The 288,358-nt window shown below is 35.9% G+C and overlaps 1 protein-coding gene across 1 annotated transcript; it reads left to right on the forward strand.

Annotated features, from left to right (window-relative positions):
* The first annotated feature begins 208,027 nt into the window (after positions 1 to 208,027).
* LOC131071904 (transcription factor HEC3) lies at positions 208,028 to 209,020 on the forward strand. Its single transcript, XM_058007874.1, has one exon. The coding sequence runs from the start codon at positions 208,099 to 208,101 to the stop codon at positions 208,513 to 208,515; it is 417 nt and encodes a 138-aa protein (XP_057863857.1). The 5' UTR covers positions 208,028 to 208,098; the 3' UTR covers positions 208,516 to 209,020.
* The last annotated feature ends 79,338 nt before the right edge of the window (positions 209,021 to 288,358 follow it).

A 288,358-nucleotide genomic window follows, 5' to 3' on the forward strand; every position in this document is an offset into this window, starting at 1 on the left:
AATCTATTGCAAACAAAACATCTACCATTGAATTTATAAGAATGTAATTACCTTACCGGTGACTTATGGTTTTGATCTTCATTAGAAGTATTGGAACTCTGTCCTTGCTCAAATCCAAGTCCATTGAAATCTCCAATCTGCGTTTGTCTCTTCAATAAATCATCAAGTTGTGCTCAATTGATCTTGAATTTTTCTTTGTACACACTTGTAGAAGTTAAATCATCTCTTAATATTATCATTTGTCTCTCAAAATCTTACTCATTTCTATGAGATTTTATCAAATCAGTTCTCAACATATCATTTTCATGAACCAACCTACCACATTCTTCAAACTTGTTCTTCAGGGATACAACAAGATTTTCTTCTATTTTCTTTCTATCCTCAATCTCCTTAGACATCCTCATAGTTATATCTTGCATTTAATTCTTCATAACCATGTTCTACTGACTCAATTTTTGACATTGTTCCTTAAGTGCATTTCTCTCTTTAGCATCCTGATTTTGCAAAAGTTCCTTCCTCCTAGCTTGAACAGATGATAGCCTCTCTTGTAGGAAAAGAATAAATTCTTTAGCAGAATTTAACTCATCTTATAGCTTTAAGTTCTTCAAACTTTCAAGATCATAATCTTCAAGTGCCATCTCAAGCTGCTTCTCCAAAGCCATATTCAATGATTTCAGTTTCAGGATCTTCCTCAAGATATTAAACTTCCTCTGAGGCACAAGGCTTTGATAACAATTGTTGGAAATCAATAACACTGAGAGGGGGTAAATCAATGTTATCATGGAATAGTAGATTTTAGCCTTAACAAAACATTCATTCACCAATCGGTATACTGGTATAAACATAATTGAAAGAAGTAATGCAACCAATAAGACAAACACATAAATGAGAACCACAACACAGAGATTTATACGTGGAAAACCTCAAAGAGGAAAAACCACGATGGGATTTGTGGCCCACAATATCAATTCATTGGCCATATGAAGAGATATTACAATATATGATGGGCCTGCACTTGTAGGAAAGCTTATATCCTAGAGCACACTGGTCAATCACAATAGGAGCCTCACTGACTACATAAAATTCTAGACAACAATCCGGAGAAGTGTGAACGGCTAAGATAACATCTTCTATGCCAGAATACAATTCCAATTTAAGCTTTGTCTGTTCCGAGTAAAACCCTAAACCTCTATATCAGAATAACCCTTACAATGAATTCCTCACATACATAGTCCCTTTGATATATTTTGCATTACACTACATCCATATATCCATCCTATCATGATTTCCTTGCCATGTCAAAATGATCTAATCAATCTCCCCTATATAACCTATAGAAATTTATGCCTTGTGTCGGCTTACAAGGATATATACAATAAAAAATTACATGTCGGCCATATAAAAATGAATAAAAATTAAAATAAGTTGTCGATGTCGGATCCAAGATGTGTCAGCATCCAATACCGATGACTGTAACTATACCATGTTGGCCTACATTGTCGGTGACCAAAGACATCTTCTATCCTATCGGTGTCGGTGTCGGTGCCGATGTAGAGTTTGTGAAGTGCCTGTCAGTACACCATATAAAGTCGGAACCAAAAATCATGTTGCCATCAATGACAACATAGTGAAACCTAACCGATAGAGTGTCAATTGCCAATAATATCTTCACTAAACCTTTTCCAAAGGAATCATTTGAGTATTTTAGAGACAGATTGGGGGTCTTTGCCCCTCTAGTTGAGACTTGAGTGATTTTTATTGGCATTAGTCTGGTATGCATTATTAAAACTATCATTCATTCCATATTGATGAGTTGGTGCTACTACTATGGGAATGTAGTCAACTATGTGGTTCAGAGGTTCTATGTTTTTTCTTTGATGTTTATGTCAGATTTCTGGCATTCATGTCAAAGGGGGGTAGATATACATATGAAAAATAGAGTTTAACAAATATATCAATCTAAGGGGGATATTGTTGGCACAAGGAGGAGGAACATAAATTTAGATTAGTTATATCCCATTGCGGGAATTTGGTTCAGTTATATGGATGGTTAATTGGTACATAGATATTTGGTTCAGAACTTCATTGATATATCATTTGATTGGATGTCTTCCATTGGGGGAAACTTGTTTGGCACTTCTTGGCACTTGGATGTTTTTCACATCTAGTGTTGCCATCAATGCCAAAGGGAGAGATTGTTGGCAATTTGGAAGAATTGATTATGTATTGCATTGAAGTTTGTCATTGATGTCAACACTAGCTTCTTTGGTTGTCTATCGAGTTTTGGTAGAGTTGTTGGACTTTGATGATGATCAATAGATTTGTCTCTAGTATATTTCCATTGGTGTAGCTAGTTTTCTTTGGTCATTCATGTTATTTAGATGCATGTCACATTCAGTTGCTTTAAAATTTGGTGATCTAGAAGCCATCATATGTTCTAGTAAGCATTTTGGTTAGTGGTAAGGGTTCTACTAGCAAAGCTTCATTAAATATTTTTTGAGGGATTTGATAAGTGGTGTTGGTGCGGCTTCAAGAAGGTTTTTAGGATGTTGATGGTTATTGTGTTCATATTCCAATTGATTGGTGGTATTTCATTTGGCTTATGGCGGCCTATTTTAGGTTCGGTATTATTCTATTAGGTTATGGACCTATTTATGTAATGTGTGTTGGTATTATGGATGAATTGATTAAGTGTTGCATTGATGTTTTGTCATTGATGTCAACACTAGCTATTATGGAAGGTTACCGGCAGACAGGTTTTGTTTACTGGTAGAAGATCTAGTGTTACCAGTAGAAGAGATTATTTGTTAGACACTTCTGGCATGTTTGGATCTATGGAGTATGTTTGGTTACATGTGGTACGTGCTTCTGGAGCATGTTTTGATCAGTTGGTATTGACTTGGTAATCAGATGTTGTCATACACTCTTGTAAACCCTTACCAGCATTGGTTTAAGGTTTTATTGGCAGAGATTTAATTGAGGAATCTTGAGAGGATGCATAAGTGGTGTTGGTGCATCTTCTAAATGGATTTCAGGATGCTGAAGATGTCCTTTGATCGTGTTTCAACTGCTTGAAGACATTTATTTGGCATGGTGGACCCAGAATAGGTTCAATTCCTATCTAGGTTATGGATCGCTATCATGATAATGTGTACTCTACACATTACCAAGATGTTTCGAGATGATTTATGGATTTGTAATTGTTGTTTTGGTCTTAAGCCAACATGACATATCATTGTAAAATGGATTTATGTAATGATCTTATTGTAATATCTCTTAGGTAGCCAACCTAATTGGATTAGGTCTTAGGATTGGTATAAAATGATGTAAGATCTCATTGTAGAATGTGGCAAGGAATGTAAAGTGCGAATATTATAATATCATTTAGATAGAGGATTAGTTCGATCATTGAGGATCGAATTGAGATTAAGGAAGAGGTCAAAGGCCTCCAGTATTGAGCTTAACTAGGACTATAATCAAGCATGGTAGATGATATCTCTGGTAGTTCATTATTCTGGGTTGTTGTCCAAATATCTTGACGTGGTTTTAACCTCTATAGTCAGTGAGACTCTCTTGTAATGAGAAGTACACTCTAGGCAGTGTGCCTTCTTGCATGTGTGGGCCCCTCATTTTATCACATGCTTTCTATAGAAGTATCATCTGACTATGGGTAGGATTCCCACCGTGGTTTTTCCTTTTCTGGGTTTTCCACATACAAATCTTGGTGTTATGTGGTATGATTACTTTGCATTGATTATCTGTTTAAGTATTCAGTTGCATTGTTTATCTGTATCTGTGTCTATCGACATCTGTTTTTGCTTTACCGGTATTTAAATATTAATATGCTCTGGCTTAAGGTTGTATTGTTGATTAAATGTTATAATCTGTTAACAATTAATTCACCCCCTCTCAGTTTTTCATCAGTTATCCTAACCATTGCTATCAGAGTTTTGGTCCTCTTTTGCATAAGGTTAACCACTTGAGGTAGATCCTATGGTAGCTAACACTTCTAATCCACCGACAATTATTTTTAGAAGAGAAATCCCTAAGCTTGATGGAACAAATTATGGGATATGGAAGATTTGAATGAAGACTCATCTTAGATGTCTTGGCAAGGATATTTGGGAGATCACTGAGAAAGGATACACACCTTATGATCTAGCATCTAGAAATCCTACTCCTACAGACTTGGATAAGAATATTAAAAATGATTGTAGAGCTAGAGTATTAGATTCAATGATAGTCCCACAGACACTGAGAGGGGGGTGAATTAGTGTCTAACTAGTGTATTGAATATTTCAACTTATTTATATCTTTTCCACCCAAAATAGTGTACCGGTAAACAAGAATTAATGCAGTAAACAGAAATAATAGGGACACCATAGAAACACACCATAACATAGGATATTTAATGACAAAACCTGATGTGAGAAAAACCTCGGTGGGATTTGTGACCAACAATATTTACTCACTGGCCAATGAATAAAAATTACTTACAATAGGGGTCTGCACATGTAGGGAGGTTGATAGCCTAGAGCTCACTGCTCAAAGAAGAGTCTCACTGACTACAAAATGGATAATTAAATCCAATACAATGTACTTCTCAAAATGACATCTCTAATGCCAGGTTCAGTACTAGTTTAAGCTCAGATAGATACCTTAACCAAAAACATGTGCTGCCACTAAATAATTATCTTCTACCATACATATCATATCATCTACTACATCTCACATTACCCTCCTTATCAAAATGACCTATAAGATCTCATACATATATGAGTCTTTTACAATATACCATGTCGGCTTACAAAAGATAATTGTATTACAATAAACAAAACTTTATCCCATGTCGGCCTGAGTTCTAGTATACTTTGTTTCTGGTATAAACTAGATGCCGGTGTAAGCGTCTGCCAGTGCTAGTGTCCATTGGTGCATGTAGAGACCTATTGTCGGTTGGTTGCTAGTTGGTTGCCATCAATGACAACATAAACTATTCTCATAAGAGTGTATGATGCCAATAAGCTCCCCCTTTTTCATTGATGGCAACACTCATGAGAAAAATCCAAAGCTATTATCCAAAATTGAAATCCAGAAAGATGTGCTCCCCCTGAGTAGGTGATCTCCTATGTACATGCATTTTTCTCTCCATTACTCCCCCTTTGACATCAATGACAAAGGATGTCATAAATAATCAAAAGAGTAAAAAAAATAATACCTTAAGATCTGTAACCGGTTCGTTACTATTTGAAAAATGTTTGCCAAAACTAGATTTAAACTCTACATAAACTTGTTGCTATCATTTAGAGTTGCCTCAGTCTGTTGGATTATACCGGTGATATAGTGCATTTTTTGCTCCGGTGATCGCTCTCCTTGTACTGTTGCCTTAGATAATTCAACTCTTTGAGTAATAAGATTGTCCAATTTTAGACCAGGTTTATTTTTGAGTTCTCAGACATTGGACCTTATTCTTGCCTTCTCTTTCTCAAGTTTCTCCAACTTCTCCTCAAAAAATGTCATTTCCTACTCAAAAGCTGATATAAGTCTAGATGAACCTATCATGTTGTGCGCTATGTCATCAATTTCTTTTTGTGTCTTTTTTTTTCCTCATCAATATCCTCTGTCAAACAACAAAGTTTACATGCTTCTCTATATAACTCCTTATACTCCAAAATTGTAGAATTAAGTACCGGTAAAAGTGTCTTAGTGATCGGTACATTTATTTATAGTGTTCTCAAAGAATGTGTTTTTCTCTTTGTCAACTCTCTCCTTAATGGTATCCTCATTCACCTTATCTATGATTATTACATTATCAACAATGAATTTGGACAATGTGTCCAATTTCTTTAATGAATCATTAATGTGATCTATCTTACAATTTGGTGCAATCATCTTCAGAATAGGTAATATGTTATCAATTGCATTAAATCATAAGGCATTGCAATCTGTAATCCTCTTAATGGAATCCAATAGAACCTTTGTTATGTTAGTGGGTCTAAATTCACCTATAGATGTGCTCGGTCCTGCTGTGGGTTTCTTCTCAACAAATGTTTGACCAATTACCTTCACTACATCCTCTTTATTTCCATCAGATGCTTCTACTTTACTTATATTTTCTTCTGGTGGATATGTTTGTGTATGTACCTCTACCTTTGATGGTTTCTTAGTTTGATTAAGCACCTCTATAACTATCAGTTTCTCAGACTCAACATGAACCTCTTCCTTAGATTGTTTCTCTGTCTGTACCACTGCTAGTTTCTCAGATTGTGGTGGCCCTGTGCTAGTTGTCTTGTCCTCTATTAGTTTCTCAATCTCCGATTGCTCTTCTTGAACCAGTATCTCATTTTCTTCAGAGTCAACAATTTGTGCCAGTTTCTCTGAGATCTTGTTGTCCTCAACACTATCTGCCTTAACCTCTGCAGTCTCTTTGTCCACAACAATGTTTATATTCTATGTATCCACATTCATTGTAAAAAGTATCTCAAACTCTGGGTTAGTATCATCATGAGTTATACCTTCAGTAGATATATTTGGTGGATTAGCCGTATGTACTGATGATGTTGAAGTTAATGGAGGGGCATCCTGAGCTGGTGGAGGGATGTTATATGTTCCTTTTAGAGAAGGTACACCACCTATTTTACCTTTTCCTTTGTCTTTTTGACATACCTTGAATGTATTTTCCATTTTTGGTCTATTTCTTTCTTCTTGCTTTATCTTCTCAATAAAAAATATGTCCCATTTATCTGTAGTCTTATCAGCAATTTCTTTAACCCTTCCAGCTATCAGGATCACTTGTCGGTGTCCACTAATAAATACTTTCTGGTTAGCTTCAGAAATAAGCTCATCTATCTCTTCCCTAGATTTTACTGGATGTACAGCCAAAAGTGCTTCATCTTTCAACTTCTTATCCAGTTCCATCATAGATAGTCTTTTAGCTTCCAACCTCATGTATAAATCATTGGTTAAGTCATCAACTACTTCTATCAAAACTTTCTTGTAAATATTCAAATGTAGAATAATGCTTTCTTCAATGGTTTGTTTGTCTGAATCCTTAAAAGAATTATATGATTTATTTACATTTACTAGATTACCTTCCTGTGTAATCTCATTCAGTAGATCATCTAGTATGGGGGTAACTAGTGTCTGTTTCTTCTTAGGTGTAAGATTCTTCTGCGGTTCTCTAACTGCCTGTTACTTTTTCCTTAGTGTTTTTGTTTTCTTAGGAGGAGGAGAAGGTACCGGTAGGGTTTTCCTTTTCCTTTCCACTCTCTGAAACTCAGCAGCCTTGCCACTATCAGTATCAGAAGATGTTACAACTGGTGAAACATGTGCTTCAGGTTGCAGTCCTTCAAGCTCACTGGCTGATATACCATTGATATTCATGACATTTTCTTTGATTTCTTTGACCTTCTTAGAGGCATCTCTGATAAAGTTTTCTCTTATTTTTCTCCTCTTCTGCATAGATACATTACTCTCAATGGTTTCTACACTACCAAATAGTTTATTAGATGGCTCCCTTGGTGCATCAAGTAGAGCTTTAGCATATGTCTCCGGAATAGATAGGTATACCTCATAACCCATCTCAATAACCCAAATGGTTCTAGGGCTTACTGCTTCCATCCAAGTTTCATCTCTGTTAATGACAAAACAAATTTGTTTGTCATATTTATCAATTATGCTCTGCGGTAATCTCTCTCTTGCTCTCATCTTAGTTTGAAATATTTTGAATTAGTCTATAATGTTCTTATCACAGTTAGTGCCCATACCGGTGAAATCTTCTTGTATCTATTTTCCTATCGGGATGTCATAACCAAAATCCTTTTAAGTATAGCATCAAGCATACTAGTAGGTTTCCAAAATGGAAAGTACATTTCTTGTCTCCCTTAATCTTCTTCAAATTGTCAATTAGTTCATCTTTAAGCCATTCACATGCATCAATCTTAGCATTATTATTCACCATCTCATATGCACTATGAATACAAAGGCTAGAAACATAATTCAGTCTATTTGCATGTGTTTCTTTGTATCCAAGTACCATACTCACATATTTCACATTTATATCCTTAACAAAATTCACTCTAAGTGATCTGTTATCAGATGTGGCTTCGGTTAACTCCATAACTCCCTTGTTAGGTATTTTCTTGGTTTTATCAGGCCTACTACCGGTTGAAGGTAAACTAGTAATAGCCTTAATAGATTCCTTGGTTATCTTGCAAACTGACTCTAACCATATGAACTCTCCATGGACTCTGCTTAGTACAAGTCTTACAACTTACTTTGAAATTTCAGGAATGTTTAGAATCTCTACAAATCTAAATCTTCCACAATATGTTTAGGTTTAATCACACCATTTCCATTGGTAATAACCTCATTAAATATTTTCTTTTAATCCTTAGTCCCTAGGTTTTCTATGTTGCAATGTATGTAGATTCTAGGGTCTTCTGCAAATGCTACACCCTTTGGAATTTTCAAAAAAGCTCCGATAGAATCATCTTGTTTTGCAATCTTGTGGATAATCTTAAACACGGGTCTAGGGCATTTGATGTTTTCAACAATGGTAGGGTTTGCAATAAACTTAGGAATAGAAGATGAGGATGCCATTGTGAAAAATACCTCTTAACTGAAGTTCTCTGAATGCTTGAAAATCACTTCGCAGCTTTGCCTTAGAATGCCCTTGCCTAGTTTCATGCTCATTGATATTTGAATGCTTGGTGAGTCAAAAATGAGGGATCTCCGATGTTATATAATGAAATTTCTTCCAAAAACCGCATTAAATGTTCACCGGTTAAGTGAAAACTTAACACATCTATCGGTAAAGAAGAAATGTATCTTCTCTGTTAGGTCCCAGAGACAACTGAGAGGGGGGGTGAATCAGTTGTCTAATAAATTCAAACCAAAAACAACTTAACCAATGTAATGCTTAATATCGGTAAACTAGTATTTTATATGGGTAGACAATTTTATCAGTTAATTGCAATACCGGTAAGGATTAATGCATGAAACAAAAAGAAAAAGTTATCTACAACACATAACACTAATATTTGTACATGGAAACCCTATAAGGGGAAAAACCACGATGGGAATCCTTACCCACAATCAGATGATACTACTATAGAGAGTAATTGTATACAAATGGGGTCTGCACATGCAGAAAGGCCAAGCGCCTAGAGCTCACTGCTCAAACACAAAATAGGAGTCACACTGACTACAATTGGATGGTTAAATCCAATAAGGATGTACTGCTCAAGTTAGCATCTTCTATGCTGGATTCAATACCGGTGTAGTTCTGATTATCTTCACAAAACACTCCTTTAACCTTCAAATGATGTTTGTGTGTATAGGTCTTCTTATTCTTGCATATACCTTCACACAATCCTTTTTTGCATTCCACATCTGATCTTACAAATAAGATCTTACATTTATATCATAACCTAGGACCAATTTTAGTAGGTCAGCTCTAAAGGATATTACAATAAAATCAATTTACAAATAAATTAATGCCCGATGCAATAATTGATTCAACATGTTGGCTTAATACATTTACAACAATAATAAATCATCTCCATAGCGTGCCATGCTGATCTGGAAAAGATAAGCCTACCGGTGTATAACCTGGACCTATTTGCCAGTAACAACAAATATGCTAATACGAATATGCCAATAAACAAATCTTCAAGACAAAGTGTCCAAATGATGTCTTCGACATAACCAAGTATTTTCCATGCCATTCCAAGTGTCGGTAATCATTATATCCTATCAGTGTACCAGATACCGGTGATTATGCATGAGTTATTTGCTTGCTTGTGAATGTTGCTGATTCTCCAAAGTACCAAAGTTAATAAGTGTTAGTAGGTGTTGACATCAATGACAAAACCATACCAAAATACCAACATTCTCACCATCAACCGAGGGTAGAATGCATGATTTTTAATTTGCTGCAATACCCATTAAGGACTATTCCTCAGTTAGATGAAGAATCTCCTGTCGGTGGAGGGTTACTCTGTTCTACTGGTGCAGAGATAGTTTCATCAGTTCTCTGATCACTCTTCTTAATCCATTGTTTTGAAAATTCTTGCATTACTTCATCTACCTTTTCTTTTCCCTTCAAACTAGATCCTTTATTGTTCATCGGTGTATTCTTGCTTCTACAAATTTTTTTAATATGTCTAATCTTTTTACATGCATAATGAGTTACATTATTCCTCTAAAGAGCCTTTCCATATCCCTGATCGGTTTGTGATCTACATTGATTAGATAAATGCCCAAATCTTCCACAAACATAGCATTTCACATTCATTCTGCAATTTTTTGAATTATGACCAACTTTGTTGCATTTGGAATATTGACCTGTGGGTAAGTTTTCATTTTGATTATTTCTAAATCTACATTGATTTTCTCTCTGACCATACTTGTTGCAATTGAAATATTTCCCATTAAATTTATAAGCACTAGGTTGTCTTACCGGTTTGTTCTGATCTTGATTATTTGTAGTACCGGAACTTTCTCCAATTTCAAATCCAAGTCCATTTGTATCTCCATCAATTTTCTGCCTTTTTAGCATGTCATCAAGCCTTTCTGAACTTTTCTTGAATTTCTCTTTGTGTTCATTTGCAGTGATCAACTCATTTTCTAGAATTCCAACTTGTCTTGTAAGCTCCTTCTTATCATGTTGCATGTGAATTAGATCTGTCTTTAGCATATCATTTTCATGACCAAGTCTCAGATTTTCATTTCTTGCATCATTAAGTCTCCTAGTCAAGTCTTCTTCATTCTTCTTTCTATCTTCAATATCCTTACATAACCTCATAGTGATATATTGCATTTCATTTCTCATATTACTATTTTCTTGTCTCAACTTATTTGCAATGTCTCTAAGAGTTTCATTTTCATCATCATCATTCTCATTTTCTCATGTCCTTTTCTCTTATTTTGTGCTATAACAAGGTTCTCCTGAAGTCCTTTAATGAATTCCTTAGCAGTCCTCATATCATCTTCAAGTTTTATATTCTTCAATTTTTCTGCATCAAAATCTTCAAAAGCTCCTTCCAACTATTTTTTTAAGTTCTCCATCTGTACCAGTTTCAAAATCTTCCTCAAGTTGTTAAACTTTTGCAAATAGAGGACCAGGCTCTAATACCAATTGTTAGATTCAATGATAGTCTCACAAATGCTGAGAGGGGGGGGGGGTGAATCAGTGTCTAACCGGTGTATTGAATATTTAAACTTATTTATAACTTTGCCACCCAAAACAGTGTACTAATAAATAAGAATTAATGCAGTAAACAAAAATAATAGAGACGACATAGAAACACACCATAACACAAGATATTTAACGAGGAAACTCGGCGTAGGAAAAACCTCGGTGGGATTTGTGACCGACAATATTTACTCACTGACTACAAAATGGATAATTAAACCCAATACAATGTACTGCTCAAAACAAAATCTCTAATGCCAGGTTCAATACTGGTTTAAGCTCAGATAGACACCTTAACCAAAAACCTTCGCTGCCACTAAACAATTATCTTCTACCATACATATCATGTCATCTACTACATCTCACATTACTCTCCTTATCAAAATGACCTATAAGATCTCATACATATGTAGCATCCTAAAATTGTGACACTTGCAATTTCGACTGCATTTGGGTCTTCATGATGGCGATGCAACACGGAACCTGAATGGAGACCCCGAAACTTGTTCACGACATCAAAAACTGCATTTTTCCAGCACCCTGCCTGATCCCTCCTTGCACCCTGCTGTCCTGGGAGGTGGGACCAGAGCGCCCAGTGCCCTGGTCCCCCAGGACTATGGTGCCCAGCACCCTGGTCCCCCAGGACCATGGTGCCCAGCGCCCTGGTCCCTGGCCCTATTTTGGGCCCGGTCTCCTATGGGACTTCGGGTCTTTTTGTTTGCAAATTGGAAAATAACATTTCCTGGTCGGCCTAAGGTCCAGAAAATCAGTCTATCAACCCTAATTGACAAGTATATAAACTAATTTTCCTCTCTCATTTTGGTAAGAGGGAAAAAGGCATGGAAACGATATTCAAGCATTCAAGCATTCAAGCATTCCTTCAAGCAATTGATAGTTCTAAGTCTCCATTCAAGGCTAAGTGTTGCATTCAAGACAAGGATTCAACCATTGAAGAGGAGATCACATACTACAACATACAACATACAACATACAACAACATCTATACCTTCGCATATAAGGATACAAACATCCTTACAACAAGGTATTAGTACTTGTTTTACATTACATTTACAGCATTTCTCATTTCTTGGTTAATTCCAAAACTGGGGTTTGACCTAAAGGCAAACCCCTCATCCCTAACCCCCCAATCATCTTCACTTTTCTGTGTGTAGGTTGCAGGTACGCGGCTGAAATTGAAGATCTGGAATCTTTGTGCAGAGACAAACAGATCCCCCTTCGTTTCGCGGATTTTTCGGAGGACCGTGTGCACGCCGGGCGCCATCGTCCCGTCAACTTTTGCTCAAATTTGCAGGACAGCGCCATCTTGACATTTTACTGTTGATTCCAGGTCCGCAGCTTCATCCTATATCCCTAACTCAGTTTATAAGCGAATCTTTCTCACTTTCTATGCATTCCTAGCTTAATCATTCTATCCACATTTCTTTACAAAAGAGGGTATCCTTGATGTCACAACCCTTGAAACTCATATAGAATCCAATCTTGCATTGCGTGGGATTGGATCTTGTGGGTTTCAACCCCTCTTTTGAATGTAAAGTCTCTCCTATGTGAAAACCATCAACCCTAGTGACTGTCCCTTCTCTCTCCTTGGAGTTGGGGAGGGGAGAACGACTAGGGTTCGATTTTTCCGCTTTACATTTTGGTGAACCCGACGTGAACATCCTCATTCTGATTATTCATAATTAGATCTGAAAATTTTGCTTTCCTATTTATATTTCCATGTTTGATCTTTTGCAAATTTTAGTGGCTAATTGCATAAAAACCCTAAAATTTTCTTTTTAGTAATTAAACTTGTGAAATGTTTAATTGTTAATGCTTGTTTCAGATCTACCCTTCTATTGCAAATTGTCAATTCATATTTGTGCTTTAATTCTGAAAATTAAGTGGTTAAATGTCAAAACCCTAATTTTTAAGACCTTCTTGATTCAACCTTTGACTGATAATTTCATTAATCAAAACACTTCCAAATCGGTTGTAACTTTGGATTCCGCAATAAAATCACAATATCTTTCATCCCTGAAAATTTGGAAAAAAGTTGCGAGGACCATGTGCACCCCGAGCGCCATCGTCCCCGACATTTTTTCTGAAATTTTGGGAGTTAGATCTTACTGTATTTTTCTGCTAAAATCCAGAATTTTGGCTGATTTCATCAATTCTAACACTTTCAAAATTAAAGTCAAAGTTGGTCTAGTGATTGCTTGGATAAAGGCTTCTAATCATTCAAAAATTGTTGAAATTGAAATTCCTATCAAAATTGTGTTTCTTACTATCCTAAATCTGAAAAGTGTGTTGGCATTCATTCGAAATTTCAGTGCTTTATTCAAATTCTTGCAATTTGTGACTTTTGAAATTAAGTGCTTAATTACAACAACTTTGATTTCCACTTTCAAAATCGAATTTTGCATGAAATCAAGTCAACTTTTAAATTTCAAAGCCTGCATTGCTTTTAGTATTCCCTCTAAAATCATAAAATTCAAAATTTCAGTTTCCCCCTCCTTTACAAAATTCAAATTTTACATTTTTCAACAATCTTGGTAGGGTTCAATTTTGAGATTGCAACTTTAATTTGGCCTATCTACAGATCGTAAAATCACTCAATTTTTTCAGATTAGCTTTAAAATCATCATAACTTTCATCCCTGCAAATTTCGAAAAAAGTTGCGAGGACCGTGTGCACCCCGAGCGCCACGGTCCTGGACAATTTTTCCAAAATTTCGGGAGATTGTCCTGATTGTATTTAACAGCTTAAATCTAGAAGATTGGCTGATTTTACTAAAATTTGCTACCTCTAAAATTCAAAATTTTCTCTCTTTCTTTAGTGCATGAGTTTTACAACAATAAGTCCTACTTACACTATTCCCGTTAGACGAAGCCTTAGAATTAAGTCCTTCCAAGGTTTAATTACCGAGGAGATGGAACCTAATTTGAATGGCCTTTTTAACGAGGACATGGGTAATTCCTCTAATCCTCTTAATGATGAAGAAGCTCTCCATGAGGTTTTTGTAGAACAACTTTCAAAATTGGATAATCAATTTGACGATTTTCAACAATGGATGTCTCAAGAATACCCCGATAGTCAAGCTCTTCCTTTAATTGAGGGTCTAAAACATATGCTTCAAAGTGATAAGAATGGAATTGATATTTTGTGTGGTATTGCACACATTGTGGATTCTGTAAAGCGGAAAATCGCGATCGAACCCTAGTTGCTCTCCCCTCTTCCAACTCCAAGGAGAGAGAAGGGAGGTTACTAGGGTTGATGGTTTTCACTTAGGGGAGAGACTTTACATTCAAAAGAGGGGTTGAAACCCACAAGATCCAATCCCACACAATGCAAGATTGGATGCTAAATGTGTTTCAAGGGTTAAGAAAGCAAGGCTACCCTCTTTTGTAAAGAATGTTGATAGAAGAATTAAGCTAGGAATGCATGCAAAGTGACAAAGATTCACTTATAAACTGAGTTAGGGATATAGGATGAAGCTGCGGACCTGGAATTAGCAGTAAAATGTCCAGACGGTGCTGTCCTACAAATTTGAGCAAAAGTTGACAGGACGATGGCGCCTGGCATGCACACGGTCCTCCGAAAAATCTGCGAAACGAAGGGGGATCTGTTCGTCTCTACACAAGGATTCCAGATCTTCAATTTCAGCCGCGTACCTGCAACCTACACACAGAAAAGTGAAGATGATTGGGGGGTTAGGGATTAGGGGTTTGCCTTTAGGTCAAACCCCGGTTTTGGAATTAACCAAGAAATGAGAAATGATGTAAATGTAATGTAAAACAAGTACTAATACCTTGTTGTAAGGATGTTTGTATCCTTATGTGCGAAGGTATAGATGTTGTTGTTTGTTGTATGTTGTATGTTGTAGCATGTAATGTGTTGTAAGTGATCTCCTCTTCAATGGTTGAATCCTTGTCTTGAATGCAACACTTAGCCTTGAATGGAGACTCAGAATGATCAATTGCTTGAAGGAATGCTTGAATGCTTGAATGCTTGAGTATAGTTTCCACGCTTGTACACATATGTCCTTCTTACCCAAATGGGAGAGGCAAATGTAGTTTATATACTTGCCAATTAGGGTTAATAGACTGATTTTCCCGACCTTAGGCCGACCAGGAAAGTTTATTTTCCAAATTGCAAACAAAAGGACCCAAAGCCCCATAGGAAACCGGGCCCAAAATAGGGCCAGGGACCAGGGCGCTGGGCGCTCTGGTCCCACCTCCTGGGACAGCAGGGTGCAAGGAGGATCAGGCTAGGGTGCTAGAAAAATGCAGTTTTTGGTGTCGTGAGCAAGTTTCGGGGTCTCCATTCAGGTTCAGTGTTGCGTCGCCATCGTGAAGACCCAAATGCGGTCGAAATTGCAAGTGTCACAATTTTAGGACGCTACATTTAGCCCCCACTTTAGCGGGAGTATAAGTGTACGCTGATACTTCCGGTAAAGTACAAGGAAACAACATTGAAAAACTTTCACCACGTCAAGGAGGCAAGATACACCAAGCCCCCAGTGGACTAAGGATCTTATGACTTCGATTAACAAAGTAAAAGGGAAGATCACGAGGGAGAACCATGACTGTCAGTAGTAAGGTTCCCTCACTATGAGTCATGCAAGAAAGATATCAAAAATTTTCAAGGCAAAGCTAAATTTGCCAAGAAATTTTCAAGTATCTTGAAAAGATATGAACGGGATATATGCCCCCCTACGTTAAAGCGATCGCACACGCCTCACCGGGGGTGATTGCTTTAAGGTAGTGATACATATAAGAATGAGAAGCGAAAGGAGCATGTTATCACAAGGATTTAGCCCCCAAGTGTGAGATAAGCCCAAGGATAATAAACACAAAACACAAAGCACAAGGTAACTTCGCTTTCCTCGGGGTCAGTATGCTGTATGATAATTCATGTATATCATATGTATGTATGCATAATTGTTCTTCATTCCCCAATCAAGGAAGGTTACCTAGAAGAAGGGAACACATGTGTCTTTCGAGTCAACATGAGAGAGATCGAGAGATCTCAATGCTTTGCATCGTCCTCAAGTAGACAACACTAAGGACAACAAATAGAAGAATGAGAGTAACATATAGAAGAAGTAACAAAAGAGAGGGGGAGAGAATCTGCTATGCTAATGAAACTAGTCTAGCACGTCATCTACCCCCCGATCTTACTGATCAATGTTTCGGGAAGGTAGGGAACACGCTAGAGGAGGAACATCCAACACAGCAGATGGAGCTATCACAAGATCCAAACAAGGGCTATGTTCATATCCCAATCCACGGTGTTCTTGTCTAGGAGCTAAGATAAGTGCTTTAGAAAATTCATTAGATAAATGGTTATCAATATCAACAAGTTCATATTCACTATCAGAATGAACGGGAGAAATAGCATTTTCATCATGAATAACATTTTCATCTATATCATCATCAAGATTTATAAAAATAGGATCTTTAACTCGCACAGGATCAAGACCATCATGCATCTTATGTTTAGGAGATTTCGGCTCAATCGTCGGCTGAGGAGAAAATGGAATAATGCTTGTTGAAGGTGTTTTTGGGGATTGCAAAGTTTGAGAGGCAGCTGCCTGAGCTCTAAGACGACGCCTTCATCGGCATTCACGTGCAGAACGATTTCATCTAGTCTTAGTAGGAAGTTGAGAAGATTGAGGAGGAGGAATTTTCTCATCCTTAGCACTTGGGTGTTTAGGTTGTGGTCTCTTAGGTTGAATAATAGGAGAAGAGGAGGGTCTCTTCTCTCTATAAAAGGAAGGAGGAGGAACTGCTCCATATAAAGGAGGAATTTTTGGTTTAGGAAGGAGACCAAGTCCATCATGACGAGGAGGGATAGGTCTACTTTTAGAAGGTTTATTCGATATAGGCATAGTCACATCAATAGGAATGGGTTGGGAATCTTCTTGAGGAAAGACATTAGTTTTATCTTTCAAAGGAAGAACTTCCTTCTCAAGAATGATAGGAATGTCAAGTTTGGGTGTTCTAGGTTCACTTAGAGATAGGATCATATCTTTTTTCCACTTTTGATAAGATTTGAAAAGATGATCACTTCGCGGAGGAAGAGATTGGAATTGTTTAGGCCAAAAGTAATCTATAGGAACGCTAGAAGTTCTTTCAGCTGGTTTAAAGAGACTATGATTGACAGTAACAACTTCACCATTATGGGAAAATTTCAAACATTTATGAATAGGAGAAGCAATAGCTTTCATGGAAGATAGCCAAGGATAGCCAAGCTTCACATGAAATTGTTCGGATGAAGGAATAATAGAAAAGTTCACATCAAGGGATTTGTTACGGACCTCAATAGGTAATGTAATAGAACCAATTGCAGGAGAAGAAAATGCATCAAATAATTTCACAATCACATCTGTTTTGTCATAGATCACTTGATTCAATTGCAAAGTAAAAATAAATTCTTCAGTAATAACATTAACCATGCACGAAGAATCAATAAGCACTCCACGGCAAGGTGTATCTTTGACTTTTGCAACTATATATAAAGGACCATCAGGTGCCCTGATAGTTTCACTAGAATCAAAGGTGATGGAAGGTTCTTTAGGGATTTTCTGTTGCTCCACAAAGTTAATCACATTCGGAGTCATAGACACGAGATCATCAGGTGAGACAGAAGAATCAGTAATATCAATCGCATTAGAGGTATGAGAAGGTAATGGATCAGTAAAAATTTGAAGATTTTGGTTAGGGGGAGCTACAAATGTATTGCCTTTATCATTCACTCCAGAAACAGAGACAGTATTATTATCAATCAAATCTTGAATTTTACCCTTTAAAGAAAAACATTTTTCAGTATCATGCCCAGGCTGACGATGAAATTGACAAAAAGATTTGTTATCAAAATAAGGTGAACTAATCTTTGCAGGATCAATTTGCCTTATAGGAGGAAGAGTAAGAACATTTTGTTTCAATAACTTATTCATAATACTATGCAATGATTCATTCAAAGGAGTAAACTTTCTTTCTCTCTTGAAAAACTTAGAAATAGGAGACACACCTGATGCTGCATTCACATTGTTGTTGATGATGTTTTCATTGAATTTAATGGACTCTCTGTTTGGTTTAAACTTCCCAAATGGTTGTTGACTACTATCACCCTTATCACTCGGAGCCATAGGATGTGATTGTTCCATTTGACTCACAGTCAGTTGATAATTGTGAAGAGTTGCGCACAACTGTTGGAAAGAAGTAAACTCAGAAAACAGGAGTTTTTCTCTAATGTCTTTTTGTAAATTAGAAATGAAGATTCTTTGAATATCATTGTCAGGCACTGGAAAAGAAATTTGAGCATACAAATGCTTATATCTACCAATGAAATCAGTCACTTTTTCTTTAACACCTTGTTTGCAAATCATTAAATCAATCAAAGTAACTTTAGGACTTATATTGTTTTGAAATTGTTGAATGAAAGCATTTGCAAGTTGTTCTAAAGAAGTAATAGAATAGGAAGGCAATGAGCAATACCATTGTAGGGCTTTGTCTCTTAATGTTCTAGTAAACAGTTTTGCAAGCAACCTTTGGTCATAAGCAAAATCAGTACATATTGTTTGAAAGGTCTTAACATGTGTTAGAGGATCACCCTTACCATTATAAAGCTCCAAATGTGGAATTTCAACATGTTTAGGGGGGATAGCTCGAACAATGTCAAGAGAAAGTGGACTCGCAACATCAAATGTGTGCAATACCACGCAAACTATCAATTCCATTCTTATCACTTTGAAGCATACGTTTTAGACCCTCAATTAAAGGAAGAGCTTGACTATCAGGGTATTCTTGAGACATCCACTGTCGAAAATCATCAAATTGGTTATCCAATTTTGAAAGTTGTTCTACAGAAACCTCATGGAGAGCTTCCTCATCATTAAGAGGATTAGAGGAATTACCCATGTCCTCGTTAAAAAGACCATTCAAATTAGGTTCCATCTCCTCAGTAATTAAACCTTGGAAAGACTTAATTCTACGGCTTCGTCTAACGGGAATAGTGTAAGTAGGGCTTATTGTTGTAAAACTCATGCACTAAAGAGAGAGAGAAGATTTTGAATTTTAGAGGTAGCAAATTTCAGTAAAGCCAGCCAATCTTCCAGATTTAAGCTGTTAAATACAATCAGGACAATCTCCCAAAATTTCAGAAAAAATGTCCGGGACCGTGGCGCTCGGGGTGCACACGGTCCTCGCAACTTTTTTTGAAATTCGCAGGGATGAAAGTTATAATGATTTTACAGCTAACCTGAAAAAAATGAGTGATTTTACGATCTGTAGACAGGCCAAATTAAAGTTGCAATCTTGAAATTGAACCCTACCAAGATTATCGAAAAATGCAAAATTTGAATTTTGAAAAAGAGAGGGAAACTGAAATTTTGAATCTTATGATTTTAGAGGGAATACCAACAGCAATGCAAGTTTTGAAATTTGAAAGTTGACTCAATTTCACGCAAAATTCAATTTTGAAAGCGGAAATCAAAGTTGTTGTAATTAAGCACTTAATTTCAAAAGTCACAAATTGCAAAAATTTGAATAAAGCACTGAAATTTCGAATGAATGATAACACACTTTTCAGATTTAGGACTGTAAGAAACACAATTTTGACACAAATTTCAATTTCAACAATTTTTGAATGATTAGAAGCCTCAATCCAAGCAATCGCTAGACCAACTTTGACTGTAATTTTGAAGGTGTTAAAATTGATAAAATTAGCCAAAATTCTGGATTTTAGCAGAAAAATACAGTAAGATCTAGCTCCCAAAATTTCGGAAAAAATGTCGGGGACGATGGCGCTCGGAGTGCACACGGTCCTCGCAACTTTTTTCCAAATTTTCAGGGATGAAAGATATTGTGATTTTATTGCAGAATCCAAAGTTACAGCTGATTTGGAGATGTTTTGATCAGTGAAATTGTCAGACAAAGGTTGAATCAAGAGGGTTTCAAAAATTAGGGTTTTGACATTTAACCACTTAATTTTCAAAATGAAAGCACAAATATGAATTGATAATTTGTAATAGAAGGGCAGATCTGAAACAAGCATTAAACAATTTGATTACGAAGGGGGATCTGTTCGTCTCTGCACAAGGATTCCAGATCTTCAATTTCAGTCGTGTACCTGCAACCTACACACAGAAAAGTGAAGATGATTGGGGGGTTAGGGATTAGGGGTTTGCTTTTAGGTCAAACCCCGGTTTTGGAATTAACCAAGAAATGAGAAATGTTGTAAATGTAATGTAAAACAAGTACTAATACCTTGTTGTAAGGATGTTTGTATCCTTATGTGCGAAAGTATAGATGTTGTTGTTTGTTGTATGTTGTATGTTGTAGCATGTAATGTGTTGTAAGTGATCTCCTCTTCAATGGTTGAATCCTTGTCTTGAATGCAACATTTAGCCTTGAATGGAGACTTAGAATGATCAATTGCTTGAAGGAATGCTTGAATGCTTGAATGCTTGAGTATAGTTTCCACGCTTGTACACATATGTCCTTCTTACCCAAATGGGAGAGGCAAATGTAGTTTATATACTTGCCAATTAGGGTTAATAGACTGATTTTCCCGACCTTAGGCCGACCAGGAAAGTTTATTTTCCAAATTGCAAACAAAAGGACCCAAAGCCCCATAGGAAACCGGGCCCAAAATAGGGCCAGGGACCAGGGCACTGGGCGCTTTGGTCCCACCTCCTGGGACAGCAGGGTGCAAGGAGGATCAGGCTAGGGTGCTAGAAAAATGCAGTTTTTGGTGTCGTGAGCAAGTTTCGGGGTCTCTATTTAGGTTTAGTGTTGCGTCGCCATCATGAACACCCAAATGCGGTCGAAATTGCAAGTGTCGCAATTTTAGGATGCTACAGATTTGAATGTGATGCCTATGAAGAGTTGTGTTGAAACCTTAGGTTATACACAACCTCCTACTCAAGACAATCATTCTATTCCTTTGACGACTTCTATTGCTAGTATACCTACTTTTACATCAAACATAATGACTACTTCAATACAAGACATTACTCCTATGATCACTAGTCATGGGGGCAATCCCTCTTCTTCAATTAACCCTCTTCCTTCATTCAATCCAACTTCTTCATTCATTCCTTCAATGAGTGTTCCTATTATATCACCACAAATGAACATGACACAAGGGGGCAATTCGTTTTCCATTCCTCCTTGTAGTGTTCCTCTTGTCCAATCATCTCCTATGACTAACTATCATAGTGTCCCACCACCTTAGTCTCTACCTTCTTTCAATAACATAACACCTCCATCACAATCTAACACGTCTAATATGAACTCTTCGACTGAAGCGACCATTAACAATCTTGCACAAACTGTCTCTTCTTTACAGCAACAAATTGCCTCTATGAATCAATCTAAGTTTAGTGTGCCCACATTTGATGTTGCGAGCCCACTTTCTCTTGACATTGTTCCAGCTATTCCCCCTAAACATGTTGAAATTCCGCATTTGGAGCTTTATAATGGTAAGGGTGATCCTCTAACACATGTTAAGACCTTTCAAACAATATGTACCGATTTTGCTTATGACCAAAGGTTGCTTGCAAAACTGTTTACTAGAACATTAAGAGACAAAGCCCTACAATGGTATTGCTCGTTGCCTTCCTATTCTATTTCTTCTTTCGAACAACTTGCAAATGCTTTCATTCAACAATTTCAAAACAATATAAGTCCTAAAGTTACTTTGATTGATTTAATGCATTCCAAACAAGGTGTTAAAGAAAAAGTGACTGATTTCATTGGTAGATATAAGCATTTGTATGCTCAAATTTCTTTTCCAGTGCCTGACAATGATATTCAAAGAATCTTTATTTCTAATTTACAAAAAGACATTAGAGAAAAACTCCTGTTTTCTGAGTTTACTTCTTTCCAACAGTTGTGCGCAACTCTTCACAATTATCAACTGACTGTGAATCAAATGGAACAATCACATCCTATGGCTAGAGTGATAAGGGTGATAGTAGTCAACAACCATTTGGGAAGTTTAAACCGAACAGAGAGTCCATTAAATTCAATGAAAACATCATCAATAACAATGTGAATGCAGCATCAGGTGTGCCTCCTATTTCTAAGTTTTTCAAGAAAGAAAGAAAGTTTACTCCTTTGAATGAATCATTGCATAGTATTATGAATAAGTTATTGGAACAAAATGTGCTTACTCTTCCTCCTATAAGGCAAATTGATCCTGCAAAGATTACTTCTCCTTATTTTGATAACAAATCTTTTTGTCAATTTCATCGTCAACCTGGGCATGATACTGAAAAATGTTTTGCTTTAAAGGGTAAAATTCAAGATTTGATTGATAATAATACTATCTCTATTTCTGGAGTGAATGATAAAGGCAATACATCTGTAGCTCCTCCTAACCAAAATCTTCAGATTTTTACTGATCCATTGCCTTCTCATACCTCTAATACAATTGATACTACTGATTCCTCTGTCTCACCTGATGATCTTGTGTCCCTGACTCCGAATGTGATTAACTTTGTAGAGCAGCAGAAAATCCCTAAAGAACCTTCGATCACTTTTGATTCCAGTGAAACTATCAGGGCACCTGATGGTCCTTTATATATAGTTGCAAAAGTCAAGAACACACCTTGCCGTGGAGTGCTTATTGATCCTTCTTGTATGGTTAATGTCATTACTGAAGAATTTCTTTTTACTTTACAATTGAATCAAGTGATCTATGATGAAACAAATGTGCTTGTGAAATTATTTGATGCATTTTCTTCTCCTGCAATTGGTTCTATTACATTACCTATTGAGGTCCATAACAAATCCCTTGATGTGGACTTTGCTATTATTCCATCATCTGAACAATTTCGTGTGAAGCTAGGCTATCCTTGGCTATCTTCCATGAAAGCTATTGCTTCTCCTATTCACAAGTGTTTGAAATTTCCCCATAATGGTGAAGTTGTTACTGTCAATCATAGTCTCTTTAAACCAACTGAAAGAACTTCTAGCATTCCTATTGATTATTTTTGGCCTAAACAATTCCAATCTCTTCCTCCGCGAAGTGATCATCTTTTCAAATCTTATCAAAAGTGGAAAAAAGACATGATCCTATCTCTAAGCGAACCCAGAACACCCAAACTTAACATTCCTATCGTTCTTGAGAAGGAAGTTCTTCCTTTGAAAGATAAAACTAATGTCTTTCCTCAAGAAGATTCCCAACCCATCCCTATGGATGTGACTATTCCTATGACTAATAAACTTCCTAAAAGTAGACCTATCCCTCCTCGTCATGATGGACTTGGTCTCCTTCCTAAACCAAATATTTCTCCCTTATATGAAGCAGTTCCTCCTCCTTCCTCCTATGGAGAGAAGAGACCTTCCTCTTCTCCTATTATTCAACCTAAGAGACCACAACCTAAACACCCAAGTGATAAGGATGAGAGCATTCCTCCTCCTCAATCTTCGCAACTTCCTACTAAGACTAGACGAAATCATTCTGCATGTGAACGCCGACGAAAGCGTCATCTTAGAGCTCAGGCAGCTACTTCTCAAACTTTGCAATCTCCAAAAACACCTTCAACAAGCATTATTCCATTTTCTCCAAAATCTCCTAGACATAAGATGCATGATGGTCTTGATCCTGTGTGAGTTAAAGATCCTATTTTTATAAATCTTGATGATGATATAGATGAAAATGTTATTCATGATGAAAATGTTACTTCTCTTACTTCTGATAGTGAATATGAATTTGTTGATGTTGATAACCATTTATCTAACGAATTTTCTAAAGCACTTATCCTAGCTCCTAGACAAGAACACCATGGCTTGGGATATGAACATAGCCCTTGTTTGGAGCTTGTGATAGCTCCATCTGCTATGTTGGATGTTCCTCCTCTAGCGTGTTCCCTACCTTCCCGAAACATTGATCAGCAAGATCGGGGGGTAGATGACGTGCTAGACTAGTTTCATTAGCATAGCAGATTCTCTCCTCCTCTCTTTCGTTACTTCTTCTATGTGTTATTCTCATTCTTCTATTTGTTGTCCTTAGTGTTGTCTACTTGAGGACGATGCAAAACATTGAGATCTTTTTTTGGTCTCTCTCATGTTGAATCAAAAGACACATGTGTTCCCTTCTTCTAGGTGAGCTTCCTTGATTGGGGAATGAAGAAAAATTATGCATACATACATATGATATACATAAATAATCATACAGCATACTGACCCCAAGGAAAGCGAAGTCACCTCGTGCTTTGTGTTTTGTGTCTATTATCCTTGGGTTTATCGCACACTTGGGGGCTAAATCCTTGTGATAACGTGCTCCTTTCCTTTCTCATTTCTTATATGTATCACTACCTTAAAGCAATCACCCCCAGTGAGGCGTGTGCGATCTCTTTAACGTAGGGGGGCATACATCCCGTTCATATCTTTTCAAGATACTTGAAAATTTCTTGACAAATTTAGCTTTGCCTTGAAAATTTTTGATATCTTTCTTGCATGACTCATAGTGAGGGAACCTTACTACTGACAGTCATGGTTCTCCCTCGTGATCTTCCCTTTTACTTTGTCAATCGAAGTCGTAAGATCCTTAGTCCACTGGGGGCTTGGTGTATCTTGCCTCCTTGACGTGGTGAAAGTTTTTCAATGTTGTTTCCTTGTACTTTACCGGAAGTATGAGCGTACGCTTATACTCTTGCTAAAGTGGGGGCTAAATGTAGCATCCTAAAATTGCGACACTTGCAATTTCGACTGCATTTGGGTCTTCATGATGGCGATGCAACACGGAACCTGAATGGAGACCCCAAAACTTGTTCAAGACATCAAAAACTGCATTTTTCTAGCACCCTGCCTGATCCCTCCTTGCACCCTGCTGTCCTGGGAGGTGGGACCAGAGCGCCTAGCACCCTGGTCCTTCAGGACCAGGGCACCCAGCGCCCTGGTCCCTGGCCCTATTTTGGGCCCGGTCTCCTATGGGACTTCGGGTCTTTTTGTTTGCAAATTGGAAAATAACATTTCCTGGTCGGCCTAAGGTCAGGAAAATCAGTCTATCAACCCTAATTGACAAGTATATAGACTACTTTTCCTCTCTCATTTTGGTAAGAGGGAAAAAGGTCTGGAAATGATATTCAAACATTCAAGCATTCAAGCATTCAAGCATTCAAGCATTCCTTCAAGCAATTGATAGTTCTAAGTCTCCATTCAAGGCTAAGTGTTGCATTCAAGACAAGGATTCAACCATTGAAGAGGAGATCACATACTACAACATACAACATACAACATACAAAAACATCTATACCTTCGCATATAAGGATACAAACATCCTTACAACAAGGTATTAGTACTTGTTTTACATTACATTTACAACATTTCTCATTTCTTGGTTAATTCCAAAACTGGGGTTTGACCTAAAGGAAAACCCCTCATCCCTAACCCCCCAATCATCTTTGCTTTTCTGTGTGTAGGTTGCAGGTACACGGCTGAAATTGAAGATCTGGAATCCTTGTGCAGAGACGAACAGATCCCCCTTCGTTTCCCGGATTTTTCGGAGGACCGTGTGCACGTCGGGCGCCATCGTCCCGTCAACTTTTACTCAAATTTGCAAGACAGTGGCGTCTTGACATTTTACTACTAATTCCAGGTCCGCAGCTTCATCCTATATCCCTAACTCAGTTTATAAGTGAATCTTTCTCACTTTCTATGCATTCCTAGCTTAATCATTCTATCCACATTTCTTTACAAAAGAGGGTATCCTTGATGTCACAACCCTTGAAACTCATATAGAATCCAATCTTGCATTGCGTGGGATTGGATCTTGTGGGTTTCAACCCCTCTTTTGAATGTAAAGTCTCTCCTAAGTGAAAACCATCAACCCTAGTGACTCTCCCTTCTCTCTCCTTGGAGTTGGGGAGGGGAGAATGACTAGGGTTCGATTTTTCCGCTTTACAACATATATGAGTCTTTTACAATATATCATGTCGACTTACAAAAGATAATTAAGTTACAATAAACAAAACTTTATCCCATGTCGGCCTGAGTGCCAATATACTTTGTTTTTGGTGTAAACTGGATGCATGTGTAAGCACCTACCAGTGCTGGTGTCCACCGGTGCATGTAGAAACCTATTGTCAGTTGGTTGCCATCAATGACAACATCGACTATTCTCATAAGAGTGTAGAATGCCAACATAGAGAAGCCCTCTTGTGTGCACTTACTGATCAGCAAATCATGGGATTGACTAATAAATCATCAGCAAAGGTTATGTGGGACAAATTGTAAACTCTGAATGAAGGTGACCCTATTGTCAAAATTTCTAAACTTGATGGTTACTGGGTAAAATATGAAAACTTGAAAATGGAAGATAATGAAAGAATTATTGTATTTATGGAAAGAGTAAATGAGATTGTTATGGGAATTCGATATTGTGGAGGATTTCTAAGTGAAGATGAAATAGTTTCCAAAGACTTGAGAGCCCTTCCACTAGCTTACAAGATGAAGGCAACTGCAATTAATGAGTTGAAAACAATGGCAAACACTTTAGTTAACAAAGACATTTTGATTGGGAAATTATCTACTTTTGAGCTTGAAGAATTTGAATCTTTTGGAGCTCTAAAGTCTGAACCTTCTTTTCATGCATCATCATCATCATCATAATCTGCTAGCAAAAGTGATTGGAAAGTCCTATATGCAAAAGAATTGGAAGACATGAGGAAAGAAGATGAAGAACTTGAGCAACTTGAGCAACTTGAAGCCTTATTTTCTAGAAGAGTACCTAAAGGACCCACAAGAAGTAAGTATGAAATAAAAGAACCTTTTAAATGTTTTGCATATAATAAGATTGGTCATTTTGCATCTAGTGTTAGGAACCAGAATGACAACTGAGAGGGGGGGGGCTGAATCAGTTGTCAATGAATTTCAACCCAATTATAACTTAATCCAACTTAATACTTAATACCGGTTAAAAAAAATTAATGTCGGTTACCAGATTAGCAGTTAATATCAATACCAGTGAAACTTAATGCATGGAACAGAAAGAGAAACAACATCCACAACACATAACACATATATTTTTAACGTGGAAACCCTATAAGGGGAAAAACCATAGTGGGAAACCTTACCCACAATCAGATGATACTACTACAGATAGTATATGATAGTTCTGATACTTAATATAAGTACAGATCCAATAGCCAACAAGATGAGAGGGGGGGTGAATAATACAAACTTAATCATCCATAAAAACATCAGATTCAACCTCAGTAACACATATATCAATCATATAACAAAAAACTGTCAAACATGCAAACTCAAAAGCATATGAACAATATAAACCTCATAACACTAGATTTAACGTGGAAACCCAAATAGGGAAAAACCATTGTGGGATTTCAGACCCACTAAGAAATATACTCTTCTAGAGTATGCTCGGTTAAAAGCAAATCTTGTTAAAGATTACAAACACATTGCTAGATGTGACCCAGTTAAGGGATTTCCCTCAGATCTGTTAGGATCTTCACTTTGTTAGAAGTGACCTTGTCAAAGGATTTCAAACACTCAATCAGAATGTCACCTTGTTAGAGGATTTACATATAAGACTGTTAAGTCCACTTGGTTAAGAGATTTCCTGTCACTTTCACAAAATAATAGTAATACAATTTGTCTGCAACTTCACATCTAAAAAGCTAAAGCAGATTCCTATTTGTTCAATACAATCTAGACATAGAACTAATCTTGTCTATCTATTGGGCATCAATACTCTGTTATTCTAACAGGTCTTTAAGCTTCTGTGCTCGGTAATCACTATATAGCATCCCTATGCATACACTTTCCCGCATGCATTGTTTATCAATATTTTCCTATTTATAAACAATATTCTAACTGCTTAATCTCCTTGATCACATTTCCCATGATCAATCATAGCCATTAGATCTTCAATCTTGTCCAGGTTCATTGTATCTTTTGATCTGAAAATATTTTACCCCGCCTTGGAACTTGTGTTAGGGTAATGCAATTCAATCTGAGTTGTAGATCTTCTTGCCGACTTTCCATTGCCTTAGATTCGTTAACAAACTTCTTCCACGACTTACCAATCATTGATCCACTCCAACTCATCAGCATCATTCATTAAATATCACATGTAAACATTTAATGCATTCTATTATAGCTCGGTTACAACTCGATGAATACTAAACTTCACTCAGTAGACATTCTGTCTTCATTAACTGACTATGATAACCTTAGGGTTTACCAACTAGGTTCTTTTCCTGATAACATAGTATAGTATTGGCCTTTACATTTTACAACATATGTATGATGTTAAAACAATCTAAAACATCAAGATCTCATCATTGTCTGACTCGGTAGAGTTGCCCATTGAATAACTTATCCCCTTATTCATCATATTCTTTCCTATGTCTTTACCGACTTCTTTATAATCTTCATATCATACTTCTCAAGATATGGCAACATCATACTAAATTAGAAAATCAATTTCTTGACATCAATGACAAAATAATAATATCAATATAGTAAAACATCTTTAATCATTTATGTCCATAATCATCAATAACCTTCTCAATATCCTTATTGAAATGTCAACAATCTTTCATTGTTTGTAATAATTTAATATTGCGAACAATCTCCCCCTTTGGCATTCATGGCAAAACCAATTGATTTGACCTTTAAAAGATTCAGATTGCTGTGATTCTGAAATGCTGAAATGCTCTCCCCCAATCATTAGACTTCTCTTCTGTTTCAGTCTTTATTTCAATCTGTAGTCTTCTCTCAGTCTTCTCCCATATATTAGTCTTCTCCCCCTTGGTAGGTCTTCTCCCCCTTAGGTCTTCTCTCCCTTAGGTAGGTCTTCTCCCCCTTCGACAACAATGCCAAAAAGAAAAAGAACTAAAACATAATTTCTTCAATTCATGCTGTTGTGTATCAACTGAGTCTCGGTCAGAGCATTTGTCTTCAATTCTTATACCCTATATCATTCTCTGTATTATTCCAGTATTAAGTCCAGTACACTTTTAGAAAAACATTCTAAAGTGTATCAATCCAGCATCAACTCCCCAAAAGATATTCAATAGAGTCATCGAAGTGATGCTTTCACCAAACTCGGTCAGTGAGTAAAAGATGGGGTTAGGACCCCTAACTTACTTCTGAGATATTCAAAAGTGTCCTTTGGTAGTGGCTTGGTGAAGATATCAACTATTTTCTCCTTTGTGTTAACATATTCCAACACCACTTTCTTCTCTTGAGCTTCTTCTCTAAGATAATGATATTTGATAGATATGTGCTTTGTCTTAGAGTGCATAACAGGATTCTTTGAAATATTAATGGCACTAGTATTGTCACAGAATATAGTTACTAGCTCAGTAACTTTCTCATTTATACCTTCCAACAGTTGTTTGATCCATGCAATATTGGTACAATTCAATGCTGCAGCAACATATTCAGCTTCGGCTATTGACTGAGAAACACACCCTTGTTTCTTGTTAAGCCAACTCACTAGTCTTTCTCCTAAGAAGAAAGCTCCTCCACTTGTGCTTTTTCTGTCATCAATGTTGCCTGCCCAATCAGCATCAGTATAAACTTTTAAATCAAAATCATTTCCTTTCTGATATACTAAGCCATAATCTTCAGTGCCTTTTAAGTATCTGAAAATTCTTTTGATTACCGTCATGTGTGTTTCCTTAGGATCTGCAGAGAATATTACAACAATACTTACTGCATGTGCTATATCTGGCCTGCTGTGAACAACATATTGCAACTTTCCAATCATAGATCGGTAAAGTGTCTCATCAACAGATGCAGATTCATCATTCTTTGATAGTTCGTAGTTGGTAGTCATAGGAGTACTTACTGGTTTTGAATCCTCCATTCCAAATTTCTTCAAGATTTCCTTTATGTACTTGGATTGAGAAATGAAAATCTCATTTTTTATTTGCAGTATCTATAAACCTATAAAATACTCTATCTCACCGATTAATTACATCTCAAATTCTTTGCTCATTTCATTTCCAAAGTTCTTGCATAAAGAGTCATTTCCACAAAATATAATATCATCAACAAATATGGCTGAGATTAGTATTCCATCTTCATCATTCTTCATGTACATGTTGCTATTCTCACTTGTCCTTATAAAACCAATCTTAATCAAATAAGAGTGCAATCTCTCATACCATGCTCTAGGTGCTTGTTTTAGACCATATAAAGCTTTGTTCAATTTACATACCTAATCTTTATCATTCTCTTCAACAAATCCTTCAGGTTGTTCAATGAAAACTTCTTCATCTAATATTCCATTCAGAAATGCAGATTTAACATCCATTTGATATACCTTGAAGTTTTTGAAAGCAACATATGCCAACAATGTTCTTACTCCTTCAAGTCTAGCAACAGGTGCAAAAGTCTCACCATAATCAATTCCTTCTTCTTGGGCATAACCTTTGCAAACTAATCTTGCTTTGTTTCGAATGACCTCACCTTTTTCATTTAGCTTGTTTCTAAAGATCCACTTTGTACCAATTACATTTTTGTCCTTCGGTCTTGGGACCAGTGTCCATGTGTCATTCTTCTTGATTTGATCAATCTCTTCTGTCATAGCATTTATCCAATCTTCACTATTAAATGCCTCTTTCACTATTCTTGGTTCAAATTCAGATATCAAACATGTGTTTTGTCTCAGTTTGTTCCTTGTTATCATTGGATCATCCTTATCTCCTATAATCTAACTTGGTGCATGGTGTCTTCTGACATACTTGGCTAATAAAGGCTCAGTAGGCTCTGTATGATCTTCTTCATCACTCAGTAACTGGATATTTCCTTCATCTTCTCCAATAGTTATCTCCTTAGGACTTCTCGGTTGCACATAGACAAATTTATCATAGTCTTCTAGTTCTTTGGAATTCCCTTCATCAGTTCTATCTGCAAATTCATCAATTGTCACATTTGCACTTTCTACTATTTTGTTAGATGATTTGATCAGACATTTAAATGCTTTGCTTCTAGAAGAATATCCTAGAAATGTTCTTTCTTCACTTTTCTGATCAAACTTACCATTTCTATCATCTTTATGAACATAGCATTTACTTCCAAAGATCTTAAAATAACTTACATTAGGTTTCTTGCCATACCAGATTTCATAAGGTGTCTTCACAGTACCTTTCTTCAATTGAACTCGGTTCAAGGTGTAAACAGTTGTGCTTATTGCTTCTCTCCAAAATGTTTATGGAACCTTCTTCTCAATCATCAGTGTTCTAGCACAATCCACAATAGATCTATTTCTTCTTTCAGCTATTCCATTCTGTTGTGGAGTTCTCGGTGCAAAGACTTGTCTTTTAATACCATGATCATTGCAAAATAGGTTGAACTCATCAGATGTGAACTCTCCTCCTCTCTCTGATCTAAGACATTTCAGTTGTCTTCTTGTTTCATTTTCAACTCTAGCCTTGTACCACTTAAACATTTGAAAAGCTTCTGATTTTTCTTTTAAAAACATTACTGACATCATCCTTGAATAATCATCCACAAATAATATGAAATACTTATCACCATAATAACTTTGAACTTTCATAGGACCACAAAGATCAATGTGCACAAGATCTAAAATTCTCTTAGAACTGTAGGACTTACTTGTAAAGCTAGATCTTGTCATCTTACCCATCTGGCATCCTCGGCACATAGCATTCTCAAGTTTTTCAAGACTCAGTAGACCTCTTACTCTGTGCTTCTTACTTATCTTGATCAGATTATCAAAATTAACATGACAAAACCTTCTATGCCATAACTAGGTATTATCAATCTTTGCATGCAAACACTTATTGTGAGTTGAGTCAAGGTGAAATGTATTACCTTTTGTTTGTGTCCCAGTAGCAGCTAACTTTCCATTCTTGTCATGAACTTTGACAATTCCTTTCTCAAATTCTATTCGATAACTTGTGTTGTTTAGCTATGCTACACTCAACAAATTATATTTCAAACCTTCAACCCAATAAACATCATTGCATCTTGCTTTATCAAGAAGTGTTATGGATCCTTTACCTCTCACTAGACATGGTGCATCATTACCAAATCTAACATAGCCTCCATCATAATCTTCTAACATAACAAACTTGTGTTTATCTCCTATCATATGATGTGAGCATCCACTATCTATAATCCAAGAATCATTAGTGTTTAAGTGAGATATTAGGGATTTTTCATACCTTTCTTCATCTCATCCATCCTTGATAGCCACATAAACAACTTCCTCTGTATCAGTCTCATCTGATTTATCATCTTCAGATTCCTCATCAGCAATTAAGCATGTCTTTCTATCTTTTCTTCTGAAGTCTCGGTGTCCTCTGTAATGATTATCTTTTTGTCTATCATCTCGGTAATCTCTCTTTTTAGTGAAATCTTTGTCAGGACAGTTAGAAGCCATATGTCCAATCTTTATACTTACCTTTGCCTCTCGGTAACCTTTTGGCCAATAGTGCTTCAAACTCTTCTTGCTTTCTGATTTCTTCATACTATTTGTGTACCTCCTCCATGTTCTTCCAAAATCTTTCATTTGCTCCACTGTGATCTCCTTCAGAGTACTTATACTTTTTTTCATTGTAATCATTAGATTCATTCATATGAAAAGAACTAAATGCAGATTCAACTTTATTTACCGATGACCCATTGTTATCAAAATTACTTAACTCAAATGCATGTAGCTTACCAATGGTAGCATCCAAGGAAACTGGCATATTAGGTACAGACCTCAATTCATTGATTGCAGAGACTTAGATTGCATAGGCAGGTAGAAGGGTTCTTAACAACTTACTTGTCACATCCTTTTCTTCAATAGTTCCTCTTGCTCCTTTGATTTGATTTACAATCTCCTTTAGTCTTGTACTGTACTAGGTTATTTTCTCACTTTCATTCATCCTCATAGATTCAAGTTGTCCTCTTAAACTATCAACTTTTGCTCTTTGAACATGTTCATCTCCTCCATATACAGATATGAGCTTAGTCCACATTGCCTTTGCATCATTGCAGCCTTCTAGATCATTAAACTCAGAATCGGTCAATGCAGATGTTATTTCAATCATTGCTTGAATATGTTCTTGCTTCGCCTTTATCTCTTCCATAGTCAATGGATAGGTTCTTGGTGCAACAAAATCATTCTCCAGATAGTATATAGCATATTCTCCAACTCCTGATAGATGTAGCTTCATCATTTTTTGCCATGTAGAGAAACTTGACTTATTTAGCTTAGGTGCATCCCTCTTATACATCTTTGGATCTTTAACTCAAGTGCCTTTAAACTTTCCTTTTGGAGTCCAAAGCTCTTATACCAATTGATAGTTCTGATACTTAATATAAGTACAGATCCAATAGCCAACAAGATGAGATGGGGGGTGAATCATACAAACTTAATCATCCATAAAAACATCAGATTCAACCTCGGTAACACATATATCAGTCATATAAGCAAAAACTGTCAAACATGCAAACTCAAAAGCATATGAACAATATAAACCTCATAACACCAGATTTAATGTGGAAACCCAAATAGGGAAAAACCATTGTGGGATTTTGGACCCACTAAGAAATATACTCTTCTAGAGTATGCTCGGTTAAAAGCAAATCTTGTTAAAGATTACAAACACATTGCTAGATGTGACCCGGTTAAGGGATTTCCCTCAGATCTGTTAGGATCTTCACTTTGTTAGAAGTGACCTTGTCAAAGGATTTCAAACACTCAATCAGAATGTCACCTTGTTAGAGGATTTACATATAAGACTGTTAAGTCCACTTGGTTAAGAGATTTCCTATCACTTTCACAAAATAATAGTAATACAATCTATCTGCAACTTCACATCTAAAATGCTAAAGTAGATTCCTATTTGTTCAATACAATCTAGACATAGAACTAATCTTCTCTATCTGTTGGGCATCAATACTCTATTATTCTAATAGGTCTTCAAGCTTCTGTGCTTGATAATCACTATGTAGCATCCCTGTGCATACACTTGCCCACATGCATTGTTTATCAACAGTTTCCTATTTATAAACAATCTTCTAACCGCTTAATCTCCTTGATCACATTTCCCATGATCAATAATAGCCATTAGATCTTCAATCTTGTCTAGGTTCATTGTATCTTTCGATCTAAAAATGTTTTACCCTGCCTTGGAACTTGCACATTCACCTTGGAACTTGTGTTAGGGTAATGCAGTTCAATCTAAGCTGTTGATCTTCTTGCCAACTTTCCATTGCCTTAGATTCGTTAACAAACTTCTTCCATGGCTTACCAATAATTGATCCGCTCCAGCTCATCAACATCATTCATTAAATATTACATGTAAACATTTAATGCATTCTATTGTAGCTTGGTTACAACTCGGTGAATACTAAACTTCACTCGGTAGACATTTTGTCTTCATTAACCAACTGTGACAACCTTAGGGTTTACCGACTAGGTTCCTTAGGGTTTACCGACTAGGTTCTTTGCTTGATAACATAGTATAGTATTAACCTTTACATTTTACAATATATGTATGATGTTAAAACAATCTAAAACATCAAGATCTCATCATTATCTGACTCGGTAGAGTTGCCCATTGAATAACTTATCCCCTTATTCATCATATTCTTTCATGTGTCTTTACCGACTTCTTTATAATCTTCATATCATACTTCTCAAGATATGGCAACATCATACTGAATTAGAAAATCAATTTCTTGACATCAATGACAAAATAATAATATCAAGATAGTAAAACATCTTCAATCAGTTATGTCCATAATCATCAACAACCTTCTCAATATCCTTTTTGAAATGTCAACAATCTTTCATTGTCTGTAATAATGTAATATTGCCAACAGTATATGTATACAAATGGGGTTTGCATATGTAGAATGGCCAACTGCCTAGAGCACACTGCTCAAATGGGAGTCACAATGACTATAGTAGGATGGTTAAATCATAGAATAATGTATTGCTTTAAAGTGCATCTACAATGGTGGATTCAATATAGATTCAAGATCTGATAAACACTTTCAAACCTTCCTTTAACCTTCAAATGATGTCTTCTTGATTCTCTCTATGATCTTCAATATTCACACATACCATGATCATACCACACTTCCACACTTCATCTCACAAATGAGATCTTACGTTTATACAAAACCTAAGACCAAATGTGTAGGTTGGCTCACTAAGAATATTACAATCAAATCAATTACAAATAAGTCTTGATGCAATACAACATGTCGGCTCAATATAATTATAACATTATCCAATCAATAAATCATCTCCATAACGTGCCATGTTGATCTACAATAGATAACACATACCGGTCCATAACCTAGTCCAATCTGTCGATAAAAGCAAATATGTCAACTGAATTAGACCAATAACCAAAACACCAAAACCATGTATCCAAACCATGTATTTGACATAATCAAGTGATCTCTAGATGATAACAAGTCATCATCAGTGTCGGTGAACCATATAACCTGTTGGTGAGCATATACCGGTGACTATGCATAAGTCACTGACCTTGCCGATGAACACAATATGTCGGTTCAATTGTAAACCAATATAACCATAGTTCCAAATCAACAAAGTAGATCTCCAAAAGGATAAGTGTTGACATCAATGACAAAACTAATGCAACACATCAATAATACCAACAATCCCCCCCTTTGGCATTGATGGCAACACTAGATGGAAAAATATCTAAGTGCCAAAATAGAATGCCAAAAACAAAAAACCAACAATCTTCAGAATAGATCAATACCAGAAATAAAAACCAAGATACAAAGAGTATATATCTCTCCCCTAATGAATACTCTCTCCCCAAATAATTTTTTCCAAAGATATCTCTCCCCCTTTGACATCAAATGCCAAAGCAGTTAAGAAAAACTACCAGAACATACAACCAACTACTCCCTCTGAGAAATAGCTCTCCTCCATCAAAGCCGGAAAAAGATTTCTGTATTAGTTTCTATCGATTTGATGCCAATGTTTAATCATGTAAGTCTCTGTCAGTGAGGGTATTACCCCAAGTTGCTCTCTGAGATATTCAAAGGTTTCCTTAGGCAAACTCTTTGTAAAGATATCTACAATCTTCTCTTTAGTATTCACATAAACTAATCTTACTTCTTTTGCTCCAACATTCTCTTTTAGAAAATTATATCTGATAGAAACATGCTTAGTCATAGAGTGAAATACCAAATTCTTTGATATATCAATTGTTGTTGAATTATCACAATAAATGATTATCAGTTCTTTGCATTTTACCTTTATGTCCTTCAACATTTTCTTAATCCATAATACTTGAGTACAATTAGTTGTTGCTGCAACATACTTTGATTTTGTTGTTGATAATGATGTACAACTCTGCTTCTTGCTTATCAATGAAATCAATCTGCTACCAAGAAAGAATGCACCACTAGTGGTACTCTTTCTTTCATCTACACCTCCTTCCCAATTTGCATCGATATATGCACATAAATCAAAATTTTCATCTTTAGGATACTATAAACCAAGATTTGTTGTGCCTTGTAGATACCAGAAAATCTTTTTAACTCTTGATTCATGATTTTCTTTAGGATTACTCTAAAATCTTGAAACAATGCATACTGCATTCATTATATCAAGTCTGGTTTCTATCAAATACGGTAAACCTCCAATCATAGATTTGTATCTTTTTAGATTAACAAGAGTTGAATCATCCTTCAATGTCAATTTATCAGTTGTAGTCATAGGAGTACTTACCAGTTTAGAGTTTTCCATACCAAATTTCTTCAGTATTTCCTTCAAGTATTTTGTTTGACATAAGAATATACCTTTATCAGTTTGTGAAATCAACAATCCTAAAAAGAATTTTATCTCCCCAATCATAGACATTTCAAATTCTTCCTGTTAGGATTCCCACAAATACTGAGAAAGGGGGGGGGGCTGAATCAGTATCTGATCAGTTATAAGATTTTCTTAACTTAAAACATGTAGAGCATATTAATACTGTGTATCGATAAATAGAAAGTAATACAATAAATAGAGAGAAAAAAACCACATAAAAAACACACCATAACACAATATTTTAATGAGGAAACCTGGTGTGGGAATAACCTTGATGGGAATTGTGACCCACAATATTCGCTTACTAGCCAATAAGAGAATATTACTACTACAAGAGGGGCCTACACATGTAGGAAGGCCAAGTGCCTAGAGCTCACTGCTCAATTACAAAATGGGAAGTCTCACTGACTTACAAAATAGATTATATAAATCCAGTGTCTTGTACTACTTCAAAATAGCATCTATAACGCTAGATCCAGTACTGATTTCTGCTCTGCTTCTTACATAAACCCTTAACCTATATTTCGCATAATAGGTCTACCTTATTTTGCCTGGTTATATTCCTCTCTCTCCTACAAAATGTTCTACAATGATCTCTCTTATATGAGAGTCATTTTACAACTTTCCAAGTTGTCTTATAATGATTTTATAATAATAAACAAAATATATTAACAACAAAATTCCTGTCGGCTTCTGTTCTGGTATGCTTCCTTTCATTGCTGGTGTCGGTGATCTGTGTGTCGGTGTAGAGTCTGATCTTGCTAGTGCCAGTGGAATGCCTTGCTTGTGTCATGGGATTGTAAGGTTGCCATCAATGACAAAATCTTCAATCACCTACAATGTCTCATTGGAGTGTGCATATGCCAACAATCCCCCCCTTTGGCATTGATGGCAACAATCATGAGAAAATTCCAAAACTTGTAATCCTGAAATTGTGTACCAAAAATATGTGAGCTCCCCCTAAGTAGATAAGTCTTTTGTTGATTATTTTATCATACTACTACTCCCCCTTTGGCATCAATGACATAGGTTGTTAAAGTGTCAATAGAGTTGTAGTTTTCTATCTCAACCTTGTAATTGGGTGGTTACAATTTGAAAAAGATCCACGAAAACCAAATTTATGCTTTCTAGAAACTTCTTACTGTCTTCTATTGTTGCCTCTATTCTTTGAACTATACTGGTGAGGTGTTGCATATGCTCTACTAGTGTTTTCTATCCTTTTACTAGTGCCTTAGATATTTCCTTCCTCAGGGATGCTAGATAGTCCAGTCTTGGACTTAGTCTTAATCTCAGATTCTTAGCATTGTTTATTATTCTCTCCTTTTCTCTCTCTAGCTTCAATAATTCTTCCTCAAAACTAGTTAACTTTTGCTCAAAAACTGATAATGTATCAGGTGAATTAACAAAATTGTCAGCAAGTTTATTAATTTCCTCCTGTATCTTGCTCATTTTCTTGTCTATGTCAACTATTAAAAAGTTTGTCTTACAAGTGGCTTTGTACAAAGTTTTGAGCTCCTTGAGTGTGTTGCATAGTTCTGGTAGAAGTGTGTCAAACTGCCTTGTACACTTCTTTATTTGTTCCTCAAAGAATTTCTATTTTTATTTTTCTAACTTCTCTTTGAATGCTTCCTCCTTTATTTGTTCAACTGTCACTGTGTTGTCAGTAATGTACTTAGACAAAGTGTCTAGTTGGCTCAACGAATCCTTATTATCTACATTGCATTTTGGAGCTATCATCTTCAAAACTGGAATTGTGTCATCTATAGCTTTATATGCTTGTGAACTGCAATCTGTTATTTTCTTAATAGAGTCCAAAAGAACTTTAGTTACATTTGTTGATTTAAATCCTTCAGTTGAAGAGCTAACATTCTAAATTCCACCGGTGGGAGAAATATCCTTGCTTGTAGTGACCTCTGGTAGGTCAATTTGTGTTTCCATATCCTTAAGAAAAGGTTTTTGTTGTTCTCCTATTGCCGATGGCACTGTTTCCACATGAACCTATTGATGTTTCAAAGCTTGTTTGTCTGCTTGTCTCTCTGTTTGTTGATCTATTGGAGTCTCTATTTTCCCATCTGTTAGTTTACCTTCAGTGTTATCAATGTTGTCAGCTACTGGTGGCTCACTAGCCATATCTGTGTTACCGATTGTGTCCTTGTCTATCATAATGTTGACCTTTTGAGTATCAACATCAACTGTGTATAAGACCTCAGGATTAGGATTTGTATCCTCTATATCCATACTTTCATCTGCTGGTTGATCTTCAGTTGTTGTTACCAGTGGAGTAATCAGAGGCAGTGGGGATAAGTTATCTCTTATTTTGATACTAGGAGGTCCACCAACCTTTCCTTTACCTTTGTTCTTGTCTTTCTGATATACTTTTATTGGTTTAGGGTTTCTGTATTCTTCCTATTTTTCCTTCTCAACAAGGAATATATCCCATGCATTTTTAGTTTCTTCTGCAACCTCATTTACTCTTCCAACCATTAGTGCAATATGTCAATGTGTAGTAGAAAATACTGACTGGTTGGCTTCTGCAATTAGATCATCTACCTCCTTCGGTGAGTTAACTGGGTAAACATCAAGTAATTTTTTAATTTTAATTTTCTTGTCAAGTCTACAACAGATTGTCTTCTTGCTTCCAATCTCTTGAATATTTCATCTGGTAGTTCATCTACAACTTGCATCAAGAACTTTTTATAGATATCCAGGTGTAAAATAACACTATTTTCAACCTTTTCTTTATCATCAACTGATAGTGAGTCATATAGTTTGTTGATGTTTTTAAGCTTTCCTTCTTCTGTGATTTCATCCAACAGTCTTTCAATCAAAGAAATATTTTGTTGAGTCCTTTTCTTTGGTGTCAACTTTTTCTTCTTAGGAGTAGATTTCTTAACTGGGGGCCTTACTGCCTGTTGTTTTTGCCTGGTTCTTCTAGGTGAAGGTGTGGATACCAATGAAGGTTGTCTTTTCCTCACAACTCTTTTCAATTCAGCTAGTATGTCACTCTTTGAAGAAGTTGCTACCGGTGAAAGGTGAGTTTCTAGTTGTTGTGCCTGTAACTCATCTTCAGTGATACCGGTTTGTTTTAGTACATCTTCTTTGATAGCCTTAGCCTGCCTTGAACCTCTTCTCATAGTTGCTTCAACTTTCTTTACTCTCTTCTTATATTGAATTTGGCTTTCAATGGTCTCAACACTACCAAATACCTCTTCCTTAGGTTCCTTGGGTGCTTCCAAAAGGGCTTTTGCATATGTTTCAATGATGTGATCATCGGTCTCATAACCCATCTCAGTAACCCAAATTGTTCTTCAAATAACTGCTTCCATCTAGATCTCATCCTTTTTAATCACAAAACATATATCAATTTTCACATTCTCGTTTACCATATCATGTCCACTTTTTATGCATAAGCTGGAAACTGAGTTAAGTCTATTTGTATGAGTTACTTTGTAACCTAGAATCATGCTAATGAATCTTACATTTATGTCAGTTACATCATTAACCCTCAAGGACCTTTTCTCAGATGTTGCACTTGTTAGATTTGTTACTAGGTCATTTGAGACCTTCTTTATCTTGTTTGGTCTATTACCGATGGAAGGTAACCCAATTATAGCTTTCACAGCTTCCTTTGTAATTTTATGAACCGAATCTAGCCAAAATAATGCACCATGTACCTTGCTCAATACTATCCTAATAACTTCCTTAGGAAAGTCTGGAATGTAGAGGATCTCAGTGAATCCTAGGGTTTCAACAATTTTGTGTTCAGGTTTTACATTTCTAGAGTCATCACATATGACAGTCTTGTACATGTTTTTGATTTCTTCATCTCCTAATTCTTCTATATGGCAATGGATATAAATTCTAGGGTCTTCTGCAAAAACAACTCCTTTTGGGATTTGGGAAAATGCACCAACATTATCATCCTTTTTAGCTATCTCGGGAACTAGCTAAAATATGGGCCTAGGGTGTTTGATTACCTCGACTATAGTATGTTTTGCTATGAATTCAGGTACGGAGGAGGATGCCATGATTATAAATACCTTTTTCTACCTTTGGAAAGATTGATTGTTGAAATGCTTTGCCTCTTTGCTCGAAATGCCTTAGCTCTGGAAATTTCGTGCTCTTCGAATGTTTGAATGCTCAGTGAAGTGAAATAGAGCCAAAAATACTAATTTATAATGTCAATCTACCAACTACCACATTTAATGCATGCTGGTTAAGTAATAACTTAACTTTATCTACAGGTATAGAAGTAATTTCAACTTCTTACCATCAACCAAGGGAATAATAGCATGTGTTTCATTGATTGCCAAACCCTCAAAGAAATTTCTTCAATTTGATGAAAAGACTCTTGCCGGTGGAGTGCTACTCTGTTCTCCCGGTGGAGTGTTGCTTGGTTCTACCGGTGGAGGAGTATTCCCAACACCATTCAGTTCTAATTTCCTGAACCATTATTTTCAGAATTATTGCTTAACTTCTTCAACCTTTTCTTTTCCTTTCAAACTAGAACCTTTGTTGTCTACCGGTGGTGCCTTGCTTCTGCAGAATTTTGCAATATGTCCAATCTTGTTACAAGCATAACAAGTCACATTATTTTTCTAATAGCCTTTCCATAACCTATGCCGGTTTGTGTTCTACATTGATTAGATAAGTGTCCAAATCTTCCACAAACATAACATCTCACACTCATTCTGCAATTCTTAGAATTATGACCAACTTTGTTGCATTTTGAACATTGATCGGTGGGTGCATTGGTATTCTGATAGTTTGTAGATCTACATTGATTTTCTCTATGACCATACTTGTTACAGTTAAAGCATTTGCCATTGAATTTATAAGAAGTAGGTTGTCTTACTGGTTTGCTATGATCCTATGTGTTTACAGTATCGGAGCTTTCACCAACTTCAAAGCCAATTCCACGAGTGTCACCTTTAGGTTTTTGATTCTTCACCAAATTACCAAGTTCTTCTGAGCTTTTATTGAATTTCTCTTTATGTTGATTTGCAGTATCTAGTTCTCTTTCTAAGACTTCTTTCTGCCTCATCAGTTCATTTGAGTCATTCTATGTGTGCATCAGATCTGTCTTCAACAAATCATTTTCATAGCTAAGTCTTGTGTTCTCATTTGCAGCATCACTTAGTCTTCAAGTCAAATCCTCTTCATTCTTCTTTCTATCTTAAATTTCTTTATAGAATCTCATAGTCATATCCTACATCTCATTCTTTTTTGTTATGTTCTCTTGTTTCAGCTTGTTTATCATATCATTAAGAGTTTCTTTTTCATCATTCTCATTTTGCATCTTTTCACAAAGTTCTCTTCTCTTGTTTCTTGAAATGGTAAGATTTTCTTGAAGTGCTTGAATGATATCCTGAGCAGCCTTTAGATCATCTTCAAGTTTGATATTTTTCATTTTTTCTACATCATAGTCTGAGAGAGATTCTTCAAGTTGCTTCATCAAGTTTTCCATCTCTACCAGTGTCAATATCTTCTTCAAGATGTTAGGCTTCTGAAAATAGAGGACCAAGCTTTGATACCAATTTTTAGGATTCCCACAGATACTGAGAGGGGGGGGGGTGAATCAGTATCTAACCGCTTATAAGATTTTCTTAACTTAAAACATGTAGAGAATATTAATACTATGTACCGGTAAAAAGAAAGTAATGCAATAAACAGAGACAAAAGAAACTACATAAAAAACACACCATAACACAATATTTTAACAAGGAAACCCAGTGTGGGAAAAACCTCAGTGGGATTTGTGACCCACAATATTCGCTTACTAGCCAAGAAGAGAATATTACTACTACAAGAGGGGCCTGCACATGCAGGAAGGCCAAGTGCCTAGAACTCACTGCTCAATTACAAAATGGGAAGTCTCACTAACTTAAAAAATGGATTATATAAATCCAGTGTCTTGTACTGCTTCAAAATAGCATCTATAATGCCAGATCAAGTACCAGTTTCTACTCTACTTCTTACATAAACCTTTAACCTATATTTCCTATAATAGGTCTGCCTTATTTTGCCTAATTATATTCCTCTCTCTCCTACAAAATGTTCTACAATGATCTCTCTTATATAAGACTCATTTTACAACTTGCCAAGTCGGCTTATAATGATTTTACAATAATAAACAAAATATATTAACAACAAAATTCTTGTAGGCTTCTATGTCGGTATGCTTCCTTTCACTGTTGGTGCTAGTGATCTGTGTGTCAGTGTAGAGTCTGATCTTGCTAGTGCCAGTGAAAAGCCTTGTCAGTGTCATAGGACTGTAAGGTTGCCATCAATGAAAAAACCTTCAATCACCTACAATGTCTCATTGGAGTGTGCATATGCCAACACTTCCTACATCTTGTTAGCAAAGTCCTTACACAATCCATCTTCTCCTCCAAAACTGATATCATCAACAAAGACTTCAATAACCAAGATGTCATCATTAGTCACTTTGTAATATAAGTTGATGGCAGCATTACCTTTAGTGTAACCAAGCCTCAAAATATATTTGTCCAATCTAGCATACCAAGCTCTAGGAGCTTGCTTCAAACAATACAAAGCTTTCATTAATCTGCAAACCATATCTTTATCATTTGTCAATGAAAATGTATCAACATGTTCAATGTAAACTTCCTCTTCAAGATCACCATTCATAAATACACACATTACATCCATCTGATATACTTTATAGTTCTTATGAGCTGCAAATGCAAGAAATAATCTAACTGCCTCAATTATAGCTACTAGTGCAAAGGTTTCATTATAATAAATTCCTTCTTTTTATGAATATCCTTTACAAAATAATCTTGCTTTGTTCCTGATTACCTTACCATCTTCATTAAGTTTATTTCTAAATACCCATTTAGTTCCAATTACATTTTTGTCTTTAGGTCAAGGAACTAATGTCCATGATTTGTTCTTTTCAATTTCTTCTAATTCATCTTCCATTGATTTTATCCAATGTTCATCCTGACATGATTCTATAACAAATGTTGGTTCAATTTGAGAAATTAAGCATACCTCTTCATTTGCCAGTCTTCCTCTTGTCATAACACCTTAATACTTATTCCCAATTATCTGATTTTCTAAGTGATTCAGTCTTACATACCTGGGTTTATTCACATGTTGTTTTTCTTCAGTCACTGTGGAATTATCTAATGATGTCGATGTGACTGGATCCACATTCTATACTGGTGCACTTTGTATTGGTTCATTTATGATCATCTTAACTGTTGGTTCAGAATCTACAGACCTTGAATTTCCCCTAAAGTGTTCATCTATCTTCACATTATCACTTTCAATGATCTTCTGCAATCTTTTATTAAAATATCTATATGCCTTGCTTTTAGATGAATAACCAAGAAATATTCCTTCATCACTTCTAGGATCAAATTTACCAACATACTCATCTCTCCTAATATAGCATTTTCTTCCTAATATTCTGAAGTATTTAAGAGTACGAGTATTACCAAACCATAGTTCATAAGGGGTCTTACCGGTTTCACCTTTGATGTGAATTTTGTTAAAAGTGTAAACTGTTGTATTCACTGCTTCTCTCCAGTACACATGAGGTAGATTTCCTTTCAATATCATGCTTCTAGTTACTTCCAGAATAGTTATGTTCTTCCTTTCCACAATTCCATTCTGCTAAGGTGTCTGGGGTGCTGATAGTTGTCTTTTGATTCCATTTACTTCACAAAATGTATTAAATTCCTTAGATGTAAATTCTCCTCCTTGATCAGATCTCAAACATTTGATTTTCTTACCAGTTTTATTCTCTACCATTGCCTTGTATAACTTGAATTTTCCAAAAGCTTCTGATTTCTCCCTGAGAAAAGTAACCCAAAACATTCTAGAATAATCATCAATAATTAGCATAAAATATCTCTCTCCCTATAGACTTCTTGTTCTTACCGGACCACACCAATCAATATGAATTAAATCAAGAACATTATTGGATTTCTCATAAATACTCTTAAAGGTTGTCCTAACTTGCTTTCCCAATTGACATTCCTTACATACCAGATTATGAGGTTTCACAATCTTAGATAAATCCCTCATTGCCTTAGTTGAACTGATCTTTACAATGCAATCAAAATTTACATGACAGAGTCTCTTATACCATAACCAACTTTCATCAATATGTGAAACAAAACATGTCTTATCACTGTTATTCAAATGAAAGATATTACCTTTAGTCTAATTACCGATTGCAATCTCCAATCTAGTTCTATTTCTGATTTTGCATTTTCCATTTTTTAATTGTAACTGAAATCCTTTTTCAATTAATTGACCAACACTCAAAAGATTATGCTTCAAACATTCAACATAATAAACATTGTCAGTATTGTGGTTACCCTCAAAAGATATAGTGCCTCTTCCTTTGATTAAATAGACTATCAATCATCCATTCATCTTTTTCTTCAATTTTAGCTACTAGGGCCTGCTCTACCAGTGGGACAGGAGGTGTTGGTTAATCTTCTTTTATTGCAACAAATGCACATCCATTGTCTATCGGTTCTTCATCAGAATCATCTATAATTCCTTCATCAGCATAGTAACATGATTTATCTTTGTTCTTCTTAAATCTGTATGTCTCTGATAATTTCGTTTAAATATTTGTTCTTTTATCTTCCTCTCTCTATCTTACATGTCTATCAGGACATCTAGATTCTATTTGACCAACTTTATTGAATTAGAACATTTAAATGGTGCTTTACCTTCATACTTACTTCCAACTGGACCTTTAGGCATTTTCCTTGCAAATAGTGCTTCAAGTTATTAATAGATTATAACTGAGAGGGGGGGGGGGTGAATCAGTTGTTAATAGATTATAGCATTTAATCCACAATACAACCTTAAACCAGAGCACATAAATAATTAAATATCGGTAAAGCAGAAATAGATGTCGGTAGACACAGATACCGATAAACAAGCAACTCAATAGTTAAATAGATAATCAATGCAAAGAAATCATACCACATAACACCAAGATTTGTACATGGAAAACCTGGAAAGGGAAAAACCAAGGTGGGAAGCCTACCCACAATCAGATGATACTTCTATAGAAAGTATGTGATACAATGAGGGGCCTGCACATGCAGGAAGGCACACTGCCTAGAGCGTATTGCTCATTACAAAAGAGTCTCATTGACTATAGAGGTTAAAACCACCTCAAGATATTTGGACAACAATCCAGAATAATGAACTGCCAGATATAGCATCTACCATGCCTAATTACAATCTCGGTTAAGCTCAATATCAGAGGACTTTGACCTCTTCCTTAATCCCAATTTGATCCTCAATGATCGACATAATCCTCTATCTAAATGATATTACAATAGTCACACATTACATTCCTTGCAATGATCTATAATAAGATCTTATATCATTTTATACCACACCTAAGATCTAATCCAATTAGGTTAGCCACCTAAAAGATATTACAATAATATCATTACATAAATCCATTTTACAATAATATGCCATGTCATCTTATGACCAAAACAACAATTACAAATCCGTAAATCATCCCAAAATATCCTGGTAACATGTAGAGTACACCTTATCATGATACCGGTCCATAACCTAGATAGACAGAGGACCTATTCTGGGTCTACCAAGCTAAAGAAATATCTTCAAGTAGTTGAAGAATAATCAAAGAACATCTTCAACATCCTGAAATCTATTTAGAAGCTACACCAACACCCCTTATGCATCTTGTCAAGATTCCTCAATGAAATTTCTTTCCGTAAAACATTAAACCAATGTCGGTAAGGGTTTACAAGAGTGTATAATAGCATCTAATTACCAAATCAATACCAGCTAACCAAAAAATTCTCCAGAAGCATGCACCACATGTAACCAAACATACTCCATAGATCCAAACATGCCAGGAGTATCCAACAAATAATTTCTTTTGCCAATAATACTAAATCTTCTACCAATAACCAAAACCTATCTGTCAGTAACCTTCCATAGTAGCTAGTGTTGACATTAATGGCAAAACATCAATGCAACACATAATCAATTCATCCACAATTGCAACAATCTACCTCTTTGGCATTGATGGAAACACTAGATGTGAAAAACATCTAAGTACCAAGAAATGCCAAACAAGTCTCCCCCTGTGGAAGACAATCAACAGTCTCCTGAATCTATAAAGTTCTGAATAAATTTCTCTCCCTAATGTATACAACTCCCTTTTCCACATTAATATCTCTCCCCCTTTGACATCAATGCCATAAATCTGACAAAAATATCAAAGCAATAATGTAATACACAAGGCTAACTACTCCCCTTGAGTAGTAGCACCACTCATTATTGTTGAAATGAATAATATCTCTGATAATGCATGTCAGACTGGTGAAAAATTACATCAATCAAGTCTCTATTGAAAGGGCAGAAATCCCTAACATGTCTCTTAAATGCTCCAATGATTCCTTAGACAATGGTTTAGTGAATATATCTACAATATGTTCTTTAGTGTTCACATAAACCAGTTTGACTTGCTTTTCTTCTACCTCATCCTTCATAAAGTTATACTTTATTGATATATGCTTAGTCTTAGAGTGAAATACCATATTTTTAGAAATGTCAATAGCTACAGAGTTATCACAGTAGATAACTACTGGTTCACTATAATTTACCTTGATATCCTTCAATATTTGCTTCATCTACAAGACTTGAGTGCAATTAGTAGCTGCTACAACATACTCATCTTTTGTAGTAGATAAAGAAATGCATGATTGTTTTTTGCTGATCCATGAAACCAGTTTATTTCCAAGAAAGAAATCTCCACTAGAATTTCTCTTCATGTCATCAGTATCCCCTACCCAATCTAAGTCAGTATATGCACACAAAGTGAAATCATCATTTTTAGAATACCATAAACCATATTCTGTTGTTCCTTGCAAATACCAGAATATCCTCTTTACTACACATTCATGATTTTCTTTAGGATTACTTTGATATCTGGAAACAATACTTATTGCATTCATAATATTTGGTCTAGTCTAAGTTAGCTATAATAGATAGCCAATCATAGACTTATAACTTTTCATATTTACCGATGTAGAAGTTGTTGGCATTATAGATGAATTGATTATGTGTTGCATTGATGTTTTGTTATTGATGTCAATACTAGCTGTTATGTAAAGTTACTAACAAACAGGTTTTGGTTACCAGTAGAAGATCTAGTGTTACCAACAGAAGAGATTATTTGTTGGACACTTCCGACATGTTTGGATCTATGGAGTATGTTTGTTTACATGTGGTGCGTGCTTATGGAGCATGTTTTGGTCATTTGGTATTGACTTAGTAATAGAATGTTATCATAAACTCTTGTAAACACTTACCGGCATTGGTTTAAGGTTTTACCAATAGAGCTTTCACTGAGGAATCTTGACAGGATGCATAAGTGGTGTTGGTGCGGCTTCTAAATAGATTTCAGGATGCCGAAGATGTTCTTTGATCATGCTTCAACAGCTTGAAGACATTTCTTTAGCATGGTGGACCCAGAATAGGTTCGGTGCCTATCTAGGTTATGGACCGATATCATGATAATGTGTGCTCTACACGTTACCAGGATGTTTCAAGATGATTTATAGATTTTTAATTGTCGTTTTGGTCTTAAGCCGACATGGAATATCATTGTAAAATGGATTTATGTAATGATCTTATTGTAATATCTTTTAGGTGGACGACCTAATTGGATTAGGTCTTAGGGTTGGTATAAAATTATGTAAGATCTCATTGTAGATTGTGGCAAGGAATGTAATGTGTGAAAATTGTAATATCATTGAGGCAGAGGATTAGGTCGACCATTGAGGATCAAATTTGGATTAAGGAAGAGGTCAAAGGCCTCCAGTATTGAGCTTAATCGAGACTGTAATTAGGCATGGTAGATGCTATCTCTAGCAGTTCACTATTTTGGATTGTTGTCCAAATATCTTAAGGTGGTTTTAATCTCTGTAGTCCGTGAGACTCTTTTTTAATGAGCAGTACACTCTAGGCAATGTGCCTTCCTGCATGTGTAGGCCCCTCATTGTATCACATACTTTCTGCAGAAGTATCATCTGATTGTGGCTAGGCTTCCCATCGTGTTTTTTCCCATTTTGATTTTTCCACGTACAAATCTTGGTTTTATGTGGTATGATTGCTTTACATTGATTATCTGTTTAACTATTGAGTTGCATTGTTTACCGGTATCTATGTCTACCTACATCTGTTTTTGCTTTACTAGTATTTAAATATTTATGTGCTCTAGTTTAAGGTTGTATTATGGATTAAATGTTATAACTATTAACAATTGATTCACCCCCCCCCCCCCCCTAGTTGTTCACCGATTATCCTAACAAAAGTATCCTTGATAGATAATTTCTCACTTGTCACCATAGGTGTACTTACCAGTTTGGATTTATCCATACCAAAATTCTTCAACGATTCCCTCAGATACTTAGTTTGATAGATAAAAATTCCTTTGTCAGTTTGAGTAATCTGTAAACCTAAGAAAAATTTCATCTCACCAATCATGGACATTTCAAATTTATTCTTCATATTGTCAGCAAATTTCATGCACAATTTGTATTCTCCTCCAAAAATGATATCATCAACAAATACTTCAATAATCATAATATCATCATCAGTGGTCGTATAATATAAATTACTATCAGCACTACCCTTAGTAAAACCAAGCTTCAAAAAATATTTATCCAACCTTGCATACCAAGCTCTAGGAGCTTGTTTCAAACCATATAAAGCTTTCTTCAATTTGCAAACCATATCTTTATCATCTATCAATGAAAATCCATTGGGCTGGTCAATGTATACTTCTTCCTTAAGTTCACCATTCAAAAATGCACATTTAACATCTATTTGATAAACCTTATAGTTCTTATAAGCTGCATAGGCAAGAAATAGTCTAACAACTTCAATTCTAGCTACAAGTGCAAATGTCTCACCATAACCAATTCCTTCCATTTGAGAATATCCTTTGCAAACCAATCTAGCCTTGTTTCTTACAACTTTACCATCCTCACTCAGTTTATTTCTAAAAACCCATTTAGTTCCAATAACATTCTTATTTTTAGGTCGGGGAACTAAAGTCCAAGTTTCATTCTTCTCTATCTAATCTAATTCATCTTCCATAACCTTTAACCAATGTTTATCCTTACAATATTCAATAACAGTTTCTAGTTCAATTTGAGAAATAAGACATACCTCTTCATTAGCAAGTCTCCTTCTAGTCATAACTCCCTTGTTCCTATCTCCAATGATTTGATCTTCAAAATGATTTAATCTTACATACCTTGGTGTCTTCTAAACTTCAGGTTCACTGCTCTGATCATCAGTCACAGATGAATTTTTTAATTGTGTCAATGTAATTGTCTCAACTTCCTATACCGGTTGAGGCATTGCCGGTTTAGTTATGACCATTTCCACTATCGGTTCCCTATCATATGATATAGAATGATTTATCTACTACTCATCTACTTTCACATTAGCACTCTCCACAATTTTCTACAATCTTTTGGTATAACATCTATATGCTTTTCTTTGAATTGAGTAACCAAGAAATATCCCTTCATCAAATGTAGGATCAAACTTTCCAATTGAATCATCTATCTTAATATAGCATTTACTTCCAAAAATTCTAAAATGTTTAACAGTAGGTGTATGTCCAAACCATAGTTCATAAGGGGTCTTACCGGTTTCACCTTTGATGTGAACTCTGTTGAATGTGTAGACTGTTGTACTCACTCCTTCTCTCCAATAGATATGAAGCAATTTGGCTTCCATAATCATAAATCTTTCTGCATCCAAAATGATTCTGTTCTTTTTTTCCACTACTCCATTCTACTGACTAGTCCTAGGTGCAGATAGTTGTTTTCTGATTCCATTTATCTCACAATAGTTGTTAAATTCATGAGAAGTGAACTCACCTCCGTGATCTGATCTTAGACATTTGATTTTCAATCCTGTTTCAGTTTCAACCTTTTCTTTAAAGATCTTGAATTTCTCAAAAGCTTCAGACTTCTCTGTTAGAAAAGTCACCCACATCATTCTAGAATAGTCATCAATAATTAGCATGAAATATCTATCACCTTGTAAGCTTCTAGTCCTTGCTGGACCACATAAGTCAATGTGAATCAAATCAAGTACATCATTAGATTTATCATGTATGCTCTTAAAAGAACTTCTAGCTTTCTTACCCAATTCACATTCCTTACATACTGGATTATGAGGCTTCATAATCTTAGGTATATCTCTAACTGCCTTAGTTGAATTGATCAACAATACAATCAAAATTAACATGAAATAACCTCTTATGCCATAACCAACTCTCATCAATTTGAGCAATTAAGCATGTCTTATTACTAGTGTTCAAGTGAAATATATTACCTCCAGTCTAAATACTAGTTTCAATCTCCAAACCAATCTTGTTAATGATTTTGCATTTTCTATCTTTAAACTAAATTTGGAAACCCTTGTCCACCAATTGACAAACACTCAAAAGATTATGCTTTAAAACTTCTACATAATAGACATTATCAACATTATGCTTGCCATCCAAAGAAATAATACCTCTACCTTTGATCATGCATGCTTTGTCATCTCCAAATCTGACTTGACCATCATTGTATTCTTGCAGGGACAAAAATTTCCCTTTATCTCTAGTCATATGATTTGAGAATCCACTATCAATTACCCATTTATCCTTATCTTCAACTTTTGCTTCCAAGGCCTTTTCTTCATTCTTGATAGCTAGTTCCGGTTCATCTTCCTTCAAAGAATAGAATACCCATTCCTTTCCATTGTCGGATCCACTTGTAGAGTCTTTTGCCGGTTCATCCCCAGAGTCATCAGTTACTCCTTCCTCATCTACTATGTAGAATTGTTCAATTTTATTGAATCTATATCTATTTTGGTTAGGCTTAAAAGATTTCTTAACTCATTCCTCAAACCTTTCGTTCCTTTCAGGACATCTAGATGCAAAATTACCAATCTTATTACATGCAAAATATTTAAAAGATGTTTTTCTTTCATACTTACTTCTTGTGGGTCCTTTAGGTACTCTTCTAGCAAATAAGGGTTCAAGTTTCTCTAGTTCTTCACCTTCTTTCCTCATGTCTTCCAATTCTTTTGCATATACAACTTTCCAATCACTTTTGTCAGTAGATGATGATGATGGTGATGATGCATAAAAAGCAGGTTCAAACTTTATAGCTCCAGAAGATCCAAATTCTTCAAGCTCAAAAGTAAATAATTTCCCAATCTGAATGTCTGTGTTAATTGGAGTTTCTACCATTGTTCTCAATTGATTAATTATAGTTGCCTTCATCTTGTAAGCTAGTGGAAGGGCTTTCAAGACATTGGAAACTATTTCATCTTCACTTAGAAATCCTCCACAACATGGAATTCCCATAACAATCTCATTTACTCTTTCCATAAATACAACAATTCTTTCATTATCTTCCATTTTCAAGTTTTCATATCTTACCCAGTAACCATCAAGTTTAGCAATTTTGAAAGTAGGGTCACCTTCATTCAAAATTTGGAATTTGTCCCACATAACCTTTGTTGATGATTTATCAGTCAATCTCATGATTTTCTGATTAGTAAGTGCACACAAGAGGGCTTCTCTAGTTTTGCAATCATTTTCAATATTGTTATCCAAGTTTGTAGGAGCGGAATTGCTAGATGCCAGATCATAAGGTGTGTATCCTTTCTCTATGATCTCCCAAATATCCTTGCCAAGACATCTAAGATGAGTCTCAATTTGAATCTTCCTTATCCCATAATTTGTTCCATCAAGCTTAGGGATTTCTCTTCTGAAAAATAGTTGCTGATGGATTAGAAGTGTTAGCTTCCATTGGATCTACCTCAAGTGGTTAAGCTTCTGCAAAAGAGGACCAAAACTCTGATACCAATTGTTAGCATAACCAGTAAAGAATTGAGAGGGGGGATGAATCGGTTGTTAACATATTATAACATTTAATCCATAATACAACATTAAACAGGAGCACATAAATATTTAAATACCGGTAAAGCGGAAACATATGTCGGTAGACACAAATACTGGTAAACAATTCAACTCAATAGTTAAATAGATAATCAATGCAAAGCAATCATACCACTTAACACCAAGATTTGTACATGGAAAACTTGAAAAGGAAAAAACCACGGTGGGAAGCCTACCCATAGTCAGATGATATTTATGCAGAAAAATGTGATACAATGAGGGACCTACACATGCAGGAAGGCACATTGCCTAGAGCGTACTATTCATTATAAAAGAGTCTCACTCACTACAGAGGTTAAACCACCTCAAGATATTTGAACAATCCAGAATAATGAACTGCCAGAGATAGCATCTACCATGCCTAATTACAGTCCCGGTTAAGCTCAATATTGAAGGCCTTTGACCTCTTCCTTAATCCCAATTCGATCCTCAATGATCAACCTAATCCTCTGCCTGAATGATATTACAATATTCACACATTACATTCCTTTCCAAGATCTACAATGAGATCTTACATCATTTTATACCAACCCTAAGACCTAATCCAATTAGGTCGGTCACCTAAAAGATATTACAATAAGATCATTACATTAATCCATTTTACAATGATATGCCATGTAATATTAAGACCAAAACAACAATTACAAATCCATAAATCATCCCAGTAATGTGTAGAGTACACATTATCATGATACCGGTCCATAACCTAGATAGGCACCAAACCTATTTTGGGTCCACCACACCAAATAAATGTCTTCAAGCAGTTGAAGCATGATCAAAGAATATCTTCAGCATCCTGAAATCCATTTAGAAGTTACACCAGCACAACTTATGCATCCTGCCAAGATTCCTTAGTGAAAGCTCTGTCGGTAAAACTTCAAACCAATGTCGGTAAGGGTTTACAAGAGTGTATGATAGCATTCGATTACCAAGTCAATACCAACTGATCAAAACATGCTCCAGAAGAACGTACCACATGTAACCAAACATACTCCATAAATCCAAACATGCTGGAAGTGTCCAATAGATATTCTCTTCTGCCGGTAACACTAGATCTTCTACCGGTAACCAAAACCTGTCTATCGGTAATCTTCTATAATAGCTAGTGTTGATATCAATGATAAAACATCAATGAAACACATAATCAATTCATCCATAATGCTGACAACTTCTACACCAGTAAATTCGACAAGGTATAAGTCTATGATTGGTGGTTTGTTATATCTAACTCAGACTAGACCAGATATTATGAATGCAGTAAGTATTGTTTCTAGATATCAAAGTAATCCTAAAGAAAATCATGAATGTGTAATAAAAAGGATATTCCTGCATTTGCAAGGAACAACATAATATGGCTTATGGTAATCTAAACATGATGATTTCACTTTATGTGCATATACTGAGTCACATTGGGCAGGTGATAATGATGATAGGAAGAGCACTTCCGCTAGAACTTTCTTTCTTGGAAAGAAACTAGTTTCATGGATCAGCAAAAAATAGTCATGCATTTCTTTATCTACTATAGAAGCTGAGTATGTTGCAGCAGCAACTAATTGCACTCAAGTCTTGTGGATGAAGCAAATGTTTAAGGATATCAGGGTAAATTGTAGCGAACCGATAGTTATCTATTGTGATAACAATGCAGTTAATGACATGTCTAAAAATCCAGTATTTCACTCTAAGACTAAGCATATATCTATGTGTGGGAATTTTTATACGTCTACAATATCAATAAAGTATAAATTTTTGAAGGACAAGGTAGAAGAAAAGGAAGTCAAATTGGTTTATGTGAACACTAAAGAACATATTGCAGATATATTCACTAAACCGTTGTCTAAGGAATCATTTGAGTATTTAAGAGACAGGTTAGGGGTTTCTGCCCCTCCGACAAAGACTTGATTGATGCAGTTTGTCACCAGTCCGACATGCATTATCAGAGATATTATTCATTCCAGCACTGATGAGTGGTGCTACTACTCAAGGGGAGTAGTCATCCTTGTGGATTATATTATTAGTTTGATATTTTTGTCAAATTTCTAGCATTGATGTCAAAGGAGGAGAGATATTAATGTAAAAAATGGGAGTTGTATACATTAGGGGGAGAAATTTATTCATAACTTTACAGAGATATCATTCACATAGATTCAGGAGATTGTTGGTTGTCTTCCACAAGGGGAGACTTGTTTGGCATTTATTGGTACTTAGATGTTTTTCACATCTACTGTTGCCATCAATGCCAAAGAGGGAGATTGTTGGCATTATGGATGAGTTGATTATGTGTTGCATTGATTTTTTGTCATTGATGTCAACACTAGCTATTATGGAAGGTTACCGGTAGAAGATCTAGTGTTATCGGCAGAAGAGATTATCTGTTGGACACTTCCAACATGTTTGGATCTATGGAGTATGTTTGGTTACCTGTGGTATGTGCTTCTAGAGAATGTTTTAGTTAGTTGGTATTGACTTGGTAATAGGATGCTATCATACATGCTTGCAAACCCTTACCGACATTGGTTTAAGGTTTTACCAGTAGAGCTTTTACTGAGGAATCTTGACAGGATGCATAAGTGGTGTTGGTGCGGCTTCTAAATTAAATTTAGGATGTTGAAGATGTTCTTTGATTATGCTTCAATTGCTTGAAGACATTTCTTTGGCATGGTGGACCCAAAATAGGTCTGGTGCCTATCTAGGTTATGGACTGATATCATGATAACATGTACTCTACACATTACCAAGATGTTTCAGGATAATTTATGGATTTGTAATTGTTTTTTTGGTCTCAAGCCGACATGGCATATCATTGTAAAATGGATTTATGTAATGATATTATTGTAATATCTTTTAGGTGGCTGACCTAATTGGATTAGGTCTTAGGGTTGGTATAAAATGATGTAAGATCTCATTGTAGATCGTGGCAAGGAATGTAATGTGTGAATATTATAATATCATTTAGGCAAAGGATTAGGCCGATCATTGAGGATCGAATTGCAATTAAGGAAGAGGTCAAAGGCCTCCAGTATTGAGCTTAACCAGGACTATAATCAGGCATGGTAGATGCTATCTCTGGTAGTTCATTATTATGGATTGTTGTCCAAATATCTTGAGGTGGTTTAACCTCTATAGTTAGTGAGACTCTTTTGTAATGAGCAGTATGCTCTAGGCAATGTACCTTCTTGCATGTGCAGGCCCCTCATTGTATCACATACTTTCTTCAAAAGTATCATCTAGCTATGGGTAGGCTTCCCACCATGGTTTTTCCCTTTTCAATTTTTCCACGTACAAATCTTGGTGTTATGTGGTATGATTTCTTTGCATTGATTATTTGTTTAACTATTGAGTTGCATTGTTTACCGGTATCTATGTCTACCGGCATTTGTTTCTGCTTTATCGGTATTTAAATATTTATGTGCTCCGGTTTAAGTTTGTATTGTAGATTAAATGTTATAATCTGTTAACAAATTATTCAGCCCCCACCCCCCCCCCCCCCTTCTCATTTGTTCATCGGTTATCCTATCAATGTGTTGGTGGATGCTCCCAATGCGTTACCGGTTGGATTTATTCTTTGGTTAATGTTGTTTTGGTCTTAGGCTGACTTGGATTGTCATTGGTTTGCAGGTTTATGTACTGGGTTTATTGTATTATCCTTTAGGTGGCCGACCTAATTGTTTATGTCTCAGGTTGCTATAAATATAATGTAAGATCTCTTTGTAGATCATGGTATGTGGTCATGGTTATGGCATTATATGTGTGCAAATAAAGTTATAATCATATGTAGAGAATTTGGTCGATCATAGATGATCAAATTGGGTTTGTGTAACAGTTTTAAGACCTTCGATATTGAGCTTAATTGGAATTGTACTCAAGCATAGGAGATGCTATTCCAGTAGTTCAATCTTCATTTTGGATTGTAGTCCGATGTTTTATGTATTTAGTGAGACTCCTTTTATGATGAGCAGTGCACTCTAGGCTATTGGCCTTCCTGCATGTGTAGTCCTCTTATTGTAATATTTATTCATCTAATTAGTAGATAGATATTGTGGGTCTCTAATCCCACTATGGTTTTTCCTCATTGAGGTTTTCCACGTATAAATATATGGTGTTATGTTGTTCATCTTTGTGGTTGCATTGTTACTTATTATTATCTGCCTTTATGTTTACTGGTTGTTGAGTTGTTGTGTTAATAAGGTTAAATTTAATCATTCCAATAGTACACTGATTCACCCCCCTCTTAGTGTTATTGGATCCCACCATGATCAACATGTGAACCTCAAGAACACTCAATCAAAAACAACTATCATAAAGAAAATATAACTTGCAAAGCACAAAATCACGAACCATCTGAAATGAAGATACAAAAGACCATCCCAAACAATTCCCAAAATATTAGCTCAAGATCTGATCACACAAGAATATACTGGAGGAAATACTAAACTTTGCAAAGTTTTGATCAGATAAACAAATTGCACAACTGGATCATATTATATGATCAATTGAGCTTTCTAGATCACCAAAATGAATACAAAAGAATACAATGATACTAAAAATACTCCATACACCAAACCATGATCCCAATCTGCAATCACCAAAGAAGGAATATGTTGACATCAATGACAACAACATATCCTAGCAGTAACAATGTCCAACATGCCCTCCCCTTAAGATGTCAGCATAGCTCTATGTTGATGTCTTAAGGAAGCTAGAAACAAGGCTACCTTACCTTCAACACCAAGGAGATATCTTTTAGGAAACATTGTCATAAATCTAAGCTGGAGAGGGAATACACTTCAAGCAAGGATTAGATAGTTGAAAAAGAGATATCTTGTGACAAGTGTAGAGGGGATATTTGGAGGAGAAGAGATCTTTTCTCAAAAGACATATATCTCCAAGACAAGCTATCTTTAACAAACATAACATCTTCTACCAAAAGAAAGGAAAGAGAACAAGAATTCATAACTTCCTCTTATTACTAGGTGAAAGGGATTCTTGATAAAGGACAACACACTTTTTACCCAATGTAAAGGTGTAATTTCATGGTAGATGTACATTGCCAAGTGAAGAAGAGGTTGTAGCCAAGGACTTACACCTCTTGTATAAGAGAGAATCCTTGAGCGAACAACTTCACACAAGGAATGACACCAATTCATGAAACAAATGCCACTCAACAAAGGAAATGTAGATCCTGAGAAAGGAGAGAGAGAGAGAGAGAGAGAGAGAGAGAGAGAGAGAGAGAGAGAGAGAGAGAGAGAGAGAGAATTTCCTCCCCAAGTGTAAGGACAATGAGAAGAATTACATAGCTTCTAAAGAGAGATTATTCATAAGAGATGTACCATTTAAAACAAAGAATAGGTCCTAACAAGGGACACACATGTATGTGCATGAAGGATAATTCGATGTATGAAAGGGCATCATGTTATGAAAAATACAATGCAAAAGAAGAGGTAATATTCAAAGAGAAAGAGTGAGATAGAAGAAGGATCACAAAACTTATCTAAGGAGAGGTCATTCATAAATGATGCACCATTTCAAGCAAGGAATAGGTCCTAACCAAGGAACAAACATGTTCTCACATGAAGGATAACTCAATACAAGAAAGGACATCAAGTTATGAATAATGAAATCCAAAGTGAAAATAGTGAAACCTTAGGAAGAGAGAAGATAATATTCTTGCCCTCCAAGCATAGAGACAAGAATAAATAGACTATTATGTTGCTCACTAAATATGATTTCACTTGAAATTGTACCACCATGAATGACAATGAGCCCCCAATAGGTAGGCTGACAATGTCGCATAGTGAGGAGCAACATAATAGGAACTTGAATGTTATTTGAAATGATCAGGATAAATATGCCATTCATGGTCAGATGTTATTTTTATTATTCCTAAATCAATATAATGTTGTGTTTTTGTTTTCAAATCTTGACACTCATTAGTAGAATGGCCATGAATTTGATGATACTTGCAAAAAGAATAATTTTCAAGATGTTGTTATGTTTCTTTCTTCTTTTAGGGAAAACAAGAAAGATTAAATTGGCATGGAGAATATTGGACAATACATTTTCTTGTTGTAACACAAAATTGGAATGAGAAGATGTAGATTCACCAGACAATGGAGGAGGAGTTATTGACAAAGGAAGAGGTTGAAAACCTATCTTTTCACTATAAAAGTGTGATTTCTCATGATTTTCATGACTTTGTTGCTAACATCCTAAAAATTGTCCATTGTATCCATGTGTAGGATCAAGAGAGGGTTTTCTCTTAAGTGGAATTGGATTGAATTTTAAAGAGGCCCAATCAATTTCTAGACATGATTTAGGAGAAACATTTTGAGTATCAAATTCTAGCATCTTAGCTTTTCTAAGGACCCCCAATCATCCTCTAAAAGTTCTTCTTTAGGAACTTCTTTAGTGGGAGATGGTGTATTTGTTTGAATTGGAGAGAGGGTTGTAGGAACTAATAAATTATATTGCACTTCAATTCTTATGGTCTCATCTAAAGAAAACACCTCATTGTTCTATGTGTAAGGCACTGTATGATAATCAAGAAGAATTTTTGATTTCTCAGCAATATGAATTTTATTTATTTGATCTTTGTTAGGCTCTTAATTTTTTGGAGAGAGAGAATTACAATAATGGGAAATAGCATCATCTTATTTCTTTAAGGTATCTTTGTGATTAAGACAATCAATAGGAAAGAGACTATCACATGTAATTAATGCTTCATCTCTTTGAGGAAGGCTATTGAAATGAATAGAAGGTGATGTGTTATCAAAAGAATTCTCGGTCATTTCAACTTCTTTTACCAAAATATCATCCTCTTTCTACAAGGTATTCTCATAAGGGAGGAACATATTAAGAGAATAATCCATGCCATCCTCCAATGGTTTATCCAAAATATGGAGATCATTGAGAAAAGTGTTAAAATTATCTTCTTTCATCAATATGTCCTTTAGGGACCAAAATTTTGGGAGAGGAATTATTGGTAGGCTCATAAAGGGGGTTTTCATATATCTTAAATCCTTTCAACTTAATAATCGGATCCCATCAAAACTCTACAGTTAAGTGCACTTGGGCTGGAGTAGTACTGGGATGGGTGACCTCCCGAGAAGTCTCGGTGTTGCACCATTTTTTTAGTTTTTGTCGAGTGTCACAATGCTATTTAAATTAACCTTTTGCCTATTTGCATTCTCATCAGGGGTGGGTCAGGGTGCGGTGCACACATTAACATGCACCCAGGTGTGTTGGGGTGACATTGAGTGTGCACCCAAGATGCCCCAAGCACACACCAGGGTGCAACCAAGATGTTGTGCATGCACCCTGGTGCGCCCGAGGTGCTACGCAAGCACCCAGGTGAAATCGGTGTGCACCTCAGCCAGTAACCTCCTCTTGTAAAAATAATTTTGACATTTGTAATGCTCCGCCATGAAACCCCAAAGGGATTAAGACATAACACAAGAATAGAGTGCAAACTTTTTTTTTTTTTAAAGTTAAACACAACATTAAGATACAACGAAATATCAAAATTCATATTACATAGTGGAAGACATCAACTAACACCTATAGAGTTTCCCAATGTGATTACTTAATTACATATTTCACTTAACACACTAATAAATCCAATAAGCTGATTATCTTATAACGAGATAATTCTTAAACAAGGATAATTTTTTTCAGATAGATGAAAATATAATTCACAAGATAAGGTTCATCCATTAAGATTTATTCATATCCTATGTTCAATATTTTCATTAAAGTATAAGCCATACATCTAATTTAACAACACACTTGAATTTTATCATAAGCTAATGAGATCTTCCCATGCATACTTAATTTCCTTAACAATAACTGAATGTATTCCATTATACTAAGCTACATTCATTCATGATCCAATTTACTGCATTGAAAAGACGACTGCATACATGCAATTAAGAATAATTTCATCTTATCCACTTTATACATGCTAACATAATGCTATTCATACGTGCAAAAACTGAAAAAGGAATTATAAGAGCATAAGCATCGCATAACACCAAAATGATCTCGGAGTTCACCCCAAAAGGGCTACATCTCTGGGTCTGCTCAACTGCAAGACCCCTCTGATAATTAATAAAGTTAAGAATACATGAGGTTCTCATAATTTACAATCCTACCATTAAGGCGAAACATAATCAATATACAAATGACCACATTGGTCAATAAATACATAAACGATCCCTGAAAAGGAAAGGATCCAACTGAACATAATCAAAGCTAATACAAAGGTCAATTTAAACATCCACAAAACTGAGTCATCACAACCCAAGGTCTAACATGAAAATAGGTTCTCACAAGGGCATAAGCAACATGACGACTCCACAAAAGTGCTCCTATCTGGACAATATAACAACACACTAGCGAAAGTAGGGGACAAGTGTCATCACACAACTCAGTATGGTTACCATGGCAGGTCTTCGTAGGTCCCAACCCCATACACTGGGTTACCCTGACAACCTAATCCGAACCTCCGGCCCATCCAAGCCTTATGTGGACCCACACATCCTTTCGTGAAGACAAGTATGATGGTTTGCCATTTCAGGCCTTCTCACAGCATCTCGAGTCTACGTTAGCACTTGTCCCATGTGTGAGGCACAATTATCTTACTTAGAGATTACATTCTACTCTACTGTTAGGTTATCACTTATTAGACTCACTTTTGATGGGCTACCCAGTAGCCACTTTGGGCGTGGCCCCCAATCAAAAGCCACTTTCCCATACGACACTAGACTATACTCAGACGAACTCAAAACCCAAGGAATACACATGGTTAAGCGAATGGAGTTTGAAATGGAGAAAACAACCATTTGGTCAAACACGACATCCTTTGACGTGCATTGATAGACAGTACTCTAACTAGAGACCTAACCAACTATGGTCAACTACAAGTCATCATTCGACACCCACATAAAGGATATGACCAACTACGACACCACCACAATACAACAGTCAACTCAGAACCGAGGACTAAAATAGGTACCCAAATCAACCATACGACCGGGTCCAATCAAACAAAGCAAGGCTTGCCATTACTTAAGCAAAAGCGAATACAGAAATTAAACTCGCATAGGCAATAACCGGAAAAGACAATATTTTCCCATATTGATTTAAACATTGAAATCGATCCAATTTTCTAATTGATCTAAGTTTGATTGCAGATAGCTACCTCATCTAGGTACAGATTGTTTTTGGTTTTTTAACTCACTAAGGTTCATTTGCATCGAACATACATAAATACGTCATAATGAGTTCTTAAACCAAGTTCACATGAATATAATTAAATAACATTAACCGAATAAATATGCTATTTAATCTTCCAATAAAACATCATTGATATTCTCTTTTGAAATAAAATAGCTCAATCTCACTTCTTCAAATAAGCATATAGTTTCCAAAAATGAAAATATACCCTTAGAAAGGAGCTATAACAAAATAGGTAAACATTTTCCGAATTAACATAATATTTTAATTCCACAAAATCCTATTAACATAGGGGTTAATTTCCAAGAGTTAACAAATAATAAATATTTGATTTTATTCTTTCTTTTCAATTTGCAAATGCCTATATTAGTTCCTTGCAAATACATCAAAATGCAATTTAACCAATTAACGTATATATTAATTACTCATTAATTAATTATATACATTAATTAATAATTTAATGAATAAATTTTAACATTAAAACATTATCATTAAATAATATTAAATTGTATCATTAAATAAAATTAAATTGTTATATTTTTTTTTGATTAAAAAAATATATTAAAAAACCACTATTTTTTTTAAAAAAAGGAAACATAATATATAGGGGGGGGGGGGGGGGGGGGCGAGGGTTCCACGTGGCCCCCATGGGAGCTCACGCTGCCCCAAGGGGGAAGCGCTGCTTCCTAATGGGAGTGCGTAGCACCCCCATGGGGAGTGCTGCTACCCCCAAAGGGGTTACACAACACCCCCTCCTTCCACGTGGTGGGGAAACTCATCCACTTGGGGGGGGGTATAATAATTTATTTTATTTAATATTTTTTTTTTAATTTATTTTTACAAATTTATTGTTAAACACAGCAAATAAGAAAAATATAGTCCCAGTGACTATAAATAAAAAAAAAATTTAATTTTTTTATTTCCAAATACCCAGATTTGGGAAGGGAAATCTTTCCAACACAATACCATACTGGCAAAAAGAGATGGATTTACACAATTTTAACATCAAATCTGCCAAACCCCAATCTAAATTTCATTTTTTTAAACTCATATAAGGGAGATTCATTGGAGTTTTAAACGAATTTTTCTTGAGAACATCCAAACCCCAAAATTTGGTTTTAATTTTTTTTTAGAATCCATTTATACAAACAAAATTGACATCTGGAGGTTTGGAAAGGAAGCAAGGAGGATTTAAGATCCATAGATTCAAACTAAATCTCCTCCATTTCCCAAAAGCATAAGATCTTTCAAACTTCCCAAACAGATTTCTTCAAAATCAAAACAATTTCTAATAAACAAAGAAACCAAAAAAATATAAACCAGAATCTTACCTCATATAGCATTCCTAGAAAGGATCTAATGAAGAGCCCCATCCTGCAGCTCAAGAAATTTCTCCTCCTCCAAAACCCCCAATTTCTCCTCCAAATTTTTTTTCCAAAAATATATTTTTCCCCAAAAAAATTCAATCCCCAATATTTTCCAAAAGTCTAGGTTAAATGGGAGAAGTTGACCAAATTTTATTTTTGGAATTAAAACTTTTATTTAAAATAATTCCTCAAAAATCATTATTTTCCAACTATATCAATAAAATAAATTTGCTTTTCAATTAAAAATTGATTTTTCCAAATAACTCAATTTAACCTTTCTATTACCAAAATGCCAAGAAGATAAAATTAATTCTATTTCAATTAAAATTAAATCTTTCTTTTCATAGGCATAAACATAATAAATTTAATATTTAGATTTAACCATTTAATTGAACTTGCTCCCAATTTAAATCGAGCAATTCAAATTAACGATAAATCACATAAAGAAGTCATGTTTAATTTAGTCCATTAACCTTTAATGCATGAACACATATTTAATCAAATTAAATACTAAGGACTAATTACTCAGTTTAAACATACACACCAAACACGCAAACCAAGAACGCCAAACAAATAGATGACCCGCAAACCCAACCAAAGGGAATACCGACAATGATTGACGATGCTCTCTTGAGAACGACTATGGTCAAACGAGGGTCTTATGACCACCTAATCCAACTCTAAGGATTAAAGTGGTACACTCAAACCTGCAATCCAGGTGAAGATGAACCTCGCACTCATGCGGTACTGTACCTGAAATCTCCTGCAACCAAGAGTCAAACATGCATACATATATAAATTTAATGAACGTGTTAGCCCGAGATAATAACACGAAATAGGAACACTAAACAACTTGCATACAACTGGTGCGAAAACCACATTAACAGATATGCACTAAAATCAAAACATCCGAGTATAATCATTATATTATGATAAACTAACCAAGGTCAAACTGAGATTAGAAATTGATTAGGGTAGGGGTACTACAACATTTTTCCAAATTAAGAAAAGGAAACTTGCAATGAAAGAAGTGAATGCAATGAACTAGATGCAATCCACAAGATAACTTAAAAATTAAGGTTTTTGTAAATTCAACCACTAAATTTATGTAATTCAAATGAGATCTAGGGGAGGGATTTTGAATTTTAAAATTTGAAATTTGAGAAATGAAATTGGAACTTGCTGAATAATTGAATAATTCAAAATTCTAGGAAAAATGATTATCAAATTAAATGAATAAATTGATTGAAAGAATGAAGAGCGATAATACAATCTCCTAGGAAATTGAAAATGAAAATTATCCAAAAGAGACTGAATTTCAAAATTAGGTCCTTGTGAAAATAACCTCTTAATTTTAAAATTGAAAATTGAAAATAGGGAAGATTTAAATATAAAATTAGGGTTGTCCAAAACTAACCTCTTAATTTTAAAATTTTAAATATTGAAATATTGAAATTTTGAAGAAATCAATTTAATTTTATAAATTAGGGTTTGTTTAATTAAACACTTAATTTTAAAATTTAAATTTGATATTGTCCACAAGAAAATTAAATTCAAAATTAGGTTCTTGTAGAAAGAACTAGTTAATTTTAAAGTTTAAGATTTGAAAATAGATTTAAGATTGAATTTTTGAAATTGAAAAAAAAATGTAAAAACTAAATTTAAATTTAAAAATTAGGGTTTGTTTATTTAACCACTTAATTTTAAAATTTAAATTTGAGATTGAAATTTGATCCAAGGTTAAAATTTTAAATTTGAGTATTAAATTAGCATCCAAATTTGAAGAGAGAAATTCAAAATTTAAACAACCCACAAGCTGAATTTTAAAATTTTGAAAATTAAGGTTTTTGAAATTAACCACTTAATTTTAAAAATTAATTGTGAAATTTGAATTTGAAAATTGAACGAATGCTCAGATCTGAAATAATTAATCCAAATTAAACAATTGACAAGCTCAATTTTGAAAATAAAAATTAGGGTTTTTAATGAAATCAACCTCTAAATTTTCAAAATTTGCAAGGAAATCAAACTTGTACATGAAAACTTTAATATTAAATTGCATACACTTAGATCTGAAAAAAAAATCAGAATTAATGGTGTAAGGAGTCAGGTTCACCAAAATGTAAAGTGGAAAATTGGGGAGCTTAGCCAATTCGCCACTTGGAAGGGGGAGATCACTAAGCTCATTTTCACTTGGGAAAACTTTACATTCAAAAGAGGGGTTGAATCTACTAGATCCAATCCTAAATAACACAAGGATTGAATACTAAGCGGATTGGTTGAAATTAGAATGCAATTGACCCTCGTTTGTAAGTTGAACAAGTAAAGTGTTGAAATTGAAGACAAAGTAAGCGAAAATAGTGAGCTACAGATTTGGGATTCATTCACGCACATGGATTTGAGAAGTTTGGGATTTTTTGGAGCTTCTCTATGAAATCTACCAAAAGTATCAAGGGTGGTGTGTCCAGACAGGGGCACCCTCTAATCGGTCCTCTGAACTTTTTGTGCATCGAAATGGGTTTTTCCGTCTTTGCAAATAAAGCTTAATTCTAGAAGTACAGTTGTGCATTGTTTCCTACACAAATAAAAGAAGGGGAAAAGGGTTGGAAATAGGGGTTTGCCTTACTCAAACCCCGGTTAGAATCAACCTTGAATGAAATATTGCAAATGCTTGAAATAAATAATGTAAAGGTATACCTCAAATCTGCAATGAGTGATGATGATGATTAGCTTCTTGAATGTAGCCACATGCATTGTATGAAATGGCATGAACGTCACAAAATATTAACACACACACATGCTTTCAAATGAATGATTTAAAGTTACTCCACAATAGTTGAATGAGAATGGTTGATGTAGACTTGATGAGTGTTTGAGAAGACTTCACATAACCTGCGATTTCAATTCATAAGAAGTTCCTTCCAAATTACTTAATTTCCCTTAAATGAGGAAAGGAAAGGCTAAATATAAGAGAACCTAACTTTGTTTTGAGTCATAGGCTGACCTAGAAATAATATTTTTTGCCAATCTCTTGGATTTGAATATTAAAATACCATCAAAGAATGCTCCCAAAATTCGAGGAGAAAAATTCAGGACCATGTTCGTACCCACATGGTCCAAGCACACGGTCTGACCAAACTTTTTGCCAAATTTTTGGGGAAGCAAGATATTGTGATTTTAAAGCAATTTCCAGGAGTATGTGAGAATTTGAGATGTCTAGATATGCGAAATCGGGCCTTGAAGGTCGAAATAGGACACAATTAGGGCTCTTGATGAATCGATTAATTGGAAGAATAAAAAGGGGCACACTTAGGGTATGTCATGCTCAAACTTTTGGGCAAAAACGCAACAACAATTTTTTTTAAAAACAACATAAAAACACTAGATACTCTACGATAAAGATGAGATAAATAAATTTGTATAAGCAAAGGGTTATCTCAAGCGTTAAAAGAATGGGATTCCTAATGTTAATTTAATTGGCTCCACAATTATAACGTTTACAATTTAAACTAGACTAATTATACCCCAAAAAGGTCATCACAACTTTATTTATTAATTTAATTAATTTACCCCAAATAATTCTTCACTTATTAATCAAGAGATATTATTCATCCCAAATAGTAATTAATTGCTTTTGGTATAATTAAAATAATGTTAACACATATTTTATTGAATTCAAATTAACTAATTGAGCAATAGTAATAATGTGTTTAAATCTGTCTATTAAAATTAACCAAATCAAATATAATAATAACCTAATCAATAACCCCATTTTAATGTCGAATTAATTTCCCCTAAGCATTAAATATTAAATATTTAATATTTGACATTAAACTATCTCCTTAACTTAAATTTAATTATTATACTATATAAAATTTTCATTAATAAATTCTTAAGTTAAATACCCATACATGAGTATAACATTGCTATAAAAATAATTATTTACATCTTCCATTGAAATCCCTAAATAGACAACTAACCTAGAATATTAACTTAAATTAAATGGGCATTTCAAATTTAAAAGGAATTTTTTCCCTCTACTTTATTATTTTACTTATTTTATCTTTTTCTCTTATTCTAACCCTAACTAGGGTTTTATTTTAAAATCTATTAACTCCCTCTTATTTTACTTTTCTTCTTTCAATTTTTCCCTAACCTGAAATTGGGTTAGGGTTTTATGGAGCAATCCTTAACATATTTTTTTTTGTGTGTGTAGGTGAGCATGGCAATGGAGGAGACCACACTATGGTGGAGGAGGCACAGAGGGCCGAAGTGTGAGATAGGGCGGTAGTGGTGTGTGAGAGGGGGCAAAGGGGTTTCAATTTAAGGAGAGATCGAGGCGGTGGTGGTCGCGGCGCCACCGATGGGTCGCGACCCACACAGTGGCGCAGCTCATTGTGTGGGTCATGGTCAGCACAGTGGTTGCGGACCATTGTGTGGCTGTGACCCATGGGCACACAAACAAAAACCCTGCCCTACCAAAAAAAACAATTCACATGCAAATTTTTTGAAATGCAAATTTTTTTAATTATTATTTTAACAACATTAATATATATATATATATATATATATATATATATATTCCAAAGGGATATGAGTATTTTTTAATATATTTTAAATATATTAATATTTTATATATGTTTATATATGTTTATATATATATATATATATTCATGTACCAATATATTTATTCAGATTTAAATAATCTAATCTGTTTAATCAGAATAATAAATGTTACATATATTTGTTCAGATATATATAATCTTATCTTTTTTATCAGAATATTGAATGTATGTAAATTTTAATTTGAATGTATATGAAATCCCTTTTTTTATTTATTTACAGGCAACAACATATCTATTTAATTTTTCTTATAACAGTTTATTACATTGATGCAAAATAATAGGTATTTAGAATATAAAACATATATGTATATATATACTTAAATCTGCACTATTATTTTCTTTTACACTAACTTAGAACAGGTATGACAAATAACATAATGACTCTCTATTGTCTTTTCTACTTAAATAAAAATGCATAGATTAAAATATGCCTCTAAACTATGCATTTCCAGATTAAACAAATGTAGAGTTTGATAGGAAGCAAAGATGAACTTTCATTTCAGAATATAAAATTTAACATAAATAATTTATTTACAGCTGCAACTAATTCTTTCACATTTCCATTTCCTTTATAACTGCATTTATAAGACTTTTTTCTTTGTAGAATGATAAGATGAACAGAATGAAACAACTTAAATATTTATCTACTTCTTTTTCATTTACAACATGCATATCTTTTATTAACTTGATAAAATAGAAAACAAATTTCTTTCCAACCTTTTCAAGCAATATACAATATAAATAAATAACTCAAATGCCTTTATTTTCTCTTTATTTCTTTGAATGAACTAATCGAAATAAAAATGCATTTCTTTCTTCATTATTTGCTTTACACAAAATAGGAAGATTACATACTCAAGCCTCTTCATTTCTACCAAATGAGGGCTTGTCAAAATACATTTTTTTTTAAACTCATCATATTAAAAATAGGAACTTGCAAGTAGACCACTCCATTATTTATTCTAAGCAAACCTACAATAACATTTGTAGGTTGTGACCATGGAGGCTCACCTCCCAACCTAGGCTTACATGAAGCCACCGCCAAGCTAGGATAACGAAGCTTAAACGGGATACAAACATGCAAACATAACACAAGAAATTTTCACAATATTTGAACTCCCAACCCAAGGTTAAACAAAGTCACCAAGTGACTATTTCTTTGTGGGGTGAAGGTGGACCAAGTACCTAGAGGGGAATCTGCAATAGGAGAACACAATGCCTTTGCAAGGCTATCAAAATAGAGCCACCACTAGCCACATACTTGTCCCAAAATACCCTTATGTCACCCATGGCATACAAGCCCAAAATATCCCCTTATGACCCCCATTGCATAAACATAAAAAAAAAAAAAAAAACAATGCAGCAAGGGCCCCATAACCCTTGTGTATCACTCTCTTCCAAGAAGAGAGTCTCTACACTCTTAGGTTATCAAACATTCCCTCACCCTTAAGGATACTCTACCCTCCCAAGGGTGAGTATGGCCTTGAAACACACAAAAACAAAAATAATTCTACAAATAACAAAAAAGCACAAAGAAGGACTCAAGATAAACTACCCAAAAACCACAAAGAAAACAACATCAAAATTACATTCATTCATTTTCACATTGACAATAAAAATAATTTACAAGGATAAAATTTTGCCAACCTTAAATCTTAAAATGGAAATGAAGAGAAGTTGAAGAAGAGATGCCCAATCCACTAATCTCTTTCCTCCTCCATACTTAGAAAATCCAACCTCCAAAAACAAAAAAAAATGGACAAAAATTTTATGTCTCCAAAAAATGGAGAGTGGGTGATCAAAATTCTCCCTCTCAAACCATTCCCTAAGAAGACTCTTCTCACTCTTTCAAATCCTCTTGGGAAGGGTAAGAAATTTTCATAGGTTGGTCTTCCCAACATCTTACAAGCTCTCTAAACAAGGCAACCCAAAAAGGTAAAGGAAAAAAAATGGGGAAGAGAAAATATCACTCAATTGGAAGGTTGTCTAACCTAGGTAAGATCCTCAAAAGTTGAAATTTGGCCATCTTGAAAAACTCAACTTTTGAAGTGACTAGACAGTCACCAGGGAGTGGACACATGGCTAAAATTGGCCTTAACCCATAGGTAAAACATATGGACCTTTAAATATTCCCCTATCCTAACCTTAGGAGTTAGTTTAACCCTCTAGAAACTCACCCAAAGTTTACCTATGGGTCAACATTGAGTTGACCTTTCTAATGGCTCCCTATCCAAGACTTTCTTGGGACCATACTAGAATATTTTGAAAAATGCATTGGTAAAACAAATTCACTCCAAGGGGCATGTCACTGCTAACTCATTTAAGAACACATGTGTCAAGTGACACCACACAATTACACAATACTTAAATACACATGGCAATGTCCCTTTATTTGGAATTAATAAATTTAACAAATTCAATTTAAACATAAATTCAAGCATAAACATTTAAAAATAAAACACATTACACGCGAGGTGTTGTCTCTCCAAATAGACAACCCTTGGCTTCACAAATGTGCATAGGTTTAGCTTGATTCTCCAAATAGTTTCCATGGTCACATGGATTAGTTTTCCTACACATCTCACTTTGCACATTAGTAATCCCAATAATCACATATAATATTAACATATGAAAATAATACAATTCAGATATTTGCATACAATTTTAATTATAATAATCAAGTTTCCAATTATCCAATAAAATCCACATAAAATATTCTACTAAATGGCATCATCATAATCATCATGAAATTAATCATTGATAAAGCATGCATCCATAATTTCTAGCATCAAAATAAAGTACTACAAATCAGAGATAAATGAAATACACCATATCAATGTTATCCAATCACTGGATCATATAGAATCTATGTCCATAATGCATCTAAATAAAGTATAAATAATAGGTCCAAAAAATGAAAAATAACTACAATTCTATGATGGCTCAGGGTAGAGCCTCACACCCTCCCCCTCTAGGCATGAACTTCCTCTTGGAGTTCATCAAAAAGATTCATAACCTCATCATAACAATCCCACTGGACCCTAACTTGGTCCAATTCCTGGCCTCAAAGAGCCAGTGTCCAACAAGCCAAAATGTGAATGGGCTCCAAAGCTAGCTGCCTGTCCGAATCCACTTGCAAGGCATCCCAATCTAGAATATGAGACTCATCATAGATATATATTCTTGAGAACTGATACATGAAACACATCGTGAATGCATGATAGGCTAGGTGGAAAAGCTAGACGATATGCAATTGGTCCTATCCTCTCAATGATCTCAAATGACCCAACAAAGCAAGGTGCGAACTTAGAACCCTTTCCATAATGGATTGGACTCTTATGCAGTCGCATTCTCAAGAAAACTCTGTCCCTAACCATGAAGCTATGATCTATCCACTTCACATCTACATACTTCTTTTGTCTATCCTATGCCTCTCTAAGACACTGTCTAATCAAATCCACCTACTGCTCCATATCATGAGCTATCTTAGGACCAATAGCTACTCTATCCTCAATGCGGTCCTAACTCAAAGGTGTCCTGCAAAGTCTATCATACAAAGCCTGAAAAGGTTGCATCCACAAAGAAGTGTGATGCCCATTATTATAGGAAAACTCTACCAAAGGAAGGTACTTTTTCCATCTGGTTTGATGATTCATGACGTACATACGGAGCATGTCTTCTAACACTTGGTTTACTCTCTCTATTTGTCCATCCATTTCCAGATGATAGGTTGTACTAAAGTTGAGTCTGGTACCCATCACTGCCTATAACGCCTTCCAAAAGGAAGAAATGAAGAGGGAATCTCTGTCTGAAATAATATTGTGTGGAAAGCCATGAAGTCTGATGATATCCTGCAAGAATACCCATGCCATTGTTAGTGTTGTGAAGGTAGTTTGAACTGGCGAGAAGTGGGCCACTTTGGTCAACTTGTCAACTGTCACCATGATGGCATCATGATGATGTGATGACACAAGAAGACCAATGACAAAATCCATTGATATAGTATCCCACTTCCACTATGGTATCACATGAGACTGGAGCAACCTACCTGGATGGCGGTGCTCCACCTTGACTCTCTGGCACTTAAGGCATCAGGCTACTAGTATAGAAATGAATTTTTGTATACTTGGCCAATGATATAATTGTTTCAAATCTGCATGCATCTTCTTAATTTTGAGATGTGTTGCATAAGGAGCTCTATGAGCCTCCATCATAATGAAATCACACAACCCTCCAGAAGAAGGTACATAGATGTGCCCTTTATGGCATAGTAGTCCATCGAAATCTAATGAATAGTCTGCATACTTCCCTTCCAAGGTCTCCCAAGATCGCACTACCTAGCATACTTCTAAATACCACTCATCCTCTGGCAGCTGCTACAATATACGATCTCTCAAATTTGTGTCTATAGACATGAAGCATATATCATGATGTCTCCTAATCAAGGCATCTGCAACTATGTTTTCTTTCCCCTTGAAGTAGTGAACATCAAAATTATACTCACATAAAAACTCCATCCATCTTCTCTAATGAGCATTAAGATTAGGCTGAGTGAATATGTACTGCAAGCTCTGATGATCTGAATGAAGCTCAAAATGATGACCCAAAAGAAAATGTCTCCACCTCACAAGTGCGTGCACCACTACTACAAGCTCAAGGTCATGAGTAGGGTAGTTAAGCTTGTGAGTCTTAACTACCATAAAATCGGTCGAGGGATCTAGCACAATAAGAATAGGTGTACTAGTGAGTGCCCTTTTGAGTTCCTGAAAGGCCTTTTCACACTTTTCTGTTCAATCAAATTTCTTTCCCTTTCTTTGAAGAGATGTAATAGGATGTGCAACCCTAGAGAACCCCTCAATGAAGTGTTTGTAGTACCCTACTACACCCATGAAACTCCTTACTTCTGTCACACTAGTTGGTGTTGGCCAATCCATAATAGCTCTGATCTTTGATGGGTCAACTAAGATCCCATCACTGGATATAACATTCCCTATATATTTGACCTTTGATCTAAAGAATGCGCACTTTGATAAACTGCCATACAACTAATTGTCTCTCAAACACTGCATTACCTGCCTCAAGTGCTCCTCGTGCTCCTTCTCATTCTAAGAATATATCAATATGTCATCGAGGAACACAATCACAAACCGGTCAATGAAAGTGCGGAATACCCCATTCATAAGACTCATGAATACAGCTGAAGCATTCATAAGACTGAATGGAACCACATTGAACTCATAGTGGCCATACCTAGAATGAAAAGCGGTCTTGTGGATATCACTCTCTACTATCCTCAACTGATGGTACCCTAACTTCAAATCTATCTTAGAAAATACTTTGGCACCCTGAAGATGATCAAATAAGTTGTCGATCCTGGGCAAAGGGTATCGATTCTTGATGGTCACCTTATTGAATTGTCTATAATCCATACATAACTAAAGGGATCTATCCTTCTTCTGTATGAAGATGACTAGTGTGCCTCAAGGGGAGATGCTAGGACAAATTTGACCTTTCTCTAAGAGTTCCTCAAGCTTCATCTAGTTGAGCTCATTAAGCTCATTAGTGGTCATCCTATATGGTGCTCTCAAAACTGGCTCAGCTCTTAGTACAAGGTCTATGTGAAAATCAATCTCTCTACTAGGTGGCATACAAGGTAACTCAAAAGGAAAAATGTCTAAAAATTCCTTAAGGATAGGATGATCATCTATTGAAGGATCCTTCTCATCCTCTTCCTCTCTATCACTAATGGTGATGGGAAATAATTGGCATCCCTTTCACATGCTCCACTTAAGTTGCATAGCGTAAATCATACAAAGTGATACGGGTCTCTGAAACCCTAAAATTATGATGGAAGTACCATGATCATCAACACACATGATCTTTTTCTGGCGATAATCCATCTTGGCTCTGTGGGCGTATAGCCAATCCATGCCAAGAACAATGCCATAAGATCCTAGTGGTGTGACTTGAAGGTCTACTAAGGTGGTTGTACTCCCAATCTGAAGCTGGCAATCCCTAACCATTGATTCAATAGGCACTCTAGGTCCTTAAGCCAAATCCACTTCCCAACTAGCACCTTGCCTAGTTTCCACTAGCCCACAATGCTCCACAACCAATGGAGACATAAAAGAATCTATAGCTCCTGAATCAAACAAGATAGAAACATTGCTACCTCTTATCATACCCATGACCTCTATGAATGTGGCCTGATATTATACTTGGCGGTTGTCAACCACTGTGAAGACTCTATGGGACTTACCCATGTCCCCAACTGTAGGCTTCGAACCTACCATCCGCTGACTTCTTGTCATCTGACCCTATGGAAACTCTCTCACCATGTGTCCCATGGCCCCATAAGTGAAACAAGCACCATGTGTCTGAAACTCAACACCCTATGGCCTAGAGTATGTTTGTCCTCCTGTCCTGCTCGATCCACTATAACTGCCCCTGGAGGACTATTGAGTCCGTGTTGGAGGTGTGTATGGAACCTGTAGTCACTGATCATGCCTAGGACCCTCTGTCTGCCACTACTTGGGCTTAAATCCCGATTGACCTTGTGGAGACCTTTTCCTTTGATTCTATTGTGGTTGTTAAGGAGGAGGGGGTTTGAAGGACGTTGATGAATGTCTATGATTACCCTTCCAGTGGGGTTTTTGAAACCCAAAAGACTAAGGTATAGGGTTTCAGTTCTGATGTCGATCCCGCATGTCCTGAGGTCTACCGTGAATCTCCTCTAATATCAAGGCCTTCTCTATGATAACCCGAAGGCTTCCTAGAGCTGCCATCCTAACTGGTCCTGCTATATCGGCATTCAATCCTTGGATAAACTGGTTGACAAGTAGCTTCTTGTCCTTTAGGTAGTCAACATAGGGTAAGAGCTCAAAGAACTTTCTCTCATACTAGGACACTAAGAGACCCTTCTATTAAAGGTCATGAAACTCATTAATCATGCATTGCCTAAAGTGCTCTAAAAGGTATCTATCTCTGAATCTCTCCGTAAAGATGTCCCAAGTGACAATGTCCACAACTATGTCATTCTTATACTCCTCCTATCTCCACCATGTGGAAGCCATCCCTCTCAAAAGGTGAATAGCAATTTGTGCCTTCAAATTGCTCTCATAGAGACCTAATCTAAAGCACCTTTCTAGGCTCAATAGCCAAGCCTCAACCCCTACCCCATTGGTAGATCCTGCAAATGATGGTGGTTGAAGATGTAAAATTTCTCTGATCTGATCCATGGGATCACAAGGTGCTCTCTCTAAAATTACTGGTGCCACAATTGGAGGTGCCTCAAGTAGATGGACCGATGCAAGCTCATGCTCAGCTTGAGCCTCTATATGGTTAGGAGGTGGACTCCTACTCCGCTCCCTAGCTGTAGATCTATGACTCTCAGAAATTTGGTGCTCTACCTGATGATCTACTATAGGGAGTCTATCATGAACTATTCCTATTAGGTTCTGAAGTGCAACCAAAATGTCTCAGTTAGGGTCAATCAATTGTTCAAGAGGAGCTTCTTGATTCTCTTTTGGAACCGACTCTTCTCGCACAACATCTTCACGTGCCATGTGAGCAAGTCTAGTACCCCTACCGTACCTACGATCTTGTCATGTAATCGACGACATCCTTAATGATCAATAAAATAAAATAAAATAAAGTAAATAAATAAATAATTAATTAATTTTTTTTAAAAGAAAATAATATTTAAAGTGAAACGCAATGGATAAAAGGTTCCTAGTGTTGGAAACCTGGCTCTGATACCAAAATGTCATGCCCAAACTTTTGGGCAAAAACGCAACAACAATTTTTTTTAAAACAACATAAAAACACTAGATACTCTACGATAAAGATGAGATAAATAAGTTTGTCTAAGCTAAGGGTTATCTCAAGTGTTAAAAGAATGGGATTCCTAAAGTTAATTTAATTAACTCCACAATTATAACGTTTACAATTTAAACTAGACTAATTATACCCCAAAAGGGTCGTCACAACTTTATTTATAATTTAATTAATTTACCCCTCATAATTATTCACTTATTAATCAGGAGATATTAATCATCCCAAATAGTATTTAATTGCTTTTGGACTAATTAAAATAATGTTAACACATATTTTATTGAATTCAAATTAACTAATTGAGCAATAGTAATCTTGTGTTTAAATCCATTTATTAAAATTAACCAAATCAAATATAATAGTAACCTAGTCAATAACCCCATTTTAATGCCAAATTAATTTCCCCTAAACATTAAATATTAAATATTTAATATTCAACATTAAACTATCTCCTTAACTTAAATTTAATTATTATACTATAGAAAATTTCCATTAATAAATTCTTAAGTTAAATACCCAAACATGAGTATAACATTGTTATAAAAAAAATTATTTACATCTTCCATTAAAATCCCTAAATAGACAACTAATCTAGAATATTAACTTAAATTAAATGGGTATTCCCATTTCAAATTTTAAAGGAATCTTTTCCCTCTCCTTTATTATTTAACTTCTTTTATCTATCTCTTACTCTAACCCTAACTAGGTTTTTATTTGAAAATCTATTAACTCCCTCTTCTTTTACTTTTCTTCTTTCCATTTTGCCCTAACCTGAAATTGGGTTAGGGTTTTATGGAGCAATCCTTAACATTATTTTTTGTGTGTGTGTGCAAGTGAGCATGGCGGTAGATGAAACCACGCCATGGTAGAGGAGGCATAAAGGGCCGAAGTGCAAGAGAGGGTCGCGGTGGTGTGCGAGAGGGGGCGAAGGGGTTGCAGTTTAAAGAGAGGTCGAGGCAGTGTTGGCCGCAGTGCCACCGGTGGGTCGCCCCACTGCGTGGGTCATGGCCCACACAGTGGCACGACCCACTATGTGGGTCGCAGCCCACATAGTGGTTGCAGACCATTGTGTGGTTGCGGCTTGTGGGCACACAAACAAAAACCCCACCCTTCCAAAAAAAAAAAAATTCACATGCAATTTGTTTGAAATGCAAATTTATATGTGTGTGTGTGTGTGTGTGTGTGTGTGTGTGTGTGTGTTGTTGAAAGGGATATGAGTATTTTTGAATATATTTCAAATATATTGATATTTTATATATGTTTATATATATATATATATATATATATATATATATATATATTTAGATTTAAATAATCTGATCTATTTAATAAGAATAATAAATGTTACAAATATATTTGTTAAGATATATGCAATCTTATCTTTTTTATCAGAATATTGAATGTATGTAAATTCTTATTTAAATGTATATGAAATCCTTCTTTTTGTTATTTACAAGTTACAAGCAACAACATATCTATTTAATTTTCCTTGTAACAGTAGATTAGATTGATGCAAAATAGTAGGTGTTTAGAATATAAAATATACATGTATATATACTTGAATCTACACTATTATTTTCTTTTACACTAACTTAGAATAGGTATGACAAATAACATAATGACTCTCTATTGTCTTTTCTACTTAAATAAAAATGCATAGATTAAAATATGCCTCTAAACTGTGCATTTCAATATTTAACAAATGTAGAGTTTGATAGGAAGCAAAGATGAACTTTCATTTCAGAATATAAAATTTAACATAAATAATTTATTTATAGCTGCAACTAACTCTTTCACATTTCCTTTTCCTTTATAACTGCATTTCTAACACTAATTTTTTTCTAGAATGATAAGATGAATAGAATGAAACAACTTAAATATTTATCTACTTCTTTTTCATTTCCAACATGCATATATTTTATTAACTTAATAAAACACAAAACAGATTTCTTTCCAACCTTTTCAAGCAATATACAATATAAAGAAATAACTCAAATGCCTTTATTTTCTTTCTATTTCTTTGAATAAACTAATAAAAATAAAAATAAATATCTTTCTTCATTAATTTCTTTACAAAAAAAAAGGAAGATTACATAATCAAGCCTCTTCATTTCTACCAAATGAGGGCTTGTCAAAATACATTTTTTTTGAAACTCGTCATTTAAAAAATAAGAACTTGCAAGTAGACTCCACTCCATTCTTTATTCCAAGCAAACCTGCCATAACATTTGTAGGTTGTGACCATAGAGGCTCACCTCCCAACATGGGCTTACATGAAGCCACCCCTGAGCTAGGAGAACCAAGGCTAAACGGGATACAAACATATAAACACAACAAGAAAGTTTCACAACATTTGAACTCCCAACCCAAGGTTAAACAAAGTCACCAAGTTACTATTTCTTTGTGGGGTGAGGGTGGACCAAGCACCTAGAGGAGAATCTGCAATAGAAGAACACAATATCTTTGCAAGGCTGCCAAAATAAAGCCACCACAAGCCACATACTTGTCCTAAAATACCCTTATGTCCCCCATGGCATACAAGCCCAAAATCTCCCTTTATGACCCCCATTGCATAAACATAAAAAAAAAACCAAAAATAAAAATCATTCTACAAATAAGGAAAAACACAAAGAAGGCCTCAAGATGAACTGCCCAAAAACTACAAAGAAAACAACATTGAAAGTACATTCATTCATTTTCACATTGACAATAAAAAGCATTTACAAGCATAAAATTCTACCAACCTTAAATCTGCAAATGGAAATGAGGAGAGGTTGAAGAAGAGCTGCCAAATCCGATAATCTCTTTCCTCCTCCATACTTAGAAAATACAACCTCCAAAAACTATAAAAAACTTGGACAAAAATGCTATGTCTCCAAAAAATGTAGAGTGGATGATCAAAATTCTCCCTCTCAAGCCATTCCCTAAGAAAACTCTCCTCACTCTTTCCAATCCTCTTGGGAAGGGTGAGATATTTTTATAGGTTGGTCTTCCCAACATCTTACAAGTTCTCTAAACAAGGCAACCCAAAAAGGTAAAGAAAAAAAAAATGGGGAAGAGAAAATATCACTCAATTGGAGGGTAAGTTCACCAAGATGGTCAACAGAAAGGGAGGTATAAGTGGCCACTTTTTTCTTTTCTTTTCTGAAAACAGGTAAACCTGAACTTCAAAGACCTAGTTGAAGGTTATGCACTCAAAACTAGGAGTTGAGAAAAGAATAAGAATTGTAGTACTCTAAATCTAGTTTCTAAACTACCAAATTTTTTTAAAATTTGATAAGATTAAGAGGGTCAAACCTTTCATGCACAAAAAATTGTTCTTGATTTTTTTCAGAAAAATATAACATAGTTGTTTTTCTTTCGCTGCACAAAATATATAGTTAGATTTAGTGTTTTGCAAAACTCTTTGGTAGGATGATAGGTAAGAGTGAGATCTAGAAGTTGTGTATTTTTTTGTAATTTTCCGTTGAGTATTTTTTTTTAATGATTTTTGGAAGTGACGGCATCCTGAAAATTTGGTACATGTTCGTGCATTGGGCATAACTTGCATAAAAATAATAAAAAATGCAAACTTTTTTTTTAAGTGTATAGAATCTAGTGCATAACAATAATATGTAATTTATTTTGAATTTGGTCAAGTATATCAAAAGTATTAAAAAAATGGTAGACATATGTTTGTGAGGACTGTCAAGGTACTGATAAAGAAAATTAAGTCTTACTATGCTAATGTTGTCCAAAAATAGAAAAAATTATATGGTCAAAAAACTAAGATGTGTGAGATTATGGTGGTAATTTTGGAGATACCTACTTGATCATTTGTAAACCTGATGATGTTGAAGTCAAGAAGTCATGTTGGAGGATGAAAAAACATGTAAAGGGACAAAACAAGGGGGAAAATGGGCTTGCAAGCCTTAGCGTCATTTTCCAACCCTCTTACCAAGCCAAAACTCACACAGGTTTTGAAAAACAAAAAGTACTATTCATAGTTCTAAATAACCCATACGGGTTATGTAAAACTAAAACATTTTTTTTTTGTTTCACAAAACTCGTACGAGTTATGAAGACATAATAATAAATGCTTGTAAACTTAGCATTTACTACACATGTTTTATACATACCTAGATAATATGTGTTTGTGTATGTATATATGTATATCTATAGTTATATATACATATATTTATATAGATATATGTATATATGTTTGTATAAATGCATGTATCTCTTCTTTTCCTCTCTCTCTCGTCTTCCTTCCCCCATCATTATCTTTGTCTACTCTAAGCCCTAATTATCTTCCTTGAGTTCTATCTCATCTCTCTCTCCCTCACACTTCTCTCTTTTTCGATTCTCTCACCTTCTCTCTCTCTCATTATCCTATCTTATTCTCACCCTCTCCCCTTTCTCTCTCTTTCTCTCCCCCTCCCTCTCCCTCTCCCCCTCTCCCTCCCTCTCTCGTTATCTTATCTCTTTCTCTCCCTCTCTCTCTCTCTCTCTCCCCTATACTCTCTCTCTCCCTCTCCCTCTCTTTATCCTATTCTCCCCATCTTCGCCCTCCCTCTCCCTCTGCCTCTCTCCCAATTTCTCCTCTATCTCTCCCCCTCTCATTATCCTATTCTCTCCCTCTCTTCCTATCTCCTATTCTCTCTCTCTCTCTCTCTCTCTCTCTCTCTCTCTCTCTCTCTCTCCTTTTCCCAATCTCACTCTCTTAATATCCCCTATCCCCTATTCTCTCTCTCTCTCCCTCTCCTTTTCCCAATATCCCTCTCTCTCCTCTCCTTTTTCCAATCTACCTCTCCCCCTCCCCCTCTCCTTCTCTCCCTCTCTCCCTCTCCTTTTCCCAATCTCCCTCTCTTCCTATCCCCTATTCTCTCCCTCTGCTTTTCCCAATCTCCCTCTCTTCATATCCCCCATTCTCTCTCTCTCTCTCTCCCTCTCCTTTTCCTAATCTTCCTCTCTCTCCCACTCTCCCTCTCCTTTTTCCCAATCTCCCTCTCTCTCCATCACCCCCTCTCCTTTTCCCAATCTCCTCTCTCTCCCTCTCCCTCTCTCCTACTCCTTTTCCCAATCTCTCTCTCTTCCTATCCCTCATTCTCTCTCTTCCTATCCCTCATTCTCTCGCTTACGTCTCTCTCTCTCTCTCTCTCTCTCTCTCTCTCTCTCTCTCTCTCTCCCACTCCTTTTCCCAATCTCCCTCTCTTCCTATCCCCTACTCTCTCTCTCTCTCTCTCTCTCTCTCTCTCTCTCTCTCTCTCTCTCTCTCTCTCTCTCTCTCTCTCTCTCCCACTCCCTTTCCCAATCTTTCTCTCTTCCTATCCTCTATTCTCTTGCTTACCCCTCTCTCTCTCTCTCTCTCTCTCTCTCTCTCTCTCTCTCTCTCTCTCTCTCTCTCTCTCTCTCTCTCTCTCTCTCTCTCTCTCTCTCATTTTCCCATTCTCCCTCTCACTCCCTCTCTCCCTCTCCTTTTTCCAATCTCCCTCCCTCTCTCCATCCCCCCTCTCTCCTTCTCCCTCTCCCCCTCTCCTATTCCCAATCGACCTCTCTCTTCGTCTCCCTCCCTCTCTCCCTCTCATCCTCTCCTTTTCCCAATCTCTCTCTCTCCATCTCCCCCTCTCCTTTCCTCAATCTCCCTCTCTCTCCCTCTCCCTCTCCCCCTCTCATTTTTCTCGTTCTACATAACCCATATGAGTTATGAAGAACTAAGGCCAAAACTTCTAGTTCTACATAACCTGTACGGGTTATGAGAAATTGTGAATGTTGACATAAAAGGTTTCCATAACCCGTACAGGTTATGCAAAAATCTTAATATATTTCAGTCCCAACGACGTAAAAACCAACATTGCAAGTTGTTTGAAGGCCCCACTACTTTTTCACATGATTTTTTGGGACAGTTACAGTCAAGTTTTCATATTCTTTTGTCACTTTTGCTTTGGAATGACTGATTTGTCTCATATATTGGATTGTTTTTGAAGTTATTTTATCATTGTTACTTTAGATTATAACAAAATCATGATCATTTGTCATTTTTTTTCTTTGATCATGATTGATTTTTCTTGTATTTTTTTTTTTTAAAGTTATTTTATTATTGTTACTTTAGATTATAATAAAATGATGATCATTTGTTGTTTTTTTGCTATTTGATTATGGATTGTCATCATGATGTTATGTGTAGGACAATGGGAAAGAACAAGAGAGGAACAAATTAACAAAGAGAGGCAGCAAAGGAAAGACAATAGGAGTGTATGAAGAGATTACATGAAGGTACGTCATCTAATGCACCTAATGAAAGTGATGAACATTCAACAATTGAAATTGATATGATGAATGCACCAAATCAAAATGATCAACATTCACCAGTTCAAATAGACATGACGAATGCACCTAATGTATGCAATGAACATATACCATTTGAAAATGATCTGGTGAATGCACATGTTAATGAAATTGAAGAAGATATACCATTTGAATTTGATGTGAACAATGTTGTTAGGACCCAGAGACAAGTGAGAAGGGGGGGGGGGGGGGTGAATTAGTTGTCTATTAATTTCAACCCAAATATAACTTAATCAAACTTGATACTTAATACTGGTAAACCAAACTTAATGTTGGTTGACAAATTAGTAGTTAATAATAATATCAGTGAAACTCAATGCATAAAACAGAAAGAGAAACAACATCCACAACACATAACATAGAGATTTGTACGTGAAAACCCTGTAAGGGGAAAATCACAGTGGGAAACCTTACCCACAATTAGATGATACTAGTGCAGATAGTATGTGTATGCAAATGGGGCCTGCACATGCATAAAGGCCAACCACCTAGATCTCACTACTCAATGATAAAATAGGAGTCACACTGACTACAATTGGATGGTTAAATCCAATGATAATGTACTTCTCAAAGTAGCATCTCCAATGCTGGATTCAGTACCAGTTAAGATCTGATAATCACCTTCAAACCTTCTTTATGGTCTACTCATATGATCTTCAATATTCACACATACCATATTACAATACCATAACCTTAGTTACATTATTCTTCTTCGTCTTCTTATCTCACAAATGAGATCTTACATATATACCAAAACCTAAGACCAAATGTGTAGGTCGACCTACCAAGAATATTACAATTAAACCAATTACAAATAAGTCAAGATGTGATGCATCATGTCGACTCAATACATTTACAACAATATCCAATTAATAAATCATCTCCATAACATGTCGTGCTAATCTAGAATAGATAATTCATGTCGGTCCACAACCTAGACCAATTTGCCGGTAACAACAAATATGCCAACCCGATTAGACCAATTACCAAAATATCAAAACTAAGTGTCCAAACCATGTCTTCAACATAACCAAGTGATCTCCAGATGATGACAAGTCATCTTTAGTGCCAGTGTACAATATAACCTATCGGTGAACTATATACCGATGACTGTGCATAAGTCACTAAACTTGTCAGTGAACATAATGTGCTAGTTCAACATAGCCAAAGATCTCCAGAAGGATAAGTGTTGACATCAATGACAAAACTAATGCAGCACATCTAAGTGCTAAAACAGAATGCCAAAAACCAAAAACCAGCAATCTCTAGAATAGATCAATACCAGAAATCAAAATACAAATGCAGAGAGTATATATCTCTCCCTCAATGAATAATCTCTCCCCATAGGATAATGTTAATGTTTTTCATAGATATCTCTCCCCCTTTGATATCAAATTCCAAAGCAATACAAATACTAGAACATACAGTAACTCATAGAACCAATTTCAATAACCAATTGTTTTAACCAACTACTCCCCGAGAAGTAGCTCTCCTCCATCAAAGCCGGAAAAAAGGTTTCTTTGTTAATTCTATCGGTTTGATGTTGTTGGTGTAAATAATTATTCATCATGGATATTATTACACCTTACTTAAGTTTACTTAGGAAATACATTTCATAGTAGTTTGGGTATGAGACACTTGGGTGTTTGTGCCACATCGGGATAGTGTGTGTAGGAGAATTTCCACCTTTTATGGTGTGATCTTGTTGTTACACTCCACATTCAGTGGGTGATTCACCTTATGTGGAATATTATATTGTTTCTCCTACCTATCCTTGTTTCTTATTGAGCCACATGTCATGTTTGTGTGCTCACATATCCATATAGCCTTGCCTATATAAACAGACTCATATTCATTGTATGTATCGCTTGATGATCCTATTTATCAGTATTTTCATCTTGATAGAATACAGTTTATTTCTATCATCTATTTTGTTTTCTCTATTTGTGCTTTCCATTGCCTCTAGATCTTGGCAAAATCTCACATGGTATCAGAGCCATTAGAGTGTCATTGGTTTGCTAATTGAGAGAAATTTGATGCTATTTGGGATTGTGTATTTTGGAACTTTCTATTGCAAGTTATTATTGAAGCTTGATGGGTCAAATCTGAGGTCAGCATTGGATTTAGGAGGTTCAAGAAAGTCATTTTTTCCTTTTGTTTCATCAAAATCGGACTTCGGAGGCCAAATCTAGAGTCATTTGAAGTTTGACGCTACAACAGAAATTTTCTAGAAATTATAATTTTGCAGGCATTCTTTAAATAGCGATATCTCACTCATCTAGATTCATTTTTTAGAGAAATGTTTTTTGTTTCAGGGTAGAATTTCATGATTTGTACAATGGTGCAGAATTTTTATGATTTTTGGATACAAGTTTTTCGGAAATTGTGAAATCCCAATTTTTACAACTTTGGAGGCTTTGTTTGGACTCATATGGACTCCTTTTTAGGTGCCATTTCTTTTGAAAGTGCATATTTTTCATCTACTTTCATAATCTGCCATCTATTTGTAGTGATTTTAAGTAGAAATTGTACTTTCAGTATTTGGCCATTTTTGGCATATTTGGTACTTGCATTTTGCTTGGATCTCAGTTTAGATCACTAGTAGTATTTGTTGAAGTCTCTTAGATCTCATTTTGAGAAGTTGTAAATTGAAATCAGAAGTCCACTTTGCCTTGTTTTGCAAGTGGCCCATTGTATACGCACTAAGTATAAAGTGCCAAAATCACCATTTTGGGGGAATTTCTTGATTGAGTATTTTGGGGGGGTGTCTTGTGTGATTGTGCCTCTCTCTATCTTGTGTTTTTTCATTTTTGTGCTATGGGTTCTCCTAAATTTCCACTTTTAACTCCTCATAATTATGCATCATGGAAAATTAAGGCATAGAGTAAACTAATGGAAAAAGGACTCATTCATTATGTAAATGAAACTATTACAGCACCACCTGATCCTAAGGCTGATCCTAATGCTCAAATTGAATGGCTTACTAAGAATGCTATGGCACTTGGAACTCTTAGAAAGTATGTATCAGATGACCTCATTTTTCACATTGATAAGCGTACTACAATTAAAGAGGCTTGGGATATTTTTAAGAAATTGTATGGTCAAGTTGATGAGATTAAAGGCTACAAGCTTGATAGTGAACTCACAACTTTGGATCCCAAGGATTTTGATATAATCCAAGATTATGTCACAAAAGCAACCGAGCTAAGAGAAAAGCTAAAGGACTATGGAATTGACAAAAAGGATGCTCAATTGGTTTATAACTTGTTGGACAAGCTTCCTTTAGAGTATGCAGCGTTTGTATCTAGCTTTCACACCCATAGGTGTTAGGCCCAATATGGAAAGCTAATGTATTGAGAGGGGAGGGGTGAATTTAGTACTTCAAATCCTTTTATCAACAATATCTTTACTATTATGCATAAACCAAAAAATGGTGTAACATAACATAAAGCTAAAACAAATAAGTAACAATCATACATGATTTACTCCATAACACATATATTTTGGTTACACAGAAACTCTTGGTTAGAGAGAAAAACTGCGGTGGGGATGGCACCCACAACTTCACTACTGCAATAATAAAGAGTGCTCAATTAGAGCTATATATTTAGCTATTTCTGATAGCTTACCCTATTAGGAGTAACAAGATCTGTTAGATCTACCTTGCTAAAGGATTTTACAACACTTTATATAAATGTTGCACCTGGTTAGAGGCTTTACAATTTATAGACTTGATTAGAGTCTTTTACCCTGTTAAAGGTTTCTCTTACAACTTCAAAATATTACAATAAGACTTTACAAATATCTACAACTTTACATCTGAAATGTTGTTGTAGATTCTATGTGCTCAAAATAAGATTACCTTGCCTATAACATACCTCGATAACTCATAAAGTAACTCGGTAAACCCTTCTGTTTACTCTGTTCTTTGACTATTCTCTAAAAACCTTCTCGCTGACCTCTGTGTCTCTGTAACAGTCATAATACTCTGTGATTTCTCATGTATCACATAAGTCTTGCTTCATACACATATGTACACACATTTCTCTCATTCACATATATCTCTAGCCCTAAATTCATGCTGTATAAATAGATTTCTTATGTCGGTGATCTGATTCATTGCTTCAATCTTACAAACATGATTTCTCGAATGAATAACCATGCAAAATATTTCATTGGTTAGATGACCTCAAAATTATACAAAATCTATATGTGCAATTTCCAATGCGATAACGGTTCTATGTGCCTCGATCTTGTAACATGTTTTCATATGTGTGTCCAGGTTCAATGAATCTAGTAACATGTTTCACTTGGTGTATATCAACTCAGTGTATTATCTTTACTGCTTGGTAGACATGAAATAACACTCGGTAGATAGCTCGGTGTATACTGGGCTTTGTGACTATTTTCCTTCTGTAACCGACTAGACTGTTCATACCGACTAAATATTTTGGTAGTAGTAACCAACTAGAGTATTTAGAATGACTTTGGATATAAAACTAATGGTAATTTGATAAGTAGTAACAATCTCCCCTTTTGACATTAGTTGAGATGTTTGACAAAACTACTTTCAAAGTCATTACTCAAAAATTTGTATACTTTACAAAATTTGACTAAACATACAGTATATACATTAGTTAATGAAATAGTATAATCAAATATACTCCCCTTATCAATATGCTGTACAAAACTTTGATTATGTGTGCTCGATGATCAATACTCTGTAATCACTGTTCTTTCCTCTGTTCACTACTCGGTTCACTGCTCTTGGATACTCTACTTATTCTGCTCATTCTGCTCGGTATACTCCCCCTATATACTACACTCCGGTTGTTTGATACTTTGAATACTATACACTCCCCTTGTGTACTTTGATGCTATATATACTCTGATGATGTGTACTTTGATGCTATATATACTCTGATGATATACTCCCCCTTTTTGACATACATCAAAATTTAGTTACCATTTGGAGGTGGCAACTGATCAAAAATGGATTTGTACTTTGTCTTGGCTTCGATGAAAGTGACAGAGAGTGCATCCTTTACATTGTCCATTGAAGAATTATGTGCATTAATATCGACCAATAAAGAAATTAAGCCATCTAAAGTGCTTCCCTCTTGTGTAGTAGAGAGGTAAGTGGCTCGGTTGAGCTGTTCTTGAATGGATGAAAGATGAGGAAGGAATAATGTTTGAAGTGTCATTATGTCCATCCTAATCTTGTGTTCTTCATTCCTTAGTTCTAATTGTTGAGCCATGAGCTGTTGTAGCTTAGTATAAAAATTTTGAAATGAATTGGGCTCGGGAGTCAACTTATTTGGGAGATTGGTGATCTCTTTCTCAATTGCTTCTATTTTATTCTTAATGTCCTTAATGAATAAAGAAAATGTGCAGAGTTTTTGAAATAATGAAAGAATGTGCTTGAGTTGAGGGGACAACTCAGCAATAAATTTGACAAGTTTTACCTTGCCAACAACAATGGATTTCTATACTTCCTCTATCATTTTAGCAGTTAGCTCCTTGTCTTTTAGTTTGCTCAAGTATTCGGATGCATCTACTCCTGATGTCTCAATCTGATTTAGGAGTTCATCCAATTGAATATGGATGGCTGCATCGGTTGATACTGTAGCTAAAGGTAGCATATTTGATAGTAAGGTCTTTACCTTCTGAAGTACTTTATTCTTCTTTTGTATGGCCAGTTGCTTCTCCTATTTGGCCTTTTCTTTGCACAGTTCACCGAATTCAGTGAGTGCTTTCCCTTTCAATTTGGAGATGTCTACATTGGGCAACACTATTGGTTTTGATAAATATATTTTGAAACTATTCTTTTTCAACTTCTTTTTTTTACCTTTCACCAGGTGAACCACTACAATAGCTTGAGAGGCTTGAGGACCCTCGATAGGTTACTCGGTAGAGACAACACTTTGGTCGGTTTCTTTAGCCTCGGTAGTGTCCTTCGGTGTCTCGGTGCTTGGTGTCTCAGCTATAACATTTTCCATGCTAGAAGGTGCTTGAGAGGTTTGTTCTTATGAATTACCTTCTGTTGTAGACTTTTGAGCTTTGGTGCCTTGATCTGTATCCTGAGGAGCTTCGGTTGTAGCAGGTTCATTGATTGGTGGGTAAGGCTGAACTTGTTCCAAAATAGATTCACTGGAGACAAGTTTTGCATAAGCATTGCCTTCTATCATTTCTTGTTCAGGTGCCTTTGCATCCATGATATCTTCATCTATTTGAATGGTGTCAGTAGGGTCTTGCTCGATGACATCAGGCTCTTGGTCGATGACATCAACTATTTCCACTGTAGATTGTTTACCAGCATTCTTTCTTCAAAAGATGTCCTGCCATTGCTCTTTTGTTTCCTTCTCCACTTCTATATACAGGCCATTCATCAATTTCAAGGCCTTTTGTTTTACTATAAATTGTGTTTGGCTATTTGTCAGATGTTCTTTTATTTCATCAACTGACATATCAGGAAAGAGATGCACTAGACTTCTTTCTCTGATTTGTTTCTCCTTGTCTAGGGCATATTGCCATCTAGTTTCAATATGTGCATATAATTCCTTAGGAATAGAATTACATACTTCTAATGGGACCACTCAAAATTTTAGAAGTGTGCAAATGACAGCTTCTTCAATTTGCCTCTTTTCATCAGCAGATCTAGATTCATATTTGACAAATCTAAATCCACCAAATCCACCATATTCCTTCAGATTATTACAAAAAATTTCTACACTATGTACATCTACCTTCTTGCTTTTCACAATCTGAAATTTACTTGCATCTTCAGATTTGGTATCACTCGACTCTTTTGGCAATATGAGTCTCCGAGTAGATTTCTTGTAAGTTCTAGTTACCTTAGGAATGGCAACAGTCTTTTGTTTCTTACTCGGTGATGCAGCAAATGCCCTTGTGTTAGATCTCTTTGTTGGAGGAGTTAGTAGGGCCATTGAAGTGTCTTGTTTCTTTCTCTTCAACACTTTTCCCTTAGGCAATTCGATACTAAGGGTTATGGCTGCTTCTTGGGCTTCTGTCTCCTCTTTGGTGATGGCTAGAACACCTTTGACAGGTGTGGAGGAAGACTCTTCTCTGAATTTCTCAGTTAATGCCTTAATCATCTTTGATTCCTTCCTTGTAGCTTTGGGTACTACAATGCTCATCTTTACTTTTTCTTTCACCTCTTCATAGGTTCCATACCTCAGCTCAGTAGTATGCCTTGGTAGTGTCAGAAATGCATCGATTTGCTGTTGTGTGATATCAAAATCAATCTCGTAACCCATAGGTGGCAAAGATTGAGTCCTCGGTTCCACAACATTCACATAATAGTAATCAGTGTCGACTTCAAAAAATATTTCATCTTTGTATTTTTCTACTAGCTGGGGTGGAATCTGGTACCTGTTATGCATTTTCTCTTGGAACATGCTGAAGTAATCATCCATTATATCATGAAAGTTATCACCTAACTTCTTGATGAAGTCATTGATCTGATGGGTGATTGGTCAATGTAGTCCCCAAATAACTTTACCGACTGTTGGAAAAAACTTCTCAAAGTAGAAAAATATACATACAAGTAGGGATCCAAATTTTAGAGTATTTGCCGAGTTGTTCTTCGGCTTCCTGATTGTGTTCAAATTTTCAAACAAGTTCTTCAACAATACTTCACACAAGTCAATTTTCATGCCTTTCTTAACAATTTTGTATGCTAAGTCCACTACTGCACAGGGTACACTGTTTTCCCTTGCTGATTGGAAGAAACAATAACCAATTACTCTAATGGAAAATTTGAGTTCAGGATCAGTGACATTGTTCAACTTCAGACCTCTGCAATTAGATTCTACTCTAGTCAAACTGATCAATTCCTTTTGTGATATCGTTTTATGTGCTCGGGCATGATCATAGATAGGATAACAGGTGATCAGATGAATGATTTCTTTAGTGATCTTAGACAGTTGCTCTTGTAGCCACATGAAATCATCATGCACTCGGCTTAGTACAAACTTGACCCACTAGGGTTTGAACACACGGGGATAGGTTAGGGCTTCAGTCAATCCCTTGATTTTGATGTGCTCATACTTGCTATCCATTTTACCATCTGTGCACAATTCATCATATGCATCTTTGATCTCAACATGACCAAGTTCTTCAACATGACATTTGGTGAAGAATCTCACATCCTCGACTAACAAGACTCGATCCGGGATGAGTGAAAAGGCAGTTTTGTCATCCGGTTCAGATGCAATTTTGGGAGTCAAAGAGTATTTTAGTGAGGGCTTCTCTACATTCTTGACAACAATGGGGTCTTGGATCTTAGGTGCCATTTTGATTTTAGATAAAAATTGACACAGGAACCTTAGGGCTTGAGAACTTAACAAATGACAGACGCTTCACACTCAGCAGATAATAACAACTTAATGAGTTTGGTAAACCAGCTTAGCAATGCGATGAGATTTGATGTAAATACCTTAGATTTTGCTTTGAAGATGGTTTGATCGCCTTGATTCGCTCTGCTCTGCTTCTCAAAAACTTGGTGAATGAAAATGACATCGAAGAATGCTTTAAGTACATAATAAACTTTATCGGGCTCCGTGCAAGTTAGGTCAAAGATATTAAATGCACTCGGTTCTACTTAACTTTCTTTCCCTTTTTGCGCTTTAACCGAGTAACCAAATTTCCTTCATATACTAACTTGATAGGCTTCCTGATATCACCGACTTGATAGATTTCCTGTAAAGTGCTCCAAAAGACTTTGATAGAATTTCAAACTTACTACTACATCTTACTATGCAGATTTTGAATTTAGTACATACTAAAATAGGAATTGTTTAAGATTTCACCTTGTGAGAATGTAGTCCCTTCATACCTTTACTGATTAATTTGGAGTGGGAGCACCTAACTCGGTAGGTAAGGTGCTTTCTTTATTTGACACAATTTCCTTCTTTCTCCAAATCATCTTTAATTTCTCTTTTATTTCCTCAGTGTCTTCTCTAGGTTGATCTCTACAATCTCCAGCCAAGTGTCCAACTTTGTGACAATGAAAACATGCCATTCCAGGATTTCTCCATGATCTGCGGTTGTTCATTCCAAACCTTATAAAGCAGTTGGCACTTATATGTCCATATCTTCCACAACATTCACACCATATCCTTGTATTGTAATCCCATGGTAATGTAGAATATTGTCGGTAAGGATCTGTGTGAGTTCAGTAACCTCTAGTATTTGCTCAGTGTGCAGACCACATGTGATTCTTTTGCTTAAACCAACACTTCTCAGTACTATGTCCATATCTATTGCAGTTTTTACAAAACCCTTTGAATTTTGTCTTCTGATAATTGTTAACAGACTTTGTCCTACATTGATTAGATGTGTAACCATATTTATTGCAATTGTAACAATAACCATTGGTCTTAGTGGCATTCAGTTGCTTATCTATTTTGATTTGACACATGTTGGCAGTATGACCTTGATTTCCACAGTAGTTGCAAATAGGCTTCTTTCTTTTGATGTTCTTCTTGATTCTAGCTTGCTTTGATGATTCTCCTCTCTCGGTAGTGTAGATTCCCTTCTCGGTAGAGTCTTTTCCTTTGTAACCGAGTCCTCCTTCTTTGTAGGGTCATCTTGTATTCAGTTTCTCATCCAACATCTTTGATGCTTCATAACTCTTCTTTAGTGTTTCCTTGGATTTCTTCTCTGTTTCAAGTTCATTGTTCAACCTTGATACTTCAAGTTTTAATGCTTGATTGTCATCATCTTTTAGATTTGCTTCATGATGTGCATAACCTAGTTGATCTGACAGATTTTGTTGAATCCCAGTCAACCTTATGATTTCATCATCCTTATCAGTTACTAAAGCTTCAAGTTGTTGTTTCTCTCTTTCTAGATCTCTTACTTTGTCCTCGGTTGTCCTCAATGCATCAAGATTTTCAGTCATCTGTGTGCTGAAATGTTCATGTTCTCTTTTCATTTCTTTTAGTTGATTAGCCAGTGCTTTGTTCTTTTCTTTCAATTGTCCAATCATTTCTTCAGTCTCTTCAAACATACTGTTCTCAGATGATGTCTCAATTTGTTCCACTAACTCTTGAGAGTCCTGCAAATCATCAGATAATCTTCATCTCACTTTCAGAGATTTTTGCATTTGCCTTTGCATTTCTGCAATCACTTGATTAGCATGATCCAATTCTTCTTGCAGATACACAATCCTCCAAGATTGTTAGTAGCCTTCCATTGATAAGATCTTTCTCTTTAGGTAGTTAAACCCTTTTCCGAGATTCAAGCTCTAATACCAATTGTTAGGCCTAATATGAAAAGCTAATGTATTGAGAGGGGATGGGTGAATCAATACTTCAAATCCTTTTATAAACAATATCTTTACTGTTATGCATAAACTAAAAACTACTGTAACATAACATAAAGCTAAAACAAATAAGTAACAATCATACATGATTCACTCCATAACACATATATTTTGGTTACGCAGAAACTCTTGGTTAGAGAGAAAAACTGCAATGGGGATGGCACCCACAACTTCACTACTGCAATAATAAAGAGTGCTCGGTTAGAGCTACATATTTAGCTATTTCTAATAGCTTACCCTATTAGGAGTAACAAGATTTGTTAGATCTACCTTGCTAAAGGATATTACAACACTTTATATAAATGTTGCACCTGGTTAGAGGCTTTACAATTTATAGACTTGATTAGAGTCTTTTACCTTGTTAAAGGTTTCTCTTACAACTTCAAAATATTGCAATAAGACTTTACAAATATTTGTAACTTTACATCTGAAATGCTATAGCAAATTCTATGTGCTCAAAATAAGATTACCTTGCCTACAACATACCTGGGTAACTCATAAAGTAACTCGGTAAACCCTTCTGTTTACTCTGTTCTTTGACTGTTCTCTAAAAACCTTCTTGGTGACCTTTGTGTCTTTGTAACACTCATAATACTCTATGATTTCTCATGTATCACATAAGTCTTGCTTCATACACATATGCACACACATTTCTCTCATTCACATATATCTCTAACCCTAAATTCATGCTGTATAAATAGATTTCTTATATTGGTGATTTGATTCATTGCTTCGATCTTACAAACATGATTTCTCAAATGAAAAACCATGCAAAATATTTCATTGGTTAGATGACCTCAAAATTATACAAAATCTATATGTACAATTTCCAATGCGATAATGGTTCTATGCGCCTCGATCTTGTAACACGTTTTAATATGTGTGTCCAGGTTCAATGAATCTGGTAACAGGTTTCACTCAGTGTATATCAACTCGGTGTATTATCTTTACTACTCGGTAGACATGAAATAACACTTGGTAGACAACTCAATGTATACTGGGCTTTGTGACTATTTTCCTTCTGTAACCGACTAGACTGTTCATACTGACTAAATATTTCGGTAGTAGGAACTGACTAGAGTATATAGAATGACTTTGGATATAAAACTAATGGCAATTTGATAAGTAGTAACAATAGGTTAGCTCAAGGTTCCTCATACACTTCTTCCTCATTTGATTCATTCACGGAGATGTTGATACTTGAGCAATCTAGGTTGACCATGATGGGGATTCTCAAATCTTCAAAGTCACAAACTTTGGTGGCTAACAAAGGGAATCAAAGTAATCAAGGAAAAGGCAAGAATCAAAAGCAACCTAAGTCTAAACCATAGCAAGATGGAGCACAATCTTCCTCTCTACAACAAGGTGATTCACCATTCTCACCTAAGAGGAAATCACATAAGGACAATCTTATTTGTGGATATTTCAAGAAGTTAGGACATGATGAACATCATTGTTATAAGAAGGATATTGATGAGTTGAAGAATCTTCTTGAGAAGAATAGAATCAACCTACCTTCTAGAATGTCTACATCGGCTTCTTCTTCCAAGGATAAAGGAAAGGATCACTCTTTTGGGACAGATAAAGGAAAGGGACAAGCTCTTTGTGCTACTACAAGTTATGATTCAGGGAGATGACTTCTAGATTCAGGGGCTTCTCATCATATGGCATCTTTGTAGTCTATGTTTTTTGCATTTGAGCCTTGTCACATGCCGCAAATTTTGATGGGCAATCATACATACATGGATGTGATTGGGAAAGGATCTATTGCCATTGGGGATAACTCCTTCAATGATGTGTTGTGTGTACCCCACTTGACAAATAATCTTCTTTCCATGTATCAAATCACACATGGGGCAACTAGGAAAACTATGGAGTTCACACCTGATTCAGTTATCATTAGAGACTTGGAGAGTAGAGCTATCATTGCAACTGGTGTGGTTGATCATGCATCTTGGTTGTACTCTTTTTCAAATTTTGGTCCTATTGATAAGGTTGGCTCTTCCTATGTTGATGATTCAGATTTTGAGGAGAACTTTGGGCATTTGAACTTAGGGATTCTAACATGTGACCCCATTCTTGAGCCTTGCATTTTATCTCCTTCTATTGATATCACACCACCTATTGCACCTGATGATGCAGCTAGTGCGACAGTTTTTCCTTCTTATGATTTAGTGCAGCAGGATATTTCATGTCTTCCAGCTTCAGTTGATTGGGATGTCTACTTGACAGACATTGTAGGTTTGTTTGTAGACTCCTACATTGCAGATTTGGGAGACACCATTCATGACATTCATCTTCTCTTTGATGAAGATGATCCTTCTTTGATTGTTGCGAGGGATAACTCTAACCCTCTTGTGCATTCTCTACATGATCAATCTTTAGAGGTTGACATGATTGTGGATACTTTTGTACAACACTTGGAGGAGGTTTCTTTACCTTTTGAGGATACATATGAGTCTTTGGATATTGCTCTACATTCATCTCCACTAGATCTTGGAGTGCCTTTTTCAGTAGTGTGGCACAGTTTACCACCTTTGGAGGGGGTACCTTTCAGCATCGACATGGGGACACTTGAGCAATTTTTAGAGATTCCTTTCATCATGAGTATTTTTGCTTCATCTTCCTTGCATGGTTGGGGAGACTTCATGGATACACCTTTGGTTTTGTTTCTTCCTAAGGGGAGGAATGTTGTTCGACGTTCATGGAGTAGTTTCTTCAATCATCTTCGAGCTTCTATCATTGGTGTAGATTCCAGATTGAGGGGGGGCTTCCTAGTCTCTCTTCTTCTTCTCTTATATGGGGGGGACTTTTTCCTCACATGGGGTTTTGTCCTTCACATACTTCTATGAGAGTTCTTTGTATCTAATTTTCATCTCTCTTTTGGGGGAGGATTTTTTCCCATTGGGTTTTTCTCTCTTTCCCCACTTTGTGAGAGATTTACTTGCATTGGTTTTCATGCATTTGCATTTGTACATGGGTACCTAACATGGTCTCATAGCTGGGAGCCATCTTGCATTTCTTAGTTGCATTGTAAACTTTAGTGCATTCCCCTAATTTTCACTTAAGGGGGGGTGTTGGTGTAAATAATTATTCATCATAGATATTATTACACCTTACTTAACTTTACTTAGGAAATGCATTTCATAGTAGTTTGGGTATGAGACACTTGGGTGTTTGTGCCACATTGGAATAGTGTGTGTAGGAGAATTTCCACCTTTTATGGTGTGATCTTGTTGTTACACTCCACATTCAGTGGGTGATCCACCTCATGTGGAATATTATAGTGTTTCTCCTATCTACCCACACCTATTTCGTACCTACCCTTGTTTCTTATTGAGCCACATGTCATGTTTGTGTGCTCACATATCCATATAGCCTTTCCTATATAAGCAGACTCATATTCATTGTATGTGTCGCTTGATGATCCAGTTGATCAGTATTTTCATCTTGATAGAATACAGTTTATTTCTATCATCTATTTTGTTTTCTCTATTTGTGCTTTCCATTGCCTCTAGATCTTGGCAAAATCTCATAGATGTCAATCATCAACTATCCAAGTCTCTCTTGGTGAGGGTATTACCCCAAGATGCTCTCTGAGATATTCAAAGGTTTCCTTAGGCAAAGACTTAGTAAAGATATCTACAATATGCTCTTTAGTATTCACATAAACCAATTCCACTTCTTTTGCTTCAACATTCTCTTTTAGAAAATTATATTTGATAGAAACATGTTTGGTTTTAGAGTGAAATACCAGATTCTTAATATATGAATTGTTGTTGAAATATCACAATAAATGATTATAGGTTCTTTGCATTTTACCTTTATGTCCTTCAACATTTGTTTAATCCATAATACCTGAGTACAATTAGTTGGTGTTGCAACATATTTTGATTATGCTGTTGATAATGATGTACAACTTTGTTTCTTGCTTAGCCATGAAATCAATCTACTACCAAGAAAGAATTCCCTGCTGGTGGTGCTCTTTCTGTCATCTACATCTCCTACCTAGTTTGCATCGATGTATGCACATAAATCAAAATTTTCATCTTTAGGATACCATAAACCAATACTTGTTGTGCCTTGTAGATACCAAAAAATCCTTTTCACTATTGATTCATGATTTTCTCTAGGATTACTTTGAAATCTTGAAACAATACATACTGCATTCATTATATTAGGTCTTTTTTGTGTCAAATAAAGTAAACCTCCAATCATAGATTTGTATCTTGTCAGATTAATAGGAGCTGAATCATCCTTCAATGCCAATTTATTAGTTGTAGTCATAGGAGTACTTACCGGTTTGTAATTTTCCATACCAAATTTCTTCAATAGTTCCTTCAAGCAATTTGTTTGATATATAAATGTATCTTTACCATTCTGTGAAATCTACAATCCTAAAAAGAATTTTATCTCCCCAATCATAGATATTTCAAATTCTTCTTGTATCTTATTAGCAAATTCTTTACCTAATCCATCTTCTCCTCCAAAAATGATATCATCAACAAAAACTTCAATAACCAAGATGTCTTCATTAGTCACTTTGAAATATAAGTTGTTGTCAGCATTACCTTTAGTGTAACCAAGCTTTAAAAGATATTTGTCCAATCTAGCATACCAAGCTCTAGGAGCTTGCTTCAATCCATACAACACTTTCCTTAATCTGCAAACCATATCTTTATCATTTGTCAATTAAAATCCATCAAGTTGTTCAATGTAAACTTCCTCTTCAAGATCACCACTCAGAAATGCACATTTTACATCCATCTGATATACTTTATAGTTCTTGTGAGCTACAAATGCAAGAAATAATTTGACTGCCTCAATTCTAGCTACCAGCGCAAAGGTTTCATTGTAATTGATTCCCTCTTTCTCTGAATATCCTTTAAACACTAATCTTTCTTTGTTTCTAATTACCTTACCATCTTCATTAAGTTTATTTCTGAATACCCATTTAGTTCCAATTACATTTTTGTTTTTAGGCTAGGGAACCAATGTCCATGTATTATTATTTTCAATTTGTTCTAATTCATCTTCCATAGCTTTAATCCAATGTTTATCTTCACATGCCTCAATAACAGATGTTGGTTCAATTTGAGAAATTAAACATACCTCTTCATTTGCCAGTCTTCCTCTTGTCATAACACCTTGATATTTATTCCCAATTATCTGACATTCAGAGTGATTCAGTCTTACATACCTGGGTGTGTTCACTTGCTTTTGTTCTTCAGTCACTGTGGAATTCTCTTATGATTCCTGTATGACTATATCCATATTCTATACTGGTGCACTCTGTATAGGTTCATTTATGATCATCTCAACTACCAGTTCTGAATCCATAGATCTTGAATTTTCTCTAAATTGTTCATCTATCTTCACATTTGCACTCCCAATGATTTTCTGCAATCTTTTATTAAAACATCTATATGCCTTGCTCTTAGATGAATAACCAATAAATATTCCTTCATCACTTCTAGGATCAAATTTATCAATATACTCATCTCTCCTAATGTAGCATTTGCTTCCAAATATTCTGAAACATTTAAGAGCAGGAGTACTACCAAACCATAGTTCATAAGGGGTCTTACCAGTTTCACCTTTGATGTGAACTCTATTAAAAGTGTAAACCGTTGTATTCATTGCTTCTCTCCAGTACACGAGGTAGATTTGCTTCTAATATCATGCTTCTAGCTACATCTAGAATAGTTTTTTTCTTCCTTTCCACAACTCCATTTTTCTGAGGCATCTGAGGTGCTGATAGTTGTCTTTTGATTCCATTCACTTCATAAAATGTATTAAACTCCATAGATGTAAATTCACCTCCTTGATATGATCTTAAATATTTGATTTTCTTACCAGTTTCATTCTCTACCATTGCCTTGAATAGTTTGAATTTCCCAAAAGATTTTGATCTCTCTCTGAGAAAAGTAACCCAACACATTCTAGAATAATCATCAATGATTAGCATAAAGTATCTATCTCCCTGTAGACTTCTTGCTCTTGTTGGACCACACAATTCAGTATGAATTAAATCAAGAACATTATTGGATTTCTCAGAAATACTCTTAAAAAAATTTCTAACTTGTTTTCCCATTTGACATTCCTTACATACTGGATTATCAGGTTTTACAATCTTAGGTAAATCCCTTACTTCCTTAGATGAACTAACATTTATAATGCAATCAAAATTCACATGACAAAGTCTTTTATGCCATAACCAACTTTCATCAATATGTGCAATCAAGCACGTCTTTTCATTGTTATTCAAATAAAAGATATTACCTCTAGTCTGATTACTGGTTGCAATCTCCAAACCAATTCTATTCATGATTTTGCATTTACCATTTTTTAACTATAACTGAAATCCATTTTCAACTAATTGACCAACACTCAAAAGATTATGCTTCAAACCTTAAACATAATAAATGTTGTCAGTATTGTGCTTACCATGAAAAGATATAGTGTCTTTTCCTTTGATCAAACAAGTTTTATCATCCGTAAATCTTACTAGACCTCCATTGTATTCCTAGAAAGATAAGAATTTACTTTTATCACCAGTCATATGATGTGAACATCCAGAATCTATAATCCATTCATCATTTTCTTCAATTTTAGATGTCAGGGCCTACACTACTGGTGGAACAGTAGGTGTTGGTTGATCTTCTTTTATTCCAACAAAATCCCATCCATTGTTTGTCGGTTCTTCAGTAGAATCATCTGTAACTCCTTCATCAACATAGTAACATGATTTGTCTCTATTCTTCTTAAATTTGTATCTTTGATATTCAAGGTTAGGTTTATATGTCCTTTTAGCTTCTTCTCTCAATCTTGCATGTCTATCAGGACATCTAGATGCCATATGACCAACTTTACTACAATTAAAACATTTAAATGGTGCTTTACCTTCATACTTACTTCCAATAGGACCTTTAAGCATTTTCCTTGCAAATAGTGCTTCAAGTTCTTCCAGTTCTTCATTTTCCTTTCTGATATCTTCAAGTTCTCTTACATAAAGTGCTTTTCAATCAAATTTTTCATATGATGATGATTATGTTGTAGATTATAATGCTTTGTAGGCTAAATCTATCTTAATTGTAGCAACAGGACCAAATTCTTCAAGCTCAAATGTTGAAAGTTTTCCAACCAAGGTATCTCTAGATACTTATGTATTAGGTATTATTCTCAACTCATTAATAGCAATTACTTTCATTTTGTATGTCGGTGGCAAAGCTCTTAAAACTTTAGAAATAATTTCATCTTCACTCAAGGATCCTGCACAACATTGTATTCCCAAAACAATTTCATTAACCCTTTCCATAAAAGAAAAAATTATTTCATCTTCTTCCATTTTCAGATTTTCATACCTGACCTGGAAGCATTCTAGTTTTGCAATTTGGAAAGTGATATCTCCTTCATTCAATGTCTCCAATTTATCCCAAATAGCTTTAGTAGTAGATCAGTCTGATAATCTCATGCTTTGCTGATCTCATAAGGCGCTCAAGAGTGCTTCTCTTGCTTTGCAATCATTCTCTTGATCCTTACCCAATGTTGGTGGATTAGGTTGATTCGGTGTGGGACCAACATAACCATTCTTTGTAATATCCCATATGTATCTTCTAATGCAATTTAGATGTGTCTCCATTCTGATCTTCTATATACCATAGTTAGTTCCATATAGTTTCGGACTGTCCTTCCTGAAAATTTTTGTTGTCATAGAATCTCCTCAAGTTGTTAAACTTCTGCAAAAAGAGGACTTAGCTCTGATACCAATTGTTAGTATCCAGAGGCAACTGAGAGGGGGAGTGAATTAGTTGTCTATTAATTTCAACCCAAATATAACTTAATCAAACTTGATACTTAATACCGGTAAACCAAACTTAATGTCGGTTGACAAATTAGCAGTTAATATTAATATCGGTGAACCTCAATGCATAAAATAGAAAGAGAAACAACATCCACAACACATAACACATATATTTGTACGTGGAAACCCTGTAAGGGGAAAAACTACGGTGAGAAATCTTACTCAGAATCAGATGATACTACTACAGATAGTATGTGTATACAAATGGGGTTTGCACATGTAGAAAGGCCAACCGCCTAGAGCTCATTGCTCAATCACAAATTAGGAGTCACACTGACTCAATTGGATGGTTAAATCCAATGATAATGTATTGCTCAAAGTAGCATCTCCAATGCTGGATTCAGTACTGGTTAAGATCTAATAATCACCTTCAAACCTTCTCTATGGTCTACTCATATGATCTTCAATATTCACACATACCATATTACAATGCCATAACTGTACTTACAATATTCTTCTTTGTCTTCTTATCTCACAAATGAGATCTAACATATATACCAAAACCTAAGACCAAATGTGTAGGTTGGTTTACTAAGAATATTACAATTAAACCAATTACAAATAAGTCAAGATGTGATGCATCATGTCGGCTCAATACATTTACAACAATATCCAATTAATAAATCATCTCCATAACATGTCGTGCAGATCTGGAATAGATAATGCATGTCGGTCTACAACCTAGACCAATTTGCCGGTAACAACAAACAGGCCAACCCGATTAGATCAATAACCAAAATACCAAAACCAATTATCCAAACCATGTCTTTGATATAACCAAGTGATCTCCAAATGATAACGAGTCATCTTCAATGCTGGTGTACAATATAACTTGTCAGTGAACTATATACGGGTGACTGTGCATAAGTCACTGAACTTGTCAGCGAACATAATGTGTCGGTTCAACATAACCAAAGATCTCCAGAAGGATAAGTGTGGACATCAATGACAAAACTAATGCAACACATCCATAATACCAACAAATGCACATAATGCACCTAATGAAAACAAAGAGCATGCACCAATCTTAACACCTCCTAGAATAATTCATAGAAAACCAAAGTTCCTAATAGATATTGATGAAAATATTGTGAAGCCAATGCATGATAAAATATCTGAAAGAAATTGTAGAAGAACAATTAGAAGAATTTGGAATAACCATTTTGAAAACATAAATCAAAGTGGAAGATGCCAATTATTTGTTGAAATGATTAAAAATCTAAAATTTAGAGGCAATGAAAATTTTGGGGTTAAGAACATTAAAAAATAATAGTGAAAGAACCATTGTGAGAAATATTTTTGATGCATACCAAGCCATTGGTTCAAAATCATGCACTAAAGATGCTAATGTTACTCATCGTGTCCTCACATCAACCATAATGGGAAAGCAAATGAAAAAATATTGTTTAATAAATAAAACAAGCTAGTCATTAAGGATAATAGAACCACATTACACTATGCCTTAGAGAGGCAAGAGAAAATCAAGGATCCTAGCAATAATTCTCTTTGGGCATTCTCAGGTAGACTACCACACAAAGATAAGGTTTTTGTTGATGCACTAAGAAAGTTAATTGAGAAATACTGGCATGACAACATAGGGGTTTCACCCAACCAAAGAGATGTTGTTAGAAGGCGAATTGGAATTAGTAATCGTGAGCCACATCCAAAACACTATTTAAATACCACTCAAACATAATTTTATGAAAGGTTTATTCAAAGCTTTCCTCAAATTAAAATTATTCAAAGATTTTTTGAGATGACAAAACCATTTTATGTTAAGATTAATCATATACGTACTACATGTTGTTGTAGGGTCCATGTTGAATTTTCCATGCATTATGATATTTATTGCTATATCTGTTGTACTTTCCACACTAACGATGTTTTGTAGGAATGTGGTCTACAAGCACCTTCTAAGTCATCGAGAGAATTTATTTCAAGTGTACTATGTAGACGAGATGACAGGTGCATTTACTATAAGATTATGTGTTTGAGAGGTTTTTGTCCTACATGTGGCAGTTTACAACAATTGCATAGATTCCTACATCTAGATAGCACACATGAAATTGGTAAGGAACTAGTTTCTATTGGAGAATATAAGTTAGTCACATATGGTGTTAAATATGGAAAAGAATTAAAGAGGTGTGAGTTAGTGAAAAGGGATATATGCGTAGCTGATTTTATGAAGATGTTTCAAGATAAACTAGTGTATGAGTACATAGGTCACACATGTAGAGCTAGGTGGTTAGATGAGAAATTCAAGTTGTGTAAGGACACTTTCCCCCTCGGCACTATTGTCTTTGTCATTGATTTTGCTGAGAATTATACACTAAATCCACAAAATGAAGTACAATCATTACCACTCTACAAAAGTTACAATTTTTGTACACATAGCATTCATGCATGCACATGATAGCATTGAGGAGGATAAAAAGGTTATAAGAGAATACCACTTCTATATCAGTGATGATCATACTCATTCCTCAGATTTTGTGCAAGGATGCTTTATAGTCTTCTATGATAGTTCAAGGGAAAGAGATATAAGATACAACTAACACTTAATATGGTCAGACAATTGCACCACACAATTAAAGAATGCAAGGATGTTCTACTGGTTGACTAGGATACATGTGACAAGTGGTGTGCAACATTTTTGAAATTTCATTGAGGTATGGTATGGAAAGGGAGAGAATGATAGTGTGAGAGCATGTGTGAAAAGAGCTATTACTAGAGAGGAATTGAAGTACAAAAGTGGTGCAATGTTAATAGATGCAAAAACAGTTGTGCAATGGTGTAACTCTACGATGGGACCAAGTAATACAGGTAACTCTCTAGTTTCTAGATATTTTTAGTTAATAAGTGAATCTAACATTGAAAACTATCTAGATTGTTGTACACTTACTGGATCAAGTGGCATGCATTCATTTAGAAGTTCAAATGCAACATCACTAGTTATTTAAACAAGACAGATTGCATGCTTTTTCTCTTCGTGTATGCATTTTTTGGGGGATGAATGTGAATCAAAAGAGTGGGTTGACCAATGGTCTTGTAGACCTTTGCAAACTCTAGATACATATCAAATTCCTAGAGCACTACAAATGAACCAGATTGAAGCATCAATGGGTTTTGAACATGTATCAGACATAGTTGAACCAGGTAAAGGTTTGCAATTTGCTACAATTTTAAGCTTAATTTATTAGTATTAACTTATGCTGATTTTGGTATTAACTTATATGCTTCTATTAAATGTAGGTCATGTATATGTAGTTATTGCAGATGACAATGATGATGAAGGAACAAATTACTTTTTGTGTTGTTGTATTGAGGCCAAAAAGAAATTGACTTCTATAGTGGTTGATGGAGAGGGTATTGAGTACCCAATATGATCCGTTGTTGTGACAGGGACATGGCTTAGAAGGTACCGTTGTTGTGTCAAGTTGTATTGAGACCTCTTAAAATCATTTATTTAGCAGTAATTGTATTGATTTTGGCATTAACTTATCCTTCTATAAAATGTAGGTACCCTATCAAAAATTCTAATGCCTGGTTGTTTGAGGACTTTGAGACACATAGACATATTCTTCATTGCTCAAACCTTCTTGTTGCATCAAATATTCATTTGATTAAATGTCGTGGTAGACCTCTTAATAAGGATTTGTGGAAAGTTTGTGAATCAGACCACGAGGCAATACATGAGACACTAAGGTTTAGAGCTGATCCAGAATGTTCACTTGATTGATTTTGGGCCATCTAGAAGAATAATTCTACAATATGGTAGAATAATTTTGACAATTTTGTATATATCTTTTGCGAAACATTGTAACTTCTCTTTTTTGGATGTGCTCTACATGCATATGAGCTATAATATGCATATGAGTTGTAATGTGCACATGTAGATGCCAAATTTTGTATATAAAAACATCAATGAGTTGTAATGTGCATATCTAGATGCTAAATTTTATATAAAAAAACAATAATGAGTTGTAATGTGCATATCTAGATGCTAATTTTTGTATTAAAAAACAACAAGTTGTAATTTGCATATTTAGATGCAAAATTTTGTAACTATAAACAGTAATGAGCTTGATCGTTTATATAAGATGCCAAATTTTATATATAAAAGTGTCCATGGGGCTGATTTGCAAATTTTGAGAGCCCAAATTTGTACCATTTGATTATAAAATACATTTGTAATAAACTTGTACCATTTGATTATAAATTTTTACTATTTGATTATAAATAATTGAGTCAAATTCTAACATATGTTAAATAACTTGCAAATGGGTATGTGAATATGCAAAAAAAATTCCAAGTGTTTTGGGAAAGTTTTGAGTTATTGTTGAATTACCCGATTTGAAGGGCTAGTAGGAATAGTCTGAAATTGAGAGAGTCATTTTTAGGAAGTGACAACCCAACCCCATAGGTTCAAATAGATTGTCCATAAGTGCCATGGTCTCCAAGTTACGCTACATCAAAGTTTGACCATTTTTTCAACTTTGAGCGCTCAAGGCAAAAGGTCGCTACGAGGTGGCTCGTAATGATCAGACATCTTGGAGAGCGAGACAAGGGCACACCTAGTGTAAACCAAGCCACCCAGATGCGCTCACACTGATGATTCATTCCCATGACAAGAAGAATGAAAGATGCACTATTTGCCACCTCTCACTGACGGTTTTTTATGCGACAAAAAAAATCTCACCATAAGAAAACAGAATCAAGTTGCCCAAAAATGAGAAAGGATTTTTTAGGTAGAAACAACATGACCCCATAGGTTCAAATGGATCATCCATAAGTGCCATGGTCTCTGAGTTATGCGACATCAAATTCTGACCATTTCTCCACTTTGAACGCTCAAGGGAAAATGTCGCTATGAGGTGGCTCGTAACGATCAGATGTCTTGGTGAGTGAGACAAGGGAACACCTAGCATAAACTTGACCACCTAGACATTCTCACACTGATGATTCATTCCCATGACAAGCAGAATGAAAGATGCACTATTTTGCCACCTCTCACTAACGGTTTTTGATGCGACAGAAAAAATCTCACCATAAGAAAACGGAATGGAGTTGCCCAAAACCGAGAGATAATTTTTTAGGTAGCAATAACATGACCCCATTGGTTCAAGTGGATTGTCCATAAGTGCCATGATCTCTGAGTTATGCGACGTCAAAGTTTGACCATTTTTCCAATTTGAGTGCTCAAGGGAAAACATTGCTACGAGGTGGCTCATAACGATCAAACTGTTGGCATATGCACACTCCAATGAGACATTGTATGTGATTGAAGGTTTTGTCATTGATGGCAACCTTGCAATCTTATGGCACCGGCAAAGGCATTATATTGGCATCAATAGATCACACTCTACACCGGTACTCAAGACACCGACACCGACACAGAAGAAAGGAAGTATACCGGCACAGAGGCCGACAGGATTTTGTTATATTATATTTTGTTTATTATTGTAAAAATGTGTAAGCCAACTTGGCAAATTGTAAAATGACTCTTATATATAAAAGAGATCATTGTAGACATTTGATAGATGAAATGTAAGAAGTAAGAAGTAAGAAGAAAATATTAGGCAGACCTATTATGCAAAATGTAGGTTAAGGGGTATATGTAAAGAATAGAGCAGGAACCGGTACTAAATCTAGCATTGAAGATGCTATTGTAAAGCAGTACAAGATATTGGATTTGTATAATCCTCATTGTAAGTCAGTGAGACTTCCCATTGAGCAGTGAGCTCTAGGTAGTTGGCCTTCCTGCATGTGCAGGCCCCTATTGTAAGTAATATTCTCTTATTGGCCTGTGAGTGAATATTGTGGGTCATAAATCCCACCGAGGTTTTTCCCACACCGGGTTTCCTCATTAAAATCTTGTGTTATGGTGTGCTTTTCATGTGGATGTTCTTGATTTTGTTTATTGCATTATTTCTTGCATACCAGTACACTGTTATATTTTGTTCTGCATGTTTTAAGCTAAGAAATTCTATATACTGGTCAAATACTAATTCACTCCCCCCCCCCCTTTTAGTATCTGTGGGATCCCTAACAATTGGTATCAAAGCCTGGTCCTCTATTTTCAAAAGCCTAACAGCTTGAGGAAGATCTTGACACCGGTAAAGATGGAAAATCTAATGAAGCAACTTGAAGGAGCTCTTACAAACTATGATACAGAAAAATTGAAAAATATCAAACTAGAAAATGATTTAAGGGCAACTCAGGATATCATTCAGGCACTTCAAGAAAATTTTACTGTTGCAAGAAATAAGAGAAGAGAACTTTGTGAAAAATTGCAAAATGAGAATGATGAAAAGGAATCACTTAATGATATGATAAGAAAGTTGAAACAAGAGATCATGACAATGAAGAATGAGATGTAGGATATGACTATGAGATTTTGCAAAGAGATTGAGGATAAGAAGAAGAATGAAGAAGAGTTGACCAGAAGACTAAGTGATGTAGCAAATGAGAACACAAGACTTAGCTATGAAAATGATATGTTGAAGATAGATCTGATGCATACTCATAATGACTCAAATGAACTGATGAGACAAAAAGAAGCCTTAGAAAGAGAACTAGAAACTACAAATCAACATAAAGAAAAATTCAAGAAAAGCTCAGAGGAACTTGGCACCTTACTGAAAAATCAAAAACCTAAAGGTGACACTTCTGGAATTGGCTTTGAAGTTGGTGAAAGCTCCCGTACTGCAAATACTCAGGATCATAGAAAATCGGTAAGACAACCTAATGCTTATAAATTCAATGGAAAATGCTTTAACTGTAATAAGTATGGTCATAGAGCAAAAGAATATAGATCTAGAAATTATCAGAATATCAACACACCCACTGGTCAATGTTCTAAATGCAACAAAGTAGGTCACAATTCTGAAAACTGCAGAATGAATGTGAGATGTTATGTTTGTGGAAGATTTGGACATTTATCTAATCAATGAAAAACACAAACCGGCATAGGTTATGGAAAAGCTATTCAAAGAAATAATGTATCTTGTTATGCATGTAACAAGATTGGGCATATTGCTAAATTCTGTAGAAGTAAAGGAACATTGGTAGACAACAAAAGTTCTAGCTTGAAAGGTACAGAAAAAGTTGAAGAGGTTAAGCAAGAATTCTCAAAACAATGGATTAGAAAAGCTGATCTAAATATTGGGAATACTCCTCCACCGGTAGAACCAACCAATGCTTCACCGGCAGAATAGAGTGATGCTTCACCAAAAGGATAGAGCAGTGCTCCACCGGCAGGAAGTTCTTCATCAAATTGAAGAAAATTTCCTTGAGGGTTTGGCAATCTATTGATACATGTGCTATTATTCCCTCGGTTAGAGATAAGAAGTTGGAAATTACTTATTACCGGCAAACAATGTTAAGTGAATACTTAACCGACATGCAATTAATGTGGTAGATGGCGAAAAGACACCATATAATCAAGGTTTTGGCTCCATTTCATTTCACCAAGATTTCAAATTTATGAAGAGCGTGAAGATTTCGAGCTAAGGCATTTTGAGCAAGAAGCAAGAACACTCCAAACAATCATCCATCCTAAGGCAGTAAAAGGTATTTAATCATGGTATCCACCTCTGCAATTGAATATATAGCAAACCCTACTTTTGTTGAAGTGATAAAAAGACCTAGGCCCATATTTTAGTTAGTTCCCTAGGTAGCAAAGAAAGATGATACCTTAGGTGCTTTTTCTCAAATTCCTAAGGGAGTTGTTTATGCTGAAGACCCCAGAATGTACATCCACTACAACATTGAGGAACTAGGAGATGAAGAAATTAAAACCATGTTTAAAACTATGATATGTGATAAAAATGACAATATAAAAGATGAACTCAAGATCATTGAGACCCTAGGATTTACAGAGATCCTTAGCATTCCTGAATTTCCAAAGGATGTGATTAGGATAGTCTTAAGCAGGGTACATGGTGAATTTTTCTGGTTGGATACAATCCACAAAATCACCAAGGAAGCTGTGAAAGCTATCACAGGGTTACCAACCACTGGTAAAAGACCAGATAAAACTAAGAAGGTATCCAATAACCTAGTTACAAACCTAACTGGTGCAACATTTGACAAGAGGTCCCTAAGAGTTAATGATGTAACAGACATTAATGTGAGATTTATCAGCATGATATTAGGATATAAAGATACTCATGCAAATAGACTCAATTCAGTTTCAAGCTTATGCATTAAGAGTTCTTGTGATATGGTCACAAATAATGCAAAAATTGATGTATGTGAGTGGTTAAAAGATGAATTAATTGACAACCTTGGAAAGATCAAGAAGGACAAGAAAGGAACTTTCAGGTTTGGAAATTTGTTACTATGTCTAATGCTACATATAACAAAACAGGTTCCCAGTATAGGTTACAAAGAACTTGGATATGATATATCGGTAGGCAAACAATTAACAGAACTACTCAATAACATGGGTGAAAACAAGGAAAACAATATTCATGACTTCTTTCAAGCATTGAAGGCCATAATGAAGAAAAGAATAAGGTTATCACAAAAGATTGTCGACAAATACAAAGATGAAATATGCTTTGTCATAAAGAAAGATGAAATCTGGATGGAAGGAGTCATCCCTAGGATAGTTTGGGTAACTGAGATGGGCTATGAAATAGATGATCACATAGTTGAAACATATGCTAAAGCACTTCTGGAAGCCCCCATAGAACCTAAGGAAGAAGTATTTGGTAGTGCAAAAACCATTGAAAGCCAAATACAATCAAAGAAAAGAGTGAAAAAGGTTGAGGTAGTTGTAAGGAAAGGTTCCAGAAAAGCAAAAGCCATCGAAGAAGATGTACTAAAGAAAACCGATATATGAGTTAGTAGCTCCACAACCTGAAACTCACCTATCACTGGTAGGTACTTCTTTAGGGAGTGACATGCCTGCAACTTTCAAAAGAGTAGTAAGGAAAAAAGATCCCTCACCGGCAACCACACCCTCACCCAGGAGGACAAGACAAAAGCAACAAGTAGTGAGATCTCCGGTAAGAAAGGCTACACCAAAGAGGAAACTGACACCCAAGAAGAAGAAGAAGAAGATAAACAAAGACTTGGCCCCTCTTGATATATTGCTGAATAAAATCACAGAGGAAGGTAAATTGAAAAATATAGAGAAAATATATGACACTCTAACAGCTGATGAAAAAGAGCAAGTTGAAAATAGTGTTATATTACATATGGATATGTATAAGAAATTTTTGATGGAAGTAGTCAATGAAATTCCAAATGAGCTATTTAAAAGACTAGAAGCAAGAAGACAAGTAGTAATAGAACTAGATAAGAAAATAAAGATTGAAAAGCTACTTTCTATATATTCGGTAAACTCTCCCCAAGAAATTGATGACCTAATTGCTCAAGCCAACCGGACAGTATTTTCTACTGCACACCGACACGTTGCTTTAATGGTAGGAAGAGTTAATGAGGTAACAGAGGAGATAGAAAATGGATGGGATATATTCCTAGTTGAGAAAGAAAAACAAGAAGAGTACAGGAACCCCAAACCCATAAAAGTTTATCAGAAAGATAAAGACAAGGGGAAAGGAAAAGTTGGTGGACCACCTAGTATCAAGGTTCGAGACAACTTACCCCCACCTCCTTTAATTACTCCACCGGTAAAAACAATAACTACAGAAGATCAACCAGTAGCTGAGAGTATGGATGCAGAGGATGATAATCCTAATCCCAAAGTTTTATATACTGTGGATGTTGATACTCAAAAGATCAACATAGTGGTAGACAAAGATACAACTGATAAGACTGATATGGCTAGTGAGCCTCCAGTAGCTGAGGAAACTGATAACACATAGGAGAAACCGGCAGAAGACAAAGAGAAAAAGGTAGAGACTCAAACTCAGACTAAGGCAATGGAACAAACAGAGGAATAAATAGAGCAAAAGGCTCCGAAATAGGAACAACAACAACAGGAACAGGTACATAAGGAAACAGTACCACTGGCAACTAGTGAAGTAGAAAAACCATTGCTTAAAGAAATGCAGACACAAATAGACCTACCAGAGGTCAATACAAGCTTGGTTACTTCCATCGGTACTCAGATTGTTGATTCATCATCAGGCTACAAATCAACTAATGTGACTGAGGTACTATTAGACTCAATCAAGAAAATAACCGACTGCAGCTCACAAGATTACAAAGCAATTGATGATACCAGACCAATTTTGAAGGTAATTGCTCCCAACTATAATATAGACAATAAAGACTCTTTAGGAAACCCTGATACACTGTGTAAATATATCTCATAAAACATTGAGAAAATAAAAGAAGAGTCATTGAAGGATAAAGTAGAAGTTGAAAAACAGAAATTCTTTGATGAGCAAATAAAGAAGTGTAACAGAGATTTTAACACACTTCTACCAGAATTATGTAATTTATTGAAAGAGTACAAAAATTTGTACAAAGATACTTGTAAAACAAACTTTTTGACTGTAGATATAGACAAGAAAATGAGCAAGGTACAGGATGAGATCAATAAACTTGCAGATAGTTTTGTCAACTCACCTGATACACTATCAGTTTTTGAGGAGAAGATAACAAATTTTGAGGAAGAATTACTTAAATTGGAAAGAGATAAAGAAAGAATAGTGAATAAGGCAAAACATTTGAGATCAAAACTAAGTCCAAGATTGGACTATCTAGCATCACTATGGAAGGAAATATCTGAGGCACTAATATAGGGAAAGAAAACATTGGCAGAGCATTTGCAGCATCTCACCGATATAGTGAAGAGAACAGAGGAAACAATAAAGGATAGCAAAAAGTTTATGGACAGTATAAACTTGATTTTGGGAGATCTTTTTCAAATTGTAACCACCCAGTTACAAGGTTGAAACTACAAACTCTACTGACATCTTGACAACCTTTGTCATTGATGCCAAAGGGGGAGTAGTAGGATGAGAAAATTCAAATCACAGGATAGGAATCATATGCTTAGGGGGAGCTCACACATTTTTGGTAACATTTTTTTTGGACTTCACATTTTTGGATCATTTTTGAAATTTCTCATGAGTGTTGCCATCAATGCCAAAGGGGGAGATTGTTGGCATATGCACACTCCAATGAGACATTGTATGTGATTGAAGGTTTTGTCATTGATGGAAACCTTGCAATCTTATGGCACCAGCAAAGGCATTATACCGACATCAGTAGATCACACTCTACACCGGCACTCAGCACACCGACACCAACATAGAGGCCGATAGGATTTTGTTATATTATATTTTGTTTATTATTGTAAAAATGTGTAAGTCGACTTAGAAAATTGTAAAATGACTCTTATATATTAAAGAGATCATTGTAGACATTTGATAGAGGAAATGTAAGAAGCAAGAAGTAAGAAGAAAATATTAGGCAGACCTATTATGTGAAATATAGGTTAAAGGGTATATGTAAAGAACAGAGTAGGAACCGGTACTGAATATGGCATTGAAGATGCTATTGTAAAGCAGTACAAGATATTGGATTTGTATAATCCTCATTGTAAGTCAGTGAGACTTCCCATTGAGCAGTGAGCTCTAGGCAGTTGGCCTTCCTGCATGTGCAGGCCCCTATTGTAAGTAATATTCTCTTATTGGCTAGTGAATGAATATTGTGGGTCACAAATCCCACTGAGGTTTTTCCCACACCAGGTTTCCTCGTTAAAATCTTGTGTTATGGTGTGCTTTTCATGTGGATGTTCTTGATTTTGTTTATTGCATTATTTCTTGCATACTGGTACACTGTTCTATTTTGCTCTGCATGTTTTAAGCTAAGAAATTCTATATACCGGTCAGATACTGATTCACCCCCCCCTCTTAGTATCTGTGGGATCCCTAACATAGACGTCCTAGGGAGCAAGACAAGGGCACACCTAGCATAAACCCATCCACCCAGATGCACTCGCTCTGATGGTTCGTTCCCACAACAAGTAGAACAAAAGACGCACTATTTTGCCACCTCTCACTGACAGTTTTTGACGGTTTTTGATATGACAGAAAAAATATCATCACAAGGAAAAGGAATCGAGTTGTCCGAAACTGTGAGAGGCTCTTTTAGGAAGAAACAACATGAACCCATTTTTTCACATGGATTATCCATAAGTGCCATGGTCTTTGAGTTACACAATGTCAAAGTTTGACCAATTTTTCTACTTTTAGCGCTCAAGGGAAAATGTCGTACGAGGTGGCTCGTAACAATCAGAAATCTTGGGGAGTGAGACAAGGGAACACCTACCGTAAACCTAGCCACCTAGACATGCTTGCACTGATGGTTCATTCCCATGACAAGCAGAATGAAAGATGCACTATTTTGCCACCTCTCACTGATAGTTTTTGATAGTTTTTGATGCCACAAAAAAAATCTCACCACAAGAAAATGGAATCGAGTTGTCTGAAACTGACAGAGGATTTCTTAGGCAGAAACAACATGACCCCATTGGTTCACATGGATCATCCATAAGTGCTTCAACTCTTCTTTTATAGGTGATTTGGATGAATAGGTGTGTCTCTTACCCTAAGGCCAACTTGTTATGGAATAAAATTTAAATGAAAACCTTACCTAAGCTGACTCATCCTTAGATAAATTTAAAAGCTTCTTTGTGCACTCAAATCTTGTCTTAATTGGTTCTTGAAATGATGAAATTCACTCCATAAGCATGAGTTTATGAAATAATAACTTCAGTCCAATCTCTTCATGCATGAAGGACTCAAAGCAAATTCACTCAATCAAAATACACAATATCAGCATTACCTGTATCAGTACTTGGGTATACACAATATGAGAAATAGATAGTTTAAAAGTATACGCCATATGAGTTACAAGTAATGAACAAAGTGGATCACATTTCAAGACATATACACAATGAACAAATTTGATCACATTTCAATAGAAAATAACTAAGTTTTAGGAAAATCATGTTTCATATATATCAATGAACAAATTGGATCAAATATCAAGTTTCATATATATCAAAATGAACAATAATCGTGTACATATCAAAAAAAGGCATAGATGCCAAATTAATAATAGTTACAAAAATGTGGCATGTGCCATGTCTATCAAAGTCAATATATACATATACAAATGTCGAATATATAAAAAAATTGGTCCTTCAATGACCACAACTATAACTATATGTCTCTATCAGTATCTATGACTATGGCAGATCATCAAAATCAAGCCTCTTTGAAGCAATACATGGCTCTACAGGTGGCTGCACAAGGACAATTCAAATGTCGAATCACATATATTTTTTCAATATAACATCAAAATAACTAAATACTGAACTCTAAATTGTATGAAGTTGAAATGTTGATTACCTCATCTTTGTCTTCTACAATTGGGTGAGGCTGAGGATCAAAGGGATGTCCTGAAGGAGGTTGTAACTGGTAAAACAACATTAATGCATGTTAATAACATATATGTCAAATAACACATAATAACTAAAAATGAATAGACTAAAAAACTAAAGCATACCAGAGCCTCAGATAGATGTGTTGTGGTTGTAGGAGGCAAAGTCGCAGATGAATATGTCATGCCCCGGTAGGACAAGAAAAAAGTTCCAAAATATGCTACAAAATTTATAGTTTTAATATAACATACATCTACCACTTCTATAAAGTAAACATACTTAATGCCCTTACAGGTTCCCTTTAATGTTCATCAACATAATTGAAAGCTATCACAGCTTAACACATAGCATAATGCGCATAAAATAAACATACAATGATCTTCTTAATTTTGAGCATGATATAATATTTCACAATACATTAACTTTACCATCTATTTGATACACTACAAAGCTTTTACCATTTCATTTGAGACCAAAGTAAAAGTACATAACAATCCTATTTCTCGTAATCCCCATTCCCACTATAGAATGAATAACTATCCTTTGCATCATTTTCCCCTTGATTATTATTTACAACATCCATGAAAGTAATACTTTTCATTTGATAACAACATATATAATAATGCAATTGTAGTTTCTATTAATGCCTTCTACTCATTTTTCATAACAACACACTAAGATCATAAAGAGATAGGATAGGAAGGGTAACATAACTTTTAAAAACATTGTTTCAAATACAAAGTAATCATCCCTTATCATAGTTCCTATAAACTACCCTCCCTTTTACAATGCCTTTCATAAATATACATGTTTATTATAAGGCCATTTATGGCTTACAAATAATATATACAATATTTGAATATACTAGTTCAAAAGAATGGTCTTCAACATCTTCAACCAAGGATCAAGAAGCATCATCAAAAGATATCACGAACACACCTCAAAAAATATTTACCACCCAACCACATGGAACCACAAAGTTCCACTCCCTCGTGCTAGGAGATAAAACCAAGGTCCACACAAGTACTAGGGCAATACTAAGGCCATGAGACATGATTCCCCGAAACATTAAACATGAACCACATATCACATAACAACATCAAATAACATCACAAGAGAGAGAACCATAACACCTACTAGGTGGGTGTCATCATATAGCCTTAATGTCAGGATCCACCCTACCTACCATGTACCATGGTCCCCACTCAAAAGGATCCACCCAGCCTGTAACAATAGTCGCAGTACTCCAACAGGCCTATATAGAACAAGCTAATCATTTATCTTTTATTAGTGTGTTATAGCCCAACCCAACCCAAGTTCATTTTAAAAATGTTATCACTTGAATTAAACCCACTCATAGGATCTCCTAGCAACCACTTTGGGTCCTGGCAACCTATAGTGAGCCACCCACCTAGGTTATCTAGTTACAATACTCAAACATTCACCAAATAAATAATAATAATTCATCTCACACAATCAGCATATAAGTTCAAGTACTCTCCCATGTCCTCCACACCATAAGGATGAGTCTTACCCTTATCTCTAAGCTACACATGAGAAGGAGGTGGCCAATGCATAACATATATAAAACACTTTGTTTTTTAATCATGAATAGCTCACATACATGAATTAGAGATCTTTAAAATATAGGTACCTACTATAGAAAGCACCCAAACCCCTAGGAAGGAAAAGCAACCCAAAGAACAACTCAAAAACCCATAAAATTGAACCATGTTTCCTTGTTGTTTAATAGATATTTATCTTGATAAATGGTTTGAGTGAAGACTGAAATATATTTGAGAAAATAGTATAATAATTTATATTTAATTTGAAATAATTTTTAGCCTCAACCAAAGATTATAATAAAAGTTTAAATAAATTTTCTTAAAACTATTTAAAACCCTCTTTGATAGAGTTCTATAGAAGAGTTTGTTCATAAATTCATTTTAAACCATTAAAAGATGAAATTGTAACTAGGAAAAATGGAATGCATCAAAGCAATAAATATTAGCTAACCACAAAGCTAAATTGCAATGAAATAAAATCCTATTACAATTAATAGAAGAATTGAAAATAAGACATTCAAAATAAATAAAAAATCATCACCAATGTCTCTTTCAATTGACCTCCATTGTCCTTCTTTCTCCTTCAAATTATCTTGTTTGTGGATCTCACCTACAAGTGCAAGAGCAAAGTATGAAAGCAAGCAAGATGACAAGATGAAAATTGCAGCATAAGGATACTAGAAGCATGGTTGATTGATTGAAAATGTGATTGATTCTACAAATGTGATTGATTCCCCCCTTTCATTGAAGAAAATCATCCAATTTATAGACAAATTGGAGAGAGGACAAGATTAGCATGAAGAGATTTGAAAGGAAATTCAAATCAAGAATGGCAAAATTATGACAAATGACAATTTGCTATGCAAGGAGTATGACAAATTATGACAAGTTGCTATGCAAAATGCATGACAAATTATGGCAAGTGGAAGCATAAACATAGGAGAAAATGAAGGAATGAAATTGGGGGAAATATTAGAAAAATTAAAGAAAATAGGAGAAATAGAAATTAGGAATTAGGAGAAATTAGCAAATTAGAAAATTGAGGAAAAAGATGAAATAGAAATTAGGTGAATTAAGTAATAGGTTTTCATCCATTAATTAATTCATGAAAAGAGACCTAGGACTAAATAAATAGATTTATTTAACACACAAAGAAGAAGAAAAGGATTAAATGAACAAATCATAAAACCCTATAAATAAGAGGACAAGGAAATAGGTCAAGACAACAAGAAATTAATGTAGGTTCGATCATGATTCTGATTGGCAAAGGACCAATGTTGATAAATGATTGAGATTGGTTGACAAAAATCAATGACAAATTGACCAAGATTGACAAGGAGATCAAATTGATAGCCGCCAATTGACAAGGAACAATGACTAATCGATCCAAATTGACATGATTGAAAAGGACAAGGATCGATGACGAATCGATCGCAAAATTGACAAGGACAAGGATCGATGATGAATCGATCACAAAATGACGAGAATGACAAGTTGATAATCGCAAATGATTACTAACAAGCTAAAGATGATTGAAAGATTGACAAGAGGACAAAACCCTAATTCTATCATCGATTAGAATTGATGATGTCCAAAATGATGATAAATGAGCACGCACATTGATGCGATAGGATAAGATCGACCAAAGTCATGACTAAAGATTGTTGTCGACAAGACTTAATTTGAAAGCGATAAAAATGAGGAATATAGAAGAAGGACTCAATGCTCACAAATGATAAAGACCAAATGCGCAACATAGAATAAATGTTAATGCGACGCAAGAATCCTAAAATAAGGCAATGCGCAAATGTTAAAGTATGACTCCACAAGCGTTGACCATGTTTAGACGTCTACATTTTGCCCCTCTTTGAGACAATGCAATTCTAAGCATTGTTTCAAAGAACAATAATGAAAATGCCCCAGCCAATAACAATGACATATGCATGCCCCCTCGATGAATTGGCCGGAAAAATCCAGAAAAGAGGGCAAGTGATCAATAAGAATGATAGAAGATGATAGGTTCGAACGGACTGCCAAGACTGATGGAAGAAATGTTAGTAAGCAGAAATTAGACAGAGGACAGTTAGAGATGAAGGAAAACTTGCTTTCACAAATGCACATAAGTAGGTGAGAACCTTTATTTATTGTAGCAAAGCGGATGCAGAGCATCATGGCATTGAAGGCCAGACCTGAAACGCAACCCCTTTTTGCAAAAGATAGACACATCGCACACAAGGAATGAGTGAAGCATCCTAGGGTGCATACATCAAGGGTCAAGATATGTGTGGCGATCACAAAGCGAATGTACTTATCACAGACACCCAATGATATAGTTTCCCCAATTTGTGACAAAAATTCCATAAACAACAAACACAACAAAAAAGGAAAGGGACCATGAACCATCCCGGTCACTCTAAATCACTCAGTGACATCCTCGAGCAACATAGGAACATGATCGAAGCCAAAGATAAATCAATAAAAAGATAAGACGCACAAATTCAACCAAGTCAAACAAACAGTCTGATCGTCATTATCAAAAGTGGAAAACAAGAATGATCATGCTGTCTAGTTCTAGGGAATGTGGTACCCCATCTAAGACAGGACACAGTCTGGTTTTGAGTATACCACACCCTGTATAAGACCCATGATAATATTGACAAGGACCAATGGTAATGTTGATGCTATTTTGATTGATGTGACAATTGTGATCAGGTTGAATGCTTGCTGATTGTCGTTGGATGTATGCTTAGCGATTTGTCTAGGCACAAAGGGGACCATTTATTGACAAAATGCAAAATGCCAAAGAAATTGTTTTTGGATTTTGATGTTTTTCACTTTGTAGGAATTTCGAGTTTTTTTAAATTTTTTTGTTCATTTTTCAGGACTTTATTTGACTTTTTAGGGATTTTTTCAGGACATTATTTGATTTTTAGGGACTTTTTCAGGACATTTTTTGAATGTTTTTTTTATTATTATTATTTCAAGACATTTTTCAATTTTTATGATTTTGCCCCCAGTGTCTAGCAAGGCAAGGAATATGACAGGTGAATAAATAGGCTTTCTGAAATGTTGGTGGATAGAGGGAAGACAAAGGCCTTTTATCATGGAGACAATATGGATGCAATTTTCAAGGGCTATTGCATGATGGGACAAGAGACTGGATATGACAATGTAAAGAAGTGACATGACATGAGGGAGATGTCAAGAGGTTTTTGAAACCATGTTTAAATTTTGCGTCCTTATGTCAAATCAAGATCAAGGAATGAAAAAAGAGAGTGTATGGATAGTGATAAGATATGGATAGGATAAGAAAAACCAAGAATGGATAAGGGACATGGACTGAAGGTCAGGATTGGCTAAGGGATAGTGGCAGAAAGTTGCAATAAGACAGGGAATATGGATGAAAGGTTGTAATAAGAAAATGGATAAAGACCAAAAGCTATGATAGACTAAAAGCTGCAAATAAGATGCATGATGCTCATGATGATCCTCAGCCTTGTCAAGATCAAAGGTGGAAAGGGAAACTGGATATGAGGGACAATAGGATATGAAGGGTAATGACAAGGGTTCGATAGAATAATGAAGGGCAATAGGATATGATAGGATAAAACTTGTCCCCAAGTATGGTATGCAAGAAGTTAATAGATTACGCATGACTCCTATTTGCCAGGTTTTCATCATAGTACTTGCCCAAGGTGCCTATTTGCCAGGTTTTCACCAGTGGATGAATTATTTTTGCTTTACTTTTTTCTTTTGTCTTTTTTTTTCACTTTTTTTTTTTTGTATTTTGACATTTTCAATAGAAGATGGACACATGATAGGGGATGGAAGAAGGACTCAAACATCTTTTTGTTTGGATAGTAGCCTTGAAAAAAATGGACCATGACCTTTAAAAGTATGCTCAAAGACGTTGGTAGGATAACGACCTGGAAAAAGAGATGAAATTAAGGCAAGGATTTATGTAAAGGATTGGACCAGAGGGATGGAAGGATGGAAAATATGCATTGGATAATGGATAGGGTATTGGAAGAATTGGGCTTCAGTGGATGGAAATGAAGGCAAGATCAACATTGGCACACACCTTGATGGGTGATGGACTGATGGAGGAAGAGTGGGTTTTGGATATGGAGATTTTGATGAAGGAATAGCTTGGGATGTTGGGACATAAGGGCCCAAAATGGATGAAGGAGGTGATGGAGGAACAAATTTGAGAGGGTTGGATGGAGGAATAGCAACTTTGGATGCCAAGTTGGATGTTTCTTTAGGCTTTTGTGCTTCAAGGAGCTGCTTAGGGATCCATATGGTTTTTGATTTTTCATGCTTTTGTGGTTCCTTGGAGTGCATTAACAACACAAGGGATTTAGGAACCCATATAAATTTTAACTTTGCTTTATTTTTCTCAGTGGGCCTTTGTGACCTTTTGGATTTTTCCTTTGCTTTATAGATCAAATTTTTCTTTGCTTTGACATGTTGATTAGATTGGACATGTTGATCCTGAAATACATGTGGATTTCTAGACTTATGACTTTTATACTTGGCATCCAAATTGCTTGGAGGGGGAAAGGAATGCATGGATTTATATGAATGAAATGGACTTCTTTTGGATGGAAGAAATTTACTCAAGGATTTGTGCCTTTTCTGACCTTGCATAGAGGACGAAGGAATATAAGGACCTAAGATGGATGGAAAGTATGATGGGGAAGGTGTATGTTTTGATTTTGATGGGGGGATACCAAAGTCTTGAGAGTGAGTTGTGTAGACATGACCCTTAAGATCTTCTTTGATATGGAGGGGTTCTTTCTCATGAAGGTCTACCCCTTTGCCTTTATGAATATTTGACTTGTAGGATATTCTTTTCTTTGGGAAGAAGACGCGAGTCCATTATGAGGTGGATATGATATGAGAGAAATAAGGAGATCTTGAAGTGGATCGGATTGCACCAAAGTGGAAGAACCCATTATGCATGTCGAGGGTTCACGAACATCTTGCATTGACAGGTTAGAATCATGAGGGGGATTAGGATCATGAGGGGGACTAGGATTGTGTAGTGGACATGGTTCAATGACAGGCTCTTCAAGAGATGGAATGGGAGAAATAATGGGATCATCAAAAGAAATGAGATCTTGGAGTGTATATGGAGCATTAAGACAAGGAGACGAAGGAACAAAAGGATCTCGTGGAGGATTTAAAGGAATAGTTTGATCTTGACAAGGAAGAAGATCATTGGAATCCTCTTTAAAGTTGCTTTTAAAGTTGCTTTGCTCAAGACTTTTAATGGGATCATCATAAAGGAGGGAAAAGATATCTTGATCTTTCTTAGGAAGTGGAATGCCAATGGGATTTGAAAGGACATTTTTTTCAAGAAATGGAAGGGGATCGTTTGGGATTGGATGGACTGGGATATCTTGACCTTGCTCGGGGAATGGAGTTTCAATAGGACTTTGGATAGGATGGATAAGAATAGGGGAATCATCATGAGTGTCTGGGAACATGGGGTCCTGGTCAACAATTGGATGGGATGATAAGGTTTCAGGATCTTGATCTTGATCTTTTTAAAGACACATTTCTTCATGCTCTAAATTATCCTCTTGACATGGGGTTGGACTTTGGATATGCATGGGGGATTCTGACAAGGAATCAATGCTTGAACATGAGGAAGAGGGACTTCGAATGGGGTCCTCTAAAATAGGTAATGGCAATAAAGTGCATGGTGGCATTGGGTCTTTAATTTCTGAAACATGACAAGGATGTGCATCATGAATTGGATTATCTTGGCAATCAATTATGGATAGCCCTTGGATAATTTCATCCTTGGGTGTATTGTTTGATGAGGACAATATGGAAGGTTCTTGTGAAACTTCTAAAGGTGTAGGGATAGATGCCACTGGAGAGTCAATTTGTTTGTGGGGGGGTGAGGCATTGCTAGACATAAGTGTATTATCTTGATCTTCCTCAAAGAACTCACTTGGTAGTTTCCTTAAGATCCTTGCAATAAGGCCACCTTTCTTTTGAGGTTTTGACATAGTTGTATCTGGAATTTGAACTTGTTTGGAAAGGAGTTGGTTCTGGTCTGATGTCATGTTTTGATTTCGAACTAGATGTTGATCAAATTGGTTTGACATGTTCAAAATTTGGCTTGGTGTGTGGTGCAACCTTTGTTTTTGAATGTTTGGTTGTGGTTGTTGACATTGAGTTTGTTGTCGATAATTAACAGTTGGTTGGACATATTGTTGAAATTGGACCATTGGTTGTGTTGGTTGTATATGTTGGACCATTGGTTGTGTCTGTTGGATATGTTGTTGATTCGAGATTCGATTGAATGAAATTTGACCAAATGAATTTTGATTTGGGACTTGATTGAAATTTGTACTTGTTTTTTGAAATTGTTTCATCATCTCTATTTGAGAGATGAGAGATGGTATGTCTGATCATTTGATAAGAGCTTTTACATCAATTGGCTCAAATTTTGGGTTTGGACCTTGAAATTTTTTAAATGTTTTGGACATTTGGGATCTAATCTTCTCACTATTTTTCACTTTTTGTTCCAAGATCTCTTTTTCTCGAACTAGTTTTTCCTCTAGTTTTTGTATTTGGAGCCCTGTTTCATCATAAAAAGTTTGACCGATATTTCCTTGTTGTTGGGTTGGATATAATTGTGATTGCCTTGGATTAAAATTCGATTGCATTGTTAGTTGATAGGTCAAACTTTGTTGCATCATTGGTGCTTGGAACCTTGTTTCAATAGACATGTCACTATGCAATGTTTTTGGGATTTTTGATTTTAAAAGGATGATGTATGATATGCAACTAAATGCAACCTAAATAAATGAAAATGCAATCTATGGCAAGAATGCAACCTATGTTTTTGTTGTTTTCAAGATTTGGACAAACTTTTTGGAATGCAAACCTAAAGACTCAACCTTGGGTTGTTGGAATGAAGCCAAGACCTTAAAGGACAAAGGACCAAATGACAATAGGACAAATTGACAATGTCTCACCTATATGCTTGGATACTAAGCTAGGTTTGACAAAAAAAATGATATTAGGACAAATTTTAGACAAGGTCAAGACTCCCTAACAACAACTTAGGGTATCATCCAAAGTTTTGATTTTTCAAGTTTGACAAACCAAATTTTAAGACTAAATGCAAGAAGGCAATTATTATCAAAACAAAATGAAAATCTAGCTTGGGTATGACAATGAAATGCAAACCTAGGGAAATTATTTTTGAACCTAAGTGCAAAATGAGGACACTTGTAATGACAAGGACTAAAATGAAGGGAGATGACAATATGTCCTAGGACCTAAGTTGGACTCTGCAAAACCTAGCCTAAAGTGACATGAATTTTGAAACAAAGATATTCAATGTTTTGAAAAGCCATGTTCAAATGTTGGATGAATACTTGGACAAATTTGGACTTTTGTTTGGATTTTGTTTTGAATTGTCAATTGTTGATTTTGAAAACCCAAGTTGATTATGAGTACTTTTGAAAGTTTGTTTTTTATTTAACCTTTGACAATCACAGAAGACAAAATGTTTGTTTGACTTTGACTCAAGGAAATCAAGCACATTCACAACAAATCCTATGGCTAGCAAGGGCTATATCTGTTGAATCCTCTAACCATAAAATACAACACTCAACCGGATAGCTAGATGCTTGGTAGCACTGGCTCCCCCTTACAGTGCACTCACTTCTCTGGCATACCAAGCTTTGAGTTCAAGGGGCATCACTTCCCAAGAACTTGCTATCTCTAACTGAGGAGTACATGAGAGGTGTCTTTGGCATGCGTGTATCACAATGCCTGAGCCAACAGATAGAAGGATTTTGGCATCTAAAAACAAGAGATTCTAGTAAGGGCATCCATTCAGGTGGGTATTGATCCGGCGATTAAATCATCGCAATACCATTCCAGCACCTGTCTACAACTTTCATTGCATCCACAATTATTCAGAGTGGTTCGGAAGAGCTTGGCTTTAGCCCATCACCACTTTGGGTCGTTCCCTCTCACCAATGCCTGTGCGAAGTGCCAGGCAAATCGGGACGCAGGCCCAGTATCTAAGGGTTAAAACATGCAATCAAAATTTAAAAAAAAAAGACATGATAAGCATTGATTTTTTTGACCTTTAGAAAATCAAATGAGTTTATTGATTCATTTGCATCCTAATTAAGACTAGATGAGATTAATTCCACATTAATTTGAAAAAGATTCGATCAATTTAAGCCATGATTAAATGCAATTTGTTGTTTATTTTAAACCCTTTGCATGCATGAAATATGGAATTTGTTGTTGTTCTTTGATCCAAATCTTAATTAGAACTATGTGAGAATTGTAGGATTCATTCAAACCTCCTAATTAGGCTATGTGAAGATTTGTTGTTCATTAAATCCCTCTAATTAAACTATGTGAAGATTTGTTGTTCATTGCATGTTAAGAAATCCTGCATAAATCATTGTTTAGACTCCATAAAACCCACATGCAATAATAGATCCTGTCATAAAACCTGCATGCAACAACATATTAGTGCAAAAAACTTGCATGCAATAATGGATTAGTCCAAAAAATACACATGCAACAACAAATGCTCACATAAAACCTACATGCAACAACAAATTAGTTTTAAAAACCTGTATGCAACAATGAATTAGGACAAAAAACCTAGGATAATGTTTCATCATCTCTATTATAATATTTTAGATTATTATAATACTTGGAGTTATCTTTCATATTCATTTATTTTATAATCATTTGGTTTTAGTTTGAGGAAGATATTTGATGCCCTAGTGACACAAACAATGAATTGTTTTGAGTTTTTATATTAGTCTTGGTACGGGGAACTTAACTTTCAAACAAATCGTTGGATTTCCCTACATTTTGGATATGTTTTAGTACACCTAGATTTCTATGTTTTTCACTGAAGCGATTTGAAAAATATTATCTGTAATGAAATTTATGAATAACAGAATCGGAACTATCAAAACTGGGACAATCATAAGAATGGAAATCTTGTTTGTTGGGTTGATACTTGAAACTTGAAGAATAGTTGTTGGTTGAGATATGGCATTTAATTATAGATGTATTTTTATATTTGAATCACTACATATCATAAATAATTTTTATATAAAAAATAAAATAAAAAATAAATACAAGAGTCATTACTCCCCAACATGACACTCATTTTCTCCAAATTGAATTTCCCAACCAAAGCATATCCCTTAGACAAACAAGGAAAGAAGCATAAGAAAGTATTTCTTGAATAATATTCAGATTTTTAAATTTAAATTTTCATCTAATATTCATTTAAATTATGCAAGCATAACATACAACACAAAAATCACAACACAAGCAAGCCACATGGATTCTTCCTGGAATGAGGCCTACCTTCGGTCCCGTGGAGAAAATCTTTTGAGAAAAAACAAGCAAAAATCCAACCCTTTCCTGTGCAAATCTCTCTTCCTATTCCTAAACCTTCAAATTTCTTCTAATTTATCTTCTCGAAAAATACCAACCCCTTCCTCCAAAATACAAACTTCAATAAATAATACCAACTTGTATTGTTGGAGAGGTTGTTTTACGAGAAGCAACCGTTCCAACCTCTATGGTTGGTATTATTTATTAGCACTAACTATAATAGTTTATTTAAAATTTAATAGATACCCCACGGAAATAAGTATACTAAATACTAGATAGCTAAATAAAAATCTCAAATAACACATATAGCTCAATGGTAACTATCAAGACTCATACAAGAGAAGTCATAGGTTCAAAACTCATTGACTAAGATAAAATTATTTTAAACCTCGATATTTTTATTTTTTATTTTTTATATATATATATATATATATATGCGAATATATATATGTGTGTGTGTGTGTGTGTGTGTATATATGTATATATATATGTATGTATGTATGTATGTATATATATGTTCATAAATATAACATAATACATCTATATTACTTTTGTTTCATCTTTTTAATGCAACATAACATAAGCCACTTAAATCATTTAATGTGTAGGTATCCTATCAAATAAATAATCAAACATTATATAAAAATCATTACGAACAACATAAATTAGAACCAATCAAAATACTCAAATCAATACCCATCATAAGCATGACATTTCCCAACCCTCAAGATAGGGTGATCTTCCTAAACAGGAGACCTACGTCCAATAGGTTTACTTGTGGGAACCTTGGTGTTATCTCCACAACAACAACATTCAAGGATTTAGAGGCACACTCAGACCTGTGTAGCCAGGTGGAGTCGATGCCTAGTACCTGCAATCCTGCATCACCAAAATGATAGAAATATATATCCATATATAAATGACAAACAAGTAGGGGGAGTGCGGCATCGTTTGGGTCTCTATAGATTAACTATGACTACCTCCCCACATCCTACTGATATCTCATATAATAATCTATTCCAAGCATGATTGGGTTAGCATTGTTAGCTCGAGATAATAAACATATAATATAGTAGCCATATGAAAAGATTATCATAATGAAATCATGTACATAAACTAGTGAAATCCCTAACTCACTAATGCATCAGATAACATACTGAACCAGAAAGGTGCAAATATAACTAAATATGTCTCATCATCTACTGTAACACAGAAATATAGAGTCCAATATCGCCAAATATAACAAATAATATCGATGCCAAGGAAAGTCACTAGGGTGGGTATTAAATCCTCCCCCCCTAGAACTAGGCTTACTCCTAGAAGCCTATAAACAAATAGGGGTAAGTAACTCTAAATCTGCCAAAATCCTCCCATGTAGCTGAAGTTTCATCATCTAGGTCCCATTGGACCCTTTCCTACTCTATGGTGCGACCCTTGAGGGTCAGGGTCCGTTGTTATAGTATACGTACTGGCTCCAAAGCCAGCTACCCATCCGTGACCTCTAAAGAAGTCCAATCCAATACATGTGTCAAATTCGGAATATATTTTGTAAGCATAGAAATATGAAATACGTCATGAATATGTGCAAGGCTAGGAGACAAGGCGAGTCGATAAGTAATTGGTTCTATCTACTCTAGGATCTCAAATGGACCTACAAACATAGGTGCTAGCTTAGAACCTTTTCCATAATGAATTGGGCTCTTATGGCAGACCCTCAAAAATACCCTATCACCAACTACGAATTGCCTATCAACCCTATGAGCATCTACATACTTCTTCTGTCTATCTTTTGCGGTTGCCAAATGTTCTCTGATACCCTGAACCTATACTTCCATATCCTATAACATTTTTGATCCAAGAAGTGTCCTATCATCCAATCTATCCCAACTCAAGGGTGTGCGACAAGGTTTACCATACAAGGCCTTATATGGTGACATGTTGATGGAACTGTGATACCCATTATTATATGCAAACTCAACTAGATACAAGTAATCCTCCCAAGCGGACTGTCGATCCATCACATACATCCTCAACATGTCCTCCAAAATTTGATTAACTCGCTCTGTCGGACCATCGGTCTCGGGATGGTAAGCAGTACTATAGTTTAGCTAAGTACCTAAATCATGTTGCAAGGTTGTCCCAAAAGCCGAAGTGAACACTAGATCCCGATCTGAAATAATCTTACATGGAATTCCATGTAAAGGCACCACAGTGAATTCATAGTGGCCATACCGAGTACGGAAGGCTATATGATAGATGTCGGCCTCGAGGATCCTTAGTTGGTGGCATCCTGACTTAAGGTCAATTTTGGAAAATACCTTTTCCCCTTTCATCTAATCAAACAAGTATGGGGTAGTGGGTATCGATTCTTAATGGTAACTTTATTGAGTTGTTGATAATCAATACAAAGCCTAAGAGAACCATCCTTATTCTTCACAAAAATCACTAGACCACCCCATGGTGATACACTAGGCCTGATAAAACCCTTTTCCAATAGTTCCTCTAATTGTAACTGTAACTCACTTAGTTCCTGAGTAGTCATGCGATATGGAGCCTTGGAGATGGGTTCCGCTCCCGGTACCAAGTCTATATGAAAATCAATAACCCTTTTTGGAGGCATTCCTGGGATTTACTTAGGAAATACATCAGCAAACTCTTGAAGCAAGGGGTGATCAACTGTTACTTCCTTACATTCCTCTTCATCAAGATCATTAACTAAGACTGCAAAAATTTGACATCCCTTTCGCATGCATCACTTGAGTTGCAATGCAGATATCATATGGAGAGATATGGGTCGCTGAATACCTACTATCACTCTATGCTCACCAAAATCATTAATACAATATATAGTTTTCTTTCAGCACTCTATGTTGGATTCATGCTCCTCTAGCCAATCCATACCTAAAACAACCCCATAAGAGCCGAGAGGAATTACATGAAGGTCTACTTTTGTAGTGAAGGGTCTGTTAGGATTTCCAAAGATACTGAGAGAGGGGGGTGAATCAGTATCTAACCAGTTTCTAAATTTACTTGAATTAAAACATGTAAATCATATCAATACTGTGTACCGGTAAACCAAAAATAAAGTAGTAAATAAGAATAACAACAACCACATGAAAAGAACACCATAACACAGTATTTTAACGAGGAAACCCGGTGTGGGGAAAACCTTGGTGGGATTTATGACCCACAATATTTACTTACTGGCCAATAAGGGAATATTATTGTTTTACAAGAGGGGCCTGCACATGCAGGAAGGCCAAGTGCCTAGAGCTCACTGCTCAATTACAAAGGAAGTCACACTGACTTAGAAAAATGGATTATACAAATCCAATGTCTTGAAGTGCTTCAAATTAGCATCTGCTATGCTAGATCTAGTACCGGTTTTAAGCTCTGCTTCATACATAAACCCTTAACCTATAATTCGCATATTAGGTCTACATAATTTCACCTATTTCCTTATTCATAAATGTTCTACAATGATCTTATACATATATGAGTCATATTACAACTCACCATGTCAGCTTACAATGATTTTATAATTAATTACAAAATATAATATCAACAAAATTCTTGTCGGCCAGAGTACCAGTATCCATCCTTTCACTGTCGGTGTTCTGTGTCTCGGTGTAGAGTTTATCATTGTCGGTGCCAGTATATTTGTTTTGTCAGTATCATATGATTGCAAGGTTGCCATCAATGACAAAACCTTCAATCACCTACAATTTCTCATTGGAGTGTGCATTTGCCAACAATCTCCCCCTTTGACATTGATGGCAACACTCATGAGAAAAATTAAAAAATGCTCAAAAATGATATCCAAAAATAGTCTGCCAAAAATGTCTTACCAAAACTGTATGCTCAAAACTGTGTGCTCCCCCTGAGCAGATGAACCATTGTTCTCATTCCTCTACTCCCCCTTTGACATCAATGACAAAGGTTGTCATTCGGTGTCAGTGGATTCCTGCCTAAATTCTTGTAACCGGTGGGTTACAATCTAAAAAATATCTGTCAAAACTAGATTTATTCCATTGTTGAATGTTTTGTAGTCTTTTATGTCTTCTTGAGTCCTCTGCACTGTACTGGTGAGTATGTGCATTTTCTCTTTTGGTGTCTTTAGTCCGAGAATCAGAGCCTTAGATATTTCTTTTTTCAAAGAAATAAGATACTCTAGTATTGGACCAAGTCTACATTTTAAGTCCTTTGCTTTGTCCTTTATTCTTTGTTTTTCATTTTCCAGTTTCTTGATTTTCTCTTCCTGGTCTACAATTGTCTTCTCTAATTCCAAAATTGAGTCTGATTTTCCAAATTAGATTATTAGCAATATTATTAATTTTATCCTATGCTTTTCTAATTTCTTTGTCAAGATCCTCTGTTAATACATCTATTTTGCAAGTGTCCTTGTACAATTTCTTGAAGTCAAGAATGATTTCACTGAGTTCCGGTAAAAGAGTATCCATTTCCTCTTTGTTCTTATTCACAATTTCCATAAAGAATTTTTCTTTCTCTTTTATCATTCTTTCCTTGAATGTATCCTCATTTATTTTGTCCAATGTTATTAGGTTGCCAGTTATATACTTAGACAATGTGTCTAATTGGCTCAAAGAATCTTTATTTTCAACACTGTACTTTGGTGCTATCATCTTCAAAATTGGTAAAGTGTCATCTATAGCCTTATAGGCTTGTGCATTGCACTCTGTTATTTTCTTTATTGAATCTAAGAAGACCTCAGCTACATTAGTAGGTCTGAATTCTGTCATGGCTTTACCGAATGTTTGTCCAACAGATTTTACAATCTGTAATCTATCGGTTGTAGTTGTATCTTTACTTTCCTCTTTCTCTGGAGGATCTGTTTGGGTTTGCATTTCTACAAACACAATTTTAGGCTTTTCATTTTTAGGCCGGTGGCACTGTCTCTGTCGGTACCTGTGAAGGAGCCTGTTGCTCTACTTGTTTCTCTATGTTGTCCACTGCTATTTTTTCATTTGTGCTGCTTGCTGCCGGTGACTCAGTTGGTTTTCCAGTTTTAGTAGGTTTCGGTGGCTTAGTGGATGCATCAGTAAGCACATCTATGGTTTTTGCCTTTCCAGTGTTCGGGGGTTCACTTGATCCTTCAGTTTGTTTTAGTTCCCCGATTTCAATTTTTTCTACTGCAATATTTCTTGTCGGTGGCTCTGTTGCCACATCTGATTTCTTAGTAGACTCCTTATCCACCACAATATTGACTTCCTGAGTGTTAATGTTCACTATATATAACACCTTAGAATCAGGATTTGTATCCTCATGTGGTGTGTCCATACTCTTAGTTGTCGGTTGATTGTTAGTAGTGTCTACCAGTGGAGTATCTAGAGGCTGTGGGGGTAAGTTGTCTGTTATCTTTATACTGGGAGGTCCACCTACCTTACCTTTTCCTTTGTCCCTGTCCTTTTGATATACCTTGAAGGTTTTAGGTTTTTGATACTCTTCTTGTTTCTCCTTTTCTACCAAGAATATGTCTCATGCATCTGGTGTTTCATCTGTTACCTAATTCACTCGTCCTGCCATCAATGCTACATGCCGGTGAGTAGTTGAGAATATTGACCGGTTAGCCTCAGAGATTAATTGATCTATCTCATCAGGTGAGTTAACAGGGTGAACTACAAGTAGTTTTTCAATCTTTATTTTCTTATCTAGCTCAACAATAGCTACTCTTCTAGCTTCTAGTCTATTATATAGATATGTTGGTATTTCATCAACAACTTGCATCAAAAATTTCTTGAAAATATCTAAGTGTAAGATTACACTGTTCTCTACTTTCTCTTTGTCATCAGCTGATAGTGTGTCATATAATTTGTTGATGTTCTTCAACTTTCCATCCTCTGTAATTTCACTAAGAATTTTATCAATGGGTGCAATAGTTTGTCGTGTCTTCTTCTTAGGAGTCATCTTCTTTTTCTTTGGAGTTAATTTCTTTGCTGGTGGCCTCACTGCTTGTTGCTTCTATCTTGTCCTCTTTGGTGTAGGAGAAGGTGTTGGTGAAGGTTTTCTTTTCCTTTCAACTCTCCTAAATATAACAGGTATGTCATTTTCTAAAGAAGTTCCAACCGGTGAAAGGTGAGTTTCCGGTTCAAGTGCTTCCAACTCACTTTCAGTTATACCGGTTTGTTTTAGTACATCTTTGATAGCTTTTTCCTACCGGGTTCCTTTTCTAACAGTTGCCTCAACCTTCTTAACTCTTTTCCTTGATTTAATTTGGATTTCTATAGTTTCATCATTACCAAATACTTTTTCTTTCAGTTCCTTAGGAGCTTCTAGGAGGACTTTTGCATAAGTTTCTATTATGTTGTCATCAATCTCATACCCGATTTCAGTTACCCAGATGGTTCTAGGAATAACTACCTCCATCCAAATTTCATCTTTCTTTATTACAAAATATATTTCCTTTTGGTACTTATCCACAATAGCTTGTGATAGCCTTACTCTTGTTTTCATTCGAGCCTTTAGTGCTTGAAAGTGCTCATTTATGGTTTTCTCCCTATTCTCTCCCATATTGTTCAGCAATTCTGATAGTTGTTTTCCTACCGGTATATCAAATCCAAAATATTTAGCACCAATATTGGGTACTTATTTGGTTATGTATAGCATCAGACAAACAAGTAGGTATCCAAATCTGAATGTTCCTTTCTTTTCCCTTTTGATCTTTCCTAGATTGTCTATTAGCTCATCTTTAAGCTATTCGCATATGTCTATCCTTACATTATCATTTATCATATCATAGGCACTCTTAATACATAGGCTAGAAACTGAGTTTAACCTATTTGCATGTGTAGCCTTGTAACCTAAGATCATACTGATAAATCTGATATCTACATCCTTTACATCATTTACCCTTAGTGATCTTTTATCAAATGTTGCATCAGTTAGGCTTGTCACTAAGTCATTTGAGACCTTCTTAGTTTGGTCAGGTCTATTGCCAGTGGAGGATAACCATGTTACTGCCCTTACTGCTTCTTTTGTAATCCTGTGAATAGAGTCTAACCAGAAAAATTCACCATGTACTCTGCTTAACACAATCCTTATGATATCCTTGGGGAAATCCGGGATACTAAGTATTGTAGTGAAACCTAAGGTTTCTACTATCTTGTGTTTAGGTTTGACATTTCTAGATTCATCATAGATTACAGTCTCATACATATTCCTAATTTCATCATCACCTATTTCATCAATATGACAATGTATATACATTCTAGGGTCTTCAGCATATACTACTCCTTTAGGGATTTGGGAGAATGCACCTATGCTATCATCTTTCTTAGCAATTTTGGGAACTAGCTAAAAAATGGGTCTAGGTCACTTGAGAACTTCAACAATAGTAGGGTTTGCAATAAATTCAGGAGTCGATGAAGATGCCATAGCTATAAATACCTCAATCTTCCTTAAGGATGAATGCTTTGATGGATTGCTTCACTTCTTTGCTTGGAGTATCTTCGCTCAGGAATTTTCACACTCTCGAAGATTTGAATGCTTGGTGAATAAAAAAAGAACCAAAACACTTGCTTTATAATGTTATTTTTGCCAACTACCACATTTAATGCTTGTTGGTTAAGTCACAACTTAAGTCATCTGTCGATATAGAAGTAATTTCAACTTCTCACCATCAACCGAAGGAATAATAGCATGTTTTTCATTTGTTGCTAAACCCCCAAAAGAATTTTCTTCAGTTAGATGAGGAGTCTCCTGCTAGTGGGATGTTATTTTTTTCTATCGGTGGAGGTGTAATCATATCAACTTTTTGATCTGACTTTCCGATCCATTGTTTTGAAAATTCTTGCTTTACCTCTTCAACTTTTTCTTTACCTTTCAAACTAGGAGCTTTGTTATTTGTCGGTGATGCCCTACTTCTGCAAAATTTAGCAATATGTTTGATCTTGTTATAGGCATAATAAGTCACATTGTTATTTTGAATAGCTTTCCCATATACTATGATGGTATGTGTTCTGCATTGATTAGATAAGTGCCCAAATCTTCCACAAACATAACATCTCACATTCATTCTGCAATTTTCTGAATTATGACCAACTTTGTTGCATTTAGAACATTGACTAGTGGGTGTATTAGTGTTCTGATAATTTCTAGATCTACATTGATTTTCTCTACGACCATACTTGTTACAGTTAAAGCATTTGCCATTAAATTTGTAAGTAGTAGGTTGTCTTTCCAGTTTGCTATGATCATGATTGTTTGCAGTACCGGAGCTTTCACCAACTTCAAAGCCAAACCCATTTGTATCACCATTAGGTTTCTGATTCTTCAGCATGTCACCAAGTTCTTCTAAACTTTTCTTGAATTTTTCTTTGTGATGATTTGCAGCAGTTAGTTCACTTTCCAAGATTCCTTTATGTCTTATGAGTTCAGTTTTGTCATTTTGTGTGTGCATTAAATCTGTCTTCAACATATCATTTTCATGACTAAGTCTTGTGTTCTCATTTCTAGCATCATTTAGTCTTCTGGCCAATTCTTCATCATTCTTCTTCCTATATTCAATTTCTTTACAAAATCTCATAGTCATATCTTGCATCTCATTTTGTGTTATACTGATCTCTTGTCTTAGCTTGTTTACCAGATCATTAAGAGTTTCTTTTTCATCATTCTCATTCTGCATCTTTTCACAAAGTTATCTTCTCTTATTTCTTGCAATGGTAAGATTTTCTTGAAGCACTTGAATGATATCCTAAGCAACCTTTAGATCATCTTCAAGTTTGATATTCTTCACCTTTTTTGCATCATAGTCTGAAAGAGTTGTTTTCAATTGTTCTCTCAAGTTTTCCATCTCTACCGATGACAAGATCTTCCTCAAGTTGTTAGGCTTCTAAAAATATAGGACCAAGCTCTGATACCAATTGTTAGGATTTCCAAAGATACTGAGAAGGGGGGGTGAATCAATATCTAACCGGTTTCTAAATTTACTTGAATTAAAACATGTAAAGCATATCAATACTATGTACAAGTAAACCAAAAATAATGTAGTAAACAAGAATAACAACCACCACATGAAAAGCACACCATAACATAGTAGTTTAACGAGGAAACCCGATGTGGGAAAAACCTTGGTGAGATTTGTGACACACAATATTCACTTACTGGCCAATAAGGGAATATTACTATTTTACAAGAGGGGCATGCACATGCAGGAAGGCCATGTGCCTAGAGCTCACTGCTCAATTACAAAGGAAGTCACACTAACTTACAAAAATGGATTATACAAATCCAATGTCTTGTATTGCTTCAAATTAGCATATGTTATGCTAGATCCAGTACCGGTTTTTAGCTCTGCTTCATACATAAACCCTTAACCTATAATTCGCATATTAGGTTTGCATAATTTCACCTATTTCCTTATTCATAAATGTTCTACAATGATCTCATACATATATGAGTCATATTACAACTTGCCATGTCGGCTTACAATGATTTTATAATTAATTACAAAATATATTATCAACAAAATTCCTATCGGCCAGAGTGTAAGTATCCATCCTTTCACTACCAATGTTCTATATGTCGATGTAGAGTTTGTCATTGCCGGTGCCAGTATATTTGTTTTGCCAGTATCATATGATTGCAAGGTTTCCATCAATGACAAAACCTTCAATCACCTACAATTTCTCATTGGAGTGTGCATTTTCCAATAGGGTCCTAATCCCAATTCACATTCTTGGACACATAAATCTCTGGTCATCTTGGTCTTAGAGGCTAGTTATACCTGTCACTTAACTCCTTTCCCTTTCGCCAATAGCCCACACTTTTCTACTAAGGATGGAGATATGAAGGAATGAGTTGCTCCAGAATCAAATAAAATAGATACAATTTTACCCTTTAACGAACTTGTGGTTTCAATAACTGTGTCTTGGTAATCAGCTTGCCTTTGCTCTATTGCGGCAAATATTCTATGGGATTGGCCTTCATTTCCTACTGTGGGTTCAAAGGCTTCCTAATTCTAGTTTGTGAGGGACTTGGTGCATTGAGGACAATGTACTACAATATGCCCATGTTGCACACAAGAATAACAACCCGTGTTTCTCACAAAATTTCTTGTAGATGGTGCACTCAATTGCTGGTAACTCCCTTTATTAATGTTTTGAGAATTTTGGGATGGTTGAGGGGTATGCTTCTATTGGGTGCAAGAATTACCATGATTTTGTTGGTATTGAAATTTTCTACCACTCTGATTGTAATTCTGGGACTTTTTCTTATGTGAGAAATTTCCTCCTTTGAGAGTTGATTGTTGATTCTTAGAGCCCAACGTCCCTTGATAGTGGTTCCCCTTAGAGATGGCCCCAACACTATTACCTCGGTTTTCAAAATGACCTCATAAACCCAAATTAACATTCCTCTCAACCATAAAGGCTTTGGCTATTGCATCTTGAAGACTCTTTGGTTTAAAGACCACTACATCCCTAGAAATATGGTCATTCAATCCCCTAATAAAATGTTGCACCAACGTAGGTCCATCCTCCTTGTAACCCGAGAAGGCTTAAGTTCATATAAATTTCGCTGATAATCTTCAACCGACATGTTGTTTTGTTTTAGGTGATTGAATTCTTCTACTCGACCCTATCTCCATTGATCTGACATGAATCTATCTTTAAAGCTTTCTAAAAATAATTCCCAAGAAATGGTGTCTATGCTAACCTGGAGTTTTTCTTCCTCCATTCGCCACCATGTTGAAGAAAAATTTCTTAAGTGCATAATGTAACATCTTTCTTTAACATTTCTACTAAAAGGGTGCATGGTGAAACATCTTTCAAGATCAAATATCCAAGTTTCTGCCATAGATCCCCCCTCATTGCCAAATAAAAGAGGTATCTTAGCCCTAAGTAAATCCCTCATGAGAGTAGTAGAATCACTATCTAGTCTTTTTGTCTCTCTCCTAGGGCTCCTATCTGTTTCCCTGTCATGATGTTGAGAGTTATTTCCTTCCTCATGGTTTGCTTTATTTTCAATTGTATCTAACCTCTGTAGGATCTCCCCCATCATGTGCCTTGATGAATAATGATGAACAATAACTACTCAACAGATACTGAGGAGGGGGGGGGGTGAATCAGTATAGACAAAAACTTTCTTAAACCACTTTGATTGTAAAGACTGCACTAACTGGTAAACAATATCACTGATCTAAAACAAGGCACTATCGGTAAAACATAATGAGACTGTGAAACACATAAACCGGTAACACTTAGATCTTCACAAAACCTAAATATGTATAAGAAAGTAATAAATCATCAGAAATATAATGACCACTGTATTAGCATGCTTTACCACTTGATAGAAAAGACTAAGACATCACATGAAAAGGCATCACACATAACACACTGATTTTTCACATGGAAACCCAACTAGGAAAAACCACGGTGGGGATGAATACCCACAAGTTGTTCTTTGAACTCTTCTGAAGTTCTCTCTATTAGGAGCCTACTCCGATTAAGGACTTTACAATAGGTTTTGCTAGGAACCAATCCTGCTAGGGATCACCTGGTTAAGGGATGGCTAAATACTCGGTTAAAGGTTAGAACCCTGTTAAAGGTTACCTCGCAAGAGGATTTGAAGAACTCAATGAATTTGAGTCACCCTGTTAAAGGATTTATAGAAAGCCTATTAAAGCTACCCGATAAAGGGATTTTCCAACTGCTGAAATTGTTAGAAGTCAATAGGTAATACACTGATCTAATAACAACACTCAATGCCAATGCAGATCCACTTTAGTTCCTTTGCTTTTGAAATCACACTTTGTAGGTATCAACACACTTCTATGGTCTAGCAAGAATCAAGTATCTCTTCACTTGGATACACACATAACATTTGCCAACAAACTTCACAATGCAAAACATCATTGACCTTATAGACAACAATTAGGTTGGTAGCCAAAACCTAAAACCCTAAGCATCTAGGTTATCAATACAGTCGGTTCAATCCTGACCATTTAATCACATTGCATAGTGTAAAACAATCTTGAACAAATCTCAAGACATTCTCCATCATTCGTTCTTTACCACTCCTGGAAGCTGATAACCCATCACACGCTCTCCATTGTTTACAGAGACTTTGCACATTCTCGAGGTAGATAGGATCAATCTTCTTCATGCAAGATCCTCAAGGAAATCCTTCATGCGCACAAGGATGATGTGGCAAAACAATCTGATCTTCATTTCAATGCTAACTCATCATAGAATGGCATCGGTTGAATCGCATAGACATGAAATGCATCAACCAAACCCCCTGAAGCTGAGACTACTAATCGGTAGTCATATCAAATGAAACCCCAGTACAAAACTTTGCATATACCGGTTCACATTCTAACATACCGATTCACTTTTTCACATATACCGGTTCACATCATCATATCAGTTCTCTTGCCAGTTTTCTTACTTCAATATACCGGTTCATACTTCAGCATATTGACGTCAATGACAATCATACAATATAATCATGTCATCACACTCTGTACATATGCCAACATGCCTCAATTGAGCCCCTTCAGATTCATTATTCTGACTTTCACCTCTCTCTTCCCTATGGGTACCTCGGGATTTTTCTCCCTCATGGTCCCCTTGGAAACTCTCTTGCTGAGACTTAGAGGCAGAGTTTTGGTTTCCATCCCTAGCTTCTCTATGGATAACGGGGGCCATCTGGGAGAGTAACACAACATAAGAAGGATATATATAGATTCAAAATATAATCTAACTAAGCATAATAGACCCTAGAGCTCCCAGTGTAGCAACCTAGGGCTCTGATACCAATTGTCATGCCCCGCCAGGTAACCCGGTAGGACAAGAACAAAAGTTCCAAAATATGCTACAAATTTATTTTTTTAAATATAACATACATCTACCACTTCTAGAAAGTAAACATACTTAATGCCCCTACAGTTTCCCTTTAGTGTTCATCAACATAATTGAAAGATATAACAACTTAACACATCACATAATGCGCATAAAATAAACATACAATGATCTTCTTAATTTTGAGCATGATATAATATTTCACAACACATTAACTTTACTATCTATTTGATACGCTACAAATCTTTTATTATTTCATTTTAGACCAAAGTAAAAGTACATAACAATCCTATTTCCCATAATCCTCATTCCCACTATAGAATGAATAACTATCCTTTGCATCATTTTCCCATTGATTATTATTTACAACATCCATGCAATTGATACTTTGCATTTGATAAAAACATATATAATAATGCAATTGTAGTTTTTATTAATGTCTTCTATTCAATTTTCATAACAACACAATAAGATCATAAAGAGATAGGATAGGAAGGGTAATATAACTTTTAAAAACATTGATTCAAATACAAAGTAATCATCCCTTATCATAGTTCCTATAAACTACCCTCCCTTTTACAATGCCTTTCATAAAATTACATGTTTATTATAAGGTCATTCATTTCTTACAAATAATCTTTACAATATTTGAATGTACTAGTTCAAAAGCAAGGTCTGCAACATCTTCAACCAAGGATCAAGAAGCATCATCAAAAGAGATCATGAACACAGCTCGAAAAGTATTTACCACCCAACCACGTGGAACCACAAAGGTCCACTCCCCCATTTTAGGAGATAAAACCAAGGTCTATGCAAGTACTAGGGCAATACTAAGGCCGTGAGACATGATTCCCCAAAAAATTAAACAAGAACCACTTATCACATAACAACATCAAATAACATCACAAGAGAGAGAAAACCATAACACCTACTAGGTGAGTGTCATCATATAGCCTTAATGTTGGGACCCACCCTGCCTACCATGTATCGTGGTCCCCTCTCATAAGGATCCACCCAACCTATAACAATGGTCACAGTACTCCAACAGGCCTATATGGACTAAAATAATCATTTATCTTGTATTAGTGTGTTATAGCCCAACCCAACCCAAGTTCATTTTAAAAAGGTTATCACTTGAATTAAACCCACTCATAGGATCTCCTAGCCACCACTTTGGGTCCTAGCAACCTATAGTGAGCCACCCACCTAGGGTATCTAGTTACCCTACTCAAACATTCACCAAATAAATAATAATAATTCATCTCACACAATCAGCATATAAGTTCAAGTACTCTCCCATGTCCACCAAACCATAAGGATGAGTCTGACCCTTATCTCTAAGCCACAATCAAGCACGAGTAGGAGGTGGCCAATGCATAACATATATAAAACACTTTTTTTTTTATTATGAATACCTCACATACATGAATTAGAGATCTTTAAAATAGAGGTACCTACTATAGAAAACACCCAAACCCCTAGGAAGGAAAAGCAACCCAAAGAACAACTCAAAAACCCATAAAATTGAACTGTGTTTCCTTGTTGTTTAATAGATATTTATCTTGCTAAATGGTTTGAGTGAAGACTGAAATATATTTGAGAAAATATTATAATGATTTATATTTAATTTGAAATAAATAAAAAATTTATCGATAAAAGGCTGAGGCCAAAGAATTTTATTAATTTTAAAAAAGATAGATTTACATTTACACCTCCATTTGGTGTGGGCACCGGTAGGAAAGAATGGAGGGAAGAAAACCTCCGGTCTAGCCCAGATCCCTCAAGGATCAGAAAAAAAATTAAGAATGGGATACAAAATGGAGATACAAGATTAGAAAGGGAATATGTCCAAAATAATGAAGATTGTATGTAGAAATCCTCTGTGTAAAGTTGAGCAGCAGATTGCCCATCTCTTGGGGTGATGCTGCCATTTGTGGGTGATAGTTCTTGCTATTTCTAAAACATAGGGTTAAGCTTTCTCTGCTCCTTATGTGGCACAAAATATTGAGAAAATATCTCACCAGAATGTTAGGAAAAATAAAACTAAATAGGTCAACTTATACAATATATCATACCTACCTGGATAGTCACCCTGTTAGGATACACAACTCAAAATATTAGTCTTGAAAAATCTCCAGAAACATAATGCGAGAGTGGTTACCCATCGAAGAGCATAAAATCAATAATTATTAATGAGGAAAATTCCATAAATATTCATGCAAAGAGATCACAGGGAGCTACCATCTTAATGAATATGGTTCGAGAGCTAGGTAAGTGTTAGTCCTAAAAGAAGGCAATATCTACATAAATAATAATACCTATATATCCATGATCACATATATCTGGGAGTGAGATATGCCAGCACGTTTATATACCTATGCTCATTAATGTAAGGTATTGCCTCCTTCTAGTCTTAAAGCTTATCCTAGCAGAGCAGCAAGACTAAAAAAGCTAAATTTAGGAGTTTAAAGGAAGATAAGTGATGCCACTTGTTGAGCATCAAATTTGAATGATTATCTGTGGAGTTAAATTATAAAATCCCCCCCTATTATTAAAAGAAATCATCATTTTCATTAATACCATGGTAGCCCACAAGTCAACAAGCGGGTGTAATAGCATCCTATTAAGATATCTGGGTTTAGATAATATCAATGAGACCCAACGATGTCTCATCGATATAGAAGGGTCATCAAAGAAAGGAAGCACCGATGAACTTTAGAAAAGACACATAGAAGACAGTAATTCCATCGATAAAAGATATCAAGGAAAGCGAAGATGGTTTTCATCGACCGGAAAAGGTCTTCGAGGAGATAATACCATCGGTGCAACATAAAAAGGACTCACCGAAAGGAATGATATCATCGAAAGAATAATGTCGATCAGACAAAAGGAAGCTACATAGATAAAATATATCGATGAGAAAATAGGTTTTGAGGAAGCTAAAGGGCATGCCTCTGATACACATGGTTTCACTGATGCGACTTTATTGATGGAAGACAATAAGGGAGGATAAAGAAAGGCTTCGTTGAGACAATAGATCCAATCACCGACAGGGCATGATTATTTTGATGGAAGAAGTGTTTCGGTAAAAAAATAAAGGAGGTCACTAAAGACCGAGGTTTATTCGATATAAAAACCCAATGGATATCAGATAGGTATCGGTGAGGAAACAACCAAGCATCCTATTAAGATATCTAGGTTCAAATAATATTGATGAGACCCAATGATGTCTCATCAATATAGAAGAGCCATCGAAGAAAGGAAGTGCCAATGAACTTCAGAAAAGACTCATCAAAGATAGTAATTCCATCGACAAAAGATATCGAGGAAAGTGGAGATGGTTTTCATCGATGGGAAAGGTCTTCAAGGAGATACTACCATCGATGCAACATAACTCACCGAAAGGAATGTTCTCATCGAAAGAATAATGACGATCAGACGAAAGGAAGCTACATCAACAAAAGATATCGATGAGGAAATAGGTTTCGAGGAAGCTAAAAGGCATGCCTCTGATACGCATGGTTTCACCGATGCGACTTTATCGGTGGAAGATGATAAGGGAAGATAAAGAAAGGCTTCAGTGAGACAATAGATCCATTCACCGATAGGGCATGATGATTTCGATGGAAGAAGTGTTTCGGTGGAAAAATAAAGGAGGTCACCAAAGCCTGAGGTTTATTCAACATAAAAACCCAATGGATATCAGGTAGGTATTGGTGAGGAAACAACCATAGTGACCAGATACAAAAATTCCATCGACAAAAGATATCGAGGAAAGCGGAGATGGTTTTCACCGATGGGAAAATGTCTTCAAGGAGATAATACCATCGGTGCAACATAACTCACCAAAAGGAATGTTCTCATCAAAAGAATAATGTCAATTATACAAAAGGAAGCTACATCGATAATAGATATTGATGAGGAAATAGGTTTAGAGGAAGCTAAAAGGCATGCCACCGATACGCATGGTTTCATCGATGCGACTTTATCGGTGGAAGATGATAAGGGAGGATAAAGAAACACTTCGGTGAGACAATAGATCCATTCACGAATAGGGCATGATGATTTCGATGGAAGAAGTGTTTCGGTGGAAAAATAAAGGAGGTCACCAAAGCCTGAGGTTTCTTCAACATAAAAACCCAATGGATATCAGGTAGGTATTGGTGAGGAAACAACCATAGTGACCGGATACAAAAATTCCATCGACAAAAGATATCGAGGAAAGCGGAGATGGTTTTCACCGATGGGAAAATGTCTTCAAGGAGATAATACCATCGATGCAACATAACTCACCAAAAGGAATGTTCTCATCAAAAGAATAATGTCGATTATACAAAAGGAAGCTACATCGATAATAGATATTGATGAGGAAATAGGTTTCGAGGAAGCTAAAAGTCATGCCTCTCATACACATGGTTTCACCGATGTGACTTTATTAGTGGAAGATGATAAGGGAGGATAAAGAAAGGCTTCGGTGAGACAATAGATCCATTCACCGACAGGGCATGATGATTTCGATGGAAGAAGTGTTTCGGTGGAAAAATAAAGGAGGTCACCGAAGCCTGAGGTTTCTTCGACATAAAACCCAATGGATATCAAATAGGTATCAGTGAGGAAACAGCAAAGCATCTTATTAAGATATCCAAGTTAAAATAATATCAATGAGACCCAACAATGTCTCATCGATATAGAAGGGCCATCGAAGAAATGAGGCACCAATGAACTTCAAAAAAGACTCATCGAAGACAGTAATTCCATCGACAAAAGATATCGAGGAAAGCAAAGATGGTTTTCATCAACGGGAAATGGTCTTCGAGGAGATAATACCATTGGTGCAACCTAACTCACCTAAAGGAATGTTCTCATCGAAAGGATAATGTCGATCAGACAAAAGGAAGCTACATCAATAAAAGATATCAATCAGGGAATAGGTTTCGAGGAAGCTAAAAGGCATGCCTCCGATACGCATGGTTTCACCGATGCGACTTTATCGGTGGAAGATGATAAGGGAGGATAAAGAAAGGCGTCAGTGAGACAATAGATCCATTCATCGAAAAGGCATGATGATTTCGATGGAAGAAGTGTTTCGGTTGAAAAATAAAGGAGGTCACTGAGGCCCGAGGTTTCTTTGACATAAAAACCCAATGGATATTAGATAGGAATCGGTGAGGAAACAGCCATAGTTAGGCTAAATCTGATCATGGATTGAGCCTAACTACCTGAGTTAAAGTTTGTGAGAATAGATATATGGGCATATTTAAACTGAATGTTTGTCTGAGTATCTATACGGAAATATAGGGGGTAGGAAGAGGAATAAATAAGGGGGTTAAAACAGAGTCTGGGTGAGAGAAACATAAGGGGATGAAAGGAGAAACGTGCTAATGACCACTTAGGACATGAAAACAAAAGAGGGGGTTTCCTTAAGGTGGCACCAATAGGAGATTGATGCCATCGGCTCCCAACTTGGCCAACTCATCCGCTCTTTTATTACGCTCCCTATAAATATGATTGACTATGAACCTATTAAAATCTCTACATAAGTCAAGAGCTTTTGACAACAAAGTATTTAGTCTCCAATTAGGCATACTACCTTTCCTCAGAGCATTGACAATTATAGCCGAATCTCCCTCAATTTCCAAGTTCTTAACTCTTAGTTTCCTACATAAATGCAGACCCTCCACTAGGGCCATAAGTTCCGCCCAATTGTTGGTGTTGATGCCACCCGAAGAGGCAAGGGTTGCTAGTTCCTTGCCTTCCCAATTATGAACAACACAACCTATCCCTTCTTGCCCTGGGTTGCCACGGGATGCCCCATCAAAGTTTAGCATTACCCAAGCTTCGCCTGGGGGTTTCCATCTTAATGCATCCCTTGATCGAAGACTTGCAATAAGACCATCTCCTACAAAGGGAGGAAAGGATAAGCCATCCCAACGTATTATCATTTTTTCATCCCAATAAGTGATAGAGGAATTCTTTAAAGTGCCTGATGATAGTTGGTTGTTCATGAGCTCAGTGATAGCTGACTCTATCCTATTAATGATTCTGGGAACCTCTAGTTTTTCATTCTTAAAGAGACATCTATTTCTCTCCTTCCATAGTTCCCACATAATGGAAGAAGGAAGAGTTGTCCATAAACCTTCAAAGAGACAGCCATGCCTGAGGAGAGGCCATGCCTTGACCATTCCAAAGATGGTATGGGGGAAGGCCGCAGACCATTCAAGTTTGTTGGTGAACCAGATCCAACATTTGTGAGTAAAGGGGCAGTTAAGGAGGATATGATTGGTGTCTTCCTTGTCTACCTCGCAAAAGAGGACATCTACTAGGGCCCTCATACCCCATTCTTCTGAATTTTTCCATAGTTAGGAGCTTGTTTTGAACCACAAGCTAGGAGAACACACCTGCCTTAGGCAAACAATATTTATCCTAGCAAAGTTTCAAGGGAGGCTTAGTCATAGGTCTTTAAAACAATTTGGAGATGAGAGAGTACCCATCCTTGGAGTTGTATTCTCCTCTTAGGGAGCCATCCCAGATGAGCTTGTCCTCATTCTAACCTAAGGCAATGTTCCTTGATTTAAGAATTTCCATAAGTTTTTGTTCATCCCTTACCAGGATGTCCTCATCTTCCTTCTCAATCCACTGCCAACCAGCCCCATCCTCTGATGGGGAGATATAGTTGTTTAACAGGAGACCTCTATGAGATTCAAGAAGGATATGAGTAGCACCAAAGTCATGGATATTATCAATAGCCTTATATCCACCACGTGAATCTAACCAGAAAAGAGCTTTATCCCCAGACCCCAGGTTCCAAGTAAGTTTATCAAAGACAATCCTCCTATAGTTTAACATAAAATTCCATAGGCAAGACCCTCTGGGAGGGTTGGTTTCTCTAAAGATTTGGATAGGATTCCCTCCATTAAGGTATTTGTGGTGCAGGAAGTGAGCCCATTTGAGGTGGGGGTTCTGAACATCCTCCAGACCAACTTGGCACCCAAGGATTTGCCCTGATCCCAAAGGTTTTTAATGCCAACTCCTCCTTCTTCTTTAGGTTTGCATATCTTATCATAGGATATGAGTGATATTTTATGATTGTCATTAGCACCTTGCCAAAAGAAAGTCCTGAGATGCTTGTTGAGCTCTGCAAGTTTAGAAGAAGATAAATGTTGACAGGAGAGTTGGTAAATGGGCATAGCTAACAAGACCGATCTAACCAAGGTTTCTCTACCTGCAGATGAGAGCCATTTTCCTTTCCAAGTGTTAATCCTAGACTTGTGTAAAGCGGAAAATCACGATCGAACCCTAGTTGCTCTCCCCTCTTCCAACTCCAAGGAGAGAGAAGGGAGATTCACTAGGGTTGATGGTTTTCACTTAGGGGAGAGACTTTACATTCAAAAGAGGGGTTGAAACCCACAAGATCCAATCCCACGCAATGCAAGGTTGGATGCTAAATGAGTTTCAAGGGTTATGACAGCAAGGCTACCCTCTTTTGTAAAGAATGTGCATAGAAGAATTAAGCTAGGAATGCATAGAAAGTGAGAAAGATTCACTTATAAACTGAGATAGGAATATAGTATGAAGCTGCGGACCTGGAATTAGCAGTAAAATGTCGATACGGCGCTGTCCTGCAAATTTGAGTGAAAGTTGCCAGGACGATGGCGCCCAAGCGCCACGGTCCTCCGAAAAATCCGCGAAACGAAGGGGGATCTGTTCGTCTTTGCACAAGGATTCCAGATCTTCAATTTCAGCTGCGTACCTGCAACCTACACACAGAAAAGAGAAGACGATTGGGGGGTTAGGGATTAGGGGTTTGCCTTTAGGTCAAACCCCGGTTTTGGAATTAACCAAGAAATGAGCAATGCTGTAAATGTAAATGTCTGTAATGTAAAACAAGTACTAATACCTTGTTGTAAGGATGTTTGTATCCTTATGTGCGAAGGTATAGATGTTGTATATTGTATGTTGTAGTAGTATGTAGTAAGTGATCTCCTCTTCAATGGTTGAATCCTTGTCTTGAATGCAACACTTAGCCTTGAATGGAGACTTGAAATGATCAATTGCTTGAAGGAATGCTTGAATGCTTGAATGCTTGAGTATAGTTTCCACGCTTGTACACATATCACCTTCTTACCCAAATGGGAGAGGAAAATGTAGTTTATATACTTGCCAATTAGGGTTAAAAGACTGATTTTCCCGACCTTAGGCCGACCAGGAAAGATAATTTCCAATTTGCAAACTAAAAAGACCTGAAGTCCCATAGGAGACCAGGCCCAAAATAGGGCCAGGGACCAGGGCGCTGGGCGCCATGGTCCTGGGGGACCAGGGCGCTGGGCGCCATGGTCCTGGGGGACCAGGGCGCTGGGCGCCCTGGTCCTGGGGGACCAGGGCGCTGGGCGCCCTGGTCCTGAAGGACCAGGGCACTGGGCGCTCTGGTCCCACCTCTCGGGACAGTAGGGTGCAAAGGAGGTTCAGGCCAGGGTGCTTGAAAATGCAGTTTTTGGTGTCGTGGACAAGTTTCGGGGTCTCCATTCAGGTTCCATGTTGCGTCGCCATCGTGAAGACCGAAATGCAGTCGAAATTGCAAGTGTCGCAATTTTAGGATGCTACATTTAGCCCCCACTTTAGCGGGAGTATGTATGCTCATACTTCCGGTAAAGTACAAGGAAACAATATTGAAAGACTTTCACCACGTCAAGGAGGCAAGACACACCAAGCCCCTAGTGGACTAAGGATCTTACGACTTCGATTGACAAAGTAAAAGGGAAGATCACGAGGGAGAACCATGACTGTCAGTAGTAAGGTTCCCTCACTATGAGTCATGCAAGAGAAATACCAAAAATTTTCAAGGCAAAGCTGAGTTCTCCAAGAAATTTTCATGTATCCTGAAGGGATAGACAGGGTGTATGCCCCCCTACGTTAAAGCGATCGCACACGCCTCAACGGGGGTGATTGTTTTAACGTAGTGATACACATAAGAAATGAGAAAGGAAAGGAGCACGTTATCGTAAGGATTTAGCCCCCAAGTGTGAGATAAACCCAAGGATAATAGACACAAAACACAAAGCACAAGGTAACTTCGCTTTCCTCGGGGTCAGTATGCTGTATGATAATTCATGTATATCATATGTATGTATGCATAATTGTTCTTCATTCCCCAATCAAGGAAGGTCACGTAGAAGAAGGGAACACATGTGTCTTTTGAGTCAACATGAGAGAGATCGAGAGATCTCAATGCTTTGCATCATCCTCAAGTAGACAACACTAAGGACAACAAATAGAAGAATGAGAGTAACGTATAGAAGAAGTAACACAAGAGAGGAGGAGAGAATCTTCTATGCTAATGTAACTAGTCTAGCACGTCATCTACCCCCTGATCTTGCTGATCAATGCTTCGGGAAGGCAGGGAACACGCTAGTGGAGGAACATTCAACACAGCAGATGGAGCTATCACAAGATCCAAACAAGGGCTATGTTCATGTTCCAAGCCATGTTTTTCTTGTCTAGGAGCTAGGATAAGTGCTTTAGAAAATTCATTAGATAAATGGTTATCAATATCAACAAGTTCATATTCACTATCAGAAGCAAGAGAAGTAACATTTTCATCATGAATAACATTTTCATCTATAGCATCATCAAGATTTATAAAAATAGGGTCTTTAATTCGCACAGGATCAAGACCATCATGCATCTTATGTTTAGGAGATTTTGGAGAAAATGGAATAATGCTTGTTGAAGGTGTTTTTGGAGATTGCAAAGTTTGAGAAGCAGCTGCTTGAGCTCTAAGACGATGCTTTCGTCGACGTTCGCGTGCAGAATGATTTCATCTAGTCTTAGCAGGAAGTTGAGAAGATTAAGGAGGAGGAATGTTCTCATCCTTATCACTTGGGTGTTTAGGTTGTGGTCTCTTAGGTTGAACAATAGGAGAAGAGGAAGGTCTCTTCTCTCCATAAGAGGAAGGAGGAGGAACTGCTCCATATAAGGGAGGAATATTCGGTTTAGGAAGGAGACCAAGTTCATCATGACGAGGAGGTATAGGTCTACTTTTAGGAAGTTTATTAGTCATAGGCATAGTCACATCCATAGGGATGGGTTGGGAATCTTCTTGAGGAAAGACATTAGTTTTATCTTTCAAAGGAAGAACTTCCTTCTCAAGAACAATAGGAATGTCAAGTTTGGGTGTTCTAGGTTCACTTAGAGATAGGATCATATCTATTTTCCACTTTTGATAAGATTTGAAAAGATGATCACTTCGCGGAGGAAGAGATTGGAATTGTTTAGGCCAAAAGTAATCAATAGGAACGCTAGAAGTTCTTTCAGCTGGTTTAAAGAGACTATGATTGACAGTAACAATTTCACCATTATGGGGAAATTTCAAACACTTATGAATAGGAGAAGCAATAGCTTTCATGGAAGATAGCCAAGGATAGCCAAGCTTCACACGAAATTGTTCGGAAGATGGAATAATAGCAAAGTTCACATCAAGGGATTTGTTATGGACCTCAATAGGCAATGTAATAGAACCAATTGCAGGAGAAGAAAATGCATCAAATAGTTTCACAATCACATCTGTTTTGTCATAAATCACTTGATTCAATTGCAAAGTAAAAAGAAATTCTTTAGTAATAACATTAACCATGCACGAAGGATCAATAAGCACTCCACGGCAAGGTGTATTCTTGACTTTTGCAACTATGTATAAAGGACCATCAGGTGCCCTAATGGTTTCACTGGAATCAAATGTGATGGAAGGTTCTTTAGGGTTTTCTTGCTGCTCTACAAAGTTAATCACATTCGGAGTCATAGACACAAGACCATCAGATGAAAGAGAGGAATCATTAGTCTCAATCGCATTAGAGGTATGAGAAGGTAATGGATCAGTGAAAATCTGAAGATTTTGATTAGGAGGAGCTACAGATGTATTGCCTTTATCATTCACTCCAGAAATAGAAATAGTATTATTATCAATCAAACCTTGAATTTTACCCTTTAAAGAAAAACATTTTTCAGTATCATGCCCAGGCTGACGATGAAATTGACAAAAAGCTTTGTTATCAAAATAAGGTGAAGTAATCTTTGCAGGATCAATTTGCCTTATAGGAGGAAGAGTAAGCCCATTTTGTTCTAATAACTTATTCATAATACTATGCAATGATTCATTCAAAGGAGTATACTTTCTTTCTTTCTTGAAAAATTTAGAAATAGGAGGCACACCTGATGCTGCATTCACATTGTTGTTGATGATGTTTTCATTGAATTTGATGGAATCTCTGTTCGGTTTAAACTTCCCAAATGGTTGTTGACTGCTATCACCCTTATCACTCGGAGCCATAGGATGTGATTGTTCCATTTGACTCACAGTCAGTTGATAATTGTGAAGAGTTGCACACAACTATTGGAAAGAAGTAAACTCAGAAAATAGAAGTTTGTCTCGAATATCTTTTTGTAAATTAGAAATAAAGATTCTTTGAATATCATTGTCAGGCACTGGAAAGGAAATTTGAGCATACAAATGCTTATATCTACCAATGAAATCAGTCACTTTTTCTTTAACACCTTGTTTACAATGCATTAAATCAATCAAAGTAACTTTAGGACTTATATTGTTTTGAAATTGTTGAATGAAATCATTTGCAAGTTGTTTGAAAGAAGTAATAGAATAAGAAGGCAATGAGCAATACCATTGTAGGGCTTTGTCTCTTAATGTTCTAGTAAACAATTTTGCAAGCAACCTTTTGTCATAGGCAAAATCAGTACAGATTGTTTGAAAAGTCTTAACATGTGTTAGAGGATCACCTTTACCATTATAAAGCTCCAAATGCGGGATTTCAACATGTTTAGGAGGGATAGCTCGAACAATGTCAAGAGAAAGTGGGCTCGCAACATCAAATGTGGGCACACTAAACTTAGATTGATTCATAGAGGCAATTTGTTGCTGTAAAGAAGAGACAGTTTGTGCAAGATTGTTAATGGTCGCTTCAGTTGAAGAGTTCATATTAGATGTGTTAGATTGAGATGGAGGTGTTATGTTATTGAAAGAAGGTAAAGAGTAAGGTGGTGGGACTCTATGATAATTAGTCATAGGAGATGATTGGACAGGAGGAACACTACAAGGAGGAATGGAATGATTGAATGAATTGCCCCCTTGCATCATGTTCATTTGTGGAGATGTAATAGGAACACTCATTGAAGGAATGAATGAAGAAGTCGGATTAAATGAAGGAAGAGGGTTAATTGAAGAAGAAGGATTGCCCCCATGACTGGTGATCATAGGAGGAACGTCTTGTATTGAAGTAGTCATTATGTTTGATGTAAAAGTAGGTATGCTAGCAATAGAAGTCGTCAAAGGAATAGAATGATTGACTTGAGTAGGAGGTTGTGTATAACCCAAATTTTCAGCACAACTCTTCATAGGCATCACATTCGAATCCACAATGTGTGCAATACCACGCAAAATATCAATTCCATTCTTATCACTTTGAAGCATACGTTTTAGACCCTCAATTAAAGGAAGAGCTTGACTATCGGGGTATTCTTGAGACATCCATTGTCGAAAATCGTCAAATTGGTTATCCAATTTCGAAAGTTGTTCTTCAGAAACCTCATGGAGAGCTTCTTCATTATTAGGAGGATTAGAGGAATTACCCATGTCCTCATTAAAAAGGCTATTCAAATTAGGTTCCATCTCCTAAGTAGTTAAACCTCGGAAAGACTTAATTCTACGGCTTCGTCTAACGGGAATAGTGTAAGTAGGGCTTATTGTTGTAAAACTCATGCACTAGAGAGAGAGAGAAAGTTTTGAATTTAGAGGTAGCAATTTTCAGTAAAATCAGCCAATCTTCTGGATTTAAGCTGTTAAATATAATCAGGACAATCTCCCGAAATTTCAGAAAAAATGTCAGGGACCATGGTGCTTCGGAGTACACACGGTCCTGGCAACTTTTTTCAAAATTTGCAGGGATGAAAGTTATGATGATTTTAGAGCTAATCTGAAAAAATTGAGTGATTTTACGATCTGTAGATAGGCCAAATTAAAGTTGCAATCTCGAAATTGAACCCTACCAAGATTGTCGAAAAATGCAAAAATTTGAATTTTGAAAAAGAGAGGGAAACTGAAATTTTGAATTTTATGATTTTAGAGGGAATACCAAGAGCAATGCAAGTTTTGAAATTCAAAAGTTGACTCAATTTCATGCAAAATTCAATTTTGAAAGCAGAAATTGAAGTTGTTGTAATTAAGCACTTAATTTCAAAAGTCACAAATTGCAAGAATTTAAATAAAGCACTGAAATTTTTAATGAATGCAAACACACTTTTTAGATTTAGGACAGTAAGAACACAATTTTGACACAAAATTTCAGTTTCAATGATTTTTGAATGATTAGAAGCGTTAATCCAAGCAATCCCTAGACCAACTTTGACTTTAATTTTGAAAGTGTTATAATTGATAAAATCAGCCAAAATTCTGGATTTTAGCAGGAAAATACAGTAAGATCTAGCTCCCGAAATTTCGGAAAAAATGTCGGGGACGATGGCGCTCGGAGTGCACACGGTCCTCGTAACTTTTTTCCAAATTTTCAGGGATGAAAGATATTGTGATTTTATTGCGGAATCCAAAGTTACAGCTGATTTGGAGATGTTTTGATCAGTGAAATTGTCAGACAAAGGTTGAATCAAGAGGGTTTCAAAAATTAGAGTTTTGACACTTAACCACTTAATTTTCAAAATTAAAGCATAGATATGAATTGATAATTTGTAATAGAAGGGTAGATCTGAAACAAGCATTAACATTTAGACATTTCACAAGCTTAATTACTAAAAAGAAAATTTAGGGTTTTTTATGCAATTAACCTCTAAAATTTTGCAAAAGATCGGAAATGTAATCAAGGAATCCAATTTTCAGATCTAACCATGAATAATCAGAAAGGATGTTCACGTCGGGTTCACCAAAATGTAAAGCGGAAAATCGCGATCGAACCCTAGTTGCTCTCCCCTTTCCAACTCCAAGGAGAGAGAAGGGAGATTCACTAGGGTTGATGGTTTTCACTTAGGGGAGAGACTTTACATTCAAAAGAGGGGTTGAAACCCACAAGATCCAATCCCACGCAATGCAAGGTTGGATGCTAAATGAGTTTCAAGGGTTATGACAGCAAGGCTACCCTCTTTTGTAAAGAATGTGCATAGAAGAATTAAGCTAGGAATGCATAGAAAGTGAGAAAGATTCACTTATAAACTGAGATAGGAATACAGTATGAAGCTGCGGACCTGGAATTAGCAGTAAAATGTCGATACAGCACTGTCCTGCAAATTTGAGTGAAAGTTGCTTGGACGATGGTGCCCGAGCACCACGGTCCTCCAAAAAATCCGCGAAACGAAGGGGGATCTGTTCGTCTCTGCACAAGGATTCCAGATCTTCAATTTCAGCCGTGTACCTGCAACCTACACACAGAAAAGTGAAGACGATTGGGGGGTTAGGGATTAGGGGTTTGCCTTTAGGTCAAACCCTGGTTTTGGAATTAACCAAGAAATGAGCAATGCTGTAAATGTAAATGTATGTAATGTAAACAAGTACTAATACCTTGTTGTAAGGATGTTTGTATCCTTATGTGCGAAGGTATAGATGTTGTATATTGTATGTTGTAGTAGTATGTAGTAAGTGATCTCCTCTTCAATGGTTGAATCCTTGTCTTGAATGCAACACTTAGCCTTGAATGGAGACTTGAAATGATCAATTTCTTGAAGGAATGCTTGAATGCTTGAATGCTTGAGTATAGTTTCCACGCTTGTACACATATCACCTTCTTACCCAAATGGGAGAGGAAAATGTAGTTTATATACTTGCCAATTAGGGTTAAAAGACTGATTTTCCCGACCTTATTCTGACCAGGAAAGATAATTTCCAATTTGCAAACTAAAAAGACCCGAAGTCCCATAGGAGACCGGGCCCAAAATAGGGCCAGGGACCAGGGCACTGGGCGCCATGGTCCTGGGGGACCAGGGCACTAGGTGCTCTGGTCCCACCTCCTGGGACAGCAGGGTGCAAAGGAGGTTCAGGCCAGGGTGCTTGAAAATGCAGTTTTTGGTGTCGTGGACAAGTTTCGGGGTCTCCATTCAGGTTCCGTGTTGCGTCGCCATCGTGAAGACCGAAATGCAGTCGAAATTGCAAGTGTCACAATTTTAGAATGCTACAACTTGATTTTAACCACCAAGTTGTCCCATAATTTTGAGGGTCTTCTACCCTTGTCAAGGGGAATGTCTAGGTAATTGCAAGGAAGAGTTACTTCACTAATCTCCAAGACATTGATGATCACTTTTCCTAAGGAGGGGTCTATGTTGAACATGAAAATGGCAAACTTGGCCAGATTCACCTCTTGACTCGAGGCTAGCATATAGGATTTAAGGATGGCTTTGAAGGTGCTCGCTTCCCTTACACTTCCCTACCCAAAAAGCATCACATCGTTGACAAATTGCAGGTGGGTAAAGGGAGGGAGGCCGCTGGTATTGGGGATTCCTTAGATCCCACCTTCCTCTTGGGCCTTAGAGATGGATCTACCTAGGGCTTTAGCCATGATGATGAAGAGGAAGGGGGACATAGGATCTCCTTGCTTGAGCCCTCTTGAGCTACTAAAGAAACCTTCTGGAGAACCATTAACCAAGACCGAGAAATTGGGGGTGGATATACATTCAAAGATTAGGTCAGTCCAGGATTTGGAAAATCCAAAGGCCTCCAAGCATTTGCATAGGAAGCGCCAATCAACTTTGTCGTAAGCTTTGCTTATATCTAATTTGACAAGCATACGTGGGGCCCTATTGAGCTGGACCGAATGAATGGCCTCTTGGGCTATAATAACCCCATCATAGATTGATCTATTTGCTATGAAGCCAGTTTGTTCTTCACTAATGATAATGGGGAGAAGATTATGGAGTCTGGCTGCTAGGGTTTGGGTTAAGAGTTTGTACAAAGTGTTGCAAAGGGCTATTGGTTTGAAGTCATTAAAGCTTTCAGGATTCTCTTTTTGGGGATGATAGCTAAGAAGGTATTGTTGATTTCTTTAAGAATCTTACCAAATTTCCTAATACCTTCTAAGGCATCTATGATCTTTATCCCCATAAAACCCCAACATTTTTGGAAAAAGCTAGTGGGGAAGCTATCTGGGCCCAGGGCCTTGTCAGGATTCATCTTCATAAGGACAGATTTAACCTCCTCCTTAGAGAATTTCTTTGATAGGATTTTTTTGTGGTAATGAGTTTTGGAAGATTCTTGATAATATTGAGTTGGCCCCTGAGGTTGGAGCCTTCAATATTGTTTAAGATTTTATCAAAAAACCTTTCTGCCTCGGAGGCAACATCATCTAGTTCAGACAAGATGGAACCTTGACAATTCTTAATTTAAGAAATTCGATTGACCCATCACCTCTGCTTAGTACTATTGTGGAAAAACTTAGTATTTCGGTCCCCATCACTCAACCAAGTCTCCCTCGATTTTTGTTTCCAAAAGATCTCTTCATTTGAGAGTGTCTTTTCATATTTAGAGAGTAGAGCCTTTTCTTTGAGGAAGGGATGTTCATCCATCCCCTTCTCAAGAACCTCAATGTTAACATTCTTAAGATCATTTTCTATTATGATTTTTTTATCGAAAATATTTGCAAAATTAGTCTTGTTCCATTCTAAGAGCTTCCTTTTGATAAGCTTTAACTTGCTTGTGATAATAAACATCTTCGAACTAGAGAAAATAGAGCTTCTCCACTAGTTCTCAATTAGGTTTTAAAAGTTATCATCTCTGAACCACATGCTCTCAAATTTGAAGGGACTTTTTTTAGGGGACTGGTCAGATAATAAGATTAGTTGGAGTGGGAAATGGTCAAATCCTGCTAAAGGGAGGGATTCTACATTCAGGGTAAAGTTAAGCTCCGAGAGCCCCCCATGGATAAAGAACCTATCTAGTTTCTCAGCAATGTTACAGAAACCAAGCCTTTTGTTGTTCCAGGTGAAGGCATTTTCTGCCATCTGGATTTGCAATAGGGAGTTCCTATTGATCCAATGATTGAAATCTATAGCCGCTGGAGGAAGTTTGTTGCTACCTCCTCTTTTGTCTGCTACCTTAGTGATAGCATTGAAATCTCCCCCAATGATGCATACATCATTTAGGAAACTTCTGAGGAAAGACTCCAATTCCACCCACACCCTAGCCTTATCCCTATTTTGGATAGGATCATAAACATTAATCAATTTGAATCTTAGGTTATTTTTATAAATTATTACTTCTCCCATCCAATTTTTCTTAATCTCTAAAGGTGTAAACGAGATGAATCTAGAGTCCCAAATGATGACTAAGCCCCCTGAGGCCCCTGTAGCAGGGGAGTGCTTTAGCTATCTAACACCTAGTTTTTTTCTCAAAAAGGACTATCTCAAAGGAGTTCATTTTCATTTCTTGGATTAACATTATATCTAGTTTAGAATCAGAGATGCAACACTTTAAGATGCGCTGTTTGTTAGGGGCATTCAGACCCCTAACATTCCATGTTGTGATTTTCATGGCACTCTAGGGAGGAACTTCCCCTCCCCTACATTAAAAAGAGTAGATATTTTAGCTTGACCCTTGGCATCTCCATCCTTTGATCTTAGTTGAGCAAGGGATCACCTACCTCTTCTCTTACTATGTTTAGCACAGTCAAGAGAGTCTTTGCTTCTATTAGAGTTGAGAATGCCTAAAGTATTTGGGTTATCATTTTCTAAGTTATCTAATGCTATAAATAGTTCATCTGTTTCTAAGTTGACTCTAAAAACATCCACTAAATTTTTTACTAAGAAATCTCTTTGTCTATCCAACTCGTCATCATCACAAATTTTATTAACCAATTGATCCATGAGGTCATTTACTACTTCTTCCCCTAAAAATTTGGCAATGATGTTAACTTCCCTAGCCACTCGATCACTCTCAGATTCTACAATTGTATAAGAAATAGCCTTCAGAGGTGGAGAGAAAGCCTTTGCCTCCTCAAAGCCCTCCAATCTTGAGGCTATAGAGATTGGTTGATCCTACAAGGATGCCAATCCTGGATCCGCGGAAAGCCTATCCATCACTGCTAATTGCTCAGAGGTAATTAGTTCCATTAAAGGGGGAGACCCCAAGGGACTCAGCTTCTTTGGTGGAATGAGAGAGCTAGATGATGACATATTTGTCAGACCGAGCTGCTCTTTCTAAGGGATAACCTCATTGATTTCACCATCTTCCAGATCTCGATCCCTAAGAAGAGGGTTAGCTATAGGTGAATTTATAGTTAGCAGTGGAGGAAGAGGGGGATGAGAGGGCTTAACAGGGGAGCTATGAGGGTGTAGGTCTGAGGAGAGAATATGGTTATTATCAATCTTATAGCCCTCTAGGGTGAAACCCCCTCCTTCCATGAATCTGAATGGTGCACCATTAGACATGAGAAATGATTCAAGGAAATGTTTCTCGAAGGGGATCTTCCTTGGCATATAATCTTCAAAAGAACCATTATAAAAGGGTAATTTTAGGGTTAAACAAGATTTATCATATTTCAGAGTTATGGGTTCTAAATATTTAATGTTAATATTCATTTTAACAATTAAGAGTTGGTTAAAGAAGCTTAGGGCTGATTTTTTTACTTCTACAAATTTACCTATTTTGTTGCCTATTATTCTTAAAAAGTCATTAATTCGCAATTCTACAGGAAATTTATCAAGTGAAATTGCTCTATTAACCAAGCAGGAATTGAATTGAGATGGGAGAAAGAGAGGTTGCCTTTCCCAGCAATCAAACCCTAGACCCTTAAATGTTAATATATCCCTATTTAACAATGAATTTCTCAGACTCTGATTACCACATTCAATAGCTAAGAAATTATCAGGAAGGATGTCAGTTTTTACCTGGTTATTGAAGGAAGATGACACCCATTTGGCAATTTGTTCAGATGGGATCCCCCAACCTTTCCATCGAGCAAAGATCATTTTGTCGTTGCAATGCATTTGATACCTAGTCTGAGTATGATTATCAATTTCAATGACAAACCCGTTATAGGAGAAGCTGGAAAATTTAAAGGTAGATCTGACATTGGGTGCTCGACTTCCTTATAATTGTGACAACCAGGGGTTTCCATATCCTCTGATAATTTACCCAAAAAATTTCATGAAGGAAAAATATGGCAAGCAGAGGAACTCTTTGATTGGTTAGGTTTTACAAAACCCTCCTCCCAACAATGATTGGAATTCTGTTTGGGGCCGTTTAGTTGCCCAAAAGCCCTGTTATTTCTTTGGCTCACCAAATGCTAATCCTGATCCCAGCCCTTGTAAAGAGGGGGGGGAGCCCTAACCGCATTAACCAAAGAGTATTTTGTTTTTTGCAAATAAGGCCTCTTGATCACAGGTCCGTGATATGACCCTACCAAGATCCTCAGTCCCGGAGTTATTAGCCAAAACAACGAAACGATTTGCAGAGCCTCTATAATTTCCCTGCAGTGGATAAGAATGCTCAAAAAAGGATGTCGATGCATTGCATCGCATTTTTGCACGCAGCGGCTTTTTCGCATGTAGAGGCATTTTCGCACGCAAAGGCATTTTTCAGTTCTAAAAATATTCATTATTATTATTATAATATTTTAAAATTCATTATTTAATTTGAAATAATTTTTAGCCTCAACCAAAGATTATAATAAAAGTTTAAATAAATTTTCTTAAAACTATTTAAAACCCTCTTTGATAGAGTTGTGTAAAAGAGTTTGTTCATAAAATTATTTTAAACCATTAAAAGATGATATATTTTGGATTATTATAATATTTGGAATTATCTTTCATATCCATTTATTTTAGAATCATTTGGTTTTATTTTGAGGAAGATATTTGATGCCCTAGTGACACAAACAATGATTTTTTTTGAGTTTTTATATTGACAGAAAATTAGTCTCGGTATGGGGAACTTTACTCTCAAAAGAACTATTGGATTTCCCTACATTTTGGATATGTTTTAGTAAATTTCTATGTTTTCACCGAAGCAATTGGAAAAATATTATATGTAATGAAAGTTATGAATAATAAAATCAGAACTATCAAAACTGGGACAATCATAAGAATGGAAATCTTGTTTGTTGGGTTGATACTTGACACTTGAAGAATAGTTGATGGTTGAGATATGACATTTAATTATAGATGTATATTTATATTTGTATCACTACAGATCATAAATAATTTTTATTAAAAAAATAAAATAAAAACAAATACAAGAGTCATTACTCCCCAACATGACACTCATTTTCTCCAAATTGAATTTCCCAACCAAATCGTATCCCTTACACAAACAAGGAAAGAAGCAGAAGAAAGTATTTCCTAAATAATATTCTTATTTTTAAATTTAAATTTTCATCTAATATTCATTTAAACTATGCAAGCATAACATACAACACAAAAATCACAACACAAGCAAGCCACATGGATTTTTCCTAGAATGAGGCCTACCTTGGGTCCTATGGAGAAAATATTTTGAGAAAGATAAAGAAAAAAACCAACCCCTTCCTATGCAAATCTCTCTTCCTGCTCCTAAACCTTCAAATTTCTTCTGATTTATCTTCCTAGAAAATACCAACCCCTTCAACTTGTATAGTTGGAGAGGTTGTTTTACAGGAAGCAACCGTTCCAACCTCTATGGTTGGTATTATATATTAACACTAACTATAATAATTTATTTAAAATGTAATAGATACCCCATGGAAATAAGTGTACTAAATACTATATAGCTAAATAAAAATCTCAAATAACACATATAGCTCAATGGTATCTATCAAGACTCATATAAGAGAAGTCATAGGTTCAAAACTCATTGACTAAGATAACATAATTTTAAACCTCAATCTTTTTATTTTATCATATATATATATATATATATATATATATATATATATATAACATAATACATCTATATTACTTTTGTTTCATCTTTTTAATGCAACATAACATAAGCCACTTAAATCATTTAATGTGTAAGTATACTATCAAATAAATAATCAAACATTATATGAAAATAATTATGAACAACATAAATCAAAACCAATCAAAATACTCAAACCAATACCCATCATAAACATGACATTGCCCAACCCCCAAGATAGGGTGATCTTCCAGAGACCTATGTCCAATAGGTTTACTTGTGGGAACCTGGGTGTTATCTCCATAACAACAACAATCAAGGATTTAGAGGCATTCTTAGACCTGTGTAGCTAGGTGGAGTCGATGCCTAGTACCTGCAATCCTGCATCACCGAAACGATAGAAATATATATCCATATACAAATGACAAACAAGGAGGGGGAGTGTGGCATCGTGTGGGTCTCTATAGAGTAACTACAACTACCTACCCTCATCCTACATATATCTCATATAATAATATATTCCAAGCATGACTTGGTTAGCATTGTTAGCTCGAGATAATAAACATATAGTATATCAGCCATATGAAAAGATAATCATAATGAAATCATGTACATAAACCAATGAAACCTCTAACTCACTAATGCATCAGATAACATACTGAACCATAAAGGTGCAAATATAACTAAATATGTCTCATCATCTACTCTAACAAGGAAATATAGAATCCAATATCACCAAATATAACAAATAATTTTCATGCCAAGGAAAGTCGCTAGGGTGAGTATTACAAAATAAGCTACGACCATTTCCTATATCCATGGTAAGTGATCGAAAAGGAGTTAACTAGAGAGTTTCAACTTCGTTGTGCACTTAGTGAAAATGAGTTGATCTAAGATAGACATACCCTTTTCCTTCATTGTGTTGGATCCCATAATATACGTGTAGGACTTCTACTGAAATGGAATGGTAGAATAACATTAGGAAGTTTGGAAGGGGCCTGTAATAGTTTAAAGACAATCATACAAGTTAATAACCCAAAGTTGTTGACAAACTAGATAAAACAAATATTTTTTACAAATGTAAAAAATGCATACTGAAGCCTCGTATATTTCTCTTGTAACCTTAGGAGGCCTAGTCGATGTTGAACACATAATACCACTGAGAGGGGGGTGAAATAGTGGTTCCTAAATCTTTCTTCTTACTGATCTAACTTCAGACAATCAACTATTTACTGAACCACTAAATAGTCATACCGGTAATGCAAGAGAGAAAACCAATGAGATCATTCACACACAAGAAAATCACAACACCAGATTTACGAGGAAAACCCAATATGGGAAAAACCTCGGTGAGAAGAGCTACTGGAGACCAATGCTCCAATCTAGCCTCACAGCTAAAACATAGACTTACAAATATTTTGGGCACCAACCTAAGGAGCACCAACCCCTGTACTTCTAGGTCACCAACCCAAGGACCACCAACCCCTACACCAAGCTTCAACTTGGCGATGTATAATGAAATACTATTTGAATACAATTAAGGCTTCTTGTTGCAAAATAATGTAAACTTTTCACAAGCTCGCAACAATCTCCCCTTTGGCATTGATGTCAACTTTTCACAATTCACTTCATACATACCGGTACATTTCTCCCCCTTTGAAACAATGACAAAGGGTACTTGTGCACTCCCCTTTTGATCCATACCAAGATCCCCCTTTGACCACCATTAGCTCCCCCTGAGCCACATAAAGCCTTCCTAGGCAGATGACACAACTCCCAACTTGTGTCGGAGGAACTCAAAAGTGCTTACCGGTAACGGTTTGGTGAAAATGTCTACTACTTGTTCACCAATGGGGACATAATCCATTCTTACCTCCCATCCTTCAACCTTCTCTCGGAGAAAGTGATATTTGATAGCAATGTGTTTTGTTCTAGAATTCATGACCAGATTCTTTGCTATGTTTATTGCACTCAAATTGTCACATTGAATGAGAATAGGTTCAGTGATGTCCACCTGTATATCTTTGAGATTTTGCTTCATCCAAAGTACATGAGAGAAACATGTAGTAGCAACAATGTACTCAGCTTTAGTAGTAGATAAGGAGACTAAGTCCTACGTCGTGCTATGTCAAGAGACCAATCGGTCACCTAGAAAGAATGCACCACCACTTGTGCTCTTTCTATCATCAATGCATCCTACCCAATCGGCATCAGTGCATGCTTCCAAGATAAAATTTCCCTCTTTAGGATACCACAAACCATAGCTGAGAGTTCCTTGTAGGTACCTAAAAATTCTGCTAATAGCATTCATGTGTGACTGCTTTGGTGGAGCTTGGAATTTGGCTACCATGCATATTGCCTGAACTATATCCGGTCTTGAAGAAGTTAGATATAGTAGATTGCCTATCATGGATCTATATAGAGTTTGATCCACTACCGGTGATTCATCATTCTTACTCAATTTGTTGTTGGTCACCATGGGGGTACTTACTAGTTTGCAATCTTCCAATTGGAATTTCTTCAGCATCTCCTTTTCATACTTGGCTTGTGAGATAAAGATTCCTTTATCTTTCTGTAATATCTGCAAGCCAAGGAAGTAAGTCAATTCACTAAGCATTGACATCTCAAATTCAGACTACATCTGATTAGCAAACTCTTTGCAGAGAGTATCCTTGTTGCCTCCAAAGATGATGTCATCTACATACACAACCATAATAATCATGTGATTCCCATCTTTCCTTATGTACAGATTGTTGTCAGCACTCCCCTTTTTGAATCCCTGATCCTTCAGATACTGATCTAATCTTGAGTACCATGCTTTGGGAGCTTTCTTCAAACCATACAGAGCCTTCTTTAACTGACACACAAATGTCTCATCATCATGCAAGAGAAATCTTTCCGGTTGTTCCATGTATACTTCTTCTTCTAAATTTCCATTTACAAAAGTATATTTTACATCCATTTGACATACTTTGTAACTCTTGTAGGCAGAGTAAGCTAAAAACATCCTAATTGCTTCTAATCTAGCTACTAGTGCAAATGTTTCTTCAAAGTCAATCTCCTCTACCTAAGAGTATCCTTTGCACACTAGTGTAGCTTTATGCCTCACAATCTTACCTTCTTCATTCATCTTGTTCCGATAGACCCACTTTGTGCCAATGATGTTCTTGTCTTCCAGTCTAGGGACTAATTCCCAAGTCTTGTTCTTCTTAATTTGGTGCAGTTTTTCTTCCATGGCATCCATCCATTATTGTCTCTTGCTAGCCTCATTGAAAGTTTTGGGTTCCACTTCAGTCATGAGGCATAGGTTGACTTGTTCATCATTCCGAGCAAGCCTTCTTCTAGTCTGCACACCATCACTCTTATTTCCCAAAAATATTTCTTCCAGGTGATTCAGTTGTACATACCAGTTGGGAACCTTCTGGGATGCTACCTTTGGTTCATTTTCTATTTGAGCTTCATAATATTCATCAACCGGAGTCATCCTACCAATTAACTTGTGGTTGATATCCTCTGTGCATATCTTCATCCACTTTTACATGCACACTCTCAACAATCCTTCTTAGCCTTTTATTGTAGCATTTGTAGGCTTTGTTGTTAGATGAGTAACCAAGAAATATTCCTTCATCACTTCTGGAGTCAAAACTTCCTAAACCATCCACATCTTTCTTGATGAATCACTTGCTTCCAAATACTTTGAAGTATTTGACTGACAGCTTCTGGTCATACCATAACTCATAAGGTGTCATTTTTTTGTTTGTTCTTAATTGAACCTGGTTCAAAGTATATGCAGCAGTGCGAACAAATTCTTTCCAATATGTATCTGACAAACTAGCCTCATTTAACATGGTTTTGACCATCTCCTTAAATGTCATGTTCTTCCTTTCTACCACACCATTTTGTTGTGGTGTTCTAGGAGCAGAGTATTTCCTTCTAATTCCATGTTTTTCACAATTATCATCAAATTCATTTGATGTGAACTCTCTACCCCTATTTGATCTTAGACATTTTAATTTGTACCCACTTTCCTTTCCCACCATTTTCTGAAAGATCTTGAATCTTTAAAATTCTTGTGATTCATCTTGCAGAAAGGTGAGCCATGTCATCCTTGAGTAGTCATCAATGAAGAGCATAAAGCAACTTTCACTGGCAAGTTCTTTTGTTCGAGTTGGACCACACAGATCTATATGCACAATTTCAAGTGGTTTTGAGGTGTTGTGCTCCTTTGTCTTGAAACTCACTTTTGTTTGCTTACCTTTTACACACTGATCACAAAATGTGTTTACCGGTTTGATGATGGGTGGAATATTCCTCACACACCCCTTTTTTCTTACTACAACTAAGTTATCAAAGTTGATATGACCAAATATTTTGTACCACGTCCAACTTTCATCTTCTTGACCTAACATACATTGGGACTCATAGCATTCCTTCAGATTATAAACATTTCCATCAGTTCTCTTTCATTTTGCCACAACTTTACCGGTACTGTCTTTCTTTATTTGACAACCGGTTGAGTCAAAGGTTAATTTGTAACCTTTGTCACACATCTGACTCACACTCAGGATATTATGTTTGAGGCATTCCACATAATATACATCATGTGCCTTCAGTTTTCCATCAATTCTTAGTGTTCTTTTTCCCTTTATTTTGATGGAGGAAATGTCTCCAAATCTTACTGATCCACCATTCCAATCTTCAAGTTTAATGAATTTTCTTTTGTCACCAGTCATATGCTTTGAGCAACCACTATCTACCACCCATAGATTTTTCCTTTCAGCATGCAAGGCAGTCTGCACTATGAGACTTAATTCTACCTTTTCCTTTTCTTTCTCAACCCAAACTAGTTTGATTTCCTTCTTCTTGCAGTTGCTATATTCAGCTCAGGTTTAGTTACCGATTCTTGATCTGGATTTTTCTTCATTTGCTTGAATCTTCTTGTTTTTGCATAACTTTGCTATGTGTCCAAATTCTTGATAGTTATAGCATTTTATATTTTCATTAAAGGGAACGTCCTTAAAATTATTGTAGGGTACCGGTTTGTTCTTCCTACAATCAAAAATCTTATGTTAGTATCCATTGCACTGATAGAAGACAAAATTCATATCCAAGAGTGCATTAAATTAATTTTTACTTTCATAATTCATAGAAGGCTTATTGTTTAACCTACAGTCAACTATTTTGTGCCCAAATTTATTACACCAGTAACAATAACCATGAAAGTTTGATACATACCAGTTGGGCTGTCTTGGTCCTGAATGGAACTGCCTCATTGGGGGTCTTCCATTCATGTTGTTGAATATGGTGAATTCTTCTTGGTCAATTCTGGCATTCCTCCTTGGATTTACATATTTATGCATGAAATGTGGCCTTCGGTTCATTTCTACATACCAGTTTGGATGTCGATTTCCAACAACATCTACATATGTCTTTTTACCAGTATCCTTGCCTATAGTGAATGTATTCTTTTCTTCACCTTCAATCGATGATGTAAACATTATCTCTTTGTCAGATTTACCTTTGTGGGTTGAACCTTGACCAACTTCAAAGCCTAAGCCACCGATGTCTTTGGATTGCTTTTGTTTGCTTAACATCTTATCTAAAGCCTCAATGTTGCCTTCATACTTACTTCTTATGTTTATTTCTTCCTTGCTTTCTTCAAGTTCCTTTATGAGCTTTCTTATTTCTGCTTCTAGCTCTTGATACTCCTTTTCTTTCTTTTTTAGATCAAGGGTTGTAGCTTCACCGATCCTCTTAGTTTCTTCCAGCTACAACTTCAAGTCAGATATGATTTGATCGGACTCTTCTAGAGACTGCTTCAAGAGATCTTGTTCATCTACTGCAACAAGCTTAACCCTCTTGAGTTCTCTTCTTGTTTTACTCAATTCTTCAAGTGCACTAATAAGTTCACTCTCCAAATCTACTTCAGCCTCAATATCCTCTTCTTCCTCATCTTCATCAGCAGGTCTATCAAGTACCATGAAAAGATTTAATTTTTTGTCGTTCTCATGGTCATCATCTTCTGATGCATCTTCATCATCTGTTGTGTCATCCTCAATGGTATATAGAATGTTTTGTTTCCGGTAGCCTCTTCTTCCCTGTCGGTAGTCATTCCTTTCTTTGTCTTTTCAGGTAGATCTTCTGAACTCTCTTGACTCATCTCCACTGGTTTCTTTGTGAGGACAACTTGCAGTGAAGTGTCCTACCTTCTCATAGTTGAAGCATTTAAGTGGTAGCTTTCCTTTGTACCAGCCAGATCCTCTTTTGAAATTCCTGACAAATTTTGCTACTTCACCATCAGAGTCTTCACTAGATTCTTTATGAGTAACAACTTCTTTGTCCTTTTTGGTGATGTTGAATGATGCTTCTTTCCTTGAGGAAGTATCACCAGTTGTTCTCATCTCATAGGCTATCAGGGAGACAAATAGTTCATCCATTGTAAAAGTCTTCAGATCATTGGCTTCTTCTATGGGTGACACCTCAGTATCATATTTGGGAGTGAGAGATCTAAGTATCTTTTTGACAAGAATCTCATCTGCAATCTCTTCTCCAAGTCCTCTAATAGTATTCATAGTTTCATCAAATCTGTGAAGATAGTCTGCAATCTTTTAATCATCTTCCATTTTGATGCTTTCAAGTTGGCTCCTTAGTGTTTGCATCTTGGCTTCCTTGACCTTTGCATCTCCCTCAAACAACCTCTGAAATTTGTCCAATGTCTGCTTTGTTGAAACACAATGCATGACTTTGACAAATTCATTATCAGATAGTCCACTCAAGATGGCATGTTTTGCCTTTGCATTATTCTCATACTCCTTTTTTGCATCTAGGCCAAAGGGAGGAGTATTAGGAACAACATACCCATTCTTGACTGACATCCACACATCAAAGCCAAGAGATGAAATATAGGTCTCCATTCTTCTGCTCCAAAAGGCATAGTTGGATCCATCAAACATGGGGGATTTTGAGGAAGAAGACTCACTTCTTTCCATTGTGCTCAAAGTCTAGAATGTACCCAAGGTTTAGAGATAACCGGGAAGCTTCGCTTTGATACCAATTGTTGAACACAGAATACCACTGAGAGGGGGGTGAATCAATGGTTCCTAAATCTTTCTTCTTACTGATCTAACTTGAGACAATCAACTATTTACTTAACCACTAAACAGACATACCGGTAATGCAAGAGAGAAAACCAATGAGATCATTCACACACAAGAAACTCACAACAATAGATCTATGAGGAAAACCCAATATGGGAAAAACCTCGGTGAGAAGAGCTGCTAGAGACTACTGCTCTAATCTAGCCTCATAGGTAAAACACAGACACAAATATTTTGGGCACCAACCCAAGGAGAACCAACCCCTACACCAAGATTCAACTCGGCGATGTAAATGTTAGGCCCAATATGGAAAGCTAATGTACTGAGAGGGGAGGGGTGAATCAGTACTTCAAAACTTTTCTTCAACAATAACTTTACTGTTATGCATAAACCAAATAGTGCAGTAACATAATATAAAGCTAAAACAAATAGATAACAATCATACATGATTCACTTCATAACACATATATTTTGGTTACGCAGAAACTCTTGGTTAGAGAGAAAAACTATGGTGGGGATGGCACCCACAACTTCACTACTGCAATAATAAAGGTTGCTCGGTTAGAGCTACATGTTTAGCTATTTCTGATAGCTTACCCTGTTAGGAGTATCAAGATCTATTAGATCTACCTTGCTAAAGGATTTTACAACACTTAATCTAAATGTTGCACATGGTTAGAGGCTTTACAATTTATAGATTTAGTTAGTCTTTTACCCTGTTAAAGGTTTCTCTTACAACTTCAAAATATTATAATAAAATCATTACAAATATCTACAACTTTACATCTGAAATGTTATAGCAGATTCTATGTGCTTAGAATAAGATTACCTTGCTTATAACATACCTTGGTAACCCATATAGTAACTCAGTAAACCCTTCTATTTACTCTGTTCTTTGACTGTTCTCTGAAATCCTTCTCGGTGACCTCTGTGTCTCTGTAACAGGCATAACACTTAGTGCTTTCACATGTCTTGCCTCATATATTTCTATATCTTTCTTTCTGTCATGCTACATGTATATTTCTAATCTTGATCCATGTTGTGTAAATAGATCTCTTATGATGGTGATCCATTCATTGCTTTGATCTTACAAACATGTTTTATCGAATGAATAACCCTGCAAAATATTTCATTGGTTAGATGACCTCAAAATCATACACAATCTTTAAGTGCAATTTCCAATGTGATAACGGTTCTATGTTCCTCGATCTTGTAACAAGTTTCCATATGTATGTCCAGGTTCAATGAATCTGGTAACACATTTCACTCGGTGTATATCAACTCAGTGTGTCATCTTTGCTGCTTGGTAGACATGGAATGATACTTGGTAGACAACTCGGTGTATACTATGGTCTTGACTACTTTCTTCTATAACTAATTGGACTGTGCATACCGACTGAATATTTTGGTAGAGATAACTGACTAGAGTATATAGAATAACTTTGAAGATAAAACTAATGACAACTTGATAAGTAGTAACAATCTCCCCTTTTGACATTAGTTGAGATGTTTGACAAAAACTACTTTCAAATTTATAACTCAATATTCTATATACTTTGCAAAATTTGACTAAACTGACAGTATATGCAATAGTTAATAAAATAGTAAATCCAGATATACTCCCCTTATTAATATACTATACAAAACTCTGATTTTCCATGCTCAGTGATCAATGTTCTGTGTGTTGCACTTGTTCTTTGCTTACTGTTCTGTTCACTGCTCGGTTCACTGCTCTACTTACTCTGCTTGGTATACTCCCCCTATATACTACACTCCTTTTGTTTGATACTATACTTTGATGCTTTGAATACTATATCACTCCCCCTTTTGACAAACATCAAAATTTAGTTACCATTCGGTGGTGGCAACTGGTCAAAAATAGATTTATACTTTGTCCGTGCTTCGGTGAGAGCGACAAAGAGGGCATCCTTTACACTGTCCATTAAAGAATTCTGCACTTGAATATCAGCCAATAATGATATTAAGCCATCTAAAATGCTTCCCTCTTGTGTAGCAGATAGGTATGTGGCTTGATTGATCTGTTCTTGGATGGATGAAAGATGAGGAAGGAATAATGTCTGAAATGTCATTATGTCCATCCTGATCTTGTGTTCTTCATTTCTTAGGTCCAATTGTTGAGCCATGAGCTGTTGTAACTTTTTATAGAAATTCTGAACTGAATTGGGCTCTGTGGTCAACTTATTTGAGAGATCGATGATCTCTTTCTCAATTGCTTCTGTTTTATTTTTGATGTCTTTAATGAATAAAGAAAATGTACAGAGTTTCTAAAATAAATAATGAATGTGCTTGAGTTGAGGGGTCAACTCATAAATAAATTTGACAAGTTTAATTTTGCCAATAGCTATAGCTTTATGTACCTCTTTATCATTTTTGCAGTGAGCTCCTTGTCTTTTAGCTTTCTCAAATATTACGATGCATCTACTCCAGATGTCTCTATCTTTGTTAGGAGTTCATCTAGTTGAATGAGGATGGCTGCATCTGTTGACACTGTAGCTTCAGGTAGCATATCTATTAAGGGAGCTTTCACCTTCTGAAGTACTTTATTTTTCTTTTGAATAGCCATTTGCTTCTCTTGTTCGGCCTTTGCTTTGCATAGTTCACCAAAATCAATGAGTACTTGCCCCTTTAATTTGGATATATCAACATTGGGCAACACTATTGGTTTTGACAAATCTACTTTGAAAATATGCTTTTTCATCTTCTTTTCTTTACCTTTCATCGATTGTACTAAGACAATGGCTTGTGAGGCTTGATGACCCTCGGTAGGTTGCTCGGTAGAGGCAACACTTTGGTCAGTTTCTTTAGCCTCTATAGTGTCCCTTAGTGTCTCAGTACTCGGTGGCTCAGTTGCAACATTTTCAGTTCTAGAAGGATCCTGAGACGTCTGTTCTTAAGTAGTACCTTCTCCTATTGTAGACTTGTGACCTTCGGTGCCTTTATCCGTATCTTGAGGGGGGCTTCGGTTGAGACAGGTTGATTAACCGGTGGATAAGGCTAAACTTGTTCCACGACTGATTCACTGGATACAAGTTTTGCATATGCATTGCCTTCTATCATTTCCTATTCAGGTGCCTCTGTATCCATGATATCTTCATCTATTTGAATGGTGTTAGCAGGGTCTTGCTCGGTAACATCAAGATCTTGCTCGGTGACATCAACTATTTCAACTTCAGCTTGCTCACCGGCATCCTTGATTTTAAAGATTTCCTGCCACTTTTCTTTTGTCTCATTTTCCACTTCAATATACAAACCATTCATCAGTTTTAAGGCTCTTTGTTTGACAAGAAATTTTGAGTTGTAGGTTGTCAGATGTTCTTTTATTTCAGCTACCGACATATCTAGAAAGAGATGTACCAGACTTCTTTCTCTAATTTGTTTCTTCGAGTCCATTGCATACTTCCACCTATTGTCAATATGTAAATATAATTCATTTGGAAGTGACTTAGATAGTTCCAATGGAGCCAATCGGAATTTTAGAAGTGTGCAGATGACAGCTTCTTTAATTTGTCTCTTTTCATCATTATTTCTGGATTCATACTTAACATATCTGAATCCTCCAAATCCACCATATTCTTTTAGATTAGCACAGAAATTTTCAACACTATGTACATTTACCTTCTTGCTTTTGACAATCTGAAATTTGCTTGCATCCTCAAATTTGGTGTCACTAGACTCTTTTGCCAAAATGAGTCTTCAAGTAGATTTCTTGTAGGTCTTTGTTACCTTAGGAATAGTAACACTCTTTGTTTTCTTACTCGGTGAAGTTGCAAATGCTCTTGTGTTAGGTCGCTTTGCTGGAAGAGTCGGTGAGGCCTTTGATGTGTCCTATTTCTTTCTTTTCAATACTTTTCCCTTAGGCAATTTGGTGCTTAGTGTTATAGTTGCCTCTTGGGCTTCAAATTCCTCTTCGATAATGCCTATAGTGCCTTTGATAGGTGTGGAGGAAGAGTCTTCTCCAAATTTCTTCAATAATGCCTTTATCATCTTTATTGCCTTTCTTGTAGCTTTGGGTACTACAATGCTCATTTTTACTTTTCCCTTCACTTCTTCATAGGTTCCATGCCTCAGCTTAATAGCATGCCTTGGTAATGTGAGAAATACATCAATTTGCTGTTGTGTGATGTCAAAATCAATCTCGTAACCCATAGGTGACAAAGATTGAGTTCTTGGTTCCACAACATTCACATAACAGTAGTCAGTGTCTACTACAAAACATATGTCATCTTTGTATTTCTCCACTAGCTTGGGTGGAATCCGGTACCTGTTATGCATTTTCTCTTGAAACTTACTGAAGTAATCATCCATAATTTCATTAAAATTATCACCTTCTTAATGAAGTCATTGATCTGATGGGTGATTGGTCGATGTAGTTCCCAAACAACTTTACTGACTGATGGAAAGAATTTTTCAAAATAGATAAACATGCATACAAGTAGTGATCCAAACTTTAGTGTATTAGCCGAGTTGTTCTTCTTCGGCTTCCTGATGGTGTTCAGATTCTCAAACAGGGTTTTCAGCAACACCTCACATAGATCAATTTTCATTCCCTTTTTCACAATTTTGGTATGCTAGGTCTACTGCTGCACAGGGTACATTGTTTTCCCTTGCCGATTGGAAGAAACAGTAATCTATTACTCTTTTGGAAAATTTTAGTTCTGCATCAGTGACATTATTCAATTTGAGTCCTCTGCAATCTGATTCCACTCTGCTTAAGCTGATCAATTCCTTCTGTGATATCATCTTTTGAGCTCGGGCATGATCATAAATAGGGTAACCGGTAATCAGATGAATGATTTCCTTGGTAATCTTAAACGGTTGCTCCTCTCACCACATGAAATCATCGTGAACTCTGCTTAGAACAAACTTGACCCACTGGGGTTTGAACACATGGGGATAGGTCAAGGCTTCAGTTAATTGCTTTATCTTAATGTGCTCAAACTTGCTATCCAATTTACCATTGGTGCACAATTCATCATATGTGTCTTTGATTTCAACGTGACCGAGCTCTTCAACATGACATTTGGTGAAGAATCTCACTTCCTCGACTAATAACACTCTATCTGGGATGAGGGAACATGTGGTTTTGTCATCCGGTTCAGATGCGACTTTGGGAGTTAAAGAGTATTTTAGTGAGGGCTTTTCAACATTCTTAACAATGATGGGATCTTGGATCTTAGGTGCCATTTGTAGATTTTAGATAAAAACTAACAAAAGATCCTTAGGGTTTGAGGATCTTCAAATGGTAGACACTTCACACTTAGCAGATAATAACTTGATAAGATCGGTAAACCAGCTTAACAATACATTGAGATTGATGTAAATACCTTGAATTTTGATTTGTAGGAGGTTTGATTGCCTTAGATTCGCTTTGCTCTATTCTCTTGAAAACATTAAATGCACTCGATTCCACTAAACCTTTTTCTCCTTTTTTTCTTTGCTTTAACCGAGTAGCTAGATTTTCTTTATTTACCGACTAGACACGCTTCCTGTAGTTACTGACTTCACAGGTTTCCTGTATAGTGCTTCAAAAGACTTGATAGAATTTCAAACTTACTAATACATCTTTAACTATGTAGATTTTGACTTAAGTACCTAATAAAATAGGAACTGTTAAGATTTAACTTTGAGAGAATGCAGTCCCTTCACACCTTTACCAATTAATTTGGAATAGGTGCACCTAACTGGGTAGGTAAGGTGCTTTCTTCATCTAACACAATTTCCTTCTTTTTCCAAATCATCTTTAATTTTTCTTTTATTTCCTTAGTGTCTTTTCTAGGTTGATTTCTACAATCTCCAGCCAAATGTCCAACTTTGTGACAATGAAAACATGCCATACCAGGATTTCTCCATGATCTTTGATTGTTCATCCCAAACCTTATCAAGTAGTTGGCACTTATATGTCCATATCTTCCACAACATTCACACCATTTATTGTATTGTAATCCCATGGTACTGTAGAATACTGTCGGTAAGGATCTGTGTGAGCTTGGTAACCTCTAGCATTTGCTCAGTGTGCAGACCACATATAGTTCTTTTGCTTGTACCAATACTTCTCGGTACTATGTCCATATCTATTGCAGTTTTTACAAAACCCTTTGAATTTTGCCTTCTAATGATTGTTAACAGACTTTGTCCTACATTGATTAGATGTGTGACCATATTTATTGCAATTGTAACAATAACCATTGGACTTAGTGACATTCGGTTGCTTACCTTTTCTGAATTGGCACATGTTGGCAGTGTGACCTTGATTTCCACAGTAGTTGCAAATAGGCTTCTTTCTTTTGATTCTAGCTTGCTTTGATGATTCTCCTCTCTCATTAGTATGGATTCCCTTCTCCGTAGAGTCTTTTCCTTTATAACCGAGTCCTGCATCTTTGTTGGGTCTTCTTGTATTCAGTTACTTGTCCAACATCTTTGATGCTCCATAACTCTTCTTCAGTGTTTCTTTGGATTTCATCTCTGTTTCAAGTTCATTGGTCAACCTTGATACTTCAAGTTTCAATGCTTGATTCTCACCATCTTTCAGATTTGCTTCATGATGTGCATAACCTAGTTGATCTGACAGGTTTTGTTGAATTCTAGTCAACCTTGTGATTTCATCATTCTTATCAGATACTAAGACTTCAAGTTGTTGTTTCTCTCTTTCTAGATCTCTTGCTTTATCCTCGGTTTTCCTCAATGCATCAAGATTTTTAGTCATCTGTGTGCTGAAATGCTCATGTTCTCTCTTTATTGGTTTTAGTTGATCAGCCAATGTTTTTTTCTTTTCTTTCAATAGTCCAATCATTTCTTCAGTCTCTTCAGATATACTATTCTCAGATGATGTCTCAATTTGTTCCACTAACTCTTGAGAGTCTTGCAAATCATCAGATAATCTTCTTCTTACTTTCAAAGATTTTTGCATTTGCCTTTGCGTGTCTGCAATCACTTGATTTGCATGATCCAGTTCATCTTGTAGATAAACAATCCTTTGAGATTGTTTATAGCCTTCCATTGATAAGATCTTTCTCTTTAGGTAGTTAAACCCTTTTCCAAGATTGAAGCTCTGATACCAATTGTTAGGCCCAATATGGAAAGCTAATGTACTAAGAGGGGAGGAGTGAATCAGTACTTCAAAACTTTTCTTCAACAATAACTTTACTGTTATGCATAAACTGAATAGTGCAGTAACATAATATAAATCTAAAACAAATAGATAACAATCATACATGATTCACTCCATAACACATATACTTTTGTTACGCAGAAAATCTTTGTTAGAGAGAAAAACTATGGTGGGGATGGCACCCACAACTTCACTACTGCAATAGTAAAGGTTGCTTGGTTAGAGCTACATGTTTAGCTATTTCTGATAGCTTAACCTCTTAGGAGTATCAAGATCTGTTAGATCTACCTTGCTAAAGGATTTTACAACACTTAATCTAAATGTTGCACATGGTTAGAGGCTTTACAATTTATAGACTTAGTTAGGGTCTTTTACCCTGTTAAAGGTTTCTCTTACAACTTCAAAATATTATAATAAAATCATTACAAATATCTGCATCTTTACATCTGAAATGTTATAGTAGATTCTATGTGCTTAGAATAAGATTACCTTGCTTATAGCATACCTCGGTAACCCATATAGTAACGCAGTAAACCCTTTTGTTTACTCTGTTCTTTGACTGTTCTTTGAAATCCTTCTCGGTGACCTCTGTGTCTCTGTAACAGTCATAACACTTAATGCTTTCACATGTCTTGCCTCATATATTTCTATATCTTTCTTTCTATCATGCTACATATATATTTCTGATCTTGATCCATGTTGTATAAATAGATCTCTTATGACGGTGATCCATTCACTGCTTCAATCTTACAAACATGTTTTATCAAATGAATAGCCATGCAAAATATTTCATTGGTTAGATGACCTCAAAATCATACACAATCTTTAAGTGCAATTTCCAATGTGATAACGGTTCTATGTTCCTCAATCTTGTAACACGTTTCCATATGTATGTCCAAGTTCAATGAATCTGGTAACACGTTTCACTCGGTGTATATCAACTCGGAGTGTCATCTTTGTTGCTCGGTAGACATGGAATGATACGCAGTAGACAGCTCAGCGTATACTATGGTCTTGACTACTTTCTTCTATAACCGACTGGACTGTGCATACCAACTGAATATTTCAGTAGAGATAACCGACTAGAGTATATAGAATAAATTTGAACATAAAACTAATGACAACTTGATAAGTAGTAACAGTATAATGAAATACTATTTGAATACATTTAAGGCTTCTTGTTGTAAATGAATTCTGCAACTCTTAAATCAAATAACTCTCTGTTGGTTTACAGTCTTTTCTCCTCCACTAAAACTCACACTGTCGGTTGTGAGATTGTTGTCTCTATTTCTCAACTTCTGTTATCTTTCTCTCCCTCTCACACAGTCTCTCAACACACTGTTTCACACTAGGATGCTTCTTGCTTTGCCACACCTTACCGGTTAGGCTCAACTGCCAAACTATGATACTGTCGGTAGAATCCTCTTACTGGTTTGCTTGCTCACTCACACTGCCACTTGCTTAGATCACCTTCTGAAAATTTCTCCTTGCTACCTCCCACTTCTATTCACAACACAATATTCATAGCATCAACAACCACTTCTGTCTAGAACTCTCATTTCTTATTATCTGTTTTCCCGCCAGAATGCAATTCAAAAACCTTAGCGGTTAGGGTTTTCTCTTTATGAGATCCAATCCTACCTATCTTGAATCAATCAATTGTCCTTGAAGGTTGCACCTGCACACGATTTCCATTATCCAGTGCATATTTTCCTCGAAGTGGAAATCACAAATCAGATCTTTTGTCATGAAGTCTGAAGACACATAAAGTGTTCCAGAAGTTTCCTTTATGAGAACGTCCTGAATCAGATTTCCTTTGGCTTGATTCAGGCTCCAACTACTCCCTGATCTTCCTTTGTCATTCCTTCTTCCTTGAGCCACAATCATTCAGATGCAATCCCATGATTTGTGGCTTCTTTATTAATGGTGATTATCTATTTTATCAACCCTGTCGATGAGGCTTCACCAACCACAACGTACTTGCCACCTCAGCTCCACATGGCATCACATCGATCAAGACATGGCCTACCAACACACAGTCAGTCCGGCAAACACATACTGGTAAAACCCTTTGTTGGTAGAGTGTTCTTCTTCTACTAACTGATAGAGCATCCGGTACCAGTTGCACATCTTCACCTCCATTGGTGTGAGACAACTTTTAACATTCTACCTCTTCATCATAAACAAGAAACCGTCCTTCAGACCGGTTTGTACTTTACCAATAGGCCTTCACTCTTTATCCTTTAGACCGGTTTGTACTTTAACAATGGTCCTTCACTCTTTATCCTCAGAGCGGGTTCTTTATCCTTATGTTCATCTCCATCATGCCGGTTGACATCAATGAAAACTTAGTGCCAAAATGCCAATAGTCGAATCTGATGTAGCTATTACCATTTCCTGTATGAAAAATGATAACATATGATATAGACATAAAAGGATTTAGTTATTTCGAACAAGCAAGAATGCAATCCAAAGTGAATATGAAGATATCACCTCTTCCCTCTGTTGAACCTCATCAACATCACGTGCATTCATTAATTTTGTAAACTCAATATGTTTTTGTATATAGAACAAATAAATTAAGTGCATTTATCAATATCTACATATACATGTTTAATCATAATGCATTTCAACAAATGACTTTAAATTGTAGTGAATTACCGTCTGTCGTTTGGGTGTCCGAGAGGATATCTTTTTCTGCATCGGAGTGCTAGAGGATAGATTTCTCACATGAGATGTCCTCGAGGTAGATGGGGTAAACTAACACAAAAAATTAACATAAGGGAAAAGAGAATGTATTTAATATATCACTTAAGGCAAAAATATATAAATCTAAATGGTACCACATAGCTATCTTGGCTAAAGTCAATGACCGAAAGCATGATATCATCAAGTTGGGACATCTCAACTATTGATAAGCCCTACAAAATACCAAGTAATGATATATATTATTAACAAAAGATATTTTGAAACCAATGTATTATTATATTTTTAACAAATTTACAACTCTTTACCTTTGGTGGTGAAACTACTCGTGACCGTGGAGTCAACTGAACAGTATGTGGTGTACTCCCACCAGCTGCTACACCCTGCAATGCATTTTATTTATATGTCAATTTAAGTTGTTCTAAAAATAAAAATTCATTTCTTTTTATAAGATTTAGTCACTAAATTGATAACATGTCATAAATAGAATTAAACGCACCTGTGTCTGATAGAGAGGGTACAACATATTGAGCAATTTGTCAGTGAGGGCCACATCCTCTGTAGTGGAAGCATGGCATCTACTCCTACAACATGTACACGAATGAGATGTCGAACCATCCTCGTTTGCGTCAGTGTCTACACCAAAACATACACCCTAGCAGGTGGGGCACATATGCTGAATGGGCTGGCTCATGATAAATGATGCATGAGGTGCTACTAATGAAGGAGGTACCATTGAAAAAGGAGGTGTTGTTGATGAAGGAGGTACTGTTGATAAAGGAGGTGTTGCAGGTGCTGGTAAATCCTCTGCTTTGACCAGTTGTGTGCCATGGTGAACAATGACTCTGTAATTCCATAGACTCCTTCAAGGATATAGGGACAATGAAATGATCCATGGGTTTAGGAGTTGTATGCCTCCTATGTTGTGGGTCTACCACCATATGGGCCCCAGGTCTATCCTGTGTAGAGCCTCTCCCTCTACCCTGAAATTGTCGGATGTCAAAGTAATTCAGCTTCTTGCCGAGGATAAAATCACAATACAACTTTCTCAAAAAATATAGAGGCACCTCCCAATTATTACAAGGTGGTTGGTCAAAGGCCATATACCACCTATCCTAAAAAGATTCTTTCAACCTAGGATGAACACACCAATGTATAGGAAACCGAGTTGTATTTAGTTCTAGGTTGTTACTGGTAACAAGATTGGTGAAAAGAGAACATATGTCAGCTTTACCTATGCCCTTTCTCTTCACTTGATCATATGACAACCCATCCGCATAAAATGTTTGACATCTATCCCTCCATGAACCCCATTTCGTAACCTCCCTAGATACCTCAATTGCACTATTAGCCATTATTTCTAGTGTTCTGGCGAGGGTTGAGTGGTGCTCAAGCCTAGAGGTCCTCAACCTATTCACCAATATAAAAATTTGCGCACTATTTTATGTAAGGCGATTGATGAGATCCTCTTGTGTGGCATCTACATGATTTAATGGAGGACGTGGAGGGTTTTGGGGTGGTGGTGGTTGTTGAGGAGCAGCATTTTCAGGATTTTGAGGGTTTTCTTTTTGCTCTTGTGCAATGTTAATAGGGTTTTCTTGTGTTGCTTGTGCAAGAGGAGGTCTTTGTTGTCTATTTTGTTTTTGGAGATTGCTTGAAGAATCTGACATCAAATTAATAAAAACAAAACTTAAATCGATTAAAAAACCCTACTTTAATTAAAATGCAAACAAAAATAATCAAACAAATCAAATCTTACCTGTTCAACGGGGTGCCATTGTTGAAAATTGCTCTCGATGTTGGGAAAACCCAAAATAGTCGCAACCCGTGCAGGTTCTATGTTTTTTTTGCTTCTCCTTGCTACTATTCCATGGGTTTTGGTGTTGAAAATGGCCAAAACCCGTGGCCTACACAAAAGAAATATGTTTCTCAAAACCCATACGGGTTTTGAGAAACTTTTAATTTTTTATTAAAAAAAAAATGTTCCTCAAAACCCGTACGGGTTTTGAGGAACTTTTGGTTTTTTAAATTGTTTTTTCTCTAGGCTTGGTGTTACCAAGCCTAGCACATTTTTGAATTTTTAGAACCCACACGGGTTATGAAAAATTTGTTTTTTTTTTTTAATGTGGCTACTTTTCTGTTCACCATATTGGTGCACTTACCCTGGAAGGTTGTCTAACCTAGGTAAGATCCTCAAAAGTTGAAATTCGGCCACCTTGAAAAAATCAACTTTTGAGGTGACTAGACAGTCACTAGGGAGTGGACACATGGCTAAAATTGGCCTTTACCCATAGGTATAACATGTCGACCTTTAAAATGTTGGTATTATGGATGTGTTGCATTGGTTTTGTCATTGATGTCAACACTTGTCAATACTTATCAGCACTGGAGATCTTTGGTTATGTTCACCGGCATATTCAGTGACTTATGCACAGTCACTAGTATTTGGTTCACCGATAGGTTATATAGTTCATTGGCACTGAGAATGATCTGTTATCATCTGGAGATTACTTGGTTATGTCGAAGACATGGTTTGGACACTTAGTTTTGGTGATTTGGTTATTGTTCTAATCGTGTTTGCATATTTGTTGTTACCAGCAAATTGGTCTAGGTTATGGACCGACAAGCATTATCTATTCCAGATCAGCACAACATGTTATGAAGATGATTTATTGATTGGTTATTATTGTAAATGTATTGAGCTGACATGATGCATCACATATTGATTCATTTGTAATTGATTTTAATTGTGATATTCTTAGTGAGCCAACCTATACATTTGGTCTTAGGTTTTGGTATATATGTAAGATCTCATTTGTGAGAATATGTAGAAGGTGTGGTAGAGGATTGTAATAAGGTATATGCAAATATAAGAAGAGCTATACACACAGACATCATTTGAAGATTCAAGGAAGGTATGAAAAAGACAATCAGAGCTTAACCGATACATTATCATTGGATTTAACCATCCAATTGTAGTCAGTGTGACTCCCATTTTGTGATTGACCAGTGAGCTCTAGGTAGTTGGCCTTTCTGTATGTGCAGGTGTAGACCCCATTTGTACACACATACTATCTACAGTAGTATCATCTGATTGTGGGTAAGGTTTCCCACCATGGTTTTTCCCCTTACAGGGTTTCCACATACAAATATCAGCATTATGTGTTCTGGATGTTATTTGTCTTTTTGTTTCATGCATTAAACTTTATCGGTGTTGTTATTAACTATTAAACTATTAACCAACATTAAGTTTGGTTTACTAGTATTATGCATCAAGTTTTGATTAAGTTATATTTGGGTTGAAATTAATAGACAACTAATTCACCCCCCTCCCCTCTCAGTTGCCTACGAGTCCTAAAAATTGGTATCAGAGCCAAGTCCTCTTTTTGGTACAAGTTTAACAACTTGAGGAAATTATATGGAAACTAACTATTTCAAGAAGGACAGTCCAAAGCTTGATGGATCTAACTATGGTATATGGAAGATCAGAATGGAGACACATCCAAATTGCATTGGAAGAGACATATGGGATGTTACAAAGAATGGCTATGTTGGTCCTACATAGAGTCAACCTAATCAACCTACCTTAGCTAAAGATCAGGAGAAGGATTGCAAAGCAAGATAAGCACTTTTGAGTGCATTGTCAGATCAACAAATCATTGGATTATCAGATCGATCTACTACTAGAGCTATTTGGGATAAATTGGAGACATTGAATGAAGGTGATACTGTTAGGTCCCGGAGACAACTGAGAGGGGGGGGTGAATCAGTTGTCAAATAAATTCAAACCAAAAACCAATTAAACAACTTGATGTTTAAGATTGGTAAACCAGTTAAGTATGCCGGTAGACAGTGTTAATAGTAAACTGCTATACCGGTAAGGATTAATGCATGAAACATAAACATAAAGTCATCCACAACACATAGCACCAATATTTGTACGTGGAAACCCTGTAAGGGGAAAAACCATAGTGGGAAACCTTACCCACAACCAGATGATACTACTGTAGATAGTAAGTGTACATAAATGGGGTCTGCACATGTAGAAAGGCCAATAGTCTAGAGCTCACTGCTCAATCACAAAATGGGAGTCACACTAACTACAGTTGGATGGTTAAATCCAATAAGAATGTACTACACAAAATAGCATCTCCATATGCTGGATTCAGTACCGGTGTAATGCTGATATGCTTATACAAAAACCTATCTTCACCTTCAAATGATGTCTTCATGTATACCTCTGCTTAATCTCACATATACCTTCACTCAATTCTTTTTCGCATTCCACACTTGATCTTACAAATAAGATCTTACATTTATACCATAACCTAAGACCAGTTTTAGTAGGTCAGCTCTACAAGATATTACAATAAACATTTTACATACAATATAATATCTGATGCAATAACCGATTAAACATGTCGGCTTAATGTATTTACATCAATAATAAATCATCTCCATAGCATGCCATGCTGATCTGGAAAAGATAAACCTGCCGATGTAACCCTAGATAACCTGGACCTATTTGTCGGTAAAAGCAAATATGCAAATATGAATATACCAATGATCAATTATTCAAAACAAAGTGTCCACATGATGTCTTCAACATTACTAAGTGTCTTCCATATCATTCCAGGTACCAGTGAACAATATATTCTGCCGGTAAACCACATACCAGTAACTGTGCAATAGTTGCTTGCCAGTGAATGTTGTTGGATCTCCAAAGTGCTTGTTTTCAATAGGTGTTGACATCAATGACAAAACCATACCAAAATACCAACAATCTCCCCCTTTGGCATTGAGGGCAACACAAGATGGAAAAACCATCAAAGTGCCAAAACATAAATGCCAAATACCAAAAACCAACAATCTCAATTTCTCCCCTTGGGAGCAACATGTGTTTATCCAAAGATTAATCTTCAATACCAATCTCTCCTCAAAAGATAATGTGTTTTTCCATAGGTATCTCTCCCCCTTTGACATCAAATGCCAAAGCTACAAAAATCAAGTTCATACAAAATACCAACTACTCCCCCTTAGAAGTAGCTTCCTCATCAAAGACCGAAATAAAAGATTTGTCTTTTAATTCTACCGGTTGATGACAATCATCAACTGTCTAAGTCTCTACCGGTGGTAGTATGACTCCAAGGTGATCTTTGAGATATTCAAAAGTCTCCTTAAGGAAAGGTTTTGTGAAAATATCTGCAAGCTATTCTTTAGTATTCACATAAACCAGTTTTATCTCTTTTTCTTCAACTTTTTCCCTAAGAAAATTTAATTTGATAGAAACATATTTTGTATTAGAATTTAATACCGAATTCTTAGATATATCAATTGTTGCAGTGTTATCACAATATATAGTAATGGGTTCCTTGCACTTTACCTTTATGTCTTTCAACATTTGCTTAAGCCATAGTACTTGTGTACAGTTAGTTGATGTTGCAACATATTCTGATTCTGCTATTGATAAAGATGTACAACTCTGTTTCTTACTCAACCAAGAAACTAATCTCTTTCCAAGAAAGAATGCTCCTCTAGTGGTGCTTTTTCTATCATCCACATCTCCTGCCCAATTTGCATCTGTGTATGCACATAGATCAAAATTTTCTTCTCTAGGATACCATAATCCAAGATTTGTTGTGCCTTGTAAGTACCGAAAAATCTTTTTTACTACTGATTCATGATTTTCCTTAGGATTACTTTGAAATCTAGAAACAATACATACTGCATTCATATTATCAGGCCTGTTTTATGTCAAATGCAGTAAACCTCCTATCATAGATTTGTATCTAGTTGGATTAACAGGTGTAGATTCATCCCTTTGAGATAATTTGTCATTTGTAGTCATAAGTGTGCTTACCGGTTTAGAGTTCTCCATCCCAAATTTCTTTATAAATTCTTTCAAGTACTTGGATTGACTCAAAAATATACCTTTATCAGTCTGTGAAATCTGCAATCCTAAAAAGAATTTTATTTCTCCAATCATAGAAATTTCAAATTCTTGCTACATTTTAATAGAAAAATCCTTACATAATCCATCTTCTCCTCCAAATATTATATCATCAACAAATACTTCAATATTCAAGATGTCATCATTAGTTATTTTGTAATATAAATTGCTATCTGCATTTCCTTTAGTAAAACCAATCTTTAAAAGATATTTATCCAACCTTGCATACCAAGCTCTTGGGGCTTGTTTTAATCCATACAGAGCTTTTCTTAACCTGCAAACCATATAATTGTCATCTATCAAGGAAAATCCATCAGGTTGTTCAATATATACTTCCTCTTCAAGATCTCCATTCAAAAATGCACATTTAATATCCATTTGATAAACTTTGTAGTCCTTGTGAGCTGCAAAAGCCAAGAATAATCTGACTGCCTCAATTCTGGCTATCGGTGCAAAGGTTTCATTGTAATCAACTCCTTCTTTCTGAGAATATCCCTTACATGCTAGTCTTGCTTTATTTCTAACAACCTTACCATCTTCATTAAGTTTGTTTCTAAATACCCATTTGGTTCCAATTACATTTTTATCTTTAGGCCGGAGAACTAATGTCCAAGTATTATTTTTCTCAATTTGTCCTAATTCTTCTTCCATAGCTTTAATCCAAAATTTATCTTCACATGCCTCATTGATAGATGATGGTTCAATTTAAGAAATAAGACATACCTCTTCATTTGCCAATCTTCCTCTTGTCATAACTCCTTTAAATTTGTTTCCAATTATCTGATCTTCAGAATGATTCAATCTTACATACCGGGTGTCTTAGTTTTTTGTTCTTCTTCAATTACTGTGGAATCCTCTGATGATACTGAGGTAACTGGATCTTCATTCTATATCGGTGGATTCAGTGTAAGTTCATTTGTCACAATTTCTGTTGCTAGTTCAGAGTCTATATACCTTGAAGTTTCTCTGAATTATTCATCAATCTTTATATTTGTACTCTCAACAATTTTCTACAATCTCTTATTAAAACATCTATATGCCTTGCTCTTAGATGAATAACCAAGAAATATTCCTTCATCATTTCTAGGATCAAATTTTCCAATATACTCATCTCTTCTAATATAACATTTACTTCCAAAAATTCTGAAATACTTAAGAGTAGGAGTATTACCAAACCATAGTTCATGAGGGGTCTTACCGATTTCACCTTTGATGTGAACTTTGTTGAATGTATAGACAGTAGTGCTAACTGCCTCTCTCCAATACACATGTGGTAGATTTGCTTCTGATAACATACTTCTTGTTGCATCCAAGATAGTTTTGTTTTTCCTTTCAACAACTCCATTCTGCTGTGGTGTCCAAGGTGTTGATAACTGTCTTCTAATTCCATTCACTTCACAGAATGTATTAAATTCATTAGATGTGAATTCTCCTCCTTGATCTGATCTTAAACATTTGATTTTCCTACTAGTTTCATTCTCAACCATTGCTTTGAATAGTTTGAACTTCCCAAGTGCTTCTGATTTTTCTCTGAGAAAAGTAACCCAACACATTCTAGAATAATCATCAACAATTAGCATGAAATATCTATCACCTTGTAAGCTTTTAGTTCTAGTTGGACCACATAAATTAGTGTGAATTAAATCAAGAGCATTATTGGATTTTTCTGGCATACTTTTGAAACTAGCTCTAACTTGTTTTCCAAATTGACATTCCTTACAAATTGTATTATGAGGTTTCATAATTTTAGGTAGATCTCTAACTGCCTTAGAAGTACTGATTTTTACCATGCAATCAAAGTTTACATGACATAGTCTCTTATGCCATAACCAACTTTCATCCATATGTGCAATTAAGCATGCCTTTTCACTGTTATTCAAATGAAAGATATTACCTCTAGTCTGATTACCGGTTGCAATTTCCAAACCAGTTCTATTCATGATTTTGCATTTTTCATTTTTAAATTGTAACTGAAATCCCTTCTCAACTAATTGACCAACACTTAAAAGATTATGCTTTAATCCTTCAACATAGTAGACATTGTCAATGTTATGCTTACCATCAAGAGATATTGAACCCTTACCTTTGATTGAATAGGCTTTGTCATCTCCAAATCTTACTAAACCTCCATTTTATTCTTGAAAGTTCAAGAATTTACCTTTGTCTCCAGTCATGTGATGTGAGCATCCTAAGTCAATGATCCATTCATCCTTTGCTTCAACTTTAGCTGCTAGGGCTTGTTCTACTGGTTGAGCAGTAGGTGTCGGTTGATCCTTTGTTATAGCAACAAAAACCCATCCATTATCTGCTGGATCCTCATCACAATCATCAGTCACACCTTCATCAGTAATGTAACAAGATTTGTCTTTGTTCTTCTTAAATATGTATCTCTGATATTCAGGATTAGGCTTGTATGTTCTTCTAGCTTCTTCTCTTAGTCTAGCATGTCTATCAGGGCATCTCGAAGCCATATGACCAATCTTATTGCAGTTAAAACATTTAAAGGGTGCTTTACCTTCATACTTACTTCCAATTGGACCTTTTGGCATTTTTCTTGCAAATAGTGCTTCAAGTTCTTCAAGCTCTTCATTCTCCTTCCTGGTTTCTTCAAGTTCACTTGCATAAAAGGCTTTCCAGTCTGATTTGTCAAATGATGGAGTAGATGATGTTGATGCTTTAAAGGCCAAATCAGTTTTTATAGTAGCAACAAGACCAAATTCCTCAATTTCAAAGGCTGAAAGTTTTCCAATCAATGTATCCCTAGTTACTGATGTATTAGGCATTGTTCTCAACTCATTTATAGCAGTAACCTTCATTTTATATGTTGGTGGCAATCCTCTTAATATTTTTGAAACAATTTCATCCTCACTCAGAGTTCCTCCACAACATTTAATACCCAAAACAATTTCATTTACTCTTTCCATAAAAGCAGAAATCCTTTCATCTTCTTCCATTTTTAGATGTTCATACCTGACTCAGACGCTTTCAAGTTTTGCAATCTTGACTGTGGAATCTCCTTCATTTAGTGTTTCCAAATGATCCCAAATAGCTTTAGTAGTAGACCTATCTGATAATCTCATGATTTGTTGATTTGATAATGTGTTCAAAAGTGCTTCTCTTGCTTTGCAATCATTCTCTTCATCTTTAGCTAAGGTAGTTGGAGTAGTCTGACCAGCTACAGCAGCAGTATAACCATTCTTTGTAACTTCCCAGATGTCTCTACCGATGCATTTCAGATGTGTCTCCATCCTAATCTTCCATATCCCATAGTTGGTTCCATCAAGTTTAGGACTGTCCTTCCTAAACTAATTAGTAGACATTGGATCTCCTCAAGTTGTTAAACTTCTACAAAAGAGGACTAAGCTCTGATACCAATTGTTAGGTCCCAGAGACAACTGAGAGGGGGGCGGGGGGGTGAATCAGTTGTCAAATAAATTCAAACCAAAAACCAATTAACCAACTTGATGTTTAATACCGATAAAACAATTAAGTATGCTGGTAGACAGTGTTAACAGTAAATTGCTATACTGGTAAGGATTAATGCATGAAACATAAACATAAAGTCATCCACAACACATAACACCAATATTTGTACATGGAAACCTTGTAAGGGGAAAAACCATGGTGGGAAACCTTACCCACAATCAGATGATACTACTGTAGATAATAAGTGTACATAAATGGGGTCTGCACATGCAGAAAGGCCAATAGCCTAGAGCTCACTGCTCAATCACAAAATGGGAGTCACACTGACTACAGTTGGATGGTTAAATCCAAAAAGAATGTACTACACAAAATAGCATCTCCATATGTTGGATTCAGTACCAGTGTAATGCTAATATTCTTATACAAAAACCTATCTTCACCTTCAAATGATGTCTTTATGTATACCTCTTCTTAATCTCACATATACCTTCACTCAATTCTTTTTCGCATTCCACACTTGATCTTACAAATAAGATCTTACATTTATACCATAACCTAAGACCAATTTTAGTAGGTCAACTGTACAAGATATTACAATAAACATTTTACATACAATATAATATCCGATGCAATAACTGATTAAACATGTTGGCTTAATGTATTTACATCAATAATAAATTATCTCCATAGCGTGCCATGCTGATCTGGAAAAGATAAACCTGTCGGTGTAACCCTAGATAACCTAGACCTATTTGCCGGTAAAAGCAAATATGCAAATATGAATATACCAATGATCAATTATTCAAAACAAAGTGTCCACATGATGTCTTCGACATTACTAAGTGTCTTCCATATCATTCCAAGTACGGTGAACAATATATTCTATTGGTGAACCATATGCCAGTAACTGTGCAATAGTTACTTGCTTGCCGGTGAATGTTGCTGGATCTCCAAAGTGCTTGTTTTCAGTAGGTGTTGACATCAATGAAAAAACCATACCAAAATACCAATAGATACCACTATCAAAATTGCAAAACTGGAATGCTTATGGGTCAGGTATGAAAATCTGAAAATGGAAGAAGATGAAAGGATTTTGGTTTTTATGGAAAGAGTTAATGAAATTGTTTTGGGTATATAATGTTGTGGAGGATCTTTAAGTGAAGATGAAATTGTTTCTAAAGTTTTAAGAGGATTTCCACCAGCATACAAAATGAAAGTAACTGCTATTAATGAATTGAGAACAATGCCTAATACATCAGTGTCTAGAGATACCTTGGTTGGAAAACTTTCAACTTTTGAACTTGAGGAATTTGGTCATGTTGCTGCAATTAAGATAGATTTAGCTTTCAAAGAAGCATCATCATCTGCAACATCATCATCATCATCTGATAAATCTGATTGGAAAGCACTTTATTCAAGAGAACTTGAAGACATCAGAAGGCAAAATGAAGAACTTGAAGAGCTTGAAGCACTATTTGCAAGGAAAATGCATAAAGGTCCAGTTGGAAGTAAGTATGAAGGTAAAGCACCATTTAAATCTTTTAACAGCAATAAAATTGTTCATATGGCATCTAGGTGTCCTGATAGAAATGCAAGATTGAAAGAAGAAGCTAAAAGAACATATAAGCCTAACCCTCAATATTAGAGATACAGATTTAAGAAGAATGTAGACAAATCATGTTACTATGTTGATGAAGGAGTTACTGATGATTCTGATGAGGAATTGCCAAACAATGGATGGGCTTTTGTTGCAATAATAGAAGATCAACTGACACCTACTATACAATCGGTAGAGCAGGCCCTGGTAGCTAAAATTGAAGAAAAGGATGAATGGATCATTGATTCCGGATGTTCACATCATATGACTTGGTGATAAAAGAAAATTCTTAACTTTTCAGGAATACAATGGAGGTCTAGTAAGATTTGGGGATGATAAAGCTTGTTTGATCAGAGGAAAATGCACTATATCTTTTGATGGTAAGCACAATACTGACAATGTTTATTATGTTGAAGGTTTGAAGAATAATCTTTTAAGTGTTGGTCAATTAGTTGAAAAAGGATTTTAGTTACAATTCAAGAATGGTAACTGCAAAATCAGGAATAGAACTGGTTTGGAAATTGCAACCGGTAATCAGACTAGAGGTAATATCTTTCACTTGAATAACATGCTTGATTGCACATATTGATGAAAGTTGGTTATGGCATAAGAGAATTTGTCATGTAAATTTTGATTGCATTGTGAAGATCAGTACAACTAAGGCAGTAAGGGATTTACCTAAGATTGTAAAACCTCACAATCTGGTATGTACGAAATGTCGATTTGGAAAGCAAGTTAGAGAAACTTTTAAGAGTATTCCAAAAAATCCAATAATGTTCTTGATTTAATTCATACTAATTTATGTGGTCTGGCAAGAACTAGAAGTTTACAAGGAGATAGATATTTTATGCTAATCATTTATGATTATTCTAGAATGTGCTAGGTTACTTTTCTCAGGGAGAAATTAGAAGCTTTTGGGAAATTCAAATTATTCAGTTTAATGGTAGAGAATGAAACCGGTAAGAAAATCAAATGTTTAAGATCAGATCAAGGAGGTGAATTCACATCTAAGGAATTTAATACATTCTATGAAGTGAATGGAATCATAAGACAACTATCAACACCTTGGACCCCAGCAGAATGGAGTTGTGGAAAGGAAGAACAAAACTATTCTAGATGCAGGTAGAAGCATGATATTAGAAACAAACCTACCTCATGTGTATTGGAGAGAAGCAGTGAATACATTGGTTTACACATTCAACAGAGTTCACATCAAAGGTGAAACCGGTAAGACCTCTCATGAACTATGGTTTGGTAATACTCCTACTCTTATATAATTTAGAATATTTAGAAGCAAATGTTATATTAGAAGAGATGATTATATTGGTAAATTTGATCCTAGAAGTGATGAAGGAATATTTCTTGGTTATTCATCTAAGAGCAAGGCATATAGATGTTTTAATAAAAGATTACAAAAAATCATTGAGTGCAAATGTGAAGATTGATGAATAATTTAGAGGTAACTCAAGGCCTATGGACTCTGAACCGATAGTTGAGATAATCACAAATGAACCTACACTGAATACACTCATACAGAATGTTGATCTAGTCACATCGGCATCATATGAGAATTCCATAGTGACTGAAGAACAACAACAAGTGAATACACCCAGGTATGTAAGATTGAATCACTCTGAAAGTTAGATAATTGGAAATAAGTATCAAGAAGTTATGAAAAGAGGAAGACTGGAAAATGAAGAGGTATGTCTAATTTCTCAAATTGAACCAACAACTATTTTTGAGGCATGTGAAGATAAACATTGGATTAAAGCTATGGAAGATGAATTGGAACAAATTGAAAAGAATAACACATGGACATTGGTTCCCCGGCCTAAAAACAAAAATGTAATTGGAAATAATGGGTATTCAGAAATAAAATTAATGAAGATGGTAAGGTAATCAGAAAAAAAGCAAGATTAGCATGTAAGGGATATTCACAAAAAGAGGGAATTGATTACAATGAAACCTTTGCACCGGTAGCTAGAATTGAGGCAGTCAGACTATTCTTAGCTTTTGCAGCACACAAGAACTATAAAGTATATCAAATGGATGTTAAATGTGCATTTTTGAATGGTGATCTTGAAGAGGAAGTTTTCATTGAACAACCTGATGGATTTTCTTTGACAAATGACAAAGATATGGTTTGTAGGTTAAGGAAAGGTTTATATGGATAGAAGCAAGCTCCTAGAGCTTGGTATGCTAGATTGGAAAAATATCTTTTGAAGCTAGGTTACACTAAAGGTAATGCTGACAACAACTTATATTTCAAAGTGACTAATGATGACATCTTGGTTATTAAATATTTTATTGATGATATCTTTTTTGGAGGAGAAGTGGATTGTGTAAAGACTTTTCTAATAAGATGCAGGAAGAATTTGAAATGTCTATGATTGGGGAGATAAAATTCTTTTTAGGATTGCAGATTTCACAGACTGATAAAGGTATATTCATATGTCAATCAAAGTACTTGAAATAACTACTAAAGAAATTTGGTATGGAAAACTCTAAACGGGTAAGTACTCCTATGACTACAACTGATAAACTATCATTGAAGGATGACTCAACACTTGTTAATCCGACAAGATATAAATCTATGATTGAAGGTTTACTGTATTTGACACAAATAAGACCTAATATTATGAATGCAGTATGTATTGTTTCAAGATTTTAGAGTAATCCTAAAGAAAATCATGAATCAGCAGTGAAAAGGATTTTCCGGTATTTACAAGGCACAACAAATCTTAGTTTATGGTATCCTAAAGATGAAAATTTTGATTTATGTGCATACATAGATGCTAATTGGGTAGGAGATGTAAATGACAAAAAGAGCACCACTGACGGAGCATTATTTCTTGGTAGCAGATTGATTTCATGGTTGAGCAAGAAACATAGGTGTACATCATTATCAATAGCAGAATCAGAATATGTTGCAGCAACAACTAATTGTACTCAGGTATTATGGATTAAGAGAATGTTGAAGGACATAAAGGTAAAATGCAAAGAACCTATAATCATTTATTGTGATAATATGGCAGCAATTGATATATCCAAGAATCCGGTATTTCACCCTAAAACTAAACATGTTTCTATCAAATTCAATTTTCTGAAAGAGAATGTTGAAGCAAAAGAAGTGAAATTGGTTTATGTGAATACTAAAGAGCAGATTGCAGATATCTTTACTAAGCCTTTGCCTAAGGAAACTTTTGAATATCACAAAGAGCAACTTGGGGTTATACCCTCACCGGTAAAGACTTAGACAGTTGGAGATTGGCATCAGACCGACATGAATTAATACAGAAACCTTTTTTCAACTTTGATGAAGGAGAGCTACTTCTCAGGGGGAGTACTTAGATAAGTTGGTATTTGTAATAAGTTCTATGAACTGCTTGTATCTGGTTTTTGTATTGCTTTGGCATTTGATGTCAAAGGGGGAGAGATATCTATGGAAAAACACATTATCCTTTGGGGAGAGATTATTCCTAGGGGGAGAGATATTATGTATTTTGATTTTTGGTAATTGATCTCTTTGGGAGATTGTTGGTTTTTGGTTTTTGGCATTTCTGCTTTGGCACTTAGATGGTTTTTCCATCTTGTGTTGCCATCAATGCCAAAGGGGGAGATTGTTGGTATTTTGGATGTGTTGCATTGGTTTTTTCATTGATGTCAACACTTATCAATACTTATCAGCATTGGAGATCTTTGGTTATGTTCACTGACATGTTCAGTGACTTATGCACAGTCACTGGTATTTGGTTCACCAAGAGGTTATATTGTTTACCGGCACTAAGGATAATCTGTTATCATCTGGAGATTACTTGGTTATGTCGAAGACATGGTATGGACACTTGGTTTTGGTGATTTGGTTATTGGTCTAATCAAGTTTGTATATTTGTTGTTACCGACAAATTGGTCTAGATTATGGATTGACAAGGGTTTTCTATTCCAGATCAACATGACACATTATGTAGATGATTTATTGATTGGTTATTATTGTAAATGCATTGAGCCGACATGATGCATCACATATTGATTCATTTGTAATTGATTTTAATTGTAATATTATTAGTGAGTTGACCTACACATTTGGTCTTAGGTTTTGGTATATATGTAAGATCTCATTTGTGAGATTATGTAGAAGGTGTGGTAGAGGATTGTAATAAGGTATATGCAAATATAAGTAGAGCTATACACACATACATCATTTGAAGATTCAAGGAAGGTATGAAGAAGATAATCAGAGCTTAACCGGTACTGAATCTAGCATATGAAGATGCTATTTTGAGTAGTACATTATCATTGGATTTAACCATCCAATTGTAGTCAGTGTGACTCCCATTTTGTGATTCACCAGTGAGCTCTAGGTAGTTGGCCTTTCTTCATGTCCATACCCCATTTGTACACACATACTATTTGCAGTAGTATCATCTAATTGTGGGTAAGGTTTCCCACCATGGTTTTTCCCCTTACAGGGTTTCTACGTACAAATATATGTGTTATGTGTTGTGGATGTTATTTGTCTTTATGTTTCATGCATTAAAATTTACCAGTATTGTTATTAACTTTTAAATTGTTAACTGGCATTAAGTTTGGTTTACCGGTATTATGCATCAAGTTTGATTAAGTTATATTTGGGTTGAAATTAATAAACAACTGATTCACTCCCCCCCTCTTAGTTTCCTCTGGGTCCTAACATAAAAATACCCCTAACCTAACCTTAGGAGTTAGTTTAACCCTCTAGAAACTCACCCAAAGTTTACCTACGGGTCAACCTTGAGTTGACCTTTCTAATGGCTCCCTATCCAAGACTTTCTTGGGACCATACTAGGATATTTTGAAAAATACATTGGTAAAACATATTCCCTCCAAGGGACATGTCACTGCCAACTCAGTTCGCAACACATGTGTCAAGTGACACCACACAATTACACAATACTTAAATACAAATGGCAATTTTCCCTTTTTTTGGAATTAATGAATTTTAAAAAATTCAATTTAAACACACATTCAAGCATAAACATTTATAAATAAAACACATTACACACGAGGTGTTGTGTCTCCAAATAGACAACCCTTGGCTTCACAAACACACATAGGTTTAGCTTGATTCTCAGAATAGTTTCCATGGTCACATGGATTAGTTTTCCTGCACATCTCACTTTGCACATTAGTAATCCCAATAATCACATATAATATTAACATATGAAAAGAAGACAATTCAGACATTTGCATACAATTTCAATTATAATAATCAAGTTTCCAATTATCCAATAAAATCCACATAAAATAATCTACTGAATGGCATCATCATAATCATCATGAAATTAATCATTTATAAAGCATGCATCCATAATTTCTAGCATCAAAATAAAGTATTGCAAATCAGAGATAAATGACATACACCATATCAATATTATCCAATCACTGGATCATATATAATCTGTCCATAATGCATCTAAACAAAGTATCAATAATAGGTCCAAAATATGAAATATAACTACAATGCTATGACGGCTCAGGGTAGGGCCTCGTAGGGTAAAGGGCCTAATTTTATGATGTGTGGAAAGAGAAGGCATTAGATTAATTAAATACTTAAAGGGAATTTAAAATAATTCTCCCACTTATGCCTCTTATGTCCTAATGAGAGGGGGGAAGACCTCCTTACATCCTTGCCCATCATCAATGTTAACTTTCCGACATAGACCGACATGCTCAAATTTTGGATAGGGATAAGGGCTCAAAATGGATCTCAATTAGGGAGGACAAGGGCGTGGTACCCTGGTCCTAGTGAGGAACAAGGCGTGGTGCCTTGTTCCTACCCCAAATTGGGCTAGGGTTAAGAGCCTATGCAAGGTGCAGGATGGAAAAATAAAGATTGGTTGCATGGGGGAAGCATAAACTAGTCCCGATCAAGCATGGGGATGAGCACACTAAGGCAAGGGCCCTGAATGCGGTCAAAATTGTAAAGGGAACAATTTTAGGATACTATAGCTATAAAAATTTTGAAATTGAATTGGTGGGAATATTCTTTTAGACTATTAAACTTGGCACCCCAATCAACATTAATTTAAATTACTAGTTGAAGAGGAGAAATTTCATTGGCCCTTGATCCTTGTCTATATTGTTTAGCTAGTAATTTATAAAAGAAAAATAAATCTTTTTTTGAGGGTTTATTGAGAAGTGGGTCCCGAGCGTGTTAGAATCAATGACAGTCCCAAAGACACTCAGAGGGGGGGTGAATCAGTGTCTAACCAATAAGTAGAATATTTAAACTTATTAGGAACTTTGTATCCCAAAACAATGTACCGATAAATAAGAATTAATGCAGCAAATAAGAATAATAGAGACAACATAGAGAACACACCATAGCACAAGATATTTAATGAGGAAACCCAGTGTGGGAAAAACCTTAGTGGGATTTGTGAACCACAATATTCACTCACTGGCCAATGTATAAATATTACTTACAATGAAGGGCCTGCACATGCAGGAAGCTAGAATCCTAGAGCTCACAACTCAATCACAAAACAGAAGTCTCACTGACTTACAGAATGGATTATCAAAATCCAATACAATGTACTGCTTCAAATCAACATCAACTCTACTAGGTTCAGTACCAATTTAAGCTCAATCTATTACCAAAAACCTTCACCATCAACTATATCACAATATCATCCTCTCTCTCTTACAATATGACCTATAAGATCTCATGCATATATATGAGTCTTTTACAATATGCCATGTCGGCTTTTACAAAAGAATTATAATATAAAATAGTAAACAAAGTTTATTCCATGTCGGCCTGAGTGTCGGTGTGCATTATTGCCGCTGCCAGTGAGGTGCCTATCAGTGTATGTAGAATTCTATTGCTAGTGTCGGTAACTACCGGTGGGTTGCCAGATGCTTGCCAATTTGTTTGTTAGTTGGTTGCCATCAATGACAGTATCAACTATTCTCATAAGAGTGTAGAATGCCAACAATCTCCCCCTTTGGCATTGATGGCAACACTCGTAAGAAAAATCCAAAAATTGTTCCAAAAACTGAAGTCTAAAAAGTTTCCAAAAAAATGTGTTCCCCCTGAGCAAATGATCTCCTCTAAAGAAGTATTTTTCTCTCCACTACTCCCCCTTTGACATCAATGACAAAGGTTGTCAAAAACAATCAAATGAGTGCAAAATTTTACCTCAAAGTCTGTAACCGGTTGGTTACAATCTGAAAGATATCTACCAAAACCAAATTCAAACTCTGCATAAACCTTTTACTATCATTCAAGGTTGACTCAGTCTATTGGATCATGTCGGTGAGATGATGCATGTGGTTTTCGAGTGATCGTTCTCCTTGAAGTAATGCCTTAGATATTTCTATTCTCTGGGAAATAAGATTGTCCAACTTAGGACCAAGCTTATTTTTAAGCTCTCTGGCATTAGACCTTATCCTTGCCTTTTCTTTTTCAAGTTCTCTAATTTTGCTTCAAATCCTGCCATTTATTGCTCAAAAACTAACATGTGACTAGATGAACCAATTATGTTATCTGCTATGTCATCAATTTCCTTTTGTGTTTTACTGACCTCCTTGTCTATGTCCTCTGTCAAAAGGTGAGGTTTGCATGTTTCTCTATATAGCTCTTTGTACTCCATAATAGTAGAGTTCAGTGCCGGTAATAATGTATTCAGGTGTTCAGTGCACTTCTTTATGGTGTCATCAAAGAATTTGTTCTTTTCCTTTTCAACTCTACCCTTTACTGTGTCCTCATTTACTTTATCAAACGTTATTACATTGTCAACAATAAATTTGGACAATGTGTCCAATTTGCCTAAAGAATCCTTAATGTGATCTATGTTACAATTAGGTGCAATCAATTTAAGAATAGGTAAAGTGTTATCAATTGCCTTGTAGGCCAAAGCATTGCAATCTGTTATCTTTTTGATTGAATCCAAGAGTACCTCTATAACATTTGTAGGTCTGAATTCACTTGAAGTGCTAGAAGTCTCACCAATTTCCTTTATTACCTTTGTGCTTCCATCAGTTGTAACTATTTTACTTGTGTCTACCTCTGGTGGATCAGTCTATGTTTGCATCTCAACTAGCAAGGGTTTCTCAGACTATTTTGGTGTCTTAGTTAATGTCGGTTTCTCTACCTCTGTATGTACCTTAGCCTCAGTATGTACCTCAGCCCTAGTATGTTTCTTAGTACATTTTGTCAGTATCTCAGTTTCTGGTGGCCCTGTGCCAGCATCTGTTCCTTCAGTAGGTTTCTCAATATCTAATGATTTCTCTGTTTGGGTTGGGATCTCAACCTCAGCCTCAATAGTCTCTACCAATTTCTCAACCATGTTGCCACAGTCAACAATGTCATCCTTAACCTCTGCACTATCCTTGTCCACAACAATATTCACTTCCTAAGTATCCACATTCATGGTGAATAGTATCTCAGATTTAGGATTAGTGTCATCATGTGTGACACCTTCAGTGTTAATAACTGGTGGATCAACAATATGTACCGGTGCAATATCCAAAGGTGGTGGTAAATTGTCAGAGATCTTGATGTTTGGAATACCACCAACTTTCCCTTTTCCCTTGTCCTTATCCTTCTAATACACTTTAAATGTTTTCTTTGGCCAGTTCATTTCCTCTTGTTTTTCCTTCTCCATAAAGAATATATCCCAATTATCAACAATTTCATCTGCAATTTATTTTACTCTTCCTGCCATTAAACTTACTTGTCGGTGTCCACTAGCAAAAATAGATTGGTTAGCCTCAGAGATTAATTCATCAATTTCTTCTTTTGAATTCACAAGATGTATAGCTAGAAGTTTCTCAACTTTTAGTTTCTAATCCAATTCCATTACTACAATCCTTTTTGCTTCCAATCTCCTATACAGATCATTGGGTAAGTCATCCACTACTTCAATTAAAACCTTTTTGTATATGTCCAGATGTAAAATAATACTATTCTCAATGCTTTCCTTGTCTGAATCATTAAATGTGTTATATAGTTGGTGTACATTGGCCAAATTTCCATTATCAGTTATTTGATTTAGTAAAACATTTAAAGAAGGGGTAACAGGTTGTTGTTTCTTCTTTGGTGTTAATTTCTTTGGTGGTCCCCTTACTACCTATTGTTTCTTCCTTAAGGTCCTTTTTCTCTTGGGTGAAGGAGAGGGTACCGGTGAAGGTTTTCTTTTCCTCCTTTCTACTCTTTTAAACTTTGCCCAGAAGATGTGTCAACTAGTGAAATGTGTGCCTTCGGTTGTAGTCCTTCAAGCTCACTAGCTGATATCCCAGTAAAGTTCATTACATTTTCCTTGATTTCCTTTACTTTCTTTGAAGCATCTCTAATATATTTTTCTCTTTTCTCCCTTTTCTTCAATATTTTTACATCACTTTCAATAGTTTAAGCACTACCAAAAACTTGTTCTGATGGTTCTCTCAGTGCATCTAGTAATGCTTTAGCATATGCCTCAAGAATGTTAAGATCTACCTCATATCCCATTTTAGTCACGCATACAGTCCTAGGGAGTACAACTTTCATCCATGTCTCATCTTTCTTTATAATAAAACAGATTTCTTTGTCACACTTGTCTACTACACTCTGTGGTAGGATTTCTCTAGTTTTCATTTTAGCTTGGAAGGTTTTGAAATATTCAATTATGTTGTTGTCCTTAGCAGTTCCCATATCGGTAAAAGCCTCCTATAATTGTTTTTCTACTGGTATATCATATCCAAAGTCTTTAGGTCTTGTACCAGGGATTTCCTTAGTGAAATACAACATCAAAAATACCAAAAGATTTCCAAATCGGAATGTCCCTTTCTTATCTCCTTTGATCTTCTTCAAATTATCAATGAGTTCATCTTTTAGCCATTCACACACATCTATCATTGCATTGTTGTTGACCATCTCATAAGCACTGTTTATACAAAGACTAGAAACTGAATTTAGTCTGTTAGCATGTGTAGTCTTGTAACCTAGCACCATACTCACAAATCTAACATTGATGTCTTTGATATCATTCACACTCAGTGATATACTGTCAAATGTTGCTCCAGTTAGGGTCATTAATTTTTTGTTAGGGATCTTCTTTGTTTTGTCAGGTCTGTTGAGGGTAAACCAGTTACTACCCTAATTGCCTACTAGGTAAGTTTGCAGATAGAATCTAACCATAGAAATTTTCCATGTTCTCTACTCAAGACAATTCTTAATACTTCTTCCGAAAATTGGGGAATGTTCAGTATTTCCATAAAACCTAGAGTTTCTATAATCTTGTGTTTGGGTTTGATAGCACCATTTTTATCACAAATCACCTTAGTATACATTTTCATCAATTCTTTAGAACACAGTTCTTCTATATTGCAATATATATACATCCTAGGGTCTTCTGCAAAAGCTACACCTTTAGGAATTTTTGAAAATGGCCCTAGAGAATCATCTTGCTTAGCTACTTTGGGAATTATTTTAAATATGGGCCTAGGTTGTTTCACATTTTCCACAATAGTAGGGTTTCGAATAAATTCGGGAGCAGAAGAAGAAGCCATTGAAAAATACCTTTATTTGCCTTAAAGTATTCTGAATGCTTGAAAGAAATCACTCCGCACGTTTGCATTGAATGCATTTGCTCTGTTTTCGCACTCTCTGCTAATTTGAATGCTCGATGAGTTCAAAAAGAGGGAAATTAGCTGATTTATAATGACATTTCTCTTGCCAACCACATTAAATGCTCGCCGGTTAAGTGAAAAATTAACACATCTGTCGGTAAAGAAGAAATTTATCTTCTCACCATCGACTGAGGGTAATCTGCATGATTTTCAACTTACTGCAATACCCCCAAAGGGTTACTTCTCAGTTGAATGAAGAATCTCCTATTGGTGGAGGATTACTCTATTCTACTGGTATAGAGATAGTTTCATCAACATTTTGGTCTCTCTTCCTAATCTATTGTTTTGAAAATTCTTTCTTTACCTCATCTACCTTTTCTTTGCCTTTCAAACTAGATCCTTTATTGTTAGCCGGTGAAATCTTGCTTCTACAAAATTTGGCAATATGTCCAATTTTGTTACAAGCATAACAAGTCACATTATTCCTCTTAATAGCCTTTCCATATCCTACGCCGGTTTGTGTTCTGCATTGGTTAGATAAATGTTCATATCTTCCACAAACATAGCATTTCACATTCATTTTGCAATTTTTTGAATTATGACCAACTTTGTTGCATTTGGAACATTGACCGGTGGGTGCATTAATATTCTGATTGTTTCTAAATATACATTGATTTTCTCTATGACCATATTTGTTGCAATTGAAACATTTTCCATTAAACTTATAAGCATTAGGTTGTCTTACCGGTTTGTTCTGATCTAGATTGTTTGTAGTACCAAAACTTTCTCCAATCTCAAATCCAAGTCCATTAGTATCTCCATTAGGTTTCTGACTTTTCAGCATGTCATCAAGCTCCTCTGAACTTTTCTTGAATTTCTCTTTGTTTTGATTTGCAGTCGCGAACTCATTTTCCAGAATTTCCTTTTGTCATACAAGCTTAGTTTTATCATGTTGCATGTGAATCAGATCTGTCTTCAACATATCATTTTCATGAGCAAGTCTTAGGTTTTCATTTCCAGCATCATTGAGTCTCCTAGTCAAGTCTTCTTCATTCTTCTTCCTATCTTCAATATCTTTACACAATCTCATAGTCATATCTTGCATTTCATTCTTCATATTACTGTTTTCCTGTCTCAACTTGTTTGCAAGTTCATTAAGAGTTTCTTTTTCACCATCATCTTTTTGCATCTTCTCATGAAGTTCTTTTCTTTTATTTTGTGCTATAACAAGGTTCCCCTGAAGTCCTTTAATGAATTCCTTTGCAATCCTTAGATCATCTTCAAGTTTGATATTCTTCAATTTCTCTACATCATAATCTACAAAAGCTCCTTCCAATTGTTTTCTTAAGTTCTCCATTTGTACTAGTGTTAGAATCTTCCTCAAGTTGTTAGGCTTTTAAAAATAGAGGACCTGGCTCTGATACCAATTGTTAGAATCAATGACAGTCCCAAAGACACTAAGAGGGGGGGTGAATCAATGTCTAACCAGTAAGCAGAATATTTAAACTTATTAAGAACTTTGTATCCCAAAACAATGTACCGGTAAATAAGAATTAATGCAGCAAATAAGAATAATAGAGATAGCATAGAGAACACACCATAGCACAAGATATTTAATGAGGAAACCTGGTGTGGGAAAACCTTTGGTGGGATTTGTGACCCACAATATTCACTCACTGGCCAATGAATAAATATTACTTACAATGAGGGGACTACACATGCAGGAAGGCTAGCAGCCTAGAGCTCACTGCTCAATCACAAAACAAGTCTCACTAACTTACAAAATGGATTATCAAAATCCAATACAATGTACTACTTCAGATCAACATCAACTATGCCAGGTTTAGTACCAGTTTAATCTCAGTCTATTACCAAAAACCTTCGCTATCAACCATATCACAATATCATCCTCTCTTTGTTACAATATGACCTATAAGATCTCATGCGTATATATGAGTATTTTACAATATACCATGTCATCTTTTACAAAAGATAATTATAATATAAAATAGTAAACAAAGTTTATTCCATGTCAACCTGATTGTCGGTATGCATTATTGCTGCTGCCGGTGAGGTGCCTGTCGGTGTATGTAGAAGTCTATTGCCGATGTCGGTAACTACTGGTGGGTTGCCAGATGTTTGCCAGTTTGTTTTCCAATTGTTTTCCATCAATGACAACATCAACTATTCTCATAAAAGTGTAGAATGCCAACAGAGCATTGTGGGACCACTCAGCATAACTGGTTGTTCCAAGGTGTCCCCCAGGAAGGAACTAGGCACTTGGTAGAATGTGTGTTTCTGGTTTGGCTGAGTCCCAAGTTATGTAACAGGGAATTGAATATTTGACCTTCGGTGAGCCTCAATTTTGAGGTTTGAAGAGCTCCAAGTTTTGTGGTTGTGCATGTGTGGGACCACTCGGGACTTGGTGGGAATGTCTTTTGTACTTCAACGATTACCAAGAAGATGAGAAGATCTGCATTGTGTGCTGAATAGAGATCTAGTTGGAAAATCAGCACTCGGTGAGGTCCAAGCTAATTTCACCGAGACTCGAGTAAAGAGAGGAAGTGGGTGATATGCAGATTGTGGGAAATATGAGTTGTCAAATCAGCACGCGGCGAGACCTGAGTTGTGTTCAAATATGGTGAGGTGGGTGATTCATCGATTGATAGGCCTATCATATGAATGTATCATGACCATTAATGCGGTCCAGGGTTAGTCAAACATGTCAAAAATGTCGACATTTGAGTTTTATACTCAAATAGATGTTAGAATTGCAGGGATGTGCAAGATGGTTCACACACGTTTAAAGAAATAAAATCATAAAAAAGGTTAATTTTTGTGATCATGATTATATGTGTGAATCCAAAGTTGCACTGATTGGTATACAACGGAGCTTGTAGAGAAGGTAGGGATGTTCTTAAATAAAAATTAGTGTAAGGATGGATAAGTCATTGATTCATATGACTAACTCGGCTAAAGATTAAGCTTTAAAAATGTTTGCAGTTATGCCAAAACCTTGTGAGAAATAGATCGTGTTGCAGAAGAGGTGTAAGGTCCTTAAAGAAAACCTGTGAAAATCCGTCATACAACTAAAGGGGGCTTGAAAATGCACCAAACTACTAGAGAGGAACAATATGATTAATGTGCATATGCAATACTATTTTACAGTTTGCATTTGACTAGATTTCCTCTAGTGGCAAAATTTTCCCTTTGGATGCAGAAGTGTAGGGAGATAGTGGACAATGCAAACACTGAGGAATTGGGCTAGTAGTGTCGTTAACCCAAAATCTCAAATTTCTCCCATACCAGGACGAGTAGCAGAAGCCACTCGAGCTAGTATCTTATGCATCTATAACCACCCATGGTTGGTGGTGATGTGGCTAGTGTGGTTAGCTCCCATTGCTGCTCTCTGATCTAGGCATGATGGCTACCACACATGGCCATCTAGATGGTTACACAATAGAACAAAATAGAGGCGACCGGATCCATTTGGTGACTTTGGAAAGAAAAGGATAACTAAAAGAGTAAGATGGACATATGTAAATAGCCTGAGGCTTATCACATTCATTACCAATATAAAAGGAATACCAAGGTTGTATTAGGGGTTCTGAAATTTCTCATTTTTTGGGAGGAAGAATAGGGTTGTGTATTTGTCTATTGCTGGAGAAAAATTCCTTAGGGGATGAACATACAAATTTCTCAGTAATTTCAACTACTTTATGAACATACTATCAAATTGTTGTAAGAATTATCTCCATTTGTATCTTCATATTTCATATAAATCGAAATATTCAGGATGTTTTGATTTGCCTTGACATTTTCTGCTAATGTGTGATTGTGCGTATGGGTTTCTTTCGAGGAAGGAATTAAAGTCTATGTGCAAATTACAGTGACTCTGAGAAATATATTATGGATTAACAAGAATGGTTTATGTAATATTAAAAGGATTTCCATTAATGTAAGGCATTAATGTTTAAAACGGTCACTACTTTGAAATAATTTATTGTTTGGGTTTGTATCTGTAACCGAGGAATTGACTCAATGCCTTGTGATAGACACTGGTCAATTGTCGTTCAGAATTTGTTTCAAAAATATTTCCAATCAATTTAATCTTCCTTTTAGTAATTTCCTCTTTCATAAGTTATTTTAAATTATTTGTTCTCTAATTTTCTCAAAGGCAAGTAAATGGGATTCAACTTGAATCTAAAGCAATGAATAGAACGTCCTTATGAATATGAGAATAATCCATCTTCCATATTGCCTGTAAGTTGTTGTCAAAAGATTATTATCATTGCAGGCCCATATTAGGAACACCCTCCTGAGTATGATGAAGCTTGAAGTGAAGAAAGCTATGAAATCCTTGTTACTATTGGAGATTCCTGTCCTTAGTCTATTGATAGTTTTGAGACTATATTGAAGGTTATATCCCTAACTTGTGAAGTGGTGAGATCCTTAGGATTGAAGGTTGTAGGAAAAAACACCAACAAGTGCTCGGATACGGGAGATTTTATGTCGTACATCTTCTTCTATTTGTATCTCTACTTCTTCTATATGTCATATCTTGCTTTTTCGCTATTCGAGGATGATGAAAAGCATTGGGGGCATCTTTATCCTTCTTCCATGTTAACCCAAATTTTTATTTTATCTTTGTCTTCATGTGCTCTTCTTTAGATCCGAGAGATTTTGCACTATGATGATATACCCATCTTGTTGTTGTATTACATATCTTTTCTCACTACTATGGGTTTTGATGTCAAACTATCAGATCCCTCTATCCCCTTGCATTCATCATTGATGTTGTGGACATCTTTGTGTCACCAGCTAATGGTGGCATTCCACATAAACATCTTGCTATATTGACGTGCCACAACCGCTCTTCTCCTTAGAATAACATGCCTTTCATGCATATCATACTTAGGGGGAACCATCATATCTGCATTTCTGCATGATCTTCATTTGTTATCTAGTCCCTTGCATGATTCTTGTTGATCACCTTTTCATGCTTGCCTAGGTGGGGGCCAAACCAATTGATCTTTTTCTTTTTCATGTTTTCCTAAGTGGGGGCCAAACCATTTGATAGCAGTTTATCTTTAATCTCACCCAATCGCATGGCTATCTAGCTGATTGCTACCCATGCCAATAAAATCTCCCCCTATCATATGGTTATCCATACTGGCGCATCTCATATCACGATGACTTCTTATCTTATATCTTTTCGTAATAAGGGGCTTGCCTCCAAGTGAGGTTCATTTCTGTTACATTATCTCATTTATCATATATCTTAATATATCCTTTATCTTATCATCTGACTTGTTAGTCTATAGCTAGTGTGTTTGTGATGTATCGGTTAACATCTATTTCAAACTTTAGTTTCATTTTGCTAAGGGAAACCTCATTTGATCAATGAAATTTAGCCTCCCTGTCGCGATTCCTTTCTTTATCTTCCTCTACTTTAGCTTCACATCTCTCAACACAAACATGCTCGCTAAAGTGGGGGCAAAATGTAGTATCAAAAATCGCACCTGACACAATTCAACAAAACAAATGGCACTTTCCTCCATGTCATCGGAGGTCATGTACCTCCATCTTTGTCCTTTTCTCCTCTTGGGATTGCTTTGTCAGCTTCAAATTGGTATTTCACCAACTCTATCAACCTGTCATCTTCAGGACTATAGTGTAGCACAAAGACATCTGCCATGGGAGTTCCACTTAGTGAAACTAGGTTATAGCACATGTGTTCATGGCATACTAAAGAATCCCCATATTTTAAAAAAATATTTGCCCTAAACTCCTTTTTTGTCACCCACTCCCCACACACAACCCAAATTTAAAGCCCCCTATTTTCACCATTTTTTTTCTGTCATAATCAAAACCCCCCTATTTTCACTTATAGGCAATATATTGCACCCTTATTTCTGGGATATTAAACCCCCCAATATGAACGCATGTTATATAATATTGCCTAGCTAGTGAAGCCCTTGTGACGTTTGTGTAGTGCACTAGCATCCTATGAATCAGACAGTCCGCAAGTGGCCGTTTGAGCATTAGGCCTGTGCTTGGAAGGAATTATAACACCCTTGCATGTGCCAATTGATGTAGGCTTTTGTTCCAGAGCCTATATCTCTTATGTTTGATGGCATTTTTTGAATCTTTTGGCATTTTGAGATAACTTCTTGCAAGTTGGAGCTCTTGGCAATCTTCTTGAGAAACATTCACAAATTTTCTAGCACTCTACAGTCCAACATTGTTGCACACTTTTGAAACAACTCATAGTTCCATTTTCACAAGTCTTAGAAGGGGAGTTACTCACCTTTCCTCAATTTGTTTACATTTTTGCATTCTTTCATCTAAAATCTATTATCATATCTATATTGTTTTTATCATTTTATCTTTCCCATGGCTATTCTCTTGGTTGTCTATGGCAGTGGAAACACCAAAATGGGGGTCTAACTTAGGAAAACTCCAAACACAACCCCAACATTTTCCCTTCTTTCTTGTGTGTAGGTTGACGACAATGGAAGAGTTATTTTCTTACGGGAGGCTTCAATCACAAACCGACTCTAATTTTATTTTTGTTCCTGTTCTTCTTGTTTTATCATTTCACATTTTACAATATTATGTTTATTTCATTCTTTGCATTGTCTATTTAATAGTTTAGTCACTTCCTGTAATATTTTGTATGGTCTTTGTACCTCGTCCGTATAGGACGATAGTGTGCCACACTAGTGTCCTAGACCCGCACACTCATCCTCAGGACAGAGGCTTAGCAAAACTGTCTAAGAGTCTCAACTTTCGGTCTATTAGCTTAGTTTGTCATTTTTATCCGCTAGCTCACCCTTAGCGCTAGTTTAAGTGAGGTATTGGAGGATCGATTTGTCCTTTTTGATTTATCTTCCTTGAGGTGAAAAATTTCCTCCACTACATGTGTGTGTGTGTGTGTGTGTGTGCCCACACACAGACACACATGTACACACACACACACACACACACACGTGATTCTTATCATTCTTACCACTTGTGTATATATATGATTCTTTTCTAGCATTTATGGCCACGACATTATTTTCTTTCATTGGAGCCCCTTCCTTTCTCTTTTTATATATACCTTCATAATCACCTCTCGTCTAACTTCTTACACATGGTTATCATATAATGATATCTTTACCATGTTTATAAGCTTTTATCTTGATAATAACCCTTCCTATTTTCATATAATTCTTAACACCCTTTTATGCAATCAACCAATGGATTCATATATTTCACTATTTTATTATTTCTAAGTTATGTTATGTAGTGATAGGCTAATATTCATTTTTATGTTGAAGGGAGTTTTATATACCTTCTCTAATTGTTAAAATATTTCACTTGCTTGGTATTTGTTTACATTTTTTCTTAGTCAAAGCTTTAAAACACTTTCTATTTAGATGGAATCTCTTACCTTTCTCCTCTTTAATTTTATTTAATTTTATATAATTTTAATCATGTTGTAGTTATTACATATTTTAAATATGCGATAGATATTGTGTGAGGTTAAATATGACGATGACAAACCATTGTAAAACCACAAAGATTCAACCACAAGTAAAACCCTAGTTCTACAACAAAGCATTCACCATACACTAATGAAGAAACCTAAGAACACGCAAATCAACAAATTGAAACAATAATACCATTCATGCCAAGTAGGGTTTGATCTCCATTGTCTCCTATCTCCATTGATCTTGTTTAATATATTTGCTTTCAGATTTTTGTATTGTGCACAAGAGCTCAACAAAAAACATAATTGTGTTTGTAAAGACGCTTGATCGCAAGAAAACCTGATTGCTAGATAGATTAGGTTTGACACACATTAGGATTCGAAGGATAAAATAATCCTCTTATATAGAAGACACTTTAAATAAAATGAAGGGATTAGATTAAAAAGTGAAAGGATTAAAAGGTCGGTTAGGATTAGAGGGTAGGTAGGAAAAATAATAAAATATGAAGAAGGTAGGTAGAAGAAAATTAAAAGATAAATGACATGTGTCATAGAAGGAAAAAGATAATGAATTAAATAAATAAATAAATATTTAATTAATTAATAGAGGAAGTGGGACCAATCAATAAATTAAATATTTATTTAATTTAGGGAAAGACAATTTAAATAAATAAAATATATTCATTTAAATAGGGAAAAGGCTAGAAGAGGATAAATGAATTAAATAAATAAATAAAAATATTTATTTAATTAAACGGGACAATTTTAGGTGTCTATAGATACTATTCATTACGTGATTCTTTTATTTACAACTTTTTGATGTAGTGTTTCTTATGAGGAGGATTTATAGATAGGCGACCATATCTACACCATTATGAGCATATTGGTATTGTTTGAGTGTGATAATTTTGTTAATATTTTGACTACTTATTTTACTTTGACTGTGACCTACAAGTAATTAACATGCACATCAAAGTAAGAACAAAATTCAATGTCAAACATTGTATTACCATTCCCTTTTTCCTTGTATTTTTATGCTCACTTCAATTAAACAATCATTTATACAATAACAATTGTACAAGTGGTATATTATTTCATGAATCCAACTTATGCATCATCTTATCCCAATCCAATCATCATGCATCCCTATAAAGTAGTTGTGATCCTTATATCTCCCATTCACAAATATAAATTTGATCCATAGGTATAAAATTGACCTAGGTCTTTTTTGGTAGTCACACATTTAAATCTCAAACTTCTATAATTCAAGTTTAAATTTATCTTTTTTACTCCACCCATTAGCTATTGTGATTCAACCTAGAACACACTTGTGTTGATCTATGTTCTTTTCTATTTTAAATATACACATTCATTCATTTTGAAAACAACTAGATATTACTATAAGAGTATTCACATGAGAGGATCAAAACAAAATCATAGAGCAATCTAGTTACAAGGTCAACTTTTATCATCACCTAGGCACATTGCATGATTGTTTGTTGTCTTTAATAATTTTTCTAAAGTCATTGAATTGGTCATCTTAGGGGTTTGACTAAGTAGAGCCCGACCCCCACGATTTACTAAAATCTCCAAAGGTTTTTTTAAGCATCATTAGTTACTTGTTGAGATTCAAATAGCAAAAAGTTAAGGTAGGTGGATTCTAATAGTTAGATACTAGCCAATTCACCACCATGGGCAGTGTTTAATTTCATTGACACTATTTCACTTTGATCAAGGGGGAGATCAATCTTACAATTGTAGATGTAAACCACAATAAAATCTAATTATTTGGTAGATTCTAAGATAATAAAGTATTTAATCACTAAAATTTTAGCATAGTAACAAATTAGTTCTTTAATTTGAAAGCTTATAGATTTGACTAGTAAACGTTTTTTCATAAACATTTTTTTATCATACTCTATGATTCATCATCAGATAAAGTGAGCTAGAGAGGATAATTAATTCTTAACATCTAAAACATCATTTTCCTACCTCAAAAATTTATGTATTTTATTTATTTAAATTCTACATTTGGTTTTTATTTTAATACCAATCGTACATCATATTCTTTTGAAATGAAATGAAAAATAATTAATGACATACATGAAACTAGGTAGTCTATAAGGCTCGAGATTAAAAACAACAACATCTACCTTTGAGTATCTACTATTTCTTTGTTGATCATGGTTTGCCTTGAATGTCCTCATAGACATAACAATAATACCCACTAAAAGGCAATGACCTCTACTTTTCAAATCCTTATTAACATTTTTCTTGGCATTGAATAATAACAAAAGAGGCCCCTTTAGTATCCGTGTTTCAATAGTCGTTCATTCGAACATGCTAATTATGAGCCCACTAAAAAATCATCTACAAGCAATAACTGCCTACTTGTACACCTAGTAGTGGAGAAAAAAGTTACTAATTAGAAGAATTGTGCAACTTTATTGGTACCCATAATACACGATTAATGGACCATTTGTGCCATAAGTATTGGATCAATCGTGCAAATTTTATGGTGGTCAAAGTGAACAATTAATGAGGCAATAGAGAATTTGTATTAGACATCACCTCTCAATGACCACTTTTTGACCTTCACATGCATAGTGAATCCTCCCGTATTTATCGGAACTACCCGAAGCCAAAACAACTATATGTTTTAATCTTACATACAGACAAAACAAAACAAAAATCATCCAAATTCAATGTACTCTATAAAAGCTCATGACTCAAAGTTAGTTATATCTATTATTGGTATCCTTCCCTGGGTCAAAATTAATTTTATTATTCAAAAGGGCAATAGGAAAGATCGTTTGGTTGAAAATCATCTTTGTTCAGTAGATTGGGTTTGCGTTGTACGTCGTCCACCCAAATAAGTTGTATAACAGCTGTGCAAATTAGCCTGCAAACACCTGTCGACCTTGAATGTGGATTCAATGTTTGCAGAGAGTCCGTACACTCAAATACATTATGGCAACTGGCAGGCGTACATCTCCTGACATTGCTGTAGCGTATAGGGAAAATTAACTATGAACGAACCAAGTGTTTGGTCCAGATGAATACATGAGAAATAATCAAGCTATTATTATAGTTGATTTGTAAGCCGTATTCCAGGTGGAAGAGATTCAATGGAAGAAGACCTTTCGTTAGCCAGTGTACAATGGCTTCGTGTCATATCAGAACTAACATCGAACGTGGATGAAACTTCGGGCTGCCCATTGTACTCTGCCTTCACAGCCCTGCCGCGTGGGATGCTCGTAAATCCAAGTATTTGTACAAAAGTGAATTCTACCCCAACTTGTAAGCACAACGAATTGAATTGGTTTGGGTAACGCCACGTAGGTAGCCTTAATGAAATTATTTATATGGATTCATGATAGTGAAGTAATCTCTGTGGCTGAGAAAACACTCTGAAGTTAGCCAACTTTCAAAACTGCGGCGCAGTAGTTCACTGGAATCTGTAAATAGCATGGCTTCTGTAGCCAACGAGAATGGCGGCTTGGATTCCATGGTAGAAGCTAAAACAGCATGCAGTTGCATGTCTGAGCTGTCCACAGGGAACGTGAGCTTCAAGAGTAGACCCATTGAAGAAGAATATGAAGAAGAAGATGATCAAGAAGAAGAAGAATATGAAGAAGAAGAAGAAGATGATGATAAAGATGGTAGTGAATGCTCCTCAAAACGCAGGGAATTGAGTGGTCTTGAGCCAGCCAAGAAGCGGTTTAAAGCTTGTTTGGGTAACGTAGAAGAGGAGGATGAAGCCATTGACAGTAGAATAGAAATTCTTCAAACTCTTGTGCCTGGAGGATATGGCATGGATACTATCCCTTTACTTGAACAAACTGCCTGTTATATCAAGTTCCTAATGGAAGTAGTTAATCTGTGAAATGGTGTTAGATTACAGACAAGCTCTGACGTTTTCTTACAGCTTTTTTTAATTTGCTCTCTTCATATCCCGAATAGCCAGCTGACCTTTTTGTTCCTGATAAAATATGTTGTGCAGGAACTGATAATTGTCCCCCTTGTTGTCTTTTTCACATTTCCACGACAATATTAAAAGATGTGTTGTTGCTAGTGTATTCACTTTCCAGAATATGAGTAGTATGGTAATCTTTGGAGTTTGTGATCTATCAGTTAACGACAAAAATGAGTAGAGCCAGGCTCTTCTTTGCAGCTTTTGCTTGGTATTGTTAGCCTGTGTTAATCTAGATTAGTCTTGTTTGTTCATTTTACTCCTCCGGGAGTCTTTTGAAGTGCATCTTCTTCCTGTAAATCTTTTTGTTTTGCCCAATAACAATACTCCTTCGGGAGTCTTCTAAAGTGGATCTTCTTCCTGTAATCTCTTTGTTTGATTCTATAATAATATGCCTCTCGGAGTGTTTTAAAGTGTACCTCCTCCTCTGTAATCTTTTTGTTTTGTTCGATTACAAAATAAATGATCACTTCACTTTATTTGTATGGGTGTCATTCAGTTTTACGCTTTTAAGATTAGGGATAAATATGAAGTTTATATTAGATTGGGTTTTGGTTTGGTTTCTGAGGATAGTATTGGATTATATAGTTCACCTTTTTTAAAGATGTTTTTAGTGTTAAATTTGATTAAACAATTTTGATGGAATGAATTTTGTAATGTGATACTTTACTATATGAGTTGATAGAAATGATAGAAATGATAGAAATCTTTGTTTATTTACTTATTCTATTATAAATATTGAATCAAATTGAATGTATAAATCTAGAAATCCAACATTGATACACATGTATTCGTATGTTTGTATCAAGATAGACTAAAATGCTTTTTCAATTAGTTAAATGCTTCTTATGCCATTTAGACAAGATCGCATGATAATTGTTTTAAGATTATATATTTCTAAAAAGTAATGACATGTTGATTGTAGAGACCTATTATTTAATTTGGTCATCATTTGTGGTAGAAATAAGTATTACTTGGAATGGGTGTAATCAATAATGTGGTCACTAATTTAGTTAGACACGTCATTTTTTTCGACATTTATGGAGAATTCTAGATGTGTAGTTATACTTTTTAAATTTTATATTTCATTTGAGCATTGCAATTTTAAGATTTTTATTTAATATATTCTTTTAGATTTTTACATTGCCTATTCAATTATATGTAATGCTAAGTATAAACACATATTTCTTATTGAGTAGATCAAATAACATCCAAGTTAGTCAGCTATATAAGTAAATAGTACATTGAAAATGAGAAAGTTATTTATATAACCAATGACACAATGATTTTTTTGTCAATTTACTATTAAACATGGATTATGTTGGAATCAATGAACACTGAGAGGAGGGGGTGCATTAGTGTTCTGCAATTTTTAACTTTGACAATCTGTTCATTAAACCACTTAATGCATATGAAAGAAATTAAAGTACAGAAATACAAAGCAAAGATCAATAACACCATAACACCAAGGTTTTTACGTGGAAACCCGATTAAGGGAAAAACCACGGTGGGATTCTAAACCACAATATTAATATACTCTCGTAAAAGTGTAGAAATATTACATAAGGGGAATGCACATGCATTTAGGCACATTGTTTAGAGCTCACTGCTCAAATTACAAGAAAGGGCTACAAACTAGAAGGCTCACTACCTTACAAATGTTTGTAAGAGATCACAATGAAGTAGCATCAACAAATGCCTAGATATAGTTCTGGTTAATCACAAAACATATTCTTACTCTACTCTGCAATACTGCTCTATTCTAATATCCTGCTACATACTGGAGCACCAATCTTCACCTTGTGCATGTGAAACTATGTAGAATCGCTCATACACATCCCACACAATCATCGAATACCAAAGTTCTCAAATAAACCTCTTATATATCCGCATCACCAATTTAGGTCACCACCAAGTCACCTTCAAGAACACGTCACAAAAGATGAAATGTGTACACAAATCGACTTCAATATAATCTAAAAACAATTAAGTGGACCAAAATAAAATATCCACACACTTCCCACATGTCAGCTTATCAACCTAGAACACGCAAACAACCACAAAAAATTGATCTGCAAGATCCGCAAACTAAATCATCACACGTTACCACTGATAACCACTATTCTAGATAAAAACATGATTACCGAATCTTCTAACTTACATAAGAATTATCATCAGAGGCAATAAACCTGGAATAAGGTAAACTGCATATCAATAATACATCTCCCAAATCTGCAAAGAAAAATACTCAACCAAAATTATCCGCCAACCAAAATATTGTACACTCTGTTGGATACCCTGTTCATCTTACCAGACCTCACTGGACTCAAACAATCTTTACTCAATCTTCTAGAATGATGAAATCATGAAGTGTGGATGCTAATTCTGATATGAGTTGCCATCAGTGACAACATCTCATCATACCTACAATGTCTCTTGCCAATAGATTAGGCATCCAAGGCCTATAAAAATGGCATTAAAATCAAGATTTTAGTGACATCGAGTATAGGATATTCACCTTAAATAACTAGACTTCTTGATCTAACATCCTTCATATAATTAGATTTCATGTGAACAAAGTTGACATAGATAATCCAAAAACACTAAATATCTATTAACTAGAAATATTCTAGACAATCATTGTGCATGACATAACAAAATTAAGACCACAAAAATATATAAAAAATAATTTACTATACATATTAAACATTACCATGTTTACAAACAAGATTTATTTATCCTAAACTAATAATTTTACCTTTTCACCTTCATAATTATTTTTTTAATTATATTTTTGATATTATTTAATAAAAATTCATCTTAAAAGCACAAATTATCATATCTATTCAATGTAGTGGCAAAGGGCCAATAGTTGGGTGGGGTCCTATTCTTGGTATAGTACTTGTGGTTATAGGACTTAGTCTTGGAACATATTTATATTATGTATTCTCAGTAATTAGTCCATATCTAAATTAAAAAATGACCAATTTTTTTTTAAGGTTGACCCTTACATAAAGACATGAGAACTTATGAATGCCATATAAGAAAATCATAAATAGATTGATTAAATAAATTTTTTTTTTACTTCATATAGAGTATCATAACTATCCAATATAAATTTGACATTTATAAAATAAGGTGGTAATCTAAACAAGTATTGTTTTTCTATAAGAGCTTTTGGATTTGATTGTGTGAGATTTTTTGCATCAACATTTTGGATCACACTCCATCATCCATCATCAAGATGAAAGAAAAGAGCACAAGGAGAAAGTGGATAATGTTGTAGACCCAGACACAATAAAAAGAATACTATTCTTATATGTGCAACTTTTGGGGTGACAATCCATATGCATTGGAGTATTTCATACTATATTTTTTTCCTATGACAAATATAGGTGTAGTGCCCCTCCATGATTCATACTCTATGATGGTTATGGTAGATACTGATGGAATCTTCTCATGTCTTGATACTCCGTGTTTCATGCTTTGTTCTTTCATGTTTGAGATACTTGTTCATATCAATGAATACACCATGATATTTATGATGATGATTCAATGTTTTAGGGCTACTTGATGATGCTAGGGTTTACTATTTGATGGACTTGGTGATAATGTTTTTCTTAGATGATATGGTTGTTGCAAATTTGAAGATGTCGAATGTGTCAATATGGTTGTCATTGATTGTCATTGATATCAACATATTGATTTTGTGTTTTAGTGTTCACTTTTACTCTGCATTTTTTATATGTTGCAAATGTGTTCATGATGTGTTGGTTTGTCATTGGATATTGCCTTGAGATGTTATTCTTGTGTTTTGGTGGTCTGGAAGTTGTGCTCTGAAATTATATGCAGTGATGATGATTTTTTCTAGTAGAGTTTGTAGAGCTCTACGCTTCTCCGCATTTCCAGTTCTATTGTAAGATTTCATGGTCTAGTCACCAGTTAGGAGGGACCTCAAAGAGATCAATCCAGGTTGGCCAACAAGAGTAAACACAATGAAAACACAAGGATACAATGGAGGCAATGCAGAACTGAATAAATTATATCATGAAAACTAGTTACAATCAACCGGTAGCAACTACAGTAACTAGCTCACTGGCCTGCTAAAACATGCTTGATTACAGAACAGGTCACAACCAGGACCTCAAATCTTAGGATCTATCTTGTATGTTCTATATCTTTTTTCTGAACTCCATTCTAATGCTCAATTACAATTATTTATATGATCTAAAGGGATCTGGTCAGCCCAAAAAGGATCAAATGCTGAAGAACAAGACCTAACATGTAAAAAGAACAAGGTCAGACTCCGCCAAAGAAATTCCTTCAGAAAATCTAAAGGATGAAGTGTAGATCAAAGAGAAAGGTCAGCCACACACCAAGGAACATCAAAATCAACTCTCAGAGCTCCGTAAGCTATGAAAGGGATCCAATAGATCCCAATAGATTACAACCAGGCAGCTGGTACCAAAAAACTATCTCAAAAATCGGTAGTGATAACTTGCTAGAAAATTATCCAAATGCTCCACAATTTGGAATAAGGTAGATGATCAAGTCCTCAAGAAAAATCCAACTCCGCAAGATCCAGTGAGCCAAATCTGGGAAATACAGAAAGAAATGCTGAAACTGCAAAACAAAAAGGAAATATTTTTTGGTTGATGCGAGATTGCCATGAACCAGGGATGCTCCTACATCATTTCAGATTTATGTTATTCATGTATTTATCTTTGTTATTCTGATTTGATATGTGATGGTGTGCTCCAGAGATGTGGTTGTTCAGATATGACCATTCTGGGTCCAATTGATCCTGAATGCTCTATATTTTCTATTAGGTCTCGGGGACAACTGGGGGGGGTGGTGAATCAATTGTCAAAATAAATTCAAACCAAAACAACTTAACCAGCCTAAATGCTTAATACCGGTAGATAGTTTTATCAATTAATTACAATACTGGTAAAGATTAATGCATGAAACAGAAAGACAATAACATCCACAACACATAACACCAATATTTGTACGTGGAAACCCTGTAAAGGGAAAAACCATGGTGGGAAACCTTACCCACAATCAAATGATACTACTGCAGATAGTATGTGTATACAAATGGGGTCTGAACATGCATAAAGGCCAAGCGCTTAGAGCTCACTGCTCAAACACAATAGGAGTCACACTGACTACAATTGGATGGTTAAATCCAATAAGGATGTACTGCTCAAAATAGCATCTTACTATGCTAGATTTAGTACCAGTGTAGTTCTGATTGTCTTCACAAAACCCTCCTTCAACCTTCAAATGATGTCTGCGTGTATAGCTCTGCTTATTCTTGCGTATACCTTCACACAATTTCTTTTTCGCATTGTCCATTAGATCATACAAATAAGTGTTGACATCAATGACAAAACCAATGCAACACATCCATAATACCAATAATCCCCCCCTTTGGCATTGATGGCAACACAAGATGGAAAAACCATCAAAGTGCCAAGATAGAAATGCCAAATATCAAAAACCAACAATCTCCCAAAAAGAGATCATAACTAGAAATCAAAATATAGATATAAAAAATCTCTCCCCAAAGTAACAATCTCTCCCCCTAGGAGTGACATGTGTTTTTCTTGTGTTTTTCCATACCAATCTCTCCACCTTTGACATCAAATGCCAAAGCCAATGCAAAACCAAATTCAAATACAAAATACCAACCAATTCAGTATACCAACTACTCCCTCTGAGAAGTAGCTTCCTCATCAAAGCCAGAATAAAAGATTTCTCTGTTAATTATGTCGGTTGATGACAAACATCAACTGTCTAAGTCTCTACTGGTGGGGGTATGACCCCAAGTTGGTCTCTGAGATATTCAAAGGTCTCCTTAGGTAGAGATTTAGTGAAAATATCTACAATCTGCTCTTTAGTATTCACATAGACTAGTTTTACTTCTTTTGTTTCAACATTCTCCCTTAGAAAATTCAGTTTGATAGAAACATGTTTAGTTTTAGAATGTAATACCGGATTCTTATATATATCAATTTCTGCAGTGTTGTCACAATAGATAGTTATGGGTTCCTTGCATTTTACCTTTATGTCCTTCAACATTTGCTTAAGCCATAATACTTGTGTACAGTTAGTTGTTGTTGTAACATATTCTGATTCAGTTGTTGATAAAGATGTACAACTTTGTTTCTTACTCAACCAAGAAATTAATCTACTACCAAGAAAAAATGCTCCTTCGGTGGTTCTTTTTCTATCATCCACATCTCCTACCCAATTTGCATCTGTGTATGCACATAATTCAAAGTTTTCATCTCTAGGATACCATAATCCAAGATTTGTAGTGCCTTGTAAGTACCGAAAAATCCTTTTTACTACTGATTCATGATTTTCTCTAGGATTACTCTGAAATCTTGAAACAATACAAACTACATTCATAATATCAGGTCTTGTTTGTGTTAAATACAATATGCCTCCTATCATAGATTTGTACCTAGTCGGATTAACAGGTGTAGATTCATCCCTTAGTGATAATTTGTCATTTGTAGTCATAGGTGTGCTTACTGGTTTAGAGTTCTCCATCCCAAATTTCTTTAGTAACTCCTTCAAGTACTTGGATTGACTCAAGAATATACCTTTATCAGTCTATGAAATCTACAATCCTAAAAAGAATTTTATCTCTCCAATCATAGACATTTCAAATTGTTGTTGCATTTCAATAGAATTTTTTTTACATAATCCATCTTCTCCTCCAAAGATTATATCATCAATAAAAACTTCTATAACCAAGATGTCATCATTAGTCACTTTGTAGTATAAGTTGTTGTCAGCATTACCTTTAGAAAAACCAATCTTCAAAAGATACTTATCCAATCTTGCATACCAAGCTCTTGGAGCTTGTTTCAACCCATACAAAGCTTTCCTTAACCTGCAAACCATATCTTTAACTATCAAAGAAAATCCATCAGGTTGTTCAATGTAAACTTCTTCTTCAAGATCTCCATTCAGAAATGCACATTTAATATCCATTTGATATACTTTGTAGTTTTTATGTGCTGCAAAAGCCAAGAATAATCTGATTGCCTCAATTCTAGCTACCGATGCAAAGGTTTCATTATAATCAATTCCTTCTTTCTGAGAATATCCCTTACACACTAGTCTTTCTTTATTCTTGATTACCTTACCATCTTCATTAAGTTTGTTTCCGAATACCCATTTTGTTCCAATCACATTTTTGTCTTTAGGCTGAGGAACTAATGTCCATGTGTTATTTTTCTCAATTTGTTCTAGTTCCTCTTCCATAGCTTTAATCCAGTGTTTATCTTCACATGCCTCATTAATTGATGATGGTTCAATTTGAGAAATAAGACATACCTCTTCATTTGCCAGTCTTCCTCTTGTCATAACTCCTTTATACTTGTTCCCAATTATCTGATCTTTAGAGTGATTCAGTCTTACATACCGGGGTGTCTTCGTTTGCTTTTGTTCCTCAGTTACTATGGAATTTTTAGATGATACTGGTGTAACTAGATCTTCATTCTGTACCGGTGGGTTCAATGTAGGTTCATTTGTTAGAATCTCTGTTGCCGGTTCAGAGTCTATATACCTTGAAGTTCCTCTGAATTCTTCATCAATCTTCACATTTATACTCTCAACAATTTTCTGTAATCTTTTGTTAAAACATCTATATGCCTCGCTCTTAGATGAATAACTAAGAAATATTCCTTCATCACTTCTAGGATCAAATTTTCCAATATACTCATCTCTTCTAATATAGCATTTACTTCCAAATATTCTGAAATACTTAAGAGTAGGAGTAATACGAAACCATAGTTCATGAGGGGTCTTACCAGTTTCTCCTTTGATGTGAACTTTGTTGAATGTGTAGACCGTTGTGCTTACTGCCTCTCTCCAATATACATGTGGTAGATTTTCTTCAGATAACATCCTTCTAGCTGCATCCAAGATAGTTCTATTTTTCCTTTCAACAACTCCATTCTGCTGTGGTGTCTGGGTGCTGATAACTATCTTCTGATTCCATTCACTTCACAGAATGCATTAAATTCCTTAGATGTAAATTCTCCTCCTTGATCTGATCTCAGGCATTTGATTTTCTTACCGGTTTCATTCTCTACCATTGCTTTGAATAGTTTGAACTTCCCAAGTGCTTCTGATTTTTCTCTCAGAAAAGTAACCCAACACATTCTAGAGTAGTCATCAATGATTAGCATGAAATATCTATCACCTTGTAAACTTTTAGTTCTAACTGGACCACATAAATCAGTATGAATTAGGTCAAGAGCATTACTGGATTTTTCTGGAATACTTTTAAAAAATGCTCTAACTTGTTTTCGAAATCGACATTCCTTACATACCGGATTGTGAGGTTTGACAATCTTAGGTAAATCTCTAACTGCCTTAGTAGTACTAATTTTTACCATGCAATCAAAATTTACATGATAGATTCTCTTATGCCATAGCCAACTTTCATCAATATGTGCAATCAAGCATGTCTTTTCACTATTATTGAAATGAAAGATGTTACCTCTAGTTCGATTATCGGTTGCAATTTCCAAGCCAGTTTTGTTCATAATTTTGCATTTACCATTCTTGAATTGTAACTGAAGTCCTTTCTCAACTAATGACCAACACTCAAAACATTATGCTTTAAACCTTCCACATAGTGAACATTGTCTGTGTTATGCTTACCATCAAGAGATATTGTACCTTTACCTTTGATCAAGCAAGCTTTATCATCTCCAAATCTTACTAGACCTCCATTATATTCCTAAAAGTTCAAGAATTTACCTTGATTACCAGTCGTGTGATGTGAACATCTTGAATCAATGATCCATGCATCATTAACTTCAACTTTAGCTGCCAGGGCCTACTCTACCAGTTGAATAGTAGGTGTCGGTTGATCTTCTGTTATAGCAACAAAAACCCATCCATTGTCTGCCGGATCTTCATCAGAATCATCAGTGACTCCTTCATCAGCAAGATAACAAGATTTATCTTTATTCTTCTTGTAGCATCCTAAAATTGTGACACTTGCAATTTTGACTGCATTTGGGTCTTCACGATGGCGGTGCAATGTTGAGCCTGAATGGAGACCTCGAAACTTGCTTGCGACATCAAAAACTGCATCTTTCTGCACCTTGGCCTGATCCTCCTTGCACCCTGCTATCCCGGGAGGTGGGACCATGGAGCCCAACGCCCTGGTCGTTCAGGACCATGGTGCCCAGCGCCCTGGTCCCTGGCCCTATTTCGGGCCCGGTCTCTTGTTGGACATCGGGTCTTTAAGTTTGCAATTTGGAAAATAATGCTTCTAGGTCGGCCTAAGGTCGGAAAAATCAGTCTCCTAACCCTAATTGACAAGTATATAAACTACATTTCCCCTCCCAGAAAAAGGGTGGTGGTAGCAAGAGGCGGAAGCGATATTCAAACATTCAAACATTCAAGCATTCAAGCATTCCTTCAAGCAATTGAGCATTCTAGGTCTCCATTCAAGGCTAGGTGTTGCATTCAAGACAAGGATTCAACCATTGAAGAGGAGATCACCTACAACATACAACATACAACATCATTACACCTTCGCATGTAAGAATACAAACATTCTTACAACCAGGTATCGGTACTTGATTACATTACAAACATTTACATTTACAGCATTCTCATTTCTTGGTTAATTCCAAAACCGGGGTTTGACCTAAAGGCAAACCCCTAATCCCTAACCCCCCAATCGTCCTCTCTTTTCTGTGTGTAGGTTGTAGGTACGCGGCTGTAATTGAAGATCTAGAATCCTTGTGCAGAGACGAACAGATCCCCCTTCGTTTCGTGGATTTTTCGGAGGACCGTGTGCACTCTGGGCACCATCGTCCCGTCAACTTTCGTTCAAATTTGTAGGATAGCATTGTCTCGACATTTTACTACTAATTTCAGGTCCGTAGCTTCATCCCGTGTCCCTATCTCTATCTACAAGTGAATCTTTCTTACTTTTACATACATTCCTAGTTCGATCTTTCTATCTACATTCTTTACAAAAGAGGGTATCCTTGATGTCTCAACCCTTGAAACTCATTTAGAATCCAGTCTTGCATTGTGTGGGATTGGATCTTGTGGGTTTCAACCCCTCTTTTGAATGCAAAGTCTCTCCTAAGTGAAAACCGTCAACCCGAGTGACCTCCTTTCTCTCTCCTTGGAGTGGGGGAACACTTAGGGTTCGATTTTCCACTTTACATTTTGGTGAACCCAACGTGAAGATCCTAATTCTGATTATTCATGGTTAGATCTGAAATTTTTTTTGCTTCTTTAATTACATTTCCATGTTTGATCTTTTGCAAATTTTAGAGGTTAATTGCATAAAAACCCTAAATTTTCCTTTTGAGCTTGTGAAATGTTTAATTGTTAATGCTTGTTTCAGATCTACCCTTCTATTGCAAATTGTCAATTCATATTTGTGCTTTAATTTTGAAGATTAAGTGGTTAAGTGTCAAAACCCTAATTTTTAAAACTCTCTTGATTCAACCTTTGACCGATGATTTCACTTATCAAAACACCTCCAAATCAACTATAACTTTGGATTCCACAACAAAATCACAATATCTCTCATCCCTAAAAGTTTTGAAAAAAGTTGCGAGGACAGTGTGCACCCCGAGTGCCATCGTCCCCGACATTTTTTTTCTGAAATTTTGGGAGCTAGATCTTACTATATTTTTCTGCTAAAATCTAGAATCTTGGCTGATTTCATCAATTCTAACACTTTCAAAATTAAAGTCAAAGTTGGTCTAGTGATTGCTTGGATAAAGGCTTATAATCATTCAAAAATTGTTGAAATTGAAATTTGTGTTAAAATTGTGTTTCTTATTGTCCTAAATCTGAAAAGTGTGTTGGCATTCATTCGAAGTTTCAGTGCTTTATTCAAATTCTTGCAGTTTGTGACTTTTGAAATTAAGTGTTTAATTGCAGCAACTTTGATTTCCACTTTCAAAATTGAATTTTGCATGAAATTGAGTCAACTTTTAAATTTCAAAGCTTGCATTGCTTTTGGTATTCCCTCTAAAATCTTAAAATTCAAAATTTTAGTTTCCCTCTCCTTTTCAAAATTCAAATTTTGCATTTTTCAACAATCTTGGTAGGGTTCAATTTTGAGATTGCAACTTTAATTTAGCCTATCTACAGATCGTAAAATCACTCAATTTTTTCAGATTAGCTTTGAAATCATCATAACTTTCATCTCTAAAAATTTCAAAAAAAGTTGCAAGGACCGTGTGCACTCCGTTCGCCATGGTCCTCGACATTTTTTCTAAAATTTCGGGAGATTGTCCTGATTGCATTTAACAGCTTAAATCTAGAAGATTGGCTGATTTTATTGAAATTTGCTACCTCTAAATTCAAAAATAAAAAATCTTCTCTCTCTCTTTAGTGCATGAGTTTTACAACAATAAGCCCTACTTACACTATTCCCGTTAGACGAAGCCTTAGAATTAAGTCTTTCCAAGGTTTAATTACCGAGGAGATGGAACCTAATTTGAATGGCCTTTTTAATGAGGACATGGGTAATTCCTCTAATCCTCTTAATGATGAAGAAGCTCTCTATGAGGTTTCTGTAGAACAACTTTCGAAATTGGATAACCAATTTGATGATTTTCAGCAATGGATGTCTCAAGAATACCCCGACAGTCAAGCTCTTTCATTAATTAAGGGTCTAAAATGTATGGTTCAAAGTGATAAGAATGGAATTGATATTTTACGTAGTATTGCACACATTGTGGATTCGAATGTGATGCCTATGAAGAGTTGTGCCGAAACTTTAGGTTATACACAACCTCCTACTCAAGTCAATCATTCTACCCCTTTGACAACTTCTATTGCTAGTATACCTACTTTTACATCAAACATAATGACTACTTCAATACAAAACATTCCACCTATGATCACCAGTCATGGGGGCAATCCTTCTTCTTCAATCAACCCTCTTCCTTCATTTAATCCGACTTCCTCATTCATTCCTTCAATGAGTGTTCCTATTACATCTCCACAAATGAACATGACGCAAGGGGGCAATTCATTTAACCATTCCATTCCTCCTTGTAGTGTTCCTTCTTTCCAATCATCTCCTATGACTAACTATCATAGTGTCCCGCCACCTTACTTTCAATCAATACCTTCTTTCAATAACATAATACCTTCATCACAATCTAACACGTCTAATATGAACTCTTCGACTGAAGCGACCATTAACAATCTTGCACAAACTGTCTCTTCTTTACAATAGCAAATTGCCTCTATGAATCAATCTAAGTTTAGTGTGCCCACATTTGATGTTGCGAGCCCACTTTCTCTTGACATTGTTTGAGCTATCCCCCCTAAACATGTTGAAATCCCGCAATTGAAGTTTTATAATGGTAAGGGTGATCCTCTAACACATGTTAAGACCTTTCAAACAATATGTACTAATTTTGCTCATGACCAAAGGTTGCTTGCAAAATTGTTTACTAGAACATTAAGAGATAAGGCTCTACAATGGTATTGCTCGTTGCCTTCCTATTCTATTACTTCTTTCCAACAACTTGCAAATGCTTTTATTCAACAATTTCAAAACAATATAAGTCCTAAAGTTACTTTGATTGATTTAATGCATTGTAAACAAGGTGTTAAAGAAAAAGTGACTGATTTCATTGGTAGATATAAGCATTTGTATGCTCAAATTTCCTTTCTAGTACTTGACAATGATATTCAAAGAATCTTTATTTCTAATTTACAAAAAGATATTAGAGAAAAACTTCTGTTTTCTGAGTTTACTTCTTTCCAACAGTTGTGTGCAACTCTTCACAATTATCAACTGACTGTGAGTCAAATGGAACAAGCAAATCCTATGGCTCCGAGTGATAAGGGTGATAGTAGTCAACAACCATTTAGGAAGTTTAAACCGAACAAAGAGGTCATTAAGTTCAATGAAAACATCATCAACAACAATGTGAATGCGGCATCAGGAGTGCCTCCTATTTCTAAGTTTTTCAAGAAAGAAAGAAAGTTTACTCCTTTGAATGAATCATTGCATAGTATTATGAATAAGTTATTGGAACAAAATGTGCTTACTCTCCTTCCTATAAATCAAATAGATCCTGCAAAGATTAATTCACCCTATTTTGATAACAAATCTTTTTGTCAATTTCATTGTCAACCTGGGCATGATACCGAAAAATATTTTTCTTTAAAGGGTAAAATTCAAGATTTGATTGATAATAATACTATCTCTACTTCAGGTGTGAATGATAAAGGCAACACATCTGTAGCTCCTCCTAACCAAAATCTTAAGATTTTTACTGATCCATTACCTTCTCATACCTCTAATGTGATTGAGACTAATGATTCCTCTTTCTCACTTGATAGTCTTGTGTCTATGACTCCGAATGTGATTAACTTTGTGGAGCAGCAGAAAATCCCTAAGGAGCCTTCCGTCACATTTGATTCCAGTGAAACTATTAGGGCACCTAATGGTCCTTTATATATAGTTGCAAAATTTAAAAATACACCTTGCTGTGGAGTGCTTATTGATCCTTCTTGTATGGTTAATGTCATTACTGAAGAATTTCTTTTTACTTTGTAATTGAATCAAGTGATCTATGACAAAACAAATGTGGTTGTGAAATTATTTGATGCATTTTCTTCTCCTACAATTGGTTCTATTAAATTACCTAGTGAGGTCCATAACAAACCCCTTGATGTGGACTTTGCTATTATTCCATCATCCGAACAATTTCGTGTGAAGTTAGGCTATCCTTGGCTATCTTCCATGAAAGCTATTGCTTCTCCTATTCACAAGTGCTTGAAATTTCCCCATAATGGTGAAGTTGTTACTATCAATCATAGTCTCTTTAAACCAACTGAAAGAACTTCTAGCGTTCCTATTGATTATTTTTGGCCTAAACAATTCCAATCTCTTCCACCGCGAAGTGATCATCTTTTCAAATCTTATCAAAAGTGGAAAAAGGATATGATCCTATCTCTAAGTGAACCTAGAACACCCAAACTTGATATTCCTATCATTCTTGAGAAGGAAGTTCTTCCTTTGAAAGATAAAACTAATGTCTTTCCTCAAGAAGATTCCCAACCCATCCCTATGAATGTGACTATGTCTATATCTAATAAACATCCTAAAAGTAGACCTATACCTCCTCGTCATGATGGACTTGGTCTCCTTCCTAAACCAAATATTCCTCCTTTATATGGAGCAGTTCCTCCTCCTTCCTCTTATAGAGAGAAGAGACCTTCCTCTTCTCCTATTGTTCAACCTAAGAGACCACAACCTAAACACCCAAGTGATAAGGATGAGAACATTCCTCCTCCTCAATCTTCTCAACTTCCTACTAAGACTAGATGAAATCATTCTCAACGTGAACGCCGATGAAAGCGTCGTCTTAGAGCTTAGGTAGCTGCTTCTCAAACTTTGCAATCCCCAAAAACACCTTCAACTAGTATTATTCCATTTTCTCCTCAGCCGAAAATTGAGCCAAAATCTCCTAAACATAAGATGCATGATGGTCTTGATCCTGTGCGAGTTAAAGATCCTATTTTTATAAATCTTGATGATGATATAGATGAAAATGTTATTCATGATGAAAATGTTACTCCTCTTTCTTCTGATAGTGAATATGAATATGTTGATGTTCATAACCATTTATCTAACGAATTTTCTAAAGCACTTATCCTAGCTCCTAGACAAGAACAACGTGGCGTGGAACATGAACATAGCCCTTGTTTGGATCTTGTGATAGCTCCATCTACTGTGTTGGATGTTCCTCCTCTAGCGTGTTTCCTGCCTTCCCGAAATATTGATCAGCAAGATCGGGGGGTGGATGACATGCTAGACTAGTTCATTAGCATAGCAGACTCTCTCCTCCTCTCTTGATCTCTTTTGTTACTTCTTCTATGTGTTATTCCTATTCTTCTATTTGTTGTCCTTAGTTTTGTCTACTTGAGGACGATGCAAAGCATTGAGATCTCTCTTGGTCTCTCTCATGTTGACTCAAAAGACACACGTGTTCCCTTCTTTTAGGTGACCTTCCTTGATTGGGGAATGAAGAACAATTATGCATACATACATATGATATACATGAATTATCATACAGCATACTGACCCCAAGGAAAGTGAAGTCACCTCGTGCTCTGTGTTTTGTGTCTATTATCCTTGGGTTTATCTCACACTTGGGGGGCTAAATCCTTGTGATAACGTGCTCCTTTCCCTTCTCATTTCTGATATATATCACTACCTTAAAGCAATCACCCCCAATGAGGCATGTGCGATCGCTTTAACGTAGGGGGGCATACACCCAGTTCATATCTCTTCAAGATACTTGAAAATTTCTTGGCAAATTTAGCTTTGCCTTTAAAATTTTTGGTATTTTTCTTGCATGACTCATAGTGAGGGAACCTTACTACTAACAGTCATGGTTCTCCCTCGTAATCTTCCCTTTTACTTTGTCAATCGAAGTGGTAAGATCCTTAGTCCACTGGGGGCTTGGTGTATCTTGCCTCCTTGACATGGTGAAAGTTTTTCAATATTGTTTCCTTGTACTTTACCGGAAGTATGGGCGTACGCTTATACTCCCGCTAAAGTGGGGGCTAAATGTAGCATCCTAAAATTGTGACACTTGCAATTTCGACTGCATTTGGGTCTTCACGATGGCGGTGCAACGTTGAGCCTGAATGGAGACCTCAAAACCTGCTTGCGACATCAAAAACTGCATCTTTCTGCACCTTGGCCTGATCCTCCTTGCACCCTGTTGTCCCAGGAGGTGGGACCATGGCGCCCAGCGCCCTGGTCCCTGGCCCTATTTTGGGCCCGGTCTCTTGTTGGGCATCGGGTCTTTAAGTTTGCAATTCGGAAAATAATGCTTCTAGGTCGGCCTAAGGTCAAAAAAATCAGTCTCCTAACCCTAATTGACAAGTATATAAACTACATTTCCCCTCCCAGAAAAAGGGTGGTGCTAGCAAGAGGTGGAAGCAATATTCAAACATTCAAACATTCAAGCATTCAAGCATTCCTTCAAGCAATTGAGCATTCTAGGTCTCCATTCAAGGCTAGGTGTTGCATTCAAGACAAGGATTCAACTATTGAAGAGGAGATCACCTACAACATACAACATACAACATCATTACACCTTCGCATGTAAGAATACAAACATTCTTACAACAAGGTATCAGTACTTGATTACATTACAAACATTTACATTTACAACATTCTCATTTCTTAGTTAATTCCAAAACCAGGGTTTGACCTAAAGGCAAACCCCTAATCCCTAACCCCCCAATTGTCCTCTCTTTTTTGTTTGTAGGTTGCAGGTACACGGCTGTAATTGAAGATCTGGAATCCTTGTGCAGAGACGAACAGATCCCCCTTCGTTTCGCGGATTTTTCGGAGGACCGTGTGCACTCCGGGCACCATCGTCCCGTCAACTTTTGCTCAAATTTGCAGGACATCATCGTCTTGACATTTTACTGCTAATTTCAGGTCCATAGCTTCATCCCGTGTCCCTATCTTTGTCTACAAGCGAATCTTTCTTACTTTTACATACATTCCTAGTTCGATCTTTCTATCTACATTCTTTACAAAAGAGGGTATCCTTGATGTCTCAACCCTTGAAACTCATTTAGAATCCAGTCTTGCATTGTGTGGGATTGGATCTTGTGGGTTTCAACCCCTCTTTTGAATGTAAAGTCTCTCCTAAGTGAAAACCATCAACCCTAGTGACCTCCTTTCTCTCTCCTTGGAGTGGGGGAACGCTTAGGGTTCAATTTTCCGCTTTACATTTCTTAAATCTATATCTCTGATATTCAGGGTTAGGCTTGTATGTTCTTCTAGATTCTTCTCTTAGTCTAGCATCTCTATCAGGATATCTAGAAGCCATATGACCAATCTTATTATAGTTAAAGCATTTAAAGGGTGCTTTACCTTCATACTTACTTCCAACTGGACCTTTAGGCATTTTTTTTGCAAATAGTGCTTCAAGTTCTTCAAGTTCTCTTGCATAAAAGGCTTTCCAATCAGACTTCTCAAATGATGGTGCAGATGATGTTGATGCCTTAAAAGCTAAATCTGTCTCTATAGTAGCAACAAGACCAAATTCCTCAATTTCAAAAGTTGAAAGTTTTCCAATCAATGTATCCCTAGTTACTGATGTATTAGGCATTGTTCTTAACTCATTTATAGCGGTAACCTTCATTTTATATGTCGGTGGAAATCCTCTTAAAACTTTTGAAACAATTTCATCTTCACTTAAGGTTCCTCCACAACATTTAATACCCAAAACAATTTCATTTACTGTTTCCATAAAAGTAGAAATTCTTTCATCTTCTGCCATTTTCAAATTTTCATACCTAACCCAGAAGCTTTCAAGTTTTGCAATTTTGATTGTGGAATCTCCTTCATTCAATGTTTCTAGATGATCCCATATAGCTTTAGCAGTTGATCTATCTGATAATCCCGTGATTTGCTGATTTGTTAATGCGCCCAAAAGTGCTTCTCTTGCTTTGAAATCATTTTCCTCATCTTTAGCCAAGTTTGGTGGATTAGGCTGACTGGTTTTAGGAGTTTTATAGCCATTCTTTATAACATCCCAGATGTCCTTTCCAATACAATTTAGATGTGTCTCCATTTTGATCTTCCATATTCCATAGTTGGTTCCATCAAGCTTAGGACTGTCCTTCCTGAAATAGTTAGTAGACATTGGATCTCCTCAAGCTGTTAAACTTCTGCAAAAAGAGGACTAGGCTCTGATACCAATTGTTAGGTCTCGAGGACAACTGAGAGCGGGGGGGGGGGGGGGGGGTGTGAATCAGTTGTCAAAATAAATTCAAACCAAAACAACTTAACCAACCTAAATGCTTAATATCGGTAAACCAGACTTGTATGTCGGTAGACAGTTTTATCAGTTGATTACAGTACCGGTAAAGATTAATGCATGAAACAGAAAGACAATAACATCCACAACACATAACACCAATATTTGTACGTGGAAACCCTATAAGGGGAAATACCATGGTGGGAAACCTTACCCATAATCAGATGATACTACTACAGATAGTATGTGTATACAAATGGGGTCTGCACATGCAGAAAGGCCAAGTGCCTAGAGCTCACTTCTCAAAGACAATAGAAGTCACACTGACTACAATTGGATGGTTAAATCCAATAAGGATGTACTGCTCAAAATAGCATCTTACTATGCTAGATTTAGTATCGGTGTAGTTCTGATTGTCTTCACAAAACTCTCCTTCAACCTTCAAATGATGTCTACATGTATAGCTCTGCTTATTGTCACATATACCTTCACACAATTTCTTTTTTGCATTTCCCATTAGATCTTACAAATAAGATCTTACATTTATGTCATAACTTAAGACCAATTTTAGTAGGTCGGCTCTAAAGGATATTACAATAAAATCATTTTACAAATAAAACAATGTCTGATGTAATAACCGATTCAATATGTCAGCCTAATGCAATTACAACATTAATAAAACATCTCCATAGCACGTCGTGCTGATCTGGAATAGATAAGCCTGCCGGTGAATGATCTAGACCTATTTGTCGGTAACAGCAAATATGCAAATATGAATATGCAAATGAAAAAATCTCCAAGAAAAAGTGTCCAAACGATGTCTTCGACATAACCAGGTGTTTTCCATGCCATTCCAGGTGCCGGTGAACATTATATCCTACCGGTGTACCAGATACCGGTGATTGTGCATAAGTCACTTGCTTGTCGGTGAACATTGCCAAATCTTCAAAGTGCCAGAGTTGATAAGTGATAGTAGGTGTTGACATCAATGACAAAACCAAACCAAACCAAAATACCAACAATTTCCTCTGGTGATTGTGGCATTTTGATAACATGTTGATTTGATCAATAATGTGTTGTGGTGTGGTTAACTTCTCATTCATCTCCATCGCAAGAATGTTTAGTGAGGACCTATTTTGAATTATGTTTCATTATATTTTTGGATGACTTCAAAAATTCTATTTCAGAGATTAGTATAAATAAAGTGTTAAGACTGGTAATTTTTGTCCTCCTCTAACTAGTTCATCCATGACATTTTTCTCAAGTTGAAAAAACCTTGAAAATTTGGCTAAGTTGTTTAAGCCTTATGCACTTTAGGTTGGCATTGTTACCTTTTCATTGTTAATTTGCTTAGCTAGTTTTTTTTTATAGGAGGTCCATTTTATGGGTTCATATTCATATTTGGACCAGCCCCTTCGTATGTTCCTTAAGATACTTTTATTGATAGACTAGGTTATCCCTATGACCTAATTATAGTTCCCTAGGCTTGAGCCCCGCAATCCCTTAATGCCTTCATTAAAAGTTGATTTCCCACATGGTTAAGTTGTGCCTCAATAGGATCACTTAATTCCCCATGATAGTATTCATTAATTCGAATGTTGTAGTGCAAGTGTGTGAGTTGATGATTGAAAGTTTAAAGGGTGGTACCATGTGTCTTCACCTTATGGGTAAACATTATTTACATTTACATGCGGGTGTGTGGGGAAGAAAGGGCTAGATGATATTGGTCCCGCAATCCCACAATATGATCACGTGTTTCCATGTCGAGCATGTGGGTATGTGGGAAAAGGGGAATGAGAACCCAAAGGGAGAGATGACCCCATACTCCCACAATGTAGCAATTCAACATTGGGCATAATATGTGGGTATGTGGGAGGAAATGAAGAGAAGAGGTTTAGCAAGATATTAACCCCACATTACCATGAAGGTTATGCAGAGTGGATAAAGCACTTTGTGGGCATGCAGGGTTGAAGAGAATAGGTGTAGGGTGGTCCCTATCAATTGAATCGGTATGAATGTAGATTTGAGAGGAGGCTTGTTTCAAATTCCATGGCATATTTGAAGGGTTAACTGAGTTGTTCGTTGTTGTGTGGTGCCATGTGGATAAGAAATGTGCCAACAAGGACTAGTCAAGACCTTTTGGCGATGCCAAAAAAAAGAGGAGGATTGACAAATGGGATTTGGAAGATGGTGCAAGTTTAACATTCAATGAGAGTTATAGGGTCTCGATGATCGATGCAAGTCATAATCATTATCCCTTCCGTTAAAACTTTAAGAGTGTCCCAGTAAATTTGTAAAAAGCCAAGAATGCCTGTGTGAGAGATTTCATAAATGTTGAGTCATGTATAGCTATCACAATTATGGTCATCATTTGAGAGGGAAATTTGGTCTTTGACACAATTTTAGATGTAGAAACAACAAAAAGGACTAGTTTTCATATATCGATGTAGTATGTGGATAAATTCAAATGTGTAAACCTTACAATTACTTGCTGCCACTTCTTAATTCAAAGAGTATGGTCATAAATTATTACTTACCAACAAAGTGGTCATATTATGCATGAGTTGTATCTCAAAGCTGTGAAATAAAGGCATCTTCACAAATATTGATTATTTTCATGGAAAGAGTTGTGTTGTTTGCAAATGCTACAAAATGCAGTGCATAAAAGGTGCAACAAAAATATTGCATGAGGACAGATGACTAAAAAAGGATTATGTTGCAAAATATTTGTAGAAGTATTGAAGAAAAGTAATCTGATAACTTACCTTGTAGCTAGAGGGATATTAAAATTGTCAGTGGTAGCCAGAGGAATATTAAAAGGCATGAGTGCAATTGTGTGCTTCGACTGCAGTTGCAAATGATTCCTATCTCTCTACAAATTGTCATCTTTTCCTCTTAATAGGTGGAATGCAGAGAGAAAGTTGGGTGAAGATACAAGAGATGTGGGTTTGGATTCATACATCTCCACTTGAGAAAAACTCTCAAAGTTCTCGCTTACCAAGAAACACAATGAGAACCTTTTATCTTAGTATTCTCTGCATCAATAACCAAAATTATGTGGTATTGGCATGGCTCACAAGATGGTTGGTTTTCATGGAAGCTCTTTGACCTTGGCACCAAGATTTCATATGTACCGGCCAAGTGGTTTCGCTTCAAGACAAAATAGAGGCAACATGTTTTGCTAGGATATTGTTCTTTTGTAAATGGACTAATGGTGGGAAGAAATTTGACACATGTAAATGGTTGGTAGCTTGTCGAATTCCTTACAATTATAAAAGGAATACCAAGGCCATAGAAGGGGGTTTTGAATTTTCTCTTTTTTTTGGGCAAGTAGAAGCAGAGCTCTGTATAGTCTAGGGTTGGGTAATTTCATAGTGAAGGAATGTATGAAGTCCTCTCTATAAATTTTCAATTAGTTAAAAGATGAATTAATAACTTGTTTCAGAAATTGTCTCCATCTGTATTTTCAAATTTCATATGAGTCATAATATTAAAGGTATTTTGATTAGTCTAGTCAATGTGTAACTATGTGTGTGGGTTCCCTTCAAAGAAGGAATTAAATTTTGTTTGTAGGTTACAATGAAATTGGAGATATGGAATGGATTAATAAGAATAGTTTGTGTAGATAATGTGATGAGTTGTGTTAATGTTAAGCATTAATACTCAAAGGGCTCACTAATTAGAAGTGATTTACAGTTTGGGTTTACATTCATGATTTGGGATTTGACTCTATGCCCTTGAATATGCATTGGTTTGTTAAAGCTGTCCAAACTTGGTTTAAAAAATGCACCAAAATGATTAAGATTTCATTGTCTTTCTCACCCTTTCCTTTCTTGCTAAATTTATTTCAAATGTTGCATCTCTATGTTTGTTAAGTGTTGTATAAGTTAACTCTAAAAGTGTATTTTCATCATCCCCTTGTATTTTTGGGAGATGCATAAATTATTGTTCTTAGTTGAATTCAAAGTAAATGGGATTAAGGTTGAATAGGATAATTTCTACAAGAATCCTTAGATAACTTGAGAACTATCCTCCTCTTGTGAATAGTTATATATTATGAGTTAATTGGGTATGCCAAGCATACAGGTCTAAAATTAGTAATACCCTCACGAGTCTCATGGAGCTCGAAGTGAAGAAGGATTTTATGAGCCTTGTTGTGTTGTGTTTTCTTTTCCTTGGTTTGTGGATGGGTTTGAATAATTGATCTAAATCACGGTCTAGTGGTTTAGGTTCTATTGTTTTCCTTAGGATTGAGGGTAGCAAGAAAAATCATCAGCAAAAATGGTGACTCTATTGGGGACCATAGTAGCAAATTAATTTGTCAAGGAGTTAGGATTATTTAGGGTCTGAAATTGGTTTCAGATATGGAGTTTTCAATTTGGAGAAAATTTTATTGCAGCTAATTTTAAAAATATTGTGTGACTTTGTTGTTGGGAGAAACCCAAAATGAAGATGTGCCTCAAATGGCTTCTAGTTGTTTGAAATTTGTTCCTCTACTAAGGAAGTGGTGGCTCTGAACAAAGAACCTGATAAAGCTATGAAATAAAATTCCAGATTTACAAATCTTTCAGACACAAGATATATATTAGTTGCTACAAATTTTTACAAGTATTCTCATAATTTTCAAGAGATTAATGCTATGTTCAATAGTAGTTATGAGAATGTAAGATGTCAAGTGCTCCCTTCAAGTGATTTGAGCACTAAGATAGGGAAAGATAGTTGGTAGTCTTTTGGGCTTCTCATATGTTTGACTGTATTCACTATATGAAGAGAAGCATATACATTTCATTAATTCATGCGAGCATTGAATGAGATCTTAGAATTAGTTTTAGTGTATCATGTGTAATATGATTCTAAGATCTCTTGTCATAAAGAAAAAATTGTAAGAGCAATAGTATCAGGATGTATCAGTAGTATGAGCACCCTTGTATGGATCCTAATGCGATCATGCCATGTAATATGCTTAACCATATAATCAAAGGAATTATAGTACTGGAAGATATATAGATATAAATTTTGGAAGCATTTATGGCTACCCTAATAAATTATTCTACTTGAGATTAAAATAGGACTACCTAAATTCAGTTGTGGGAAAAATGAATCAACTGAAAAGAATTTGCAAAGATTCAATGATCTGATGGAGGATTATGAGGTAGACTATGAGGATGTTATTATGATATTGTTTGTGTAGCCCTTGATGGATGAGGCATGAGAATAGTTTTCAAGTTTGTTCCCATAGTCAATTAGAAATAGCTCAAAATTGCAAACAACATTTAGCAAACAATTTGGTGAATGGGTTAGTGAGTTTGCCTTTTTCACTAGTTTATTTGATATTCGCATTGAGGAAGATGAATTGGTATCAACTTTCAATCTCATATTTATGAAGACTTTGAAGAGGCTTCCTAAAGGTCTAAAACTAAATAATGTTCAGGCCTTATGCATTTACTTGGGTGCATTTGATCCTAATATGAGCTACACATTGAGAATGGAGGACCCAGTAAATTTGCATCAAGCATTAGAAAATTTTATGAAAATTAAAAAGGTTAAAAAGTTTGAAATGACAAGAAGCTTTAAACCTAAGACTATGAGATGTTATAAGAAGTCTTATGAAAGTGAACAACATAGTTTAGAGGCTATAAATTTTGTTTCAAATAATTACTATCATACCACTCCAGTTAAAAGCTTTGATCATGTACCCCCATGCAATATTGGTTATGTCTCTCATAAGGTAAAGGCTGAGCCAAGAAGTTGCATAATGTATTCTAATGAAGTGAACATGTTTTGGCCTATGCCTATACCACATGTATTTGTCCAAGATAGTGCAGAAGAAGAGCCACTTAAAGTATGTATGTTTGAAACTAATGTTCCAAGTGGTTGTGTACTCATTGTCCCATTACAAGAACCATTTCACACAGTAGATCAGATTGCTTCTCAGTGTTATCATCAACAAGATGTTCCTGATTGGGTATTTATGGTTGAGAAGGTTTAAGCTCACAATGGTCAAAATAGTTACGCTAGTTTTACTGAAGTCAGTGAGGATGTTCTTTGTGAGGGTAATAGCCATGAGTATTCATCTTATGAGGTCCATAGTGTTGATGATTATTCTAATTTTGATTATGATGATGCTAATTCTGATTTTTCTTTCCTTAATGAAGATGACCTTGATGTTGAAATTGAAAATTATTTTAGTGAATTCTCTAATCCATTATTTGATGAAGAAGTAGATATAGATCAGGTGGTGTTTTCCCATAATGAATTTAAAGGGGGATTGAATGAATTTTCTAATCCACTATATGAAGAGGCGATTGAGTTTTCGGATGATTCGAGTATTGCACTAGTTTGTATAGTAAGTGATTATGATGATCAAGATGTTATATCTATTTCAATATTAGTCTATGATGCCGATTCTTCTTGTGGGGTTTATTACGATGGTGTTGCTGAACATGGTGCAAATGTTTGTGAGTATAGTTTGTATGATAAAGAAAGAGTTCTTCAAGTTTATCAAGAGCTGATATTTGTTCCAATGGGGAGTGGCATGTATGAATTGTAGCTAGAGATTTCAGCTTCATATGATGTGTTGGAATCAAGGAACACTTAGAGGGGGGGGGGGGGGGGGGGGTGAATCAGTGTTCTATCGGTTAATAAATCTTTAAACTTATTCTCAGACCACGGGAAGAAATGCAAGAAAGTAAAATGTAGAAACACAAGATAATCAACCACAAAACCATAACACCAGAGATTTTATGTGGAAACCCAAAAATAGAAAAATCACAGCAGGATTGGAACCCACAATATTCATATACTATGATTAGGAGTACATAAATATTACATAAGGGGAATGCACTTACATTCAGGCACACTACCTAGAACCAAAGGTTCAATTACAATATAGAAGTCTCACTGACTTAAAGATAAATTACAATGATAACAACAATGATTGAACTCCAAAATATCATCAAACAATGCATGGATGAGTTCCGGTTAAGTGCAAGAAGTCTAACTATAATACCTCTACCACTCTACTCTGTTTTGCTTCTTAGTCAGCTACAGGATCAAGAATGTGCATGTGAAACTATGCCAAAAGGTTTCTCAATCATAAATCGCTCATATCATCACACAAAAAGATCTTCTACACCGGTTATATATATCTGCAACCATAAAATAAACATTCACTAAATTGACCAAGCATAATATGCAATGTAACATGTAACCAGATGTCAGCTCATATCGGATCACAAAAACATATGTCGATCAACCAAATAGCATCCAAATGATTTTTATATGTTAGCCCTATCATCCCATGCACGAATCTAACCACTGCAATCACTGCAACGATTCCGGACCAAAAGTGCTCTGCTTATCATGAAATACCGGAGAGAGATTACTGGATCACTTCTTCTTCCGGATATCAAAAACCATGACTACCAGATAAGATTTCCAAGGAGAGTTGCCATCAATGACAACCTTAATCCATTATTCACGCATTAGAGTTCACTAAATAAGTGTCAATTGCCAACAATCTCCTCCTTTGGCATTGCTGGCAACACTCATGAAAAATGACTAAGTGTTCAAACCTGTACACCGAATCAGAATTTTGAAGGCTCCCCCTTAGATCAAAGTCTCAAATTTTTTTATCATTTTGTAAATTTTTCACTCCACTCTCCCCCTTTGACAGCAATGCCAAAGTTGGGGTACTGCACCAGAACTTATATACAGGGGTATATACCAGATACTCTATACATAGTTGAAGATATATGCAAAAATGGTCTTCAAAAGTCCTAAGTGGGTATCCCACCCATTCTTCAGGCTGTCCAAAACTATAATGAAGGCACTGAAAACATAGGCATATATCTCTACATCTTTCATTTTGGATGGAACTAGATGTGCCATTGTCTTCAAGCAATCAACTTTATTGAGCCACTCAACATGGTGTTCATCTGGGGAGAAATAAGGTTCTAGAGCTCATCAACTCGCCTCAAAATTCTCTCCTTTTTTGAATTTAGGCTTGATATTTGATCAATTAGAGCCATCACTTGATATTCTATGCTGGTGGAAAGGGCAACATTTCAATCAAATGACTGATCTATATTATCAAGTTTGCCTTGGCAAACACTTGTCTGCTTACCTATATCTGAGGTGAACTTGGGTAGTGTAAGACATGACTTATATATCTTACCACCTCACTCAATGCCTCAGAGATAGTTTGTATTCCTTTGTTCAACCTAACTCTATCATCTTCAATCATCTTCTAAAAGGTCTGCAAAAGCACCTCTTTAAATCTGTCCAATACTTTCTTGGTGGTTGCCTTTTCTAATGATTCAAAATTGGCATTGATATTATTGAGTTTGAATCTAGTTGCACTTCTGGTACCACCTTTTGTAGAACACTCACAACCATCTCGATCAACTTCTTGTCCTCAGTTCCAAATTTGACAAAGTCTTGACTAGCTTGAGCCTGGACCACTACAACTACCATTAGCCTTTTTGTTGGGGACGTTTGCCCAATGTCAATAGGTTTATCAAAATTAATGGAGATCTGTGGGAGAACTCTTTGCCCTTTGTCCCTTGGAGTGTCAATTTCCAACAAGGTGTGGTCAAATGGTGGAGTTGATAACACTTGTTATTGCAAATTTATCTTCCTACACCTAGAAATGATTTGTCAAGTTTGTATCGTGGCTCTTTTGATTTTCTCTTACCTTCTATGTAAACTTATGGTGAAGTTGAACCAGATAATAATAGCCACCAGATGGATTCCAGGGTCTTTTCATATTCAGGTCAGTCAAATGATTATAATTTGATTATGTATGATAGTTGTTGCATATTGTATGTGGATGCATTACCCAATAAATGTAACATGCATATTCCATTTGATGATGAAGTGAACAAGAGTGCACATTTCTTTGTGCATTATTTTTAAAAGAAATATGATAAGGGAGATACAAACATTGTTAAATACAAGAATGTCTTAAAATTTGCAAATGATTATGTGTGTGATCAACTTGTTTCATGTGGTGTTTTCAGGTTGATGATAACACATTAAGATGAGAATCATATTTTTGATAGAGGTAAATTTCAGTTGTATATTTTTGGTGGCCTGGGGCCACCAAATAAAGTTTGAGTCTAATTCTTGAAAAACAATGTATACAATGGTTATGTGCCTAATCGATAACACTTAGTCTACTTCTACCAAAGATCTGGATTCTTTCTATTCCCGCAAGGGGCATAAATTCCCAACTAGAGCCACTATTAGGATCTATATTTTTTCTCCTCCTCTGGCTATTTCATCCATGGCAATTTTCTCAACTTGCAAAAAACCTTGAAAAATTGGCTAAGTTGTTAAGCCTTATGCACTTTAGCTTGGCATTGTTGCCTTTTCATTGTTAACCTGATCAACTAATTTTGTTTAATAAGAGGTCCATTTTATGGGTTCATATTCATATTTGGACTAACCCCTTCATATGTTCCTTAAGATGCTTTTATTGACTGACTAGGTTATCCCTATGACCTAATTCTAGTCCCTTAGGCTTGAGCCATGCGATCCCTTAAGCCCTTCATTAATAGTTGATTTACCACATGGTTAAGTTATGTCTCAATAGGATCTCCTGATTCCCCATGGAATTCTTCATTAATTTCAATGTTTTAGTGCGGGTGTGTGGGCCGATGATTAAAAGTGTAAAGGGTGGTACCCCATGACTTACCATTATGGGTAAATGTTCTTTACATTTTCATGCGAGTGTGTGAGGAAGCAATGAGCAGATGATTTCACCCCACAATCCCACGATGTGATTGTGTGTTTCTAGGTCGAGCACATGGGTATGCGAGAAGAGGGGAATGAGAACCCAAAGGGAGAGATGACCTCATACTCCCATCGTTTAGTGATTCAACACCAAGCGTAATATTAGGGTATGTAGGAGGAAACAAAGAAGAAGAGGTTGAGAAAGCTATTAAACTCACATTACCATGGAGGTTATATAGAGTGGATAAAGAACTTTGTGGGCATGTGGGGTTGAAGAGAATAGGTGTAGAGTGGTCCCTACTGATTGACTCACAGTGAATGTAGATTCGGGAGGAGGCTTGTCTTAAATTCCTTGCCATGTTTGATGGATTAAATAAGTTGTGTGTTGCTGTGTGGTGCCATGTGGATGAAAAATGTGACAACAAGGATCATTCAAGACCTTTTGACAGTGTGAGAAAAAGAGGAGGATTGACAGATGGAATTTGAAAGATAGTGTGGGTTTAACAGAAAATGAGAAGTTGTTGTTGGGATCCAAGAACACTGAGAATGGGGGGTGAATTAGTGTTCTGCCGAAATGAAGAATTTTAGCCTTATTAACACAACAATTCAACAACCAGTAAACATAAAAGAATATAACAATAAGTAACAATGCAACCACAAAGATGAACACCATAACACCACAGATTTATACGTGGAAAACCTCAATGAGGAAAAACCACGGTGGGATTGGAGACCCATTATATTTATCCACTGATTAGATGAATAAATATTACAATAAGGGGCCTACACATGTAGGAAGGCCAACAACCTAGAGCGCACTTCTCATCACAGAAGGAGTCTCACTGACTATGGAAAACAATGAACTACAATCTGGAATGAAGATTGAACAGCTAGAATAGAATCTCCTATGCCTAAGTACAGTTTTAGTTAAGCTCAATACCAAAACCTCTGCATATGATTACAACTTTATTTGCACATAGATAATCCCATAACCTTGTTAGACAACTTAGATAACTGATGAACAACTTAGAGGGGGGGGGGGATGAATTAGTTGTTACAAATTATAGAAATTTAAGCATTAAAACCTTATTACCGGAATACACAGACCAAATATCAGAATAGAAGATATAACAATTAAGCACAAATATAATCCATAGAACATTTACCAACCATCCACAACAACAAGATTTGTACGTGGAAAACCTGGTAAAGGGAAAAACCACCATGGGAAGCCTACCCACAGTCAGATAATACTTCTGCAGTAAGTATGTGATTACATAAAGAGGGGCATGGACATGCAAGAAGGCCAATAGCCTAGAGCGCACTTCTCATCACAAAAAGAGCCTCACTCAATACAAAATAAATCCAGACTACAATCAAGGAAAGAAGAATGAACTGCAAGAATAACATCTCCTATGGCTGAATACAGTTTCGGTTAAGGTTAGTACCGAAGGTCTTAAACCTATATCACCAACCTAGTTTGATCACCTATGATCGACCAAAACCTTGACATATGATTACAACCTTATTCGTACACAGATAAACTTATATCCCAAAAACCCACATGGTGCAAGACCACCCAAAGACACAAATGAAGCCTAAAGAGTCTAATATCACCCATGAGGTAAAAATATAATGCCCTTGTCACATTGACATCATATGTAGTAGGCTGATAGGTTTGTGAGTCAATAAGACCCAATTGATGTAAGGCATTGTCATGGTTGCATTTTATAAGCCACCATGGATAAATGACCATGTGAGTCAGTAGGAGTCTAGGCATGAGTCAAGCAATAAATATTGGTCTTAGAAACATCAGACCAATCCTTGGAATAGGCCGAATACACCTTGGAGTTGCCAAATTTGGAAGTTGCAAGTTGACAACTTTTGTTGTCATTGTAAAATATTATAAAAAGGGGTAGCTAATCCTCCAATAGTTCCAAAGTTTGAAAAGTTGTTGGAAACCATTAAGGAGGATATATTAGGCCCACTTGGATTGATTACAGGGTTGTTGTTGAAGTTGTTGAAGCTAGTGATGTTTTGGAGTTTTGGAGTAATACAACATACTTGGAGTTTCCTGAAAAATCTGCGTGTTTGATGTTCATCTTTGACCTGTATAGATTGGTGGATGCCTAAAAACAATTGGATGAGTTAGGGAAGTCTTTTACCTATCATTTGAATCAAGTTTGAGGTCTTGTAACAATCGGGTTGTAGAGATCCATCAAAACTTATTCGGACTAGTCACAAACCCTACCAACACCCAAGGTTTCACTGAAAACATGCCCTTAATCTGACATTTTCACTAGAGGACCAAACAACCTATGGGAAAATGTTAGAGGGGCCATTGTACCATAATATTTTGGTGTTGGTTTTCAGGGAGGCTCCAATCTTGAGGAGATTGAATTGACCCTAGGCAGGCATCTCTATGTGACTCCTGAACTGTAGAAGTGAAAATTACTTGTAGTAGGCAAAGGAGATGGGATCAAGTCCTGAAACCCTAGATTTGGTGGTTTGAAATCTTACCCCACCATGAAAAATTGTTGGTTTAGTTAGGGGACTAATTCAAGGGGTAATTTCTTTATAAATTAGGCCTAATCGACTTAATTAGGTCTGTAAGGACAATAAGTGTACAAACCTTTAAAATTGGGGTTAGAGTCTAATCCTTTGGGGAATTGTGTAACTTGATAAAGGGTATCTGAATCTACCCTTAGTTTGTCTTTTCCTTTGGAATTTTATTAAGTTGTGTGGAGAAGACTCAACCGGTAGGGCTACTAGACAAATAACATAGTTGTGAGACAAGTACCCCCTAGCACATTTGACAGTTAGATTTGATGGATGTTTTGAGTTGGTTGGACCACCAATATACAAAATACAATAGGTTTTCATCCCACCAGTACCAGTATATTGTCTACCATTCATAGAAGGGTTGAGTGTTTCCATCCCATCGGTACCAGAAGATAGTGTTAGATACAAATCCTTTATGGATCTTGTCACACAATTTGTTGTGTGAGTTGAGAACTTGGTAGGTGTGTTGTTTGACACCTTGAACAAACAAAACAACTTGGTTTGGATATAGTAGCTGTGGGTGAAAGAAGATTATCACCTAGTTTGTTGCATGGCTCTGCATCATATTGGTATCAGAGCAAGTTGGATCACTTGGGGAAAGTAATTTTTGGTGTATGTTTGCAGAAGGAAGTGAGGGAGAGGCTAGCAACATGCCTCCTAAGAGTATGTCTCAAGATGCCATCAAGAAGTTGTTTGAGGAGATGTTTGAAAATGGAGTGAGGGAGTTAGAGAAGGCCATGGGAAAAGGAAAGGAGGGTGAATCTGAATCTGATGGAGAAGAAGAACAGGGGGAGAAGAAGAAACCCCAAGGAAGGAAGCTGAGTTACCTGCAAATCAGGGAGAATTTGTTGAGGTCCTAAAGTCCATTGGTAGAGAATCCTCATCAAGTAAAGATGGCATCCCTATGTTTAGTGGTAAAATGAATTCAGAAAAAGTGATGGATTGGATTGAGGTATTGGACAACCATTTTGAATGCAAGGAGATCCCTGAGAATAAGAAGGTTATCTTTGGTAAGTCCAAGATGAAAGGAGCAACACTCACTTGGTGGAATTACCTCCAAGGTGAGAGGGTGAAGGAAGGTAGAGGTATGATAACCTCATGCGATAGAATGTTGGCAAAAGTGAAGGAACAATTCATCCTAGTGGACTATGAAGTCCAAGTCTACAAGAAGTTACAAAGTTTGATACAAAAAGACCTTGATGTGAGTGCATATACCAAGGAGTTCCATAGGTTGAGTCTAAGGACCAAACACCATGAGGAGGAACCAGATAAAGTGACAAGATATCTTAGTGGATTGGAATATAGTATCCAAGATGAGATCAACATACTAGCACCTGAGATAGTAAACAAGTTCTTTCAACTAGCACTAAGGGAAGAGGAGAAGCTAAAGAGAAAGAATTATTAGAATAAAAGAGGTAGAGGGGGAAAATAATTCAGAGGTAGAGGTCATATGAATGGTAGAGGACATAGTCCTAGGCCACAAGGAGAGGCTAATCAAGAAAGTCAGCATGGAGATGGTAACACAAGAGGGGGTTTAAGAGGAAGAAGACCCAATTATAGAGGTAGATTTGGTGGAAGAAGCTCAGAGCCTTTCAGATGATACAACTAAAATCAAGTAGGTCATATCATAGCCAAGTTCCCTAAGAAGACTGGATCAAGCTCCCAAGGAGAGAGGAGAACACATTTGGTTCAAGACACTAATTCTGAGAGTGTCAATTCACCTGATTCCTATGGACTTTCAGAGAGAGGAGAAGACTTGATGATGAGGAGAAAATTGTTGAGGGTACTATTGGGACTCATAAAATTTGAGTATTTTGAGAGGCCCATTTCAAAATTTTGCATCTGCATTATCAGAAAGGCACGTAATCTCATTCAGATGGCCTAGTTTGAAGAAGGGTAAAATGGGGCCAGTTAATTATCAAAGGGTAAGGCTTGGAAATTGTGTCCTATACCTTTCATTTGGCCTATGAAGTGTTTTGCAACTTTCAAAATTCAGTTTGGATCAGTTTATCAAGTACCCATTTCAAGGGGTGAGCTGAAAGTGTATCATAGGTGCAAATGCAGATTTTACTTAAATAGCCTACTTTGAGCTCATATATCTTTTGACCAGTTAATCTTCATGCTAAAATTCAAAGTGCATTGAATTGTATGCATATATGTGTGCCTCCATGCCAAGTTTTAGGTCATAGCCAATCCGTTTGATCAGTTTTCCAAGATGATCTATTGAGCCACTTTATTCAGTTTTCTACATTTTCATTGTTGCATCAGTTAAAGTTGATATTTTCATGAGCATACTACTTGCACCTAGTCAGCCTTTTGGTCAAATTGAGAATTTTAGGGTCTTCTTTATACTTCAATGTACCTATGCCCCATCTTTGGAGGTCTATGAAGATCATTTGATTTTTTTTAAGAGGCATTTTGAGGTCCCTGCACATTGATTCCATCAGGTTCATAGTGCTGACAGAGCCAAATGGTCATCTTTGACCGTTAATATTTCTTCACCCAGGATTCATCTTGAGAAATGGTTTGGCAAAGTGAATTCTTATATATCAGATAGTACGCCTATTAGTTTGTGAAGTCCAGAAAGGCGTTTTGACCAATTTGAAAATTGCATCTTTGGGTTTAAATGCGAAAATGTGGCGCAAGCGCCTGAAAGTTGCAAAACTCCATTTAATGATCAGAAAACTATGCCTATCAACTCTAAAGGCATGTTCAAGGTGCCTAAGGCATTTCAAAGGTCATTTTCATGAAAACAAAATTTTTTTTTTAGTCAGGCCCACTTTGGGGCCTGACCTGGCTCATGCCCTTGTAGTGTTGGTTTTATGGAGAAAATGTTCTTAGTAAATGACATCATGATGCATAAAGATAAGGAAATTAAAGAAGATGATGTTACTTTTGATTCATCAGATATGTGATTACATAGTAATGTTACTATAAATTCTTGTAGAATATATAGAAATGTGGACTTGGGGATTGTAAAGCTTCAAAATCTAAGTTCTACTGAGGTGCTTATTGATGGACAATTGCTAAGAAAAGATGAACAAATTTCCCTTGAAAATGGGAGCTCAATATCCACAGTGTGTTCCTCTTCAAGGTTTTGCTGGAGAAGGTATTCATTGTGTGTGGGAGACTGTTCATTTGACTTGCTAAACATGCTAGGGGTTGATTGCTTTAAGAGCTGATATATATGTTCCTCAGATGTTTGATCTTCTGTAGAGGTTCTATTGAAGTACACTAGATAAGAGAAAAGGCAACATAAACCATTAACAATGCATATTGGTGGGTTTAAAGCCAAATCTTCCTCCTTCCTACCACATGACATGTGGAAATGGCAACAAAAATTGCAAGCAAATTTGCAATTGGCAAAGTGGTGGTTGACGAAGGCAATAAATCATTTAAACTCCAGCAAAAGGCCTTAACAGATGTAAACCAAATTCCACAACTCTGCCAACATCCTCCCTACACTGAAAAGAAGGCATTTAAAACCTTTATGTAGATTGAAATTGGCCAATGAAATACCAAATCCTCCTATCGTGGTAGTGAGGAAGGCATAAGAGGCTCCAAACAAATGCAATGGCAGAACATGGCTAATGGAAAAGGACATCAATTTTTTTTAAACAAATGCATTTGGCAAGCATAAAGCCCAGCCAACATCCTCCTCTCCCTGTCGTGGTTTTGAAAAGGCTTTAGAAAATTTAAATCAAATAGCAATCTGGAGGTGTAAATTGCCAGTAGTATCCTTCCTACCAATTGATGGCTAGAAATGATTTAAATTTTTTTTTAATTGCAATTGGTAAAAGATGGAGAGAAGTTGAATGAAAACTCCAAATCAAATTGCAATTTTCTAGTATCGTCCCTTCATGAGCCAGTGAGGAATGTAAAAGACAATAGAAAACTCCAAGCAAATGGAATTGGAAGGTGTAAAACCAACGTTCCCAAACATGGTGTTGAGAGGAGTTTTAAAACTTAAGCAAATAAAATGGTAGGCAAAGCACCTAAACCCCCAACTTGGCGTTGAACAGGCAATGAAAGGTTCAAACAAATTGCAATCTGCCAACATCCTCCATCTGCCTGGTGTTTGGGGGGTATAGAAAACTTCAACAAATACAATTACCAGGTGAAGCCAATCCTCTCCCTCACATGGCTATTGAACTTTCTACAAATGAAGACACTCAGAAAACCTTCAGAAAGTGCAAAACCAAGCATAAACCATTATCCCACATTGTTTGTGGGGAGGGATTTTTGAGTATTTAAATGTAAGGCTACACATAGCCATAGTGTCAAAGCCTTGAGGCTTTCGACGCAAGGTGCTAACGAACCTTGAGGTGGTGAAGAGATAGCTAACGACTAGGTGGATCCCACATGTGCATGGTTCCTGAGGTAAGCAAGTTTTGTAGTGGAAGGGCAAGTTAATGATTTTGCAGGTTCAAGGACGATCAATGGCTGTCATTGTTTTGCAATGCAAAGTTGCTCGAAAGTTACCCATCACGAAACAATGAAAAAGAACGTGTGGAAAAGGGCATGTTAAAGATCAAGCAGGTTGCAGATGATCGTATGGTTATCGATGTTTCTCTATTCGAAGGTGCATGAAGGTTACCCTTCATGAAACAATGACCGATGAGCTGGTAGGTCCGGGTGGCAGGTGAGTTGGTGGGTCCTGATGAGGTGGTCGTCTAGTGGCGTATAGGTGGCGGTTTGCAAGGCAGGTGTAGTGGCAGACAAGTGGTAGATAGGTGAGGTCTCATCCCTATGAATTTATGGGCGAATCACAAGTTGCCATGTGGAAGGGCGCAGGTCAAAGATCAGGCAAAAAATCAAAGTTAAATGCATAGTTCAGACTATAGAGAAAAATGAAAAATTTAAATGATGGACTCACATTGAGTGATTAATTTTCTTGAGAGGTATTTTTGTCCAAACATAGAAGTGTTATATACCATCGGAAATCTCTCGAGATGAGGAATTAGGTCATGTAGTTAGTTTTAACAAACATGAGATATGTTGAGAGCAGTTTTGACGGGAAAGATGAAGGAAATATTTTTTCAGTTGGGGAAAGAAGGCACTTGCCAATTGCTAATGAGATTTGGTCTTTTCCCTCCTCTTTATATTCTCAATTTATTCTCATTTGTAAGGGTTCTAGAATTTTGGAGAAATGCTCCAGATTTTATGGTTTCCAGTTCTGAATTTCTTTACCCAAGTTTGTAAAACTCTTTGGTTTTGTTCAGGGTATAGAGCTGCATTTCAGTTTTGCAGATTATTTTCTAGTTGCATGTTTTACTTATGTTAGGCATGAGTACATTTCCCACAATATTGTCTCTACACATGTATTTCATTGTTAAAAATTGAATCCTCAAGGAGGCTAGAATTTGTCATCTCTAGGAGGTTGTTGTGATTGTTTGTAGGTATCCTTCAATGAAGCTTTTAAATTCTATAATCAGTCATAAATAATGGAATATGTATCCAAGATCTGATAAATTTTGTGAATGAATTGAGTAATGCATTGGTATGAGGTATTGATGCAGGAATATTCTATAAGGAAAACAAGTTTGCAGCTAAGATTTGTATTTGCAGTTCTGTGTGTGACTCCATGCCCAATGAACAAGGCACTGGTTTTTGAAGAATTTGGGGATATTTTCAGATTCATATAAATTTAAAGAAAATATATTTCCCTTCATGTTCAGGGGTTGTGTTCTATTCATTCCAAGATTTTATTTATCTATTGCTTATACAAATCCAGCCAATCTATAGTGTTTTTCTAACTTGTTGAGATTGTGGAATGATCTATCTGCTTATTATTTGATGCTACCATATGTCTATAACTGGTTGTATTTAATGTATCAAAGGGTGCCCCCCCTAGATTTAGCAGAACCTGAAGTGCAGGAAGATCTTTAGGGTCCTATGTTATGTTGTCCAAGTCCTAATGCTTTTCATAGATTAAAATTGGCCATTTCATAGAAAGATTGCAGGTGAACTTGGGTTAACTAGTTTTGGTGATCAACAAAAATGGTGACTCTGTTGGGGAGTTGTGTTGTAATAACTCATGTTTAATCGAATCCCAGATGTTGTGCCTATCCAATTTGAGGAAAGGGTCATTAAAGTGTTGTAAATCTGAAAGTATTTTCTCAGATATGTTGTTATCTGCCTGGTTGTGTTGTATGAAGTTAGGAATTTCTTCTTTTTGTCATGAGAGTCAATTCCTATCCAAGTGTTGAAAGTCTGCTATCCTTTTATCTTTGTGTAAGTCCAGATCTATTCATGTTTTATAAATGATTTTATAAATTCTCACAGTAGTGAGTGGCGACTCTGAAAGATCTCTGCACCAGTGTGCATTATTGTTAAAAATTTTAAAAGATTTGGTGAACTTGCAAAAAAGATGTAACAGAGGCTTGGAGTTTTGAGATTGAAGGTCCCAGTCAAGGAGAAATAAGAAGAAGAGCAGCGGAAAAATTATTTTACCAGGTATTCCTCAAAGTATTTATGAGACGATTCATGTTCCTTATAAGGTGAAAAAGTCACCATAGAAAGGAAAATAAATTTGTAGTTTACTTACTTTATGTTTTGAAATAAATTTCAGTTAAGTGATGGGAGAAGTGTGTATCATTCTGAAAATTAGTGACTACATGTGTTTTGAAGAGAGTTTGTAAAACAGTAAGGATGAAAGGTCATGATAATGGTTCAGTAGATGTTTTAAACTTGATGGATCTAGATGTGGTTCCTAGATCTCCAAATCCTTTGTCAAATCTGAAAGAAATTGATAGGGAGTTTGAAAAATGTCTTAAAAAGATCCAAGAAAAGTTTATCTTGTTTTTTAGAAAGAAAGTAGGGAAAAGAAAAGAGGAAGAGTCATCATATGTTTTCTATGAAAGATTTATAGATGCTTTGAATGAGCTTTCAGTTGATGCTAGTAGTCTGTTTGGATTGAGTAGTTCTTAGAGCTTGATGAGCCTGACTCAATTAATTGGTCTACAAACTTGAGAGAAGAAAGTGTTGCATGCATTAAAGAATGGATATATGAGGTTGAAAGGGCTAAATCTGAAAATGTACACAAGATTGAGTATAGTGATGGAGATGAATTAGTGAGTGGATATATCTCTTATGATGCCGAAGGTGACTCTTATTCTTAGCATGACAGTGTGGATGTGTATTTAGAGCAAGAAGAAACTTGTGAGAACATAAGTAATTGTTCAAATAATCATGAGCCCATTGAGGTTTCAGATCTGAATGATATAGATCACCTTGTTGTTAAGTTCAATCCACAAAATGTTTGCAACCAAAGTTATGAAACTATGTTGCAACATATAGCAGCACTTTATGAGCAGCATGATAAAGGTTATGATGTAGATGCAAGTTGTTGTAATGATGAAATAAATGTGTATAAATACATGAGCACTACAGATTTAATACCTTTATCAAATTGGGACAATGTTTACAGCATAGAAGATGAAGCCAAGGAAAAGGAAAACGAAGGAGAAGGTTCACTAAGCAGTGAAAAAATATTAGAACTCTTAGCTGCTGATCTTCAGTGGTATGCATCCAAAAATGTGCCCAATCTCTCATACCCAACCAGTACATGTTTAGATACTGATGATGTTTTTGAGGGTGTTAAGTATGATACATATGCTGTTGATTCTTTCCCTATATTTGATATGAGTGATGGACAAGATGAAAAAGCATATACGGTTGATAGGTGTGAAGATGCAGATTCATATGTTGATATGAACTCATAATTTAATATGCATTGTGTGGATCTTGCTCTTAAAAGAAATAACAAGTCTGAAGTGATTTTCCCAGATTTGCAGATAGGAAATGAACCATTGACAAGTAATGATCATGTGTTTTTACTTGTGCAAAGTGCTGACAGAAATTGTGATCAACAAGATGAAGTGCAGTCATTTTATGAGGAAATATTTCTCTCTAGTTTGCAAGCCATCATTGTGGAAGAGTGTTCATCATTTCAGCAAACTAGCAATAGAGATATGCCTGATGTTCCCAGTGTTCAGAGTAAGTTGAATTACTTCTCTTTTCAGCTGGGAAACAGTTGTAAAGAGTGTGGCACTCTCATGTCACATAGTGACCAACACTTTAAGCATTTGTTTGGTTTTCAAAGATTGAATTATTATGAACATGTTGATGATTATGTTTTATGTGATCAGCTGATTAGAAGTGGCAGTGTTTCTGACCAAGCAGATGTGAATGCTGATTTCAGCTTACCTTTGATTTGTGGAAATGAAAATCATGTGTTTGACAAAGGTAAGAATTGATTTCAGTTTTGATGGCCCAGGCCATTTATAAGTTGTATATTTTGTATAGTTTCTTTGCTTCAGTTGTGTGGTTTTCAATAAAGTGCCTGTTGCTTGGGTAGAATAAGGAACCCTTTGTTTTTGAGAAGAGAAGAGAAGTGATCTATTTTTGGGTGGTTTGCTCTATCATAGATTTTGAATTCTTGTGTTGATCTTGCAATTAACCATCCCTAGTTAGAGCCACTGTTGGGACTCATAAAATTTGAGAATTTTGAGAGGCCCATTTCAAAATTTTGTATATGCATTATTAGGAAGGCACCTAATCTCATTCAGATGGCCTAGTTTGAAGAAGGGTAAAATGGGGCCAGTTAATTATCAAAGGGTAAGGCTTTAGAATTGTGTCCTATACCTTTCATTTGTCCTATGAAATGTTTTTCAACTTTCAAAATTCAGTTTGTATCAATTTATCAAGTACCCATTTCAAGGGGTGAGCTGAAAGTGTATCATATGTGCAAATGCAGATTTTATTAAATAGCCTACTTCGAGCTCCTATATCGTTTGACCAATTGATCGTAATGCTAGAATTCAAAGTGCATTGAATTGTATGCATATAAGTGTGCCTCCATGCCAAGTTTCAGATCATAGCCAATCTGTTTGATCAGTTTTCCAAGATGATCTCTTGAGCCACTTTATTAAATTTTCTGCATTTTCATTGTTGCATTAGTTAAATTTGCTATTTTCATGAGCGCACTACTTGCACCCAGTCAGCCTTTTGGTCGAACTGAGAATTCCAAGGTCTTCTTTGTACTTCAAGGTACCTATGCCCCATATTTGGGGGTCTACCAAGATTGTTTGATTTTTTTAAAGAAAGGCATTTTGAGGTCCCTGCGCATTGGTTTCATCAGGTTCATAGTGCTGACAGAGCCAAATGGTCATCTTTGACCGTTAATATTTCTTCACCCAGGATTCATCTTGAGAAATGGTTTAGCAGAGTGAATTCTTATATATCAGACAGTACGCATGTCAGTTTGTATAGTCCAAAAAGGTGTTTTGACCAATTTTAAAATTGCATCTTTGGGTTTAAATGCAAAAATGTGGCGGAAGCGCCTGAAAGTTGCAAATCTCCTTTTAATGATAAAAAAACTATGTCGATGAACTCCAAAGGCATGTTCAAGGTGCCTGAGGCATTTCAAAGGTCAGTTGCATGAAAATGAATTTTTTTTTTAGTCAGGCCCACTTTGGGGCCAGACTTGGCTCATGCCCTTGCAGTGTTGGTTTTATGACGAAAATGTTCTTAGTACATGACATCATGATGCATAAAGATATGGAGATTAAAGAAGATGATGTTACTTTTGATTCATCAGATAGGGATTACATAGTAATGTTACTATAAATTCTTGTAGAATATATAGAAACGTGGACTTGGGATTGTAAAGCTTCAAAATCTACGTTCTTCTGAGGTGCTTATTGATGGACAATTTCTGGGAAAAGATGAACAAATTGCCCTTGAAAATGGGAGCTCAATATCTACAGTGTGTTCCTCTTCAAGGTTTTGTTGGAGAAGGTATTCATTGTGTGTGGGAGACTGTTCATTTGACTTGCTAGTCATGCTAGGGGTTGATGCCTTTAAGAGCTGATATATATGTTCCTCAGATGTTTGATCTTCTTTAGAGTATCTATTGAAGTACACTAGATAAGAGAAAAGGCAACATAAACCATTAACAATGTGTACTGGTAGGTTTAAAGCCAAATCTTCCTCCTTCCTACCACGTGACATGTGGAAATGGCAACAAAAATTGCAAGCAAATTTGCAATTGGCAGCGTGGTGGTTGACCAGGGCAATAAATCATTTAAACTCCAGCAAAATGCCTTGGCAGGTGTAAACCAAATTCCACAACTCTGCCAATGTCCTCCCTGCATTGAAAAGAAGGCGTTTAAAACCTTTCTGTAGACTGAAATTTGCCAATGAAATGACAAATCCTCCTGCCGTGGTAGTGAGGAAGGCATGAGAGGCTCCAAAAAAATGCAATGGCAGAACGTGGCTGATGGAAAAGGCCATCAATTTTTTTTAAATAAATGCATTTGGTAGGCATAAAGCCTAGCCAACATCCTCCTCTCCCTGTCATGGTTTTGAAAAGGCTTTAGAAATTTTAAATCAAATAGCAATCTGCAGGTGTAAATTGCCAGTAGTATCCTTCCTGCCAATTGATGGCTGGAAATGATTTAAAAACTTCTGAAATTGCAATTGGTAAGAGATGGAGAGTAGTTGAATGAAAACTCCAAATCAAATTGCAATTTGCTAGCATCCTCCCTTCACGTACCAGTGAGGAATGTAAAAGATAGTAGAAAACTCCAAGCAAATGCAATTGGAAGGTGTAAAACCAACATTCCTAGCCGTGGTGTTGAAAGGAGTTTTAAAACTTAAGCAAATACAATGGCAGGCAAAGCACCTCAACCCCCAATTTGGCATTGAACACGCAATGAAAGGTTCAAACAAATTGCAACTTGCCAGCATCCTCCCTCTGCCTGGTGTTTGGGGGGCATAGAAAACTTCAGCAAATATAATTATCAGGTGAAGCCAATCGTCCCCCTCACATGGCTATTGAACTTTCTACAAATGAAGACACTCAAAAAACCTTCAGAAAATGCAAAACCAGGCATAAACCATTATCCCATATTGGCTGTGGGGAGGGATTTTTGAGTATTTAAATGTAAGGCTACACATAACCATAGTGTCAAAGCCTTGAGGCTTTGGACACAAGGTGCTAGCTCGGCACCTAGGTAGACCCCACACGTGAGTGCATGAACCCCAAGGTGGTGAAGAGATAGCTGGCGACTAGGTGGATCCCACATGTGCACTATTCTCAAGGTGAACAAGTTTTGCAGTGGAAGGGCTAGTTAATGAGTTTGTAGGTTCGAGGATGATCAACGGCTGTTGTTGTTTCTCAATGCAAAGTTGCCCGAAATTTTCCCATCATGAAACAGCAAAAAAGAACGGGTAGAAAAGGGCATGTTAAAGATTGAGTAGGTTGCAGATGATTAGATGGTTATCATTGTTTTGCTATTTGAAGGTGCACGAAAGTTACGCTTCACAAAATAGCGACTGATGAGATGGTAGGTTTGGGTGGTAGGTGAGTTGGCGGGTCCTAATGAGGTGGTCATCTAGTGGTGTACAAGTGGTGGTCTGCAAGGCAGGTGCATTGACAGACAAGTAGCAGATAGGTGAGGTGTCATCCCAGTGGATTCATGAGCGAATCACAAGCTTCCATGTGGTAGGGCGCAGGTCAAAAATCAGGAAAAAAAAAAAAGTTAAATGCATAGTTCAGACTATAGAGAAAAATGAAAAATTTAAATGATGGGCTCACATTGAGTGATTAATTCTCCTGAGAGGTATTTTTGTCCAAACATAGAAGTATTATATACCATCGGAAAGCTCTCAAGATGACAAATTCAGTCATGTAGTTAGTTTTAACAAAAATGAGATATTTTGAGAGTCGTTTTGATGGGAAAGATGAAGGAAGTATTTTTCAGTTGGGGAAAGAGGGCACTTGGCAATTGCTGATGAGATCTGGTCTTTTCCCTCCTCTTTATATTCTCAATTTCTTCTCATTTGTAAGGGTTCCAAAATTTTGGAGAAATGCTCCAAATTTCATGGTTTCCAGTTCTGAATTTCTTGACCCAAGTTTATAAAACTCTTTGGTTTTGTTCAAGGTATAGAGCTGCATTTCAGTTTTGTAGATTGTTTTCTAGTTGCAGGTTTTACTTATGTTAGGCATGAGTACATTTCCCACAATATCATCTCTACACATGTATTTCATTGTTACAAATTGAATCCTCAAGGAGGCTGGAATCTGTCATCTCTAGGAGGTTGTTGTGATTGTTTGTAGGTATCCTTTAATGAAGGTTTTAAATTCTATAATCAGTCATAAATAATGGAATATGGATAAATTTTGTGAATGAATTGAGTAATGCATTGGTATGAGGTATTGATGCAGAAATATTCTATAAGGAAAACAAGTTTGCAGCTAAGATTTGTATTTACTGTTTTGTGTGTGACTTCATGCCCAATCAACAAGGCACTGGTCTTTGAATAATTTGGGGATATTTTCTGATTCATACAAATTTAAAGAAAATCTATTTCCCTTCATGTTTAGGGGTTGTGTTCTATTCTTTCCAAGCTTTTATTTATCTATTGCTTATACAGATCCAGCCAATCTGTAGTGTTCTTCTAACTTGTTGAGCTTGTGGAATGATCTATCTATTTATTGTTTGATGCTGCCATATGTCTGTAACTTGTTGTATTTATTGTATCAGAGGGTGTCCCCCCCTAGGTTTAGTAGAACCTAAAGTGTAGGAGGATCATTAGGGTCCTATGTTATGTTCTCCAAGTCCTGATACTTTTCATAGATTGAAATTGGCCATTTCATAGAAAGATTGTTGGTGAACTTGGGTTAACCAGTTTTGGTTAACAACAGGTACCAAGCAATACTAAACCCCCACAAAGGAACATACTCTTCTGGACCACATGCAAAGTAGGAGGCAAGGTATTTAAGGTTATAATAGATTCAAGTTCAACTGAAAATTTAGTATCCTTGGAAATGGTAGAGAAACTAAAATTGAGAAGAATTCCTCATCCATTTCCATATAAATTTTCTTGGATTATTAAAGGAAAACAAACCTTGGTAGAGGAGCAATCATGGGTTGAATTTCAGATCGGAGCATACAGAGACAAAATTATGTTTGATATTGTTGAGATGGATGCCTTTCATCTTCTTTTTGGGAGGCCATGGCAATATGACCTCAAGGCCCATCATGATGGACACAAGAACACCTACTCTGTCACCAAAGATGAAAAGGTGATTAAGTTGATACCCTTGCCTAATAATAGTGAGGATCAAAAGGAGAAGGAGGCCAAGATCATGATCATGGAAGGAAAAGAGTTCCTCAAGGAAATAAATGAAGAAGGAGCACTTTGTTTTGCAATGATGTCAATATCAAGGCAAGAAGAAGAGCCCAATGCAGATGACAAGGTAGAAAAGAAAAGAGTGATAGTCCCTGAGGAGGTGAAGGAAATGTTGAGAAAATACAAGGACATAGTTGCAAGAGATTTGCCAAGGATCCTACCACCAATAAGGGAGATAAGCTATTGCATTGACTTCATTCCCAGTGCCACCTTACCAAATAAGCCAACCTACAAAATGACTCCCCAACAAAATGAGGAAGTTGCAAGGTAGATCCAGGAGCTGCTTGATAAAGGTTTGATAGGGAAGAGCTTGAGCACTTGTGTAGTCTTGATTGTCTTAGCACCAAAGAAGGAGGAAACATGGAGATTATGCACTAATTCTCGGGCCATTAACAAGATAACCATCAAGTATAGATTCCCTATGCCTAGAATAGAATATTTGCTTTATTGTTTAGGAGGTGCAAGATATTGTTCCAAGATGAATTTAAAAAGTGGTTATCACCAAATAAGGATTAGAGAAGGTGATGAGTGGAAAAATGCTTTTAAATTAAATGAAGGATTGTATGAATGGAGTGTGATGCCATTTGGGTTGTCAAATGCCCCTAGCACTTTCATGAGACTCATGAATGAGGTGTTGAAGGATTTTATTGATAAGTTTGTCATAGTATATCTAGATGACATCCTAGTGTTTAGAAAGACAAAGGAGGAGCACCTAAAACATTTGGATATGGTCTTGATAAGGTTGAATGAAGAGAAACTAATGATAAACATGGAAAAGTGTGTGTTTCTATAGCAAGAGCTGACTTACCTTGGGTTTGAGATTTCTTGAGGAAAACTGAAAATGGATGCTAATAAAGTGAATTCCATTCTCACATGGTCAACTCCTAGAACAATTGGTGATGTAAGGAGATTTCATGGCCTTGCTACCTTTTATAGGAAGTTTATCAGGAATTTTAGCCATATTTGTGCTCCCATGTTAGAGACCATCAGGGGTGGACAAAAGTGCAAATTTTCATGGACCAAGGAGGTAGATGAAGAATTTGAAATGTTGAAGAAAAAGGTATCCAAACAACCTATTATTACCTTACCTGATTTTGACAAAATCTTTCAAATTGAATGTGATGCAAGTCATTTGGAAATAGGTGCAGTACTCAGCCAGGAAGGTAGACCAATTGCATTTTTTAGTGAAAAGTTGAATGATGCTAAAAAGAAATATTCTTCCTATGATTAGGAGATGTATGTATTAGTTCAAGCACTAAAGAAGTGAAGGCACTATTTGCTTCACAAAGAGTTTGTTGTGTATACAGATAATAAGGCACTAAGCTTCCTAAATAGTCAGGAGAAAATGAGCCATAAACATATGAAGTGGGTTGAGTCCATTCAGGCCTACACCTTTACAATCAAACACAAGAAAGGTATCTCAAACAAAGTTGCAGATGCTCTTAGTAGGAGGGCACTAGCAGTTTTAGAAATCCAGCTGGAGAGTGTGGGATTTGATTCCCTCAAGGGTATTTATGTTGCAGATGAAGATTTCAAAGACATCTACAAGGTATGCACTAAGTTTGGTAGCAGGTATCATTCAGAGTATTTTGATTATTTGATTCAAGATGGTCTTCTTTTCAAAGGATGCCAGTTATGCATCACAAAATGTTTAATGAGGGATAACATAATTAAGGAGAAGCATAGTGGTTACATGGGAGGACACTTTGAACTAGACAAAACTCTTGAGTTGGTGAGAAGATTTTATCACTGGCCTAAATTGCAGATAGATGTCAAAAAATTTGTGGATTCATATGTGGTGTGTTAAAAGGTCAAGGGGACAACAACAAATGCATGGCTATACTAGCCATTTCCCATTCCTTCAAGACCTTTTGAAAGTTTGAGCATGGACTTTGTGATGGGTTTGCCAAAAACTTAAAAAGGTTTTGACAGTGTTTCTGTGGTTGTTGGCAGGTTTAGAAAGATGTCACATTTCTTGCCATGCAAGAGCACAAGTGATGCTACATATGTTGCAAACCTTTTATTTAATGAGGTTGTGAGAATACATGGTCTAACCTTGAACATTGTGTTAGACAGAGATGTGAAATTTGTAGGGAATTTTTGGAAGACTTTATGGAGGAAGTTGGGCTCAAACTTGTCTTTTAGTTCAACTTATCATCCCCAAATGGATGGTCAAACAAAAGTGGTCAATAGGACACTTTGAAACTTGTTAAGGTGCCTCACCAAGTAGCATGATGAAAAGTGGGATTCCATCATCACCCAAGAAGAATATTCCTATAATTAATTCATTAATAGGAGTAAAGGAAGAAGCCCTTTCCAAATTGTCTATGGGTTGAATCCAAGAGTTGTGTTGGAATTGAGAAACCTACCCTCAATTGAACATATCAGTGCTTGTGGAGAAGAATTTTCTATAGGGATAAAGGAGATTCATGACCAATTCAAGATGCAACTATAGATGAGTACAAAGAAGTACAAGGTGCAAGCTAACAAGAGAAAGAGAGATGTGAAGTTCCAAGTTGGAGACATGGTATGGGAAAATCCAAAAAAGGAGAGATTGCCAAAAGGGAAACACACAAAGTTCATGATGAGAAAGGTTGGACCTTGCCAAATACTCAAGAAATTTGGGAACAATACATATCAAATCCAATTACCTTTAGATATAGGTATATCCCAAATCTTTAATGTTACAGATTTGACACCATTCAAAGGTGCAGGGCAGGAAGATGGTACCTTCCCAGTGGAAGATGTTGCAGACATCCTCAAAGACTTTCCAAGTCACGGGCCACCCAAAATTGAAAGTATCTTGGACATTGAGGTTGTAAAGAAAACTAGTAACAAGGTCTACAAACAATACCTTGTCAAGTGGCAAGGACTCCCTGAGGCAGATGCAGTATGGATGGATGAAGACCAGACAAAGAAACATGAGACTACATTGTAGGAACTCATCTCAAGTGGACTTGAGATTCAACCACCTGAGGAGTATTGTTCAGGAGCACCCAAAGAAAAAAATGAAGCCTAAAGAGTCTAATATCACCCACGAGGTGAAAATGTAATGCCCTTGTCATGTTGACATCATATGTAGTAGGTTGATAGGTTTGTGAGTCAATAAGACCCAATTGATGTAAGACATTGTCATGGTTGCATTTTATAAGACACCATGGACAAATGATCATGTGGGTCAGTAGGAGTCTAGGCATGAGTCAGGAAATAAATATTGGTCTTAGAAACATCAGACCAATCCTTGGAATAGGTCGAATACACCTTGGAGTCGCCAAATTTGGAAGTTGCAAGTTGACAACTTTTGTTGTCATTGTAAAATATTGTAAAAAGGGGTAACTAATCCTCCAGTGGTTCCAAAGTGTGAATTTAGTGGTTGGAAACCATTAGAGAGGCTATATTAGGCCCACTTGGATAGATTCCAGGTTTGTTGTTGAATTTGTTAAATTTGGTGATATTTTGGAGTTTTAGAGTAATACAACATACTTGGAGTTTCCTGAAAAAATCTGCGTGTTTGATGTTCATCTCTGACCTGTATGGATTGGTTGATTCCTAAAAATAATTGGATGAGTTAGGGAAGTATTTTACCTTTCATTTGAATCAAGTTTGAGTTCTTGTAACAATCAATTTATAGAGATCCATCAAAACATATTCGGACTGGTCACAAACCCTACCAAAACCCAGGGTTTCATTGAAAAAATGCCCTTAATTTGACATTTTCACCAGAGGACCAAAAAAATTGTGGAAAAATGTTAGAGGGGCCATTGTACCATAATATTTTGGACTTGGTTTGTAGGTAGGCTCCAAGCCTGAGGAGATTGAATTGACCGTAGGCGGGCATCTCTATGTGAGTGCCTAAACTATAGAAGTGAAAATCACTCGCAACAGGTAAAGAAAATGGGATCAAGTCTTGAAACCTTGGATTTGGTGGTTTGACATCTTAACCAAACTTACAGAAGTGTTGTTTTAGTCAGGGGACTAATACAAGGGGCACTTGCTTTGTAAATTAGGCCTAATTAGCTTAATTAGGTTTGTAAGGATAGTAAGGGTACAAACCTTTAAAATTGGGGTTAGAGTCTAAGCCTTTGGGGAATTGTGTAGCTTGATAAAAGGTATCTAAATCTGCCCTTATTTTGTCTTGTCCCTTGTAATTTTATTAAGTTGTATGGAGAAGACTCAACCAATAGGGCTACTAGACAAATAGGACAATTGTGAGACAAGTACCCCCTAGCACATTTGACAGTCAGATCTGATGGATGTTTTAAGTTGGTTGGACCACCAATAGACAAAATCCAATAGGTTTCCATCCCACTAGTACCAGAATATTATCTATCATTCACAAAAGGGTTGAGTGTTTCCCATCGGTATCGAAAGATAGTGTTAGATACAAATCCTTTATGGATCTTGTCACACAATTTGTTGTGTTAGTTGAGAACTTGGTAGGTTTGTTTTTTGACACCTTGAACAAACAAAAACAACTTGGTTTGGACATAGTAGTTGTGGGTGAAATAAGATTATCACCTAGTTTGTTGCCTGGCTCTGCATCACCACATACATAAAAATCCCCCATGATCTACAAAGAGATCTTACATCATATTTATACCAACCTGAGAACTAGACAATTAGATCAGCCACATAAAATATAATGCAGTAAATTCATAACATAAAATCGTAATCCAATGGTCAACCAAGTCGGCCTAAGACCAAAACAACATAATCCAATCAATAGATCCAACTAGAAACACATCGGGATCATCCATCAATATGTTACATAAACCGGTCCATAACCTAGCCGAAGAAGATAACATTAGGTCTAGACCCAAATCCAACACCACTGATCAACAAGAACACAAACAAGATAACTAAAAACATCTTGAAAGCCATCTAGAAGTCGCACCAACACCAATTATCACGTTCATCAAAATATCTTCAACAAAGCTATGTCAGTAGAACCCTTACTAGTGACCAAAAGGCTTACTAGAACAAATGATATCTCCTGAGTCATCAAATCCCAAACCAATTGATCATGATACACATTTGTATAGCATGAATGTAAGATCCAAACCAATTCCACAAACCAAAGCATACCAGATCAATATCATAATCCAACCGCTCTACCAGAACCTACCAAAAACTGGTAAACAACCAAAACAGTTGGTGTTGCCATTGATGATAAAACATCAATGCAACATATAATCAATTCCTCCAATTTCTAACAAACCCACATACCACTATCTACAAACAGATCTTACATCATATTTATACCAACCTGGGACCTAGACAATTAGGGCGGCCACCTAAAAGACAATACAATAAATGTTGGCAATTGACACTCAACTGGTTGGTTTCACTATGTTGTCATTGATGGCAACATGGTATTTTGTTTTGGCTTCATGTTTTTATTCAGTTGTGTACCGACAAGGCACTTCACAGACACTACACTGGTAGGACAGAAGAATTTCTTTGGTTATCGACAATGTAGGTTGACATGGTTTAGAATATGGTTATCGATATTGAAGGCTGACATCTCTTGGATCCGGCATCAACAATTTTTTTTTGATATTCATGCATTTATTTTATCTAGCTGACATGTAATTTGATATTATAATTATCTTTGTGAGCCGACATAAGACATGTTAAGTTGTATATGATATATAAGTCAGTTGGATTAGATCATTTTGATATAGAAATGGTGATGGATATATGAATGTGATATAATGCAAAATATATCAGAGAGATTATGTATGTGAGGATATTTATGTAAGGGTCACTAGTACATTCGGGTCAAAAATTCGACGGCAAATCATCGGTAGTCCGACACATTTTTGTCGCACTACCAACAAAAAAAGCCGTCAAAATTTTTTTGTCGGAAGTTCTGACTATCCTTGTTGTCATCACAATTCTGACATCAGCCCCATCCTTTCCGATAGCCGCCATTGATACTCATACCCAGAAAGAATACCATCTCAATCTCAGGCTACCGTCGGAATTCTGACATCAAAGCGTAAAAATTCTGACAGAGGATTGTCATCGGATGCACAGAATCCTCATCGGAACTCTCTTGGAGGTCATCATAATTTGAACCCCTTGGCGGTAGAATTACGACGGTCCCTAGGAGAGCTCCGACGAGGATGCTGTGCATCCAATGGCATTCCTCTATCAGAATTTTTATGCTTTGATGTCAGAATTCCGACGGTAGGCTGATTTTTCAGAATTTTTTTTTTTATAGAAAAATATTGGCATTGGTATCTCTATTCTATCTCTCTTCTCTATTCCTCTCTACTATCTCTCTTCTCTCTCCCCTCTCTAGGTCTCTTTCTCCATCCCTCTCTTCTTCTCTCCCTCTCTACTTCTCTTTCTCTACCCTCTCTAGGTCATTATCTCTTCCTCTCACCCTCTCTCTCTCTCTCACCTCTAGTCTGTGCATATGAGCCTTTCAAACCCACTCGGGGGTAAAATAGCCCTAAGTTGGCCTTATTTTGAGGAAAAATGCAAATGTTTAAAGGATAAAATCAGTAATTTTCTACATTTTCGACCCCAATCTGTGCAAACCTTCTTGTTATTTGCACCTAAATCTGTGCATGAGAGGAGTCCAAACCCACTCAGCAAAAGAAGAGCACCTTAAGTTAGCTAGAAGGAAGGTAAATTCATGAATTTAATAAACAATTATTGGGCTGGCCGAACTATGGAGGTGAAATGAAGGCAAAGGTAAAAAGGAAGCATATAAAACAAAGATCAAATGCTCATCAAATTCAATTTGCAACCAATTAAGAGGAGAAGAATAAGGGAGCAGGTCTATGAATTAGGGTATAAAATCAGATTAAATTTATTTGTGATGCATTATTTGTTTTTCATTTCATTCACGATATGTTCTTTCTTTCTTTCAGAATGTCATGAGGACTTCATTACAAGGAAAAGAACACCTTACCTAGCACGTAGAGCATGCCAACATCATGCTTCAATGCAAGGATGAAGACACTTGATGAAAGGAGGCTTCAAGGCATGAAAGAGGACATTGGCATCATGGAGGGTTTTCACATCAATATCAACACCAAGATTCATGAGTTTAGGATGGAAACATGAGGAGCTAAACCTATTCAAAGCTTTCAACAATGCAATACAAAGGAAGGAGCATCTCAAGGTGCAAGGACAATGTCAAATGATGATCAAGATATTATGAGGATTCAACAAGGAAGAAACAAAAGACTATCTTGCATTCCCTTCGAAAATCCAAGAATAGCAATCAGTAGAATAAGGAAAAATCAATAAGGATTACTTTAAAATGAAGGGATCTACAACACGATAGGCCATATGTAAGACATCAATCACCAATGATCAAGGTATTCAAGTCAGAGTTACAAAGGTGATCAAGGTTGGATAGATCAAGAATAAGTGGGTTCTACATCAAGCCTAGGCATTACAAAGTCTATGTCAAACATATTCACCAAGGTGAATTACCCCACAAAGAGGTAGATTTTTGAATCTCAAAGAGGATTTCATCAAAGCAAGCCATTCAAGTCAAGTATATGCACCATGAAGTTGAAGCAAGCATCATTGGTATGGAGATGCAACAAAAGGAGGACCAAGCATCATCAAACATATACTTCATTAAGTACATGGTCACATAAAAGGATCAAGAACTATCAGGAAGATGGAAGGACACAAACATGATCAAGTAGATAGTTTCAGAAGAATTAATCAAAAGCTAAGGACATGATCATCTAGATGAAACAATTTGGGAATATGTCCCACCACCTTCATCATGTTGAGAAAACTAGATAATGTTGAGTATCAAGAGATATTGCTCAATCACATAAGCTTTGTGATGATCGACTTGGCAAGTTGAGTTGGCATCCAATCATCGTCAACCTAATCAAGTGAAGCCACATTGACATGTCCAAGTTCATCATACTTGATTCATCTAATGAATGAGCTAGTGACACATTGCAATGCATCAAAGTTTGTTCAAGCATACCTAACCTATTTCCTCATTGGTTAGAATTCAAGGTGGACATGTGTCCTATTCAATGTAATTATTTAAATGGCTAGAATGGAGTTTGTTATAGCAAGCCCTAATTAGGGTTTCACTATATTATCTCAAATGTTGATTTGATAGTCAATCTGGGTCATTCTTTATCTCTTTTGTCTTTTATTTTCCAAGCAAGTTATTGTAGAGTCCAAGTTCCGGTAGAGTTCAAGAAAAATGTAAGCCCCCTTGTGATTCCAGCAAAATCACACCATATTCACTAAGTCTATCCCATGCAATTAAGTTGCATAGTTCGTATTGTAAACCTTGGAGTTGCTTTGATTGATCACTTTGTTTAGCATTCAAAGTTTCTTTGTTCAAGAGATGATAGAATACCTTGGTATTTTATTGTGTTCGTGGTGCATAAAAAAACATCAATAGGTGGTTCTAGATGAAAGATAGTTGTGGGTTTGCATGCATGTTTAGTGCATGATTCAAGGAGGTTGTTTGCAACTTTCTGGTTGAGGAGATGTTGGTATGCAATCATTAGTCCCTCATCATCTCTACAATATTTTCTTGATGGATTCCTTGACTAGTGGAATTGTTTGGCAAATTGGATTTGGAGTTGATTTGGTGTCTTTGTCTTGAGATCCATATGGTATTTCTTTGTATCTTAGTTTGCAAGTTATTGATGTGATGATGAGTTTTACATGCGTCATTGTTTTAGATCTACAAGTTACACAGTTGTATGGATTTAATCCACCCATTGGTGATGCAGAGCCCTTGTTGCTGAGACAGGATCCTTCACTCAAGAACCCCAAACAAGGACCCTAAAACTTCTACAAAGACATAAAGGGTTGGATTGGTTTCAATTTGATTGTTTTCATACCTCTCCCCATACTAAGCCATCTGGACAATGCAAATCCCACAGTGTCTCACAAAAGTCTCCCAGGACTCAAAGGCCACTACACCCAACCAAAGGTGGACACACACTTCCTAAGGCAATGGGGACCTCCAATAACTTTATTTACTATCCTATAGGGTTAATATACCTATTCCAATCATCAAACATGATGTATTCATAAAAATTAGTACTGCTGCTACAATTAGGCCTGTCACACCTAGTAGCCCTGCCAGTTTGAAAAACTTAAGGTTCCTTGTTAATTTCTCAAAAAACCTCTACAAATAAGAGTGTGTTTTGTTTCATTCAAGTTAGTTCCAAAGGATTCCAAAAGGGTTTGGGCAGATCCAATGTCTAAGGGTTATAAACCCAACTTCACTCCTAGGCCTAATAGCCCTAATTAGGCCACCTTAACAAAGGAAGTATAATCAAAACCTACTTCCTGGGAAAAGTAAGACCTGAGACATGTGGGGGACATGGATACAACATAAATTACCAAGTTATAGCCCTTGGTTCCATTTCTATCATCATTTGTGGGGTCGGATGCATACCCAGCCAAGGTGGTCACATAGAGATGCCCACCTCTAAAACTTCAAACCCTCACCTTTACCTATCACTTCCCTATAGAAGGTCTTCGAAATATTAAATTAAATTGTCACCACTTTCTTCACCCCAAAGTCCATACAAATCCCATGAGGTATCAGCAAGAAAAACTCATATTTGTTGTCAAACCCTAGGTAGACTATCAAATCTGGGGTACCTTCACAAAAAACCACTTTTCTCATGGCTCTAGAAGAGTTAGAGGCTCAAACTTGTTGAATTGGAAATTTAAGACACGTTAATTTCATATTCAAGAGGTTTTATGCCTTGGAGAAAGTTGTACTGTACGGAATATGGGAAATAGCAGCAAAATGCAAGAAAAAGACAGATTTTTATTGGTTTCTTTGTTCACAAAACTTTCATTTTCCTTCAAAAACCTTGCCAAAGGTTGGAATTCAACCTTTAATGACCCTTCCAATAGTTATCGACTGATTTTGGAAACCAACATGGTAGTTTGGAGGAAGTTGCAATTTTGGGTTAAAAGTTATCATAGTTGCTTGACAACTTTTGACAACTTTTCACATTTTGTCCTCCTAAACACACCTAGACACTAATTGACCCCTAATACACTTAAAACTCTTCAAATACACTAAAAATTCCTTCAAGGCATGAATAACCCCAATTTCCATATACCCAAGGTGGTTTATAACACACCTACCTAGGGCATAGGCTTAATTTGAAGATGCCCCTACATCAATTGGCTATAGTGAGATGACTTGAATGTGGACTGCCTATATCCACAAACCTATGGTCATTTGTGCATTGGTATGTTGCATTGGGATGGGAGGAAGGAATATTAGAGTGCCTAGATAGTTATATATTGCCACTCTTAGTGTGGGCCACTATTAAGGGATTCTTGAATGGTCATGGAAGGCATACAATTTAGTTTGCAGCAATGAAGTTCCCTCAGAGGGCATGATGCCAAGCTTTTTTTTGGGGAGTTACCTCCCCATTTGATGGGGAAGTTGCAGCTTTTTGGACAAGACTTGGCTTTGATTGTGAAAGTTATGCTTGCATGATTATGAAAGGATATAAGTTTTACACGTAGGATCTAGATGCTTTCTTTCCTTACCTATGTGGGGAGAGATTTTCCTTCAAATCATGCCCAGCTGAGGTAAACCTCTTTGGAATAATAATAACAAGCATTTCTTTAACAAAGTAAATTATATATAAGAGCAGTATATGCATGGATTTACAAAAGTGTCATGCAGAATGTAGATCTATACCTTGTTACTTAAAAATAGAAGTTCTTCTCCGTGTTCATTTTTCCATGATATAACTTGACCTCGGGCAACCTTTTGACTGTCAAGAAGTGATTTCCTCAAATGAAAGTAGTGATAAATGTCACTATCAACAAAAGAACAACCAATAAATGATAAATTTGCAGTGAGATCATAGTGCCTAAATCAGTCTAAAAGCTTATAAGGATTAGAACCAAGCTATATGAGCTTCAAGAACCATTTGAGAATGTCAAAGTCATATACCAGACATAAGAAATTGTCAAATCAATGACACATTCATATCAAGCATCTTTACTTTTTTGAAAAGTAGACCACATTTTAGATCTAGATGACACCATAATGACTTTGATTTCCTCTTGCAAGATATTCCTCCATCATGTATTGCTTCATTGAAGTTCAGATTTTCTTCTTCAAGGGATCTCAATGATTCTCTATATAGGATTCTTCGTGTCTATGAGATCCACTTCATTGGGAGGCCTACTTAAACATTTCACATCTGTTTGTGGACTCTCACCTTTCAAACATTTCACATCTTATAATTGAGCTTCGCTTTGTTTCAAGAATAGTTTAATATTCTCTACTTAACAGGGCCAACCACGTGAAGGTAGAAGCTCATTTGGCCCCTCCCCCCCCCTAACATCACTCTAAATTCCCCATTAACATCTAACATTCATTCATTCTTTCATTCATTCTTTCATCCATTTTTAAAATATAACATTCATTCATTATCACATAACGTTCATTAACACATAAAATTCATTAACTATCATTAAAACGCAACATTCATCAATAATCATCAACACATATCATTCATGAACATTCATTAGCACATAATTACATTCATTACACATAAAAATCAGTCATTATCAAATAAGGTAGATTACAATCATTTCTTTCTTTGTTTTTTTTTTGAAGCTATGAAAAGACTAAGTGGAACATCAGTTTCTTCATCATTTCCCCCATCTACGGATGTTATGCCCTCTTCTCGTGCTCTTGATGTATACCTAGTCCTATACAAAGGGCGAGGATGCTGAACCAAAGGGGGTTCCTCTACAATAACAAAGAATTGGGTTAAATTAAACATAGTTTTTTATTATTGTTACAAGTATTTCATTAATTTAAAGAACACAACTGTTACACTCTTTACCTGATGGGGCCACATCATCTTCCACATCATTTTGTCTAGCCTCAACCTTGACATGTTGAGCACCCTCTAGATCCTCTGGAGTTGAAATACGACATGTTACATTAATCAATACACCAATTGCAATTAAATTTGTTTAAAGGAATAACAGTGGTCCTCTTTACCTGATTGGGGAACATCGCGTTCCTGATGTTGTCTACCTGGATCATGCTCCACTTGGTCACCACTGACTACATGCTCTAAAATATTAACAATAAAGGTTACATTAATTACTACACTAATTTTCAATTTAAGATGTTTAATTGTATTAATAATTACATAAAAAAATTTGAATAGCAAATGAATACCTCCACTACTAGGATGCACATCCGGACCTTCATGTATAGGTTCTGTTCCACGATTATCATGCTGCATTGCAATGTCATGTGCAGTGTTATCATTGCTTGCTTATTTAAAAAAAATATAGTCACTTTATGTTGAAACTTAACATCAAATAGATTATTGGTTAAGTATTCAATTTGAAATAATTTTCATTTAGCTTAATTACCATTGTGACAGATGCATCAGAATCTCGTGTTTGCCCATTCAATTCTCGTAGCCATTCAGCCATGGCTATATAGCCTTTCTGGTAGCCAATTCTCTTGTCATCTTCCATGGGCACTCTATTGAATTCAGAGCCCTACATTTTTGCTTAGTATTGTGAATTTTGCTTGTATTGTTTGATAAAAAAAAATTGTTTACAATTTATAAATATTTTGATGTGATACTTAATTTACTGATTCTTACAATTTGTGCAGCAAGTTTCATATAACCACCAGAGCCAATTTTGTGTTGCCCATTCTTTTCTTATCTTGCCTTGGTTGCCTTTGATGTGTCACTCAATCTATGAAAAGTTTAAAATATGTTAGATTATATAAATATAATGAATAATTAGTACATATTCACATTCTTAATAGTATCACATACCTTCTTCTAGCGTCTGGTGGTGTATTTCCTTTTTTCCTTTCAATTCTCTCCTTTGCATCCAAAATCAGGTCCTTCCACTCCCTCTCTGGAATCATGGGGGTACACTCATACTTTACGTTCTTCTCTAAATGTGTCCTGTATTGGTCCCTCACATACATTAGATATGTGCCAGCTTTTTCCAGGAGCTTAGTCTTGTTGAATGTGTCATTTCCAAACAACCCTACCATACGGTTTGTGAGTTCATCTTTTAACTTTTTTTCTTGGTCATTCCACCTTAAAATAAAAAACAAACCTATTAGATTTAGAAAGAAACTAAAGCTACCTTTGATATAGTTCAAGAAATGGATAAAAGGAAAACTATTCTAGCAATGATATGAAATCAAAATAGTGGATAAGGGTTAGTTCACGTATGATGTTCCACCTTTCACGTATGGTGGGCCCAAATATCTGCAATGAAATGTCATTAAGATTTTTATAAAAAATATCATTTCCTGCAAAAAAAAACATGGGATCATTAGTCCAAAATGAGTGATCAGTAAGTAAATTACAATTAGACTATATATAATAATATTTTTAAAGTACCTGGAACCTTCTGTATCTTCAAGGGAATCATTTCTTCATCGCTCACCACCAATGTGGCCTGCAACATTCCCGTACTAGCAATACGGGAAGATCCAGGAAATGATGGTATGTTATCAGCAGTACTCGCCTCTGGCGCATCCTCATGTGCATCTCTTACCATAGTAAATGAATCCACTATGAAATGCCTCCAAGAAAGAACACTTCAAGGGTAATAAACACATAACGAAAGAGAGAGAAAAAGAGGGATCTACCACTAGTGGGCAGGTCAACACGAGCCGGTGCAACAGATGATGTTTGCATGCTACGTGTTGCCGACATTGTAGTCAGCAATACAGTAGGGCTCGACCTCGGACCCATGTCAGCACCTAAAGAGTAATACATTAAATATGTAAAACATGAAAAAAGGAAGTTCACAAGTCCAAAGGAGTGGTTTTAATATATAGAACATGGTCGTCACCTGAACTACTCACAATACCCTGATCAACGCCACCAGGATGATGAGGCCCTATAAATTTCTGTAAAAACAACACATACATATTTTAGTTAATGACATAAAAGAGATAAAAATATAAACCATTATTGAACTTTTGTTATGATTAAAGCTTTCATTACTACTTGCAAGTTTTCCATTATCATCAACAATAGTTGCACCCTCTTTGTTATCTCATCAGTCTGAGGACTTATGGTTTCCAAATCAAGAATCTCTTGCCTAATTTTTCTAATATTCTTATGTACAAATTGCATAGGGTTTGTGGTAAGTATGATGTCATTAGTGCATAACACTGTCGACTGCCCCACATCCCTATGGAGCTGCTGAGGTACTGCAGGTTCCTTTCCCTTATCCCGAACATCTGTCTGTGACAAGAATATAATTAACACTATCAAAATTACTTCAAAACACTCAAGAAAAGATCACAATGTAACAGTTTGATTCTATCTAATTTGTACAATTACAATGAGGTTTACCTACTCTGTAGAAGTGTCGGGACCTACACCCCTATCTGTGCTATGTGGTGGATCCATGTGGCCCTGTGACAAAGAAAAAATATAAAAATGTTAGCGAAATGAAACCAATAGACTTAGCAAAAAAACTTAATAATACAATGGTTTATTGGATTCATTAATTGGAAGTTGGCTTAAATGGTATATATATAGTACGTACCACCCCCATGATAGTAACTTTGTTTGTATCTATATGATTCAAATTGTAATCGATTAGCAGCTCTTCCCCTGCACTTATTGATTTTATCGCACATACAAACACACAATTTCCCTCACGTGCCTCAAATATGCAATTGGGTTGCTTATTAGTTGACCCAGGTCGTGTACTATTTATAAAACCTGCAATATTCCCTGTTGCTTTTGGCCTTCCATCAATGTATACAGCCACTCATTTACTTTGATCATTATCTTTTTGTTGTATATAATTGGCCGACAGTGCATACCTACGCATACTTTTTTTATATCGAATAATCTGCATCCAATCATTATAATTGTAACAAGGTCCAACAAACTCCATCAATTCAGCAACTTTGTTGTAATAGACCTTTATGTTGTCCATGGAAAATAGGCCCAAACCATGTAACGATGAAGGTGCTATGTGATATATCCTCTCATTAACACAAAAATCAGTGTTTATTGGAGGAAGTTCCTTGGGTACACATTGTTTAAGTAGATGTTTGTACCTCAAGGGCACCTCAATGTCGCCTTTGGTCTCATCATCATAAGAACATGACCCCCCTTGAGCAAGAAAAAATTCCATGCGTTTATTGAATTTTCTTCTAATCTTTTGACCTCTAGTTGATCTCCCTATTTGAGATCTACTACATGTCTCACTTTCCTCTTCTATTCTTGCATTTCCCTCACTTGAGGAAGACACATCTGACAAATACCTATTTGGTGATACCTGTGCACCATCAAATGAGAGAGTTAGTTGGTAATGAGAGAGATATTTTTCAAATGAGGGTAATATTGATGAAGAAGTCGGCCATAAAATTGATGTTGAGATTAAAATTTGAGTAAGTCCAACTAGGGCCTCAAGTGTTGATAACTGTATTAGATTTGCTGCTAATGTTGATGTTTGAAAAACTGAGGAAGTTTGTTTTTCTTGTAATTTTTAAAAAATATATTATTTCTATAAGGTGTATTGACTTATACCTATCGATCCATGAGACTATGCAAGATCCTCATCAAAGGGGTTCAGGTTCCTGCACCAACAATTGAGCATCATAAGCATTACATTTGTAATTTGATAAACAATAAATATTGCAGTATCATAAGCATCATAAGCATCATAAGCATCACATATGTATCATCATATATGTAATTGAGCATCATAAGAATCACATATGTATCATCATAAACATGTAATCCATCACATACGTATCATAAATCACCATCCATCACATAGCTAATAAGTAGTCCACATTCCATAAATAAACACAAAGTTCAAAAAATGTCACATGTATCATCATAAGCATGTAATCCATCACATATGTATTTTAAATCACCATATATCACATAGCTAGAGGTGCATCATGAATTAATTAAGTAATGGCGTTAGAATTCAAAACATATGAATTAATTATGTAACCATATAAGTCAAATCAATTTCTATCAAGATATCAATATTAAATAGATAATATAATAATCGCATCTCATACATTTCATTCATGTCATTGATCTTCTTCTTCATCCAGCTCATCATCATGACCATCATCATCATCATCATCATCATCATCATCATCATCATCATCATCATCATCATCATCATCATCATCATCATCATCATCATCATCATCATCATCATCATCCTCATCGTCATCATCATCATCATCGTCATTGTGTTCGTCATTGTCATCATCATCACCATCACCGACACCATCACCATCACCATCACCATCACCATCACCATCACCATCACCATCACCATCACCATCATCATCATCATTAGTAGCAACACCATCATCATCATCAACTTCTTCTTCGTGTACATTTCCGTTAGGAACATCATCGAGTAACTGTCGATCGTGATCATCTATATCATCTTCTACTTCTTTGGTATTTTCTTCTTCCATCACATTATACATTATCGGCCTTTCTCTTGGATCATGTCTAACAACAAATGACCAACCTGGTTTATGTGGAAGCTCCGAGTAAAATACCTGCTCACATTGACTTGGAAGAACATAGGGCTCATCCCCAACTCGTTCAAATGACCTTGTATTAACCATTGTAAATCCATTATCATGTTCGATAACAGTTCTATCAGGATCATTTATATTCAGTCGTAGCCTATACCATTTGATGACGAACATAACTAATTTGAAGGAATTAAAGTCACACTCAAGTATATCATCCAAAATGCCATAGTATCGATTTTGAGACACTTGAGGATGTATGTTGTTTCTAGATGAAATATTGGTCACCTCAAAGACTGCAATGATCCCAGAATCACAAGTTTTCTTCGTGTCATCCAACTATTTGATGCAAAATTTATAACCATTGTAGCACATAGCCTTGTGGTGTTTGACCTGCAATATGTCTAACATATTAAAATTATTGCATCATGAGTTGATAAACATATGGGTGATTAATAAAATTATACGTACCTGTTGATCTCTTAAACCATATGCTAAATCAATTTCCCTTTGTGTAACATTGGAATCTCCATTACGATGAGCTTCTTTAACCAATGAAGCAACACCATCCCATGTTAATGTGTGACCAGAATGTTGACATCGTTCAATCCACACCATCATCCAATCAAGATTGTTTGCAATATACAAATGTAGTGCATCCCACTCCCGACCAACTATACAAATAATTAATAGACCACTTACAATTGATTTATTTAGAAGATGAAGACTTAATTTACTACAATAACATCTTATAATTACCTCTCACTTTCTTCAATCTACCTTTCCCCATCAAGTGCTCCCCTTCAAATTTATTAATGGGGTTGGGATCCCAAATGCGATCTACGTGGATTTTTGCTGCAAACTTAGGAATATATTCAGTAATGTACGCTATAGTTTGGTATACCATATATCCCTCCACCATAGAACCCTCAGGATGTGCTCTTTGTCAAACCAAAGCCTTCAAAAATTGCAAGTGCCTCTCAGCCATCCACATTGACCTAGTGTGTACAGGTCCACACAATTCGATCTCCTCAACTTGTTGTATGAGGTAGTGTTCTTGTGCATTGAAAAAAGTTGAAGGTAGACACTTTTGCATTTCACACATTAGATGTGGGATTTTTCTCTTCCAATATTTTATATCTTCCTTGTGGATTTCTTTAGATGACAACCACCTAATTAAAGAGATTGAAGATGCAAAAATATATAAACGAGACTTTACAAAATAATAGACAAATATATTGCATAACAAGTAAAACAAATGGCAAATATAATATATATACAACAAATTGAACAAACATCACTACTTACCTCATGTATTTTCCAAGATCATATATGACTTGCTTGATATTATTGTCGAAGTGGTCTGGGAGAGATAGAGGTAGAATGTACTGCAACAATTATAAAATGATCTTTTCATTGTTTTCTAACATAATACAATGAAAAGTACATGCACAGTATACAAATATATAGTAAATACACAAGAATGCGAATTACCTTAATGAAGGTATGCCAATCATGCATTTTCATCCCTGGCCCAAATTCACTCTTCTTTGATATGAGATTATTTATGTTTGCAGCAAATCCTGTGGGAAATCAAATTTTTCGTATGACTTCTTTTATAGAATTGCTTTGTTGCTCTATTAATAACCAAGGAAGGGCACTTATATTAATCTGGTCTCCATTTCTATTTGATTGAATGACATTTTTCATTGCATGATTCGATTCCACAATGTCACTACAAATTTTGACAATTTTTTCTTTGTCACGCCTTCCATCCAATATTTTCCATAATGTCTCTGTTATATTCTTTCCAATATGCATTGTATCAAACAAATGCACAATTTGAAGCTGCTCGTAGTAAGGCAACCTATTGAATTGTCTAGGATAACTTTTTAGTCCCTTTGGAAGGTGGCCATCCATGCCTTGATGACTTTCAGTATCATCAATTACATCATCAGTAAACAAAACACGATAGAAAAATTCAAATTCCAAACATAAACCATTAGATGGAATGACATTACCTTGACGATTAATTCTATTATATTCCAACTTCCATAAATGAGGAGTCATTCTTTGTGGCTTTGATGTAGTCTCTTCTTTCCCATTAAAAAGATGTTTTTCAGTATTTCGGTACTTATGATTTTTGTGAAGGAAGTGCCTATACTCATCAAACACCTGCTTTCCTAAACTTTTTGAATGACGGGATTTCATCTTTGGACCACAAACTGGACATGCAAATTTTCCCTTTGTTTGAAGACCTACAAGATAATGTATAATTCTATTAAATTTGTTAATTTTTATAATTATAATTATCATGTGCAACTTGAACACTATAACATACCACAAAAATGTGTTAGCCCTGGGGCATCATGTATTGTCCATACAAGCATTGCATGGAATTGAAATTGTCTTTGTCCTATTGGTCTAGAGATGTCATACATGGTCACACCATTCCATAACTCCAACAACTTGTCGATAAGAGGCTCAATATATACATTCATATCTTTAACTTGGTACTTGCCTAGTGGAATGAACAAAAACATTACATAATTATTATGACCATTTTACTGCAATATTTATAATTAAATGTAGATGACTATTAAATGATAAAATACTTGGAACAATCATTTCCAACATTATGTGCTCCCTCTTTATTGACATCCATGGAGGAATATTATTGTTGATAACAAAAATAGGCCACACCGAGTAAATAGATCTCAACTCTCCAAATGGATTGACATCATCCACTGCCAATGAAAGCCTGAGATTACGAGGTTCTTCTTTAAAGTGTGGCCACTTTTCCTCTATGTCCATAAATGCTAAACCATCTACAGGCATTCGAATAATGTCATCTCAACTTCTATTGCGTGCATGGTAATCCATAAATTGTGCCAAGCTAGTGCACCTGAATAATCATTGCATACGTGGAATAATGGGAATATAACAAAGAACCTTGCGAGGCACCTTTTTTTTTATTTGATCTGTTCGATATCTACTGATATGAAATTCAGGGCATTCTATTCCAAATTCATGTTGTTTATGATATATAATATGATCATTGGGACAAGCATCTATTGTTTGATACTCCATTCCAATATCTTTCATAATGGCAAATAATTCTCGGTATGAGCGAGGTAGAATATTTGATGGTGGTAAGAAAAACTCACCTATCAATCTACATCAAAAAAAAAAGGTTTGAGGTGTTAATATAAAGAATATTAATGGTACATGATTCACCATTTATTAACTATAATGACATGTATGGCACACCTTAACATACGAGAGATTGTTATGTTGGATAAACCATTCATAACCTTCAAGTTCACCAACAACAATATATCAGAGGGAAGAGTTTTTTGGGAGCCTTTGTAAAGGGGCTCATATGCCTTCTCAAGAAGAGGTAAATCATGAACATCAAGGTCATCCTGATCATCATGATCAGCTGTGCCAGTACTAAATGTGTCATGGATCAATGTATTTGTACCATCATCTTCAATTGTGTTTTCTGGTGCATGATCGTCATCTTCCATGGGATCATTATCTTCAGCTTCGATATTCACACCTCCATGTTCCTCCACTTCCAAAACCATATTCTCAGGGTTTTGTTGATCCATACCATGTTCTCTAGGGTGCTCCACCTATATAAAATTCATATACATAAATAAACTGTGATCATGATCTCATTATCAAGTGATTTCTTATGTATATAAATTGTTAAAATGATATAATGAACAACTTACCAATGGATGATAATCATGTCCCCCTTCAATGTGACCATGCTGCCTACAATGTTTCTTAGCTGTTTTGATTAGAAGTCTTCTAGTCTTTAAGCCCTTACAAATTTTTTAGGGACAATAACATTTCCCATCACCTTTTCTTTTCAAGTTAGACCATAATCTAGCAATTGTCTCCTTATTTTGTTCTTCGCTGATATTATCTGACATGGTCTTTCTTCACAGGCAAAAAAATTAGGCTATGGAAACTTCAGTGCAAAAGCTTCACAAAAATTGCAAATTGAACCAAAACTATTTAACTCTTCTTTTTCATCTTAAAACATTGAACTTAATAGAGAACGTATTTAATGTAGCTGATTTTGTGAATTTTTGAGCATTGTGTCTGCAAATTCTTACTAAAAGTTTGCCTATTGCAGACTTTCTGAGAGACATTTTTGAGTATTCTAAGCTAATTAGGCCATGAAAAGATGGTTTTACACCTTCCAAGGGTTAGAGAACAAGGTTTACAAAAGTTACTCATAAGGAGTATGCAACATTGACAACTTTTCCTTTCTTGCTTTCTACAAACACATCTTTAGTATGAAAAACAATTATATTCTAGAACATGAGAACATGTCTATCATTAGAGACACAAGAGAATCACATTAGCCCTGCACAAAAAGGCATTAGCAATTACAAAACAATAAGTTGTTCACTGTCAAGTTAATTATGACTGCATTTTTGCCCTTTCATTGGTTTTTCACTTTGGACCTGCACTTTACACTGTCTAAACTCTTTCCTAAAGGTCTGATTTGTGCTCTTTATTAATGCCCTATCTTTGGATGCTTGTTGTCCTTCATACCTGCTATTTGGAAGAGGAAGATAGCATAAACAACTTCAACAAAAGTGTAAAAATCAGTCATAATTGACTGTGACAGCCAGCTGGGCGTTACTACTTTGCCTAAAAGATCATTAATTGATCTTGGCAACCTCAAAACCCATGGGTAGGGTCAAAAACCACTCCTTGATCTTGTTTGCAAACAAATAGAAGGAGGTTTAAAGCTTTACAAACTCCAATGTATGGTGGAGGGTAAGCAAGTGAATGGAAATCAACTCCAAAATAGTGACTCACTAGTATTCTAAATGATCATTCGACTAAAGCTACAAACATTAACATGATGCGTTTCTAGAATGTCTACATGAATATCTATGGTTACTGTAACGTATTTCTATCATCATGAGATTTCTACTTTTTTGGTCAGTTTAGAATAGGATGTGTGTAGATGTAGATATGTAACCACAGTTATTACTTCTGACACATCAAATAGACCACAGTAGATAAAGTATATATGTAACCACAGTTATTACTTTTGACACATCAAATAGACCTACAATTCTAGGTACTAGTTTGGCTAATTTTCCCAATGATATAGAACTCTTATGAGGTTTAACCCTCAAAAAGACTTTGTTTTGAAAGTACCATTCTTACTTGCATATCTCTTCTATATGTTTTCTCCCTCCTTTAACCACCCCTTGGCTAATCTCATTTCATCATGTATCTCCTAAGAATATTTGAACCAATTACAATCTTGTCTTCAACTAGATATCCCAAATGATATGTGTACAATACTTTCATCCATAAAGATATTTAAATGGTGTCATACCCAAAGATGCATGATAGGAGTTATTATATGCAAACTCTTCCAATGGAAGATACTCCTCCAACGTAGACTATTAATCCATGGAATACATCCTAAGGAGGTCTTCGACTACTTGCTTCACTATCTTTGTTTGTCAATTTGTCTGTGGGTAGTATGTCAAACTAAAATTCAATATTATCCCAAATATTTCATTCAATATTTTCCAAAATTTAGAAATTATATGAGTATCTCATTTTGATATGATCATCTCAAGTACTCAATTCAAATGAAATATCTCTCAGATAAACTTCTTAGCTAACGTAAACAATCCATCCTAAAAAATCCTTTGGGTGAAGTATGCTACCTTGGTCAACTTATCCACAACTACCAAAATGACATCATGTTTATTCTTTTATATCGGCAACCCTTAAATAAAATCCATGCTAATAACTTGTCATTTATATTTAAGTATGTCATGTGAGTATACAAACCCTACTAGGTGTATATGCTTAGTCTTGGCTTGTTTGCACTCCAATCATCAAGCTACAAATTCAATCTCATCCTTCTCGATTCTTGGCTAAAAATATAAAGATCTCAATTTTCCTACCATCTTGGCTAGTCCTAGGCACCTTGAATAAGGTGTGCTGTGGATCTCCTCTAACATCAACCTCCTCAAATCCCTAAGTTTAGAATGTACATTCTCCCTTGGTATCTTAATAATCCATCTAACTAAAACAAATATCTATTGAATCAATGGTGCAAGGGGTTTTTCTCTACATCTTTCTCCATTATGGAATAATATCTTTGAAAATTATGAACCAATTTCTCAAATTAGACCTTTTAATAATAATGGCTGCTAGATGCCTTCTTCTACTAAGGGCATCTATTTTTCTATGTTTCATCTCCTTGTAGTAATCATGTTTTCACTCCAATCATCAAGCTACAAATTCAATCTCATCCTTCTCGAGTCTTGGCTAAAAATATAAATATCTTAATTTTTCTACCATGGTGTGTTGTGGATCTCCTCTAAGATCAACTTCCTCGGATCCCTAAGTTTAGAATGTACATTCTCCCTTGGTATCTTAATAATCCATCCAACTTAAATAAATATCTATTAAATCGATGGTCCAAGGGGTTTTTCTCTACATCTTTCTCCTTCATGGAATAATCTCTTTGAAGATTATGAGCCACTTTTTCAAATTAGACCTTGTAGTAATCATGGCTGCTAGATGCCTTCTTCTACTAAGAGCATCTATTTATCTATGTTTCATCTCCTTAATGTATTCAATCCCAAATTTATATTCAATAAGAAACTATATCCATCTATTTTTGTGAGCATTGAGATTGGGTTGAGTAAATATATATTTAAGGCCTAGGTCGTCCATCTTCAATTCAAAAGGCTTACCCAAAAGATAGTGCCTCCACATCTAAAGCACATGAACTATGGCTAATAACTCTAGGTCATGGGATGCAAAGTTTAACTTATATTATTTCAACTTGGACTAGACTAATAAGCAACCACTTGCCCATTTTGCATTAGCACTCCTCCTACTCCTTATCTTGATTCATTTTGTTATCACCATGAATTACCCATTTGGATTGGCTACAGTCAATATAGGATCTGAAATGAGCTTCTTCAAAAATTGGAAAGCTTGGTCACACTTCTCATTCCACTCAAATATTTTCCCTTTCTGTGGAGTCAAATGATTGGTGCTACAATTTTAGAAAATCCTTATACAAACTTATTGTAGTATCTTGCAAGTCCCATGAAGCTCTAGATTTTAGTTACATTATGTGGTGTAGGCAACCCCACAATTGCTTTTATTTTCTCTAGATCAACTACAATCCCTCCCACTAAAATCATAAGGTGTAGATAATTCACCTTGTCCTTGTAGAAAGTACACTTGAATAGCTTACCAAAGACCTTATTCTCCCTTAAGAATTATAAAACTATTCTCAATCTCTTGGCGCAATGTTCAATAAATTCATGAAAGTTGTAGCATTATTTGACTCAAATGACACTAATGTGGAATCATGGTAGCCATAATAAGTCCTAAAATCTAGTCTTTAAATATCCTCTTCCTTAATCCTCAATTTGTGGCAACCATATCTAAGGGACCTATCTTAGATAATATTATAGATCGTCTCATATGATCAAAGAGATCATTAATCCTTCATAGGGGATACCCATTCTTGATTTTTACCTTCACAATTTATGAGACTTCACAATTTTCAGAGGTCTTTGAAATGAGCGATTAGGTCAAACAAATTATGGTATTTGTTGTTTTTTGAATTTGGTAAACTAATGATTGGGTATATGTTGTTTTGAATTGAGCAAGTTGGAAATTAAATGTTTGTGTATGTATGTTCTATCGAATTGACCAATTAGCTAGCATATGCAGGTATTTATGGGCCAAGAGGTGTGCAAGTCCCTGATCATCTCCAAATAGTGTTCACGAGATGGGTTAGTGATCCCTTCAGTCTTGGTTTCTATTCACATGTTGTAGTTGGGGCATCTGGCCGTGATGACCTAGCAAAGAATCCTCTAAAAGAAGATTTAGAGGCTGCCAATATAAAGACATAAAAGCATTTCTGTAAAAATAAACAATGATGAAATTTGAAACTATTTTTTACAAATTAATTTTGAGTACTCGTTCTTTCTATTCGCATCATTTGATTTAATTAATCAGAAATGATATATTAGCAGAGAGCATGGGAGATGGTAGGGATTTTTTTGTAGGAGAGGGCACCAATAACAATGATTGTCGTTGTTTTAGATTAGCTAATAGATTTTATTGGCACGAGAATAACAATGAATCCACCATACATACATACCAGGAAACAAAGATGAGGCCAGAGGTGCACAAAAGCAAGCTAGAGGTGGAAACTTCAGCCAAAAACCCTTGCTTGTAGTGCAGAGATCGCTCCAGTGGGGGGGGTGGGTGGGGCAGGCACGACTTGCTTTCAAAATGAAAATGAGTTGTCTTTTTTTTTTTTTAAATAAAATGCCCGATGTCGTCGGAATTCCGACAAACACGGGCATTTTTAAAAAAAAAATCAAATTTTCACACAATGCTCCTTGTTCGTCGGAAACCTCCATCAGAATTTGACCCCAAATGTATTAGTGGGTTATTCCGTAAAGGGTTTAGGGTTTCATACTAAAAAAAAGTTGCTTAAAACAAAACTGTATTCTCGCATAGAAGATGATATCTTAGCAGTTCAACACTTCTCCAGATTGTAGTCTAGATTTATATGTAGTTAGTGAGGATCCATTTTTGATTGAGTAGTGTGCTCTAGGCTATAAGCCTTCCTGCAAGTGCAGGCCCCTTATATTTTGTAATATCTCTTCATATGGCCAGTGGATTGATATTGTGGGTCACAAATCCCACCATGGTTTTTCCTCTTTGAGGTTTTCTACGTATAATTTTGTGTGTTATGATTCTCAATTATGTGATTGGCTTATTAGTTGCTTTACTTTCAATTCTCTATGTACTAGTATACCAGTTGGTGTATGCATGTTTTAATAAGGCTAAAATTAATTCATTCGGTATAACATTGATTCACCCCCCCTCTCAATGTCAGTGCATTCTGACAATTGATGTTAAAGCCTTGTGCCTCAGAGGAAGTTTAACATCTTGAGGAAGATCCTGAATCCAAAATCCATGAACATGGGTTTGGAGAAACAACTTGACATGGGACTTGAAGATTATGATGCTGAAAGGTTGAAGAACTTAAAGCTACAAGATGAATTGAATTCTGCCAAGGAATTCAATCTTGTCCTACAAGAGAGGCTATCATCTGTTCAAGATAGGAGGAAGGAACTTTTGCAAAGTCGGGATGATGAAGAGAAAGATGCACTTAAGGAACAATGTCAGAAATTGAGTTAGGAGAACATGGTTATGAGAAATGAAATGCAAGCTATAACTATGAGAATGCCAAAAGAGATTGAGGACTGAAAGAAAAAGGAAGAAAATCTTGTTGTGTCCTTGAAGAATTTTTTTGAAGAATGTGGTAGGTTGGTTCATGAGAATGATATGCTGAGAACTGATTTAGTACAATCCCAGAGTAATGAACAAGAGCTTGAGAGACAAATAATCATTCTAAGAGAAGATATAACTACTGCAAGTGAGTATAAAAGTGCAACTAGATGAGTTGTTGAAGAGACAAAGGTAGATTGGAGATTCCAGTGGACTTGGATTTGAGAAAGGATAGAGTTCAAGTACTGCTAATGAAGATCAAAACCACAAGGCAGGGGTAAGGAAATTTAATGCTTATAAATTTATTGGTAGATGTTTTGTTTGCCATAGATTTGGTCACATGGCTAGACAATGTAGAAAGAGAGCAAATCAGAACCCTGATTCTGCTCTCGGTAAATGTTCTAAATGCAATAAGTATGGTCATAAGACAAAACATTGTAGAATGAATGTTTAAATGTTATGGATGTGGAAAGTTTGGACATATGTCTAATTAGTCCAGGTCAAGAAATTTTACTGGTTTTAGCAAAGAAATTCAAAGGAACAATGTTACATGTTATGCATGTAATGAGGTTGGACATATTGCTAAATTTTGTAGAAGCAGAAATCCACTGATTGGTAATGGAGGATCAAATGAGAAAGGGAAAGAGAAGGTTAGTGAAATCCGACAAGATCATACTCATGGATGGGTTAGGAAGACTAAAGAAAAATCATCAGATGGAAATGCACTGGTTACTTATCCAACAGAGGAGGTTGCTCCTGCACCAGTAGGTAGCTCATCTGGTAACTAAGACAGATGCCTTAGGGGTAGGAAAAATTCATGAAGATGCTGCATATGCCCCGAGAAGAGGTTCTGGAAGATGTTCCAGACATTGGAGATGCTTATCCAGCATGGATATGTTCTATTTGAGATCTGGTATCTTTCACCGATAGTAATTGATGTCAATGGAAGATTAGGGTTTTTCTCAGAGGTTAAAAGGTCGAATTCACTTCATTATTGATAACCTTGCATTCAGAGGAATTTCAGAGTGATTAAGAGTGACTAAGAGTGATCAAAGGCGTTTCAGAGAAATCAGATTTCTTCTTGAGCGATTTCACCGGCGACTGGAAGAATTTGTTAAGGGTTTTCACCAGAAGCAATCAATAGGTTTTTATCTTTAAACATGGAAGTGGGATCATCATCTATTCCTATCTTTTTTGCAAATTTGATTGTAGTAGAGGTCAAGGACTGCCCCATGCTAATTTTCAAGTAGTATCCGCATGTGGCTACCCTAGAAGATTCGGTTGGAGCATTTTCCTGTGTTCCGGAGGGAGTTATCTATATTGAAGATGTTAAGGCATACATACATTGTCACATTGAGGACTTGGGAACATCTGAAATAAAGGGAATGTACATGAGCAAGCTGATGGGAGAATATGGAAAGCTCAAATTGATATACAAGCACATTGAAGACTTAAGGTTTACCAACATTCTGGACATCCCAAAATTTGAAGATGAGATAATTAGGTATGTTTTGATCAGAGTACATGGGGATTTTATCTGGTTGGATAGACCTTACAAGATCACCATGGAAGCCATCAGGGAAACCATTGGTTTGACACAGATTGGGCAACGTCCAGACAAGAAGGTTTCAAGTGATTATGTGAATAAAATCACTAGTGCGACATCTGATAGGAGATCTATAAGAATAAACACTATTACCGATAGAGACATCAGATTCAGTAGCATGATCATCGGATATAAGGTAACTCAGTCAAACCGACTAAACTCTGTTTCCAATTCCTACATTTTTGCAGCATACAAAATGATGAGAGAAAATGAGAAATTGGATCTATGCGACTGGATGTTAGATGAACTATTAATAAACCTATGAAAGATTAAGGGAGAAAAGAAAGGAACCTTTCAATATGGCTGCTTAATTGTTTGCTTAATGTTATTTTTCATGAATGACACACCCGTTTTTGGGAAGAGGTAATGGGCATTTGATATCCTAGTAGGGAGAAAATTGAAATAGTTAATTGCTACTTTAGGCAGTTAGAGAGATGATAAAGTATGGGGATATTTTAAGGGGTTCTAGAAATATATGAAGTCTAGGGAAAGGGTTCCTAAGAATATTGTAGAAAAATATTCAACTGACATATGCTTCATGGTGAAGAAGGATGAAACATGCATGAAAGCAGTTAAGCCCCAGAAGATTTGGATTGAGGAAATGGGCTATGAAGTGGATGCACATATCCTTGAGGCTTATGCAAAAATGTTGATTGTGTTGACAAATGCACACTCCAATGAGAAATTGCAGGTGATTGAAGGTTTTGTCATTGATGGAAACCTTGCAATCATATGATACCGGCAAAACAAATATACTAGCACCAGCAATGACAAACTCTACACTGGCACACAGAACACCGACAGTGAAAGGATGACTGACACTTTGGCTGACAGGAATTTTGTTGATAATATATTTTGTAATTAATTGTAAAATCATTGTAAGCCGACATGGTGAGTTGTAATATGACTCATATATGTATGAGATCATTGTAGAACATTTAAAAAAAGGTGATAGGTGAAATTATGCAGACCTAATATGTGAATTATAGGTTAAGGGTTTATGTATGAAGTAGAGCTAAAACCAGTACTGGATCTGGCATAGCAGATGCTAATTTGAAGCAGTACAAGACATTGGATTTGTATAATCCAATTTTGTAAGTCAGTGTGACTTCCTTTGTAATTGAGTAGTGAGCTCTAGGCACTTGGCCTTCCTCCATGTGCAGGCCCCTCTTGTAAAATAGTAATATTCCCTTATTCGCCAGTAAGTGAATATTGTGGGTCACAAATCCCATCGAGGTTTTTCTCACACCGGGTTTCCTTGTTAAACTACTATATCATGGTGTTCTTTTCATGTGGTTGTTGCTATTCTTGTTTACTACATTATTTTTGGTTTACCAGTACATCGTATTGATATGCTTTACATGTTTTAATTCAAGTAAATTCGAAAACCGGCTAGATACCGATTCACCCCCCTCTCTCAGTATCTTTGGGAGTCCTAAAAATTGTTATGGGAGCTTGGTTCTCTATTTTTAGAAGCCTAACAACTTGAGGAAGATCTTGTTATCGGTAGAGATGGAAAACTTGAGAGAAAAATTGAAAACAACTCTTTCAGACTATGAATCAGAAAAGGTGAAGAATATCAAACTTGAAGATGATCTAAAGGCTGCTCAGGATATCATTGAAGCGCTTCAAGAAAATATTACCATTGCAAGAAATAAGAGAAGAGAACTTTGTGAAAAGATGCAAAATGAGAATGATGAAAAAGAAACTCTTAATGATCTGGTAAACAAGCTAAGACAAGAGATCAGTACAACACAGAATGAGATGCAGGATATGACTATGAGATTTTGTAAAGAAATTGAAGATAGGAAGAAGAATGAAGAAGACTTGGCGAGAAGACTAAATGATGCTGGAAATGAGAACACAAGACTTAGTCATGAAAATCATATGTTGAAGACAGATCTAATGCACACACAAAATGACATAATTGAACTCATAAGACAAAAAGGAATCTTGGAAAGTGAACTAACTGCTGCAAATCATCACAAAGAAAAATTCAAGAAAAATTTAGAAGAACTTGGTGACATGCTAAAGAATCATAAACCTAATGGTGATACAAATGGGCTTGGCTTTGAAGTTGTTGAAATCTTTGGTACTGCAAACAATCATGATCATAGAAAACCGGTAAGACAACCTACTGCTTACAAGTTTAATGGCAAATGCATTAACTGTAACAATTATGGTCATAGAGCAAATCAGTGTAGATCTAGAAATTATCAGAACACTAATACACCCACCGGTCAATGTTCTAAATGTAACAAAGTTGGTCATAATTCAAAAAATTGTAGAATGAATGTGAGATGTTATGTTTGTGGAAGATTTGGGCACTTATCTAATCAATGTAGAGTACATAACGGCATAGGATATGGGAAAACTATTCAAAAGAACAATGTGACTTGTTATGCTTGTAACAAGATCAGACATATTACTAAATTTTGTAGAAGTAAGGCATCACCGACAAATAACAAAGGTCCTAGTTTGAAAGGTAAAGAAAAAGTTGAAGAGGTAAAGCAAGAATTTTCAAAACAATGGATCAAAAAGGTAGATCAGAATGTTGATATGATTACACCTCCACCGGTAGACCAAAGTAATACCCCTCCGACATAAGACTCCTCATCTAATTGAAGAAAATTGTTTTGTGGATTTAGCAACAAAATGAAACATATGCTATTATTCCCTCGATTGATGGTGAGAAGTTGAAATTACTTCTATATTGGTAGATGACTTAATTTGTGACTTAACCAACAAGCATTAAATGTGGTAGGTGGTGAAAATAGCAATATAAAGCAAGTTTTTTGGCTCCTTTCTATTCACCGAGCATTCAAATCTTTGAGAGCGCAAAAATTCCCGAGCGAAGGTACTCCAAGCAAAGAAGTGAAGAAATCCATCAAAGCATTCATCCCTAAGGAAGATTGAGGTATTTATAGTATGGCATCTTCATCCACTCCTGAATTTATTGCAAACCCTACTGTTGTTGAAGTTGTTAAGTGACCTAGACCCATTTTTCAGCTAGTTCCCAAAATTGCTAAGAAAGATGACAGCATAGGTGCATTCTCCCAAATCCCTAAAGGAGTAGTATATGCTGAAGACCCTAGAATGTATATACATTGTCATATTGATGAACTAGGTGATGATGAAGTTAGGAATATGTATGAGACTGTAATCTGTGATAAATCTGGAAATGTCAAACCTGAACACAAGATAGTAGAAACCCTAGGTTTCACTAAAATACTTAGTATCCCAGATTTCTCCAAGGATATCAAAAGGATTGTGTTAAGCAGAGTACATGGTGAATTTTTTTGGTTAGACTCTATTCACAATATCACAAAAGAAGCAATAAGGGCAGTAATAGGGTTACCCTCCACTGACAACAAACCTAACAAAACTAAGAAGGTCTCAAATGAATTAGTGACAAACCTAACCAGTGCAACATTTGATAAAAGATCACTAAGGGTAAACGATGCAAAGGATACAAATATCAAATTTATCAGTATGATCTTAGGTTACAAGGATACACATGCAAATAGGTTAAACTTAGTTTCTAGTTTATGTATTAAGAGTGCCTATGATATGGTAAATGATAATGCAAGGATAGACATATGTGAATGGCTTAAAGATGAGCTAATAGAAAATCTAGGAAAGATCAAAAGGGAAAAGAAAGGAACATTCAGATTTGAAAACCTACTTGTTTGTTTGATGCTATACATAACCAAACAAGTACTTGGTAGTGGTGCTAAAGATTTTGGATTTGATATATCGGTAGGAAAACAACTATCAGAATTGCTGAACAATATGGGAGAGAATAGGGAGAAAACTATAAATGAGCACTTTCAAGCACTAAAGGCTTGAATGAAAATAAGAGTAAGGCTATCACAAGCTATTGTGGATAAGTACCAAAAGGAAATATGTTTTGTAATAAAGAAAGATGAAATTTGGATGTAGGCAGTTATTCCTAGAACCATTTGGGTAACTAAAATGGGGTATGAAACTGATGACAACATAATATAAACTTATGCAAAAGTCCTCCTGGAAGCTCCTAAGGAACCAAAAGAAAAAGAATTTAGTAATGCTGAAACTATAGAAAGCCAAATTAAATTAAGGAAAAGAGTTAAGAAGGTTGAGGCAACTGTTAGAAAAGGAACCCGACAGGTAAAAGCTATTAAAGAAGATGTGCTAAAACAAACCAGTATAACTGAAAGTGAGTTGGAAGAACTTCAACCGGAAACTCACCTTTCACCGGTTGGAACTTCTTCAGAAAATGACATACCTACTATATTTAGGAGAGTTGAAAGGAAAAGAAAACCTTCACCGACACCTTCCCCTACACAAAAGAGGACAAGACAAAAGCAACAAGCAGTGATGCCACCAGCAAAGAAATTAATTCCAAAGAAAAAGAAGATGACTCCTAAGAATAAGACACAAAAAACAATTGCTCCCATTGATAAACTTCTCAGTGAAATTATAGAGGATGGAAAGTTGAAGAACATCAACAAATTATATGACACACTATCCGCTGATGACAAAGAGAAAGTAGAGAATAGTGTAATCTTACACTTAGATATTTTCAAGAAATTTTTGATGCAAGTTGTTGATGAAATACCAAGAGATCTATATAATAGACTAGAAGCTAGAAGAGTAGCTATTGTTGAGCTAGATAAGAAAATAAAGATTGAAAAACTACTTGTAGTGCACCCTGTTAACTCACTTGATGAGGTAGATCAATTAATCTCTGAGGCTAACTGGTCAGTATTCTCAATTGCTCATTGGCATGTAGCACTGATGGCAGGAAGAGTGAATCAGGTAACAAAGGAAACAACAGATGCATGGGACATATTCCTGGTAGAAAAAGAGAAATGGGAAGAGTATCAAAAACCTAAAACCTTCAAGGTATATCAAAAGGACAGGGACAAAGGAAAAGGTAAGGTAGGTGGACCTCCCAGTATAAAGATAACAGACAACTTACCCCCACCACCTCTAGATACTCCACCGTTAGACACTACTGACAATCAACCGGCAACTGAGAGTATGGACACACCACATGAGGATACAAATCCTAATTCTGAGGTGTTATATACAATGAACATTGACACTCAGAAAGTCAATATTGTGGTGGATAAGGAATCAACTAAGAAATTAGATGTGGCAACATAGCCGTCGGTAGGAAATATTGTAGTAGAAAACATTGAAATTGGGGAACTAAAACAAATTGAAGGATCAAGTGAACCGCCAAACATTGTAAAGGCAAAAACCATAGATGTGCATATTGATGCATCCACTAAGCCACCAGAACCTACTAAAACTGAAAAACCAACTGAGTCACCGGCAACAGGTAGCACAGAGAAAAAATCAGCAGTGGACAACATAAAGAAATAGGTAGAGCAATAGGCTCCTTCATAGGTATAGATAGAGACAGTGCCACCGGCCCAAAATGAAAAGCCTAAAATTTTGTTTGTAGAAATGAAAAATCAAACAGATCCTCTAGAGAAAGAGGAAAGCAAAGCTACAACTATAACTGATGGATTACAGATTGTAAAAACTGTTGGACAAACATTCGATACAGCCTTGACAAAATTTAGACCTACTAATGTAGCTGAGGTCTTATTAGATTCAATAAAGAAAATAATAGAGTGCAATGCACAAGCCTATAAGGCTATAGATGACACTTTACCAATTTTGAAGATGATAGCAACAAAGTGCAGTGTTGAGAATAAAGATTCTTTGAGCTAATTAGACACATTGTCTATGTATATAACCGGCAACCTAATAACACTAGACAAAATAAATGAGGATACATTTAAGGAAAGAATGATAAAAGAGAAAGAAAAATTCTTTATGGAAATTGTGAATAAGAACAAAGAGGAAATGGATACTCTTTTACCAGAACTCAGTGAAATCATTCTTGACTTAAAGAAATTGTACAGGGACACTTGCAAAACGGATGTATTAACAGAGGATCTTGACAAAGAAATTAGAAAAGCACAGGATAAGATTAATAATATTGCTGATAATATGATTGGAACATCAGACTCATTTTTGGAATTAGAGAAGAAAATTGCAAAGCAGGAAGAGAAAATCAAGAAACTAGTAAATGAAAAACAAAGAATAAAGGACAAAGCAAAGGACTTAAAATGTAGACTTGGTCCAAGACTAGAGTATCTTATTTCTTTGAGAAAAGAAATATCTGAGGCTCTGGTTCCCAAACTAAAGACACCAGAAGAGAAAATGCACATACTCACCGGTATAGTGCAGAGGACTCAAGAAACCATAAAAGACTGCAAAACATTCAGCAATGGAATACATCTAGTTTTGACAGACATTTTTTAGATTGTAACCCACTGGTTATAAGAATTCAGGCAGGATTCTACTGACAGCGAATGACAACCTTTGTCATTGATGTCAAAGGGGGAGTAGAGGAATGAGAAAAATGGTTCATTTGCTCAGGGGGGGCACACAGTTTTGAGCATATAGTTTTGGTAAGACATTTTTGGCAGACTATTTTTGGATATCATTTTTGAACACTTTTTTATTTTTCTCATGAGTGGTGTTGTCAATGCCAAAGGGGAAGATTGTTGGCAAATGCACACTCCAATGAAAAATTGTAGGTGATTGAAGGGTTTTTCATTGATGGCAACCTTGCAATCATATGATACCGGCAAAACAAATATACTAGCACCAGCAACAACAAACTCTACACCGACACACAGAACACCGACAATGAAAGGATGACACTCTAGCCGATAGGAATTTTGTTGATAATATATTTTGTAATTAATTGTAAAATCATTGTAAGCCAACATGGCAAGTTGTAATATGACTCATATATGTATGAGATCATTGTAGAACATTTAAAAAAAGGTGATAGGAAAAATTATGCAGACCTAATATGTGAATTATAGGTTAAGGGTTTATGTATGAAGACGAGCTAAAACTGATACTGGATCTGGCATAACAGATGCTAATTTGAAGCAGTATAAGACATTGGATTTGTATAATCCAATTTTGTAAGTTAGTGTGACTTCCTTTGTAATTGAGCAATGAGCTCTAGGCACTTGGCCTTCCTGCATGTGCAGGCCCCTCTTGTAAAATAGTAATATTCCCTTATTAGCCAGTAAGTGAATATTGTGGGTCACAAATCCCACCGAGGTTTTTCCCACACTGGGTTTTCTCATTAAACTATTGTGTTATGGTGTGCTTTTCATGTGGTTGTTGTTATTCTTGTTTACTGCATTATTTTTGGTTTACCGGTACACAGTATTGATATGCTTTACATGTTTTAATTCAATTAAATTTGGAAACCGGTTAGATACTGATTCACCCCCCCCCTCTCAGTATCTTTTGGAATCCTAATAGATTGATGCACCTATTGATGAGGCACAAAAGACCTATGGTACCGCAGAACAAAAATCACAAGAGGTTGAAACAGAGCTCAACCAGAAGAAGAGAGAGAAGTAGGAAGGAAACGATAGCAAATTTGTTGAGAAAGTCTCACAAGATATTAAAGCATTAATTGAAGTTGTCCTAAAGAAAGGCAGTATGATGAAGAATCGAGAAGTACACATCGAGCCTATTACAACAGAGTCTGAATCTGAGGATGACACACCCTTCGCATTCAAGATAGTTGTAAGGAAGAAAACATAGGAAATAAAGGTAGAGGCTAAAAAGCAACCAATTAGGAAGGTTGCATTCAAAATACCATCACAGAAGAAAGCACCAAAATTAACCACTTTAGCTCCATCTGGTACTGCAAGAAGGAAGAAGAAGAGTGACATTGATCTGGCAATTCAATCTGGTAATGTGACTATCATTCCACCAAAAACTTCTGCAGAGTTAGTAGATGAAATCATCAAGGATGGAATGTTAAAGAATGTACAGTTTTATTATGAACACTTAGAGGATGATGAACAAAGAGAGGTAGAGGAAGCACTATTATTATATTTGGATATTTATAAGGAAGGCTTAATAGAAATTGAAAACCAAATATCGACAGAATTAGATAATATGTTAGATGCTAGAAGACTGTCAACAATGCAAGAAGACAAGTATATTAAAATTCAAGAGTTGTTATTTGTTTGTGTAACTATTTCTCCACAGGAAATAGAAAAGACAATTGAGGTGGCAGATAGAAAATTCTTTAATAGAAAACATAGAATAACTAGTCTGATGCTAGGAAGGGTAAATGAAATAATAAAGGAGACTCAAAAGGAATGGGTTAAGTTATTTGGAGAGAACAAAGGTTTCTTTACTTCACCAGAATCAAATACAGACACTGCAAAAACCTCGGTTGCAGGAAAAGGAAAGGGGATTATGGGTACTTCACCCTCACTTTTGAAAAACATTAAGATAGTAGAAAGCAAGTCCCCGGTAGATACAAATTTATAGACATATGTTGAGATACTGGCTAATACAAAGAGTGAATAGGTTGATGATGTACAAGATACTAATATTGAGGATAACATTCCTCTGAATACAAATGTACAGGTTGAGGTTACAGTTCCTACAGAGGAACTGATAGTTATAGAGACTGCACCAAGTGGCAAAGACATTGGTGCAAGTGAGGAAGCTATAAAGGACATATCTTCAAATGAGAAGAAAGGGGAAATCGATAGAGAACTGGTAGTTGGTCCATCATTGTTGTCAATTGACACCTTGCAGGTTGTAAAGAAAAACATAACCAAGATGAGTCCTACTAAACTCATGATGATGGCAGCACAAAAATTAATGAAGGAGGGATCTACAGATAAAGGGATTATTGATCAATCAATCATTGTTTTACATAGACTAGTCCCGGAGTGCAAGATTGACAATGAAGCAAGCTCATCTGAAAAGTTTAATACAATTACTGAGCACATTTCAAAGGATTTTCAATCCTTACAACAGATTTCTAACCGACAAGCACTAGAAAGGTTCACTCAGGCTAAAAGAGTTGCATTTGATCAGGTGATTGAATCAAAGAATAAG

The sequence above is a fragment of the Cryptomeria japonica genome, chromosome 7 (assembly GCF_030272615.1).
Source record: "Cryptomeria japonica chromosome 7, Sugi_1.0, whole genome shotgun sequence".
Lineage (NCBI taxonomy): Eukaryota > Viridiplantae > Streptophyta > Pinopsida > Cupressales > Cupressaceae > Cryptomeria > Cryptomeria japonica.

Excerpts from the sequence above, each read along its gene's own strand:
- LOC131071904 (XM_058007874.1), top strand. The coding sequence starts at position 208,099 with ATGGCTTCTGTAGCCAACGAGAATGGCGGCTTGGATTCCATGGTAGAA.